Source organism: Clarias gariepinus, chromosome 3, assembly GCF_024256425.1.
Source record: "Clarias gariepinus isolate MV-2021 ecotype Netherlands chromosome 3, CGAR_prim_01v2, whole genome shotgun sequence".
NCBI lineage: Eukaryota > Metazoa > Chordata > Actinopteri > Siluriformes > Clariidae > Clarias > Clarias gariepinus.
In genome coordinates, this window is record NC_071102.1 from 3931854 (window position 1) to 4220211 (window position 288358).

Sequence of the window (288358 nt, forward strand, 5' to 3'; positions counted from 1 at the left end):
GTTTGTTCTGTCCTGCAGCGTGCTTTCTTGCTGTTACATAACGACAGTGTGCATTATCAGTGACAGGCGCCTATTAGCTGAGTCAGCAATCTTTGAGCTTGCCTTGCCTCGCTCGCCCCCTCAGTCGTTTCTATCCCTCCCTCAGTCTTGGAGCAGGGCCTTGCTATTGCTGTGAAGCCACAGGAGGCTCCGAAAGTGTGTCTTTGGAGCCGCTTTGCTAGAATGCTAGAATTAGTGAGGACATTATCATCATCTCAGGACGGACGATAAAGCGCAGCGTAGGCCCGCTGTTGGGAGAAGCCCAGCAACATTTTTTTTTCTTAAACCATGAGGCCAAAACCCCAAGGAAAACTCCTACTGAGTTCTGGAGCCCGGCCCTGCCCTCCTCTCTCTCATTCTCTCTCTCTCTCTCTCTCTCTCTTTTCCTCTCAGTGTGTTTGTGTGTGAGTGAAATGAAATGCCCTTCAGCACAGGAGAGATAGCATCGGAACGGCCGTTAATCACATAAGCCTCAAAAGCAAATAAAATCAAATGGTGAATAAATAAAAAACGAGCCATCAGGTGGGGAAAAAAAAATCACAGAGTCCCACAGGTACCTCGGTCTGCCAAAAACTCCAAGTTCCAAGGGAACGAGATCTGAAGGGGCGTACGCTCTTGGAGTGAGCTTTTAGCACTTCTCGTCAAGTGGAAACGCTCTCCGAGCTTGGCAAAAACGAGGTCGGATTGGGAAACAGGGATTCGGATGATGGAGGGGAGTTTAGGGGGAGATGGATACAGACCCACATGGCCTGAGCGCATGAGTGCAAGCAGAACCCCCAGAACTCGATCGTAACCATGTGGCACTAGTGTTGATATTACGTTTAAATGGCTCCTGACTTAAGTCGGGTTTACACACACAGATAATGAGAAACGAGTGCAGGAAGAAGAGAAAGAGGTAGAACTAAACGTGATGGATGGGATAAGGGCTTTTTAGAAATGTTGCTGAGATTAATCACGATCATTGATCACGAGGGAAGGGTTTGATCTGGAAGACGAGAACTGAAGGAGAAATTAAAGAAAATTGCGTTCGAGTAGATTTTCTGCTTTTAGTCATTACGATTAAGAATGAATAGGAGATTGTTACTGTATAAGCTCACAATTCTAACATCTCGATTTTGTGTTTTTGACATGAGGAAAGCGAACACGCGAATTAATCGCTCACTGATTGTATTATTACAGGATGAATCATCAAAGAAACAGAAAACAGAAATCCTGTATTCTTTAACTAGCATATTTGTGTCTTCAACACCAAAAACACCCATGTTTAATTTCATTGGCACCAAAATAAGACATAAAACCCTTTGAGGCATGCAGTTATCGGAATATGATGCAACACAGGCTTATTGTTTTGCTTTGAGGTTGATTATTTCTCAGTAACACTGCACCCTGAAATGTTTTTTCGGCTGTATACTTTGCCAGTTTTTCTAATTGCATATCTTTTCTCATTATATTAATAAGCATTGCTGGGCTTTTTATTCATTTATAGTTACGTTTAATGGTGTGTAACGTCTAAGACGTTTTCATTAGATCACATTTGTTATAGCAGCTATAAACGCTGTTCTTCACCTTCATCGCTTTAGTTCACTCTAGAAGTTGGAGCTTGTCGTGTAACCCTTGCAAAATGCAAACTCCTATTGAGTGCTGCACAGTCCTGACACTGGAGACCCCTTCCATGAACGTGCATGTAAGAGATTGAACAGAAAACATCACCATGTCGACTTTTATGCATTTTCTTTTGTTAAATGAAAGCGTGATAGTTATCAGTGTAAGATTATGTACTGTATGTGGAAACCATTATATTTAAGCTGTTGCCATGGAAACAAATCATATAAAAAAAAGGCAGATAGTTAACGGAGCGGCGCGGTGACGTAGTTGTGGTTAGCTCAGTCATCTTGCACCTCCAGGGCCTGGATTTAATTCTTGCCTCAGGGTTTGTTTGCATGTTCTCCCTGTGCTTGGTGGGTTTCCTCCGGGTACTCCGGTTTCCTCCCAAAAAACATGCAGACTTGGTTAATTGGCATTCCGTAATGGCCCTCGAGTGTGTAAATGAGTGTGTGAGTGTGCGACGGATAGGCTCAAGGCCACCAGTGACCTTGTACAGGATAAAGCAGCATAGACGAGTGACTGAGTGACATAGTTAACGATTGCTAGACTTAAACAGCAGTGTGCTAGAAACACTTTAAAATATTTAAAGGTCTAAATATAATAAATCCTTGTAATCTAAAATGAATTTTTTTTGCAGCAACTAAAACTAAAACCGTGCACAAACTGGTGTCTTTTTGTCTGCATGACATAAGACTTGAAAAAACAGCGAAGACAGCAGGAATGTGTTCTCTCGCCCTTTGCACTCTGTTCTGCAGCAAAGTCCTGTGGTTGAGATTCTTAAGAATGTGCAGGCCTCCCGCCAAACAATACAACACGCGTGTCTCCTTCAATTCACTTCACTGCAAAAACGGCATGTAGAGCAGGTCAGCTGGGGGCACACGGCACAGCCCCGGCTCACGGTTGTGCTTCACATGGTAATCGCTCACAGTTGCTGGAACCGAGTGACACTGCAGAGTCTGCAGGGTTTTACACGTGATTTAGGATGGTGTACTTCAAGAACAGCAGGCGGTTCAGGTGCAGCTGAGGAATCGATGGGACTGGACTGAAGTCTGTGCATCGGCATGTGGGGTTCGTTGCTCTGAAAGAATATGGATTACTGTGGAATTTCCAACAGGGAAGAGTGAAGACTCAGATCCCTCTAGCGTGGGTCGATGCTCCCATCTAGTGGCCTGTGATCATGTGATCACCACTGAAACGCTACGGAGAAGAGAAATCATATGATTCAGTTCCTAAAAAATCATTAAGGCTAAATTTAACCATTTAACCTTTGTGTGAGATTCATATGATTATGAATCAACACTGGGTGATGCAACGGAACATATTAAAAGCTTTAATCATTGTGTTGTGAGAACTTTAAATGCACAATAACAAGAAGTCAAAGGGTTGCTTTTCAGGGTTTCACATGTTATCATATCATAATTTACAGATCACACCGTACGGTATCATATCACACAGTATCAGATTGTATCGTGCCATGGTGACTCATATTGTAGGATTTGTTAACTCCGGTCACAAGATACACATGCACACACCACACACACACCACACACTCATTCACACACTACAGGGAGTTTGGGAACAGCAATTAGCCTACTCTGTATGACTTTGGGCTGATGGAGGAAACTTTGAGGAAACCCGAAGAAAACCCGGAGGAGAATATGTAAACTCCATGCAGACAGACCCGAGGCGAGAATCGAACCCCGACCCTGGAGGTGGCACTAATCACATACATAAATCTTCTGAGATTGTTATGTATTATATTTATTTTTAACCTATAAAAAATGTATAGATAAAAAATCAAAATGTACAAAATTGTAGGGAATATTAAATGATTAATATTCAATTCAATTCAATTTTATTTGTATAGCGCTTTAAACAATTGGCATTGTCGCAAAGCAGCTTTACACAATCAAAAGAATTATTTAAGTTCGTATGGAATGCGAATGTGTATGAATCAAAATGGTCAGATAGTCCCTGGTGAGCAAGCCGAGGGTGACAGTGGCGAGGAAAAACTACCCGAGATGGTAATAGGACGAAACCTTGAGAGGAACCGGACTCAACAGGGAACCAATCCACATCTGTGTGAACAGAGAGCAGGGATTGATCTGCAGTCATACTGTGTGAGACTGGAGGTTTAGAATGACAGGAGATGTGTTTAAGTTAATATGGATTCCAGTTCGTTATTGGAGACTCAGGTAGACTGTAGGAAACTCCAGTCCTGAACTTTTGGGTGTCCATGCGACGAGATCTCCAACCAGAAGCAGGACACCAGGACGAGTCAGACAGGTCCAGGGGGCGGAGGGGGTCTGGATCACTGGCAGCTCAGGAGAGACATGTACTGTATAGCTCAACAACATACAAACATGTATTTCTAGGATTTTTTTACAGTATGTCCCTTTAGGGGCTTTGTAATACTGATGGTAAAATTGTAAGATGTTCTTTTTCCTTATGGGGAACAAACAAACATACAGTGCAGACCACGATTACAGACAACAAAAAACCTTTAGATTTAGGTGTGTTGTTTAGATATCTCATACCATAATTCACTTTTTTTTTTTTGTGTGTGTGTGTGTGTGTGTGTGTGTGTGTGTGTGTGTGTGTGTGTGTGTGTGTGAAAAGCCTCCTGGGATCGGCTCCGGCCTCCTGTGACCCTGTCTACAGGATAAGTGGTATAGAAGATAAATGAATGAATTGATTAATTACTTGTAGCTGTAATTACAGAAGATTAAAAGCAGCAACTTGAAATAGAAAAATAAAAATATTAACCTTAATTTCTTTGAATTTCGTCCCTCAAGCTGACGGGAGCTGCACGAGTTTGTATTAAACCTGAAGCTTGAGCAAATCTATTAAAGGGTCAGTTCACTGATGGAAGTTACAAAACTTGGGGGGAAAAAATTAGCTTTAAGTCCAAAGGAGTTAACATTAGACTCAATCAGAGACCTAGACATTGTTTATATTTCATAGAACTATTATAATAGTTTTATTAATTTGAGCTATGAAATTGAAGCTTACAGAACTAAAAAAAATTGTGTGTGTGTGTGTGTGCTTTTAGACATATCTACCCCAAAATGCAATAATCTGTAGTAGTCCAGTGTAAAGGGTTCAACAAGTGGATGTGTATTATTATTATTATTATTATTATTATTATTAGCTTTGCCTTTTTTATTGTGTCTCACATTTTCCATATTAAAGGAACATCAGATGTGATGTCAACTTCTGCACACACACACACACACACAGATCCTTGTGCATGTGTTACAGATTGACCCTGCTTCTTTAAGCCACCCCACTTAAGCATTTGGTGTCATTTAGTCGCGTGTCATGTTGAAATCCTGCCTGATTTCATCTGCAGTCTCCAGCTTGGCCTCACACTCGTTTCAGCCTCCCTGCGCGTCCTTGCCGCTGTGTGTGGTGTGCAGCTGATTTTGAAATGCATTTTTGTGGTGAAGTTTGTGGCTCTCAGTTTCTCTCCCGGGACGGTTGCAGAGGTCCGGCACGCGCTGGAGCCGAGAAAAAAAGAAAAATCTCTGCACTCAGCGAAGGAGGGGTGAAATGGGTCAGGGATCAGATGATCCAGTTACAGCCAGTACTCTGTATGATGTATATTTATATTGTGCATTTAACAGTGGACGCTGTCACAGAGCAGCTCTACGGGGAAAAGATTCTGGTAGCACATTTAAAAACGTAAGAAATGTAAAGTTTGTAAATGTATAGTTGTCAATCAATTTTAATGACAAGACACATACATCACTCCTGGAGTAGACAGGGTTAAGGGCCTTGCTCAAGGGTCCAACAGCTTGAACCTCTGACCACCTGATTGTAAGAGAAAGAAGAATTATTTTTTATATTTACTTTACAGATCTATGAATTTCTTTTCCTCATATATCCCAGCTTGTTAGGAAGTTAGGGTCAGAACACGGAGCGATGATTAAGGGCCTTCCTCAAGGGCCCAACAGTAACAGCTTGGTGGAATTCCATTAGACTTGTGTCTATTATGTGATCCGCATGTGATCACATGGAAAATTAACACAGAAATGTACTTTTTAATAAGACATTCACCATGGGAAATAATTATTATTAGTATTATTAATATTATTAAGGGATTTAGGTGGTATGCTGGCTTAGTGGTCAGCATTGTGGACTTACACCTCCAGGGACAAGGGTTGGATTGTTGCCTCAGTGTGAAGTTTGCATCCTCTCATTTGCATAAATGAAGTTTGCATAATTGACGAAAGAGGACAAAAAAGAAATTATTTAATAAAAAAGAGGATTTAAACTAAAATGAAGATAAGGAAGATCAAGACCACAAGGTGGCGCTAATGCAACATAAGTGGAAACAAGTCATTTGAGAAATTAGGTAGAAATTTTACAAGAACGGTGTGTCAAAAGATTTTTATTTAATTTTTTTAAATAAATATTTTTAAACCTCAGAAAGCTTATAATACTTATAGATGCAATTCTAAAATATAGCCAGGAGATGGCACCAAAGGTGCGTGTTACAAGCAATTCTACAATCTAGCCAGCAGATGGCGCCAAACATGTGTGACACAAGTAATTCCACAATCTAGCCAGTAGATGGAGCCAAAGGTGCGTGACAAAAGTAATTCCACAATCTAGCCAGTAGATGGAGCCAAAGGTGCGTAATACAAGCAAATCTACAATCTAGCCAGGAGATGGCGCCAAAGGTGCGTGATACAAGCAATTCTACAATTTAGTCAGGAGATGGGGCCAAAGGTGCCACTGATTACAAGCAATTCCACAATCCAGCCAGGAGATGGCGCCAAAGGTGCGTGGAACAAGCAATTCCACAGTCTAGCCAGGAGATGTCGGCAAAGGAACCGTGACACAAACTTTGCGACAGCAGGCGTGCACGACACTTTGTTTCGCTTTCCGGTCGATTTGCGGTAGCGCCGAACAGCTTCCACATGGCAGTGTGTGTTCGTTTGCTGTAGGATCTGTGTGTTCAGTTGTGTGTATATTTTTTTAACGTAGCGCGATGGGAAAGTCGAAGAACGCAAGGTTCAGACGCGCGCCGGTTGCTTCGGATCAACCCCCGGTAAAAGCTGTGAAACGCCCCGCTGAAGATGATAACGAAGATGAGGTCGAGTCTCCGCATGCAGAGTTACTGGAAAAGGTATATTTTTCTTCTACCCGCATCCAGATTCCCTCATTCTGATTGGCTGTTAGGAGCTCGTGTCTGCTCAGTGATTGGTCGGTGTAGACGGTTTCAAGCGTTCTGTCAATCAAACTCTGTTGTTCGCCAATCGTGGCGCAGGAGGGCGGGACGTGTCGGAAAGTGGGTGGGAAGATGGCGTAGGGTTGTTAATTTTTTTCAAAAAGAGTGTTAAATCTAAAGTTAATTGAGGGGTTAAAATGAAATAAATATTAATTTATATAAGTTTTAATGACTGGGTTAGTTTGGATTAGGTGTCAAATCAAAGCTAGCCGGTTAACAGGTAGAACTAAGGTGACGTTTCTGTCTGCCTTTAATTAAAAGAAAAAAATGCAATAAATAAAATTTAATTTTTTTACTTTTATGCTTTTATAAAACTTTTTATAGAATGCTGATAGCCTTATACAGTTTCATTTTAATCAAATTTAAATAGTACCTAATATATAATAATTACATATAATTATATATAATAATAATAATAATTAGAGAGATGAAAAAGTAAAAAAAAAAAAAAACTATAGCAATTTAAAATAAAATAAATTATGGTCAGACAGCATGGTGGACTTGTGGCTTAGACATCCAGATAGTCCATACTGTGTGTGTGTGCGTGCACGCTGACGCCCTGCAATGTATTGGCACCCTGTCCGGGTACACCTCCTGTACAGAATAACCGGTACAGAGGATAAATGAAGGAGTGAATCGTTGCCAGTGACAGAAGGAAAATAAAACCTGTATAAATTTATTTTTTAGTATGTGTTGTAAATAACATATTAAAGTCAAATAGAGCACATATGCACATAATGTCTGTGTGTCTCTCCCCGTCCCTCACCTTCCGTCTCTGTCTGTGTATCTCAGTTGCAGAGTCCGAGTGCAGACGACCGCGAGTATGCTTGTGCGAGTATTTCGCGTGTGGTTCAGCAGACTCAGACGATCCCGAGCTTCCAGCAGAGAGACGCAGTAAGAAGGTTAGGCCCGCTTCTTCTGGACAGCAGCCTGGCGGTCAGAGAGGCCGCAACTGGAGCGCTTAGGTACGCCAAAACTTTTACACAATTTACACAAAAGCAAAACTCTTGTAAATTTAAATGCTCTCAGCGGCAGGGTTACTCGGACTTAAAAACTATTTGGTGTTGGAACTGCAGAACATCAGATTCTGCCTTCTGCTTTTTTTTCACCCCAAACTGAAGAGGGGAACAGGTGGTGTGTGTTTTTTGTTGTTGACCTTTTTAATATTAACCTGTTTTTCCCTTCATCTCACATTACTGATCTTTCATCTTGTCCTGGTTCTTCAGCTTTAAACATGTGGCGTCTCTTATTGTTTTATTTTTTTATTAATGTGAAATAAATTGTATCTAAAGCTCTGTTTCGACAGGAATACGTCTACATAGTGCCGTGTTTAACAGATGTTACTCTGTGATTTTATTTCCATCTCGCCGGGTCACAATAATTGGAGTTGTGTTTGTAGTATGTTCACACACATTCTGGCTGGTGTTCCTGACTTCAGGAATGTTGGTGTGTTACAGGAACCTGAGTGCGTGCGGAGGAGCCGAGGTGTGTGAGGACATGGTGAGGCAGGACGTCCTGACTCCTCTCACCGCTCTGCTCAATGAGGTGAGAAAGAGCTTCTAGTGTGTGTTAAGGGGAGAGGAAATGAATCGTCCTTGGATAGCCGTCCTCTGCGTTTAACATGAGGTTTAAGCTTCAGCTCTTCTATAAGTGTCTCACTGTAACAAGCACTGTTGATTGTTGAATGTTTTTACTGAATGTTCCAATAGTTCTGGCCCTTGAAAATCCCAGAAAACCTGTAAGCGTTGATTAATTTTCCAGCTGATGGTCGACTTTTTCTCGGCCAGCGGTTGGGGATGTTTCCGTTTCGTACTAATAGGCTCGTAGGGATGAATCCGTGTCAGCAGGAATGATTCTCTATAAGAAACATTCACCTTCCTTAGAACACCACATTTGGCAGATGCTCTTACCAGAACGACTTACAAAAGTGTTTTGGAGTTTCCATACCAAATCATTCCTGGCCTGATTCCGGTGGTTGGGGACCTCTGATGTTTTAAGGGTTTAATAATTATTATAATTACTATTTTAATCTTGCATTTGTCTGCTCGTGTGTTTGTGTGTATAGTGCTGTGTGGGGATGCAGGCGAGTTCCAGCCCTATGAAGAAGGAGCAGAAACCCACAGTTGAGGACGTAGCCAATGAAGCTGTGAATTTGCTCTGGAATCTCTGGTACACACTCGAACCTGCATCTTTAACTGTCTATTATGTTATTATAAATAATTCATTCTAAAGCTCTAAATGTTGATTCTCATCTCTAAAGGAGAAAAATCGAAGGCTGGGTCAATTTGTTATATTTATTAGCTAATTCTCTCTCTCTCTCTCTCTCTCTCTTTATTTATTTATGTGTGTGTGTGTTTGTTCACGGATCACGGTAGTGAGAGCAGCAGTACAGCAGTGGCTGTATTTAATAGAGCGAGACTTCTGGATGTTTTGTTGCCGTGCATCACCAAACATCCACACAACGTCCAGCTCGCTTTATCAGCAGGTAACATACACACGCACACACACACACACACACACACACACACACACACACACACATTTATACCTGATTTAAGATGCTAGTTTTAGTTTCATTTGGAAGTGTCCAATGTCAGTAGTAAAACCTATTTAACGAACGTTATGTGAATGTTGTGCAGCGGATCAAAACCTCATGGGTGGTGTTTCAGATCAGAAAAAAGAGAGGCTGATCTAATTTTGTTTTTTGTTTATTTGCTCAAAAAACCTACAGAGCATTTGATGCAAGGAACTTTAAATAGAAACATTGTTTAGGATGTCCAGTGTTTAAATAAAAGCTTTTTATTTAGAAAATTGAAAGTGTAAAATGATTTATTTAAAATTGATTTTTTAATGATTTATTTTTATTTTATTTTATTTTTTATTTTCATGCAAAAAAAAAAAAAAAAGATTTTTGCTCTGGGAATCAGGACCAAAACTGTGTTTATGTTTTGCAGTATGAGATTTAACGTTAAAATTAATTAGCACTTCAGCGTGTGTGTACGATCTGTGTTGAGCGATCTGTACACATTACCACCACCAGCAAAAAGATAAAAACTACGGGGAAAAGATAAAAACTAAGATTTTGTTTTGTTATTTAAGGAAAGAAACTTCATAATCATAAGCTTTATTGCTGCTGCTTAGAAATAAATATAATCAGCGTTGCCATGGTAACAGTAACTTCACTTCATTACTGCATCCTGTTGTTGATTTTTTTTTCCAAGAGTAGCAGGACACAGTGTTTTATTCTTTATTTAACAAAACTCAATCAGTAAAATCAGTTTTAGTATTTAATACATATGGGATGATTTGTTGGTTTTGTAGTAATCATTGCTCTGTTGTTGGTGTGTGTGTGTGTGTGTGTGTGTGTGTGTGTGTGTGTGTGTGTCTTAACAGCAAATTGCTTGCACACAGTGACCGAGGATAACTCCGACCTGGCAGGAAGTGTGAACAGCGCTGTTTTGGCCGCGTTAGAGAATGTGTTGCTCTCCACACACTCCAGTTTGGAACACGTTCTCCTACGCACTCTGGCTGCAGGTATACACACGCAGACACACACACTCTCACACTCTCACACACTCACACTCTCACATTCTCTTACACACTCACATTCTCTCACACTCTCTCACACTCATTCTCTCTCACACACACTCACACACTTACACACACACACTTTCACAGACACTCTCTCTCACACATATTCTCACACACACTCTTGAACACGCACACAGAAACGCATGCACACACTCTCTCACAGACGCACACTTTCTCACACACGCACACTCTTTCACATACACACGCACACTCTCTCACACGCATACGCACACTCTCTCTCTCTTATACACTCTCCCACACACTTACACTCTCTCTTACACACACACACACACACTTTTACACACATTCTCTCACACTCTCTCTTACACACACACACACTTTGACGCACATTCTCACACACACTCTCTTACACACGCACACAGAGATGCACAGACACACTCTTGCCCCCACACACACACACGCATTAAAGAATGTTTTAGTTCCTATTTAATTTGCATTAATTAGCATTTTGTTTATTAAAAGTTAATTTACATTCCTTTTTAGAATAATATAGGAAAAAAAGCATTTATTTAGGTGGGATTTGTCGTGTTATACAAATTGCTTAACTAAGTAACTATTTTAATCATCTTTTAAAAAAAATTAAGCCATTTAATTATTTGAGGTCAAATCTATTTTAAATATATATTTTTAATGTTTACGCTGTTTGCATTTAAGGAGGTAAAATGCTGCAGTTCCTCTATAATCCTACAGGTGGTGCTATCACCATTTCAAAATCTATCAAGATCATCTTTTTTGTTTATTTCTCAATTATCACGTCATGTATTTTGAGCAACTGATCTTTTAAGTTGTGTATCAAGCTCGATGGACTTCTCCTCCGTTCTTCCAGGAACCGTGTGGAACCTGAAGAGCAGTCTCTCCTCCTCCTCCCGTCAGGCGGAGGCGCTCTCTGCCGTGGTGAAGACCCTGGCACACTGTCTCAGTCTGGATGCTGGATCGCTGATCCCAGACCTGTGGCACAGAGAGTCGAGTCGCACCGGCACGACTGATCTGGAGTCAGCCAGAATGGAGGAGCAGCAGCAGGCTGGGGCCGGTGTGGAGGAAGACGAGGGGATGGATGAGGGAGAGATGAAGATGAACAGAGGAAAGAGGAACGGGAAAAAGATGGAAAAAGATTACACAGCCTTTTTGCCGGTGAGGAAATAAAATGTTTTATTTAATTACAGAAAAATGATCAGAGAATTAAACAGTACGTGTGTGTGTGTGTGTGTGTGTGTGTGTGTGTGAATTCAGAGGGACAAACCAGAGCTAAGGGAAGCCGTAGCACTTCTGACAGCACAGCAAACGTCGCTGGAGATCATTGTCAACATGTGTTGCTCAGATGGTAAGTAAGTGTGTGTGTGTGTTTGTGTGTGTATATGTTAGAAAGAGAGAGAAAATAGATAATGTGTGGATGAGGATGGCACATGTATGTATGAGCTAATGGCTGATAAGTGATGATGTGTCTGGAGTAATGTGTGAGACAAGCAGCGAATTATATGAAGTGACTGAAGTCAAACTGTGTGTGTGTGTGTGTGTGTGTGTGTGTAGAACCCTCCGATGACGAGTGGGAGGAGATGTCGAGCAGTGACGAGAGTGAGATGTGCGCGGACGGTGTGGCAGACGGAAACTCCAGTCTCTTCTCTCCTCTCTGCCTTTCTGCAGAGTTACACACAACACTACTGAACCACAGCATACCACAGCAGGTCTCTCTCTCTCACACACACACACACACACACACACACACACACACACACACTGTCAACTACAAAAGATTTCTTTTAAGTTCTGTCATGTCATTAATTAAAAGTCAATCATGTTTTTAAACAAGCCAACCTTAAGCAATAACTTTGTTTAAACAAGACAATTAGATAATCACGTCAGAACTGTACAGTGGGTGTGGCAATAATTCCCAGCCAAGTTCCTTTAACGTGCAAGTGGTGTTGGTGAGTAAGTGTGTGTAGAGTTCACACAGACAGACGCGTCTCTTTTTCATCACAAGCTGGCGACAAGTTATCCGTCAATTTTCAAGGATCAAGCGTTCCACTCTTTGAATGTTTACATGAACAACTGCAGTGGGCTCCGACCCATCTCGACCCGGGATCGTCATTTATGGACGCACGTGGCCTTTTAAAACGTTCTGTTTTACTGCGACTAAGGGTCTCATCACTGTACCGTCTTCTGTGAAAGGAAAAGTCAACCGCATGGACATTTTATCACAAGTCCTGGTTTGACCTGAACACCCATCGTACATAGATTTGTTTAAGCAATAGAAAGTAGGCTGGTTATCTAACTATTAAGCCAGTCCTGTTAAATTTGTCATTAGTACATTATCTACTTGTATAGCTTTATGCTGAAATGATGGAGATCTTAGTTGAAGGTGTCCAATTAATAAAAATCAGTTGATACAGCTGACGACGTACTTGTGTCTGTATGACTTGAACTTGAAGATGAAATCGCCTTTTTGGTGCCTCTTTACCAGAGTGCAGAGTTTTTCAGTAATGCAGCTCAGCCACCTCAGATCATCAGCTACCACAGACACACACAAACACTACCTTGGGTTATAGCGTGCCACTATTTTTCTACCAACTGAATAGCTTCTCATTTTGTTTGCCTTATAATATATAAAAAGTAGAACATAATATATGAATTTCTTTAGGGTTTGTATTTTTTTCCTAAATTTTTTTTTTATTTCCTTCATAATTCCTTCAAAAGATTTTAAGCTGTCACTCTAAGAGCATGTGACAAATGTTTGTTTTAAAAATCCCATTGACGAACCAGGAAGGTTGTTGTTTAGTGAATTTATACCCCTATCTCATCTATGCGATTTCGCGCGGTGGCCGTTAGTACGGTTTATTATGATTCACCGCGAGTTTTTGGCGCTGTGAGTACGTTTCCATCTTTCCGTGCGAAAAATTAAACATGTTTAATTTTTTTGTCAGCCCTCGCGGAAGCTTGCGGTCCTTACATAATTTCGCGGAATGTTTTCGCGGCGACTCACGGTGCCTAACTCCACATCTCATCGTGAGTCAAACCGCACAGGTGAAATAGGGGTATTAATTATCCATCAGACTGTGTTATGTTTCATCTCTCACTCTTTCTTCAGGTCCTGAAGAAGGCAGAGTTTCCCAGCCACGCTGCTTTGGATATTTGCTGCAGGGATTCGGCATGGAAATGCCTCGTTAAGAAGTGAATCTTTTAAATTAATTGTTCATTATAGCATTTCTGAATAAATTAGTTACTTAAAGAGACTTTGTGTTTTTGTAGCTTTATGGGTCAGAATAACTAACTGTAAAGTTGAGCTTCAGTTCATTCCGGTTTTTTTTGTTGAGGAAATTGTGTTTAATAAAAGGTGTTCATTCCCAGAATGCAGCGGGTGCAGTGTCGGGCTCTGACCTGTCTCCATAACATGCTGGCTGTGATGGATCTGGAGTGTTTGGGTGGAGCTGCAGGACTGCAGGCTGTCGCTCAGCACCTCTCGTCTTTGATCTTTAGCTCAGCAGGTGAGAGAGAGAGAGAGGGAGAGACAATGCTATTGTTTGAGATATCAAATATTGCTGTTTAAATAGAAATACATTGTTTTAATCGTTTTTATGATATAAATTATTGACAAATCTGCATATGAGAGAAATTAAACAGGGATTCCTTTTATAGGACCTTTTCGGTGATGAGAGTAATGTCACGTCATTTTATGAGAAAAACTTGTAATTCCTCAGTTTTGCATTGCTGTTGTTTGTTACTGCAGAAGTTTTGAAGGATGAGGAGTTCCTTGAGGCCGTAACCAGCGCCATGCGTTCACTGCTCCAAATAATGGCCTCCAAAAATCTCCCCCAGGTCAGAACACAAATTTTTTTTTCTTCTTTTTCTTTTTTTCGGCTTATCATTTATTTTTATTTTTTAACAAAGTAACTTTAACGGCCCATCAAAAAAAAATCACTAATAGTGTTCATAAATAAATAATAAACATAATATAATTCTAAATTAAAATAAAACTTATAGTTTGCTGTCCTAAAAGGGCTAAACAAATAAAAACAAGTGTGAGTGGAGGAAATCAATCTTGAGTAACATGTTGCACTTCATTGTTTAACATGGTTTAAGAAGAATGTCTACCAGCTCAGTGTAGTTTGGCGCTCTGTGATTGCCAAGGAAACTGTCAACAACATCTCTGAAGGCCTTCCAAGCAATCTGTCCTGGCCCAACCATCAGATCTTCGAACTGATTGTCACTCATATGTTCGATCTGAGGACCAAACAAAAATGCTGCTTTTGATCTTGGCATCAACCATTCTTGGGAACTCTTTAATTAATAAAAAAAAAAAAAAAAACCTGCACCTTCCCTGTTCATTGCTTTCACAAAAAGTGCCAGTTTGATGTCAAGAAATGGCAAAAATATATTTTCAGGGTCTAAAAGTGGTTCATGCACCATATTTTTCTGTCCTAGACCTAACTTCTTGCGGAGTGGCCAGATCTTTCTGGAATAATTTAACTCTTTGGTAATCTTTCCAGTAATAAAGCAACAAATTTCCACTGATCTCCACTGATATTCCACTTGTACTTGCTATGCTGGATGTGCTTCAGCAGCATCTCCATGTTCTCGTAGGTTCCTTTCATGTGTGCAGCACAGGCAACAGGTATTGAAGAATAAACATTGCCATTGTGAAGTAAAAACGTCTTTAAGGCTTGAAACTGAATCAGTCAAGAGACATTACTCTTCAGGGTCATGGTCGCAAAACACACACGATGAGGTAGTCTACCTGTGCAAAGAAGTTGGTCGCAGCAAAAGATTTCATACCTGGTAACTGAAAAAACAATTCCTGCAATCTTAAACCCAGCAATTCAGCTTTTGCTTTTGAAATTACACTTGATATGCTTTCCTTATTAGAGCAGTCCTTGAGCCTCTGTGAGGCGTAAATGTCTACTCTCTTACGCAAGTGTAGCAAAATGTATCGCGGCAACAATAATGAAACGTACTGACCAAAGTCCTGTAAAAGGTCTATGGGCTCTAGCTTACTTGCTGCATAGCTACTGAGACAGTGCTAAATTTTGAAATATGTGCACACTATAAGCCTACATTATCACAATAAGTAGCATACAAGTAGGCAAGGCCAGACAACACCGGAGTGCGAGCTACCAATGAACTGCAAGCCAGCCTGCCCTCATTCTGTACCTGGGCACGCCCGGGGTGCAAAAACATTGTTTATAGGGTTATCCCAGAAACAAAATGAATTGACATAAAAAGAAGGAAAAACAAAACAGAACATTTTTATTTAAAAAAAAAAAAAAAACGGTAGGTGATAGGAAAATTTGGGTGTTATTTTCATGATCTGCAGCCAAAAATCTATAGGGTACACCAAACAGTGTTTAAAAAGCACAGTCTTCTTGTGCAGTGTAAAAATAAAAGGCAAATTTTGTTAATTAAAAAATATATAGGCCTATATAAATTGTCAGATTTATTGTGCATAATGCAATATATTATAATGCAAATAGGTTTCAGAAATTACTTTAGAAGTCATGTCCCCAAACCCTATAGAAATCAATTCAAGGCGAGATGGCTGTCCTGCGTCTTGTAGTCAGTCCATGAAAACTGACATGAAAGTAAAATTCCAGAATAAGGAATTTAGAAGTGAATTCCACCTTTACCCTGACACGATGACCTAGAGAGTCAGGAGATAACATTGGTGAAATAAATAGATTTTAATAATTGTGTTTTCAAAATGTAAGGGGATTAGTATGAAAACATTTTTTTACTTTTTATGTTTTTATCTTATGTATAAATGTAATAAAGATTAAAAACAAGAAATAACTTGAGAGCTACACAAGTTTACGTTAAGTTACAGAAATGTGATTTGGAGATATTTTACATTTAATATTTTAAAATAAACAAAGAGTTTTGCTGTGGAAACCTGACGGACGGAGGTGTTTGTGCTCCGAGATGCCTGCTAGTGACTCTGCCTTTAAATCTTCTAAGACATACGTAAGGTTGTACTCGTGCGAGAATGTAAACAATTCACATTCACACGTCAAGTCTAAAAAATGCTTCAGGGTATACTAAAGGCTCAAGTCCCAGCCCTGGAATGGCAGCTCACGTGTAACAACTAATCACTGTTTATATTTCATTTCACATCTCCACAGAGCTCAGTGCACGGATAGTATGTGTGTTCTCTCTGTCAATTTGCCTTGTAATTTCTGTTAACTAAATACTGCAAAACCTTTAAAAATTTTAAGTTAGTTAAAAAATACAAACGTTAGGAAGTGTGTGTGTCACTTTGATGTAGGAAAATAAAGAGACATGAGTTAAAAAAGAATAATAATAATAATAATGTAATTATCTGGTGCACACAGGAAACTTTCTTATGCTCATCAGATAATTGTCTTTTTTTTTTCTTTTTCTTTTTTTTTACACTAATCACAAATGCACACCTTTTTTTGACCATTTTGTTTATACCCAATATTGTCTCTGTTTCACTCCTTCTCTAAGCATGCCATTTCAGTGTCTATGTAAATGAGCTACTGTTGAGCCACACCCCTGTACTGGGTACCATGTCGGTGGAGGGGATCTTCTTATATGAGGTCACATTAGGGGGACAGGCTAGTACAGATTTATTATTATGATTTTTTATTTTATTTTTTTTGTCACACTTAAATGATTCTGATCGTAAAAGATTATAAGATTACGCAAAGATAACCCGAGTAAATACAAATTGCAGTTTTTAAATGATTTTTTTAATACATTAAAACCAAAAAGCCGTCCACACCTGTTTGGCCTTATCTGGAAAAAGTTATTGCACCCTAAACCTAATAACTGGTTGTGCCACCTTTGGCGGCAACAACTTCTATCAAGTGCTTGCAGTAATAGTCAATAAGTCTTGCACATCACTGTGAAGGAACTTTGGCCACATTGGAGAGTTTCATACACACTAAGCATGAAGGAGCCTCTTTAAGGTCAATTACTTGTTCACATCAGGCCAAGCAGGTTTAGACAGATTTTTTTTTTAAACCCTTAATAAATAAAATCATAATTTAAAAACTGCATTTTGTATTTACTTATTTGTATAATCTTTATGTAATGAAAAATTATTTAGATGGATCTGAATGATTTAAGTGGAACGAATATTCAGGACTTTATCCTGAATTTACCCTCACTCTACAGTATGTAAGATATACTGTGTGCAATCACATCCACAAACCTTCCTTTGTGTTACCATCTCTTTTGCTACTGGATGTCTGGAATAAGCTTCAGAAAGTATTTTTCATTCTATCTATATATTTACCTCATTTTGAAAAGGCTAATGTACAGTATATTGTCTCTCTCTATGACAACTTAACAGTGTTTCTATACTTTCAGGTGCCCTTTTCATCCTGTTATTGTACTGTAGATAACGCTGCTTTAGAACGAATGCCAAAGATCTTTGTGTCCTTGTGTGATCTTTCCGAGCAGTGTATGAGCCCTCAGCAGTTAATGAGCATGTGCGAAGCAGCAATGCAGTGTGACGTGGTGAGTGTGAGGGTGAACGCTCTGGCTATTCTGGGGATCACAGGAAGCACACTAGCTAAAGACAAGGGATCTGCTGAGACTCTCCAGGTAAACATCTCTGCTTATTGTCTGTGACTTTAATCTACGATCAGTAATAAAGCTTCAGGTCGAGGATTCTGGTTATCTCATCTCGTCTGTGCAGCTGATAGGAAATGCGCTGCTGAGCGTAGCGTCTAAAGACGTGAACCTGGTGGCGTGCGGAGAGGCGCTGGATGCTCTGTTTGACGTTTTTGCAGACGGCGAAGAGGCGGAGCGAGCCGCGCAAAACATCAACCTGCTCGCCGCCCTGAGATCCCTGCAGCCTGTGTTTACTGCCAAGGTATAGACACACACACACACACACACGTGTGTTTGGCCTCTGATCAGAATAAATGTACTGTAGAATAATTTTAACAGCTGAATGTTTATACAATTTGTTTTTTGTTAAAACCAATTTGTAGAACATATCAAAATAAATACGTTCGAAAAGCAGATAATTTTTTTTATGTACAAATTATGTATGTTTCCAAAAAAGTGTAGTAAATCCCATCACTGAGCTCATTGTAATATTTGAGTTGACACAGGAAGAGATTCTGCGAAGACAGGATGCAAAGCAGCAAAGAGCACGTTTTAATCAGAGGAGAGTTCACCTAAGATCATCAGTTTACAGTCGTTTTCCATGGTTTTTACATATTTTGCATTAATTTGCAAATATTATTTTTTTAGCAGCGCTTTCAGTTTCTTGCAACACTGCAAGCACTTTTCAAAACAGAATTTCACTTTTGTATCATCGCGTTAAATTATATATTTCATACCTTACGTAGAATGCGTTTTCTTCCTGGACGGAAGGACTAATTTGAGGAGCACCTTTGCCCTGACATGGTGAAATAGAGCAGGCGTTCCCAAACCTATTATTTAAATGTCTGATTTTTAACAGTGGTTGTCGTCACAAAGCATCTTTATAGGATTTTTATAGGATTCTGAAAAGAGTGCGAGAGTATCTACAAATTACAATTATTAGTTTCGTCCCAGGTGAGCACGTTGATGACAACGATGGCAAGGAAAAGCTCCATGAGATGACAATAGGAAGAACCGCTGATCTGGACTTAACACAGAACTCATCCTCATGTGGGTGATATCAGATCAGATTACTTTTATTAAAATTGCTTAGCAACATAGATTCACGTTTAAGGCGGTCTGAGACAAAATACTTTCATGCTTGTGAACCTAAACAGCTCCAATCTTTAACATTACAAAGTTTGTAGGTGTTTCAGAAGAAATGTCAACAAGAGAAAAATGAGCAAATTGCACTTGTTTTAATGACTAAATAAACCGACTAAACAAACTGACCGCAAAGCACAACACAAGAAGACAAAGTGCTGAAATGATTTTAAAGCGAAAGTTGTGTCATGTCCTAATGGGCCGTCCTCATGTCACGTCTAAGAAAGTGTATAAAATGCCAGCTGCGTCACTTTCTTCTTCTCTCCAGAGCATTCGCGAGATTGCGCTCCCATGGTGTCTGCTGTTGCTAAGTAACCATGAGTGAATGACCTGCAGTGCACTTGCGGCGTTTTGAAAAGTTGGGATTTTTTTTGTGTCGCTGCGGCATGGACGGACAGAGAAAACACGCACCGAGACGACGCGGCTCTCTATAGTGAGCGCATTAGTTGCACGTCTCGATTTAAAATGACACAATTGAGCACACAAAAGATGCGGAACAGCCCCAGAGACAGTCAAAACACACAGCAGCCTAGTACAGTCTGACTTCAATCAGCTGGCAAAAAAGGTGTGGTCACTAGACGAAGACACTGACCGTCTCTTTGCATATTTGAATCGTGGCATCCTGACACACATGGGTCGTAAAGTACGCTGACAGAAGATGCTGAAGTCTTGCTTTTCTGCGCCAACAGGACAGAACGTGAAGACCTGTTAGCAGTTAGCTAATATTGAAACGTCTCTCGTACACGTGCATCTGTCAACGTTGCCACGAATCGATTATGTTTAGAATTAATCTCAGGTTTCAATTTATTAATGAGTGTAACATGTTTCTATTTCGAAATAGGGAAAATGCACTTTGTTACATTGTATTCCCAGTTTGAGATGGCCTGGGTTGACCAGATTGACCTGCCGTCCGGACTTTGCGAAGCCCTGATGTGGCGGTTGGGTAATATAACCGCTAAAATATGAGAAACAAGTTGTCATAGTTACTGCGCCATCCATGCAACAATGACGCGAAAATAAAATCTCTGCAAAATAAAAAGAGGACACTTATTTTTTTTTTTACATTAGCCGTGATATATACAGTACTTCTTTTCTTTAATTTCATCATAAATAAATCTTCATCATTTAATAAGATCATTTCGGCTTATCTTACAGATTCCATTAGGATCTTGTTCACGCGTAATCTAAAAGACATCTGAAAGTGCTCAAGCGCCCAAACACACACACACAATAATTTGTTGTGATATTTGTGCAACAGATGCGGAAAGAAGGCAGAGGAAAGTACAGCCCGGATCAGCTCTGCGTCTTGGACAACGTCAAGGTTAACCTGCGCAGATTCATCGGCTACCTGGAGTCTCTGCGGAAGAAATAGGACATGCAGATCAAAATGGATAGACTTGACTGAAATTGAATGTGAGGTTTTGGAGTTTAAAACTCCAGTCAGGAATCTGTGGAACTGGCAGGCCAGTTTTTATTTTTATGAATGATTGTGGTACAGAGAACAGCAACACGTGTGCTCTATATTTGGGATTTGAGAATTTAGTGTATTAAATAATACTCTAGTCCAAGAGATAAAATAATGCTCAGGGTGATCTGTAGCGGGATCGGTATAATTTCACTTTTAATTTAGACATATCACATTTTTAATATTATATTTCTTACATTTCACTGGTCACTTGGTTAGATTGATTATGATTAAAGAATTTAAAGGAATTTGGACAAGGAAAAAAAAAATACAAACTCATTTCTACTTAAATTTTTTTTTTTAAACAGCGCTCTATCATTTGTTTTATTACTATATAACTATCCAACTGAAATTTCTTTCTTAGTTTTTGTATCATGTCTCTGGCTTAATAGACCCGATCATTTGTTGCTGTTTCATTTTACACCCGAATAGGGTGTATAACCAGAAGGGAAAAAATATAGTTACATAAGCCAAATGAATTTATACACACTTAAGGAAAAGAAAAATACTGTGATGTACATTATATTAATATAGTATTAATATCATCTTATTAGTATAATATTAATATTATATCATGTATATCAATATATTAAATATTACATTAAATTTCATATGAAAATAGTTATACAAGTTTTTCTTTTCCTGAAGTGTGTGTATACATTTTTTACTTTATATATTATTTTATTTCTGGATATATTAAGCACAAACGTGTACTGAAGTTCTGGTGCTGGTTTGTGGATACTCCTGATTGGATCTTGAAGGACAAATCCTGATATTCATCTAAAATTGTAGCTTTAAATATGATGACATGATGAGGCATTGATTTTGCCTTGAATAAAGACCTTGATTAATTTACAAGTCACTGAGATCTGAGGATAATGTGTAAGAACTTATGGTTTAGAATTTTTTTTGTTCACTCTATTATGTAGAGTGTAAAGAGTGGATTATGAGTGGTTATGTTTAAGGTTATAAAAGTGTTTACGTTGATTTAAAAAAAACATAAACTGATAGATTTGGTGTATGATATTTATATATCATTAGCAGCATGCATTTGAAAGTCATTGTTTTATTATAGACTTTTTTTTTCCAAAACATATCGAATGTCATCATTTCCTAACCTTCCTGTTCTGCAACATGCTTGGTATCCTGTGTTGCATCTTTACTTTACTTAAAGATCTAGAAATCTGTCTCCCTCAAAATCCTTTCCATAAATTTACAGCCTTGCTTCACACTTCATTTATCATATTTAAAAAAAAAACAATTCTCGTGTGTTGATTTAATTTTCTAAATACACACTGTGTTTCTATGTTTACACCCCATTCACAACGACTAATAATAAACAATTTTATTTAAAAAGATACTTTTGATCTGGTAACATTTTCTGTAAGGAATCGTTTATTTAAAGGAAGGAGTCTCCAGTATCAGGGCTTTGTAAAAGCTTTAGGTTTTATTTCACAAAATTTCAAGTCGTCAGGGTGGCGGAAGTCATCTAATGAACTTTTCATCAGCTGTACTGTAAGTGACTTGTTCCTTGGATGATCCCTACCGTTCAACATATCCATAAATGGATCAAATGGATGGCCTGTTATTCAATAAATAAAATATGCAATGTAGTTGTTGCCAAATTGCTGCAGTAACCAAATGGTCACACTACAGATGGATTTCATTTCACATTACAAATATGAAGGGTTTTATTTTTAATTCATATCTTATTATAGAAATGATAGTTTAATATTGGCATTTAATTTCACTTTCAACCTCTACCCTAAAACAAGATGACATCTAGTCCAATTTATTATAAGACAATACTAAATCAAATGTAAGATTATTAAAGTTCTTTCTTAATTTCTGACATTGGAAAGAGAAAAGTTATTAAACTAAGTTGAGAAATAGGTTTAATAATAATATATTTGGTTTATTGTAATCTTAAATTAGGATTTGTAGATACATTTAATTAGATTTTAAAACATTTTACTTCTTCACTTTTTTATTATTTTTTTGTAGTCAAGGTAAAATAGGTAGGACGTTCTGGCCAACCTGGACTTTTGATTGTGCAGAATAACAAAACACAGTCATGAGAGGAAGAACTTCCTTTATTTCTTTAAATAATCACCTGCTCTACACTATAGCACTTATCCCAACGTTTCATTAGTGCCTGAATACCATCATGGTAAAAAGTTTACTTAGAATGCCGGAGCCATGATTTGACTGCCTGCATCACTCCTGAAATGCCGGCCTTCCAGGAACCCCTTTAACTGCCCATACATGAAATATTGACTCAGAGCGAGGTCAGGACTGTAGCGGAATGTGGCTAGAACTTTAAGCCCAGTTCTTGTAATGCGCAAGTGCTGCGATGAGCAGATTGAGGTTGTGAATTATGCTGCAAAAACAGAATGTGACCATTCTGTTATACCCCTATCTCAACGTTGAGTCGCCGTGATTGCCCGCCGACGTTCCGCGAAGTTCTGTAAGCTTCCGCGAGGGCCGGCAAAAAAAAGAAACGATTAATTTTTTGCGCTGAAAGATGGAAACATACTCACAGCGCCAAAAACTCGCTGTGAATCATGATGAACTGTACTTATGGCCACCGTGCGAAACCGCGTATGTGAGATAGGGATATTAAAGGAAATGGCCAATACAGGAATTCTTGGGAGGCCAGCGTTTCAGCAATAATCATGGCTCTGTTGTACTGGGAAAACTGTCTACTGTGATGGTATTCTATCTCTAGTGAAACGCTGGGATAACAAATAAGTAAAGCTGGGGATTATATAGAGAAATAAAGCTAATTTTTACTCTTAACTGCATTCTGTTATTCTGCACAATCAAATGTCCCAGTTTGACTTGCACATCCATTGTATTAAGGCAATCTTCACTCACCTAAAGGATTATTAGGAAAACCATACTAATACGGTGTTTGACCCCCTTTCACCTTTAAAACTGCCTTAATTCTACGTGGCATTGATTCAACAAGGTGCTGAAAGCATTCTTTAGAAATGTTGGCCCATATTGATAGGATAGCGTCTTGCGTTAATGGAGATTTGTGGGATGCACATCCAGGGCACGAAGCTACCGTTCCACCACATCCCAAAGATGCTCTATTGGGTTGAGATCTGGTGACTGTGGGGGCCATTTTAGTACATTGAACTCATTTTCATGTTCAAGAAACCAATTTGAAATGATTTAAGCTTTGTGACATGGTGCATTATCCTGCTGGAAGTAGCCATCAGAGGATGGGTACATGGTGGTCATAAAGGGATGGACATGGTCAGAAACAATGCTCAGGTAGCCCGTGGCATTTAAACAATGCCCAATTGGCACTAAGGGGCCTAAAGTGTGCCAAGAAAACATCCTCCACATCATTACACCACCACCACCAGCCTGCACAGTGGTAACAAGGCATGATGGATCCATGTTCTCATTCTGTTTACGCCAAATTCTGACTCTACCATTTGAATGTCTCAACAGAAATCGAGACTCATCAGACCAGGCAACATTGGTCCAGTCTTCAGCTGTCCAATTTTGGTGAGCTCATGCAAATTGTATCTTCTTTTTCCTATTTGTAGTGGAGATGAGTGGTACCCGGTGGGGTCTTCTGCTGTTGTAGCTCATCCGCCTCAAGCTTGTGCGTGTTGTGGCTTCACAAATGCTTTGCTGCATACCTCGGTTGTAACGAGTGGTTATTTCAGTCAAAGTTGCTCTTCTATCAGCTTGAATCAGTCGGCCCATTCTCCTCTGACCTCTAGCATCAACAAGGCATTTTCGCCCACAGGACTGCCGCATACTGGATGTTTTTCCCTTTTCACACCATTCTTTGTAAACCCTAGAAATGGTTGTGCGTGAAAATCCCAGTAACTGAGCAGATTGTGAAATACTCAGACCGGCCCGTCTGGCACCAACAACCATGCCACACTTAAAATCGCTTAAATCACTTTTCTTTCCCATTCTGACATTAAGTTTGGAGTTCAGGAGATTGTCTTGATTAGGACCACACCCCTAAATGCATTGAAGCAACTGCCATGTGATTGGTTGATTAGATAATTGCATTGATGAGAAATTGAACAGGTGTTCCTAATAATCCTTTACGTGAGTGTATATTCCCACAATGTTGTGTTATGATTATATTAATTTAAACATTATAGAAATACCTTTTTTGTTTAGGCTGTTGTGTAGAATTGGTTACACAGATTTTTTGCAAATAATGTTTTTTAAATGTTAAATAGAATTTCCCAAGCTTGTTTATTATATTGTTCATTTTTTGTCTATGAAGGGACGGGACGATGTATACTGTTGGGAGCTCTGACTAAAAAGGTTTGGTGTAAAGTTTTGTTTTCCTGCTTTTCATAATTAAAGCTAAATTTACTACAAAAATTTTGAGTCGGAATCATTTTATACATTACTGTGTGACAGTAAAAAAAAATTTGTACGGCATCGAAATTCTCTAAAAATGCCACATGTCTGAAGCATGCTTTAAATTGGCATAAGGAAGTTTTTTTCATATTTCCATTTTTATTAATGGAATAGACTAATAACTTCGTGTAGCATTATGCATAAACACTGAGCTACACAAATTACCGCGTTTCTTAAAACTAACAACATGAAGTGCAGCAGTTTTAAAGAGTTTTTTGTTTTTTCTTTTGTTTGTTTTTTTATAAAAATGCTTTATGTGTATTAGGTGTGGCTTTGCAAATTCCCCGAATGACCCAATCTACATCTAGACAGACCTGAAGGTTTACATTGTGTACTTCGCTTAAGCCATGCACATTTGCATCTGTGACCTTATTACATATTAAAAACCATAGCAAACTTTTGTGCTGGTGCCTATTCCAAGAACCTTTGGCCACAAGGTGGGGTACATCTTAGACAGTGTGCCATTTTATCACAGGGCACATACACTACGGGCAATTTCGGATCATCACTTAGACTAATCTGCGTGACTTTGGACTGTGGGAGAAAACCTACCAGGCGCGGGAGAACATGTAAGTAATTTGTGTATCTTTATAATATTAAATAAAAAAACATGGAGACACTTTGGGACTGTGGCTACTCTACCAAAAAGTGGAAACTCAGTCAAACTGACCTGAAGAGTACAACAAAAACTCATCAATGAGGTAAAGAAACAACACCCAGTGGCAGCCAAAGATTTTAATGCATCATTGGAACTGGATAATATCTACTGTATGTTCATGAGTCTACAGTATGTAAAACATTTAAAAAAGCACGAAGAAAACCGCTGCTTACTAAAAGGAACATTTTACACTTTAAGTTTGCAAAAGAGCACGCTGATAAGACGAAATATGAAATAATGAAATAAGAAATAAAAAACATCCAGCACTACAGTATCTCTGGCGTAAAAAGGGCACTGCATATCATCATGAAATCATTATCCCAACCGTCAAGTATTGTGGAGGAAACATGATTTAGGCCTGCTTTGCTGCATCAGAGCCTGGCCAGAAAACCATGAAATTCTATAAGGTTCATCTATACCAATCAGCCATAACATTATCACAACCAGCATTAACCTTTTCCTCAATTTGATCTACAGTAGCTCTTCTATTGGATTGGGATTCCCTAGGCAGCGTTTGTTCCCCATGTGCATCAGTGACTCCAGTGCGCCTATGACCCTGTCGAAAGTTAACCGGTTTTCCTTCCTTGGATTACTTTTGGCAGGTCCTGACCACTGCAGCCTGAGAACATCCCACAAGAGCTGCAATTTTGGAGTTGCTCTGATCCTGTCTTCTAGCCATCACGATCTGGCCCTTGTCAGTCTTTCAAATCCTATTTTTCTGCTTCAGCAGAACACATCAGCTTTAGAAAAAAAACAAAAGGTTCACTTGCTTCCTAATATATCCCATCTACTTTCAGCCGCCACTGTAACGAGATATTGAAAATGTAGCTACTGTGAATAGGGCCAAATTGTGATGGTTAGACAACAGGATCAGAGCACATGAGGAGTGAAGGCTGGGCCGTGTAGTCTGATCCAACAGAAGAGCTACTGAAGCACAAATTGAGGAAAAGGTTAATGCTGGGGATGGCATGGTGGTGTTGTGGTTAGCACTGTAACCTTGCACCTCCAGGATCCAAGTTCGATTGCCAGGCTTGATTCCCCGTCTCTGTGTGCATGGACTTTGCATGTTCTCCCCGAGCTTGGTGGATTTCCTCCGTGTACTCCGGTTTCCTTCCACAGTCCAAAGACCTGCAGATTAGGCTAATTGGCATTCCCAAATTACCCATTGTGAGTGTATGGATGTGTGCCCTGCAATGGATTGGCTCTCTGAATACAGAATAAAGCGGTATCGTTGATGATTGAGTGAGTTAATGCTGATTGTGATAAAAAAGTGTCAAAGCAGTGACATCACTGCTTCCAACACATCAAAGTGCAACAATGTTATGGTGGCAAAAGGAACACCTACTCAGGCAAGTTTTTGTAATGTCATTGCTGGGATGTCATTGCTGATAAATAACAAATAATAATTAAGTACAGTTGTGTTCAAAATAATATTTTGAAAAAAGTGAGTAAAGCTCCATATCCATATAATAATTTAATTTTTAATCACACAAATGCATTGGACACCCTGCACGTTCTATTCTAAATCACAACATGAAGAAAAATGTGCCAAGTGGATTATTAGTTTACAGAAAGTAAAGAAAAACAAATATTAGTCTGTTAAAGAGGTCCAATTATGCCATTTTAAGGTTGCTAATATTGCTTAATGAGTCTCTTAAAACAGGTTCACATGTATGCAAGGTCAAAAAACACTTTAGTCTTCTCTAAAAATAGATTTCATTTTATCCCATTTCTAAATGATTCGTAAACGACCCGTGTGAAGCAGTTCGAAGATTCAGTCTGTCTAAACCCATCCTTTCCGTGAGCCCTCACTGCTTTGATTGATCAGATGGCGCGGTGGTTTATGACTGGTCTACCGCTACAGCGTGTGTCGAAAAAAAAAAAAAAAAACGCCCATAACCATAACTGAACGACGGCTCTGGAGACCCGTCAATACATAGAAAAGATGGCGTCGGTTTTACCGTGTAACGACCAGCTAATTTTATAAAAACTGTGGCTACAAAATCGAGAGGTCTTTTATCTTTTTGTCTGTGTTGTGTTAAAAGGCCGGTGAGCAAAAAGGACAAACACAAACAATTAGATAAAGCAAACGTGTATTATACAAGACTAAATAGAGTAAACGAAAAAGGTGCACCACAACCAAACGAAGATATAAACAATATTTACAAACTATATATAATAAACGGTATGTGTGCGAGTGAGTGGAGTCCATATAATATGTATTATTCTTGTATGTCCAGTCAAAGATAATCCGGTTAAGAAATCTTCGAAAGAAAATGATCCACAACAATCTCTCCTTCTCTTGTCCAAACAAATAACTGCAGTGCTGTTCCACCGTTAATACCACAAACCTCGAGGGACAAAATGCCTCCACACACACGAAGTGCGCATGCGCCTTGACACTTCGCGAGTTTTAAGTTCAGTTTTGGTGAATGGTGGAGAATAAACAGTTAAAAATGCCTCCGTTTGCTCGCGTTTTTATTGTTTTTATATATTACAAAGTGTTTAAGAGAACCTGGCATGAATGCTCGGTCACATTAACAAGAGTGTGGTAACGTTAATTGTAAGATGGCGGGCAAGTTGTTCGTGACGTAGCATGTGGGCGGGCAAGTTGTTCGCGACGTAGAACGTGGGCCGACATTATGCAAATATGTTACGGAGTGACGTGGATTCGTAACAGAGTAAAACTAGATTTGCTAACGACTCGTTTAGGCAAATGTGAGCCGATTCTTTTTTTAATAGACAAAAACTCCATTTATCGTGCTTTGTCAGCGTCACAGATAGTGCAGATAGTTTATGTTCACATACAACTACATGACACACTGCATGAAAAAAAATATTTGAAAAAGCATAATAGGACCTCTTTAAAAAAATAGCAGTGTCATCTTTCATCTTTACAAAGTGATGAATTTACCATTTAAACAAAAATGCTTGAAGTTTAATCTTTCTTGTGCATCTCTGAACTAATATTTAGTTATATAACCATGCTTTCTAAGAACTGCTTCACATCTGTGACAATTGTACTACATGCCACAATTCCTCTGCATTTCTTGGTTTTGCCTCAGAAACAGCATTTTTAGGGTCTGGGGATCGGGCTGGCCACTCCATAACGTCAATCTTGTTGGTCTGGAACCAAGATGCTACTTGCTTACTGGTGTGTCTGGGGTCGTTGAAACACCCATTCCAAGGGTATTTCCTCTTCGGCATAAGGCAACATGACCTAAGTATTCTTATGTACTTAAATTAGACCAAAAAAGGTCAATCTTGCTTTCTATCAGTTCACAAAATATTGCACCATTTCTCTTTAGGCCAATCAATGTGTTCTTTGGCGAACTGTAACCTCTTCAGAACATGTCTTTTTTGAACAATGGGACTTCTTGCTGATAGCTTGGCTTCACATAGCCATCTTCTTATAGTAATAGTACTCCCAGGTAACTTTAGGTGTTCTTTGACCATGCTGGAACTGATCACTGGCTGAGTCTTTGCCAATTTTGTTATTCTTCGATCCATTCGAATGGTAGTTTTCCATTTGCTTCCACATCTTTCTGGTTTTGATCTCCATTTGAAAGCATTTTCAGGGGGAAATGCACAAGACAACCTTTTCTGCATTAATTCTTAAATAAGGGGAACTTGTTTGACATCTGTTTTTCATAGAATAATTTACCTCTCCAATTAAACTCCACACTGCTATTATTTCGAACACGCCCCATTTCAGTTAATGATTAAATGACACAGAATCAGGTGCATCCAATCATGACTGTTGGGTCTGTTGGTTTTCTATTACCCCACTACACCCACAAGTAAAATATTTACCATGGAGAATTTTAATTTCTCCCAAAAACAATTATTGATCTGGTTACTGATGTTGGACTGCTATTATTTTGAACACAACTGTACATACATTTTTACAAAAATAATTTTGACTTTTGGCTTTTCTGACACCCTGTAGTTAGATTTAATGTTGTGGAAAATCCAAGAGACAAGTTAGTTCCTGCTCAAACTTGTTATTGCTCTTTCTCTCTCTCTCTCTCTCTCTCAAACACACATACAGTACACACATACAGATACAGTACATACACACATAGTCTCTCTCTCACACACACACACTCCCAATCTTCAAATGTTTTTTAAAGCAAGCTTTTAGTGCAATCACCATTTAAAAAAAACAAAAGTTCTCAAAAAGTCAAAAGTTCTCAAGACTCCCATACATGCTAAATAAACGTATAAATTTATGTATTTTATAATTTATTAGGTAACATTTAGTTTTTTTGTTTGTTTTTTCTTTTCGGTATATTAGTAAGTAAGCTGATATTATAAAAAACAAAGCATCTTATATATATATATATATATATATATATATATATATATATATATATATATATATAATGAATTAATTCTGAAATAAATGTAAACGCAAATTATTGTACAAATCCAAAATTCTTGCGCTTGCGCGTTTGGCACGCGTGCACGCTCTGTGGAGTCTGCGCAGTAGTGCATTCGAAGGGGCTCTCGAGGAGAGGAGGAGGTGTGGGGGGGGAAACAGGGTCAGATTGACTTCGACATATAGCAGCCGAGCCGCTCCGCTTCTGCTCCGCTCTGACTCTCGGTTTCGTTTCGAAAGACTTTTCCACTCGTGGACGCTGAACAAATTGATCAGCACTTACTCCGCATTAATGGAATCTAGCAACGACACAGGGATATTTGTGTAGCGATTTAAAAAAAATAAAAAAACGGCTGCTGGGCAAAGTTACCTAGCTAGCTAGCAAAGCTAAGTTAGCTAGCTGGCTAGCTCTCTCTCTCTCTCTCTCTCTCTCTCGGTGTTCTAGAAGCTCGTGCGCGTGCGTTAGGTTTAGCGATAACGTTAAGGTCGGTACGCGAACACCCTTGGCGTATTATCAGTATTTCTTTTAATTCTGGGGCCGTTTGATGGATCCTAGAATCGCCTGGTTTCAGCCAGAACAGCGTGGACCCGCTAACAGCCTGTGGATGCAGATTTGGGAGACGACGCAGGGCCTCGGGAATTTGTACTTTCACGGGAACGGGAACAGTAACGGAGGCGGCAGCAGCAGCGGAGGAGCAGGAGGTGGTGGTGGTGGTGGTGGAGGAGGCGGCGGAGGCGGCGGCGGAGGATACAACTCGAGCCCGAAGAAGAGCGGAGACGGTGCGGTAGCGGCGGACAGCAGCGCGGCTCTCGACTGCAGCGAGCCCAAACACCGCGGGATGTCCGGGGAGATCGCCGAGCAGCGGGACTTCATACCGCTGGAGAGCAATAATATCATCATCAATAATAACAACCACCAGAACCAGCGAATTGCTGCGGCGGTGGGCAGGGGCGGAGGCGGCGGCAGCGGGGCCGGGGGAGCGTGGAGCGGGGCGCAGGACACTGCCGCTGTCGCCGCGGCTCAGCGCAACAAGCGCAAGCGAGAGAACAAGGCGAGCACGTTCGGCTTCAACCGCAGCCTGTTACTCAGCAACGGCGCCCCTGGGCCGGTCACCGAGCTGTACAACGGCACGCCGTGGAAACGGAGAAATTACTCCGGGGGAATCGTCGGGTGAGTAGCATAGCTTAACTAGTCTAGTTAGCTAGTTACTCCCTCTCTCTCTCTCTCTCTGTCACTTTGTCCCCTGAACCATGTGCTTTATCGGTGAGCACATGGACATATCCAACCTGCAACCTGTCTGAACGTTCATGTTTCACACGAGAACACGACAGCGCGAGAGACAGAGGGCAGAAAAGCACAGGCATACAGCTGATCACAGTAACCAGAAAAAGAGACAGTCAACTCATCACAGTATAGACAGACAACTAAACATCAGAGAGACAGTAGAGAGAGATAGAGAACCACAATAAGAGAAAGAAAGAGAGCAGAGGACAAGAGAGAGCTAAGCTCAATAGAGGGAAACAGACTCAGTCGAGAGAGAGGGAGTCAGACAGCTAAACTCAGTGGAGAGGGACAGACAGCCAGACACAGAGAGAGAGAGAGACAGCTAAACGCAGTAGAGAGAAAGAGAGAGCAGAATTGTCATTGCAAATGTATGGTACATGGCAACGAAGGCCAGACAGCTGAACGAGTTTGGGAGAGAGAGGGACAGCTAAACTAAGTAAAAAGAGAGAGAGAGAGACAACTGAACACAGTAGAGAGATTGAGAGAGAGAGAGAGCTGAACTTGTGCGTGAGAGAGAGATTGTTCATGTTTCAGCCATATTCGGTTTGCTTACAGGTTAAGGTCGAGGATTTCCTTTTAAATGCTGCGCGCGTGCATTAGTGAACCCAGATGACATTTTCTTAGTTGACTGCTACACCCATATTCTCTCTCACTCACACACACACACACACACCCACCCCAAAGTTGTTCAACAAGAACATTACTGAATACTCTTGAGTGATTTTCAAGAGTATTCAGCCAATAATCTCAAGTTTTGGCACCCCTCTCCCATCACTGCATAGTCGCTCGGTATTATTATTTGAAAAAGTATAATTTTTTTTACTTTATTTTTATAAAATTATGACAAAGTTAACAAGATTACTGAATGATGCAAAAGTCACCACCTTATCCATTTTAGGCAAAAAAAGGGTGTTTTAACCTGTTACACAGAAAATTTTAGCATTTTTTAATTAGTTGGTCAGAAGCATGTTTGTTTTAACCAGATAGACAGAAAGCTGGATGTTTTTAGCTAGTTAGTCAGAAACATAGTAGTTCTTTATTAGAAGAACTTATTAGTAGATTTATTAGATTATAAATGTTTCCTTTTAAACTAGTTGGTCAGAAACATGTCAGGAATAGCAATGCCTGATCCTCGGTTGAGTTCAGAACTTAACCACCCTAACCATGAAAATTTAAGACTGTTCATTTTGTACACATGGACTTGCGCTGTTCACTTGTTAAGCAACACATACCTCTGAGGTATTTTATTCCAACCTCCGGTCTTTTTATTAAAAGGCGGATGATCAATATGTTTTGTATTTTATAACTTCGATGATATTTCTGACCAACACAAAGCAGTGCTGCAGCACTCCGCTCTGCTAAGGGGGGGTGCCTGTCTCGCTGAACAATAAATAGTGTTAAGATGTCTAACATGTACATTAGTGTGTTTATTACGTGGGCGAAGCATTAGGTGTGAACTTATTCGCACACTCTTCCATCCCAACACTGGAATGTGTAGAGGCTTGCAAAGCCTCGAGCACAGAAAGAGCCGCTTGGTCGTTCCAATAATATTATCCAGTGTTTGTTTGTGTTAGAGCATTCCTCAGCGCTTAGTCAGACGCCTTTAACCCATACTGTACAAGGCTGTTTCTTTTTTTTTTTTTCTTTACTACTTTTTTTTTGTCTTTCGGTATATTTTTTGTCATTCTGTCTTTTAATAGACATCTCAGGAAAGATTTTAATATAGCTGTAAAGACATTCAAGACAGTTTTTCGTCTCGGACGTTGTTGATTATTGTTCATCTAAGCCTGTTCTTTATTCATTAACCCCAAATTCTAGTTGCGAGAAACTAGAAAAGGAGGCATTTTGTGTGTGTGCGTGTGTGTACTCTGTGTGGGCAGGCAAGTGTGGAATCCGGCGATGTTTATATTCACAGCACGGTGAGCGAGTCCCATCTGTCCAAAACAATCTCCGCCCCCTCGTGCACCCAGACACCCGATCCCTTCCACGGTGATGTCACTGAGGCAACGGCAAATCAGATGGCACGGAACGAGGGAGTTCCTGATATGACGTTTGGCATTGTGGCGAGAGAGAAAAAATTAAACTAGAGGGAAAGCCTTGAGAGCAGGCATGCAAAGATTCCTGTTTCATTATGGAGAGAGAGTGAGAGAGAGAGGTGGAGCACGGTAGAAAGAGAGACAGCAGAAGAAAAAATAAAACAAAAAAAAGAGAGAGGTAGATAGGTGAGTGCAGTAGAGAGAGAAAGGGAGAGAGAGAAACTGAACATGTCGAAAAGAGAGACAAAGCTAAACAGGTGGGCGGAGATGCGAGTGCCAGGTGCAGCCAGGTGTTCCCCTTTTAGTTTGTTTCTCTGGTTCTCTAAGTCTCCTTGCCATTCTTTGCGACAGATTTTGAGAAAGAGTGGGCAAAGATACCTTTGTGGCTGTCAATAGCAGCTCACAAGAGAGAGAGAGAGAGATAAACGCAGTAGAGAGACAGACAGGTGAATGGAGTAGAAAGGGATGGATCCCTTACTTATCTGGGGGCTGAAGGAAGGGATTGTGGTCTGTTTAGGCCCTGTAGACCAGCATGTCTTGTGTTTATTTATTGTTTTACATCCTGGCTGATATCCAGGACAGGGCATTTCTAGCTTTCAAAAAGATCAGGGAAATTTCAGAAAAGGAAAGGATCAGAAATCTTTGGTTGTAGCGAGGTTCTTTTGTGTTCATTCATGTTTGCATTAGGTAGTGTGATGGTGTAGTGGTTAAGACTTGCACCCCCAGGGTCCAGGTTCGATTCCCTCCTTGGGTCTTTGTGCGTGGAGTTTGCATGTTAACCCTGTGCTTGGTGGGTTTCCTCTTACAACCCAAAAACATACAGATTAGGTTAATTGGTGTTCCAAAATTGCAGTGGGTGTGCGCGTGCGTGCATGCCCTATTGTGGATTGGCACCCTGTCCAGGGTGTGCCTTTCCTTATGCCCCAAGTCCCCTGGGATAGGCTCCTGGCCCCCTTGCCCCTGTACAGGATAAGCATAATGGGAGATGAATGAGTGAGTGCTGTCATGTGAGGTGGGAGAATGTTGCTGATAGTCTGTAATTCTGCAGGTGGTGAGATCTAAACTAGTAATATTTTTTTGTAAGAAAATCTAAATCTGCAGTACAATCCTAGGCACCTAGGTGTCGTAATATCGGATTGGATCAGTACTGGCCGCTCAGTTTCTTTTGATTTTTCTTTTGAAATAATCTGGCTAGATTTGGTTTTATAACCAAAGCTTTTCTTCAGGTCTTCCAACGTTTGCATGGGACACTTAATTTTTTCCACCTCCCCTCCCTCGGACACAGAGTGTAAGTAAAATTCCGCCCTGTAACTCTAAATCAGCCCAATGCTTTGCTTTAAAACGCGTCTTTTCAAAGCTATAAAATATTCTGGGCTAAATCCCTGAATGACCGCACCTAATGACCCCACTGTTCCAGAGTGTAGATGTAAACTCGTAGAGATGTTTGGAAGAGTGCAATTTTATGAATGCTCCGGGTATTCACCGCAACCATTGAAGATCTCTGAGCTGTAAGCAATTGTATCTTATCTCCTAGAGGAGGAGGCTTTAAAGTAAAGTAATAAAATGAGGAGCTTGTGTTAAATGGTAAAATAGCAGTGTTTGGAAAGTGGAGTGCTTGTAAGCCTTAAACTGAACATTTCTTGTGTCATTAATTTTTTCTCCTTTGTGTTTTGTGGCATTGTTTCAATGCATGATGACATTCCTCCCAGTTAGATTAGATACACTTCTCTCTAGATTAACATTCACAATGTCATTCAGATGTATGTCATTCAGACGTATGTCATTCTGCTGCTCCATCATCACAATGTTGGATCTTTGAATGTTGTATCATGAGACCGGCACTCCTGCCTAGTCGAGTTTGTTGGGGATGTCTCTGATCGGTTGTTAATGTTCACAACTCTTCAAGTGTTTGTCATTAACTGCTGTTATTTTCTTTGGCTTTCTGTCAGGTTCTTAGTACACTAGTGGTTTCTTTATTTTAAGGACAGTCTGTTGTGTGGTGTTTTGGCTATACCTTATTTGTGCAACAGCTCTGACTGGTCTTCCGTCTTTTCTCAGCTTCAGGATTATAAAATCCTTTTCTCCTCTAGACATCTCCCTGTTTTAAATTTTTTTTTTTTTTTAACAGGAAATGCAGGCTTTACAAGCCTCAAGCACCTGTCATTTATGTGCTTAAGTGGTTGTGATTATTGGACAGACAAATGGGTTTAAACAAAAAGTTTAATGCTCAAAGTTGTTCACATAAGATGATAACTTATAGTTATGAAAAGTTTTAAATTAGAGCGTTTCGTGTGTGTCATTATCGACAAGGGGTGGGTGGGGTATGTTGTTTTCACTTTTCAGCTTGTTCAGCTTGATTATCCACAAAGTAGGATGACACCTAAGGTTACTAATGTTCCTTTTTTAAAATTGGATCAGGTAAGCTTTATGTTCGGTGAAAGGAGTGTGTTTGTGCATGTGTGTGTCTTGTGTATGGTAAACGGCTTGTCACCTAGAGTAAAAATGCGTGTCTGTGCATGTGCTTTTTTTTTTTTCCTGTGTATCTGTTTATCTCTTCTTGTATGTGTGTGTATGTTTGACTGCACAGAGAGAGAAGGAGAGAGACAAACATGTCACAGGTTTTTTTCAGGTTGCATAAATGGTGTGAAGTACAAAACAGCAGATTACCAAGAGCGAAGGTGTGTGTGTGTGAGAGTCACGTGGTTATGTAATTTATGAGATGGAGCCGGCTCACTGATTGGCTACAGAAGAGCAAATTAAATCCCTGTGTGCTTGTGTGTTCCAAGAGGCAGTTCTAAGGAAACGAAAGTCACACACTGTAGGAGAGTGTTGTATTAAACTGAAACTGATGGCCTCAAGTATGCACAAGTGACCATGTTGCCAAATCCACTGATTTCACACACAGCACAGATGGCAGATCTGGCCTGCGTGTCCAGTTACCTCAAGGCTTCTTGGTTAGAACAGTGTTTAAAGAAAAAAAGAAAGAAATTAGCACATGTAGTCTGTAGTATTTGGACCTACAACTGTAAATGACTTTTCATCACTTTGAAAGGTTTATATTCTGGCAACCGAGTTTGCTTTCTTAACATGCTACCCTGCAGATGTTTCTCGTCCTTTAAGACATCTGTGAAATCTCGTTTCTCCAGGAAGATCTCCAAAATGGATCATTAGGAATTGACTTCCTTCCTTCCCTTGTATCAGCTGGGAACGTGCAGCAGAACCATGCAGCCTTAACTCACTCAGTCAGTTCAAATACAGACTAGGAGACGGGTTAGGGTGAGGGTTCAAGTAGTTCACCGGTGCACAACATCTTCATGCTACAGTTCTGTCGCTTTTTTGTGACACATACCCGAGCCAGTGCTTTGCATAGATCTGTACCTGTGTGTATAAATATGTTGCCAGAATTGAATGCTGACCAGAATCTCAGATTGCTCACGAGATTAAACATTTGGTTTTAATTCCGAATGTGACTCTTCTCTGACCTCTTTTTCTTTCTCTCTCTTTTTTCTCTCTCTCTTTCTCTCTAGGCTCCATGAGGAGATCAAAGACTTCTATGAGTACATGTCTCCTCGGCCTGAGGAGGAGAGTATGAGGCTGGAGGTCGTCGACAGGATCCAGAGGGTCATCAAGGATTTGTGGCCCAGTGCAGACGTACGTCCAGATGTCTCTCTCTCTCTCTTAGATTTGCATATACAAACACATTTCACAGGGTGATTTGACACATTTAGTAATATTATTGGACCACTGTTTCTTTTCATCATGAGTCTCTGTGTCTATGACTCTGTGCGAGAGGTGTGGATGTATGTGTGTAAGTGAAAGAAAGTAATGTGACTGACTGTGATAATGTGTTCATGTGTCACCGAATTTCTGTGTGATTGTGACACTGTGTGTGTGTGTGTGTGGGAGAAAAAGAAACAAAGAGAGTCATGACTGTCATTGTGTGACTGTGACACTGTGTCAGTGTGTGACTCTGTGTGTGTGGTTCCTTATTTCTTCACTAGACCGTTTTATATATATATATATATATATATATATATATATATATATATATATATATATATAAACCTGCACAGTAGCTCTTATTGACTTCTCTCCCACACAAAATCTGTTTAAAGGCTGGGAGTTTGTAAAGCGGAAAGCGTCTGCCCCTTTTGTCCGGCTGCACTTCTGTCTTTCTGTTTGACAATCCGATGATTTCACACATCGCTCGAGGTCAGAAACTCACAGCGTCTGAGGTTTTCACTAGACTGAAGCAGTGGAGAAATAATCAGTTGAGGGTTTGCTGAGGGTCGGCTCTCTCTCATGGCTAGGCATTTTACGCTTTCTGTATGTTTTTTGTCTGTTAGAATTTACACACGAACCATGAAACATGGCTGTTTTGATCGTGATACTAAGACGCGCATGGACTACTAAGAAAATATTTTTTCTGTAAGCTTAGACAAAAGTGCTCAGTGGTAATTGAGGTTTGGGGAAATTTTTCTCTGTTTAACAAAAACTATTTTGTGGTCAAAGTTGTGTATCTGGAATACAAACAGAACCGTGTTTCTCAGATCAGAGATATTCCTAAAACTTTCCCTTTTTTTTATTTTTATTTTTTATTAATTTTTTTTATATGAGACATAAAAAAGGCACATGATGGCTTTCTATCAAGGTGAACTTTGACACGAGCCTCCTTGTTGTAAGTGCTTATATTGAGAAGAAATGAATGGGGCTTTGCTGTTTATCTATATAAATATATCATTTATCTATAAATAATTTAGCATTGTGTACAGGGATACGCACTCGGGTTTTTGTTTTCAAATCATTGTTCTTGTTAGCAGCGTTGTCACTAGTGCTGCATGCGGAAATGCATTAAGTGAATTAAAAAGTGTAGGTTAAGTTTGTTAAGATGGAATTGAGTTAAAGTGTGTGTGTGTGAGAGAGAGAGATTTTTAGCATTTTTCCTCATGTTGTTGACAGGTCCAAGTGTTCGGCAGTTTCAGCACTGGCCTGTATTTGCCTACGAGGTAAGCTTACACCACTCTCTTTTTTTAGATGTAAATATATAATGTTTTTATCTAGACTTGTACAAATACTGAAACTCTTATCTGAAACTTATCTGGAAATAAATTTAAAAAACGCATTTTGCTATATATAGAACTGTTGTCAGGTTAAATCAAGGACTTAATATAATAAAGGCTAGGTCTAGGTTTATTTGTGATTTAATGATTCTACGGTGTTTGCGAGCTTGACAGGAATTCAAAATTCATCAAATTTAACTGTGCCGAGAAAGATCTCACGTCACGCTCAAAACTACATTGATGTGTCACTCGGATAACTAAATCTGGATTAGTGGAATAAATCAGACCCTTGTGTGTGTGACTGTGTGAGGAATGACACAAGCAGTTATGAATAGAGTTAAAGGTGCCGTATTACACGCCCCTTTAACAAGTTTTAAGTCATGCACATCTCCAGAATGTGTCTGTTAATCTTTTGGTTGCCTCTTAGGTCGTGCATTCTGGCCCTCCTGAAATTCACTCCTGTTTTAAAAGCACACTCTCTCTGTGACTGTAACTTTAATTGCAAGTGAGCTAGACACACCCCTTTGTGGAAATACATTTTTATAGGCCGTCAGAGCAAAGGCAACTAAACATTTAGTGCATGTTCAAACACATGTGGCATGTTCAAGCACAAAAATGAGAAAAAAAAAGCATGGAATGATACACACCCACACAAGATGATGTAAATTGTGCATAATAAGTACCCTGTTGGAAGTCCTCAGATGGCACTCTAAGTGGGTTAAATGGGACAGGAGATTATCAGTTTCCGAGGCTGCTTTGTTTGAGAGCTAGTACTGATAATCTAAAGTGTTTCATTCATTTTATTGTGAATGTAGTCTCTCATCACTGAATATTAATTCTACCTTGAGTCAAAACGAATAGCAATAAATGAAGTCTTGTAGAGACTGCTATAAATGTTTGAGCATAATTTTAAAGAGTGTTTTTGTGTGTATTGAGGTAAATGATGAATATAAGAGGAACCATGTAAACATGTTTGTGTGTGTGTCTGTCAGTGATATAGACCTGGTAGTGTTCGGAAACTGGGAGACGCTTCCTCTGTGGACACTGGAGGAGGCGCTGCGCAAGAGGAACGTCGCAGACGAGAATTCGGTCAAAGTGCTGGATAAAGCGACGGTAATGTGTGGGATCGGGTGTGATCACGCTCATGTCTGGATTCAAAACGAATTAAAACTGATATTCCGTGTATTTGTGTTTCACTGCAGGTTCCGATTATCAAGCTGACAGACGCTCACACTGAGGTCAAAGTGGACATCAGTTTTAATGTGCACAGTGGCGTAAAGGCTGCCAATCTCATCAAAGACTTTAAAAAGGTGTGTGTGGTGTGTGAGGGAGTGCTGTCAGGACATAGTAATGTAGACCAAGTTGTGTGCTGTTAAATTTGGCAGACACCTTAACTTCTAATTGTTCATTGTGTGTGTGTGTTTTAGAAATTCCCTGTGCTGCCGTATCTGGTGCTGGTGCTAAAACAGTTCCTGCTGCAGAGGGAGCTGAACGAGGTTTTTACTGGAGGCATCGGATCCTACAGCCTGTTTCTTATGGCTGTCAGCTTCCTACAGGTACACACACACACACATCCAGGTTACAGACACATTCATGCACACACCTTTAGGCATTAGAGATTGAGGCTAAATTCATACATTAGGTCCCCAGAGAAAGGGGGAAAAATTACCTCGTCTGACGTGCACAATGTAACCATAGCGACTTTCATACCAGTCCTGGTTAACCTCCATCAGAGAACTAGCCTTGCTTTGAGATCTGTGTTTATGATTAGATTTATGATCAGTAATCATGATTTAAGATGGGACTTTAATAGTGATTAGGATGGTGATTTTGTTTTTGTAGAATCAGGTGTCTGAGATTTTAGTGTCCTAAAAATGCACATGTCGTTTTTTTTTTCGTTACATTTCACAGTTGGAATATTTGCAATAAATCTTTTTTAAATTATCTTTTTGTATTTGCTTGTTATCTCACCTTTTCCTTTTTTATCATTTATATATTACATGAAAAGTGGAACTTTTGGTTCATCGTGCTATTTGTTGTTTGATTTATGGGTTGTGAAATCAGCAGTGTTGTGTGTGTTTTTTGTAGCTACACTACAGAGAGGATGTGTGCAGTCCTAACTCCAACATGGGCGTCCTGCTGATCGAGTTCTTCGAACTGTACGGCCGCCATTTTAACTACCTGAAGACGGGCATCAGAATAAAAGATGGCGGCTCGTACGTGGCCAAAGACGAAGTGCTGAAAGGCATGCTGGACGGATACAGGCCATCTATGCTGTACATCGAGGACCCACTGCAGCCGGGTATACACCCACTCTAGAACGTGACACAGTGCAGCCATTCTTAAGATTTATGTGCATCACCCTGACTTATTTGTTGTGTCTTTATGATTTAGGCAACGATGTTGGGAGGAGCTCGTACGGGGCTATGCAGGTGAAGCAAGCGTTCGACTACGCCTATGTGGTCCTCAGTCACGCCGTCTCTCCCATCGCTAAGCACTATCCCAACAACAAATCTGAAAGGTGTACACACCAACACACACCTATACAGCTTTCATACACATACAAGCCCACACTTGGGACCCTTTAAAACACAATATGAATCATTTGTTAAAGCTAAACCCAATTTTTCATTCTGTCCCTCAGTATACTGGGTCGAATAATCCGCGTCACACGGGAGGTAGCCGAGTACCGCGATTGGATCAGCGAGCAATGGGGCGTAAAGGCACAAAGCGACGCTGCCCTCAACTGCAACGGTACACTCTGACAAACACACAAAGCCAGAGATCTGAATTGCTGTATCTGTGTCTAAAGTTTAACCTGATAAAGAGCCGTGTAAAGTTATCCCTAAAGTCAGAGCTGACTTTAAATAGAATTAATTTAATTTTTAATTTTGTTCAATCCTTTTTTTTTATTATTTGGATAGATTTTAAATTGTTTAGTTAAACTTATAACAACTTATATACTTTTATAAAATTATTGTGAAAATCCACAGCAGCATTTGCAGAAAATGCAAACTGCTTACATCTTCTACAGAGCACTTCTAGAATATTTTCTTTCTTTTTTTTTTTTTCATTTTGTGAGATCATTGCTTCCTGATTTTATTTTATTTTTTTTAGTTTATGGGCAGTTAATGCAATACTGCCACCTACTGGAGTGGAGTGTGGAGGAAGACTGATAGGAGAAAGGTTATGGTTTCGTATGAAACATGACTAGATACACGAGTATCAGTGTAGCTGTATAATTTATAAAAGGTCGTAGCGAGTGAACAAGCAAACATTTTTGCTCTCGCTTAGCAATGTTATCTGTCCCTGTGGTTAAGATTTTTTTCTATGAAAACATTTTGTAAGATGGGCCTCTGAGTGGCGCAGTGGTAAAGCGCTCGCCCTATCACCTGGGGATCGCTGGTTCGAACCCGGAGGGATGAGAGGTACTTGCACTCCCACATTAATCATGGCTCTACAGCCAATTAGGGGCGTCTGTGAGCTCACGCCCGTGGAAGGAGTGGCTAGCACTTTCCTCTGAGTGTGTTACTCCGCCCCTAATGGTGCGTGAGCAAGCAGTTCGAAAAGATGTGGTCGGCTGGTTCGGAGGAAACACAGGATAGTCTTCACCCTCCCGACTGAGTAGTAGTAGCCTTAATGTGGGAGCCCCCTAGCCACCCCCCCCCCCCAAAAAAAACATTATGTAAGATTATTTATTTCAGTCTTTGTAAAGGGTTGAAAGTTTATTTTTACTTATTACTATAACCCATGTAAAGCACTCCATGAATAATGCTATATAATTCAGTACTGTTGTTTATTTATCGGTATAGCACACTCTTAACTGTCTTTTGTGATTCGGTCCTTCTCTGTCTACAGGTAACGATGTCACTCTCCTGGTTGAGCCTCAGGAGCTCGACGAGTGTAACAACAACTTACCTGAAGAGCCTCCACCAGCGCCACGGAGTAAAGCATCCTCCAGCTCATCCTCCCCAACGCCTTCCACACCATCATCGCATTCGTCCTCATCGTCCTCCCCCTCCTCCACATCCAGCGACGCCGTAAGTACTTACCATATGTTTAAAAAAAGAATAATGTTCTTTTACATTATCCTAAAAAGTTGCTCATGAGGTTATTTTTTCAGGATTCAGACGGAACGCCGTGCAAAACGGTTAAACAGCTAACCAGCCGGGGCTCCGGTGCTCACCGGGATAACAGCGAGAGGAATCTGGCCAATCACAGAACTCAGAGTCATCCCACGACCACACCCACTACAGGGCACAAAGGCAGTAAGGTAAGAAGTGATGTGCTATTCTTCAGTGTTAACACGTGTACAGGTAGTGTATAAGCACTTGATCGAGGTGGAAAGGAAAAGACCTCTGGGTCTTCAGTACAAAAGGTTAGGAGTTTTTTTTTTTTTTTTTTTTTTTTTTAAAGCTTGGACTTAAAATAATTGTGAGCCTATAAACGAAGGAGATAAACCTAATAAATATAAACTGTTCATATTTATGCAACACTTTAATCAGTTATTTAAAAAAGAAGGATTATTAAGCATAATTTTTTCCCACACCTACCTATCAGCCCACACCTTAAAAACACGCTCATACTCCGCCCATGGTAATATCGAGTAATTTAAGCTGGTGTATTATTTCCAAATAAGATTTAATAAGCTTGTCATTATCGTAAAGGAGTGGCCGCCATCATCATCACCATCTTTTATAGCGACTCGTCTTTAATCGAAACAAACGTTCAGGCATTTACTACATGCGGATTTACTTTTCAGGGTCAGGTGGAAAACCTGTGTGTTATTCTGAGGATCATTTTCCTGCTCATGTTGGGACATGTGTGCAAGGTTTCTATAGCCATGATGCTATTCGAGATAACCTGTAGCGTTCGCTAGCTCTCCAGAAAAAGTTTTTAAAAAATATCCCAAAAGAAAAACATCATAGTATGTTTGTTTTTTTGTTTTTGTTTTTTATTTATTTATTTTTTTTATTTTATTTGAAGGAACTTTTATAGATTGTTTCAAGTGAAACATTACATTTAAGTAATTTAAGTAACCTGTTTACATTTAAGGCATACACATTTATCAAATTTTTACATGCAGTTGAGGGTTAAAGGTCTTGCTCAGGGGCCAAACAGTGGCAGCTTTTTAGTAGCCCAACAGCTTAACCTCCTGTTTTGAGGTTATATAATCTGTAAGGTGTTCCAAACGTCTTTGTAGATAAGGGAAATGAATACCCACTTTGTAGCAAAAGGTTTTTAAAAAAAAATTAATCTCGAGGCTACATTAAAGTATTTAAATAATTTTTAATCTACAGTAAGTCATCCATTTCCAAAAGTAACAAGGCTGTGGACCAGTTTGAACTGGAAGAACTGTCTACAACCCAGAACTCTCAACACACAAGACAAAGATAAATGGATGCAGTTTTTTTTTTTCTTGTAACTTTTTTAATGTTTTAAGTATATTAAATAATTTATGGAATTTTTAAACTTTACAAATTACAAAATGTAAAATGAAAAACCTTTTTATTTATTTTCAATTAATGACCTCTGCAGTACCTTTACTGCCACTTCCACTTTGGAAAATGTGGGTTAGGGTTGGTGTAGAGTAAGGATGTTTAAAAAAAACAAAACAATTTGTACACTTAAAAGATACAATAAAAAGCAGTTCAGTTAACAGTAATTATTGAAGTTTACAATTGGTGTGATTACCCTTTGCTTAAAATGTAGTCTCGGGTAGAATTGTGTGGTTTTAACATGCTTAATTTAAATGAACATCCTGCAGAACCATTCCTTCTGAGGACTTTTGTTTTTTCATGCAGCAAAACTCAGAAGGTTTCTTTTATTATTTATTTATTTATTTATGTTCATAAAGTTGTCTTTTACCCAATATGTTTTTTTTTCTGGTATACAGATATTTTCTAAAAATTCTTGCTGGAATATTAATGCTTGGAAATCTTTTATTTATTTTTTGTTATTTATTTATTTTATTTAAATAATGACCCCATAGAATAGACATGTATACCATTGTTTGTACCTCCCAAAAACATAGTGCCTAAGACATTTGCACAATACTGCAAGTATTCCTTCCTTCCATTTCCAGAATACCAATCTTTTTTTTTTAATAAAATTTCCTGTTATATTTAATGCGTAATGTATTTATTTATTAAAAGATACAATAAAATCTTATTGGTTTATTGGTTTAAAGCCTTTTTTTTACTTTGAAAATGGATTTATTGCTGGATTACTTTATTATATACCAGGTAGGGCATGAGATTGAATTCTAACCTTGCCAATGCCTTTCAATTGGCTGTGTTGTCTGATTGGGAGGGGCATGCTGTCTAATTTATTTATTTTTTGTTTTCCATTTGTACATTAGTGCTTATGTTGCATTAGAGCTAGTTTATGATGGCGTTGTCAGATTTTGACTATTGGTTCTCTTTACTTTGGTAGAGCCGACAGTTTCGGCCAAGCAAAAGCTCCCCGGCTCAACAGAGCGTCTCGAACAGCAAGAGCCACCAAAGCAGCAAGGCACATCACCCCGCTACGGGCAAAAGACGGAAAAACCAGCGGGAGGCTGCGCACGAGGACCTGTGCAGATAGGAGGCGCTCTCATTCTTCCTGGACATTCACCTACTCTTACTTCCCTGGCCACGAGGAGGCGCTGCCAGTGTTATTGGGCCCCCTTACCCAAATTTGGGATTTTTAAAGAAGTTAAAAGAAAACTCTCAAAAAAAGAAACACATCTGGTGTAGAGATCCGAGGACAAATCAATAAGGAGTGTTTTTTTTTTTTTCTTTTTTCTTTTTTCTTCTTCTACCTTCAATTTCAATCTTCCTATTTTTCTTTTTTTTCGTCCCCACTGGCTTCTTTACTGCTTGTGCTCGGTGTGGTGGAGTTTTTAGGCCTCCTGTCCACCTCTCTACCACAGAGACCCTCCTCTTATTGGTGTGGAGGACCAAAGGGAGAAAAAAAACAGAGGGACAGAGACTCAAAGGAGCAATATCTTAAAGCCCTGGACTTTAGTGGCAAAATAAAAATGTTAAAAAGACTGAAACTTGAAAACAAACAAAAAATATACAATAATAACATAAGCGCCAATTTTTAAAAATCAGAAAAAAAATACAATCATTGAAATTGAGGACAGGAATTATGCATGAAGGTTTTTTCTTTTCATTTTTTCTTTTTTTTTTTGAAGAGTTAAATCCTTTGTCATGTGCTAATTAGATGGATTTGTACAAAAAAAAAAAAAAAAAAAAAAAATTCTAAAAATGCCTCTAAGTCCTAAGGAAAATTTCATAAAAGTTTTTACAGGATCATAACTTCTTTTTTTTTTTGGTTTTGTAAAGAGGTCTGCAAACGACTTCATAGAGCCAAACTGGGATTTAATTTCATTTAATCATCAGCATCTGAATTGTGTGTGTGCGTGCGTGCGTGCGTCCGTGCGTGCGTGTGTGTGTGTTTGCATGTGTCTGAATACGGTGTCTGATTTATGTTTGAGTGTCTGTTATTAGAGGTTCATGAGGTGTGTATGTAAGATGTGGGAAACAGATTGGGTATGTGTGTCTGTTGCATGACGACACACTCGCACTCATTCATAGGTAATTGACCCGTCGGTGTCCAGAATCAATTGTGTCTCAGCTGTGTTAAATGAAAATATTTTTTAAATCACTACCCAGTTATTTTATTTTATTTTTTTTTCTCTTTAAGATATCAAACCCCAGATTATTTGACTTGTATGGATATTTATTTTTCTTGAAAGACTTGAAGTATAGAAATATTATATATATATAGTTATGTGATATAGGTATCTGTATGGGCAGATGAGGATGATCTGATTGTCGCTTGTATGATATTGTGGCTAAGTCACTGTTCAGTTTATTTTCCTTTCAAAGAATTGGACGCTTCAGTGACCAATTTGTTGTCTAATCCCTGAGAGACCATTTTAAACAAATTCTTTTAACCTGTGGCTGGTCTACTTCCCTTAAAATATGACTCTTGATTTTTTTTTTTTTTCTTTCAGATTTTATTTTATTTTTATTTTTGTTGTGTTCTCCTAATTGTCATGTCACTGCAGTAATACAACAGTTGACCACTAGATGGTGGTGGGACCCAATTTCTTTCTCTCTCGCGCTCTCTCTCTCTCACACGCACACACACACACACTGCAAAGTTTTCAAATGATCCTGTTGTCAGATTTGCCCATAAATATCTGTTTTTAAGTCTTGAGGGTAGGTCAATGTGATCACCTGTATGGAAATTGATGTGGGGGAAATGAAATTGATGAGGGGAAATGAGAAAGATTGCTTGAAAGGTCTTTAGTGCCATTAAGAATATCCGGTGGTTTCAGACAAACTGTATTCATGATAACTCATGCAATAAACCGCAGCACAATTAAACAAACAAACAAAGAAAAACAAACAAAGGTGCCATTTTTACTTGTTTGTCATGTTTCCAATTTTCTGTGTGTGTGTGTGGCTGATAAAGCATAACACATTGCTCTCTATGTAGTACCAAGCTTTTATATGGTGTCTGGGACATGTTAATTAAAAAAGAAAAGAAAAAAAGGTTTTAAAATAACCATAACTAATTTAAGTCAAAGACTCTAACACTAAACCATCTGTCACCAGGAGTCCAAGAGCGTAAAGTTGCCTATGATTTCTCAGATAGATAATACCAGTCAATTGTTTTGATACAAGTTTGGATTTATTTTCTACATTCTAGAACACTACTGGATTTTTTTTCCACAGCTATTAAATAATATGTATGGAATAATGTAACAACAGTAGTTATTTTAAGACCCAAAGGTCAGCCCTTCTGGAATAGTTCTTGCAACAATAGGAATGTCAAATGCATTTACAAAACCCATGAAGCACCATGAGGAAACTGACTCTCATAAAGATCTTCCCAGGGAAGCAAGACCAAAGCCAGTTCAGAAATCACCATTTAACAGCACGTCAGATCAGAGGCGTGATGAAGGCTTTACATAGCATAAGTAGCAGACATCTAAATATCAACTGTTTAAAGGAGATTATTGCATATTTTGGTTTATATTGCATATATTGTTTTACAGTGTAGAAATAAAGATCAGATAAGACATTGAAATTAGAAGGTCTGTCCAAACTGTGGGTGTGTGTTTTATCCATCTATCTATCTAAAATATGTAAATGTGGAAAAAAAACAGAATTTAATTTAAAGAGTGAAACGCTCATATACTCTAGATTCATTATATGTAAAAAAATAAATAAAATAAATTCCAGTATCCTCTCAATTTTAGAACATTTAATATCAAGTTTAAATAAATTACTATTCACTGTCTACTGTATTTCCCAATCTAGTTAAGTAGTTTAGTACATGCATGGGAAGACTGCTGACTTTTTAATTAAGGACATAATTTATACCCTTGAAAAAGTGTAAGCCACAAAAGGTCATCAATGAAATATATATTTATTTTACAGTAAGGTTATGATTTATTATTATTACTACTACTACTACTATTATTATTTGGTTATAATGTTGTGCGTGCTAAGAACATTTGGTTATTGACAGATGTATTAAAATGAACTTTTATTTAGATTAAATAGGAATTTAGTTTGATTATTTTGGTATAATGATTATTTGGGAGAACCTTAAAGTACTATCTGTGTAGTCAGGTTTGAACAAAAAAAAAAAAACAACTTGTATAACAATTTTAAGCTATGAAGTTAAGGATATAAATTTTTAAAAATTAATGCATGAATGGGCTATAATTATATTATGCTTTAATTGCTAAAGTGAATAGTCTAAACTGTTTTCTTTGATTCAAATAAAGCAAATTTTTTTTAAAGATTTTGTTTTATAATGAAATAATATTTTATTACAGTCTTACATATGTTTATAAAAAAAAAGAGATTGTATTTGACTTGTATTAGACACTTATCCTTTAGTAGCAATTAAGTATTTTACTAAATATTTATTAATTCTAATTGTTTTCAATAGCAAAGAAACCACCACATAACCTTAAGGTGATCCTTTAATAAACATGGCAACAACATTTCCTTGCTCTGGCACCAGCTAACACAGAGGTTACTGTAAAAGCTATTTGTCAGTGAAATATTAACAAATGTATGCAAATATGAGTGGCGTTCAGGTCAAAGCAGGAATAGGAGAACAGTTCTGGGAGTAAAAACTCCCTTTATCTCTCGCTTTATATAATCTGCTCCTACACTGATGCACTTCTCCTAGCGCTTCACCAGGGCTCGGATAACATCAAGGAGAAAGTTTTCTCAGTTAGCCATTAAGGAGTCATGTTCGGACTGCTTGCTTCTTGTTTGAAATGCTGGCCTCCCAGGAACTCTTTTTTTTATGGTATAAACATGGGGGAAATGCATGTGAGTTCCTGCAAGGTGCAAGTGGTGTGGGTAAACGATTGTGTGTACAGTTCACACTGACAGATGAGTTTCTTCCGCAAGTTGGTGGCACGTTACCCGTCGATTTTCATAGATCAGACGTTCCACTTGCTGAATTTTCACAGGAACGACAATTGGCCTTGCAGCTTTTAAATAATTTACTGCGGCTAAGAGTCTCATTAGTCTACTGTGCTTGAAGTCTTCTGTCAGTCGTTTTTTAGCTTTAATTTTCCAGAAATTTTATCACAAGTCCTGGTTTGAATTGGACGTCCCTTGCATCTTCAATCAACTGTACAACATAATAAGGTAAAATGTAATGTTGCATTTAGCTAAAAAATCTCAGATGCATCTCATTCATCTCACTGGGAAATACCTTATTTGGCAAAGCGTTTTGTGATAAATTTAGCTATTTTGCTAACATTATCTATATTTGTTTGCTTAAAAAAGGCTGAACTGGCATTGATTTTAGATTTCTAGCATAAATTGCTGCTAAGTTGAATTCTATTAATACTACAGAATTTAAAACTAAAATATTGTTCAACCAGTAATAAAAGTTACTTTTCACATGAAAACATTAGCACATTAAATTTATTCTTTGAAAACTTTTTAAAGTACCGTTTCTTTTTTTTATTATATGGTAAAAAAAAAAAAAAAACATGTCAGTAATTTCTTCACATTTGAAAGATACAACACTGATCCTCATGTCTGGTTATTACCATTATAACACTTTATGACTTTAGCTCCCAGGAGAAAGGAACCTACAGTACTAAAGGTGTGAAAGACGCACGTTTCCCCTGTTCCCTTCAGTCACAAGAATTTGTTAAAACAAGTATTTGTTTCTGCTAATAGCTGGTACAAATGCCAGTGCTGTTTCCTGGTTATTCTAGCTTCAGTGTTTTGCATAAATTACATTAATTGTTTTTCATTCATTTCATAATGTAAGTATTCTGTCCTGGGATGGAGTGATGTGGACTGTATTTCTGCCTCGCACACCGTCGTCCTGGAACCTGAACCATCCCATTTTGTACCTTTGTACCTGAAAATGTAAATGAAATCTACCTTAAACACTTTACCATAATAAAGAATGTATGATGCACAATACACATTGAGTATACCCCAGCAGTGACCAAATACAATATGGTTTCCTTCTCATAGTGTAGGGTGTAATGTGGGTTACATAATTTTTTATTTTAGATCCTGTCTTTGGTTTGTAAAAATGGATGTCAGGCAAAAACCTGTATTATAGAACGTTTCTAAAGTATGCATTAAAAAAATCATTATCATTCTCTATAGTGCTTATACTGTGTAAGGTAATGAGGGCGAGGGCTGTATTATAGGTTATCCCAAAGAACATGGCAGAAGCAGAAGATTACCTCTATTAGATGCTAACCCATCACAAGGGCACACACAGACACACACACCTACTCATTTAATCATTCACTACACCACTTAGACCACACTGCATGTCTTGGGACTGAAAAAAGAAGATCTAAACCAAAATTTAAAGCCTCAACCCTGAAGATTATAAGGAATTAGAAAAAGTTTAGTTTTTCATTAATGCATTTGAATGCTTATGTTTTTAGGACCATATAAGACATAAATCACTTCTAAATTAATTTAAAAATAATTGTGACTTGTTGCTTTTGTCTTAGGTATGGATCTGTCCTCATATACAGTATTTTATGCATAAAATACAGAAAAGTAAAACTAATATAATGGATGTGTCAGATAAACTATATTCAGTGGCTTAGACCTTTTAAACCATTTTTTGTCCTTTTAATACATACTATAAGGTTATCAACACAGTATTGTTATGTATGTAACACATGTATGTCATACCAGGACATTGGCAATGGATACTTTGGGTGTTGTGGGTTTTTGGGTGGGGCCTCTGTGAATTGGACTTGTTTGTGTAGAGCATCCCATGTGGTGCGATTGGAATTGTGTCCAGTGGGCTGTGGTGCACTGGGTGTTCTGGTGCCTTTCTATCATGGCCAATATTTTTTCAGTGAGTTGTGCTTTTATGAGCCTTTCATGCCCGTGTTCTTGTTACGAGTGTACTGGTAAAACAATCTACAATGTTCATGTACATACAGTAGAAACAGTATAGTTTACATTTGTTCCATGTATTCCATTTGTTGCTTATTTGTTGTATAAAATGTTAATCGGCTGCTGTAATGATACAATTTTACAATTGGTATGAATAAAGTAATCTATCTATCTATCTATCTATCTATCTATCTATCTATCTATATATCTATCTAATTAATAATGTCAATGTGTTAATGTTATGTCATCTTAATGTTATGGCAGATTGGTGTATATCACACATACTTTCTTAAAAACCAGAATATGTCATTGTTGCTTAGATTTCCAAAAATCCCCAGCTTGCCCACTCCCCAGAAGCCAAGCCACATTAGAGATATTTATTTAACCTCTGAAATTATCTATATTAATACAAAGTTCCCAAACAACACCTAATCAAAATTATATATATTTTAAATTATTTATTTATTTATTATTGTAAACAATTATACAAAACATTTACACAACTGGGTGGTCTATTTACTATTAAAATATACATTTAAACAAAAAAAAACAATGATAAAGTGATAAAATAATGAGAATTATAATTATATATAATGATGTGTAAATACAGATACCTGATCATGCACGAAAGGATTAATATATGTTTAAAACCATAATGCACACTGTCTCTGTGTGTCTTTTGATGTGTGTTTTGCTATTTATTAATTGGGAGAAGAAAAAAAAAACGCTTCTTTCTATACTGTATTTTCGACAGGGACTGCGCGTGGGAGCGCGCGTGAGGATACGGCTCTTGACTGCGTGTACGCGCGTCGGCGTGTGCGTGCATGCGCGCGCCCGTATGTTTCCGCGCGCGCTGAAACCACAGCGCGTTTGCTCTCTTTTCTCAGCTTGCGATCTGCTCGCGCTCGGACAGTGTAAACCGAGTCTTCGGGTGTTTGAGTGAGTGAGAGAGAGAGAGAGAGAGAAGGAGAAGACAAACAAACAAACAAGCTGGAGTGTTATAGTTTGCAAGGTGACAAATAAAAACTGGAGGAGATTTAGGAGCAAGAAGAAGAAAAAGAAGAAGAAAGAGAAGAAGAACAGGGAGACGGTTTCTTGTTTGTCCGTTAACTCGGGTCAGGTGAGTGCACTAATTTATGCACTAGTTTAAACCGCTTTAAAGTTAAAACACTCAAGACAGGCCAGGTGTGTTCACCTGTAAGAGCAAAGTGAGTCAAACTGGATGAAATAAGACATTTATCTGATAATTTCGAATATCAGAACTTCCTTAGAAAACATCAAAGTGTCAAAAGATCAAAGTGTGCGACGTCTTTTCTGTAAATCATCCAATCACCATATAAACCTTATTAACTCCATTTCATCACTTTATTATAAACAATAATCAAGTATAGTAATAATAAAATTACAATAACAATGTCAGATTAAAAATCAGTTCTTAATAGGCTGCATAATTCATATTTACTAAATAATTCCTCATATGATTAGTATAGCAAACAATAAACACGTATCACTAATTACTGACATCTGTGCATTTGTCTGAGTAGCAATTTTCAGTGTGTGACTTTTTAAGCTGTGTCTAATACCATCACATTGCCCTTCATTTATAATCGCAGTTGTTTGTTGGTGGAAAAATGAATAAGGATGCGGCAGTAACGTTTTGTCTGCCCTGTTGAATTCCTGCCCCGACCCTGACCCCGATACTCTGCATGCTCCTGTTGCTTGTGTGAAGCGTCAGCGCCAGTATGGCAGTGGTGTGTGTTAAGAGACAGCTTGTGTTAACTTGTCACATGCCAAATTTACAAGAGGCATCATCACAGGTGTATTGGTCAGATTTATGGCAGCTTCTTGGTCATCTCTAAACCTAAATGTATTGTGTAATTGGGTTAAGCCGCAGTGCCGCGTTGGGTTTTTAGATGGTGCGTAGGTAATGTAATAATAAGAAACAAAGCACATTGTGTCTGTGAAGATGAAGTATCCACCATCATATAAAAACAATAATCGGTTGTAGCAATCCAACAACATTGCAGAAGTCCAACAGAATTTTAGCACAAAAGCAGAAAAAGCGCTCCAAAGTTGGCTAAACTGACTGTTTTCCACAGTTTCTTAGGCACTTTGACACTGTTGAAGATTTATCATTTGAAAGCTAGATTTTTTTAACATAGATGTTTAACCATATAATGTATAGCACATGTTGGTTGTTGCAATCCCAGGTTACTGGTTGCTTCCCAAATCCAGATGATGCAGGTTTTTCCATGAAAATACGTGGAATTGATTAGCATCCAGTCTGTTTCTTAAACCAATTTAATATTGGGACTTCTGCATCATCCTGAACACGCTGCTGTATTACATGCATAATTGATAAAATGCTACTATCAGATGTTACCTTATTGCACATCACATTTTTTTTGCATTGTATCATGATGCATCATTACATTGCAAACAATACATTATTCAGATTAAACCGATAATACATCCTAAACCAATTCAAACACAGATCTAAATGTTTTGTCCATTAACATAATCAGATTCTTTGAAACCCCAGCTACAGATGTGCAAACTGCCTGTTCAAATGCTCGCTTTGGCGAATAGCACAAGGCCATTTATTTTCTCACAAGCACGTCGGCTGGGAAATGAGTGGATCATGTGTTAAGGGATGCTGCAGTGATGTCAAGCTGAATTTGCTTTTGTAATAAGAGGTTTTGAAACACTTCTACTCGCACTTCTGCATATGTAAACTTGGAAGTGTGGAAAAACCTCAGTTGTTTTGTAATGCTTGAATTTGACAGCGTTCTGACCACTGTCCTTGTGCACATAAATGAATATTATGAAACTCGATAACAAGCCGGTGTCTGAGGACAGGTCTGCTCCGATACCAATACTCTGGATTAGATCAGTGCTTCTTTGAAAGAGGGAGAGTTCATAAAGGTTGATACAGAGAATTAGTCCCTGTGAGCACAGTCTGAAAGGAGCATTTTTAAAAAATGAAATCCAGCCCCCTCTTGATGGAGGATAAATTAGAGATGTTTGCGTTGCCATATGAATAAGAAAAACAGTAGATTTAAAAAATGAAAAGGCAGATCGGAGGATTTTTAACGCGTAAATTAAGGCAATGTCTCGATATGTGAACAGTCATCTTTATGATTGACAGTACATAACATATTTCTGTTAATTAAATGGAAGTTCAGTGTTTTGTTTTTACCAACTAACTACATCACACATTTCACAGAATTATACATCACCCACACATGCGACAACATTCAAAACATGAGTTGATGTAGAAAAGAAAAAAACACTTAAATAAAATCCTGTAACAATAATGATCAAATAACAACAAATATATTATATGTGCAATGCAAGTGTAATGATTTTTTAAATTAAAATGTAAAAAAATCATTACACTTGCATTGCACATATAATGAAGTGTAAAGTCTAAAACTTAAACTTATCTTAATAAAAATACAACCATATCTCCCAAACCCAGAAGAAATCCAGTTCAGATCCCTTCCATGTTTTTTTTTTTTTCACATTTATTAGGTTCTTTTTTTGTTGTTTGCTCATATCGAACCAGTACCAATACTGTATCAGATTTAGGACTGTATGAAAACTAATATTCTTTTCAAATCCCACATTTTAGCGTATACTGTATATGTGATCTCTGTGAATGTGAAACCTAGTATCCCACACAAGAACCAGGCTTTATTCTCATAAACAAAATCCACTAGAATGTCTGACTGCAGCCAATACACCACATCCAAACAGCTTTGAGTCGTGTGCGTAGTAGCCAAGTAGTGATAGAGCGTTTGCCAATAACTGTTCTGCCTTCTGTCTAAACTAGCATTTCCCTTTTAGCCACCATACAGGAAGTGGGTATTTTGGAGAGAATGAGGCTTGGGCAGCAATTCTCCATCCAGTCCTTGGGGATCATCAGCCACTTCACATCTGTATTTATCTCCCTCCAGCTCCGAGCACAACACTAGCGCAACGCTAGCACGGCCATTTACACCCTGCAGCTAGTCATTACCTGTTTCAGGTATGTTTAGGGCTGGAATAAAATTAAAGCCTAGTCTGGATTTAAGATATTGAGTCTTGGGGAATCTGAGAGCAGTGCAGTCTAATCTTCTAAACAAGCGGAGACTCTGAGATCTGTCTTTAAGGAGACAGGATGGAACTATTAATGACCCTCAAGTGCTTTCTGGAAAATTCCTTTTTACCTCAGGTGATGCTCCTCGGGGAACTAAAAGAATATTAAGAGATATTAATATTGGGCATTACTTTATAGCTCCCTATTTTATCTGCTGGAGAAGCAGAATTTTTAAAGAAATCAGAAGCCATTTATAGCATTTTCTTTTTGTTATTGTACCCACAACCTCTTTAAATATATTAATCAATTAATTAAAAAAGTAATTGATTAATGAATGTATTTATTTATCAGTATACTGTACTGAAATCCTCATCACTTGTATATAGGGCACTATATAATATAACAAAGTGCATTATGGGTGTTTTGCGTAGGTTAACAGCAATTTTAGTTGCACACTACTCAGAAAAAACAGGTGGTGCAGGGCGAAGTTGCTCGCAAGCTTATTTATTTTGGTCTGGAGCCCAAAGCGAAACAGAAAATTTGTTAGATTTTTAGCTGGTTAAGCATTTACACTTCTTTTTTGTCTCAGGGGTACACATACCTTTAACTCACTGGAATTGGAGAGAGAGAAAGAGGGAGAGAGAGAGAGTGAAGGGGAGAGAGAGAGAGCGACAGAGGGAGAGCTATAGGAAGAAAGAGCGAAATACAGAATGACACAAGTGGGAACCGCGAAGTTTCCAACTTCTGGGATGGTCTTGTTTTAGGGTCTCACTAAAACCCACCTCCATCTGCTGCGATATACATCATGTAAGGATTTGCTTTGCGGGTTTAATTTTGCAAAGAAAATCTTTGCAAGTATGATGTTAAGGAAGACTAATTAACATACCTGTCATGTGAGAAAGCAATCAAGTTACTTTCCATTAAAAGCAAACCCTTAAGAGTTTTATTCCTCTTACACCCTAGCAGCAGAAGATGTGAATTTAGGAATGAATAACACCTCATACCTTTCTGCTGGCTAGGAGGCCCCTAACTTCCAAGGACGGCACTGAAATAGCTTTTTCTAATAAGAAAGATTCTTTTGAAAGACTCTGTAACTGGTAATTCCTTCTTGGAGTTATCCCTCTATGATGATGTGTAGTTGGTTCAACATGGCAGAGTTCATAGTGTAAAGGATTACCAATATACTGATGACTTACGGTAAAGATGATGAGTCATTTATTAATGACTGACGCATCCTACTTTACTGCTGATTGAGTCTGAGTAAAGAAACTGAAATACAGCATGAGGCAGTGACAGTAACTCAGTCCTTGGGTAAATAACTGTCTTTACATTTATTCAGAGCTTGTTATCAAAGTAAAGCATAACATTTTGCATATGATTTAGTTCCTGTTCTGTATCACAGTTCAGAACCGTTGCATATAGCAGCTCTTTCATTTCCATATGATGTAGAGTAGTTTTGACTTTTTGTTTAGGGTGGAGAGCCGTCATGGCTGAAGGAAGAATGTAGTAAAAAGAAATTTATGCAAGCATTAACAAAAATGAAAATAAGTTGGATCGAATCCAGTTTGTCTTTCCAGATCTGCTTTACAAAGCGGAAACAGTTCAAAACACAACTGTGTGTGTGTGTGTAAGATAAAAAAAACTTTGCTTTTAAAATGTCATGACAAATGGTGAAATATTTTTGTATTGAAGGGATTGAATATGAAGGTATTTGAAATGTATGTAAAGTATACTTTGTTTCATAAGTAGTGGCTGCTCTAACTTTCTAGGAAGTATTTTTTTGACTAGAGGATCAAAGCAAAAACAATTATAACTTGCTACATACACCATTTAGCCATAAGATTAACACTGATTATCAATTACACACCAGAAAACTGGTGACATGATCACAGGAACCCAAGGCTCACCCATGCCCATGGGAACAGAAGGCCAGCCCATCTTACAGAAAAGCCAGTGCAGCACAACTCGCTAAATACTCAAAACTAGCCATGAAAGAAGGGCACCAGAATGCCGAGTTCAGCATAACTTGCTGTGTATGGGGCTTTGCAGTCAAACGGCCCGAGAGTGCTGACACGGCCTCCAAATTCCCCACATCCTAATCCGATCAAATGCCAATGAGTTGCGGACGACAAACAAGCTTGATCCACGGACGGTCCACCCCAAAATCCACAGCACCCAAAGTATCCACTGCCATTGTACTAGTGCCGGACAACACTGTACTCCACCAGAGGCCATGTGGAGCCACGTCCGAGAGACCAAAACCACCCCGGTGGCACTGGGGGGAAACTACACAGTATTGGGCATAATGATTTGCATTGTTATAATATAGTTGATGGGTGTATACAGTATATTTAAAAATTCTATTGCAGAATCTATCCTGCTGTTTGCAATCATATTTCCACAGAAATCCACCTGTATCTTGCTAACCAGAATACACACGGAACCAAAAAATACAACACCCTCCCCAGAGGGAAGAAACACTTATTAACCAATATGCGTACTGTTGTGTGGGACTGTTATGATGTGCAATACTTTTCTTCTTTTTGCCAATACCTGTTTGGACCAAGATTTAAGTCACACTGTACATATAACTCATATGTATGGTTATATTTATATTTTAGTGCTGTTATCTTTTATTATATTGTTTATTCTTGCATGTTTTTATTGCTGCTGGTCCTGAGAGCTACCTACAATATCGGTAAAGTATTTTTATCTATAAGTATTAAGGCAACATGAAAAACAAATTGTGTGAAGCATGACCTCATGTTTCACTAACCAAAACTATACCATGCGATATAATTGGTATTGAGATGTGGTCACAGCATTTCTTTAAAAATGAAAGATTACAGGAAAGAAATGGCCAATTAATAAATAGTGCTCAAGCTGACACTTTGGTCACACTTCAGAATTTAACTTCCCATAGACCAAACGGTAGGGTGTCCTCAACATCATGTTCGGCATATACCAAAGCTGCCATGATGAAAGTTAAACAAATTGTGCTTATTTTTTTCTGTAAAAAAGCTAGCTAAAATCTATAAATAATCCTAAAATCTATTTAGGTAATTTATTTAAAAAGGTGCACTAGCTAGTAATCAGTAAATGTACAAAATGTATGTCCAAAAACCTCCGCAGCCCCAGATCACGCTGTCTCCAGAGGCTTGCACAGTGGACGCTGTGCATGATGGGTGCATCGCTTCATGAGAAGGGACTTCTTACCCTGACACGCCCATCGCTCTGGAATAGGCTCAATCTGGACTCATCAGATCACATGACCTATTTTTTTTCATTGCTCCAAAGTCTGATCTTTATGCTCAAACTGAAGTCTATTTTTCTGATTAGTCTCACCAACTAGTGGACAACACAGCTGTTTAATCTCAATCCTGTAAGTTCTCATCACACTGTATGTGTTAAAATGTTAGTACTTTCACTATTAAATATAGCTCTGGACCCGTATTCACAAAGCTTCTTAAGCCTAAAAGTTGCTTCTAGTGTTGAAATTCTAAAAAGATTCTTCGAATTATGACATTGTCTTAATTTTTCCTTGAATTTAGAACAAAATCTTGGTAAAGATGAAAATGATTTACAAAACATCTTTTACCTTAGCAGCTGTTTTTAGGTCCAAGTTGTTAAGAGTAGAGAGGACGACTTTTAAAAGGCTTAAGAGTTTTTATAGAAGAGATATAGAAATATTCTCCAAACACTAAACAAAAGTAAACACTGCTCTTCTGTCCAATTTGGTTTTCTTGTTCTTTTACTCCCTTCCATCTCTCTTGGAGTGTTGGCTACATACCATCCAAAAGTGTAACTTAAATAGACAGTCCTGCAATCATGTAAACTGGAAAAAAGCTAGCCATTTTACTTCCATCAATCTGAAATGGATTGGTTGCTTCAAAAGTAGACACATTTCAACATTTCGCTGTTTTAATTAACTTTAAGATTTTTAGCCTATAACATAAACTTTGCATGAAGTAGCCTAAATTCATGATTATACAATTTCTTTATATACAAACATTATGATTTCACTGTCTATTTTATTATCATATATTCTATTTTCACAAATACTTTTTACAGATTTTTTTTATCAACCAATCATAGTCCTTGAATTGCTGTGTCATCCCTAGCAGCAGGGTCAACCACACCTCCTCACTAAGATAAAGTTTTTTTTGTACTTTCCTTACTTGGAGTTGCTCTGAGAAGTTTCCTAAATCACTTTTAGTCTAGGACTCCCAGCTAGGACTTTTTAAACTAAGATAGGAGCTCTCTGAGAGAATTCTAAGAAGCTTTGTGAATACGGTTTTGGACAGTTCTTAACCCATTCCTGTCATTTCAGCTGTTGTTTTCCTTAGTTGTTTTCTTTGCTTGATGCAGACCAATCATATGACCCTTGTGAAACTGCTCTTGTAGTGTATTTTACTGTAGTAGTTAAAATTAAATGTGAATGCATGATTACATCATAGTAACCTTTTGTTTCTCGTTCATTTCCTGTAAAAAATACAGTTAAATACAGTCTTACACAAGTTCAATCATGGGTGCTTTTTGTCGCAGTAAAGTGTTTGGATTGCATTGTGACTGGTTAGAGTTGCTTAGAATGCAACTGTCTGTGAAATGACTCCTGGCGAGACATGAACAGGTGAGAAGCGGGAATATTAAACGAGGGTTTGTCAGGAATTGAAGATCTAAACCAAACCGCTTGAATGGAGCGTAATTTGAACAGAGCTGGTAGCAGCAATTCGACGTTCGGGAGCAACATCTGTTTCTTTTCAGACGCTCAGTTTTATTTCAGTTACACTGAAGCGTGTGTTTGGGATTATGTCCAAACTGCATCCTGTTTTGTTTGCTTGCTTATTTATTTATTTATTTTACTTCATTTCAGAGGCAAGAACTGCACTATTATTGCTTGGGAATCCCTTCACTGCTCCAAAGTGATCAATCGTGTGTGTGCGTGCAAGAGAGAGAGAGAGAGAGAGAGAGAGAGTGAATTTGGGGTAGTGAAAGTAATCCAGCACAGCTTTATTGTGTCTGGCGTGATTGATCTCACGCTATTATGGGTCTAAACAGAGAGCCCTCTGTTTATGGAGAATTGCACTGATCCATGATCAGCCATGCTCTTTCACTTAATGGGAAATAAATTAGACGCATGTAGAAGAGCCTGCTCCTAAATCAGCACCAACTGTTAGACAAATTGAAGTTTTTATACTTTAAAGTTTTTTACCCAATTTTTCCATCTTGCACGACTTTCAAACATATCTATAAGTTCACACGGGGTATGAGTTCAGTGAGGTTTATTATAAACACGGTGCCAGGAAGGTCGGCGGTAGGTGAGGCAGGTGTGAAAACAGCTGAGCGTCATAAGGTTGTCGCTCGGCGCCTGTCTTTGTGTGTATGCTGTTTGCTGAGGGCTTTGAAGAAAGACAAGTGTGTCATTATCCAGCAGATTTACTGAGGCAAAAATACACACACACACACACACACACACACACACACACACACACACACACACACACATAGAGCAAGTCTCTAACTATCCTTGTGACGACCTTCCAATTAATAATTATAATTATTAATGCAGCTAATTAACGTTAAGTTTAGTACCCAAAGTTTAATTTGTTGCCTCTTCTATTTTCTTTTCTCCTTTTTTTATCATTTCCTTCATTTATAAAATGTAATCTGTGTTTCCTTTGGTTTTCATGTACTATATACACAGATATAAACAGGTAGCCCGTGAAGGGAATCCTTGGCTGGTTTTCACGTTAATAAGCCTCGGTCATAACTGATCCTGCGCTGATCTCTCGCACACTGAAAACCCATTTAAAAAAAAAAGAACAGTGTAAGTGTGGACTCGGCCAGAACCCGAGCTTACACTGTGCAGTCTTGTGATGGTGTAGATAAGATATTAGAAACAAAATCATGGGCTGAATTTATAATTTTTTTCTTTTGGAATTGTGTTTAATTCACATCTAAACAGTGTAAACATGAATTTCTGCTCGATATATCATTTTTGTTTAATGAACATGTATTTTTAATTAAAAAAATTAATGACAAAGTATTAAACTTTTTTAATTTAAAATACAAATCAGTTTATTTAGAAACATTAAATGGAACATTAACACTATTATAATTTCTTTGTTTAGGAACACTGTAGAATTGATGGCAGTTTTTAAGCGATGTCATGATGCATTTCCTGTATCGTATAAATCCTTTCGTTAACTGTGATACGATAGCGTTTTGTCACATCGCCCACTCCTGCCCCATGCGATACTGGAAAGGGCAAAATCCTCAGTCAGACACTTTGCCAGAGTGGTGATTCCACTGTCTTCACTTATTCTGAAGTTTGATTGGACTAATAAAAAAAAAAAAAGCATGAAGCAGCATCACATTGCTTGCTAGGGGTTTTATTCAAGTCAAAATAGTTAAACTCAAAATATATTAGCTCTTGTTCCTGCATATTATTAGGAAAAAGAACTTATTAACTATGGACATAAATATTATTTGGCCATCCTTATAAGGAATCACATGTCTTAACCCTTCGCATCATGCAAGTCTTAACCTCTTGAGACCTGAACGTCCTCCTATAAGGATGTGACGTTTGCTCCCAAAGACATTGTCCATATATCTTTATACGATCCTCATATGAAGGACATTGGGGGTTATGCTTTGGCAAAAAGTCAGATTTTTTTGAATGAATGATCAATGAAGTAATAAACCGAGCAGTCAGGAGAAATGAAATACAGTTTACACACCAGGAGAGTCCAGAGGTCAGGAGGTTAAATGGCACCCTGATGTCGATTCTGTAAAGCTGCTTTGTGACAGTGACCATTGTTATAAAAATTTAAGTGCTATAAAAATTCAAATTGAATTGAATCGAATCCTCCCTCGGTTTGGTGGTGTTCTACTGACACGGCGGATAATCGCCCGTCTGTAATTAATGCAAATGCGAAGTGGGGGGAAAAATAATTACAGTGGTAAACTTTTGGAAGGAAGTTTTAAAAGCGCTCTCTCGCTCTCTGAACCACTCTGGCGCTGAGAATACTGTGTGTAGGAAAAGGTTGAGGATGTAGTTCAGGATTCAGCACATGCGTGGGTGTAGGCTTATGCTCAATAGCAGTTCCGACTCTTAATGTGTGTGGATGTTTTTTTTTTTTCCCTCATGTGTGTGTGTGTGTGTGTGTGTGTGTGTGTGTTTTCTCTCTCTCTCTCTCTCTCTCTCTCTCTCTCTCTCTCTCTCACACACACACACACAGATAAGTATTGCGTTCCAGTACTGTTTTTAACACATCCATCATTATGCACTTCTGCCTGCGGTCTTTTGCATGACGTATTTGATACACGCTCCGTTGTAGTGACAGGGGAGTCGGCAAGGTTCTGCTAAAAACAGGATGGGAATTCTGGGAGTGAACTGTACCTCAGAGGAATAACTTTCTGCTCTCACACACTTGTTGCAGTTTTTTCATTGCGTTGCTGCTTTTTAGTCTCGTTGTCCATCACACACACACATACAGACACACACACGCACGCACACATTTGTAACGAGTAGTGATAACTCTGACACGTGATACTACTTCATTTATAATCCAGTTGTACCTTCTTATTCTATATGACTGAGATATTGCATCATGGGGTGCGTACACTTTCTCTCTCTCTCTCTCTCTATATATATATATATAAGTATATATATATATATATATATATATATATATATATATATATATATATTGACCTCACTGTGTATAAGTGTGTATATATTTATTTATATATATATATATACACACAGTGAGGTCAATAAGTATTTGATCATTCTGTGATTTTGCAAGTTCTCTTACTTAGAAATCAGGGAGGGGTCCACAAGATTCAGCCAGATTTCTGACCCTCAAAGACCAGTTATTTTGCTTTTAAATAGTCCAGCTACACGCTGCTCATGACTCTAGATTAGTAGCACCTGTTTGGGGTCGTTACCTGTCATAAAGACACCTGTGCACCCCACAATCAGCCAAAGTCTAAGTAGATACATGGGGTATCAATAATGCTAAGAATGGTGAAGAATCAGCCCAGAACTACACGGGAGGAGCTGATCAATGCCGTGAAGAGAGCTGGGACCATCGTTTTCCAGGCTACTATCAGTAATACACTAAGACGTCATGGTTTAAAATCTTGCATCGCATGGGAGGTTCCCCTGCTTAAGTCAGCCCATGTCCAGGCCCGTCTGAAGTTTGCCAGGGACCATCTGGATGATCCAGAGGAGTCATGGGAGAAAGTCCTGTGGTCAGATGAGACCAAAGTGGAACTTTTTGGTCTTAACTCCATTCGCCGTGTTTGGAAGAAGAATGATGAGTATCACCCCATAATACCATACTAACAGTGAAGCATGGGGCTGGAAGCATCATGCTCTGGGGGTGTTTTTCTGCACAAAGGGACCAGGACGACGGCACTGTATTAAGGAGAGGATGAACCGGGCCATGTATTGTGACATATTGGGGAAAAATCTGTTTCCCTCATTCAGAGCATTAAAGATGGGTCGTGGCTGGGTCTTCCAACATGACAATGACCCAAAGCACACAGCCAGGAAAACCAAGGAGTGGCTCCGTAAGAAGCATATGGACTATTTAAAAGCAAAATAACTCATCTTTGAGGGTCAGAAATCTGGCTAAAATCTGATAAGCATGTGATCAAATACTTATTTCACACAGTAATTCACAAATAAATTGTTAAAAAATCATACAATGTGATTTCTGGATTTTTTTTAGACCCCTCCATGAGAACATGAAGTATACAGTGGTGTGAAAAACTATTTGCCCCCTTCCTGATTTCTTATTCTTTTGCATGTTTGTCACACAAAATGTTTCTGATCATCAAACACATTTAACTATTAGTCAAAGATAACATAATTGAACACAAAATGCAGTTTTTAAATGATGTTTTTTATTATTTAGGGAGAAAAAAAATCCAAACCTACATGGCCCTGTGTGAAAAAGTGATTGCCTGGTAAAGGTTATAAAGCCATTTCTAAAGCTTTGGGACTCCAGCGAACCACAGTAAGAGCCATTATCCACAAATGGCAAAAACATGGAACAGTGGTGAACCTTCCCAGGAGTGGCCGGCCGACCAAAATTACCCCAAGAGCGCAGAGACAACTCATCCGATAGGCCACAAAAGACCCCAGGACAACATCTAAAGAACTGCAGGCCTCACTTGCCTCAATTAAGGTCAGTGTTCACGACTCCACCATAAGAAAGAGACTGAGCAAAAACGGCCTGCATGGCAGATTTCCAGAGCGCAAACCACTTAAGCAAGAAGAACATTAAGGCTCGTCTCAATTTTGCTAAAAAACATCTCAATGATTGCCCAGACTTTTGGAAAAATACCTTGTGGACCGACGAGACAAAAGTTGAACTTTTTGGAAGGTGCGTGTCCCGTTACATCTGGCGTAAAAGTAACACAGCATTTCAGAAAAAGAACATCATACCAGTAGTAAAATATGGTGGTGGTAGTGTGATGGTCTGGGGTTGTTTTGCTGCTTCAGGACCTGGAAGACTTGCTGTGATAGATGGAACCATGAATTCTACTGTCTACCAAAAAATTCTGAAGGAGAATGTCTGGCCATCTGTTCGTCAACTCAAGCTGAAGTGATCTTGGGTGCTGCAGCAGGACAATGCCCCAAAACACACCAGCAAATCCACCTCTGAATGGCTGAAGAAAAACAAAATGAAGACTTTGGAGTGGCCTAGTCAAAGTCCTGACCTGAATCCTATTGAGATGTTGTGGCATGACCTTAAAAAGGCGGTTCATGCTAGAAAACCCTCAAATAAAGCTGAATTACAACAATTGTGCAAAGATGAGTGGGCCAAAATTCCTCCAGAGTGCTGTAAAAGACTCGTTGCAAGTTATCGCAAACGCTTGATTGCAGTTATTGCTGCTTAGGGTGGCCCAACCAGCTATTAGGTTCAGGGGGCAATTACTTTTTCACACAGGGCCATGTAGGTTTGGATTTTTTTTCTCCCTAAATAATAAAAACCATCATTTAAAAACTGCATTTTGTGTTCAATTATGTTATCTTTGACTAATAGTTAAATGTGTTTGATGATCAGAAACATTTTGTGTGACAAACATGCAAAAGAATAAGAAATCAGGAAGGGGTCAAACAGTTTTTCACACCACTGTATATATATATATATATATATATATATATATATATATATATATACATATATGTATGTGTGTGTGTGTGTGTGTGTGTGTGTTTGTGTGTCTGCACGTGCATGACATGATTTGTACTGATTTATAGTTAGATTTAATGTTGTGGAAGACCCGAATAACAAGTTAATTTCCAGTCTCATTTATGTTATAGATGCGATTATACAGTCACTCCTTCATGGCCTCTCTCTCTCTTTCTTATCTCTTAATTTTATTTTCTGTAATATTTTATCTTTACATGTCTCTCATTCTCGCTTCCTTCTATTTCTCTTGACAGCCCCGTTTTTATTTCTCTTTCATATTTTCTGTTTCTATCTATCTTGTCTCTCTCATTCTCACTCTTCTGAGATTGTGTATATATGTTATATAATGAAAATCATTCTCTCCCGGTCGATTTCTTTCTCTCATTTTCCTTTTTCCTTAAACAGCATGTTTAGTTCGTCAGGGTGTTTGCACCCGGTGATGGATTGACACCCTGTCCAGGGTGTACCCTTCCTCATACATAAGTCTCCTGGGATAGGTTCCAGCAATCCACCATAACATCTCCCCCCCCCCCATTCGCAACCCTGTATACAGGAAAAGCGATAGAGATAATGAGTAAATGATCGAATTACTCTTCTCGATTCTGCGTTTAACACTTATTTTTGTGAAAGTATCTCTGACATAAGTGAACAAATCTTAATGAGAGCGATGTCCTCCTGTCCGATCTGAAGGTTAGGGTCAGTGCTACTATCTACACCTCTGACTTTAGTATCTCTGCACTCTGCACCCTGTTGTCAGACCTACTGATTTATTTTAGACATGTGGCTCACCGTGCCCTGTCATTATATTTTAAGCCGAGCTATTATCCTGCTGATAACCCCCTTTTTTCCAATGACACAAGCTTGGAACCAGATCCATCCAGTGTTTCCGCCAGGTCGAGAGCCAAACATTAAAGAGGAGCGTGAACATAAAAAATTTATAAAATGATTACCTGTAATTGATGCTAGATTATGTTTTATATTAATATTGTTCTGCTAGCCTGGTTGTTATTAGTGATGTTTTAGATATTTACTCATAGTATGAAACACATTAACTAACTGCAATGCAAGCCCTGATTTATTTATTTTTTATTTTTTTCCCAGCTAGATATATTTAAAATAAAGTCTTGTTGACTGGATAAGGAAAGCTTTGGGATCGACACGTAGTTTTTGAGTGTGGAATCAGTGATTAAAAGCAGTATGAAGAGTTCTTGTTAAAATGCACGGTAAAATATTAAATATTTAAAAAGAATTTATGCATAATTTATTTATTTTTTTACCAAAAACAGTTTAACTACATACAAATTAATTTTGTATTTGTTTGCCAACATTTCTCTCCTTCAGCATTGAGTTGTCCCGGAAACTATGAACGTTTTGTCTAAAGCAGCATGCTTTAATGCCACTACAACAATATAATATCTTGTTTATTACTGTATAAAGTAAGGCAACACAAAAGAATACATGCCGAGCGGGACCACACGTGTTGTACTGAGTAATGGCCTGGTTGGGTGTTAAGTTTAAAAATAAATTGAAGGAAGAATTATTGCTTAACGTGTCGCCGCGCCTTGATACGCCTAGCTCTATTTAAAAAAATGCTCATTAGCCCTTATGGTCAGTCGCTCTGTCTCACTTACGTCCTGTAGATCAAAAGAACAGAAGTCATAAAGTCATATGGAGACCTTAAGACAGACAGACAGTAGGAAGCACATTAGCGTGTTCCTGTTAGACAAAAGTGTTTCAGCGATACATAGAAAGTACTTTTTATATAAGGAATGATGAAGTGCAGTGAGGGGCTTGCCTTATGGACATATGACATAAAACAAAAAGAGATGTAAGAGATGAAGGCATGGGAACAATTTTTAGACACAAAACAGCCAAATGTTCTGTCGAGTTCTGATCCAACAAAGTAAATATATTTTGAATAAGCTACACTCACTGAAAGCCCTTTAGCTATAGCAGCAAAGCTACATCATGTTGAATTGTGCGTTCCTGCTAAAGGTTCATCTGGTGAAATTGGTGTTTCTTCTTTCCTTCCATCATCATCTGATCAGGTTTCATATTGTATGGCAGAAGTTCTGTTTATGAAATGTACATCGATCGACAATACTATCAACACTGATTATCAATTATTTGTAATAATAATGACAGGGTTGTGGGCACCCAAGATTTATTTATGCCTGTGCGGAGCAAAGGCCAGCCTGTCAGGTCCCATCCCACAGAAAAGCCAATGGAGCGAAAACGACTGTAAAGAATAATGCAAATGATCGAAAGGTCATTCATGCACGAACACCCCGTGCATCACAGCCTGCTGTTTATGGGGCTTTAAGTAGGTCAAGGTTGTTGATTCCCCAGATCTTAATCCCATCAAGTGTCCATGGAATGCACTGGACAAACAAGTCTAATGATGGAGACTGCGACTTGCAGCACATAATCTGCTAGTAACGTCCTGTGTGTGTGTGTGCGCGAGTGCGCGTGTGTGTGTGCGTAAGTGCGCATGTATGTGTAACCAACCCTATCTTTCCTTGAAAGTCTTTGTGTATTGTTGAACATGATGACAGGAACTGACCCTCCATAAAAGCACACATACTCGTGTGGACAGAGAAGGATCAGGATTACCTTTGACATGTATTTTCCACATATGATTCATAAACTCGCACAACACATTTAAAAAAAAAAACATTCATATTTAAATTTAATAGAATTCATTATTGAGCGGTCTGGTGTAAAGCTCATCCGTGTCGTGTGTCATCGGGTAATTACGGCGTCTGCATTGTTTGTCGTGCAAAAAGCTGCATTATTGATCCTGTGCTGAAAATGGTTTCTCAGAGCGTTCATTAGATTATATTCCATTAAGGGTGATGTCACTTTTCATCATCTGTTTGATCAGGAAGCTATTGTCAAACGGAAGATATGTGTTGGGTTGACATGGCTATGTGTTGGTTGATGTCACTATAAAGCTGGGTTATTTAGGCGAGTATTACACACACGGACACATACATGTGCATATACATTACGTATTATATATATATATATATATATATATATATATATATATATATATATATATATATATATATACACACACACACACACACACACACGCACAGAGTAAAATTATTAATATGATCTGTAATGTGGTTCCAGTATGACTTCCTCTGGGCTGTCTGCATATCTGGGAATTATGAACACAGGCTTCTAGTTACAAATTAAATTTCCCTGTAATGATCGTACCAAAGCTTTCAGCACTGTTTACAATTTCCCAGGATCATGTTAAACACACAGTGACACAGTGTTGACTACACAATAGTTCTCTAGCCACTATATTTTACTTTGTGTTTAAAACTAGACTGGTGAAATGAGTTATGGAATTGGCTTTTCTTAGAAGTATGTATTCTCTGCTGACATCATAGTTGATGTTGCCGGTTGTGGAGCACAAACAGTTTTGATTATGTTTTGGCAAAATATAATTATATGGTGGTGTGGTCGCACAGATGCAGAGCTGCCGTCTCTAAGTCTGTCAATCAAAGGTCCTTGGGTCCATCTTGGACCTCTGGCTGCTGTCACTAAGTTCCAAATGTTCTTCCTGTGTAGCCACCTGTCCAATCCACTCAGACTCTCCATCCAATCAGACATCCAGCAGCCCAACCACATACCCTTCCACTCATCCATCGACCAGACCATCCACTCATCTATTTAAAAAGCCAACCAAGCTAATGACCAATCAACCCAACTAACCACTTATTCATCCATCTAAGCATTTCTCCTCAAGGACCTCTTCGGATTAGACTTGTTTGTCTGGTGAATTCCATAGGTGCTCAATCAGATTGTGACCGGAGGAGTTTGGAGGCAGGGTCGGTGGCATTGGCGCACAGGATGTTCTGGTGCTTTTCTGTTGCAGCCAGCTTTGGCTTTGGGATCAGACTAGTTTGGCCTTTGGTTCCCACAGGCATAAATCATCCTTCTGTGCCCATAGCGACACACTCGTACCCAATAATTAGACCAATTACCCATTCATCTACTCGTCCATTCAGCCAGTTAACCCAACTAACTACCCATACTACTAACCCCAAACCCCAATAACTCAACCCTAAGCCCGTCCATCCAATGACTTGAGAAGTAGGTTTGTCTTCACATGCCAAGAATTTTTCACAGTGAATGCTATGTATAATAAAAATAATAATAATAATAATCAATCCATCACAATATTTTTGTCCCCATGCTGCTTGGCTCTGATTCATTTAGTGTGTGCTTGTGCCCAAAAGGTTTTAGCAGAATCATCAAATTTCATAAAATAAATTTAAACAAAATTGTCTATCAGTGTGAATTTCGTCACTCATCATCTGTATCGGTGTGAATCATCACCTTCAGCTACTGCTAACCCAACCGGCCGCTAGCTGTTTTCTGCATTACTGTTATTGTACATAGTATGTGTTTTGAAAATACAAAGCAGTGACGTCAATTACCACGGAGTACGTGAGGTGCGTGAGTGTGCGAGAGAGAGAGAGAGAGATACTATCTTAGATAATGTTTATAAGTTCCTCGTCTTCAAGCAAGTCGTAGCCAGCAAAATAAAAGTCTTCTTTATTACCTACACTATAAAGTCCAGGTTTTATAAAATTCTCATTTACCCATTTTTTTTTTTGGTTGTATTATCTTCTGACTTTAAAAAAAAAAAAAAAACCAAAATCGCTTTTTTTTTGTGTGTGTACAAGATGAATAAAATTAAATGATGTTTAAACATTAGTGAGACAGAGTTTATATCCCTGGCTGGCTGGTCTGAGGGAATTGGTTGCTTATCAGCAGATTATCAAAGATGCACATTTTACTTTGATTTGCTGCATCTGTCTCTTGGGATTAGTCATCTGGCTCTGACTCCTTTTAGACCTGGTATCAAAAACACATCTTAAGTGATAAACTTACAAGTGTCGTCAGTACTGGATCACTAAGTAAAATGTGTGTACGGTAGACAATATCTTCAAAAAATACACGGTTGAATAAAAATTATTAAGTAAATATGGTCAGCCAAATAGTGACAAGAAATTTTTTTAAATATATAATTATAATGCGTTGGACTATAAAGTCTGCCATGTTGCATGGCTCTAGAGAGCATGAACATTAGCGGTAGTACTAGAAAAAAAGCCATGTATGCATCCATCCACCCACTTATTTATCTCAATACCCATTTTTTATATATCTGTCTATCCCTCCATCTCTCCATCCAACCAACATGTCTGTTCATCCCCATCCTTACATAAATATATTCACCCAGTCAACCTACCTGTCTATCCATGCATCCACCCATCCATCATCCCAACCAACCAAGCTACATGTCCACCCAATCAATCAGCCAACAAATGGCTCACCCAACTAAATGCTCATCCACAAAGTATTTCCCCCAACTTTGGTCCTGGAGGACCCCCATCCGGCACATTTTCCCCTGCCCTACCCTGAAATCAGGTTAAACCAGCCAACGAGTACTACTTTCACCCAACAAAGTACCCAACTATCTGCCCAACCAATCGCCCAAACCACCAGCCAGCCAACTGCCCATCAAATAATTGGCTGATCTTACAGTATCTTCCCAACCAGCCTGATTAACCACCCATTCACCCAACCAGTCGCCCAAACACAACCAACCGCCGATCCACCCTACAGCTGGTCAACTAACTCCCCATTCCCCAAACCAACAGCTCATCCAGGAAAACAAAGACCCAACCTACTGTATCATTCATTCATTTTTTTTTTTCATCCAACCCCCCACCCACCATCACCTGTCTGTCAATCTGGTGAGTTCTCTCCTTTAACGTGGCTCTTCACTACACGTTTGTATCATTTTCTTTCTGCCCCTCTGTTTCCACTGCCGCTGTGAAAAAGCTCTCATTTAAATACGGGTTCACAAGCCAACATATTCTGTGCACTGCTGATTTACACATGTGCAGGAGGGATTTCCATGCATGGAGAGTATTATTTATTCATATATGTACAAGCTTGCATACCATGCACCATGATGTCACAATGCATTGAAATCATTTATCTGTCCCTCCTCTTTAACTCTGACTCTGGACATCTGTTTTATAAATTATGTTGCTTTTGTTCATTCAGTGTGCGTAAATACTGCAACGTCTGTGCAAGCGTCTAGGTGTGGGTTGTGTTATTCTTTAATTTTATGGCATTGAATGTATCACAGGGATCCTGTAAAAAGTGATCATGTGTAATGACTGCACATATGGAGAAGAGACCGAATGTGCTGGAGGGAGGAAGAGAAAGGCAGAGTTCATCTCACGAGACTGATAAAGCAGGAGTGCCTTCTGTTTTCTAACCAAACCAACAATATCAAAAGCTGCTGAAAAGTTACACGTCGCATAGTTTCCATTCTGTCTCATGTTTTAGAGAGGTGAAGTAATGGGTAACGGTTCAGATACAAGAAAGATTTAAGAAATTGTACAGACAGACATTGTGTTGGACGTGTCCCATATGCTGGGGGAAAAAAGTGCTCTTAGTAGAAATAGTCATCCAGGATACTCTGCATTTAATTACATAAGCCTGTGTATCAAATGGAATGTAGTGGAGAATGCACTAATCCTCGCTCAGGCATCTTATTCATTTGACGTTTGGCTGCTGTAGCTAGTAAGAGAAGCAGCGAGACATAAAACCGTGATGCGTAACACTGCACTCACTGCAAGGTCAGAGTGAACACTTTTGTGTGTGCAGACGTTCTGAAAAGGAATTCGTGCGGACCTTTGCATCTTTTTAATTCTAATTTGTCAGCTGGATCCCTACAACCCAGAGAAAGATGTTAATTCGGTTATCTTCCATCAAATTTATTTCTCATTCTGTCTGGTTCTCTTTATATGTGGTTCTGTTCCGCTGTGTTGTTAGGGAAATGAGTCACGGTTGCTAAGGAAATGATAAAAAGAGAAAGAGTGTGTGTCTGTGTGTGTGTGTGGTTAGGTTATAAAGAAGACATCTCTGATTGGCCTTGCAATGCTCATAGAAAATGGCAAGTTTCATCTTCTGCTTTTGTGCGGCTGCTTTTAGTACTGAAACCTGCATGCAAAGAAAAAAGAAAAGGAAAAAAACTCAGACGGGCGTAATGCATGCAGGCTGAAAGCAAGCAACCAGAAACAAATTAACAAAGCAGACTTCATTAGAAATAGCAGCTTAGGCATTTCTCTTTTTTTGTCTCTTTTGTAGATTTTGATTCAAATTCCAGATCCAATTTAAGCGCAAGATTGGCATCATATACGGTGTGTGTATATGTATATATATATATATATATATATATATTAATATTTCCACCCAGTTGGTTCATCTTCCAGTTCTCATCCACCACACAGCTCTTGTCTATCAAGAGTAGCGCCTGACTCGTGCTTCCTCCGAGGCAAGTGAAGCCAGCTTGAAGGAAACATATATCCACATATATACGAGTTCATCCATTAGCATCGCTAGCTAAGCCTGTCTCTCCCAACCAGCCCCATTTTGCTGTCAAGAACATTTTTAAATAATCACGTGGACAAATCAGGTGGTGCAACATTACTGAAAAAAGAGACTTTAAGATCTGTTGCATTGTTGTTTATTTAATTACTATAATTCCTGAATTCTCAGGTTAAAACGATAAAGACGTTAGCAGTAAGTGAATGCTAACTAGCTAGAAACCAAGGTAGATTTGTTAGCTTGTTATGTTTTCTCCAATGTACAGTAAATGAGATATTAATAATAAAAAAAAAAAACAGGAAAGATATCTGTTTACAGATAATCGCAGCTTTGTCATCTCTATTGAAAATGTATTCTCGTGTCCGGATTTAATTAATATAAAACATCAATGAAAGCAGAACGTTATATTTTCATGTGTTGATTTACTGGTGGGTTCAGTAAAGTACAGTGAAACAAATTAGCCATTTGTATTCAGAAAAAAAGTACAAACGGGACTCTGTTTCTACCAAGATCGTGAGCAGCAATCAACCCCTGGTGCTCAATGCCTGCCAAAACCACTCATTCTCCTTCCCAGCACTAAACCCCATTTGGCCAGACACAAAGACAAGCGAAAACACATTTAAGATGCCAATGTTTGGCGATTATTTCGAAGCTGCTCACACACTAAGCCTAGGGTGAGAAGGAAATTACATACCAATAACTCACCTACAGAGTCCTGTCTGTACATGTCGGCCCATAGCCGGCTTTGTCTCTCCGTGTCTCACACACACACACACACACACGCTCACATACTAACAGTCCTTTTTCAGCACCCTGCCATAACACACCCATTTAATCACCGCCTTTATGAAGGTGTCAATACTTAGGAATTATCTGTCACTTACTACTTGGAAGCACATAAGCACATAAAGTTTACTCAAAAGGACCGTTGGGCTTGTTTACAACAAATACCTAGCTGCATATTTTTTGGAGTTGCAAAGTGAGTTACGTTCTCCGTTTAGTTCCAGTAAAAATCAGGCTGTACTCGCTGAGTGTTTCATATTGCAGTGTGTCAGTGTACTCACTCACTCACTCACTCACTCACTCACTCACTCATCTTCTACACCACTTTATCCTGTATTCAGGGTCGCGGGGACCTGGAGCCTATCCCAGGAGGCTTAGGGCACGGGGCAGGGTACACCCTGGACAGTGCGCCAATCCATCGCAGGGCACACACACACTCACACACTACAGGCAATTTGGAAACACCATTAGCTTGACCTGCATATCTTTAGAAACCGGAGAACCCGGAGGAAACCCACCAAGCACAGCGAGAACATGCAAACTCTATTCACACAGAGACGGGAATCGAGTCTAGCCGGGAATCGAACCCGGTCCCTGGAGGTGCAAGGCGACAGTGCTAACCACTATACCCCCGCCTGTGTCAGTATAACTTTGAAAAAAATAACATTAAATTCTAAAAGGACTGATCATGATTGTGTCCTGTTTTTTTCCGAAAGCTCTACTGGTGACACTGAGGACTTTGAAGGAGTCTTGTCTTAATAGTTGAAAGTAACAGCAAATCAGAGTGCAGCATTTTTTTTTACCAGCACAAATCTAATTCTACCCTCTAAAAACATGTACTTGTAGAGTTAGAAGTTACATTTAGCCCCAGGTTAGATAATATAAATGTTCTAGCAGGTGTTAATGAAAGTAAAAAACAAGCAAAAAAACAAGACAGAAGACTCACCCTGTCTTAATTAGTTAACAAAACTGTGTTGATTGAAGAGAAGTATGATGCAAATCAAACATCATCAGTTACTACATTTTTATTAGTATAATTCTGATTAATAATTAATCATATAGATCCCTAATTGTAAGATCTGATTGATGGGTAGGTGACTATGGTTGCCAATTTTCTCCTAGTGGGGAGCTGCGCATGAAATGAAATTGAGATGGAGTTGGGCAGTGGTTTTTCTAAAGGCGGTTACTGATCATAAGGTCGTGGGTTCAAGCCCCAGCATTGCTAAGTTGCCGTTGTTGAGCCTTTGAGGAAGGCACCTAACCCTATCTGCTCCAGCTTACCTAACCCTATCTGCTCCAGCTTACCTAACTGTGCTGTGAGAGATATGTGACAAATAATTGAATTTTAATTTTCCAGCAACCCACCAAAATATGCAACAAAAATTACACCACAATGCAAAACTCATCACTGAGTTTCTGTCTTTTAAGTGTGTGCGTGAGAGAGAGAGAATATAGGCCTCGTAACTCTCTGGTCCAGCACAAGGAGAAAGGCTTTAAAAGAGGATGAGTAATGATCTGTGACGACACTGTCATTACGACTAAGCTAATAATCAACCAACAGCCCTCTCACACATATACACACACTACCCCCCATGCCCCCCTCCACATACATGCTCGCACACACACTTACACTGTTGCATAGCTGAGCACAAAAGCAGCTGAGTGTGAAAAAGACAAACGAGTATTTTAGACCCAAAGCTTTGCTTCCGTTCTCACACCTGTGTGTGTGTGTGTGTGTGTAGGTGTGTGTGTGTGTAGGTGTGTGTGTGTGTAGGTGTGTGTGTGTGTAGGTGTGTGTGTGTGTAGGTGTGTGTGTGTGTAGGTGTGTGTGTGTGTAGGTGTGTGTGTGGGTGTGTGTGTAGGTGTGTGTAGGTGTGCACACATATATTTTGAGGATACAGACTTTTGTCTGGTATTTTTAGTGTGTGGTTTGGTGAGAGACAGCTTTTTACCTTTCACTTTGTTATGAATAAGAGGAAGGTTCAATTAATCAACTCACTATTTCTGTCTGAAAGTCTGTCTCTTTCTTTCATCTTTTCTGCTCCTTTCCTTTCTTTTGATCATATCAGACAGTCTGGGTTTTTTGCAGTTTGGAGGTTGGTTTATTCCTTCTCCGAAATTAAAGAGTCACATCAGAGTCAATTGCAAAAATAAGAGCCAAAAGATTTTTTTCCCCAAACTCCCCTGATGCTACCATTCCCGGCTGTACACTACCATAAAATTATTCTTTGCCTTTTGGTACACTACCCTAGTTATATCCTCCAATAGCATTTTGCAAACCTTCCCCACCATACCCTACCCTAGGCTACGCTAACAACCCTAATCCTAACCTACACTAAATTAACAACCCTAACCATACTCTCCACTACTCTACCCTACATAAGCAACACTTATCCTACCCTAACTTTACCCTACGCTACACTTACAGCTGCAGTCTTACCCTCTACTATCCTTTTCTCCTCTACCCCAACCATATACCCTACTCTACACTAACAACCCTAATTATTGCCTCTACTACCCTACCGTACTTTACTCTACCCTAACAATTTCCTCCACTACACAACCCCACACTACCCTAACCATACTCTCCAATACTCTACTGTACCCTAACTATAACTTCCAGTACCCTGCCTGCCCTACCCTACTCTACCCTAACCACACCCTCCACTACCCTACTCTACACTAACAACCCTAACTATACCCTCTCCTACCTTACCCTAACTATACCCTAGCTAGCCTATCTGTTCTTTCCCTATCTTACACTCACTCCCCTAAGCTAACCCTTTACTTCTTTACTCTACCTTAACTCTACCCTTTATCACTCCAACTTATCCTAACCCTACTGTCCACTAACTTTTCCCTAACCTTCCCCTCCCACAGTACTCACACTGTACGATACTGGTTCTTGCTCCACACTTCTCTAAAACTACCCTACACTGTACAGTGGAACCTTGGACTACGAGCTGGACTACTAATTCGTTCTGGAAGCATGCTCGTATTTCATGTGTATAAACACTCGTAAACCAAATTAAATTTTCCCATAAGAAATAATGTAAACTCAAATTATTCGTTCCACAGCCTAAAAAAATAAATACATAAAAATAATTAATACAAAATATAAAGGAAAAGGAAAACTAACTAACCTGCACTTTATCTTAAAAAAAAAAAGTTTAAATAAGTGTTTTACGTTTGTGCACCCAGGCGCTGTGTATGTGTGTGTGTGTAAAGCTGGAGTAAGCTCCCCTATCCCCCTTCTCGTTGATTATGTCAGTAAGAGACGCCCAGCAGGGGAGACGATTACCCACAATTCCACAGCGCAAGAGAGAAAAACCGTTGGCTCAGTTGTGATCATGTGACACTCGATGTCAAAACAAGAAGCGCATGCGTGCTACATAATACTCGGTACTCGTAAACCAAGACTTGTTCGGTTTCCAAGTCAAAATTTATTAAATATCTTTGCTTGTCTTGCAGAACACTCGCAAACCACGTTACTCGTAATCCGAGGTTTCACTGTACTTGCTTTTCCTTCCCTGCCCTACACTACTCTTACCCCTATATATGTACACTACATTTTTCTACTCTGCACCTACCTTTTGCTATACTCCTCCACCCTGCACCTACTTTTCCTCCTCTACCCTAGCTGAGTGTTATCATAGCTTTATTTAGCTACAGTAGGGTGTGTATAACTTTTCACATCAACACATTGACCAAAACAGCATACAGTATGATTAAATTATTTGTCACATGTACCTTTACAGCACACTGAAATGATGTTTTCGCATCTCCCTGCTTAGATACTGTGGTCAGAGTGCAGGGTCAGCCAGGGTACAGTGCCTCCTGGAGCAGACAGGGTTAAGGGCCTTGCTCATGGGCTCAAAACTGGCAACTTGGTCGTGCTGGGGTTCGAACATCTGCCCTTCCGCTCAGTAACCCAGAGCCTTAACCATTTACTTCCCTTTAAAGAGATTCATATTTTCATTTATGGAAGATGGAAAAGTAACACAATGTGATTGAGGCAGTAATAATTTTTTTCTTTGGTGAAAATCGTATCAAGATATTGAACACCGCTGCGTCATTTTTATATCGAACTGTAATTGTCAGTATTTGTACACCTATAATATCATTAAAATTAAGACAGCATCCTTATTTCAGTTGCTAGTGAGGCAGAAACCAGAGAAAAAACATTTTTTCGAAATATGTATATAGAAATAAATATTAAATCAAATACCATATTACAGTACATGTGTGTTTATTTCTGAAGTGTCTAATGTTTTTGTATCCACTTTCTGATAAAAAACAGAAGAAAATTTTTTCACATCTATTAAGGAGAAATCGTGAAAAAAAAATGGTATTAGAGCAAAGCGGTAAACACCAACAAACATCAGTTCAACACACACACACACACACACACACACACACACACACACACACACACACACACACAAAAAAAAAAGGAAAGTTGATTGCCTTTGTTTCTGGCTTTTGCCCTTCAAAATTAAAAGCACTCCTGATGATGGTGTGTGTGAGAGTGAGTGTGTGGGTGTCCAAACAGGCTAGCATGTTTTTACTTGCGTAACGCTTTAAACCGAAGCTTTTGTAGCACATTCCACTGCTCATAGCCACGGCGATGGATAGAAACAGAACTAGTGCTCACACTGTTGCTCGGTGTCCACACACACACACACACACGTGCGAGCGCACACAGAGCTGAAACAGCGTAATTGAACACTGAGGCGCCCAGCTACTTACACAACGAGTTCTTTGAGATCAGATCGACAGGGGAGAGGAGTGAGGAGAGAAGAGAGCCGACAGATGAGATGGCAAGAGAGAGAGAGGGGAGGATTTTAGTTCTCCACACACAGATTAAACAGAATTTAAGTGGAGTCCTGACTTATTAGTTCATTTCATTCGTCTGAAATCATTTTTTTCCTATTTTATTATATTTGTCTTCAAACCGGACGGAGCAGGAAAAACGAGGAAATTTTTTTTTTATTCTTGTTTTGGTTCGAAAGATGAAGAACTTTTTTGCGACACTTAGACATTTCACAGTGTCACAAACTGCTGCTGTTTCCTTTTTTTCATGGCACAGACACAGATATTACACATGATACTGATAAATGAAACCTTCATTTATACCCTGCAAACCTTCATCAGATTGCAAATCAAACCCAGTGTTCGGTCCGTCCTTACTGTAGCCTTTTATAAATAAAAAAACAACACTTTTTATTATATGTAGGCAGTTCTGTAAATACGTGCAAAGTTGGTGTGTTGTGACAGAGAGGTACAAAGTTACATAAGTTTGGGTTTAGCTGTAAAAAGTTATGTAACGCTTCTGGTTGCAGTTCTTGGCCACAGATCTCCATCTCAAGATTCAGCGAGAGCCATTTTTAGATTCGTGATCTCCGAAAATGAGATGCATTCAAAAGTCCTACGTATAACTACTTCTTCAACAAGTTAACACAGGTCTCAGACCTCCCCCAAAGTGTGCGTGCGTGTGTGTGTGTGTGTGTGTGTTTTAATGCTCCAGCTGAAATACCCCTCAGGTAATGCATTTTTTTAAGACCTCAAGAGGCTATTCCACTCCAGATACAATTACGGTAGCATTGTTACCTGCGGATCTGAGCGTTCTCGATTCATATTTTCGTTGTAGCTCACAAAGAAAATTCAAGAATGAACACACTATTTGATTTTTTTGATTTTCTGTGATCTTCTAAGATCTAAGATTCTAAGTTGTCTTCTAAGATGAGGATAATCTTATCCTGAAATGATCAGTTTTGATTTAGCTAAGTTTTTTTTTTCAATACATAAATACTGAACACGCATGTTTAAGCTAGGATTGTTATTTTTTTTTTACATCATTAATACAGAATTAGCTGAAACACCTCAAGTATTCCTCCCACCTTTTCCAGCACAGGCTTTTCAAACTTTTTGCACTCGGAAACACTTTCCAGAATGAAAGAATATAATGACAGGGCTGAATAATTTTTTTTTTTTTTAATAATGGACCTTAATTATGTTTATGTTCATTTGTTCAAACTGTTCAAGTTCCTTTCTCTTTTTTTTGTTGAAAAAAAACTAGCTTTTTTCTACCTTTCCAGATGGATTAACATCATAATTCCTGGTTTTATTAAAATTAGTTAGAATGATGTGAAGATTATTTATACAATCCTTTTGATTAACGGCTATGATGACTGAATTATGATCATACCAATGTTAAGATTATTTGACTACTCATTCATCCATTCATTTATCCATACGGTGTCCAGGAAGGTAAAGGATCTCTCTTGTGAATGAGAAAACTTTTTCCAGAGTATGAGTATGCTATCCTCTGGGTGGAAAAACATACCCGTACACAGAGGGGGGGGGGAAAGCATACCCGTATACAGAAGGGGGGAGAAAAGCATAGCAGGGGGGGGGGGGGGGGGGTCTGAGTATTTCACAATCTGCTCAGTTACTGGGATTTTTTACGCACAACCATTTCTAGGGTTTACAAAGAATGGTGTGAAAAGAGAAAAACATCCAGTATGCGGCAGTCCTGTGGGCGAAAATGCCTTGTTGATGCTAGAGGTCAGAGGAGAATGGGCCGACTGATTCAAGCTGATAGAAAAGCAACTTTGACTGAAATAACCACTCGTTACAACCGAGGTATGCAGCAAAGCATTTGTGAAGCCACAACACGCACAAGCTTGAGGCGGATGAGCTACAACAGCAGAAGACCCAACCAGGTACCACTCATCTCCACTACAAATAGGAAAAAGAGGCTACAATTTGCATAAGCTCACCAAAATTGGACAGTTGAAGACTGGACAAATGTTGCCTGGTCTGATGAGTCATGATTTCTGTTGAGACATTCAAATGGTAGAGTCAGAATTTGGCGTAAACAGAATGAGAACATGGATCCATCATGCCTTGTTACCACTGTGCAGGCTGGTGGTTGTGGTGTAATGGTGTGGGGGATGTTTTCTTGGCACACTTTAGGTCCCTTAGTGTCAATTGGACATCGTTTAAATGCCACTGGCTACCTGAGCATTGTTTCTGACCATGTCCATCCCTTTATGACCACCATGTACCCATCCTCTGATGGCTACTTCCAGCAGCAGGATAATGCACCATGTCACAAAGCTCGAATCATTTCAAATTGGTTTCTTGAACATGATAATGAGTTCACTGTACTAAAATGGGCCCCACAGTCACCAGATCTCAACCCAATAGAGCATCTTTGGGATGTGGTGGAACGGGAGCTTCGTGCCCTGGATGTGCATCCCACAAATCTCCATCAACTGCAAGATGCTATCCTATCAATATGGGCCAACATTTCTAAAGAATGCTTTCAGCACCTTGTTGAATCAATGCCACGTAGAATTAAGGCAGTTCTGAAGGCGAAAGGGGGTCAAAGGCATATATATATATACTTGATATGGACAAGAAAGCTTTACACACACACACACTAATGCGGGTGAGTCAGCTAATTATTGATGACAGACTGTAATGACAAAATGACTCTATAGGGCCATCAAATACATTTATCTGTGTGTGTGTGCGCGCGAGCACAGTAATTTGATTTGTATTCTAATGGGTTACATTAACTTAAAAATTTGGAATAGCTGATATTTCTGAGCATAACTGTGTTCATATGTACTATATGCATCTACATGTTGTTTTGTGTATGTGTGTAAGAGAGAGATGTTGTTTTGTGTGTGTGTGTGTGTGTGTGTGTGTAAGAGAGAGAGATGCTATAAGGGAAAATCCAGAGTGACTAAAAATGAAACTGATCTGATCGATCCGCTCTGCATGTCTGTGTAAAACACTTTGAAACCCCAAAGCTGGAGTTACATTTCATGAGTGTTCTTTTTTTTTTCTCTTCAGGTCGTGAGCTCACTGTTCAGTTCTGAAGAACCTGGAACTCACAAACAAACAAACAACAACAAAAGAAACACACACTGTAACTGCAGGGTGAGCGCCTGATTTGTATGGTGAGTATTTCAGTTTACACTGATGTTATCATCTGTTTGTTTGATCTAACATCTCTCTACAGGATTCAGTACACAGACAACTTTAGTAAAAAGAAAATATAAATGTTTGTTCTTACTTTTAAACAAGATGCAAATTATTTATTTAGGCTGCTTTCCAAAGCCCTGTTTTCACTTTTAAGCTTTTTAAAGCTTAAAGCTTTTTAAAGAAGAAGCAACTAAGGAACCTAATTAGCTGACTGAGACGAGACAGATTATACAGGTCCTATACAAAAGAGACCACAGTGCACGTGCAAATGTGCAAACGAGAGACAAAGTGACAGCGCGACCACATGACACATTTCAAAACTTTGTGGTGATGAGGTAATGAGTTAAAGTAGTGAGAGGAGAAATGGTAAACTTCTTGTAAGTAGCAGCAAGGAAAACATTTTGATCTACACTTTTATTGGATTAGACAACATGAACCATACGCGCATCGATGTGCTTTGGCCGATCATGATTTTGGCGCACCAGTTCAAAGTTGCTTAAACTTAAAAGTTGCCAATTCAAAGTTGCTTAAACTCTTGTATTTGCTTCTAACACATCCACTTACAGTCTCCATTGTAATGAGGTATTGAAACTGTAGTTACTGTGAAAAGGGCTGATTTGTGATGGCTGAGTCCGAGCAGCTCCAAAACATGAGCTAATATGGGAATTTCCTAGTTCCCATGTTGTGTACTGTATATCTGGCCATGCCCATTTACATTTACACTTGGAGCCTTCGCCCCTCCCAACCTGTGTGATGCGCTATCACTAATCACAATCAAGCGCTGGTTTATCACAGACAATCACAGAGATCAGAGATTTCTTCGGTACATGTTTACAGGTGAAGTGTTCTCGATTTTGCAAAACAGGAACATAAGATTGTGCAAATCAGTGAGGCTCGAGTTTAAATGTGAGTTCTCTCACTTCTGGGTTTGATTCCCGTCTCTGGAGTTTGCATGTTCTCCCAGTGCTTGGTGGGTTTCTTCCGGTTTCCTCCCGCAGTAATTGGCGTTCCCAAGTTGGCCATAGTGTGTGAATGAGCATGTGAGTGTGTGCATGTGTGTGTGCCCTGCGATGGATTAGCACCCTGTCCAGGATGTACCCCGCCTTGTGCCCCAAGTCTCGTGGGATAGGCTCCATGCCCCCGTGACCCTGACTACAGAATAAAGCGGTAAAGATGATGAGTGAGAGTAAGTTTACAAAAGCGCAGCGTTTTAAAGAACCTCAGACCCTGCCAGTTCCCATTAACATTCTGGAATGCCTGATCCATAGATTTGATCAGATAATTAGTCGCTGTACAATCCTCGCTTCATTTCCAGATGTTTAAGCCCATTAAAGGAGTTCCTGGGAGGCCAGCATTTCAGACATGAAGCAGGCAGTCTGATTATGGTTTTGGGATACTGAGAAAACTTTCGACCTTGATGGTGTCCAACCACTAGTGAAACGCTGGGCTAAGTGCAATAGTGTAGCAGGGGATTATATAGAGAAATATATAGAGTTATATAACTCTTATATAAAGTTTTTACTCTCAGAACAGTGTTTTGTTGTTCTGCAAAATAAATCAAAAGTCCCAATTTAAGTTGAACACCACTTGTTGTTTTTTTTGTTTTTTTTTGGTTGCAAGTAAGCGTATTTTAAAAAGTTACAGTAGAACTTCTTTTTGCGACACATAATGTACCAAAGACAGAAACATAAAGTCTGTCGTTTTTGGAGCTATAAATAGTAGAAAATGTCAAAATTGCAGCATGCGTAGAGGTTTCCCAGGCCGGCACACACATACAGTATATGGGAATACATATATTGATGTTTACATACAGTAAGTCAGTCTTTCGGTCTCTCTTTTTTTCTGTGTTCCTTTCTCTTTTCACTTATATATACACACACAGACACACACTGCTGGGAGTTCCCTCTAAATGACCCCACTATGGTGTAGTGACATTACTATTGTCTGTATTTCCTAAGGATATCACTGATGTCTTTTTATGAGGGTGGAAGAAATTTCCTGTTCTAAGTCTCTCTCTCGCTGTCTCTCTCTCTGTCTGTCTGCTCAGGGAGCTGTAAAAACATTCCCTTTTTCTGTTTCATTAAAGCCTAATAGTCTCTAAGGAGAAAAAGGAAATGATGCTGAGTGCATGCTAAAAACATTGTATGACAAATTTGGACTGTAATGGTCTGATTTTAAACAGTCTTATGATGTATAAAAGTGTAAGTTTGGCTTTCCGGTTAACTCAGATCATGTTGTTTGTTTTTCCATGTATTAAGTTGACTTTTGCATGTGTTTAAATGATAATCTGATGGTTTTTTTTATATAACTTTTTCTTTATCACATTTTATCTCGAGTGTGTTGTGCATAACGGTGAGGATTTGAGACTTTATTTTCTCCACAGTAAAGATCTGTTAGTGAAGGGCTGAGCTCAGACTCCACAAGGAGAGAAACAGTGAGAGGTGAAGAGAGAACGACTGCGAATGCAGGAGAGGTGAAGAGCGCGTGTCCGATCTGAAACACACCGAGCAGATGGCCGTGCGTGTCGATCATCAAACACTCCACTTTATTAGACTGCAGACTCTGCGTATTACTCGAGTGGACATCCGAGTCTGACTCTGTATTTCCCTAACTAACACTGCTCTCTCTCTCTCTCTCTCTCTCTCTCTCTTCTGTTGGTCAATCTGATGTTCATCACCGGCTTATTAACAGATGTTTCTTTATTTATACCTTCACCATTTCTTAAATTTCTTGGAAGTTAACCTGCTCGTTAAAATTCTTTCTTTCTTCCCTTCTTTTTCTTTCATCTTCTTTTATCTGTGTATCGTCTGTTATCTTCATCTTTTTATTTAAAATTTTAATCATTCTTTTCTCTTACTTTTCTCCTTTCTCCCCTGCTATTTGTACGCACATCTTTTTCTTTCCTTCTTTCTTTCTCTTTAGAATAAAGAACATAATTCTGTTCATTTCTGTTTGTTTTCCCTTTTTTTCTTATTTCCGTCTGCATATTTAACATCTTTTTTTTTCTGTTCCTACTGTATTTGTACATGCAACTTTCTTTCTTTCTTTTTTTCTTTTTCTTTCTTTCTTTTATCTGTGTATCTTCTGTTAATGTTTTTTCCTTCTTTTTGTATTTACATATTTTTCTTTAAAATTTTTAATCTTTATTTTTTTAGATCTTCATCTCATGCTATTTGTAAGTTTCTTTCTTTCTTTCTTTCTTTCTTTCTTTTTCTATTTAAAGGAAAGAACAGAATTAATTTGTTTTTCTTTCTTTCCTTTCTTCTTTTTCCTATTGCAATTTGTGCTTGCATTTTCCTTTCGTTTTGTTTCCTTTTTTCTAACCTGACAATATTTTCCTTACTTTCTCATTTCCTCCTGCTATTCATACATGCATCTTACTTTCCTCTCTCTCCCTTTCTCTCTCTCTCTCTCTCTCTCTCTCTCTCTATCACTCCCCCCTTCTTTTCTCTGTGCTACAGTTAATGTGGATAATTAGGCTTAAAGGACTGCTGTTGTAGTTTATGCGATATGTTGCGTTACTTCCTGCAGTCAAACACATACGTGTAAACAGTAATAATAAAAAGCTTTGCTTGGGCTGTTGATGCCATAAATGGCTGAGGCGTGTGTGTGTGTGTGTGTGTCCCACGACTGCATAAGCGTTATCGGTGAGGGGCTTTTTAAATGCATCTCACGTTCTCTGTGCCTAATTATTTTTCCAGCGTGCAGCTCGGTGTCCTTGTTGGCTCTGCGCTTGGCCTGCGCTTGGCCTGCGTGGTCACACGGCTCCGTGCACAGATGTGGCCCGTGGCCGCGGTGCAGTGATGGAGAGAGTGTGTGGGAGGGATGTGGTTTTGGCCTCGGTGCTGAGCTGTACTCCGCCGTTACACCCTCACTGCACTGCTCCCCTTCCGTTTCTCTCCTTCTTACTGTTTCATATCAGGCGCGCAGACAGAGCCGTGTTTACACACGTGCAGGTGTGTGTGTGTGTGTGTTTATAAGGAATCAAATTTATGTCTTTTTTTTTTTTCAATTAGAGATAATATGAACATTATGGACTTTTTAGGTTTGTGTGTGTGTTTTGGGTGGAGAACATGTCAGCCACGTGCCACGCCAAGTGACTTCCTTTTGTGTCTGATAAACATGATGTAATTCAACCCTGACTCCCCCCCCCTTTTTCTCTTTCATTCTATTTGCTCTATCTGTATTTCTCCTCAATCTTTGTCCATTTTTTCTCTCTTTCTTCTTTCTTTCTCTCTTTCTGTTTCTAATACATCTGTCCATCCATTTCCTTCCTTTGTCCCTTATTTCATTCATCTGTGCTTTCTAAAAAAAATTTCTGTCTCTTTATCAATTGCTTTCTATCTTGTTTCTTTTTATTTGTCAATTTCCTTTTCTTTTATCTTCCCTTTAGGTCCCTTTCCCTCCTTCCTTATTTCATCTTCATTTTATCTTTATGCCTTCCTTCTTTCTGACTTGCATTGCTTTCTGTGGTCTTGGAGTCTTGAAATGTATGCAAAATATGTTCCTAAACCCCCCGCCCCCCTTTGGGACAGGGTTTGTGTGTGTGTTAGTAAATATCACAACACACACACACACACACAGATCTTATATGAGGAAAACATCTTTCGGTGGTATTTTTGCATCGTGATTGCACATGGCTGTTTCCTTTGGCAGATCTCCACTCCCCACTTAAGTGCACTGTTTTGATGAGGCTGTATAGTGTAATGTGTTGTGGGGGTTTTTTGTTTGTTCCAGAATTCACCAGAGGGCTTTGGCTCTTGCCTCTTTTTAAGCGTGAGTGACACGACTGAAGTTTTGTTATTGTATCACTGACTCACAGAATCGCCGCGTTCTCACGGGCTGTGATCCTGTTGTGTTTGTTCAGTCGGCATGAGCAACTTTACAAACAAATCACTTGACTGATGCAGTTTGTGTAAATACGCTGTACACCGTTACTCGGCCTGTGTTTTTTTCTCTTAAAATATCTGATACATTTGATTAGGAACATATTTTGCATACATTTCGAGACTCCCAAGACCACAGAAAGCAATGCAAGTCAGGAAGAAGGAAGTCATAAAGATAAAATTAAGATGAAATAAGGGTGTCAAGGGTGTCATACGTTAGACACTCTGTTCTTGAAGTTGATGTGTTGGAAGCAGAAAAAATGTGCAAGCGTAAGAAGTTGAGGGACTCTGACCAGGGCAACATTGTGTGATGTTCAGACGACTGGCTTAGAGCATCTCCAAAACTGCAGCTCTTGTGGATAAGAGAGTGTAGGAGAGTGTGTGGCTAATCTGGCTTATCCAATCCTACAAAAGAGCTACAGTGCAATGGACTACGGTTCGGGAGATCCCAGGTTCAAGCCCCACAACCACCAAGTTGTCACTGTTGGGCCCTTGAGCTAGGCCTTTAACCCTCAATTGCTCAGTTTGTATAATGAGATAAAAAATGTAAGTCGCTCTGGATAAAGGCGTCTGCCAATTGCTTAGATGTAAATGGACCATGAAACAATGGAAGAAGGTGATTTATTCTGATGGATCACGTATTCTTTTACATCATTGGGACAGCCAGGTTGCATGTGTGTGTCACTTACCTGGGGAAGGCGTGCATTATGGGAAGATGGCAAGCTGGTGGAGGTATTGTGAATGTGGCACGTATCACCTACCTAAGCATGTTTACAGACCAAGTACAACCCCTTCATGGAAACGGTATTCCCTAATACGTACTGCAAACATTGTTCAGGAGCACGGCAGAGGTGTTGACTTGGCTTCCCATTGGGGATCTCCATCTTTGGGATGTTCTGATCCATGGAGGCCCCAAGTCACAACTTGGAGCACTTAAAAAGAACTGCTGGTATTGTTTTGGTGGCAGAGAGTGCACACACACACACACACACACGCACCTTTAGAAGTCTAGTGGAGTCCGTTCCTCAGTGGTCAGTGTCGGTCTGAACTACACAATGTCAGACAGTGATGGTTAACTGATGTGACGTGTTTATCAGGCTGATTGTAGGGTTGGTGAAGTGTGAGCATTTTTGTATATGATCTCGAATAGAGATCTTTAGTCCTAGACTGAATTGTTGAAATGCTTTTTGTTGGTGCTGTGCTGTCAATATTTAAATATTTTCTCAAGATAGTCATGCTGTAAAAGTCATGTAAATGGTTGGCAACAGTGCAGCTGTTCATGATTCAGTGGTTCAGTCGAGGTAGTAAACCTGAGCCAGGATGATTTCTCTCCTTTTATCTGTTTCCCCTGATTGCTTGATTGCTTGCATTCAGATACGAAGGCCATTCGTACAAGGCCATGCATTTTTGCAGTTTTCTCTCTATCTCTCTCTCTCTTTCTCTCTCACACACACACCCACACACTCCCCTTTCTCCCACGCATTAGTTAAAACCTACAAGAACATCTCAATCTCTTTATAAAATTTGCCCCCATCGGTCTTTTCATTCAAGTTCATTCAGCAAAATCTCTCTTTCTTTCTTTGTCTCTCTCATTCTCTCTCTCTCTTTCTGTCTGTCTCTTTCTGTCTCTCTCTCTCTCTCTCTCTCTTTCTCTCACTATGTCCCGCTTTCTCTTTCTGCTTTATAGATGTTCTTGCTGAGTTTAATGGAGGTGTCTGTCTGGTTCTTATGTTTAGCTCTTTGTCTCTCTCCATCCCTGCTTTTATATTCTCAGGATGCTGACGTCACGGCGCTACCCGTCTCTGTGAGTCTTTTAAGAGAAATGTAACACTCGGAGACGCCTTACACCACATGAAGGCACATAAAGCGTCAAAATTTGTACAACAGTATATTTGAACATCAGAGCTGTCACCTGTCCTGTTTTTTTTTTTTACTTAGCGCATTTCTGAGGACATGAAATGCTTTAATATTTCATTATTCGCATTTAGATGCTAGCTTAGCAACGTCTATACAGCATTTATTCTTTGGTCACTTTGGCTTGCTGCTGACCTCAGTGGTTTTAATAATACACATGTGCTTATTCAACAATGTACAACTTAGAAATGGGAAGCGAGTCAGAAGACGAGGTTGGTGTGAGTCCTATGCCAGTCAAAAAGAAGTAGACAAAGCTTACTTTGTTTCTTATTGAAGGGCTAAAAGCAGTGTATAGGAACTAGGATACTAACACAATTGGCTATATACACTACAGGATATTATAGTGCAGTGTTCTTTAAAGTTGATTCATGTCAAAAGAACGAGCAATGTCTGCCCTCTTTTCACCTCGCTTCATTTTCTCATTTATTTTCACTTTTGTCTCCATCCTTATTGTTCGGCGCTTCTCAACAGTACCAGCTTTATCGTTGCGCTTTTATGCATGCTTCTGGACATCCTGTGATGCACGTATCCTCAAATTTTGGAACTCAAACGTTCGTATGTAGGGGACATACTGTACACTATAGTTTCTGTAGGAAATACAAACTGCTTGCATTTTTCAGAGAGCACTCACAGTATACTCTCATTTTGTGAAATGATCACTTTGTTTTCTTATTTTGAGTTTATGAGCGATTGATTAAATACTCCTACCTTACGGACTGGAGTGTGGAGCAGAAAATTGTTGGGGGGGGGCGTTATTACCGTGTACGAATGGACATTTAATTAATTAACAACATGATTTACACAGCATTAGTTTTTAATAGTCCAAATCCTGTAAGAAATACGCTTTAGACGAAGCAGACAATAAACATTAGTAATGTTGAAATCTCAATGCCTTGAAATTGAATTAGTTTAGCTATGATTCTCAGCTCTAATAAATGCACTGAAGAAGCCTTCTTTTACATTAGCTATTTAGTTAGCTACACCTTTTTAGCTATCAAATTTGTTCTCAGGGCTACACACCCATGGCACTGAGCAGTACACTGCAGCTCACGGTTACATTTATGATTTGTCGACTCTTGTATGCTTATGTTTCTAAACTTTTAAGGTCTCAGCAGTGACCCTGTGGTACCCCTTAATTCATTGGTATCCAACTCTGGTCCACGTGCCCCTTGACACAATTTTTTTGTTTTCTCTGCTCTGCTTTTCTGAAGAGAAGAGGTTGCATCAAAGCCAGGAAACCATAAAAGTTTGTAGGGCAGGGGGTCACCAAGGACCAGTGTTGGAAACCCCTCTCTTAATTTATCAGCACACATCCTCCTGAATGATGACTAGATTATACTTGTAACCACAACATAACACGATTGTGATTCATATTTGATTATTCATATGAATAATCAAATTTGTAGCAAATATTTTTAGAAACCAAATGTAACATCTGCACATGTTCCTCACGAGCAGCATGTTTAGCTTGTGTTTGCTCTCTCCAATATGAGCTGCTGATTAAACTCTGCTGATAATATACATCTGCCTCTCAAACATTAATACCTAGCAATTTGAACAAGACCTTTGAACCTTTCCGTTGGTTTCCTCCTTCACCCACAGTCTCGCATTTTATCGTGTTGACCCTGCTCATCCGGTCGTGAAAAAATTGCCCTTGTGATGAACTTTATTGTGCAGTTGAAATGATGATGAACAGGTTTTCTTGTCTCTAAACACAGAGGATGTGCTGCAGTGTGTTTTATCAGGACATGTCACTTTCTGGTGTTAATGAGGTTTTCATCTTCACAATCTAGAGAAATATTTAAATCTTTGGACTATCTTAATTTATTTATTACATAAAGGTCTTGTGTTGCTGTAAAGACTTTCAGTGGGGCAGGACTATAGCTCATGTGTGAAAATGATTCCTCATGCTTCTAGAACTGCTCTGTCATACAGTATGCTGGGTCCTGGAATATGCCACGTGCCATCAGAGAAGAAAAACTCCATTGATGTGATAATCTGGTCATTCAGTTCATCAGCTGACTTAAGTTTATTGCCACATAACGTTGCTGAGTCTAGACCTGAGCAACTGAAGCAACCCCAAATCATAACACTGTCTCCAGAGATTGTACAGTGGACACTATGCATGATGGATGCATCGCTTCATGCACTTCCCTTCTTACCCTGACACGCCCATCACTCTGGAATAGGCTCAACCCGGATTCATCAGGTCACATGACCCTTTTCCATCGCTACAAAGTCCGATCTTTATGCTCCCTAGCAAATTCAACTTCCTTTTTTTTTTTTTTTATTAGTCTCACTAACAAGTGGTTTTCTTATGGACACACAGCTGTTTAGTCCCAATCCATCACATTTTGTGTTTGAGGGAGAAAAACTCAGTCAAAACAAGAAGCGTATGCATGATACAGGATACTTGGTACTCGTAAACCAAGACATGTTCGTTTTCCGAGTCAAAATGTGTAAAAAAAGTTTTGCACGACTTGCAGGACACTCGCAAACCGCGTTACTCACAATCCGAGGTTTCACTGTATATAAGTATGGGACAGCCATGGTTTGTTTTTTCACCTGCGTGAACAGCGTCTCTTGGTGTTCATGCCGCTCTTGTTATTTACGCCGGTGTTGGACATGTCATGTTATTTTCTGAGGACAGGCACAAGCGATGCTTTAAATGATTGCAGGACTCACAGCATTCATCGTGTGCACACCTTTTACTTAATTAAAAGCAAATATAATCCAACCTTTAGTCACCAATACAGTTTAAAAGCTCTGTGATTTAGATGGGATGCCGGCCTGCTTCGTGAATGAAAGCGTTATTCTGACAATATTCTAGAAGATTCTCTGTGTTGGAGAGAAATAGCAGACATCTTTGTGTAATTTGAAAAGACTTTTTTTTTCGTGTGTCCTCGTTTCTTTTCCCAGCAGGTGCAGCTTCCCTTTGCTGCGCCTCAATGAGGGTCTTTGTGTTTTTGTGACTACACACACACACACACACACACACACACACACACACACACACACACACAGAACGTATGCCATAGTTTTCCCCAACATTCGCCTTTAAATTATCTGTGATTCGACGTCTTTTCCATTTTTTTAAATAATGAAAATGTAATAAGATATAATAACGTTCTCTCTTTCATTCCTTGCTCTTTTTCCAATTCACAGTTGCACTCTTTTTTTAAGATTGTTGTACAAAATGGAAAATGTTACTAATATTATAGATTCACGCAGCCATCTGTGTGTCACAGTTTCTCTATTTGTTGTCTAATTGTCACTGTTGAAGTTAATGTGTGTGTGTGCACAGTGTGTTTATGTCCTGAAATAAAATTTGATTTTAATCACTAGTTATGGTCTAGAAATGTAAGAATAATGTTCTTCGAGACTAAGTGAAGTTAAAAAAAAGTTGTGATTTATTTAAAATGAATTTTGCCGCACTGATTTTATTTTTAAGAAAAAACAATTAAAAATGAAAAGAGATTTTCTTTTAATGTAATTGAGGTTATAAATATTATATATTATATAATGTATTTTGAGTGGAAAAAGATAAACTATTACATATAATGTGTATTTTTTTTTATACAGACCATTTTTTTCTTTATTCTTAAGGATTTGAAATAAAACCTTTTGATCTTAGCTGTATAACTGCTAAGGTGCTATGACATGTCATAAACAGTCAAAACAACACCCGAGGGTCCTTACTGAATTACTTGTGGGGGAAGTTCAGAAGAATTTCCATCGAGTGTAATTGTTTTATGGTTTAAATCCTTTTTTAGTCTGTGAAAAAAGCTTTTAACTTTTCTCTTTGTGTGTGTGTGTGTGTGTGTGTGTGTCTGTGTGTGTGTGTGTGTGGTGGGTGGTGGTTCACGAGTCACAGATGGATTGGAAAGTTTTATGGCTTTTAGACAAAAGCGAGTGCTCGCAGAATAAGAAAAGAAGACCTTCTTGCTCTCTGTCTGTCAATAATTCATTGTGTTTTTTTTTTTTTTTTTTTTATCTTTCAGGATTTTCTTTTCTTGAGTCCTGGAGGTATCCGTGACAACCGTCCCAACTTTCCTTGGACCCTTTACCGTTCCCACCTCGGACCTCCGTCGTCCGGATCTGTCCGTCGATGAGAAAGATGAGATCCGTCATCTCGTGAAGAGGAATGAAGAACGTGCGGCGTTGGACAGAATGCCTCGTGATCTGCAGCAGAACGTGCTAGACGTACACGCAGTCTCTATGGCCGTATTCGCATAGCGCACCTCGTGTTGAACTGGGGCTAGGTGTTTGCTGCGCTGTGATTGGTCAGGATGCCAGCGAAAGGGAAGTACCTGCTGAATGAGCAGAAGCTGAAACAGGAAGCACTGTACAGGAAGTTCTCGTGCAACAGACAGTATCGGCCTCTGGTTTTGCTGCTCGGTCTGAGCGTGGTGACGTGTGCTGCGCTGCTGCTGCTGTTTTTCAGCCTGGGACTGGTGAGAGATGCACAAAATGCACACACACACAAACACACACACACACTGAAACTGAAAGGTTTGTCAAAGAGCATAGTGCAAAACAACAACATATAAAAATACATCTAGTGCGAATGTATAACCGTGTGAGACGAGGAAATGAGAATAAATACACAGGCCCAAATAAATAACAGACTAGTCTGATTGTACCCTAACAGTAAGTAGTAATTTACAGATGAAGGATGTACTGTATATAATTTGAGGTGATTCTCATCGGTATGACTTGGGTGACACTGAGAGATGTATGAGAGTGTCAGTTCATTTCTAAAGAGTGTCTGATGCATTTGAGGGGAAAAGTGTGTTTCTTACAGTGATATGAGAATATAATGCTGATATTGTGTAAATTAAAATGCTGTATTTGCGTAAGTTCTTTTCAAGAGGAAGAAGTCTGTCTATTCGAGGAGAATAATCTGTGTATGTAATTAAAGACCCTTCATTTCTCTCTATAATCCCCTGCTACACTAATGCACTTATCCCAGGGTTTCACTAGTGCTTGTACACCATCAAGGTAGAAAGTTTCCTCAGTACACCGAAGCCATGACTGGCCTGCCTGCTTCACGTCTAAAACCCCGGCCTCCCAGGAACTCCTTTAGTGCTTCTAATATGTGCAAATGGCTTGGAGTGATGTCAGGACTGTACGGGGGACATGGCAATAACTCCCAGCCCAGTCCCTGTAATGTGCAAGGGGTGTTTATGAATGATTGTATACAGTCGTGGCCAAAAGTTTTGAGAATGACACAAATATTAGTTTTCACAAACTGCTTTTAGATCTTTCTTTCAGTTGTTTGTGATGTACTGAAATATAATTGCAAGTACTTTATACATTTCAAAAGCTTTTATCGACAATTACATGATTTATGCAAAGAGTCAGTATTTGCAGTGTTGGCCCTTCTTTTTCAGGACCTCTACAGTTCGACTGGGATCTCAATCAACTTCTGGGCCAAATCCTGACTGATAGCAACCCATTCTTTCATAATCACTTCTTGGAGTTTGTCAGAATTAGTGGGTTTTTGTTTGTCCACCCGCCTCTTGAGGATTGACCACAAGTTATCAATGGGATTAAGATCTGGGGAGTTTCCAGGCCATGGACCCAAAATTTTAACGTTTTGGTCCCCGAGCCACTTAGTTATCACTTTTGCCTTATGGCTCCATCATGCTGGAAAATGCATTGTTCTTCACCAAACTTTTGTTGGATTGTTGGAGGGTGTTTTGGTATCATTCTTTATTCATGGCTGTGTTTTGGGGCAAAAATGTAAGTGAGCCCACTCCCTTAAATGAGAAGCAACCCCACACATGAATGGTCTCAGGATGCTTTACTGTTTGCGCTCACCTTTTCTTCTCCGGACAAGCCTTTTTCCAGATGCCCCAAACAACTGGAAAGAGGCTTCATCGGAGAATATGACTTTGCCCCAGTCCTCAGCAGTCCATTCACCATACTTTCTGCAGAAGATCAATCTGTCCCTGATGTTTTTTTGGAGAGAAGTGGCTTCTTTGCTGCCCTTCTTGACACTAGGCCATCTTCCAAAAGTCTTCGCCTCACTGTGCGTGCAGATGCGCTCACACCTGCCTGCTGCCACTCCTGAGGAAGCTCTGCACTCTTGGCACTCCGATCCCGCAGCTGAATCCTCTTTAGGAGACGATCCTGGTGCTTGTTGGACTTTCTTGGACGCCCTGAAGCCTACTTAACAAGAATTAAATCTCTTTCCTTGAAGTTCTTGATGATCCTATAAATTGTTGATTTAGGTGCAATCTTAGTAGCCACAATATCTTTGCCTGTGAAGCCATTTTTATGCAATGCAATGATGGCTGCACGCATTTCTTTGCTGGTCACCATGGTTAACAATGGAAGAACAATGATTTCAAGCATCACCCTCCTTTTAACAAGTCAAGTCTGCCATTCTAACCCAATCATCCTGACATGATGATCTCCAGCCTTGTGCTCATCAACATTCTCACCTGAGTTACCAAGACGATTACTGAAATGATCTCAGCAGGTCCTTTAATGACAGCAGTGAAATGTAGTGGAAAGGGTTTTTTGGGATTAAGTTAATTTTCATGGCGAAGAAGGACTATGCAATTCATCTGATCACTCTTCATAACATTCTGGAGTATATGCAAATCGCTATTATAAAAACTTAAGCAGCAACTTTTCCAATTACCAATATTTATGTAATTCTCAAACCTTTTGGCCACGACTGTAAAGTTCACACAGACGGATGTATCTTTTCCACAAGTTGGTGACGAGTTTTCTGTCGATCGTTAAGGATCAGGCGTTGCACTCACTCGCATGTTCACAGGAACGCCCGCAGTGGGCTCTGAGCTGCGATCGTCGTTCATAATATACTGGCGTAATATTTTACTGGGGAAAAGAGTCTCACCACCACGCTGTGCTTTAAGTCTTCGGTAAATGTCACTCACTGGTTTGACTTGAACACCCCTCGTATTTTTACAAGCATTAAGCATCATTGCACAGTTTTTGTTCGGTTGTTTGCAAACTGCCGTGTACAGTGATGTAGAGTGTGTCTCACAGTAATCCTTTTAAGAATCATCATATTTTCTCTAAGGATAAAGAACAGAAAAACGAGGATAAGATCAGCATCTAAACTTACAAGAAAAAGATTTGCCTTGTGAACAAAGTACAGTATGTGCTAAATCTGTATCAGTCAAAGAGCTGTCTCTTTTTCATCGCCCTTTACCATAACGAGCCTTACGATATTAATGTGAAAAATGATGATAAAACTTGAGAGTCTTCAACTGTTCTGAAAGTCGTGTGAAATATTATCAGATTTTCTTTTCAGTGTTGCGAATGTCCTAAAAGGAAGTGATAGTATCTTGAAACAGGAAGTGAACATTTCGAGACGTTATGATTGGCAGGTTCTATCGGCCTGCAGATTTCCAAAAGAGAAAAATGTATGTAGCAATTTTTCCTGCCATTGTATCCGAAATGTGCTTTTTTTTTTTTTCTCCTGCTCCCTTTTGTACACGGATCATTTTCGCCAAGGAAACGTCTCCTTCCATGTTAGAATAATCACAAGAAATCTGAGTAAATGTTATTTCAGCTTGGGTCTGCCTTTGTGCATCAATCACATGCTGGTTAAGTGATATACTGTCTGCGTGAACTTTTGTAACCCTGTGTGTGTGTGTCAGAGTCTGTGTAAATCCTTGACTGTTCTTTTTACTAATGGTCTGTCTATTTCGAGTAGGAGAATCTGTATTTGTAATTAAGCATATGTTTAAAAAAGAAATATAATAATATAATCCTGGTGTTCAAGGTGTGCAAGTGTGTCAAGAGTGCTTGAACTAATGATTAAAATTCATACTCTACTTTGGTAGACTTATCAGATCCCATATAAAACAGGATTATAGATTTATATAAGCAGTTACTTTATGAACTGTACAGGTTTTATTCCTGTATTTACTGTCCATACAGAATGTCGTGCAAACGATTGCAGGGATTTAGTGGCCATTTTGGCAGCACTGTGGCGAAGCGGTTAGCACTGTGACCTTACCCCTCCAGGGTTGCGGTGGGTGTTTTGTTGGGTTTCCTCCCACAGTTCAAGGACGTGCAGATTAGACTAATTGGCATTTCCAAATTCCCCATAGTGTGAGTGTGTGGTTGTGTCCTGCTATGGTTTGACCTCCCATACAGGGTGTACCCCACCTAGTGCTCCGAGTCCCCTGTAACGGAATAACCCCAATAGGGAATGAGAGAGTAATGTCCTTTTTTATGTATTTGCATTGTAAAGAGTAAGATTGAGACAGTCGATGAATGGCATTGTGGGTAATGTACTGTTGGAGAACGTTTAAACAAATCCAAATAATTGTTGATTCATATAACTTGTCCTGTAAGTTGTTCATTTATGGATTTGTGTTAATTTGTGATCAGATGTAAAATATGAGTTTCTCAATCTGATCAGCTTTTTATCTCTCAACCTCAACCGTTCTGACGCATTAAGGCTGTCCTCATGACAATCTGTTTTTATATGTACTGTGCAAAAATGTGAATGTCAATTAATCTCGCTTGCGCTCTCTCTCTCTCTCTCTCTCTCTCTCTCTCTCTCCGTATTTTTTTGGGATTTAGTATGTGGACAGCCATGCAGCATTTTTGGGAGTGGTTATCGGTGCACTGCTTGTGTTCCTGGCTGCGTTTGTGTTCCTGGCTGTGTTTGTGTTTGTCTGTGCCGAGGCTCTCACTCAGAAATGGATCACGCTGTTGGGTTTGGTGTTGTGGGCGACATACCTCACCATGGGGTTCACCTTTGTTTACTCCACGGAGAAAATTCTTCCATGGGACCAGGTAATGCACACACATACTGTACACATACATACACACTCACACATGCACACATATACTGTACATTCTGAGTTTGATTCCCGCCTCGGGTTCTGCGTGCATGGAGTTTACATGTTGTCCCCGTGCTTGGTGGGATTCAGGTTCCTCCCACAGTCCAAAGACATGCAGATTAGATTAACTGACATTTCCAAATTGCCCCTAGCGTGCTAAAGATGTGTGTGAATGTTGACCGGTGGTGCCACCACAGTTGTAAAATGGGAATTAATATAATGGTAATTACTACTGGCCTCCACGGTCCCTAGTTAGACTGCAGAGGTTCCTAGATAGATTGATGGATATTCAGTGTGTGAAATTTTTCCACATTTAATAATAAATCTTCAAAATGTTGATTGTAGTATCCAAAATACTAATATATAATATATTTATATATTTTGACAGATTTGAAACACAACTTAAGCATAATAATCTTATAAAGAAACCTTGCCATGTAGCCAAGTACCGTGACTCTAACGATGTACCAAAATAAAAATTTCTTTTATTAATTTCATATCACATACATACAGTTTAGGCTCATGTAAAGAAATGCTGTGAAAAAGACCTGTAATAAAAATTTAACACAAAGACCAGGACATTCCAAATACACACCAAGTGCAAGCACAAATTCTCCTCTGAATGGCTGAAAAGGTTACGGTTTTTAAGAGCATGCTTGTCTTTGTCCTGACTCGAACCCCGTTGAGATCCTCTGGGAGGCTTAGACTGGAGTTTCATGCTCAAAGTCCTCCCAGTGTGATTGCAAAGAGTGTGCAAGAATTCCCCCACAGCACCACAAAAGAATGATCTCCTGTTATCAGGGGTGTTTGGTTGTTCTTGTCCCTGATGAGAGTAGCAAAGCCAGTTACTTACAGTACTGGGAAGATTTGTTTTGTCAGACAAAGGGACAAGCTGACACGGCAACAAAACAAGCCCTTAAAGAAACAATTAGAGTATGTCAAATCCCACCCTCTGATCTCAAGCCATTTGATAAATCAGTATTTATTAAATTAATGGCAAGCAGAATGGAAACAATACCAAAAGAAAAAGATGGTTTCACCCCTTTAAATCCAGACACGACCAAATTTAACCCATGCCTATTTATTGAAGGGTGAAGAAGCTCCAAAATGTCAGCACTGTAGCACTACTCTAATCATAAAACATTTTGACCTGCCCAAGTTTAAATACCATAAGAAAAACTATTTCTACCAGAACAAACTTATTCTGCAAAACAAAACCAGAAAACATTTACAATTTTTAGCAAAAGTGCACTTAAAGAACCTCATGTAAAGTCCTGTTCCTCTGGCAAAGGCCATGTTATAATGTGACATTTATTTTATTATTATTATTCATATTTTTATTTTACTTTTTTCCACAACCCTTTAAATCCCTTACATTATAACATATTATAGTGGTTATCTGCCATGAAATAGGCTGAGAAGCTGATATGGCAATTAATCCTAATACAAACAACCTTTTTTTCAGATGGGCGAAATAACGCTTGTAGAACATTTTTCTTTAATAATCGAAACAGTTATTTAACATTTCATTAGGATTTACTAGTCTGTTATTATTGGTATGAGCATCTGGAACTATTTAATGTGACAAATACATGAAACCAGAAGGTGCCAATATTTGTTTACAGCACTGTTTGAAGAGCAGTACACAATAAATGTTAATATTTAGTGTGACTGATTTATTTATTTATTTATTTTAACCTGTTCTTCTGTCCTGTTTAGGTGCCCTTTTTCCTCTTCATCATCATCACGGTGTTCACATTATTCCCCTTCCAGATGTGGTTCGCCGTCACTCTGAGCATTATCTCCTCCCTCTCTCACATTATTTTGCTGTCCGTGCACTTCACCTTATACAAGTCTGTCGTGGGTCCTAACCTGGTCTATCAGGTAAGTGTGCATCAGACTTTCACCTGTTTGGTTCCCTGAAAGCGGCCCTACGGGGACAAAGATTAACTTCTGTTGAAGAGGTGGAGACAGCGGTGCATTTGTGGCTTGTAGCTCAGCCTAAAACGCTTTTAATTAGGGAATACAAAAGCTGGTTTGACAGCTGGACAAAGAGATTATGTTGAAAACTTATGTATTTGTCATCCAAAACACAGTACTGGTGCTGATTTTATTTTTTTTATGTGATACATATAATATAGACAACCTGTGCCAAAGAAGCTACTTTGTGCTAAAGAAATTTATGTAACATGGAAGTGACCAAGCTTGCTTCCATAATAATTTACAGTAGCTGTTTTGGAGAGATGATTTGTGCCCCAAAAATGGCCATTTTTCAAAGTTAGTTCATTTAAAATTCTAATTATTTATATTTCTTTGATTATTGATACTAAAATTGGTGTGAGATTCTAGAACCAAATATATTAAAAGGAGATAAAAGCTTATAAAGCAAAAAATCTGTAGTGTCCGTAACCATTTTAAATTCACGTTGCAATATCTTAAGTTTGTGTTTTAGAATAACAAACTTTTTCAGATTTATATCTTTTTATGTAAAATCTAAATTAGCCAAGTAAGATGATTGAAATTCAGACATGGAATTTTAAATTATGAGCATTTAATTGTATTTGGCAAATGTGATTCTTTTTATCTGATTCTAATATAAATGTGTATGAATATTTACAAAAAACGAAGCATGGACCGAAGGATAAGAAGCATTAAGTACTATGAAAAAAGCTGTTGTACAATGCTATTTAAAAATGCACTTTTTCACCTAGGTGAGACACTTTTTATTTTTTTATTATATTTTTTTTAGCACGGATATCATATTTTGGCCATGTCATTTCTTAAAAGTTAACTAAACTAAAAGCTAACTAAAAGAAATTTTACAGCCGGAGTGTGGATAATTTTTGACTCTCATTGGTGTATGACTTTTTAAACAAATGGCTTTTTCTTATGATCTCTTTTTGTCTCTCCCTCTCTCTCGTCAGCTCTTGTCGAACGCGGTGGTGTTTGTGTGTGGGGTTGCAGTGGGAGCGTTTCATAAGGTTCTTAAGGAGAAAGCTCTCAGGCAAACTTTCCAGGACACACTGCGCTGCCTCGGCATCCGCATGAAACTGGAGCTCGAGAAGAGGCAGCAGGTAACATACGCACATGCACTTTTGCTAAGTAAAACTTAAGACTAAGTGCTCCAAAAATCCAAACTCCTGCCAGGACAAATCGCTGTTGTCCATTGTCCTGACTGGATGAGAATCATGCATCACTGGTTCGCACACGAGCCAGAACTATAAAAAATCCATTTACAGGTTGTTATTAAACCATGTCTAATAAAATCCTTATTCATCCCGAATGATGGTGTAAATATTTATTATCTAGCTGGAGGTCTCAGCTCTTTGTTTTGTGTAGGCGTGGGAATGTTGACCTTTTTATAACAAAGGCGAGTCAATCATCAGGCCAAAAATATAATTTTTATCCCCGTCTTAAATTCAAGATGCATTTTGTCTGGATTTTGTTTGTGTCTTATGAATTTCCAGACAGAGAGTCTCAGGATCGAACCATCCTGAGCGCATCGTACTGCCCTTATAAAGCATCGAAGTTGGAAATGTCAGTTAGAGTGTCAGTTGAAAAAGAAGTGCTTTCACTATGGAAAATAGACAAGTAGTTGAATTCTTATAAGGAAGAAATACTATGATTAAAATAAGGTTAATTTTAGTAGTCGTGCATCCTCTGGTGTTTGATGGTTGAGGTATTAGATAGTGGATGATTGAGCTGAATGAACAAAATACTGTCTATAGACTTGACAATTATAATAAAAACTTATGAACTTTTTTTTAACTTAAAAAAAAAAATACTTTTAATGTAAAACTTGTTAAAAGCGCCAGAAAGTTACCTGGAGTAAAATGACTGACGGGGGCAAATTTTACCCACATTTCATGTGCGAGTTTATTTTATTTCTTGCCCTGACTTTTAAAGAAAACAGCATTATTTGTGTGTTGGACAAACTCGACACAATGAATCTACTTGGCTGTGAAATAAATAAACGCTGAAGTCACGCCTAGCTTTATAACGGACTAACTTTGGTTTCAAATATTTGCTTGTGTTACATGGAGCCAGATGGTAAAGATCTGGATTATTTTTTGTTGGACAGACCTGCAACTTTGCTTGCAGTGAACTCACTGAAAATAAACAGTGACAGTTTGCTAGAGATAGAGAAAATACTCTGGGCTTTCCTCATCCATCTCATCTCATATTATCTGGGAAAAATGTTTAAATGTACTAGAGTACATGAACGTTAACTATATATACACTATATATAAACACCCGTGTGTGTATATGCTATGTATGTATGCATGCATGTGCGTGTGTACTGTATATATACACACAGTGGCAAGAAAAAAAAAGGATGTGAACCTTTTGGAATTTCATGTTTTTTTTCTTTGCATTAATTTGTCATAAATGAGATCTGATCTACAGCAAGTCAAGGGTATTGACAAAAATAATGTGCCTGAAATTTTTTTTTGATACACTGGGGAATTCATCCTCCTCTCCGTGACTGCAAGCTGGCCACGCCCGGATGCAGCAAAGCAGGTCTAAATCGTGAGGTTTCCTTCCTCATACTTTACAGTTGGGATGATACAGATTCATGATGATATGTAGTGCACGATTTATGCGCACGATGTCGGATGTACAGTATTGCTGCATGCTCTTTCCAAATAGCTTAATCTTAGTTTCATCAGCGCACAAAACGTTTTGCCAATACCGCTGTAGAGTGTCAGTGTGCTCTTGTCACGGTTTCTTTTAGTAAGCAGCGGCTTTCTCTGTTGTGTCTGGCAGTTATTAACCTAAGGATTCATAGACTTTTTCGACTAGCACTATGAGGTTTCCCAATAAAGTGAAATGACTTCGATGAAGATCACATTCCAGACAAATTCTATGACGAATTTATGCAAAAAAACATGAAATTCCAAAAGGTTCACATACTTTTTCCTGCCACTGATGAATTTCAGACTCTTTAAGTCTCCTGTTCAATAAGATCCTATGTTATATAGATCTGTTTAGTTTTAAACTGAAATCCTCTCCTTCACCTACTCATATGTGTCTCCTGTGATACTATCTGTGAACCTCTAAAGGTTCATTTCAGTTTCTACCGTTTTGTATGTCTGTGTACATTCTCCCCTTTCCAGCATAAAAACACAAGGTACACATTGTGTACGAAAAAAATGTGGAGGGGAAGAAGATAGGCTAACCTCTGTTCTCCTGGAGGATAAGATCTGCTGGCTTACGGTTACATTCAGAGCCCCTACTAACCCCGCTAACCCCTACTAAGAAAGACCCAGAGAGAGAAAGAGAAAGAATGCAAGATAGTGCGACAAGTTTTAAAAGAGGGTGGGGTGGGGGGGGGGGGGGATCATATCTGCTCTCTAGATACCCGGCTATGATTATTTTTTTTTATGATTTTAAGAGTAAAACATACAGTATTTAGAACATTAAAAAAAAAAAAATAATAAAAAATCTTGGTTTTGTAGCTGAGAAAATATATTTGAAAAACGAGACGCTTTTCGTGTTTGTTTGGGTGGACTGGGAGGTTTGTGCTCTCAATCTATTCTACAGCTCATTCAAAGAGCAAAGTCATTTTTAGGCAAATTCTAACAAAGGTCACACAATTCTTTCAAAAATTTAAAAAAAGCAATGGACAGTGTATTTAATGTGGTGGTTAAGCAAGTTTGTTGTTTTTCTTCGGGCTTACCTTCACATAAAGTATATTGCAAACAACAACTATTTACGCCATGTCCACTTTGTTAAATCTACCAGTTCCGTATGCGTCATACCAGGAAAACTGCAGCCAAACTGTGACATGAGAGTACAATTCCAGAAATGGGAATGTTAAAGAACCTTCCTACCCTTCTGCTGACATCACACTAGACGGAATGGAATCACGGTCTAAAGATAACTTCTCTAGTCCAACATGAGTTACCAGCTAGGATCCAGACGTAGCAAAGAATTTCTGAATAAAAATTTAATTTGCAGGAAATTTGAAAATCATTCGACATGTCAGTAAATAACATTAACATTTACGGAATTTAGGCACAGTAGGGTGATAAGACTGTTAGCCGCATTAAAACGTTTAAATGGTGCAGACGTTTTAAAGAAGGCCGTATGTCTGTGAATGAGATGGCTCCGAGCCCACTGCAGTCGTTCCCATGAACATTTGGCGAGTGAAACGCCTGATCCTTAAAAATAGACTGATATGTTGTCGCCGATTTGCAGAAGAGACGCATCTGTCTGTTCCTCACACCAGGCCGATTCCATTACAGGAGTTCCTGGGAGGCCAGAGTTGAAGAAGTGAAGCAGGCAGAGTTCAATCCTGGCTCAGGCATACTGAGAAAAATGAAGAAAGAAAAAAATGAAAAGAAAAGAAGTAATGACTGTAAAAAAAAAACTCTAAAGAGATACCTAGAAAGAGCTGATATAAAGTCTTACGTACACAATATTAGCATTTTACTGTAGTTGTAGTGATCTGTAAAGAAATTTGTGAACCTGTAATGTTCAATGCCATGTCCAACTCAAATGTCATGGTTTCATAAGAGCTTTAACATCACTTATGTCTTGTTACCAAAGTGATGTGCAAATATTTTATTACAGATGGTCTAGATTAGGTGTGGCTGCGGCTCGAGAACTGGGTCGGACACCTGGATCTTGATCTAGATCCTCATTATAACAGTCTATAGTCACATGAAAAGGTCTTGCTAGCTCTAGATCTAGATTAGATTAGCAGAAAGCGTTTGCTTGCATGATATGACATGCTTCCTTTTTCCTCTATTTGTGTGCTGCTGAATAAATGTAATAATTTTTTTATCCATTTTTTTCCTTTACCATCATGTGTACCGTGTTTGTGTGTTATTTAGGAGAATCTGTTACAGTCAGTATTGCCCGTGTATATTTCGATGGAGATGAAGCTGGCCATAATGGAGCGCTGTAAATGCAAAGATAAGGAGGCACACCAGCGGATGGTCAAAGACAATAACTTTCACTGTCTGTATGTCAAGAGGCACGAGAACGTCAGGTAAAAATTTCCATACACACACACCCTTTGGATCAGTAACTAAAAGAAACATTATTTTGAATAATGTATATACAGTACACATGTATCCTCATTGCGTGTTTGGAGCTCCAATGATCTGTCTAAGAGGTTGTGTTTGTGTATGAAGGGGATGTGGGTGTTTTAAAGAAATGAAAGATATCGATCTTGCTTAAGTTTGAGCATGCTCACCGTGGAAGTGAAAGTTTGTAGTTTTACTTCCTGATTACAGCGCTGTCCTGTTTGGCTTAAAGTTATTTTGAGGTTCAAAATGAATCTAAAATATAAGAAAGAGAAAATAATGAAGCTGCTGATTTTACCCTCGTTAAATTTTTTTTAAAGATATTTGCTTTCGTAATCTTTGACGGTTTAAAGTGGTATATTATAGTATAAAGTTGAAGTATGTGATAACATTACAGTGCAATTATTTTAGAAACATATTAGGATTGCGATTTTAAACTGCCATATGTAATTATTAAATGTACCATCTTATATTTAAACATATGTATTAAGGCTTATACCAAATAATGGGACCAGTGATCTCATGAAGAGGATGATTGCCAATATTCATTTATTAATCACCTTCAAATTATTATTATTATTTTTTCCTCCCTACTTAGTTTCCCCCCTAAGTTTCTACTACCACTCAGTCGGGAGGGCCGGTGACTATCACTGCTGACCGCAATTTTTTCGAACTGCTTGAAAACTGCCCTTTTCAAGCAGGGGCGGTGTAACACACTCGGAGGACATTGCTAGAGCCGTGATTATTGTGGGAGCACTAAGCACTACCTCCCATCCTTCCCCTCTGAGAGAGCTCGGCCAGTCAGCTATCTCTAGACCTCCGGCTGCGAGAAGGTTACAGCATCACCCGGGAATCGAACTCACGATCTCCGGATGATAGGGCGAGTGCTTTACCACTGCGCCACCTGTAAAGTATTTACAAGAGCCAACGGTTTTTCTCTCTCTTGTGCTGCGGAATTGGGGGTAATCGTCTCTCCCCTGCTCGGTCTTAGTGCGCGTCTCTTACTGGTATAATCAACATCTGTGCGCGCGTGTACTGTTTACTATAACACTGTGACCACGTGTGTGTGTTTAAAACATCTTTTATTTTGTGTCTGTATGCGTGTGTGTACATCGCGTGTGTAAAGCAAAAGCAAATCTCGTTAGAGAGGTTAAAGATCCATTTTCTCTCTTTGTATCGGCCTGCTCTTTGTCATTGGACACCGTGCCCCTTCACACACACACACACACACACACACACTCTTCTCTCTGCTCTACACTGCTCTGTCACGATTCTTTTCAAAGGTAAAGTGCAGGTTAATTTGTTTTATTTTTACTTCCGATAAAACGGCCTTCTGTTAACGTGCGTGTGTGTGTGTGTGTGTGTGTGTGTGTGTGAAGAAGTCAAATGAGACAGGAAGAAGTGTTACTGTGTACAGTAAGACAAGAAAAGGGGGAGGGGGTCTAATGACTCCTCTCCTCATATTTTTGCTTCACATACAAGCACACACACACACACACACACACACAGCGCCTGCGCGCATAAACGGAAACACTTATCTGTCTGGATTTATTTTTCCTTTTTTTAAAAGTAAAGTGCAGATTAATTTGTTTTATGTTTATTTTTTATTTTGTATTCATTATTTTTATGTATTTGTTTTTTTGGTCTGTGGAACGAATAATTTGAGTTTCCATTATTTCCCATGGGAAAATTTCCATTTTCCCATTCCCACTCGGAAACTTTATTTTGAGTGTTTTGAAATACGAGCCCGCTTCCGGGAACGAATTATGCTCGTAATCCAAGGTTCCACTGTACTTCTAGTTAGGAACCCAGTGAACCAGTGTACGAATATATTTAATGATGGAAACTTTTAAATCTCATCTTTTACTGCGCTTAAATCATCTGCTCCATTAGTCCTATTTTGCAAACCATGATACATGGACATGCATAGAGAAAGAGTATCCAATGTTGTAAACATTAAAGCAATTTTTGTAAGTCGCTCTGGATAAGAGCGTCTGCCAAATGCCTAAATGTAAAAGAGTACTCACTATTAGCTGCTTTTCTGTCTTTCTGAAGCCCACGCGGTCATACACATCTAATTACACAGCACATGGGCGTGTCCGACAACAATGCAGGATTTGTTTCATGGTCCAGTATTTTCATTTTATAATCACTGACCTATGAGACCTACAGTATGAGAGGGATCTTATTAAGAGCAGTTCATTTATTAAGTGATGATGTACATTTCCTGTTTTATGTAAAAACATAGTTCAAACAATCGGTTAAAATATCTTGTACATTCCTGTGAATATGATCATGCTTTATTTTACCTCCATCGTTAAAAATCTATATCCTTTCTCGAGGGGAAAAAAAAGTCAGTTTATACTTTTTTTTAGCAGTACATCAGCTGTTTGAATAAAACTTTTTTTACTTTAAAAAAAATTGTAAATATTTGCTTTTTGTGCGCAGTACAGTTAATTTTCAAAAATAACTAAATAAATAAATTAGCGAATTTAGACTTTAATCTTTTGTCATAATTAATTACAATTTGTTGCTCTGTAGTTGTAGAATTTAACCCAGGTTTGTGTTCAAGAAAATCTGCAGCCATGTCAGACGGCTAAAATCTTCAGGGTTCCTTACTGACGGTCACAGACGTGTACACACCTCTATACACACTTTTCATCTTTGCGGCGCTGACCTTCAATATTAAAGTCGATTGCATAACCTTGCTCATTCATCCTGTCACCTCAAAAAGGCTTTTGAACCACATCATACAGGCTTGAATCATTTTATACACGCGAAATTGCTTTGAATGGCCAAACATTGAATCAATGCGTTTGAATTAGACTCTGTATCCACTGACTCACAAGTAGTAGAAGGTCATGAGTGTTCGTCATCAAGGGCTAACGTGAAAGCGAATTAGCAGACTGCGCTGAGATTACGGACATGGGAAGTGTGAGGCAGAATTTTAAATAAAGACTCGAGAGGAAAAGTTTTCCCTTGGACCAGGCTCCGAGCCAATCCCTGTGACTTAGCGCTGAGATCCCAATGAGACACCACCGCAAATTTCTGCTGTCACAGTGAAGGGTTACTCAAAGATCATAAGAAAGGATTGTTGTTTTAACTGACTCCTGAGGCCAGTGAGAAGAGCTGGAGTCGGCTTAAGTTTCTTCCTGCTTTAATCTGGGAATCTGTCAAGGATATTAGTTTAGAAAAAATAATGTTGTTATACTAACTCCAACCTTGGCGTCGCCTTTCAAACTGCACTAGATTTGAAAAACATTTAACTGAGAATAGTTTTAAACATGTGTTGCTGTTCATTCAATTTTATGATTGTCTCTCCTATGATGGCTGGACAAAATAATTAGCAGGATCTCTTTGAGCTTAAAAATTTGTATTTGGACCGGAGTTAGAGGAATGGTCACCTGTTGTTGGTTCATGGTATAAGCATTTCCAGTATGATGATTTGAAAGTGTGTATGTGTAAGAAAAATGTGTCTAGATAATAATGAGATGAATGAATGATGAATGAAATGTCTCTGCTGAGCAAGCCAAGGGTGACGGCGACAGTGGCAAGTAAAAACTCCCTGAGATAGCAATAGGAAGAAACCTCGAGAGGAACCAGACTCAATCAGGGAACCCATCCTCATTTGGGTGATAACAGATAGAAATAACATCATGTGTGTTGTGCAGGTGAAAGTTCAATATAACAGAAGTTCTTTAAATTAACATAAAGTCCAGTTCAGCACAAGGAGTCAGTAGGTGCAGAGGGCAGATGGGGTCTGGGTCACTGGAAACACAGGAGCAGCATGCGTAGCTTCAACCATCATAAAGCAGAATCCAGCTGGAGCTGATCTTTCTCTGGATGCCTCAGGATCCTCGCAGGGTCGGCCTTTATCTACTGAAGCTGGCACAATCTCCGGATGCCTCGGGATGGGTAGAAAAATACAGAACAGATGGAGAGAATTAGCGTAGTTGCCATTCAGGATAGATGTACAGTACTGGAGTATGAGGTTATAGGATGAGTTGCGTGTATGCCAGATTAAAGAGATGTGTCTTGAGTCTACTTTTGAATTGGGAAACCGTGTCTGAGCCCCGAACAGTGTCTGGAAGGCTATTCCAAAGCTTTGGAGCTAAATATGAAAACGCTTTTGTAGATTTAAAAATTTTGGGAACTACCAGAAGTCCGGAGTTTTGTGATCTTAGGGAACTTGGTGGATTATAGCGTATCAGAAGACTATTAGGTTAGGTATGTGGAAGCTAAACCATTTAAAGCCTTGTATGTAAGTAGTACTATTTTGTAATTAATTCTAAACTGAACAGGTAGCCAGTGCAGGGATGATAATATTGGGGTTATATGATCATATTTTCTGGATCTAATGAGAACCCTGGCGGCTGCATTTTGGACTAACTGAAGCTTGTTTATTGAGGATGCAGGACAACCACCTACTGTAGTAATGCATTACAATAGTCCAGTCTGGAGGTCATGAATGCATGAACTAGCTTTTCTGCATCAGATACGGATAAGATGCTCCTAAGTTTGGCACTATTTCTGAGACGGAAAAAGGATGTTTTTGTGATATTGAATTTACAAAGGACAAGTTACTGTCTAATATCACGCCCAGGTCTTTTACTGTTGAGCTGGTAGTAACAGTACATCCTTCTAAAAGCAGGCTAAATTGTGAAAGCTGTCGTGTGCTGGTTTTTGGGCCGATAAGTCATTAATGGCCGATAAGTAATATCTCCGAATACACCCATTCCCCCAAAAAAGTCTGAAAAATCTGAAACCCTGGCCTCCCAGGAACGTCTTTATAGCCCTAACATGTGTAAATGGCTTAAAGCGAGGTCAGGTGGATGGTGGATGCAGCAAAAACTCCCAGCCGAGTTCCTGTAACGTGCAAGTATTGCGGTAGGAAGTATGAGGTTGTTCATTGTCCTGCAAAAACAGAACGCCTTAGATGATCGAACCAGGTTTTTTTTTTTTTTTTCCTTAAAGGAAAGGGTCATTAAAGGAGTTCCTGGCCCGGAGTTTCAGACAAGGAAACTTTCTACTGGTTAAAAACTGTGCATTAGTGTAGCAGGAGATTATATAGAGAAATAAAGAGAGTTTTTATTCTTATAACAGTGTTTTGTTTTGCACAATCAAAAGTCTCGAGTTGACTTGAACACATCTTTTTCTAATTCTAATTTCTGGTTCTATAAGCAAAAATGTATTTACAAGTAGAAATTACAGCAACTGCTTAAAACACCGTCATTGTCAGATATTGTTTAATGGATCAGAACTGCTGCTGTCCCACACAGAGATGATTTCCTCCTTTAGTGCATCAGTTGCTCTGAACCGATTCTGATAGTCTGCTGATTTCAGATAAGCTCGTAGTGGTGTTACGGCTGGTTTTGTTCCATCTTCTGTTGTTAGTTTCTTGAAATAAGAAAAAACTAAAACAAATAAAATGTTGTGTCTTAGTGTATAAAATGTCTATGCTATGGATCAAGACTTTTGGTCCATTCTGAATATATATTATATTTATATTATGTATAATGCAGGTGATTTTTCTGTGAAAGAGTTTAAATCTAATGGCTGATGCACAATGTTTTCTCATAGTTTTTTTTTTTTTTTTTTTTTTTTACTTATAGATGTACTTAAGCCGAACTTATACTTAAGTCCTCTAAAATTCTCCCTCATTTTCCTTCTCCATTTCAGCATTCTTTACGCAGACATTGTCGGTTTCACTCGTTTAGCCAGCGACTGTTCCCCCAAAGAGTTGGTGATCATGCTGAATGAACTCTTTGGGAAATTTGACCAGATTGCCAAAGTGAGTGATTCATTTATCTAGAATAGTTGTATTTCTTTTCGAAATAATAATATTTATGCTTGAGCACTGATGTTCCCACCCCCCCGTATGTTCTGTGAGATGAATTGTATGGTTCAGTGGTGATGATGAGGTCTTGATCTCTAGCAGAACTGTACAAATGATATGTTTTTGTGTTTGTGTGTGTGTTTAGGAGAATGAGTGTATGAGGATAAAGATCCTGGGCGATTGTTATTACTGTGTGTCCGGACTACCTGTCTCCTTACCGAGACATGCCAAAAACTGTGTCAAAATGGGTTTGGACATGTGTGAGGCTATTAAGTAAGTACACCAGTGCGCTTATGCGCACACACAGATATTAAAACACACACTGAGCGAAATAAATTACTCATTACATTTTTTCATTATCGTGGCAGGCTGGTTCGGGAGGCGACAGGAGTGGATATTAACATGCGTGTGGGCGTGCACTCTGGAAACGTGCTCTGTGGGGTGATTGGTCTGCGCAAATGGCAGTTTGATGTCTGGTCACATGATGTCACCTTGGCCAATCACATGGAGTCCGGAGGGTTGCCTGGGTACAAAGAATGCTACACTTTAAATTCACTGTTTCTGAAAAAGTCGATTGAGATGTTAAGTATTGCTTGTATAAAAAAAGGATGTTGCTCTGTTTATAATAATATAATAATGTGTGTTTAGTCGGGTGCACATCACCGAGGCCACTCTGAAGCATCTGAATAAAGCGTATGAGGTGGAGGAAGGAAACGGCCACCTTAGAGACGCTTACCTGAAAGAGCTCAACGTCAAGACTTACCTGGTTATAGACCCCCGGGTCAGTACTTAAGCATTTCGAATAAAATTCTGTTTAAAAAAAAGTTTATTTTTCAAATGCATTGGTATATTTTACCACTACCAGAGCTAATTTCATTGCATTGCACTTTCTGTTCATCCACTGCCCAGCTTAAAAAAGTTACACATATGATTTTGTTCAACACCTTCAGCTTTGATTACAGTGCTCAAGTCATGTGCAATTCCTCATTCTTTTACTTTTATCCTGAGTTCTTTTCATACTGTTAAACAAGCTGAACATTGACTACTCTAAAATATATCCAAGTTTTATTTCTATAGTATTGCTCCTTGAGATATACTATACACACTGATATACTAAAATCTTATCTGCTGAGAGTGGGTGTACTGTTTATTATTCTAAAATGCATATGAGAAAACAAAGGTCAGTTCTCCTCAATTCTACAGTCACCCATCATTTGGTCAAAAATCGGCTGTTTTTGTAACAACCCCAGCAGCGACCTCCTTTTCCCTCTCATACTGTATGTTCCAACCGCTCAGCATTCAGCGTCATCAGTATACTAATCATCAGCCTGATCGCCTGTAATCATCGGCACCTGTTTCTCACTGGTTCATGCCTTAAGTTAGATGTTTTTGTATTGTATTTGTTTTTGTGTTGTATGCTTGAATGATTCATAGGTCACTGAGTGACTTAACAACCCAAAACATTTCTCTGAAACTGCTGAGGTACAGGGACTGGACTGAAATGAGAGACAAAAACTTGCCCAATATGATAGTCCTTCAGGATGCCTGGAGATCTAGTCCTCAAGATTACATAAAAAATAAATAAATACAAGAATGTCTGTTTTTTTTTTTTCCAAGCAAAATATGAAAAAAATGAGAGGTTGCTCAAGACTTTTCTTGCTGTGCACTGAACACTGTGCGGTATGTCAACAACATGATTTGGGAGAAAATGATTAAGAACCAGGTTTCTCTAGATGCAACCTAGATGTCTGTATGTGATAAACGTTGATCTGAGATGTTAAACATCAGTTTTTTTTTTTTTTTGGGTAGCTCAGTGATTAGCAAGGCCCTTAACCCTCAACTGCTCAGATGTATAATGAGATAAAAATATAAGTCGCTCTAAATAAGGGCCTGTTCCGAATACCGTAAATATTAAAAACATATATATCTTTTGTGTGCTGACCCAGTCTAAGGACCCGTCCCTGAGCAGCCGTAGCGTTCCTAAGCAGCGTGCGAGTGACGGTTTAAAGATGCGAGCATCAGTGAGAATGACGCGCTACCTGGAATCATGGGGCGCCGTGAAACCCTTCTCCCATCTCCAGAGCAGAGAGGGCTTCATGACGGATCCTATGGTGAACTGCAAGAACCGTTTCAAGGTTCACAACACACACACAAACACGAATGCGCAATGAATCGCTATTATGTCTTTTTTTTTTCCTGATTATTGTTAATGATATTATTAATGAGACTTTGTTTTTCTCTCTCGTCAGGACATCCCCATGAGACCAGTACCCTTAAAAGTGACAGAAAGGTTAGTGATACCTGAGACTCTGGTGAGCGTGTGTGTATGCATGCACGCAAATGTCTTTTCACACTAGTAAGTCTATGCAAGATAGAAGTGCTGTAGGCTGTAGTATCGCCTACAGCACACAATTCACCTCAGTACACAGTTTAAAGTGAATTTCAGTGTAGAATTTTCAGTGTAGCGTAACTATAGTTTAAATGATCGGGTTCAAAGCAAAATGAGAGAATTATTATTTATTTATTTTTTTCAAATGAAGCAAGAAGTATTGAAAACTGCTAAAGAATATTTTGTGAAATTTTCTTTGAGTTGCAAAGATGTTAAAAGCTGAAATATCTACGGGGTACTTGCGCAATGTACTACGGGGTACATACGGGGTACTTGCAAATTAAACTCGTTCCACAGGTGAGATCTTAAGACGAAAAATCGTATTGCGAAACACATTTTCCTATAGAAAATAATGTAAATGATTACCAATTTCCAATGCTATCGTCAGATTTTTGCAAATTAAAAACAATCAAAACATTTAGAAAAGACATGTAAATGAAGTAAAATATGAAATAAATAGTCATTAAAACTCGCTTAATCTTCTATGATTCCTCTTGGCACCGGCTGCTTTAAAAACCAAACTGAAAGCGGCTCTGTTTTCTTCTTACTACCGTCCTTAATAACATTTTTGGGACCCGTGATTTCACTAAATAAAAAAACCTAAAAAAAAAAAATATGTAAACTCGTTTTGCTCGGCTTTCCAAAACGTAGCCGGTGTTCAGTTCGGCTTGGTTGTTAGCTCATATGTTAAAAATACTTAGTTGCAGAGGGAAATTTCCAGCAAAAGTACAGTTATCAGCGCTAGCTAAGTATCCGAGCTACAAGCATGCTGCAGAGGAACCAGTTCTCCATTTCCATGCATTTTTTTTTTCACCCCAGTGTCTGTATATTTTTATGACATTTATAGAGAGGTTATATTTGACACCATGACTGAGTTTTCAGGTTTAGTCAAACAGAACAACCATACAAGTAGAATTTAGAGAATCAAGAATCATTTTCGCGGGCTAGTTTCATTAGGTTTAGAAAATCTCATCTTGCATGTTCCTTGTTGGTGGTGTTGCTAAAACAAACCTGCGAGTGTGAACACAGTGTAAGAGAAAAAGAACAGCAGAGTTTTGATGGTTGGTGGAGCGTCTTTTTTTTAATTTTATTTTATTTTGCCTTCACCCGTCATCCTGTGGATTTCTAGAAAGTAGCCAAAGCAAACTCAAGCATGCAAGTATTGGATGCTGTACTGATGCTAAAGCTTCATCAGCCAAGCACATGCTAGCTAGTAGGGAGACATTTTTTTCTCGATGCACAACGGTTTTATGTAAATTCTGTTGCAATTTTATCTCCTAATAAACAGGTCTCTGGAAATCCCTGCTCTTTCTCCCGCTCTCTTTTGTGTTGTGTTAAAGTTGACTTTTATCCCCTTGTGCAGCTTTGATGAGTCACTTGAGGAGTCTTTGTCCTTTCCTGCCCCTCCCTTCAGCGTGAATAAGTGAGTGGATCCGTGTTGGCTCCGAGGACGTCCCCCCACCCCCCGGCCCAAAAGTTCACCACTAACCCCCCTAACCCCCCCCCCCCCCTTCGTTCTCTCTCACTCCGCTTGTGTTACTGAGCCCACGGCAAGCATGAGCTATAACAACCACTCCTGTGCTGAAAAATGGACCTTTTTACTCCTCTGCAGGATTACTGCACTGGCACTGCGCTAGATACGATAGGAGAAAGTGTGTGTATGTGTGTGTGTGCCTATGTGTGTGTACAGTACGTATGTGGGTGGGTGTGTGGGTGGGTAAGGAAATGGCTTCTCTTCTCTCCCTTTTCCTTCCTAATCTGTATAAGGGCTCCTTCAGGGATTTAAACTAACACAAGGCATCCTGCATGCCACACCTACACGTATAAACCCTCACCATAGACACACATACATGCACATGCACAAAAGCATACACACACACACACACACGACTTGATGTTCTCTCTGTCATATTAAGCAGCTTGGCCTGAAGATTGTAACCAGCATGACAACGGCCGTGACCTCCACACTCCAAGCCCTGCTGTCTCCACATACCTTTCTTTTCCTCGTCCTGATTGTGTGCGTGTGTCTGTTTTTCATATTAAGTGTTTGACGTCGCTAATGTCTCCTTTTCCTGCAGGAATAAATCCCAGAAGACCAAGTTTGATGAGCAGCTACACAATGAGATGATCACCACCATCGATGAGCTGAGCTCTAGCAAGTGAGTCCTTTTAATAAATTTTTTTATTTCTCTATACGTGTGTTCTTTATTATGTTTTATATGGATGTGATGAGCTCAAACTAAATAAATAAAATCGCATCCTACTAATTTGACAGATTTTGTCGTACACACAACCATACACAGTAGAACATAAACATAAAGCACTTAATAAATGAATGGATAAATAAATGAAATATAAGTTCAGCCAGAATACAATGTACAAAAATTTGAATAAGAATTTAAAAAGAAAAATATAAAAGCTAGAAATGTAAGTCAAACCAGAACGTGTGATGAAATTTCTTGGGAACTCCAGTTTCCTCCAACACTCAAGAGATATGCAGATTAGCATTTCTTAATTGCCCACACTATGTGAGTGAGTGTGTGTGCGCTTGTGTGGCCTCTGATAGATTGGCACCCTGCCTAGGGTGTCTAAAGTCGCCTGGGATGGGCCTCAGCCCTCCTGTGAATAGTAAATGTGTAGGGACATCATCCTGAAAGGAGTTCCTGGGAGGCCAGCGTTTCAGACTTGAGTGAAGCAGCCAGTCTGAGAAAACTTTCTACCTTGATGGTGTCCAAGTCCACTAGTGTAACACGGGGATAAGTGCATTAGTGTAGCAGGAGATTATATAGAGAAATAAAGGGGGTTGTTTTTACCCTCAGAACTGTACAGTCAAAAGTCCCACTTTTTGAGTTTAAACAACAAATTTAGCCTAAATATACCATTTTTAAACCCAGATTTCTCAGTTTTCTACTCCTATACTGCCTGCTCGTGTAATATGAGTGCATTAGTGCCCCAAATGTCTTATTCTGCCGCGGATTGTCCGATATTTTCAGTTTCTTGCTGATCTAGTGTGAGCCTTTCTAACTCAAGTCAGAGGAACTGTTATGAATTTCTACCGCTTATGAACAGCAAATTCCTGATTCTGGGTAATCTGTCCGTCTATGTGGGTGGGAGTATGAGGATAAAATGTCAGCACAATGATTACGTTTCTATGGGAAAATATTTGGTGGGGCCATAACCCAAAGTGTCCTTAGGATGAGCACAAATTAAAAAGCAAACAATCTTAATAGGATATTAAAACAGCTTCTTGGTGCTACAGCTCCAGATTTTTGCAGAACAGACACATGAAACATCCACTACCAGGTCACAAAGTCGCATGATGAATAGTTTGTGCAGATAAAAAAAAAACATTTATTTATTTTTTTATGAGGATTTGTGGATGTTGTGCAGGGATCTCCAAATTAAAGACTTTTTAGCGCAATGTCGGTTCCCGTCCCTGGTATTGTACTTAATCTACATTTGGAAGAGATTGGTAGGAAAAGGCAGGACTGTCCTGCTAACATCATAACCTATATGAATTCAATCAGTTATATCCCGAGTTTGGGAATGTGTACGCAATCATGCGTGGAATGTAATCCAGGCTTCTACATCCTTGTATAGAATACATCACATTTGCTTTTTAGAAATATATAATTAAGGCATTCTGTTTTAGAATCGGTCGTATGAAGGAAACCGCACAAACACCGAGAACAAAAACACTTCTGATGTTCTGTATGTGCATGTGTTTTTGTTTGTTGTGTGCAGGCAGTGGGTGAAGTCAGAGGAGATCTCTGGCATCATGCTGTGGTTCACTAAACGTGGGCTGGAGAAAGAGGTAAGCATCTTAAACACAATAAACAGCACCCAGTACACGGTGTACATTCACAGATTCCAGAGGTTTGCTAACAAGTTTAGAAAAACAGTCCTCTGGGGTCTTTTATTGTATTTCTGCATCAAGTGCAAAAGTTTGCACCCCATTATATACTATTATAAAGCTAAACATGACCAGCTTTGCCCCTTTAAACATACTGTGTAACGCGTTACTGTAATTCAATTACTTTATAATTATAAATATGGTGTTAAAATAAATAAAATGCATTTAAAAAAAATCACATTTTGTGCGGCAGCATTAGTTCATGAGCATGCGCTTTAGTTTTTTAGATTTCATGTTGTAACAGGTTTGCTTTTTTTGAATGGGCGTGCCGAGACACGAGGTGAGGTGGTCTTACGGGAAAAGGGGTAAAAAAAAAACGAGGAAGAAAAAGGGTTAAAGGGGGGAAGAGGGCGAAAAAAGGGGGGAGGAAGGTCGAGATCCATTAACATTAATTATCGCCAGCCGGCCCGACCTGGCCTCACGCACCTGCAGAAGGGGACGCCTACGCACACCACAGGCGCTCGCTGTGACCGATGTTTTCCAAGCAACTCCAAAGTAACATAATTAGTAATCTGATTACTTTTTACATGTAATAATCAGTCATGTAATCAAATTATAATTTTAAAGTAGTAATTACTAATTTGTAGTGATGACTTTTTTTGAGTAACTTGAGAAACTGACTGAAAGTAGATTTATGTTCTTTTGTTGGAACTTAGCACCTTTAACATATGACTCCAAGATTAATATTCCAGCTGTGAAATACCGTTAAGACCAAGAATGTTCCAAAACTGTTCCAAGAATGTTTAGAAAACTATTTGCAGTTCTCACCAGCATTTGAAAATTGCACTTGAAATTTAACAAGACAAACATTCCAACTTGAAATCATCTCTTACTGTTACGAAGCACCGACACTGGAGACTCCTTCCTTTAATATTTAATAAACCTCTACTCACACAACACATCCACACTTTGTTTCTCCAATGAAATCTTAATTATTTATTTAGAAACAATATGATCTTATGTACAGTAAGATATGTAACGTCCAACTTTATCTAATTAGTCTGGTTTGTTCTGTGTTTATGTTTATATGTTTATTTTTTTTATTCCTCTTTCAGTACAGGATGATAGAAATGCCCATTTTTAAGTACTACATCATCTGTGCCACCTTCCTCTTCCTGTGTATCTTCATCATTCAGATGTTCGTCACCAAACTGTGAGTGATGTACAGTATATAAACACACACACACACACACACACACACTCAAATACCGAATGGAATAGATGAGACATATTTAAATGATGCACGTTTCCTGTACTGCAGTAGGTCACGGTGTTTCCCTTTTTGTCGTCTTTCAGACCTACGCAGCTGGCACTGATGTTTGCATTGTTGGCGTGTGTGTTACTGCTGACCCTCGCCATCTGCTTCGCCGGTCACATTCAGGTTATTAACGGCTGGCACCTGCCGCTTTTAAACACACTCAGGATGGATTGTCTGAGGATTTGTGTGTGTGTGTGTGTGTGTGTGTCTGTGTATTAGGGTGCCACCTTTAATTTATTCTTTTTATCAGGATTAGTGACATTTCAGTGGGTTAGTGTCCTGTACAGATAAATGCCCAATCAATCCACTATTATTAACGAAGCACAGGCTTAATAGTGTATTGCTTTAGTAATTGTGTGGTTGTATAAATTTGTAGGTTCCATCAACCATTCATATGTAGACTTCCTGTAATGTGTGTGATGTCATGTGACAAGTCAATCTTGCATTTGATTGGCTGGAGACAGTTTCTGAAACAACTGACCTCTAAAAACAGACCGACATTTTCTATAGTGTCTGTCAAACTTCCTCTGTCCAAAACACACACACACACACACACACACACACACCTTTGATTCCAGGAATTGTCTAGGTCCACGTTAGGCCTCTGTCTGTCTATGCATCCATCAATCTCTCTGTCCATCTGTTTTTGTCTTTTAATCTCACTGTTTATTTATATGTCTCTGTTTCTCTTTGTCTATCTATCTGTCTGTCTTAGTTCTTCTCTTTCTTTATCTATCTGTCTCAGTCTCTTTCTTATTTCATTTGTCCATCTATCGATCTATCTGAGTGGGTCTGATTATTTATCAATACCGCAGTCTGTCTACCGATCTGCCGCCCTCTGTTTGTCTGTGCGTCTTTCTTTATCAATCTGCTTATTAATCTCTATCAATCCATTTGTCTCTATCTACTGGTCTACCTTATTATTGATTTGTCTGTCTGTGTGTCTTTTGTTCCTTCTATATATCTGTCTGTCATATTTATCTATTCTGTCTATCTACTGAACCGTCTGTCTCTCTCCATCTGCCTTTCTGGTTACCTATCTGTCTATCTTTTTTAGTCTGTTTTTTTTTTTTTTTTTAGTAAAACAATAATTGAAATTTGTTTGTTTGTTTTTGGTACCTCGGTCTGCAAGTGTTTTGCAAGACAAGCAAATAAAAAAAAATAATTTTAACTTAATAAGTAGTACGTATGCGTTTTGTCCGGCAAGCGCCACGTGATCACAACTGATCCAGTCGTTCTTTCCGTTCTCTCCTGCCGTGGGATTATGGGTAATCATCTCCCATGCTTGGTCTCAGTGCCCGTGCGTCACACATATATTCATAACATTCGTGCGTGCGTGTACTGTGTACTATAGCACGTTTACTATATGACCACGTATGTGCGAGCACGTAAAGCATTGTATAATGCAGTAGTGACTGTTCTTTAGTAACTTTACTGCAACAACGGCCCTTGTGAAGTAAAAAGTTAAAAATCTGTAGCAGTGTCAGAGATGAATATGTTTAACGACAGTGCAATGTCAGATTTCCATGACGTCCTTAAAAGGAGGCAAAAGCAAGTGTCATTAGAGAGGTTCTCTGTTAAAGTCACACAAAAAAAATAAAAAGATTCCAGCAGAAAGCAGTGATTCCGTGTGTGTGTGTGTCCTACACAGTAGCCCTCCTCCACACCAGCTACGATTCTTTTGAAAAGTTAAAGTGCAGGTTTTATTTTTACTTGATACTTTGTATTAATTATTTTAATATGAATATTTCTGGGATGTGGAACAAAATATTAGAGTTTCCATTATTTTTTATGGGGAAATCTGTTTTGATATACGAGTGGTGTGGTTTACAAGCCCACATCCTGAACAAATTATGCTCGCAATCCAAGGTGTTACTGTACATTTATTTGTACTATTTCCACACATATCTCACTCTCACAATGTGTACCTAATGTATTTACAGACTTTATTGCTTTTTTAGAAACTGTTTCCTGAGAAGTTAGACTCCTGCCAGTGGTTACCGGCTGTGTCCAAGGCCGTGGTCAAGAAGCCTTTGGTGCGTCTACTGCTAGCAACTGTCGCTACCACAGTCATCGTTATCATTGCCCTGTTTGACCTGGTAAGTAAGATTTTTTCAGCCTGGAGGCGAATGTGCAGCGGCTTCACAGAGCGTTACTTCATTCATCGCAAAAATATTTTCTCATTTTTCAGCGTTTACCCAGCGACGATCTGCACTCTGGTGTTTACTCTGTTTCGGACAATAAAAGCAGCATAAATGAACCTCCCTTCTGCTTGCCTGTAGGTAGAACACACATATTGTATAATCTTTAATTAGCTGTAATAATTTAAAAAGTTTCAGACTTATAGAAAAGTTCTTATTAGACTTTATCACCTGTAATGTATTTCGGACCCAAGCTGTACTTCAGATCACGTCACATTTGTAAGTTCTCACTTAATCAGATTTTTTTCTCCCCTCTCAGTACTCGGTATATAGATGTATCCTGACGTTTCTGGTGTGTGGAGTGTTTGTGAGAGTGAGCTTCGAGCTGAAGATGGTCTTTCTCGTCATCGCTTCAGTCATTTATTACATCATCATAGGCTGGACCCAGCACGATCTGTTCAACAAATACAGCTGCTTGCTTTATGGAAATTCCAGCAGGTGCACACACACACACACACACACACACGCACAGACATGCAGTCACTGCTCCATAAGTATGTGTTAGCATTTGGAACTTGTGATGTGTGTAATTACAGTTGTGTGTGTGGGTGTGTTTGGGTGTGTGCTAGTTGCAGTACCGAAGAACTCGAACATGCACTGATGAGCGCCGGGCTGATGAAACATCCGCAGATCATGAGCTGCATCTACATCACACTCTTCCTGCTTACAATGCTGCTTATATCACATCAGGTATACACACACACTGTCTCACACACACGGTAAACATGATACCTTTTTCCATTTCATGTTACATCACTCAGCCATTTTTGAGAACCAACGCTTTGCATTATTGTTATTGAGTGTGATTCATAAATTTTTTATTTACAAGAATAACACATCCCTGTGTACACTACAGCTAATCTGCTAAAGCACTGATTGTAAAAGTCGTAGTGTATGCAGGGATGTGTTATTGTTTAAAAAAAATTTATAAATACTGGACAGCGGAATGTTAATTAGCGATCATTAGCAAAAGTTTATCAGTTAGCTAGATATTAGATATTGACTTACAATCCTGTGCAAAAGTCACCCCTAATTTTTTTGAAGTAAATTAAATGACATAAATAAAAAAAAATTGAATAAATGTTTTACTGCGAGAGGGTTTTGGTTGTTTATGTGACTAGGCAGCTCAGCAGCAACCTCGTTTCCCCTCTCGTCTGAGACAATTAAAATGTATCTAATATTCAAGACCGTCAGCATATGAATTTAATCCGCTCAGGAGGCGAGTTTTTAAGGTGAAAATTCGTATTGCAAAACATATTTTCCCATAGGAAGTAATGTGAATGCAGATAATCCGCTCTATCCACTCAAAAGTATTACCAATATTATAAATTTCCAATACTATAATCATATTTTTGCATATTTAAAACAATGAAAACATTTTAAAAAAGACATTAAATAGACATGGACATTAAACCTCACTTAACCCTAATTCATGATTCCTTTTGGCACCGGCTGCTTTAAAAATCAAACTGAATGTGGCTACATTTTCTTCTTGCTACTGTCCTTAATACCATTCTTGAGACGCATGATGCCCCCCTTTTGCTTGGCTTTCCACAAACGCAAACAAGTTTTGAACGGCTGCCCAACTTTGCTTCGGTTCAGTCGCCCGTCTGCTGAAAATGCTTTGTATGGCGAGGCCAATTTCTTGCAAAATTTCAGTTCCTAAGAAGAAAATTCTTCCTTTCCACTGTAAAACCTGTGTGTAGATTAGATGTTTCTCTATATCGACCCCTTGATGGGAGAAGCTGAAAGACTAACAACAGGATTTTGTTTTTGTATTATAATGCAAAGATCCCCGGTTGATGGCTTTAAAAGGCATTTGTATTTTCCTTTAAATAAAAATCTAATAGTTAAAAGAAAAAAGGGGGAGAAAGGGGGAAAATGTGCAGTTTGTACTTTTTAGAAGAAACTGAGGCGCTAGGATATTCGGTTATATAATATAATATGACCTTTAAAATTCACAAATTGGTTTGATTAGTTAAATGTGAATTTTATTTTTACTAGTCCATGACAGAACCTTATGTTTTTAGGTTTTAAGGGATTCTTCCAGGTAAAATCTTTCTAACGATCCAATTGGGTAAAACACTTCCTCTTCCTTACAGGACGAGTTCTGCTGCCGTCAGGAATTCCTGCTTAAAAACAAGAACCGAATGGACAAGGACGAGATCGAGCTGTGTGAGAACTTGACACGGCTGCTGCTGGAAAACGTTCTCCCGGCTCACGTGGCCGCGCTGTTCGTGGGCGAGAACAAAAAGAACGAGGTGGGACTGCTGTCCACTAACACTTTACTAAACCAGAAGTACAAGGTAGGGATCAGTGGGAGTGTTTAAATCATCCAGCCATCCATTTGTAGCATGCTGTTCCGAGTCATTCCACACCATGGCATGCCGTAATGCTCCACGCGATGGAGAACATAGAGCATGTAGAAGCTTTAGAGCATGATAAATGTAAAACCAAACGTAATCCATGACTCACTTTTACTTTTCTACAAAAAGTGGAATTAAAATGAAATGATGGTTTGGACGCATCATTTAAAAAAAAAAAAAAAAAAAAAAGCTCAAATCCTTTTTATACAAATTAACAACAAAGTTTTCCTTGGGCACATAGAAGGAAATATCAAAGAACACAAAGGACTCAAGAGAGGTGACTCAGTTCCAAGAACAACCTGATGAAGCCACAGCAGATATGTTCTCTTGATTGTTATATTTTATTAAAGTTAGCCCTAAAGCAAGGTTAAACTAGCTCCTTTTATAAGGACCCTTAAATTCCACGAATAATGTGAAGAACAGCCAAAGCAGAATATGAAAGTTCATCATGTAACCACTTCAATTGGAACAGGCCTGACTGGGATAAATCTTCATTCAAAAGAATGAGAGCAGTGATGTAAAACTTTTCATAATTTGGTCAAAATGGAAAATATTAGCCATGTAAGCACTCGGTCTAATCATTTTCCTACTTTGTTGGAATAAATACATTCTTTCTGCATGCATTTTCCATATGTGGGTAATATAAGGCTGCTTTCCTGGAGGGAAGATTAGTGTTCTTGATAAGCCACTTGCACTCTCGTCCTGTTTACGAATTACAGGAGCAGTACGCATGTTCTTCTGAAATTGTTGTGTAATTCAAAAGAACAGCAGAGAAACAAATCTTCTACCCGTGACAGAATCTGGGTCCTTCCTGGTGTCGTCATCTACGGAATGAACTGAATGAATAAATGAATTAATTGAACTAAATTTGGGTTGCCAGATCACACAGACAAAATCCTGATTAGGCAATCCTGATCAACTCTAATAAAAAAAAGAAAAGAAAAAGCATCCAAATAATACTCATTGAAGTTGAATTATGTATTTGCATACTTTATATAAATCTAGTTTTTAAATACGTGCCTAAGACATTTTTTTTGGCACAGGATGATTTAAATGTAGCCAAATTGGTTGGAAATTACACAACCTGGCAACACGGTTCTCAAAGTTTTATCAGAATAATTTCTATAAAATTCAAGATTTATTCCCAATGGAGCTGCAGCTACGTGTCGCTTAGTAAATCTTTCTAACGAACAGAGCTTGTGAGTAAAATTAAGTACCTCACTGAGTGTTAGGAACGTAACTCGATGTTACGCGGTACATTAAAGTGCAAGGCCCTTTTTAGACTGATCTCTGTGCCGTGTTAATTCGTTCAATTCCACAGTATTATTAGCTTTTCTTTTTAACACAGTGATGTTAAGATAATCCCAGTTAATTCCTTTAAGCCCGTGCTGCTACTTCCATTACTGAGGTGAAGATAATCGTAGATAATCCAGATGGATGTGGAGGTGGAGGTCTTAATGGTGGTCAGTGAGTTTACACAGACGGTGCAGGATAAAGTAAATCCCACCTTATATCCTTTGATATTCCCCTCCAGAAGCTGATGATGCGCCGGATCAGGTGTATTAGAGAGTTAAAGCTGTGGAGATTAGATTTTGCTCAGACGTTTGATCGGCATTGATGAAAAGTCAGTTTGCAGGACCATCACGCAGCAGGACACGACTGAATAACGTTTCAACATCATGTACAGTGTACACGGGTTCTGCCGTTTTAAACACCAAGCACATTCCTGTCTGATATTTTCTCTTTCTTTCCTTCCTTATTCAGACCCTTCTTTGCATTTTCACACTTCTTTCCTTTTATACTTCCTTCCTTTCTAATTCTTCCTTTTATCTTTTGCTTGATTCCTTTTTTCTTCCTTTCTGATATTTACTACTTTTCTTTCCTTCTGTCCCTACCCCTTTATTTTTTACATTTTGTTTCTTGTTATATTTTTCCTTCCATTTTCTCTACTTTTCTTTCCCTCTATAAGTCTTTCTTTACTTTTATTTGTGTCTCCTTTCTGTTTTCTTCCTTTCTAACAATTTTCACTAATTTTCTTCCCTTCTATCCTCCTTTCTTTCCTTTTTCACTCATTTTTCTTATTTCTTGACTTTTTACTTCTATCTTTTAATCCTCTTTTCTTTTTCCTTTAGTCTCTCTTTATTTCTGTACTTCTCTCCTTTCCTTCTTTTTCATCTTTTTTCTTCTTGTCTATTTTCCTTTCTTTCTTTACTTTTTTTCTACTCCTTTATTTTTTTCTTTCTTTCCTATATTTTTCTTTTTTTACTCTTATCTAGTTCTTTACTTACTTTAAAAAAAAAACATTTTGTATCTCCATTTCTTCATGCATCTGTTGCACCTCCGTCTCTCTGTGCTGGTTGTTGTGACCCACATTCTGTGTTTGTACTTGATTGGTTGGTTGTGTTCTGGTTTTATCAATATTTCTGTTAAATCATAAAAATTGTCCCACTACACTGCTCTGAAAGATATTTCTTTTTTAGAAAAAAATGTTTAAAATAGTGTGTAAAAGTTTGTAATTTGAGATGAAAAAGTTGTACCTTTTAAAATAAGTTCTGTACATATTGTGTTCTGTAGAAATGGTGTGTGTCTGTGATTGTATACATAGTGATGTGATGATGGTTTTCATTTCCCACACCTGATATTAACAAGTCATGTCTTCGTGTGTGTGTTTTCTCCAGGATCTGTACTACAAGTCGTACGATTGCGTGTGTGTGATGTTTGCTTCAGTCCCTGACTTTAAGGAGTTCTACACCGAGTGTGACATTAACAAAGAGGGACTGGAGTGTCTGCGTCTGCTCAATGAGATCATCGCTGACTTCGATGAGGTGAACCATCAGCGCTCATGAGATCTGACTGAGTGTCGTGAAGCTCTGAAAGAACGCTCAAAACCTTGCTCTCATTTCTGCCCCTGCAGTTGCTGTCTAAGCCTAAGTTCAGCGGCGTAGAGAAGATTAAGACTATCGGCAGCACGTACATGGCTGCTGCAGGTCTCAGCGGGACGCCAGGACAGGAGATGAACCAGGTATCACACTGCAACATGAGCAGCAAACCTGCACTACAAGAACGTAGTGATATTATGTTTGAATTTAATAGTTAGAAATGTACAAACTGGCATAACGTCAAAAACTACAGTAAACATTAGAGATGGCACAATGCCACTTTTTTCTTGTCCAATATCCATTTTTAAACCTTGAGCTGATTTTGATTCCCATCACACATTATCTCAGTGTCAGTTTTTAACAAGTCCTGAACTTAAACAAAAATTACTTAAACATAAATATATATTAAAAAAATCATACATGTTTTAAACAAAAAACGAGGAATATTCACAATAAAAATTATCTACTGTACTTGTTTTCTTATTCTCATTATTATTGGTACTTTGCCTATTGAAAATCCATCTTTTTTTTGGCATCAGTGCCCAGTCTAATATTGATTAATATAATAATTCATAATAGTATTAATAAAATGTTATTGTGGACATTAAATTATTATTTTTTTTATTAACCATATTGTAATTAGCACTGTCGCCTCGTACCTACAGAGTTGAGGGTTCGATTCCCAACCCAGATCTTGTTTAGTATACATTTAATCGTGCATGGAGTTTGCATGTTCTCCCTTTGCTTTATGGGTTTTCTCCGGTTACTCCGGTTTCCTCCCACAGTCCAAAGACAGATTAGACTAACTGGTGTTTCTAACATCCCTTTAGTGTGTGTGTGTGTGTGTGTGTCCTGTACAGAATTGGCACTGTGGAAGATGAATGAATAAATGAATATTGTATTTAATTTATATTTACACAATATTCATACTATTAACATTTTGCTATAATGTAATTATAAATTAGAAATTTCCTATATTTTTTCTGAATGTTTACTTTTTTTTGTACATAGTAAATTGAAGTTTGTGATTTTTTTTTTTTACTACTATCAAACCTAAATATTCCTGTATAATGAAAATATCTATTATTATCCTGCAGTTTCATCCACCTCCAGTAGGTTGTTTTTATGTTATCAGCTTTTGCTACCAAGCAATTAATGATTAAAAAAATAGTTTAATATTTTAGTCAGTTATTGTAAAGAGACCAAATAATATCAACATGTTCATGCTGTTAAAAACAGTTTTCTGTTTCACGTTCCATGTTGTAACCATGAGCGCTTTGTGTTGGCAGGACCGCGAGCGGCAGCCGGCACAGATCGGCATCATGGTGGAGTTCGCCATCGCTCTGGTGGGAAAGCTGGACGGCATCAACCGGCATTCGTTTAACAATTTTAGACTGCGTGTGGGTGAGTGGAGCAGAAACACACACACACACACACACATTCCTATTGACCGACCTGTCTGGTCTGTCCTGTATCTTTCTGTGTCAGCTGATTAGCTCGTCAGGGTAAAGTTTAGGACATTCTGTTCTCTGCTCTGAAGATTTGAAGTTACTCCAACCTGAATTAATGCAGTAGATTCACCTGCACCAGGGCTTCAGCTCAGTGGGAGGAATTTCATTTATTCTATCCATCCATCCATCTGACCATTGTTCATTTATCCATTCGAGTATCTTTCAATCTTTCCATTCATCCATCAATTCATTTATTCAATCACCCAGTTGTCTTCTTCCATCCATCCATCCGTCATCCATCCATTTATTCGTTCATCTGTTTACATCATTCAACTTTCATTGCTCAAGTCACTCATTGATTCAGTCATCCATTCACACATTTATTCATCTGTATTTCGTGTCATCTGTAAATCAATCTATTGTTCATCTGTCCATCCATCTTTTCATGCATCAGTTTGTCCATCCACATATCGCCAGTATGTTTACTAAATCATTTATCCATTTACTCATCTGTTTACAGAACCTGGAGAACATTATCTGTTCATCCATTAATTCATCTAATAATCTGTCCATCAATTTAAATGTATTGACTGTTTTATTTATCAATCCATTAATTTATTCATCTCTACATCTGTCTATCTTTCCTTTTATCTGTCTGTCTTTCCCGTCATCATCTATGTATTCATTCACCAGTTAATCTTTTCAGTCATCCATCTTTCATTGGATCCATGAATCTGTTCATTCATCCCTGAACATATCTTAAGTAACGTTTAATCTTGTCAGAGTACTGAATATTCCTTTTTTTATTATTATTATTTACTGTATATTCCATTTGGTTTTATTTCAATAAAATTTCTCCCAAAGTGAAAAAGAAATGAAACACGACGATGGCGTTCGCCCTGAGCAGAGCTGCTCGTTTATCCGACTCGTTTGGCTGCCGATTTTTTTGGCGAGGTTTCCGTACTCTAGCTGCACATACCTGTGGTTTGGTCCTGTGCTTTTCCAAAAAACATGGGAATATCTATGAACTCGAGATTCTGTTGAAGCCTGACGCATGAAACACTGAATGGAAAACTTAAAGAAGGCTTTTGTCATACAGCTTGGGCGGATAGCAAGGTTAATAGTGGAGGAATGCGGAGCTCATCTGCTGTGTCTGAGACGGTGATCACAGAGGAGCCTACGGGAAAAAGTCTGCTCTCAATCGCTCAGTTTTAACTCAATTTAAGTTTTTCAATGACAATTTTTATATGTGTAGAGAAACACATTTTTTCTCCCATAATAAGAACCAGACCTAATTTTGATCTAGCGACTTATTACGTCTCCAGCATATTTTTACAAAGTGACGTCGTTCTCACTCACGGTTATAAATAGGACTTGACATTTGACTAGAATTTGTGTGGTCAGTGACATCACTGGCTTTTTCTTTTTTTTAATACAGCGGTTAAAAACTTTTAACTGTTCACTCCCACAGCACGTAAAACGCACATTGTCGTAAGAATTGCATCCTGCCGAAGTAAATATTTTGTCAAAGTGTTTTCAAAGCTTGTCGACTGTGTGTTTGTGCAGGAATAAACCACGGGCCAGTGATAGCAGGGGTGATCGGAGCACGCAAGCCGCAATACGACATCTGGGGAAACACTGTGAACGTAGCCAGCCGAATGGAGAGCACCGGAGAACTGGGCAGGATCCAGGTACTCACAGAGTGCATGTCCCAAGAGCCAGTTATTATTTAGTGATGCTTGGTAATAATGAAAATCTTTGCGTCGTACACGCCTTGTATACAGCGTCAGGAGCTGTTACTCACAAACTAACTTTTCTCTAATATGTACTTACTGTGTCCACTTCAGATTTTACAACATACTTTATAGGTTTCCTTTAACACTAGGGAAAATATAATTATTTTCTTACAGACTTCATGTAGAGCTTTTTCTCTACAAAACCTTTCATTTTTCTTGATCATTAAGGGGGAATAATAATTAGAGGGAATAGTAACGGCACATGATACAAATGTGTAAAGGAATTTTATACTTTCTTTTATGCAGGACATTTTGAATTCCTGCAAGCTCTCATCATTTATTCATCTCTTTCCATTTATCCCTCCATCCGTATGCCTTTCATCCATTCATATATGTCTATTTATTCATCACTGTTCTTCCATTTATCTACTCATCTGTCTACCCCGTCATCTATCGTACTTGTCCATCCATCTGTTCACCTATCCCTCTTTCTGTCTAGCCATGCATATCTGTTCTTCCTTCTATCTACTCATTCAGTAGCCGTTTCTGTTCGTCTGTCTATCCCTTCATCCATATCCAATCATGCGTCCATCCATCTCTCTTTACGTATTCCTCTTTCCATCTAGCCATTCATCCCCGTTCTTCCTTCTGTCTACTCCTCCATCCATCTCTGTTCATTCATCCATCTGTCTATTCAGCTGTTTCTGTCAGTTAGGGTTTTAATTTAGCAACGCTGCAGCACCAGTAACTCTGCTTTCCTAACTTTACCAAGTTCTTAACATATTAGCAGCTTAATATTTCAGCACTGAAGTATTTACATCTGCGTTGAATAACGTCCATTTCTTTGCTTCTGTTATAAACGAGCTGTATTTAGATCCGCTTTACAGTCACTGTGATTTAAAGTTGTTGAAACTAAGCATAAGAGTATCATGAGCAAACCTTTTAACGACTGTCTGAATGGAAACGTTCAGCAATATAATGTGCATTATGTGTTGTAGGTGACGGAAGAGACGTCGGATGTGCTGCAGATGCTGGGTTACTCGTGCGAGTGCCGAGGTCTGATCAACGTGAAGGGCAAAGGGGAACTCAAGACGTTTTTTGTATGTACAGATTCTAACAAGCAGCAAGGAATGGGGCTCAGCTGAAAGTACTGCTAATGTACACACACACACACACAGAAGGCTGGATAGGAAGAGTTTTCCTTTTTTATGGTATTTCTTGGAATGTGTTTTTTTTTTCTTTCTATGTTGTTATACAAGTCTGAGAGAACTTCCAAATGTTAGACTGGGACAGAAGCCTAAAACCCCGACCTTTGAACAAATATACGTTTTACAAACTGGACGCGACTGAGCGTTCCCACCTCATGCTGGAGAGTGTGTTTGGGATTTTGTTTTCCGCCGACCTTAAACTTCGTATGCACTGTTCCGATCCTTAAAAACTGTAAAGGCAACAGACAGAGCTAACAGAAGAGGAACTTGTGAATTGAATTCTGCTGATCGTCACCGTATGTCTTCGCCTTACACCTGACATCTCTAACAAACGAAGGGACCTGCACAGTAAACCATGAAGAGGATGTGATATTATTATTATTATTGTATTAATATTTTTTATTTACTAGGATATGATGTGAAGCTTTTGGAAGAACAGTAATCTTTTTTTTTTCTGAAGCTGTGGATAGACTTGCTGCTTAATGACTCAAAACTGTTTAAAAAAAAAAAAAACAATTCAGTTTCCGTCTGTCATTTTATGTTGGTCCAAACTTAATAGGCATCAATGTTAAATAATTTAAGATGAAGCAAAAAAAAAAAAAAAAAAAAGTCAGGAAAGACTGTAAGGGAAGTATTTCTGAAACTTTTCTCTTAACGCACATTGCCTGCCATTATGACTCCATGTTCTTGTTGCACTTATTCCTGTTATCTCTGAGCTGCATCTGCTTCTCTCTCTTAATGCAACGATGTGAAAATCAGTAAGAGGAAGAAAAGGAAAAAAAAAAAAAGATGAGATCGGTATAGGTAAAAAATTATTCCGGGTGTACTGTAACATTGAACTGAACTGAATCTAACATCTTTTGTCATGTTAAATTTCAGTATAAAATGTTTGAATTAAACCTGCTGTACAGAATCGGTCTAGAATTAAAAAGTTTGTACACATTTAAAGCATAAGACCTGTGATGTCTCCTTTCATGGTACATCTCACGTTCCTTTAGGGTATAAAAAAATTCTCCAGCACTAGACCTGCCCAGGTATATTATATATTTAAAAAAAAAAAAAAAAAACATTTATTAGGCAAACTGTATATAAACATCAGGCAAAGTGAGCATCGTCGATCCGGGCGTGACCAATAGAGTTAGACTGTGATGGCAGAGACGTCGTCAGAGCTTGTACACACTCCGTCCAGCTGCTCTGCTCCCACTGTAAAATCATAAAACGTATACTCTTAGACACGAGTACTCTTGATTACGAATATCCTTTAGATTTTACAAAAGAGGTGATTTGTTCAGATAGTGGGTGAAGCTAATAACTGGGGGGGAAAAAAACCTCCCCCTGTAGTAAAAATAAAGGAGTCGATCTTTTTCTCTAGAAACAGCTTAATGTGTTACAAACTGCACCTTGAATTTTGCTGCGGCACTCGAAGTGCAGTACGCGAAAGCATTTATATTTAAACTAATAAATTAGACTTGGAATGTATTGCTTGCAAAATTACATTTAAAAGTGTGAAACATTTAGTCAGTGTGTTTGTGTGTTTTTTTTGTTTTTTGGTTACCTGTGGTCAGGTGTGTAAATGTCCCCTCTGCAGGATCACTAGGCAGTGACACGCCCATAGCTTTCCTAATTCCGTACACACTGCTCACATCTCCAGGAGTCACCTGACTGGTCAGCTGTGCCAAGTTTTCCGTCACCTTCTCCGCTACACACACAAACAACAGGTACACGTCAGAAACTGTAAGCTGTGCCTGTATAATTGTAGTTTCTGAGCGTTGTGATCTGTGTGTGTGTGCGCCTACCTAGCTGTAACTCCTTCGCAGTAGGAGCGAGCAGGCAGATCATATTAGGAGGCTGTTTGGCACTGAGTCTCTCTCGCTGAGCTTCATGCAGATCCCTCAGCAAAAGCGTTGTCTCGTCGAGCTTCTTCTGGAACTGTTCAGCTTCTGAGACATGGACAAAAAGCAGAAGTGCGTCAGACGACGATACTCCTGCTCTCACTTACGAAAGTGCGTGAGGTGCGGCCTGAATGAAAATTGTGTTCTGCACGTGATTATGTGAGGGCTTTAGGAATTTTAAATCAGGGCTGAAAGGATGTTCTGAAGTAGTAGACTCAAAGGAAATTTGTGTGTTGTGCGCGAGTGTGTGTGTGTGTGTGTGCACTCACCCTGCGAGTCAAAGCTCTCTGGTATGAGGTCGAGACCCAAACCCAAACTGATGACTGAAGTCAGAACGTTGCTGTTTGCCTTTTTGAACTCCGACCTGACCACCTAGAGGGCGAGAGAGAGAAAAAGAAAAAAACAATTAGGCATTTAAGGAAAAAAAAAAAGAAACAAAGCTCTCACTCTGGATACAGCTGTTTTATTTTATTGTGTCGTCACAGATAGTTAATTACACACAAGATGTTAAACTTGCGCAACTAGAACTGAACCTGCATGATAAATTCCAGAAACGCAACATGCTGGTTAGATTTCCCTGACATTTGGATACACCAGAAATTCCTTTTGTTCCCACCCACATACGCACTTATGGCATAACGGGTGACTCGGGTGGGAGAAGGAAATGACTAAAATAATTAGTAAACGCAAACAATAAACACTTGAGATGTACAGTCTTGAAAGTCACACCTAGTCATTTAGTCCTTTCTTACTCAAATCATTTACACCAGCAGGGAAAATTTGAGACTTATGCTGGCTTTAAAGAAACCACATTCCTTTAAAAAAAATATTCTTACAATCTTGAAATGAGAGATTTCAACTTGATTTAGAAGTGCATGACAATTTTTTGCCCCCAGTTTTTTTTTTGGTAGAAGTGAGACTGTATGGTAAATGCCGTTTTATACTTGTGTGTGTGGAAGGGTCGACTAGCTTTATTGACACAGCTGCATTACAGTAGAGAGAGAGAGCGAAAAAATGTGAATACTGTGGACCTCTCTGATTTAGCAGCCAGAATTTAAATGAAAATGTCGGAACAGTAGGCAGTTCGCAATTATCTGTAATGTCTATAAAATAAAAGCGTTGGTTAATCGGTCTTATTGTTTGTATTTGGCTTTGAAATAGTCATGTCAAATATACACCTCTACTCTTACAACTCAGGTTACAACTCTTGCTTTCCTGATATTTGAGGTTCTAAGGGGAACTCCCTCAGAGAGAAAAAAAACCCCTGCTTCATAAAACATCCAAATGCTTTAAAAGTCTGTAGCAAACACGCTCAACATCTGGACCCGAGTTAAGGGTCGCAATGCCTTATCTTTACTTCTCCAAACTTTAACAGCATTAAGTGGCAATCGATGATTTGTTGTTTTTGCCTTTAGACATTACTTTGCTGCACGAAGTGCTTTGTTCAACTGCTTTAAGGCTGCTTTATACTTTTGGCAGTGGTGGGCGGCATGTGATTTGAAATCGTTTACAAAAACTTTTATGTGCGCAAACCATTAACTGACAGTCTCACAATACCGAAGCGTCTCGCCGACAATGCTGCTTACACTGTACTGACCACACACCCCCACTCTCACCAGGATGGATCGATCACATGAGAAATTATTTGTCATGTTCAGCTACCGCGCACCTTTTGTTTTTTTTGGGTAGATTTGGGTTTATTCTCTGACTTGTTTCACTCTAGTTTTACAAGTAAAAAAAATACAAATAACCTTAATGTGCAATGCCTTTAATTTGTAAAATACTTCAATAGCTTGGTTGATTTAAGACATTTTAAGTCGTTGTGGAAATGCGATTTAAAAATGATGAGGGTATTAAGGTGTACACTTAACACCCATCATATAACATTTTACCCGTATCAGTGACATCGGTTCACACTTTCATGTGATGATTGAGCTGTTTTATGTGACCAACACCACTAGAGGGATTATGGACTCAATGTGCTGAACTGCATGTAGCAACAACACCTAGAAAAGAAATCATACCCTGGCCCTGACGATTTGAGTCATGGTCTGCGCCAGACCTTTAGAGGTGTGCTGTGGTATCTGGCACCCAGCTGCCAGGAGCGGATCCTGTAAGTGTTGCAAGTTGTGAGGTGGGGCCTCTGTTGATTGCATTTGTTTTTCTAGAGTTTGATTGAGGTCTGAAGGCCGAATCAACGCCACAAACTCATTGTTGTTCCTCAAACCATTCCTGAACCACTTTTTTTGCAGTGCGTCAGGGTGCATTATCCTGCTAAAAGAGACAAATGCTATCAAGGAACACCTTGTTCATGAAGGTGTGTAGTTGGTCTAGGTAACAAAGTAACATCTATATTAATGGCAGGGCTACTCAGTAGGTTTCCCAGAAGACCATTGTCCAGAACATCACACTGCCTCCACCTGCTTGCCTTCTTCCCATAATGCATCCTTGTGCCTTTTCTTTATCAGGTAAGCAACAGACACACACTTGGCCATCCACAAGATGTAAAAGAAGACTAGACCATGGTCCAGTTCTGATGCTCACGTGCCTACTCTAGGGTGCCTCAGTGATCCTGGGCCCATCCATGTCCCTGTTGCTGGTTCCTTCTTTGACGTTTTTCATTGATCCTGACTACTGCAGACCAGGAAGATCTCACGAGAGTGCAGTTAAGAGTCGGCTCTCTAGCCGATCACAATTTGGCCCTTGCTTATTTTTTCTGCTTTCAACACATTAAAACTTCAGAGACTAAACATTTACTTGTGGTTAAATTTAAATGTTTCTCACCCACTTCTAGGTGCAAGTGAAACAAGATAATCTAATTTATTCTTTACTCGTCAGAGGTCCTCATGTTATAGCTGATCTGACTGATACGTACAACATGATGTAGGTGGCGATAGCTAAATACCCCAAGCTTGTGACTGTTATTTTTTTTTTTTTGTTACCAACCTGTAATAAAGTACATAATAAATATCACTGGCTAGTATAAACATAAATACAAACTTTGTTTCTGTTTCTAACTCTAAATAGTGTTCCTGCTGTTCCACTGAAATGATCGTGAATTTTTTTTTAGAAATCTTTAAACTCCCACAGCTTCGTTTTACAAACCCATCCAGCACCAAAGCACCGCTAGTCTTTTTGTACTCTTGAAATCCCTCAGACTTCCACTTGGGAAGTGGTTGGAATAAACAGTATACACTAAGTGTCTGTGAATTTAGCAACGGCTAGTCTAAGGTGTTCTCGCTGAAACCAAGTGGGTTACCTTTTTAGATTCAAATAGTAATTGTAAGATCTGCAGTTCGAACTTCTAGAACGTTCGTGGTAAGGTAACATCTTGCCTCACTTGACGTCACATGACTTTCTTCAGTACTACGTTCGTCTGCTGACATTGGTACTGTAATTAATCTTTAAATGTTTTATTGCTGATGAGAAATTAACCAATTAAAAAATTATTAACCAACATGGATTGTTTTGCATAATATTTTTCTGTAGCTTACATAACTTGATGTTTAGGTGGTGCACAACATTGGACACTTTTGGTTGCCTCGTTTTTTAATAAAGACAGCGAAAAATTATTATTATTATTATAGATTCATTATTTTGGTGGGATGTACTGGACTGTATCAGAGCAGTCGAGTACAGGTTATGTCTTTCCTGAATCCGGATCTGTACTGATTTTTTCCTGTAGCACTTGGTATAGATTAAAATACATTTTAATTAGCAGTTTATGTTGAAAATTTAATTTCTGCCTTCGATTTCCTGAGTATGGTTCTTGATTATAGTCAAAACTGTAGTAGCTATGATCAAAAGATCACATGACTGAAAGAGGTCAAGAGGTATGACTCAGGTTTTAGGGCCCCGGGAATTTCCCATCACTCGGATGACTAATGATAAAAACCAGCTATAAAAACTGTGGTTGTTCTAAAAATAGTCAGTTTTTCCCTCTTTATATTGTTTTACCTCAACATCATTTGCAGCAACTGCCTTCTCTGCTGGCTTTTCCTCTTCTTGCGTACTCTGTAAAAAAAAAAAAGGCCAAACAGATTTTCCCCCTTAATCATTTGACTTTTGTGATCAATTACATGCAGAGTAAATAAAAGCACAGGATCTAGGATAGATTGTCTTTCACATAATTGCAAATATTCACACTTGCATCAAAAAGAAGAAGAATCAAGCCTTGCCTGAAATGTGGTTCAGAGCTTGCACTTTTTACCATTACCAATTTAACAGGTTTTCATTTTTTCTGTAGCACTATTGTTTTTCAGAATATTTTTGAGCTAAATTATATATAAAAGTGAACATCATACTTATGTATCATTTAAAAATATCACAATATATTTTTTTTATCATATCGCTCAGTTCTTGGTTTAAACAGCAGAACAGCTAATTTTGGAGATCAACTCAGTATGTCTACATACAGACTACATACAAACTACATACATACATACAAAAAAATTAGTATTTAAGATAATCATGCCTAAGAAAATTAATCTCTCAGTGAAATGTTGTCTCTGCACCTTTAAATTGCGAGGGGAATCCCGGACGCAATTAAGTCTCAGAGTTGTTTTCCAATGTATTGGACTGTAAACTCCAAAATAAGGATCATTGACCTACAGGACAGATATTTCCATGTTCATGACATGATCATGCTCCTGGACTGATTCACTGAAACCCGTTGAGGCCGACTCACTTCTCTCGCATCCTCACACACACATACAATATACCGGACTTATACATTTTTTTACCTTCACTTACACACTTAAAATATTGTATATATTTGTAAATATTGATATCTGGTGCACTGAAGTGTCTATTTTTTTTGTACAATACATGCGAGCTGCATCTGTGATTTGTTCGCATATTTGAATGTTTGTAGAACTGTTTGTATCTGTGAAAAATCTGTAACTCAAATGTTCGTAAATTGGGGCTTGTACAATCGACGAGCAACTGAAGGTCATCAAAAAAAAAAAATCTAACAAATATGAGCTAGCTAGTTAGCAGTCAGCTAGGCATGGTAGGGTAACATGGATGTGTAGAGATGTTCCTTAGCCATGGATAATTATTTTTTTCTAAACTTAATTCTAATCTTTAACATGTCGAAGGCTATTTTAAACGAAATGCTGGCACATTTCCACTGTCTTCTGATTTAAATCCCCAGTTTGATCTTGGCAGGAAGAAACTGTTCTTATATGACACTTATTAAAAATGTTCATCCTTACAGCTTCGGTCTCTTTCAGACGTCTGGAGTGCTCTCCGTTGGTCAGGGAGTCCAAAACATTATCTGCCAGTCTGCACATATACTCTTCTGACTTGGCCAGGAAATCTGCAGCACTAGTGTACGACACACATATGCACACACACACACGACATATGTACAAGTGTTAAATAACATTCCTAAGTGAGTGTGATGTGGTGACTGTATGAATGGTGGCATTGATTGCGCCGTGGGGGCTGGAAGAGCAGACTCACTCACACACATGGCAGAAAGCTGTAGGTGAAATTTCAAGCATTTCCTATTACTTATCCTTTATTGCACAGTAAGCTCAGCTGAAAACAAGCCTATATTAGATATTTCCAGTTAATATAATACAGATTAGATTTTATGATGTTTTTCCACATATGAAGTACACAGAAAAAAAACGTACACGGAAATGTTCGCATTTCTTTAAACAGTGTTTTTTTTTCTGCATTCGAATATGCACAAATAATCCAAACACACGCACCTCTCAGAACCCTGTAGGCTAGACTCGTCTCCATAGCAGGAGTAGATCAGGTCAGAGTCCTCTTTACTGATGTTTGCAAAACTGGAATCGTACGTTGGAGCGTAGGAGCTGAACGGTCCATAATTCATATACATCACTGAAATAGAAGAAAACACATTCAGACGGACACCCTGCACGAGATCACACAAAAAAAATGGCAAATTGTGCAAATAATGTTTAAAATATATTTTAAAAGATCCTGTGTTTAAAATTTTTTACGCTTTTACTATTCTTTAACAACTTAACACCTAGATAGACTTTTTTTAAATAAAATAAATGAATACGAGTTGTGTATGTGCCTGTGTGCATTCTTTTTGTGTTCAGAAAATGATTTCTTATGTTTAGTTTATAGGTTCTGCACTATAAAGCTACGTTTACACTGTCAGTTAATTGTAACCCAATTCCGATTTTTTGCTCATATGTGATACATATCTGATATGTTCTATGTCCATGTAAACAGGAACAAACGCATGCATTCCGATATTTCGAGATCGGTTTCAGGCCTCCTTCATATGTGGAAGTAAATCAAATATAAATCAGATATGTGCTAGTGTGATTGTCGTGTAAACAGACAGATCGGATTTTCTAAGGCATGTGTTCTGTACTTCATTAAGGCCTTGTTCACATGGGCGTTAAAATCGAGTGTTTTTCTTGCGTTTGTAGCGTTCGGTGAGCCCGGATCAAGCGGCGAGTGTTTTCTACACGTAGGAGTCAATGAGAATGTTCACACAGGCTTTGGTGACGTGCGTTTGTCCGGCTGCGCGTTTAAACGTTGCATGCAGCTTTTTCTTGGCTTTCAAAACCTCACTGCTTCTATTGCGTTTTCTTCGCGTTTATTTTACGCTACGGAGGACCGGATATATCCCATGATACTACATGCTATACATGGGGAAATGCGGAAAGGGGCAAAATAAAATAAAAAATTGGTTGAAAAACGTACACGGAAATGTTCGCATTTCTTCATAAACCACAGAAAAAAGTTCCTTTAATCCGAAGTTGTGCAGTCAGAGAGTGAACCCAGTAGCGGCGGACTTTCATATCCAGTTCACAACACTGCCCCCACAGGTTAACACACAAACTACAATTTGGGCTGCAGGCGTTTTGTAGGCCACTACAAAACGCAACATAAACGTCTAGGACGTTCAAAAGTTTGTTTATCCAAAACTTAACGCCTGTGTGAACAAGGCCTAAAACTGCAACTTCTTCACAGTTTAATGACGTAATGTTATTCTCCAGTTGAAGCGCGTGTGGCATGATAACATCGCAGGTGACATGGAAGAGGAAAAAGCCCCCCGCTGTTTGTTATTGCTTATTTAGGCTAAATAACATTAAGAAATCAGTATTCGGTGAATGAAGCATATACACAGGCTTCAACTAAGGCGTTTTTTTCTCCTCCGTTTCAAAACCATGGTGATGTTTCGTGAACTTTGCATACATTGCAGAGCTAGTGTCAAGCACAAGAACCTCCCTTTAAGTATGAGCGATGTTTTAGGACAGACATTTACTATCACCGTGCTCCCAGACTGATTCATTGAAACCGGTGAGGCCGACTCATTTTTCCCGCCCGCGCACACACAATAAACAGAATTGTGGACATTTTATACACACTGAAAATATGGTATAGAATTAGTATCTGGTCCACTGCAGTGTATTTTTATGTACAGAATAAGAATATTATGCAAAAAATTGTAGTTTAATACATTTTTTACCTAATAAATTCTTAATGGCAAGTAGTTGATCAAAGATTTACCTATTTCATATGCGCCTACATATACATACGACTAACAATTACAGTAATATTGCATTAATTTTTTTATTATAATTTTACTACTCCTATTTAAAACAAAATAAAAACTTTGACTTTACACAGCTGTATAATTGAGGGTTTAAAGGCCTTCCTGTAAATTTCTTTTTCACAAATTTTTCCATAGTCTTTAATAGTTGAGTCTGTGTATGCATAAAAACATTGCCATGGTGATGCTTTCATCACTTCAGCTGTTCAGGAAAATTAATGGGAAAAAGAGGTGTGGCACAGGGTGAGGAGAAAAACGATCCTACGGAAAACTAGTTAGTTTACATCAGGAATGCATTTCTTTATCCACTGATTTGACAGTTTGGCAGATGCTGCGTTTTTTTTTACCGGGTTTGCTGATGTCATGTCTGATTATTTCAGCAGTGTTTATTCGTCTAAAGAAAGCGGCTTGAATGAGTCAACGACTGGCTATTGTATATTAATCACAAGTCTAAGAGAGGCCCAACACTCTTACCTTACCTGTAATAAGACATTTATCAAAATACTAATACTTAAAGCCTCGAGCACAGGGGAAGTATGATTGATAATGTGAGCTAATTCATGCGTTTTATTTCATCATGTCATGTCTTATTTGTATTACTGCTTATTTTAAACACTGCTGGGTTGAGAACTGTCTTTTAAACAAATAACAGCCTAGTTGAGAGAGAGAGAAACCTGTACTGTTGTTTTTTTTCCTTTTTTAAATCTGACAGCATCTGAACTTTTACGTATAAATGAGCTCCCTGTAAAGCCACTTTGGTGTTCTTATGAAATCGGACCTAGTTACTATTACTGGGAACACTGGGTGTGACCTTATCCCGGACATTATTCAGAAGCCGCTGGTGTGACTGCAATGGAGAATTATTTTGTTGGATTCTTGAGCAAAAGCAAAGACAAAAATGTCTGGCCTCATACATTATATACTCATGGACAAAATAAATGTTATATTATAATTTTTTTATATATTTTGTGTACAAATTATGAACAACTGGTTTCACTGCTGATTGCTCAGTCTGGAGTGACAACCCCAGGAAAGGACAGACTTATTTGATGGCGTGGCTGGTTGTCTATGGTTACACATTACAAGTCCTCAGAATATTCAATGACGTTTGGCAGCAGCTGGACTTGCTGGACGTGCAAGAAGGCAGTGCTGTGTGCCAATAGTAACTCTATATCATTGTCAATACTGTCTGGATTTTACATTTCAGCTGCTGATACTTTATATACACTTTTTTTTTTAAGAAAAGCAACATTTTTTTTTTCAGAAAAGTACTTATGTCTTAATGATGGAAAGTCGTCACTTTAACATATTGATATAGCTAACAATGTTACCTACTGCATATCTGAAATGTAGATGGATAGAGAGTCAGGCAGATAAATATATATAAAGTAAAAGATGCAGATGGACAGAAAGAGGCAGAGAAGGACAGAGACATGCAGACATCAAGAAACAGGAAAGAGAGAGAAACAAAGCCAAAGGAAAAAACATAGTAAGACAGGCAGAAATATTGTGTGTGTCTGTGTGTGTTTGTGTCAGTTACCTGGAACAATTCTGTTTCTTTTATCCTCTTTAAAACCCTGCAATGTGTTCACTCCAGCCTGAAGCCGGCCTCCCATCATCCCCAGCTTCACTGGACAATACCCTGGATCTGGAAAAACACAAACGCACAAAACTATGTATGAAAATAGCCCAGGACTCTCAATGCTGCATACATTCCATTACAGATCACTCAAACCAGATGATTAACAATATAAATGAGTGTGTTTTTATTTACTTCTGCGATTAATTTAACTTAGAGATTGTGTTTATATTGCTGCCTGACTCTGTTACCTCCAGCACTTAGATCAGCAGGGTTCACGATGCCCAGCGTGGTCGTACCATCAGACTTCCTCCGCCCAAAGTCCACCTGGGAGACGAAGAACAAAACAAAAGACGTGACCTGGCTGCCGAGACGCAGACTCCGGCGCAGTCCGTCTCAGGTAACTGACTCACCTCGCACTGAAGGCTCCTGCTGGACAGTTTCCCTCCAGACTCTTCTATCAACTTCTTAATCTCTTCTAGATCTTTCTCTGCCTGGTTTGCACTCCTCTGAGCCTCCTCTTTAGACTCTTTACTGGAAAACACACAGAAAAAGAACAATTCTTTAAAAATATATCAATTACATGCTTTAAATATCTTGTGTTATTTTTATTTAGTCGAAGGTGATTAAGTTTTAATTGGTATAATCGGTGGCGGATTTATGGACAGGAAAAAAAAAGTGAGACAGACAGACAAAGATGGACAGTAATAAGTTAACAGACATAAAAAGACAAATAAACAAGTAGAAACCGAGAGAAAGTGAGTGGACGAGATGACATGCAAACAGCTTAAAAAAAACAACAAAAAAAAACAGAAAAAAGGCATAGCAAAAATAAAAACATAGACAGACTGACAGACTTAGAGTGTTGTTTTTGTCCGAAAAAGACAAACTGGACACTATTGCTCTACAGAAGTGTTTTTGGATGTTTTTGTCATTCAGGGACTTTTTGCCATATGCACTCTTTCACATCATTCTTTCCATAAGCCAATATTTATTTTAACGCTGCTCTGGGACAAACACACCCGGGCCATCAGTGGTTATTTTTGTACTGAAGATCATGTGATTACAAACTGTTCTAATGGTTTTTAAGGCATGAAACAGTAACAAAATAAATTTGTAATTAAAAAAAGCAATGTTGAGAAACACGATCCGAGCCCCTGAGTGAGCTGATTAGGGGTATGGGAAATCTAGATTGTACCTGGGTGTGTCTCTGTGCGCCACTCTGGGGGACTGCGAGTTGTCACTGGTATCCATGGGAGACGACCTGTCTTTGTGGTCCATGGATGAGCCTTGTTCCTCTGCGTCCTCTGAACCTCTGCCAGGTTTCAGGTCTGCCATAAACTCAATGCTCTGCTTCAGGCTCTCAAGTCTTTCCTACACACACACATTTATCGCTCATACACATGCTTGAACGTGAGTTTTTCATCCTAACTCTTACTTGCTGTAAAATCCACTGCTGCAGTTTTATTGTAATTGTGTACACTGCTGCCCTCTAGTGTCTGCAGTGTGCAAGGACATGCAAGTCAACTCACATGGCTCAGGATCTTCATTCCAGAGTGCAGAAGCTTCTTCGAAGCCTTGTAGTAAATCGTATCTGGCTTGTTGTAAATCATGGCATTCTCGCACATAATCTTGAAATCCATCTGACAAACAAACAAAAAAATGAAAAACACAGCTTCAAGCATCAAACTATGACGAAAATGAAAAAAAGACTGAGCGTAGACCCCCTACCTTCAGTTCGTCTAGTGATTGGTAGCACTCTCTCTTCACTTTTTCCTTCATTGTGCTGAAATCCATCGGCCTCTTAATGATCAGAGAGTAGCCTGGTGCAATCAGATCCGTCACAGGGAACGAAAAGAACGCATTCGGGTCTTTTCTTATAAAAAAAAGGTCAAGAAGAATAAATAAATAAAAAGAGAAAGAGCAACGAATAACAATATGTTTAGGGATGGGCGATACAACCAACATTTTCTACCTCGATAACGATATATATCACAATATAGCACTTTGTATCTAAAAATGAATAAACAAAAATCCAAACACAAAAAAAAACTGTTTTACATAACGTCATTTTATTTAAACTGTGAATTGCTGAGGTTTGCCGCATTTTTTTTTTACTTTGGCCATATTCGTTTGGATGTTTGGATTTCAGATGATAGAAAAGGTTTGACATGTTTCCACCGCTTGCTAAAAGAGTGCACTTGTATAGCTTGCAAATCATGTTCGTCTGATTCGTATCACTTTTCTTATACCCAAACCAATTCCACACCACAAATTATGCACCTTTACAATCTCCTCGTTGTTGGTTTCGTCACATATAAGCAAACTCACTCCTGCTGAACCGTCTTCTTCCATTGTTGAGGTGTATGTGTCAAACACATCAAAAGTTGGACGAAACCGTGGCACCCGATTGAGCCAAAAATCTGCGCGGCCAGGTGGACGGCGCGACGCGGCCAGGTGGACGGCGCGGCGCGGACCAGTGGACGGCGTGGCGTGACTATCTGGATAGCGCAGAGATGATCTGGTTTATTTGTGCAGCCTGGTGGATCGCGCAGCGCGGACCAACTTATGCAGCGCTGCTCGAATCACAAACTGCGCGACTCTGATAGAAATAGATCGCGCCGACCATCAAATTACATTTTACCCACAATTCCCCTCTGTAGTTTAGAGTGCACAAAGTGAAAGCTGTTTTTTTTATACTTAGGCTATAACGATATTGGCAGACATTATGAAGTTGAACTTTATTTAAATTTATTATGTTTATTTTTCCTTTATAGAAACTGCAGTGTTTGACGACAGTTTATTTAAAATGTCAGGACTGTTTAATATTGTTTCCGCCTTGCCATGCCTGGTTTGTATGTGCGCATCCCAGCAGGGTAAAATGTAATTTGATGGTCGGCGCGGTTTATTTTTATCAGAGTCGCGCGCGATCCACCTGACTCTGCGAATAAACCAGATCATCTTTGCGCTGTCCAGATAGTCGCGCTGCGCTGTCCACTGGGCCGTGCAGATATTTGGCTCAATCAGGTGCCATGGTTTCGTCTAACTATTGATAAGTGAATGTGTATTGCGTGGTTATGTAACGTGCAACATCACGTGATCACAACCGCGATTAAGACGATAGACCAAAATCTGCATCAGTTGACCAATTTCTACTGGTTAATCGTGTCTACCGGTATATCGCCCACCCCTAAATATGTGTATGTTCATGTATTTAAACACGCAGTAAAGTGTCTATACCTCTGTAACTGCCTGATCAGCTGACTCAGTGCTTCCTGTAGTGGCGTCTGTTCTTTTTCTGTTCAAGAAAAAAATGACAATTATTACAGATGCTGAACTTTCTGAACAGACACCCTGTACACACTGTAACACACTGAGTCTGCTGTCCACAATAAAACAAGACTTGCCAAAACAAACAAACAAATACTGACCACATATCCACTTCACACTATTTCTAAACATTCACGCAGAAACAATAAAAAGAAAAAACATTTGGTATCCAAAGGCGTCTCATGACGTACGCAGTTTATCAAATTTTGGTTTAATAATCAGAAAAATCCTGGTGCTAATATTTCAGATGATGATTTAAAAAAAAGAAAAAAGAAAAAAAGTTTTCTCCAGATCCAATGTAAACTATGTATACTTAATGTAAACTCCATGGTGAGTAAAAATATCTGCGTTGTATACTCATGCTCATATTACAAATAATGGAGGAATCACCTTCTGGTTTAACCAGTGACGGAGTGAGGGGTTTATCCTGGGATACATCGGACCGGGCTGGAGTTCTGCTCTGCTCGTCCCAGTCTGCGTCACCCAAATCGTGACCTTTCCTCTTCTTCGTCATCTAGAAGCACAAACACGATGCAAACATGACTGCCTTTAAACCAGGTATGTAACAACTATGTCAACATTCACACAGTCTGACTGATCACCTTTCTTTTCTTTTCCTCTCCGGGTGACCCTGGGGGAGTCTCCTTGTCCTTTTCGTCCTTCTTTTTCTTCTTCTTCTTTTTGTCCTTGTGCTTGTCAGAGTCTACCTGCTCGTCGTGAATGGGTTCGAGGCTGGCACTTCCGGTGGTGACCTCATTACCCGCCACCTTCAGGACGAGCTTCAGCGGTCTGTCTGCGTATTCTGGTGCACAAATGAAAAAAAAAAAAAAACTGTTATATTATGTATCTGTATATATGAACAGCCAAAGCCTTAACACCACCATTAGTGAAATGAATAGTACTGATGATCTTTTATACACCAGTAAATACATGACAGGATCATGAGCACACAATGCTCACAGATACCCATCTGGTTCAATCTCAAAGAAAAGTCAATGCTGGCCATGATAGTGAGGTACCAAAACATCCAGAGCATCACAGCCCACTGCGCACTAGGCCCAGCAGGCAAAGAGCCCAAAGGTTGATTGGGAGAACCCATTGGATGTATCAGACAAACAACTCCAATCCATGGACGCTCCACCGCATAACCCACAGCACAGTATTAATAGTTTTGTAATAGCTAAGCCTTACTTACTCAAAAACAAACAAAAAACTTTATTTGCTTCTTGCACATCCATGTATGTTAGGCCACATTAAATAAAAAAAATAATCTTATAAAGGGGCAGTGGTAGCTCAAATGGTTAAGGTGCTGAGTTGCTGATCAGATGGTCATGGGTTCGAGCCCCAGTACGGCGCAGCTGCCACTAGGTGCATTTACATGAACCTTAAAATAATAATGGGCGTAAAAGCCCGATCAGAATAAAAATGCATCGTGTAAACACCTCGATCAGACTGGCCTGATCCGGAATTGATTTTTTAATGGGAACGACCTTTGATAATCTGTTCATCAAGAAAAATTATCTGTGTAAACACATTATTATCAGAATAAATATATTCTTTCTGGGCATCGTTGTCCTGGTGGCTTAGTGGTTAGCACTGTCGCCTAAGACCACCAGGGTCAAGTGTTCGATTCCCGCCTTAGGGTCTGTGAGCGTGAAGTTTGCGTGTTCCCTCCATGCTTGGTGGGTTTTCTCTCACAGTCTAAAGCCATGCCTATCAGTAACCTATTACTTTCCTCCACTACACATTCATAAGCTGACATTACACCCCAGCTCCCCCCCCCCCCCCGCGCCAAAAAATAAGCCAATCATCTAACCAATCATGGATGAGACTGAATGCTTGTGACCAATCACAATGCAGAGGGTGGGATTAATCTGATGAGAAGTCTACCATTAAACCTGGAAAAAAAACTACTTCTTTTTGATATATTTCACATACTTCATGCACATAAAAAAAAGAAATTCAATTCTAACCGCTTTGCGCATGTAAACGAATATCCTATCAAATCAGCGTCCATGTTGAAAAGTTTAGTTGGAATCAACAATATTAGATTGAGAGAAATATTGTCAATTTAAACAAGGTAAAGTAGACTACATGGAAAAAAGTGTTTGGCCAGGCCTAAAACATCTTGGACAATGTTATGCTTCCAACTTTGTGGATGATTTGTCATGTTAAAGAGAAACCAGGAACACTGTAAACCCATGATACAGTTTTACCTCAGACTGTGACAAAGCACTGACATTAGAGACTCCTTCCAAACAAACATCTCCTTTACAGAAAACCAAACAAGCTCCAGCGAGTCATCGTTTTACCCAGTCATACTCGAGAAGCTAAGCTAGCTACTTTATATACTGAATGCGTTCATTCCTTAGCAACTAGATGGGAAAAAAAGCCGGCTAGCTAACAAGCTAAAGTGACTGAGAACTAGCTAGCCGACTGTTAGAGCCGTTAATACAAATATATTTAAATATATTTAAAATAACGTCCTACCGTCGAATGTGTGCTTCTCGGATTTATGCTTTTTATGCTTTTTCCCCATGATATATTACCGGTGCTAACTGTTCACGCAGCTCAGTGTGTACGTGTGTGTATCTGTAACCGGTCTGTTCTGTCTTTTGTGTTGTGTTATGTTCGTTTACGTGTGTGTGTATATATGTAAAGCGTGTTTTAGCCTGCTGCTCAGTCCGAACAGCGCCATCTTGTGCTCGGCGGTGAGAACTACAGTCAGACAACTAGACTCAACTTCAAATTTGACACTATTTTTAGAGAAATTAATAACGTATTCAGCTTGATTTTAAACTTTTTTGACCCTCTATTTTTTATGCGTTAAAATGAGATACATTAAATGTTTTTAATTTCTGTAAAGGTACAAAATAAATGTGTCAGAAATAAAATTATATATGTTTTTAAAGTGTGCAGGACTCGCAGTGGCAGTACAGTGGCGCAGTGTTTAAGTTTAAGTTCAGCCTTTATTCGTCACATATACTACTGCACAGTAAAATTCTTTATTATTGTCATATCCCAGCTTTTTGTTAGTAGTTTGGGGTCAGAGTGCAGGGTCAGTCATGGTACGGCACCCTGGAGCAGACAGGGTTAGGGGCCTCGCCCTGTGTGTCAAAGTCTGCAATATTAATGTTAAATATAAAAAAATATATATGTATATATGTATTTAATTTATTTACTTACTAGAGGGTACCCACGGCTCCACCTGAGTGCAGATCCTGATGGCTATTGTTTACATGCTAAGGGACGCCCGCTACACCGGCATTTTTTTTTAGGACCCAAGCACTATAGGGTGCGCAGGACCCTCTTGTTTTCCTAAAGATTATCCTAAGGATTTTCTTTCCACCCTTTTGGGCTTTTTGGGGGTCTTAACATGCGCAAAAACACATGAAGATTGGCAGGCAGGTTGGAATCTGTTGCAATTAGGATGCCTGAGAGTCGTGTGGCCCAGGGCCCCCAGGCGCCCCCACATGAGATTTTGCTGCATAGCTCATACACACTTGCACGTATGCACACGAAACTTGGTACAGATCAAGAGTTCATTGAGCTGAACAACTTTCGTAATGCATGTCCCGGTTATTTTAAGTCGTTCGCAAAAATGCACCCGATGGATTTTGATATACTCCTCCTAGAGAATTTATACGATCGCCAACAAACCGGGCCGATGTGATCGAAAGACATTGAGGACGTAAAGTTGCAGAGAGATTTTTGATCTCAAATGGGTCAGCTGTGACAATGTCTTAAACTTACACCAAAGAATTATTATAACTTCCTGTGTGGCATTATATCGAGTAACATTATATTCAGTGACACATTCAGTGACATCACGTTGAGTAACACCATTGTGATGCTTTCAGGCATCTGCGACCTGTTGAACACATGTACAAATCACAAATGTTAACACACACACACCTCTCTCTCTCTCTCTCTCTCTCTCTCACACACACACACACACACACACACACCCCTCTCTCTCTCTCTCTTTCTTTCTCTCTCTCTCTCTCTCACACACACACACACACACACACACAACAAATATTTAGGGCCCAAACTGACATCAGCCCTGTTCGACTCCCACCTTGGGTCTGTGTGTGTGTGTGTGTGTGGAGTTTGTACAGTATGTTTTCCCTGTGCTTGGTTGATTTCCTCCCACAGTCCAAAGACATGCAAGTATTTATTTTTTTTAAGTAAAACATTTGGCAATAAAATTAGATGTAGTTATCTTGGTGTGTTTTGGTCAGAACCCTATGATCATGGTTGACCTTCGCATATAATTCCCATAATAAAAAAATGCATGTATAAGTGGTTTAATATTTAAAAATATGGATATGTGCATACAGTATAAATGTTGCATGTAAAATATTACATTTAACTAATAAATACATAATAATAATTATTACTTTAATGTGTAATAATGTGTGAAGCCAAAATTTGGAATCAGATTAATAAAGGTGTACTGTATGTACTGTATACAGCTTTTCAAAATGTATCTTTAGATATCTGACATGACTGTAAGATAAATAAGGTTATGTCACATGATGATCTTTGACTTTTCCCTTCGTAATTTAGTTGTAGTTGCAGACTCGCACCAGGAAAGATTTTCCTTTTATTATTTCTCTGAGAATTAAGAAAGTGCATAAAATGCATGTTGTTTGGTGTGTCTAAAGGAAGAAATGTTTTTACAAACACCAGTTAACTGTGCAGGTTTTGCAGCCAGGGAATAATTAAGATCAGGTTTTTCACGAGCGCCTTAAATACTTTCATTTGTCAAGACTCACAACTTTGTGTCATTATCAATTCACATTGCAGTTTACTCAGTTTAAATCATGTGGATCTTTTTTTCTTTTAGTAATTATGATATTAAAAAAAATAATTTTTCAATATCTTAAATAAAGAGAAGAGATTTAGTCGTTACTACAATCTTTTAATCAGTAAGTACTGATGAGGTGCAGGAGTTGTTAATTAGGGCCCATAAAACCATTAACTTCCTTTTCACTCTCTGTCTGTGAGCTGCTGTGAATTTACACACCATTGGATTAATAAACTTTATCTCATCTTATCTTATTTTAAAATTAGATTAGAATAGTAACTTGAGGAGCTTCATGTGTCCAAGCTGCTTTTTCCTGGTGATTTAAGAATGATGCTCATCAGATCCACATTGACATCGTAGGCATTTGTTTGGGACGTAGCCAAGTTAGTGTTATGAAGAGTTTACAACTTAATCCAATCCCACTCAGTGAAAGGTAAGATTGATATTACTCTGATGAATAAAGCATAACACACACCATGCAGGGTCAGCCATTATACAGCACACCTGAAACAGACAGGGTTAAGGGCCCAACAGTGGCAACCTGGCGGAGCTGGGGCTCAAACCAGCAACCTTACGCAGCTGTCTTGCTTTAATACCACCGAATGGTTGAATGTTTAAATTTGATTGGTCAGAAGGTGCATTATTTGTGTATAACAATATGTATAGTGATCGAAGAGTCGGTCGGCGGTTTTAGCCCTAGTACGGCACTGTTGAGCCCTTAAGCAAGGCCCTTAGCAGTATCTGCTCCAGGGGGCGCTGTATCCTGCCTGAGCCTGTGCCCTGATATTTTACTCTTTCTATAATATCAGCTTACATACAGGATCTTGTGTGGTGGACGTGAGGAATCTAAAACTGACTAGGATAAGCGTAGCTGAGCGTGGCCCCTGTACGGCCACAGAATTAATACTAAGAGTCTTTAACACCTTTGAACTTCTGTACAATTTCGGATTATTTATAGCCATATAGTAATCAACATAGTTAAGCACTACCATAATAAAAAAAAAAACTTTTGCAATCCTTACAGTCATGCAAAAGTTTTTTTGTAGGGGAAATTTACATTACTAGACTGTTATCAGAGCGTGGATCTAGAGGGCAGTGTTGCCTTATTTTCTAGGTAACTTTACCATCTGTAGACTTTATTCCTTTATTTTCTTCCAGTCTCTTTTGATTTGTTGTATTTTAATTATCAATGTAGTGTATTTTTAATAGTTGTGAGCTTTTTAGATTCTGTATAACATATAACATGTTATTACATTGTATAATATCCTAATGTTATAGTATATTGGTAATATATTTACACTTATATTTTGTATCTTGCTCAAAGGCCCAACAGTGGAAACTTGGTGGTTGTGGGGTTTGAATCTGGGACCTTCCGAACCGTAGTCCAATGCCTTAACCACTGAGCTACCCCTGACCCTGAATAGGTGGGAGGTGGAGGTACTATATGCACCAGAGACAAAAGAAATGAAAGTCAGGAGAAGCAAGATGGAGTGAAGATAGTGAAGTGCAAATACTTCAGGGTCAACTCTCTAAATTATTGGAAGGTGTTATGGAGAAGAGAAAAGAGAGTGCAGGTAGGGTGGGAGGTTGGAGGCGAGTAGCAGGAGTGATTAGGGACAGAAATTGTCTGAAAGGGTGAAAGGTGAAGGTCAGGAGGTGGAGCTGGAAGTGGGAGAGTTGAAAATGATACGATTGTCGTTGGGAGAAGAACATTGCCGGTAGGAGGATGGTTTGGAAACAAAGTGAGAGAGGTGAGATTTAGATAGTTAAAAGGTCAGATGCATGGTACTGTATGTTGCAATCATCATGCTGAGGATGGAGATGTTTGGTGGAAAGAGAAGAGGAAGGCCAAGGATGCGGTTAGGGAAGACATGTGGGTGATTGGTGTGACAAAAGAAGAAGCAGCAGAGAGAATGAGAGGGAGACGGAGGATCCGCCGTGGCGGCCACTAACGGAAGAATAATAATAAGATGAAGGAAAAAGTACTGTACTTTATCCATCCATCATCTACACTGTTTTTCCTGGGTACGGTTGCAAAGATTTGGAATCTACCTCAGGGAACACCCTAGATGAGGCGCCAACCCATCTCACACACTCAGTCATACACCAGTCAGTTCAAACCGCATGTCTGGGCTGTGGGAGGAAACCAGGGTACTGTGAGGGAACCCATCAGGGATGTGGAGAAGGTGCAAACTCCAAGGAGTTGAGATTCAAACCCCCAAACCCTGGAGGTGCGAGATGATCGTGCCACTAGATGAAAAATCGCATTGCACCTAAAATGTGTTTCCTTAGCCGTATTTGAACAAAAAAATCTCTTGCGCAGAAGAGAAAGTCATTGTAAACCAGGCAAGACCTAAGAGCGACTTGATACATCTTACCTCAAATTATTTCCAGGTCAGGAAGACAAAAGCTCGAGGAATTTAGAAGGCATAAATCTTAAGGATGTGATTTTTACTGGGCTGTTTTTCATTATAAATACTAATACTACAGTGGAACATACTGTAATTCCTGCTGTCTCTGGGATTTCATACATCACATGTCATTTTAACAAACACACAGGTCTTAGTTTTGGCTCTGTGAGCCGTGATTCATTTTACACTCCCTCGTACATGTACTCGCTGAAAGCCTGTTACGCAAACGCCCTCCAGATGTGCCGTTTTATAACACATAATCAGGGATAATTATGCACAGATTCCGATTTTTCCCCAAAAGACGTTTGATGCTGAGTGTCAATGATCATCTTTGGTCAACTTTAAAGAAGACAAGGTTTTTTACTTTTTCTCTTCGATCACTGCTTATAAAAAGAGTGGGTTCTGTATGGACTACTGAAAACTGTTTTTAAAGTACAAAGGCTTAAGATAAACCCAAGCATACTGGTGTGTGTGTGTGCATGTGTGTGTGTGTGTGTGTGTGCGCGCTTGACATTCAGCTATATTATGTTTAGATGTTTAGAAAGCGTCAGACGCTGTGCAGACAGCTATAAGTAGCAGCTGTTTTATCCATGCAGGGCAGATAGTGTGCATTCTTTGAAGTGCATTCCTGCTTTTATGAACTGTCCGTTGAGGGATCCAACGCTCATATTCGGAATTTTTTGGAAGGAAAATAAACGCAGTCCATCCACCCACCATTCCACCCATACCTCTGCCTGGTCTGGATAGAGAGATGCATCTCATTTGTTGAGAACTCTCTCATATGTCTGCCATTTTAAGTTTTTTTTTTTTTTTTCATCCACGCACAGATTCCCTCATGAGCACATTCTTGTGTGTTGATCAAGTCCTTATTGTCTGCAGAGGACAGCTTCTTGGATGGCTTTCTTATTGGAGAATGTACAGACTTAAACCAAGGATTATTGGCACATCTGTCACAGCTGAATACGCATTCGCCATATGATGTGCTCTACTCTTGTGCGCTTATTTTAAATGTTATATTTTTACTCCAACATTTGTGCACTTAGTCTAAACCTAGAACACTAATTCTGTTTCTTGTACACTTACTCTTTCTTTAACAAGGCTACACTTATCTCAACCCGTGCACACTCCAACAGTCATAAAATTACTCCATCCATCCATCCATCCATCTATCTATCTAGGATCCTCTGACTGTTGAGGCCCCATTGTATGCATAAATATTTCAATAAATACATTATAAATGTTTAAATAAAGGTGTAATACATTTTAAAAAATAAATATAAACCATGATGTGATCTACAGTCAACATTCCCACATTCATTCACACACTACGGACAATCTGGGAACGCCAATTAGCCAAATCTGCATGCTTTTGGACTGTGGGAGGAAACCGGAGTACCCGGGGAAACCCACCAAGTACAGGGAGAACATGCAAACTCCATGCATACAGACGTCTAGACGGGAATTATACCTCGAGCCTGAAGGTGCGAAGCAACCGTGCCACCAAACTTACTCTTACCCTCATAAAATCAATCCAACATACACATACCCCCCAAAACCCTTGTACGTTTATTCATACGTTAACATTCACACATCTATTGTAACCCTCGTCCAATCGTTCCAGCATTTATCCCTCATGCACATCTTTCTGCATTTATAATTAATTCCAACCTTTGCAAATTCACTCCAACATTTATAGATTCCACAGATTACTCCAAATTTATTTCATTCACTTACTCGTTCTCTTACATTCCTACACTTACTCCAGCCCTTATAAATCCACACCAATGTTCATATACTTACCCCGACCTCTGTAGCCTTAACAATTCCAGTACTCAAACCCTCATACAATTACTCCAACATTCAGACACTTACACTAACCATCATACACTCACTTCAAAGCTCAGTTCAGTTTCTATAACCCTCATACAATTACTCCAACCCTCATGCGGTATGCTTACTCCAGCTCATGTACATTTCCTCAAACACATGTAAGGTTTCAGAATAATCAAATCAATTTTCTTCTGTCAAAACTAAAACCATGAGAATATCCAGAAATGCGCACACAAAAACGCAGTCCACACATGAAAGCCTCATCCCCACTGGAATCATGGGAGACCGTTTTTCCCATGCTGTGGCCTGAGAGAAATCGGAATTTTTACATTCCAAAACCAGTACAAGAATCAGTCATCCTTTCCCACACTTTCCCTTCACTCCCATCATCACCATCACTGGTCTCTTTCCCGGAGGCAGCGATTACTGTTTTATCTGCGATGTAGATGTGTTTAAATAAACGGGTTCAGAAGGAAAATGACTAATGGGAACTTCTTGAAAGAATTATTAGTAAATGCATAATTACTTCCCTACAACTGCAAAAAGACAATAAATATGCAAAAAAAAAAAAAACACTTTCTCTTATGGTGGCTTGTTTCATCTTAGTAGATGGCTGTTGCATTCGTTATAAAATACTGTTTATGATCATGTTTAGCAATTCCCGACAAGTCGTATGAAACTTGGCAGCGTCTCACGATGATGGATAATGTTATTTTAGATTTTTTTTTTCCGTTTGCTTGTTATAGTTATATTATGTAAGAAATAAAACCCTTGTGCGTGCTGGTATTAGAAAATACTCCACAACAGGGATACAGTATGTTGCCGCTCCAACATGCGTATTTGTTTTGTAAACATCATCAAAGTAACTTTAAATAAGTCCTGCCTGTTGCATAGCTTTTCTGTTGTTCTGGAGGGGCGTGCCTCAAAATTACACTACTGGTCAAAAGTTTGTACACCCCTTCTACCTACATGGTCCTTCCTGATTTTTATTTTTTACTCCACTGTAAAACAATGCTGAGGGTGTTTATCCAAAATACACAATAATCTCCTTTAAACAGTTGATATTGAGATGTATATCTGCTACTTCTGCTCTGTAAAGCTTCATATCGGCTCTAATCTGAGGTGCTGGTTGTTAATTGGTGATTTCTGAGGCTCTGCAGCAGTGGTAAGTTTTCCTGGGAAGATCTTCATGAGAGACAGTTTCATCATGGTGCTTGATGGGTTTCACAGATGCACTTGACGGTAATGTTCTTGCAAGAACTTTTTCAGAACAGCTGACCTAATTTCCTATGTGTTATTTCATGCTTTTGAAATCACCAGAACTGTCATAACTCATTTACCTAGACACGGAAACAGTGCATTCTGAATTGAAGTGGAATAGGAAATTAAGGTAGGAAAAAAATGCATTATATGGGGAGTATTTCAGCTGGAGCGTTAACACACACTTTGGGGCTAGCTCTGAGACTTGTGTTAACTTATTAAAGGTTCCATATTTTACTATTTCTTTAACAGGTGTTTTATTCTGATTATACTAAAATTAGCTATTGATTATAACTTCAAATTTATTAACCAGTTATACATTGTGATTTTTTTTCTCCCCATGATTTCTTTCTACCAACCAGGGAGGGTGAAGACTGTCCTGTGCATCCTCTTTTTAAGAATGGCTGGTCAAGCAATGTTAAGGATGTGTAACACACTCTGAGGATGTGTTACACATGTAAGGATGCGCTCAAGGATGTCCATGATTGTCTACAGTCAGGGGCAAAAGTTTTGAGAAGTCTGCACTTCAGGGTTTTTAGATTCAGATGTTGCTCTGGTATACTGAGGTATAATTTCAACAATTTCATAAGGGTTAAATCCTTTTATTGACAATTACATTAACTTTATGCAAAACGTTAATATGTACGGGGTTGACCCTTCTTTTTCACCATGCTGTCACTCAACTTATGGGCCACACCCTGACTGATGGCAGCCCATTCTTACATAATCAATGCTTGGAGTTAGTTAGAATTTGTGGGTTTTTGTTTGTTCACCCGTCTCTTAAGGGTTGACCACAAGTTCTCAATGGGATTAATGTCTGGGAAGTTTCCTGGCCACGGATCGAAAATTTCAATGTTTTGTTCCCTGAGCCAGTTATTTATAACCATTGCCTTATGGCAAAGTGCTCCATCATCATGGAAAAGACATTGTCACCAAACTGTTCTTGCACGGTTGGGAGAAGTTGGATTGAGAGGATGTTTTTGTACCATCCTTTATTCATGGCTGTGTTCTAAGTTAAAATTGTGAGTGGGCCTACTCCCTTGGCTAAAAAGCGACTCCACACATAAATAGTCTCAGGATGTTATACTGTTGGCATGACACAGGACTGATGATAGCAATGGTATCGTTATGATTGATGTAAGAGTACAGGAATGCCATCTCTTTCCCATGAGAGAGCCAATCCACTCTCTGGATTTCCAGCTACAGATGCCACATTGTGCTTTTTAACTCCATCCATCCATCCATCCATCCATCCATCCATCCATCCATCCATCCATCCATCCCATTTGCTGCAGTGACCTATGATTTCAGACTAGCAGTCATTACTCTAAAGGGAAGATTATGTTCCTGAGAACCCCAACCTCTTGCAACCTTGGTGCACACACATTCAGACATCCAGGCAATTTGGAAACATCAATTACCCTTTAGACTGTGGAAGAATCAAGCAATGGGAGAACATGCCAACCTCATGCACAAAGACCAGAGGCATGGTTCAAAACCCTGACCCTGAATGCTCGGGGCGATAGTGCTAACTGGTAAGCCTCTCTTCAAAATGTTGCTGGGAAACTAAAAAAAAAAGATAGTAGAAAGAGTTGAAAATTTTAAATTCAATGAAAATAAAACGGCTTTCCCCCCCAAGAAGACAACAAAGCAGTGACAGTGGCATCTCTGTCCAAATATTGCAAACAAACATCTTAATACAGAACACTTAATATCAGACCTTTTTTTCATGGTTATTATTAGGTTATGTAGATTGTGCACCGTGCAGGTTCTTCTAAAATGAGGTACTACTATAGAAACGATTATGTATTACAAAAAGCGCATAATTTACCATAAAATGTTAATATTCATTACAGTACATCAACAGATGAAATACTGGGTAAGTATATTTTAAGAGATGGTAATAAAATTTTCACACACATCACCTCTAAAGAAATTAATATATACAGAATCCCCAGCTGTGTGTGTGTGTGTGTGTGTGTGTGTGTGTGTCAAGGAAATAAAATAAGACAAAGAAAAGAACTAACTGAAGTGCCGCACAGATGATTCTGGCAAACTGTAGTTACCATCTGTATCCTCCAGCATTGCCTCTCTTTTTTTTCCCCCCTCTGCTCTCTGTACCAATTACTGTAATGTATTTTTCATCTGGCTGCTTATTGTTGAAGTCAAACGTCACCCTCAGTGCTTGATGCTTTACGCGGCTTTAATGTATTATTCTGTCTTCAAGAGCGCCATAACAATAGAAGTTGAGATCTTTGTATCATGTGAGGCTCTGAGGGGGAACACTTGGTGGGGTGTGTGCACACGTGTGTGTGTGTGTGTGCCGGGGGGGGGGTATGGTTGGGGTGGCATGCTTTTATATCTTGGTAGGGGCCAAATGTCTCCACAAGGATGGAAATTTCTGACATTTTCTGGTTTAAAAAAGAGATACAAGCTACAAATTGCTGCCTTTTGTTTATTGAGGTTAAAGTTATGTATGAAGTAGCGATAATTAGCTGAATTAATCATTTATCAATGACATCTATGGACATTCAATGGACATTTGTATGTGTGTGTCATGATGGAGGAGGTGGTCCACTCTGGTATCTATCACATAATGCCCGAAGGCAACAGCCTTGCTGAAAGAATGCGGCAGAGACATACAATACACTACCTGTAGACTCCATACTGCATGTCGAACTGCAGGTTTGAAGAGTTGCGATGCTGCACAGGGAGATCTACAAGATCTAATTAGATGATCTAAGTCATCTAATGTCTATTTTCCCCACTGGAATACAAGTGTAACTTGGTGGTATGATGTTGGCAGGAAGTTTAATTTGCAGTATGGGGAGCAGGTAGTGATGATAGGTAAGCATGAGCAAAGTTACAAGGGTGAGTCAAAAATGACCCGCACTCCAGTTATATTAAAACTTCTGCTGTGCCGCACTGTCTTATCAGTTCAGCTTTCTGTTCAAGGCTCCTGTCTCCCCAGTCACTGGTGTGCAGGTGTGAATGTGTTACATCAGTAGATTTGTAAATGCGTCCCCGCGCGTGATTTGCACGAAAGAAGAGCAGTGTGCAGTGATTTGTTGTTTTTGTGGTCTGGTGCCGAAACAACTCATAAACAAAAGAGCATAAACAGAAGTGTTTGGATATCTGCAAACATAATTGGAGTGACACTATAAGGAAGGTGAAAGTTTCTTAAAGAGCATCATTACTGGTAATGTGACATGGATTCATCACTACGAGCCCGAGAGTAAACAGCAGAGTATGGAAGTGGAATTGATCAAAAGTCAACCATCAGCTGGAAAATTCATCAATGCTTACAGTTTTCTGGGATTCTCAAGGGCCAGTATTGAAACATTATGGTTCAACAATCGACAGTGCTCGTTACAGCGAGACGCTTATCGAAAAGTCTAAATGTCTGATTAAATGCAGTGGGGGGCTATCCAAGGGCGTCATGATCTTGCATGATGATGCACGTCCGCACACTTCTGTCCACATTGTCGACACTCTGCAAAACCATTGTTTTAGGCATTAAAGCATCCTCCGTACAGTCCTGATCTTACACCATCAGATTTGACCTGTTTTATTCCCTGAAGGCAGCCCTACAAGGACAAATATTCACTTCGAAAAAATAGCAGGGACACTTTTAATGTTTTTTAAAACAGTGACAAAGTCATTGGGACTAACCCATTGTTTAGCAGTGTTGGCTTGAATAAATGGATGGATGAACAGATTGAAGTATATAAACGTATATGAGATGTGCATCTGTAATAAATAAAATTGTTAGCAAAAAGACTAGCTAAGGAGAAATTTAGACAGAAAATCCTGAATTAAGTTGGTTAGTCTAAAAAAATAAAATAAGGAACTGTAACTTTTTGGCCCAAAGTTTGTCCATAGTTTTCTATGACCAGAGTTTTAATTTCTTTATCTCCGGTGTGATTTATCAGGGAAGCACCATGCTGAGACGGGTAAACTGCAGGGAACATTTGGGAGAATATATGTCTGATCATTTTCTAGATTATGACGATATACCCACAGGTAGGAGTAATTGTTGTACTCCTGATATTTTTCCTTTGGCTCTCATTTCCATAAGACGCATCACCTATCTGTCTGATCTTCCTCTCTTTGGATCCTGCTGAGATGAGATTGCTTAGGTGGGATTTTTGTTGCCTGCAGGAACGAGCGCGACACATGAAAGGCTAAAAAGAGACGGCAGTTCATCGCAGGGCGTTCGATTTGTTCGTCTTCTGTTTGGACCGGGTTGGTCGTGGATGGCAGAAATGCGCTGGGCCGGAGGATGGGGATAAGTATAAAGAGAGAGGGAAAGAGAGAGAGAGAGAGAGAGAGAGAGAGAGAAGGAGAGAGAGAGAGAGAAAGGACTGACGGCAGCAGCTTCAAAGCCACTCTGTAATCTGACTGAACTTCACAGGGCCGAGAAAGTGACTGTCTCCCCGCCAAGAGCAGCACAGACACGCTAATGAAAGAGATAAAGGGATCGCGAGCACAGCTAGAGCTGTTCGAAAGGAGAGAGAGATAGAGAGAGAGAGAGAGAAGGGGGGGGGGCAAAGAAGACCTGTGAGGTTTTCCTTTTATTCTCTTATTATTTCATGTCTTGTCAAATGTTCTGTAGTTCCATTTTTCTATATATATTTATTATCTGTGAAGCTTCATACAGAATCAGTGCAGGACAATGTGAGGCACGGAATAATTCACTGCGGATTAGTCTCGTCATTAGTTATGAATGTCTGACAGGTGAAGGCAAAAGAAAAAGGGAAAAAAGGATCTCTCATTATATCCACAAAGCATTTGCCTGCCAGCACACTACAGATGAGTCATTTAGTCTCCACTACAGACGGATATTTACAGCCAGCAGGTTCTTGATCTCCGAGCGTATTTATTTTGTGGTGAACTTTCAGTTTTAAGTTTCCTCACTGCATCATTCACTGTTTTCTTTAGTTCACTAAGTGGAAAAATTTGCATATGTTTTAAATATATTTCTGACATTGCAGGATAAGGCACGAACACGTATCGAACAGAACTTTTTTATCTTATTGTAATGGTGGAATTGTGCCATTGTAAGTAATGAGTAACATTCAATACAAGTCACCGATTTAGAAATAGATTTCAAACGGAAATGAAGAAGAAAAGATAAAGAGAAAAAAGTTGAGTTAAAGTTTAGCAGAAGAAAAGAGCAGAAATGCGACTTTGCCGAACAAGTCCCCATTTTGCCACAAATTCCTCAAGTCACATTGGAAAACGTATCCATGTACAGTTCCTGGCCATCAAAAAAAGTCAGACATTCTACAGTAGGATTTCATTCAGTCACCTTTAAGTTTGATTACAGCAAACAGTTTGGTTGCCAGTTCATGTATGAAAGAGATTCCTCGTGCTCCCAGAACCACTCTTTCACACCCAGAGTCCTGGAATATGCCCCGTGCCATCAGAGAAGCAAAACTCCATAGATGTGATAACCACATAACGTTGCTGAGTCTAGACCTGATCAACTGAAGCAACCCCAGATCATAACACTGTCTCCAGAGGCTTGTACAGTGGACACTATGCATGATGGGAGCATCGCTTCATGAGCTTCCCTTCTTACCCCTGAGACGCCCATCGCTTTGGGATAGGCTCAATCTGGACACATGACATATTTCTCCATTTCTCCAAAATCCAATCTCTATGCTCTCTAGCAAACTGAAGCCTTTATCTGATGAGTGATTTTCTTATGGACCTACAGTGGTTTAGTCCCAATCCTGTGAGTTCTCCTCACACTGTGTATGTATAGAAATGCTCTTACTTTCACTATGAACACAGCTATTGTTTTTACTGTTGATTTCTACCATGAATCTCACCAAGTGTTTAAGTGATCTTCCAGGATTTGATAAGGTGTTAAAGAGCTCTTAACCCAGTTCTAGTAGTTTCAAATCTCCATAGTTGTGTTCTTTGCCTGATGCAGCCTAACATTTTGACCCTTCTGAAATAGTAACCTTTTTCGGTGAGGCTGTGTACTTCGCTTCGTGTATGCTTCGCTTTGCAGGTTACACAACAATCATAATACATAAGATAAGTTACATAAGTTATGTTTGTATTGAGCACAATAGCAATTAAATCAAATATCAAGTAACTCAGATTCAAGTGATAATCAGTCCTTCGTGTGAGTAAAGAGCGGTATAATCATACCATCAGTGTCCCTGAGATGACCAGCAGCCGATGCGCTTCCCTGTCTCACATGTTACTGACTGCAGTCTCTTGACTAATAGATGGTTTTTATACACAGACCCTGTACTGTTAGATAGTTACTGTAAGGTGGCGATTCTCTGTCACAGATGGTTGTTTGTATGTTGAGTCTGTACCTTCGCTCCATCAGTGACTGTGAGGTGATGCATACTCTGATGTCATACTCTAATCGTGTCTCTTATTGTTCTTTGTCGAATTACTTCAGCTCCATCATTTCACTTATTTTAGCGTTATGATTATATTTGTGTTTTTGCTGGTGCAAATAATGTCAGTATAAATACAAATACATTTATATCAATTTTAATTAAATTGCAATGGGGCAAAGTGTGGGAAAACTTCCCAAGGAAAAACCCCATTGTGCTACTTATTGTGACATGGTGTTAAAAACATGACTTTACATTTTTGCCATTTTTTTTTTACTTCTGAGCATTTGAGGTTTAAGGGCCCAACAGTGGCAACTTGGTGGTGCTAGGGTTTGAACTTCGGACCTTCGGATAAGTAGTCCAGGGCCTTCACTACTAAGCTACCCCTGATCCCTGAATGATGATATCAAACATTTATGCCAGTCTAACAAGATAAATGGTTTCATCTTGGTGACAGCATCCCCAATTATCATAAAATAAAATTTTTTACTGTATAAATCTGGTCCCTACCTGTTAAATCAAAGTTACGTCACATTAACTTTCACCACTGTTGAGTTTTAAATCTATCAAAACAATCTCAAAGAAATAAAGTCAACTGAAAGCTCAATGACCCTTTGAAAACATGTGTTATTTTACAGAAAACCCAATGGGTGTCCATACAAGGAATCGTATAGTGATAGTGTTTTAACACTATAAATATTACTGTTGAGTATAATGAAAGTATCCCGCAATGATACTATAAGGTTTTGAGGGAATGCATTTGGTCACAGCCAGTGTGCCTCCTGTCAAAATAAAGTGTTCCTTTCCTTGTAGATTCAAGACTCTGGCCTCAGGGAATCATAGGGTTTTACGGATGGGTTCCCTCGTGTGCCAGTAACTTTACTTATTTTGAAAAGGATCATGGCGCTTGGAGTGTGGTCAACATCGATGCTAGCTGAAGTAAAATTTCATGATAGATGGCTATAGAACTATATTATGCGATTTATGGTTTGGAACTTTGGAACTTGAATGTTTATATATATATATATATATACACTACCGTTCAAAAGTTTGGGGACACTTTCTAACTCCATGATCGTTCCTGATTTTTATTTCTTTTTACATTGTAAAGAAATGATGAAGTCGTCCAAAAATGCATTAATCATTAATGGTGAGATGTTTCTGCTACTTCTGCTCTGTAAAGACTTCATAATGCCTCTAATCTCATGTGCTGTTAATTGGTCATTTTTCAGACTGTTAACTCTAAATGAACTTCTCGTCTGCGGCAGAGGTAGGTTTTGGTCTCACCCTCCTGGGACGGCCTTCATGAGAGCCAGTTTCATTATGGTGCTTGACGGATTTTGCAAATGCACTTGACAATACTGTTCTTGCAAGAACTATTACAGAAAGGCTGACCTCTGTGTCTTTTTTATATAAACACATTTATAAACATAGGATTGTATTTGTAATTTACAGATGCTGATTCAATATATTTACATACATCAGTAGGTCATCAGTAGGCTTTTTCAATGGTCTTTCCTGATTTCTATTTCTTGCTACATTATAAACCAAGACTAAAAGCATCCAAAATATGCAATAATTTTCTTTGAACAGTTGATATTGAGATGTATATCTGCTACTTCTGCTCTGTAAATCCTTCATAACGGCTCTAATCTGAGGTGCTGGTTGTTAATTGGTGATTTCTGAGGCTGGTGACTCTAAATGAACTTCTCCTCTGCAGCAGAGGTAAGGATTGGTCTTGCTTTCCTGGGAAGGTTTTCCTAAAAGCCAGTTTCATCATGATGATTGATGGGTTTTGCAAATGCACCTAATAAAACTGTTCTTGCAAGAACTGCTCCAGAACAGCTGACCTTCATGTCTTAAAATAACATCTGGTATTGCTGTTGTGACTGCTATTGTTGTTACTTAGTTACATAATGAAATGCGTTATTTCATGGTAGTCTTAAAATCTTATTCTGGAATGTAGAAAATAAATAATTAAATATGTAATTATGTATTTTTTATCACAAGTAATTATACTTTATGACGATATTTAAATAGTACTTTGGAAGGTGCTTATAATTATACAAGAGATGTAACATATTTTTTTTTACTATCTATTTATGCCATTGTCAAAGAAAACAATATTTGTGTTAATTCGTCTTTAAGTTAGTAACATTTAGGATGATTTCAACTGAATACGTTATATATTTTGTGTAAAAACAGAATAAAAATTTTCCATATAATCTAAAAACTTCGATTAGCTTGCTTTGTAACTGGTAAACTGGTAGGTTTAATTATTGTGTTTATATATATTTATAATCTTGTTTACATTGTTTACACTTATCATAGAATTACAACATTATTAATAAAATCTAATTAGAAATAACTGTTTAATTAAATATTACAAAATCTTTAAATTATTTAAAAGTATTTTTATTAATCATTAAAAACATAACTTTAATTCATGAGTATATTTAAACATTGATACTTGACATTAAACCTTTGATAAAGCTGATTTTTTGGGACGTACTACTTTTAACTGAGTGATTTTGACAAATTTCCACTTTTATTTATAATTGAAATGAATTGAAAGGGTTCAAACAAATACCTCAATATCAGGGGAGAAAGAAAAAATCTTTTGATTTGATTTTAAATATCTGGAATGAAAAGTTTTAGAGCCACAAAAAAAGTATAGTTTTACACATTTAAGTAATGAGGTTAACATTTGAATGTTTTAATAAATCTTCTCCCAGAGATACTCCACAATTTAGTATAAAAAGGTTTTAGAAACTTTGAACTGTAGTTTAAAAAGAAAGCATTAAAGATAAAGGTAAAAGGAGAAATCAGCACTATTTTTAGCTTAAAAGCAAAAAGTAAATGTGATTTCATTTGATTAAGAACCATTGAAGTTTTGTATGAATAATTAATCAAGCCTAATCTACATACTTTGAAAATAAGTATTGGAAACCATGTTCGTTGTTGTTTTCTTCCTTTATACCAGGGACTTTGCTGAGGTTGGTGTACTTCATGCGTTCAAATTACAATATCCGCCTCGGGTCCTTAAATGCTGAAGTTATTTCGTATTTATTTAGTCAACCGCTCAAAGTAGTGCTAAAGAGCTAAAGTTGATCTGAGATAAAAGGCAGCCTACTTTGTCTCCTGGAATGAACACACACCACATTTTGCTAAGTGTTCACCACATCAAGAAAGATTCAGCGTCAAACTGAGAAAATGACTTGCTAAATGACTTTTTAATGCTGTATTGCATCAAGTTTAATTAAACAAATTTAGATTATCGGAGCTCTGGGCCGATGATATAAACATGATTAATGTTGATTGTCTCAGGGAAGGGTGCTTTGAAGCCTTTTGTTAATAAATCTTGATGTTTGCAACAGATGTTTTTGGGGTTTGACTTAATCATAATAGATGAAAGTACAATGCTAATTGTGCGGGTGGGATTATGTACTATAACTGTGTGTATTTGGGTTATATAATGTTTATATTGATACATTTATACTGTCACTAAATTAAAGTGTATTTTGCATCCAGTAACAAGATATCTTGTTGCTTGAATTAGATATGTCATGTGCTTTTAGGATAACTTTACTTGCAGTTAACCCTCAGTTGTATAAGAGGTTGGGTTTTAAGCAAGAAGAGCAACTATTAATGGGTTAACCTGACTGAGTTTCATCTGAGAACTTTAATGCATATAGAGATCATCAGTATTGTTATTCACATTATGTCAGATGGTTGAGCCAGATACAGTATGGATGGAACAGTAAGTTATCCTAAAAAAAATTTTTTTTGGGGTGAAACTGGCAAAAGCAAACAAATCCACAGTGCGATACAAACCCAGGATGCACAGCCCTCATTTTTGAGTACTTCATCAAGTACTTCATCTTTCCAGCTCTATGGTGCGAATTGTTCTTCATGAACTTGATCTGGTAGGCAAGCTGTCCATCAATGGGAAGATATACTGGGGTAAATTAGGACAATGTCAGTGACTAGCGATCCATAGGTGACTGGCTTAAGGGGTGAAATGTGAAATGAGGGTGTAAAGTGACTGTGACATGGCAGGTCAGTTATGTATGTCAGGAAAACACAAGGGATAAGATATCATTAGTTAATCCTGAATGAAATTCTTTCTTGCACCATCAACATACAGTACATCATTAATTTGACATAAGACTTTTTAGGAGCTGATGTACCTGGCATTAAGTTTGCAGCCCTGCACATCTTGAATATTGACTACCATACACAATCATCAGTTCGATATTAGGAGTCTCTTTTGGGGAGTAATCTGCAAACCACATATTGCTGTAGCCATCTGCACCAGCTGTTCTCTCCTATGGTTGCTCACTCTGCCAAACCACCATGTGTGCACCCAGATGATCAGTGTTCTCCTCAGGTTGGAAGGGATCATGGTCTGGTTGGGCAGACAAGTAAAGGAATGGGGATGAGTGGAGCTCCCTGTCAAAGTCCCAGGTTATGGATGACAGACTATAAGACTAAGATAACAGAATGGGTTAAGGGTTTGAGTCTTTTTCCTTGGCAAGGTAAAGTTGACCAAGATAGTTAGCTTTAGTATTCTTGGATCCAGATTGGTAAAAGATATGGTTAACTGAAATGGAGCAAAAAATGTGGCCCCAAGGACTTGGCAAAAATGAAGATGCTTGGTGGTTCTTCAGATTAGTAAATATTGTATAGGGGTGTTCTGCATCATGCAGCTAGTGGTCCTCTCCCCTTTTTCAAGCTTGACTGCCAGCATTTACTGATTACTTATGTCATATTTCTGTTCTTTAAATGATTCTGGATAAACCTTCAGTTTCTTATCAAACCTCTGACAGTACTGCTTCCAATCCAGATGTGTGCACCTCAACAATGAACTTGTTAAACAGGTCAGGGTGCTTGAAAATGGGGGCAATTTTGAACACAGCTTTTAATTTCCTAGATGTTTCATATGGTGGATTGTTTTCATGCTGGTGCTTGGGCTGAAGCCCTGTATAAACATCTGATAGTAGGTAGCAATCCTCAGGAATTGTTGCGTGGAACTGTGGTGGCAACAGGCAATTCTGTCATTGGGCATTTCTCTTGGTCTCTGATCACCCCATGGGTTTCAATGATGTAGTCAAATTAAGCAAGGATTTTTCCAATTTGGCAATTTACTGAACTGATAATATGTGCTTGACATGACCCACATATGCCTCTAAAGTAGGACAATAGATCAGTATATCGTCCACACATGCAATTATGAATTCCCCCAAAGTGTCCCTGAAGATGTTATTTATGAGATACTAGAAGACACAGTTCTCAAAGTGGCCGGAGGAGATGCTTATGATGCATATAAGGTTGCACTGGATAGGCATAACTTTGTGGATACTTGGGCTGGACAAAGTTGTTTAAGTTCAGAGAGAACCAGGGAGAGAAAATTGTGGTACTATAAACTGATTTATCCCCCAATAGTCAGTACAAGGACCGCATGCTCACCCTTTCTTTTCCACAAAGAATAACTGAGCTGATGCAGTGTAGCTGAAAACCCAGATGTAGCATTGCTGCAATGTCTCTTACACATACTGATTCATGGTTTGTTGTTCTACTAGGAAGAGTGGATTATATGTCATTGTGTGGAGGCAACATGCCAGGTAGCAGCTCTATGCCACAATCATAGTCTTGATGAAGGGGTAGGCCACTAGCTTTGGCTTTGCTGAAGATCTCTTGGAACTCCTAGTACATAGAGAAAACAGCAGATCGGTTCCTGGAGCTCACAAGCATAGTTGAGGGGAAGAAAATGTGAGGGAGGAGGAGACATTGATGGATGAAGGGGACGGACCATTTCAGGACGGTTTTGTCACTCCAGGGTATTTGAGGATCATGAAGGTACATTCCAAGGAAACCTAGGATGGATTTCCGATACAGGGCAATAACCTGGAGAACAACTGATTGGGGGCACCTTGTCACTGTCTTGGCTATTCTAGGTCCCCATAAATTGCATGGATTTTTAATGAATGTTTTAGTGCTGGTGTGAGTGTTTTGAGCTTAGTAAAAGTGTTTAGACATTGACTGTGCTCCAGAGTCAAGCAGTGCTGCAAACGCAAAGACATAGTCTGGGTGTTTTATCTTATCATTCATTGTGAAAGATGAAAACCCTAAAAGGGACTTACTGTGGGGGCACTACTGAAGGAAGGAGGAGCGTGGTTGGGGGTTCTCCTGGTTTTGAGAAGTGCATTGTACCACAAAGTGATTGGTTTGTTGGAGCAGTTGAAGCAGATCCTCTTCTTTCACAGCATCTATTACTAAAGCCATTGTTGAGAAATAAGCTAATATCAACCACCTTGTGGAACTGGTATTTGCAAATGATGTGTTCAAGGTGGCTGGCCATGTTAATTATGGAATCAAAGTTTACTTGGTCATCGTGGCATGCCAGCTCCATCAGCACTTCCAGATTTAGGCGCTGCTGAAAGGCAGCTTCATTTCATCCATGTCACTGTCAGAAGCTGCTCCCCAATTTCTTTACTCTCTGGGGTTTGATCACTCGCTTAACAAATTCAACAAAGCAGTTATCGGAAGACAATGGCTCACCACGTTGATACCAGATGGTGGTACAGGGCTAGTTTCTGTTGCTCAGAGAGCCCGTCCTGGCTTGAAAAGTACAGGGAGCATTGCAGTAGGAACCCCTTGCAGAGCGAGGTGATTCTGGCAATGTAGGTACAAACTTAGAACAAGTAAGTCTGTTCTGCTTAACAATGCATACATGGAGAAAATGTCAGGGAACAAGATATTTCGTCAAATAAACACAAAATCGTTTCTTTCCCTGCAGCATGACATGGCAGGATTTGCAATGCCTTTGCAATGTTTCTTAAACTCAAAACGATTCCTGTTCTCTAATGTACTCGGGCCTGACCTTGTTTCCTCAGAGTGTAAACAAGCTGAAAAAAAAGTTAAGGAATGAGACAGAGAGCGAGAGAGAGAGAGTGTGTGCGAGAGAGAGAGCGAGAGAGGGAAAGAGAATTTGGGAAGGAGGTGGGTGTCGGAGTGGGGTAGTAGGATAACTTCAAAACCTCACATCAAAAAGAATAAATAATTGTTTCTGCTGCTCTTTTTTGTGATGGGGATCCATGGCAGCAGTCAGTAGCAGCAGACAGTAGAGTGGGGTGGAGAAGGCTTTGATTGCAGGCTGATCTCCTGGAGTGGGCTCCTTCTGTCTGCCTCCACATTGATGGTGAAGTACCCAGTGATTAAACGCTGCCTCATGGGACCCCCACTGAGAGGGAGCGAGAGAGAGAGAGAGAGAGAGAGAGAGAGACAAAAGTCAATGAGCTAAAGAAGTCTTAAACTTTTCCAGAATACACCTTTAAGAAAAAGTGATCATAAAATAAATGTAATAGTTATGTTCAGTTTTTTAAAGATATTGAAGACTTTGGGTCATGCTGTTATAGGAAAATAATCATGGTTTGTAATGAGATGCATTTACTACATTGAAGGGGATCAATTTCCAATAACAGCACACTCTAGACTGTTCTATTTCTCCTATAATACATGAATTATGTGTTTATTAAACAATTAAGTCTAACTTTTTTTTTTTTTTTTTTTAGAAAAGTTTATAATTACTTCTAATCTTGTAGCACAGCCACAAAATACTTCTTTTCCTCATTCACGTAAAGGCAGCTACTGTATAAACAGTTATTCGTGACCAACCTGATTTGTTTCTTTGTCTTATAAAGGTAATAAGACAAAAAAAATGAAGATCATCAAGGTACAGAAAAACCACAACATGTAACCCTCTCTTTCATTAAGTATTTCTAAGCAAAGTAACTGCTTTACCACTGACTGGTAAAAACAATGCTCGCACTGGAGACAGATTCAGAAAATTTTAATTAAGCACCTTCTCAAAGATAGCTTTGCACAGATTTAAAAAAAAAAATGCGTTTATATGAAGTATGTACCATTAAGTCCCTGTGCAAGCCATCACTATAGAAGTAATAATATATCAGAACATAATAATATGAACCTGCACTTCTGACCTGCTGCTATAGTTATAGGCATTATCTAATCAATCCGATTAAACAATTCAATAAATTTTAAGATGCTCCACAAGAGCAAAGCTGACATAACTTAAAATGTAACAGAAATGTATGTATATTTTTTAACATTTCATGCAAAACTTCACATATGTACAGTGTTACAAACAGCTTGTTAACCAAATAGAAAATGATAGAATTGTACATGAACATTTGACCATGCAGACTCAATTTTTCAGTTATATAATACAACTTAGAAAAACATCAGATATCTGTAAAAAAATAAAAATAAGATAAAGAAATAAAAAAAGCTTTTTTATACAGTCCACGAGTTGTGCAGTTTATGGTGTTTCAAAGCTTTGCTTCAGTGTGAACAGAAGGTCAAAGGTAATAAAAAACTTTAATGTTTAAAAAAGAAAAAAAAAAGCCCTGCTTCTTTCATGTGGTGAACTACAGCCTAATTTATGTGTTGTTTTATGGTTCTGTCAACAGTGAGATCATGGACATGTGATTAAAATGTCCAATATATCAGTTATGCTCCTAAAAACAGCATTTATCTCACTACAGTTGGGTGTCCAGATCATAAATTTTTGAGCGCTTGTTTGGTGAAGCTGTTACTGGTTGAAAGTCAAAATATGGTGACTTGCTGGGAAGCTTAATGTTATGTTTTCATTTACTATTTGGACCTGGTGACTGTAATGACATAATTTTAATGAATAAAATATATTTTTGGTCTTTAAAGTGATACAATTTCTTTAAGTCATTAAGTCATTCATTGTGTTTTACAATGACGGATCATTACGCCAGTGACAGTAACATTTCATTCATCATGTTATAGTCCTTGTACTTATGTTAAGCATGCAACAACACAATGTAAAAGGAATTTCAAAATGTCTGCCAAAACATCTAAAGTGCTTCTTAGCAATTTAACGAAAATTCACAGAAATATACAAGATTAGTAGAGTTAGTACCTGCTGTTGACGGGAAAAATGTTTTTAGGAATAGTTGAATGGTTAAAGCAAAAAATAAGCTGATCAGCCTTAATGTAATCAGTAATATTGTTATTATTTCAGTTTGAAGCCCATGTACATGTCTGTCTGTCTTTCTGTCTCACTTATTAATACAAAAAAAAAAAACATCACATTTTGTAAGGTTGAGTACCTTACACCTTGTTTGCGCTAAGTTGTACTTCTTTAGTTGTCAGGCAAATACACTCCCTGTTGAATCACAGATGAGAAATTGAAGAAGTAGATCAGATAAAGATGAAATTCTCATTTCACTTCAGCGCTGTTATTTTAGCAGTAAAAATAGGAACTTATCCCAATAAAAATATTCAGTTTAGCTTTTCTAATTAATATCTATTGGTGCAGGTGTTTGTTTACATTCAACAAGAAGCGCATTAGTATCTTAGTTTAAATTAGATTATTAAATCCAACACATGACTTTTCATAACTTTTTAGGATTCACTTATGGTGCAGTTTAAACTTTAGGTAGATATCTAAGTTTAATAAAATTCTGTTAAGGCAGTTTTGTATGATGATGTGACAAAATCTGGCTGAACAGATATACAGACAGATGTACAGACATTTTCTGAGAAAAGTTCTTTGAACTTTTATGTAATAATGTTGAATATCTTATTCTAAGAAAGATTTACAACCGTCTTGCAGTCAAATAAAAAAAAAAATCATAACAATTTTACACAGATATATGCTGTTAATATCTATAGGCACTTCATTACAATGATCCAGATAAGCATTTGCCACTTGACATACATTTTTATTCACCTTGACCAATTTCTAATGTAGAGTTAAAAAAAAAATGTGTAAAAAATAAACTTTTAATTAGTAATGTTTGTGGCATCCTAACTTTGTAAAATTGTCAGAAATGGTACAAGGTTTGCATAAAATTGCTTTGAAGATAATAACCCGGCATAAATATTGGGAATCTGAATTATTTATTTATAAGCGATGAAGCAGCTGTTTTAAACCCATCCTACTGTACATGCTGTGTGTATATAGGCTTTAAACCCTACAGTAAATCTACCATTCATATAATGATATGACATGATATCACATGTTTATTAACCATGGTTGACAGGTTTCAAGTGCAGTATAATGTCCTCATATAAGTAATTATATGTTCCTGCGATGGATTGCTCGCGTGGAATTTAATTGCACACTCATAAGCACGTTTTTAAAATGTACAGCGGCATTTGAGATAAAACAAAGCCAACATAATTGTGATAAAACAAAGCCTATATGTTACCTAAAGCTCGGCCAAACGAGCATGTAAAAACCCTATTAAATTTTATTAAGTAGTTCTTACGTGATGCGTGCACAAACAAACAAACGGACAGAAATTCCAAAAAACATCTTGATGTGTTCTATTACTCATCTTACCCCGCCCCCCCCCATATTTATTTTTATCAAATATCTTCAAGGTACAGACACGCCAACCTTACAGTTTTATTATATTTGTATAATATGTGGTAATTCAGATCATTGTTAACTTGCTTTCTGAAAAAAAAAAAAAAACAGTACTTAATAAGAAACATCTTGTCCAGTTATAGAGTTGTAAATGAGTTTGAGTTGTAATTGAGTTTTTCTAGCTCTATGGTAAAATAAAAAACTAACACTCATGTTACCTCTTGTTGCTTTCTGCAACAAACAAATACTTACTGTTATAAACTGTATTCATATTTACTTTTGACATTCATTATACATTTAATCTAAGTAAGTTTATCATATTCTTATATCATATATGTTAGCCTGCTCGGCTGATTGTGCGGTGTCACGCTGGTCCTGTCGCATACCTCTCTTACACTGACCCATTTCACAGTCCACCACCCACATTGCTAATTGTTAGTGGTGTGTATTTGTGTGTTTGGACGAGATCTCCAGGACTTCCTGCTGCCAGGCTTAACGAAATATGACCATTTTTCAAGCTAAAAGGGGTCAGAGGTCATGAGTAGAACATGGCAGTGGGGAGCATGTAGACTCTGTAGAGCTCAAGGGGAGACACGTGATAATCCCATCAACCAGACTAGACCAGACCAGTCTCTCTTTCTTTCTCTCTCTCTCTCTGTTTTTGATTTGATTTGATTTAGTCATTTGCTGTTTGAGTTATTGGCTCATAATTTCAGTTTAAACTTTAATACATCACAAGCTATCAATAAGATTAATTTATTTAATGTCATTATGCCATTTCCCAGATAGTAAGTAGGCCAGATGTTGCTTTACTGGAGATGTTTACTGTATTATCTGTCAAATAGTAATATGAGATAATTTACTTTAATGCATTCAGATGTTTGGAGGCGAAACAATACAGTACATCAAAATATGGTGTTAAACCTTCTGTATCATTGCCTTCTATGCACCACACTGGTGAATCATTTGAAATTAAAATAAAGATCATAATTAATATCTTTGTGTCTGTATTTCTTATTCTATATATTACAAGGTTATAGAAAAATGAAGAAAAAAAAAGTCATAACACAAATAAAATCTCTCTTCTATGCCTAGCATTATCTTAACTTGACCTCAAAATAAAGGAAAGCCGTTTTAATCAAGAGGACTCAACCACACATTTTTGAACATGTATCTGCTTTTACAGGGCACTTCCATAGATTTGTACAAGTGAGAACCCGAAGAAAGAGAAAGGAGGTGAAATGAGGGAGCTCAGAGAGAGAGAGAGAGAGAGAGAGAGAGAGAGAAACATCTGCTGCTCTCCTCCCTCCTGTTGACTATGAGGTCTGGAGCTGGTCATGAAGGAATCCAGATGTGGACATGGTACAAACCCCAGGTGATTAAAAACACGTGTTGGTCTCTTTTCACTCCACCTTGCTCGCTCCGTTCCTCTTTGACTTTTATGTTCATGGGTCAACCAAAAGATGTGACACTTGCACTCAAACGGACTCCTGTTGAATATCAGAAAGAATGGCAAATAAAGTGTGAGAGCAGGCGGAGTTTCTAGACTCCATCACTGTCATTGTGTCGCTTAATAAAATAGCATTTAAGATAGCACAGCTCTGTTATGTTGTCAGATCTGATAGATCAGAATACGTTGAGTGATTTTGTTTAACTAGAGAAATTTAAATGAGAGTTTTATATTAATACGCTTGTTTTCCATTGTTTAGTATCAGCTTATTCACAGTGTAGTGTAAAACCGATTTTCATGATGGATGGATAGAAGGACAGATTTTCATTTAACTTTAATGGAAGAAGTCCTCAGTGTCTGTGCTTTCTAACAGTTACAGTAATTTCATACAACATAATGCAGATATACAGTGTATAAACGGACACCTTTCAAACAAACTTGGTGCTTTTACACGGACTCACGCTTGTCCTGATTTGACCGGAAAAAAAAAGAATTTCACGTGCATCTTCTTGAATCACCCAAGACCCGCTGATTCTTACCTTACACTTGGCCCTTGACAGATAAAACGAATTGCTTCCATGCAGTAAAACTCTGCTTTGCACTCGCAGGGATTTGGCTGCCGTACTGGAACGTTTGCCTGCTTTTAAATACACGCGTGTTGAACAATTTTCCAAACTCTTATTTCCCTTTTAGGCCACGCCCACCTTGTGTATAAATGCAAATACAATCTCTCGTCATGAGGACCTTCAATTAATCTAAATCTAATCTTAACCTTAACATCATAACCAAGTGTCTTTCTCAGCTTATATTTAATACTTTTAGTTCTGGACACAAAAAAGTGATCTGAAACTATTTATTTATCTTGCCTTTGGAAATTATAGCATCACAGCAATGCAGATTACTTTGATATTCCACGGTCACCAATAAACTTTTACTGCAGAAAAATAGTAAAGCTTTTTGATCTTAGTGTTGAATATCTGGCAACCTAAAGACAGTGAAGAGTGGCCATGTGAGTAGTGTGACCGATGTCATCGTCACAGGGTGCGAGGCTGGATGTTTTACACACCATCAGATCGGTTCAGTGGCACTGACATGAACTGCGATCATTTTGCTTATATTAGAATTTAGTGCGAGTTAAAGCCACAGACTGAAGATCCCCTATGAAGGGCTTACATTTTCTATAACGCTAACCCCGCTCAGGCCTTTGATCTGTTAATCCTGCGTTTATAACATTGCCAGATAAGTAGGCGTGACTAACAGGTCTTTCTCAGCTGATCTAATGGCAAAAGAGGGAACGGTACCTCTGTAATCAGCTTCACTTTCTTTGAAGACAAATTGGACTGAAATTCCACTTCTAATGGAGCTTGTACTTTCAAGCCTGATTCTTAGGAACAAAGCAAGAGAGGGGAGAGATAGATACATTGAGAAAGAAGGACCGAGATGAAAGCGGGAAGGGAAGAATAAGAGGTGAAGAAAAAGTGGAAGTTTTACATAAAAAACAAAACAAAAAAAAAACTAGGTCTAAGGACACTCAGGTTAAACACAGTCAGTGTCCAGTTTCTGACCTGGAGAGTTTAAAGTTTTCCCGAAACACAGCACACCTGATCCACCTCACGCTATCGTACTGATTTGATCTCTCTGCAATCATATAATTGAGCTCACAACAACAGTCATGATGACAAGCTCATCAGGGTGTTTACAATCATGGTGCATGAAATACTTTTGTTAAATACTTTTGTTTTGCCTCTGATGAGTCATCTAATGGACATCACGTACAGTATAATCCTCCAGATGCATAGGAACACGGGGTATAATGGATCCTAGAGCAGGAGGACCAACAGAGAAAAGGTGTATCGATCGATTTCTGTAAGAACGACCCCCTTGATCCGAGATGGGTATCCTCATAAATCTCACATCATTATAATAAAAGTGTTGTGGACGGAGTTCTCACAGCACATATACATACTTTATTACATCATTGATATCATGCATGTTTGGCAGAAATGAAAGTGTTTCGACAGTCATGTGATTGTGATTGACCAACACTTGCTGTGCAGAGGTCTGTGGGGTAAAATGACCCAACTGCGATGAGGCAATCCCTTTCTTACCCCATCCATTCCTCACTGCTGTTAGTTGCAGAACATTTAAGTTTTAACCTTCCTAAATTGCAACAGGGAACATTTAGGAAGCCGGATCGTTGTTGAGTTACGGACATTTCAGAACCTTTCCAGAACCCTTGACCATTTTACCCTATGTTACAGAGCAAAGAAAATCCCACATGGTGTCGAAATTGTGAAACCACATTGTTGAATAAAGCCGTTCGTATGAAGTAAGTGCCTTTTTTACTGTATATAGTCATAAACTATTGGAACATCATAATGTTTCACCACATTAACCAATACTTTGCCTGCTAAAAAAAAAGTCACACACTCCAAGATTTCATTGACTGCCTGTAGCTTTGATTACAGCACACAAGGTGGTGCCCAGTTCATGTGTGAAAATGATTCCTCGTGCTCACAGAACCACTCTTTCACCGTCTGAGTCCTGGAATATGGCCGTGTCTTCGGGAAAGAAAAACCCCATAGATGTGATAACCTGGTGATTCAGTACATTCAGGTTCTCATCTGACTTCTTTTTATTGCCACGTAACAGTGCTGAGTCTAGACCTGAGCAACTGAATCAACCCCAGATCATAACACTGTCTCCAGAGTGGACACTATGCATGATGCTCTGGAATAGAGTCACTCTGGAGTCAGATGACTTTTTTTTTTAAGTTTAAGTGTTTTTTCCTGTTAGTCTCACTATCAAGTGGTTTTCTGAAGGACACACAGTTAGTTTAGTCCCATCACATTGCATGTAAAAAGCTCTTACTTTCACTATTAAAAATAGTTGTGATTTGTAATGTCAATTTTTTTTTTTACCATGCATGTTTACTAAGCAATCAAATGATTTTTTAAAACCTTAAATCTCTTCATCCTTATTGGTGCTTGATGCAGACCAGTACTTTGAACCTTCTCAAATGAAGTGAAATAAAGTTTCCTTCTGAAACTTTTTACTTTTGCCAGGCAGCACATAAAATGGGCTTTAAAGGTCTCATATTTTACTGTGGCTTTAAAAAGTTAACACAGGTCTCTGGTGTGTGTGTGTGTGTGTGTGTGTGTGTGTGTGTGTGTGTGTGTGTGTGTGTTAATGCTCCAAGTGAAATATCCCTCATGTCTGCATTTTGTCATATTTTAAACTCCCCCTGTTTCACTCCTCCTCCAAATGCACCATTTTAGTGTCTATGTAAATGAGCTACTGCTGAGCCACGCCCAAGTGCACGCCCAAGGGAGGGGTAACATATTGTGACACATGAGGTCATATTAGGAGGGGGGGGGGGGGATCTTATTGCTTTGTTTTCACAAAATGTAGGGACATGTTTTTTTGTCTGTAAACACACACACACACGCACACATACACACACACACACACACACACACACACACACACACACACACACACACACGGAGAGTGGAATATTGAAAAATGACTAAAAAGTTAAATTTGTATAATTGGTCCTTTTGTAACTAAAGCTTAAGGTGACTTCAAAAAGATTTGATGTGAAAGTTTTCAGCCTTGATCTTGACTTAGCCTTACTTTCATCTGGACTTCATCTGGACTTGTTAGGACTTGGTCTTGAATCAATCTCAGCTAATCCTGGTTTCGGAATTGACATTGCTGGTGTTATACTAAAGCCCTGTGGCCTAATGCGGAGCTCCTGGTGGCAGAGGCATACAGAAATGAGCTCTTACGCTACCTTACGCTTAATTGTTATATTTAAGATGGTTTTTACATATACAGCACACAAGTTTGATGAATAACCAATTAAATAATTTTAACAGTGATATTCCACTAAACTGGTTCATGGCACTGATCATGGGCAACCAAGGCTTATCTATGTCCGTGGGGACCAAAGCCCAGCTCGCCTGGTCCAATCCCGCAGAAAAGCCAATGCACCTAGTTTGGTATTTATAATTTTATTTTAACTTCAATGCTTTTTCTTAAATTATTTACTCATATTTGTATACTTCTAGCTAGGAATCTCTGTAGTCCAACTAGGGATCAAGAAGCCCAGTGGTGATTACCATAGCATTTATTCCTAATTTACGACTGAGGAAACCGGAATACACGGAGGAAACCCACCAAGCACTGGAGAACATGCAAACTCCATGCACATAGACCCAGGGCGGGAATCGAACCCGGACCCTGGAGGTGCAAGGCGATAGCGCTAACCACTAAGTCACTGTGCCGCCTAAAAAAATTAACAAATTCCATAAGCACAGTAACAGTTATACTGTGGAAGAGGATTAGGGCCACCAAAAACAATTTGACTTCTAAATTGCTTGTTCTCAGAATTCTGACTTTTATCTGAGATTAAAATCAGAGTTCAAATAAATTGTTCATGGTGGCTCACACTCCTCAGCTGGTGATATGGGGAATGGTCAAGAATAAATTTGGGAGAACGATGAGCTAGAACTTGATCCAGAACACATTATTATATAGTATTATTCCTCTTTTGTATTATGCTGCAATCCAAAAAAAACCAAACAAACTATATAATAATGTGTTCTGGATCAAGTGCTATTTAATAATAATAACTAAAAAAATATTTTTTTAAAATTTAAAATTCTAAAAAGGTCATGTGTTTAAAATATATTTGGTCTTCAATTACTTCAACAGCTTTCAGTAGCAACTTCTGGGTGGCTTAAGGGGTCTCTTGTCCACAACGAGTAAACCTTTATCTTGCACGTTTTATTACGAATTCTTATTTATATTTTTACGAATTGATTATGGAACACTTTAAGCTAAAATGTGCATGAAAAGTGCTCCATAAATAAAGCAAACAATTATTCATTTATTTATTTTCGGTAGTGTTTATTCTGTATAAGTTTGCAGAGGAACCTGGATCCTGTACCAAGTTGGCTGACTCCCTAGATGTTGTGCCACCCCATTGCAGGGCTCACACAGATATAGTGTAAACACTCATCCAGTTTTACAATATGGCAGTTTTTTTAAACAATGCATGCCTCTCGACTGTGACAGGAAACCAGAGTACCTAAAGGAAAAGCACAGAACATGGGGGGAACATTTAGACTTCTATACAGATGGCAGATCGGAAGTGAGATTCGAACTCAAATTATGTCGGTTAATGCTGGAACTTTTATAATGTTTTGCCGACCTCAAGTATAAAGGATTTCTTCTTGTTAGACAGCGTTTAGCTATAATTGAGCAACATATTCCTCCTGTTCCTGTCTGTCTGCCTGTCTCTCTCTCTCTCTCTCTCTCTCTCTGTGCCAGATAAGCATCTGTAATGCTGTCATCTGAAATTCTCTTTGTGTTTTTGTCATACAAGATTAAACTCTCTCAAATCATTTTTTAAAAGACTTTGCACTGCTTTACAGTGACCTCTATTTCTGATTTGCTCCTGTAAAAAGTAGAGGTAGCATAACTATTAGGAAATTTGTCTGAAATGACTGGCCGAAGGCTCTGGCCAGCACATCGGGTACATGCAGATGCCACGGTAGTGTTTTAGGCTTCGTACTGCAGAAGATCCCGGGCGCGTCACACATTCCCCCCCATCTTCTTTGATGTCACTTTAAGGAAAAGAACATCATTGTGCTCCAGGCGCCGCAGGCACGGCGAGCGGAGAGCGTCCGGCCGAAGAGGCCAGACTTCAGAGAGTCTGGGTAAATGTCATCCCTGCGCTGACGCACTCGTACACATATAATTCAGCGCTCAGTCATGCGGCTCTGGCGCAGCCGTGCTCTGACTCTGGCCTCAGCAGCAGTAGCCACCTCTCTCTCCCTGTCTGTTATTACTGTCACGCTTTTCATCTTCCTCTAGGTTTATTCTTTGTCTCTCTCGTCTTCCTGTCTCCTCTGCGTGCCGGCGTGTGCGGTGTCTGTGTGTTTATTTAGATTTGGACGTCCTGTGGGCAAGGCCTGAGACAGCGCTGCTCTGTCTGAGTGTTCAGGACACCTGATGTGACTTAGGCCTCAATTACAGCTGCGGAAAGGGACGTGGACAAATAACAGGACAGGGGGAGAAGAGACAAAGCCAATTAAAACATAAAGATAAATCAGCTTTTGATCTTCCTCATGGTACTGGAATATCGGTCCATTATTAAGATATTAATGGCTTGGCAGAAGCGTAACAGTGGTGTTCATAAGGCTTCATAAAAATGCTCTTATGTCCAACTGAAAGGGAGAAACATTATTAACATTTATTAAGGCTTACAGCAGGAATCTGTTTCCATCAATCCAATAATGGAAACTTCAAAGCACTTTTGTAAGTCTCTCTGGATATCGTTGGAATATGTTGTTCAAATCAATTAGTAAATAAATAAATAAATCCATCCATCTAGGAATCTCTGTAGTCATGAATCATGAAGCCCAGTGGTGATTACCATTGCACTTATTTCCATTTGTTTGTGTGCTATTATTATTATTATTATTATTATTATTATTATAATAAATTTATTCTTGACCATTCCCCACACCACCAGTGGATAAGTGTGAGCTCACAGACACCCATCACTGGTTAGTCTCGCTGTGATTGACAGGTTAGCTAAAGGATGCCCCTCCCACCCAGAGGGCACGGCTAATTTTTAATAATCCGGGATCCGAATTTATGACAACCTTTGTTCTGTTGCATCGCTCAGGCCAGGTATTAATGAGGTGCTTACTGTATAGTTAAGACTACTTATTCAACAATATGGACAGTCCAAAACATCTAATTATGGCATTTAAGGAGAAATATTCTTATTTTCAAGAAATTTTACAACCGTAGTCTGTTATGTGACAAACTTTAATGTTTTTCCCGCTCTAAAATACACACACTTCAAAGAAGTGCCAGAGCTGGTAATCAGCTTTTATATGCAGAACAGGGGGTTCTCCAGGAACAACGATGCAAATCTGTGTTAGGATTGTTTTATTTTTTTAATAAAAAATAATAATTAATAATAATTATCAGGGCAAACAAAAAACATAACAGTATAGCCTTTGCTTTTAGGCAAATAAATCATACGTTTAAAATTTGGTTAGTCATTTCTTAAAGCAAAAAGAGTTAAAGAGTTACATCCTTCTTACTAAAAAATCTCTTCTTTCTTTTCATCCTTGTTTCTGCTTTAAGTTTTAAACAATGACATCAAGGGGGCAGAGCAGTGATTGTTTGTGCCTCTCGAGTTCTGGCAAAGCCGCTCCATCCAGATGGGCACAATGTGAGTGCAGCAGGGGTTGTCTCAAAGTGTGCGCGTGTTCATGAGCGTGTGTGTGTAAAATCACCCAGATGTGTGTATCGTAACTATGTGTGTATGAGTTGGTGACCACGCCAAGCATGAACAAAAGTGTGAACCTCTGCCAGTGCAGATGCTTAAACATCAAGGAAAGTACAGATTTAAAGGCAGATTCACACTGGGGTTTATTTTTCACACACTAAAAAAACACACAGTGAGATTTTAAAATAAACACACACCCGCACACAATTCTGTGAATTCTGTCTCGACAAGAGCAACACTGCTGTAGTTTAGGATTTTACGTACGTTTTTCTTTATCGGGTATCACCACAGTTCGCTTACTGTCCAAATAGTTCAACTGACGATGCCATCTCTCATCTCCTCCACACATCACTCACTCACCTGGACACTTGGAGGGGGAATTTTGTTAAAATGCTCTTCATGGACTACAGCTCAGCATTTAATACCATAATTCCCTCCACACTCATCACCAAGCTGGAGTTCTAACTTGAGACTCAGGTTTTGTCTGTGCCAGTGGATCTCTAATTTCCTAACTGGCAGACCACAGGCAGTAAGGATGGGCGGACATGTCTCAGCCTCCATCACTCTCAGCACTGGAGCCCCCCAGGGTTGTGTACTGAGCCCCCTGCTGTACTCTTTGTGTGGGCACTACCAGCTCGATCACCATCATTAGGTTTGCTGACGACACCGTCGTGGTGGGCCTGATTTCTGACAACTAGTCAGCCTACCTAAAGGAGATTAGGAATCTGGAGAACTAGTGCCAGAGGAACAACCTCCTTCTAAACGTCAGTAAGACAAAGGAGTTGATAGTGGACTTCAACACTAAGCAGGAAATGAACTACCAGACCCCAGTCATCAACAGGAGCCCAGTGGAGAGAGTGGACAGCTTTAGATACCTTAGTGTTCACATCACACAGGACCTTTTGCAGCATCTCTACCACATCAGGTGCTTGAGAGACCTTTTACTCCTGCACCATAGAGAGCATCCTGATGGCAAACATCTCAACCTGGTTCGGAAACAGCATCATGCAGGACAGACGAGCTCTACAGAGGGTGGTGGGATCAGCTGAGCGCATCATCCGCACCGAGCTCCCTGACCTGCACTCGATCTACAGCAAGCGATGTTGGACCAAGGCCAGGAAGATCGTGAAGGACCTCAGCCACCCCAGCAATGGACTGTTCTCTCTGTTGAGGTCAGGAAAGCGATTCCGCTCCCTAAAGGCCGACACAGAGAGGCTGAGGAGGAGCTTCTTCCCGCAGGCGATACGGTCTCTCAACCGAGTACCTACTCAGGACTAAACCATCTCTGCATTTCTGCACAATGCACAGTTATGGACATTATACACACATGCACATTTGCACACTTCCTGGACATTTCCACTTATTTCCATTTAAATTCATCATACTATGCACGCTCTTATGCACATCTTCATAAATTGTTTTATACATGCTTTAATGAATGAGACCCACAGGCTGAAATTCAGCTATTTACAGTAAACTTGATCATAGTGTCTGAGCGACATACAATGCATCCGGAAAGTATTCACAGAGTTTTGCTATTTTGCAGCCGTATTTCAAAATGGATTAAATCCATTATTTTTTGAAAATTCTACAACAATACCAACAATAATGGGAGGTGACCAAGAACCTGATACTCAAAGCTGCAGAACTTTTTCTGTGCTCTTCCCCAGCTCTGAGCCTCGATACAATCCTGTCTGGGAGGTCTACAGACAATTTCTTGAACTTTATGGCTTACTTTGTGCTCTGACATGCACTGTTATATATGGGACCTTATATAGACAGGTGGACTCCAATCGAGTTGTAGAAACATCTCAAGGAGGATCAGTGGAAACAGGATGCACCTGAGCTTATTTTTTTAGTGTCATGGCAAACGTCTTTACATTGTCATCAGGTATTGTCTGTAGAATTTTGAGGAAAATAATGAATTTAATCCATTTTGAAATAAGGCTGTAACATAAAATGTGGAAAAAGTGAAGTGCTGTGAATACTTTCTGGATGCACTGTAAGATGTTATACAACAGTTAGTTTAGCCTGATCTGATTGGATGAAAGAGATACCACAAGATGTTTATTAATAATAATAATAATAATAATAATAATAATAATAATACATTTTATTTATAATGCACTTTATATTTGAAGCAAATCCAAAGTCTAGGTACAGCTGAGCAAAAAGCCCCATCTCCCATAGTATGAAGCTTGGTCTTAGGAGGTCTCAAAAGATGTACTGATGCAGAGCGGAGGTTGCGTGTGGACGTATGTGAGGTAATAAGTTCTTTGAGGTAGGGAGGGGCATCCCCATAAATACACTGGTGGGTAAGAAGGCCAACCTTGCTATATGAAGGAAGCCAGCTATATGAATCTACAGTCGCTAATCACACTAGGGATTGTACACCCTACAGTACATAGTGCATGCTTTATTCTCTTCAACTTTTGCCAACATAGTTTTTTTTACAGGTAAAAAGTACTGCACATGCATGCCTGTTAATTCACCAGCTCCATTAATTAGTTACTCAAGTCACAGAAGTACATGTGATGGCGGAGCAAAATAACTGGTTAAATAAAGAAACAAATCATAATTTGTTGATAATAAAGCTGACTGTGTGTGTGTGTGTGTGTGTGTGTTGAAGAAATATCACATTTGATGTCATGCAGCATGGCTTATCATGATATCTCAGGCAGCGTCCTCGTGCCTTCGACCACATCACATCCATGCTGATATTCAGCACAACAGCACTCCGTCTTGTGTAAAACTGCTTAAAACTCCTACATATTACTTAATAATTTAGGAACATTTTAGGGATACCTATTACCATTACATTTGAAAGTAATTTGATCATGTTTACTCATAAGTTCCAGCGCTGCTTCTATGTCCAGTCAGATGCATTTCTAAAAAAGATTATTTATCTGAAGACGGGAAGTTTTCTTGCCTAAATGACATGGACTTGGCAGTAAAGTGTATGTTTATTCTTTAATTCATGTTCGAAACATCTGTGTGTGGCGCTAGATAGAAATGGTGATGTGAAGTGTGTGTGTATCTGGGTGTGTATACGGGTACGTGTGTGTGTCAGTGTCATAGGGAGCTCAAAGGCCACTGTACTGTAATCTGTTTGGCTCCTGTGGGGCATCAAGCGGATCTGAGGGACCTGCTGCCTGATCATACGGCACCTTAGCACCTCTGATACACACACACACACACACACACACGTCTTACAGATATGTACTGTTGTATGAACTGTTTTAAAAAGTTTTTATTGAAAAGTTTGATCCGTCTGTTTAATAAATTATAAAAGAGAATTTTTAAATTATAATACCTAAACTGAATTTGGGGATTTTTTTTCTTTTTTTCAAATTAAAATTTCAAATTTTTGATATTAATATTAATATTTATATTTTGATATAATTTTTTTCTTTTGTTATTTTTTTTCTTCAATAGGTGTTGTTGTTTACAACTACAATATTATGACTGTTTTTTACTTTTCCTTTCCTGAGTATTATTTAAATTTGGTGTTTGTTCTGCTCAACTATACTGTCTTTATATATTATTCCTTTAAATCTTATATCAGATGTTCTTCGAAACTGTGCCGATCTGTGCCGATCTGTGCTAATTATAATTAATAATCATGTTAAACTTGTAATATGTATGACTGGCAGATGGATTACATAAAGCACTTGCATAAATGTTCAAGTCTTATGAAGCCATTTTGGTTGTTTTACAGATGCACATCCACATACAATTTATATATTTTATTGCTCATTACGAAAACATAGGATGTAACACTAGCGGTTACAGTGCGGTAAAATAAAAGCCTAGGTTGGTGACAACTTAAAGCAGAAAGGCTTCGTTCTGGCTAATTAACCTAGCTGTCATTTACACAGCTGTGTCGTTTCAAGCAAATCAATATGGCCACAGCCGGGTAGGCCGTTAGCCACCTGCTAACACCTCCTGAGGTGCCTCGCTGCAGGATCTTTGGGTAAAGTAAATGAGTGTGATTCTTGTTTTTTAGACCCTCCTAAAGCCAGGCTTAAAAATAAGGCTATTTTAGTGAGAAGAATCATTCCATATTATATTTTAATGTGTTTCATACAACTTTGAGGATCTCAGTGAGATGAATTTTAATAGAAATGCAGTGAGGATGAAAAACCTGCACATGATTTCATTAAACCTTTAATTTTTTTTTATTCCAAAACAATGTTGGTACAAAGATAATGTGATTGTAATGTATATTTATTTTACCGATCTTGAGTCTACACATTTTTTATGTATTTCCAATAAAAAGCATCCAATACTTCTGAATACCATGCAAATATGAAGTACTTAGCAATCTTATTGCTTGGACAAATATTATAAAACACAATAAATATAATAAAAAACTTATTAACCCATTAATGTTCCTCTCTCTCTCTCTCTTTCTCTCTCTCTCTCTCTCACTCTCTCTCTCTCTATATATATATATATATATATATATATATATATATATATATATATATATATACTGTATATACACTCACCTAAAGGATTATTAGCAACACCATACTAATACGGTGTTTGACCCGTTTTCGCCTTCAGAACTGCCTTACTTCTATGTGGCATTGATTCAACAAGGTGCTGAAAGAATTCTTTAGAAATGTTGGCCCATATTGATAGGATAGCATCTTGCAGTTGATGGAGATTTGTGGGATGCACATCCAGGGCACGAAGCTCCCGTTCCACCTCATCCCAAAGATGCTCTATTAGGTTGAGATCTGGTGACTGTGGGGGCCATTTTAGTACAGTGAACTCATTGTCATGTTCAAGAAACCAATATGAAATGATTCGAGCTTTGTGACATGGTGCATTATCCTGCTGGAAGTAGCCATCAGAGGATGGGTACATGGTGGTCATAAAGGGATGGACATGGTCAGAAACAATGCTCAGGTAGCCCGTGGCATTTAAACAATGCCCAATTGGCACTAAGGGACCTAAAGTGTGCCAAGAAAACATCCCCCACACCATTACACCACAACCACCAGCCTGCACAGTGGTAACAAGGCATGATGGATCCATGTTCTCATTCTGTTTACGCCAAATTCTGACTCTACCATTTGAATGTCTCAACAGAAATCGAGACTCATCAGACCAGGCAACATTTTTCCAGTTTCAACTGTCCAATTTTGGTGAACTTTGGTGCAAATTGTAGCCTCTTTTTCCTATTTGTAGTGGAGATGAGTGGTACCCGGTGGGGTCTTCTGCTGTTGTAGCCCATCAGCCTCAAGCTTGTGCGTGTTGTGGCTTCACAAATGCTTTGCTGCATACCTCGGTTGTAACGAGTGGTTATTTCAGTCAAAGTTGCTCTTCTATCAGCTTGAATCAGTCGGCCCATTCTCCTCTGACCTCTAGCATCAACAGGGCATTTTCGCCCACAGGACTGCCGCATACTGGATGTTTTTCTCTTTTCACACCATTCTTTGTAAACCCTAGAAATGGTTGTGCGGGAAAATCCCAGTAACTGAGCAGATTGTGAAATACTGAGACTGGCCCGACAACCATGCCATGCTCAAAATTGTTTTTATATATATATATATATATATATATATATATATATATATATATATATATATATATATATATATAATTGTGTGTGTGTGTGTGTGTGTGTTTAGAAAAATATGTTGATTAGAGCCTCATTGAGCCATCTCTACCATTCGGTTGAGGTATACTATGCTCTAAAAAAAAAGTTCTGTGTCTTTAGCATGTCATTGGCATGTCTAAAGTTGAAATTTTATATTACTTTTTGTTTTGGTATTTGTAAATGATTAATTCTTTAACCATGAAGTGACAACTGTTTGGAAGAATCATATACTGGGTTTGTAAAAAATAAATATACAAATAAATAATAAAAAAATAAAAAGCATTGATTGTTGATACGAATGCCCCTTGAAGATAAAAAATGCAAACATTTCCCAATGCATCTTTCATAATGAGAACGTTAAAGGGTTAAAAACAGTGAGATTGATAAGTCTGGGTTCAGTCTGCCTGGATTCCCACCATTTATTTTGGCAGCATTGCTACTAAACCTTGCTCCCTGCTTGAGTCTAACTCTGGATCGGGTTACATGGAATAAACATATAAATTAAGATTGCCTACAAACTTAACAATGGAGTTTAGGTTACATATAAACAATTCAATGGGAACCTTTAATTGCAGCAAATTAATTCAAATTTGCAAAAAGGCCTGCATGTAAACATTGGCATTATGCAAGCTAAGCCCAGTGCAACTCTGAAAATGCAACATTAGCATAAAGGGCTGTGGGAGCATATTGTGGCTTTCAGTGCAATCCCAGATTAATTAACATTGCACAGTTTCCCCACAATGCATCGTTCAATTCCAAGCCCTGTTTCACAGAAAAAGTGAGACCAAAACCTGCCCTATAGTAAACTTTGTATTTTTCAGACTTGAGTGTGTCATGAAGCAAAGCAGATTTAAAACCACTTAAAAACCGCTACAACTCTTCTCCTTCATCTCCTAGAAGCTTGGAAGAAAGCATCTACGTCTTGCCACAGCCAAAAAAAAAAAAAAAAAAAAAAAAGCACGTGCATCCAGCTTATCAGCGTTGTGAGGGCCATGGTTTTTACATTCCACAAGTAGTCCTTTGAATGTGTTTTTTTCCCCGTCTTCATCTCTCCACTAACCTTTTGATCTAAATCTTCTTAACTTTAAATGAAGTTCTTCAGCGTCTTGAAGCATCTACGCTTTTCACATCAGTGTTCTTCTGAAGAAACAAATCCTCTTCAGAGAGAGAGAGAAAGATAAAGAAAGAGAGGTTGATCTGGAAGTGAAGAGAGAGAACTTGAAGTCTCAGCAGGGAGGCGAAGTGTTCAGCAAATACAGCACGACCTCGAAGCAATGGAGCAATGATACCGATTGTGACGTTTTGACACAGCCAAACTCTTATAACCCTTTTATGATGATGATCATCATTATCATTATCAAGCAGCCTTGACTGCTTTCCCAAATTTTAACCCTTTAAATGTTTTGCTAGACTTTTTGGTAGGGCACATTTGGATTAATGTATGTCATGTTAAAATATGTTGGATGTACAGTAGCTTGATTGAGACATCTTTACCACTTGGTTGAGGTATGCTGTGCTGAAAACAAAAATCCATGTTTTTTGTATACGGTGCTTGAAATATTACTTTTGTATTCGGGGTAGATTTAATAAACAATGTTAATTTAACTAAGTGTTTAATGGGTGGATCAGTTTAAAGTATTGACATGAACTTGTATTTGATATTTGATTGTAGCATTTTATTTGTAGAATCTTAAAAAAAAATTGTCACCTAATTTCACAAAAAGGAGTGAAATTATATTTATAACATAATTTGTGTTTAAGAGAACAATTATTAAGGATTATAATAATGTAGATTCAGAAGATCTGGACACCAACAGCTGAACAATTTCTATGATGAATTTACTGTAATTATTGGAAATATGTTTTAAGTTGAATAACTGAATAAAAAAATGTGTAAACTCACTTTGTTAAGTGTGAATTATATTATGTTTGAACACAAGAAAACAAGCAATATTTCATGTGTAGGCTACTTTAAATAAATCATGTTTTTCCACAGTGTAAAGAACGTTACAGACTTTTTGTTATTGAGGAGGATATTTTTGTACCAAAAGAGACTCAGGCATGCATTGTGAAGCTGAGTTTTATTTAGACACTTTTTTAGAATGATTGTTTCGCAACAACATTCTATGCAAACTATTTTTAGCAAAAGCAAAAATATACCCAGAACCCAGAACTACAAGTCAGGGTAAGTAGAAAAAGAGTAGTAAATACTATGTGCTAAAAAAATATAAACTGTAAACTATTGAAAAACAAAGTTTTGAGGAAGCGCAAACTTTGGCACAGACAGTGTTATCATGTAGTATAGAGATTATTATACTGGTATAACATTGTTTTATAAACATAAACATGATATGATACAATTATTTCAACTAGAGTGACACATATTCTCATAGGGAATAACGTAAATGCCGATAATCCGTTCCAGCCATGCAAAAACATTTCTAACACAGTATTACCAATTTCCAACACTATAATCATATTTTTGCATATAAAAAAATCTAAACATTTTGAAAAGACAATAAATGAAGTATAATATGAACTAAATAAAAATAAAACCTCACTTAACCTTATTTTATGATTCCTCTTGACTGAAAAACTAAAAGCGGCTCCCTTTTCTTCCTACCGTCCTTGCTAACATTATTGGGACACATTGTGCTACGTCTTATGTCTTCACTAAGTCTTGTTCAAAATGCAAAAAAAACCAGAAAAAATATGTAAACTCGGTTCGCCTGGCTTACCGTTGACGTAAACAAGTTTTAAACATCTCCCAGACGTACACGCAACTTAGTCTTAAACTTAAACTTTTAAACAATTTACACCTCACAATTTGCCCCCCAAAAAAACACTTTTCTTCCCGTCCTTTGTTATCACATGTTTCCTCTGAACTGCGAGCTCACACACCATTGGTGATCTCTGAATGATAGGGTGAGCTCGTTACTGCTGCGCCACTCGGGGGCGCACTGCTGAGAATCTTTAAGACTTGCTACTAATTTCCTCAAACTCCCTACAATGTCAAGACATTTGTTACATTTGAATTTTTGCTCATAGACTATATAAAACCCATTTTCAGAATATTTTCTACCAGTTCTCACAACTCACTTGCTATAACACCATGCTTTCTTTTTACTTCTTATGAAGATTTTATCTTAGCATCTTAACCTAGCTAAAATTAAGCACTCAGTGAACAGTTTAGGTCTTAAATTCGATTCATTCCTCTTTAAAAATTTTACACTATTGGTGGAATTCTACCCTCTCTCTCTCTCTCTCTTTCCCCCTTGAGCTCTTCCTCATTCCTTATACACTTCCTATGCTTTGTCTCTGGACGGATATCTATACAACATCCTTTCTCTTTGTTCTCCCTGGGAACATGTTAATAACTTTTGTTCTTTGATCTAACAGATTTACATGACACAAGCTGTTTAGCTCAATACTCGATACAGAGTTTAGCTCAAATCTGGCTGTTAATAAATGGAGATCATCGGACACCACCTTGCATGATCACGTGTGTGTGTTTGCTGTCTCTCCCTGCTGACCAGTTAGCATATTGTGGTGCGCCGGACACTTCAAGAAATTTTTCCTTCATTTTAAATTTAACAGCCACTTTACATAGCGCACTACGTTAATCATTTATTCTACGCCAATGTGTCTCTACGTGATCCTGAAGGTGCACATGATGTTTGTAGTTGGAACACAGTGGTTCTTTGCAGAACTGTAGCAATACATGACTGATCATGGGTTTAAACTGTAGCAGTCGTGGGAGGGTTCTACTGTAGGTTAAATAATAGACAATAGCAAACTGTAGGGATGTGGCACATTTTTGGACTCTGTTAGAAAGAGGAACAAAAATTACCTATGAAGTGCTAAAGAACTGCTATGATCCATCTCAATATGTTTTAAAATTTTTTTTATTGTAACTACATTTTAAACTTTCAAGAATGCTCGAAAAATTATTTAGATTTTTCTCAAATACCATATACCAGATACCATGTCCCTATGTTGCAAAGACTATAGAATTTAATTGTTTTTAACAGATCTTCCCTTGTTAAGGATATTTTTGTGGGGTAAATTAATAGGTCATCATGTTTGGTGATTTATTTTGCCTTAATAATCTCTGCCTTAAGGAAACTAGAAAGTAAGGAAGGTGTATGTATAGCTACATATATATATATTTTTTTTGTAATGCAGAGAAGCGCACTTTTACTCAATCTACATGATCAACAAACAATTCACTTTTTTCTGAGCTTAAAAGTAAGAGAGAATTGTAAACTTTTTCTTGCTAGTTTTTATTAATTGATTGATTGATTTATTGATTGATTTTGGTTTAACACTTTGACCCATTAATTATCTCATTAACACGTTCCCTTCTGATTCGGGTTACAGCAGGAGTTGTTCACCATCTCAGGAAGAAAAACACAATGTACGGGCATGTTATTCCACAAGTTCTGACGCGTATCTTTCTTATTAAACTGATTTACTCACGACACGATTCTTTGTCTCTTCGTTTATTTTTTAACGTCAAACGTTCAACACTTCTTACAGTTTTCTTGCATAAATCCACTATGGTTACAACAACTTATTTGCTGTTTCTTATTACGGTCTTTTGATTACGGTCAAAAGCTTGTGTTCTCCATAACTTCCGTATCTTAACCACCTCTTTCGAGCCTAATATAACGTGATAGTCATGCAACTACACAATTATGGAATGACGTCACAGAGCAACTTACGATTAACATAAATGAACGCTTAACTTATAAACTTTAACAACTTTAAATGAACACAAATGAAATCCTTTAAAAAGCACACACATAATGACTGTAACACAACAATACTGACTTTTGTGTGTATTTACATAGTTCCTACACGTGAAAGGCTAATAGCGTATACAGCACTAGTAATGCTGAAATCACTCCAGGAATGTTTTCTTGCGCTTTTCTGTCGTGTAATGACCCGACTGTTGTCATCCTGCGGAAATGAGCGTCTATGTGCGAGTGTGGAGAGTTAAGGCAAAGGAATGCAGGCGGATTCGAAATGAAATGAATACCTCTGAGAGTTAAGTGCTTGTCGAGGTCACATGACCAGGTTCAGGCGTGATGTCATTGTTGAAGATCTTTCACACTGGGACGTTTCTATATCTGATGGTGACGAATTGCAGCCACTCGGGCATTAAAATCTCTCGTTCATTAGCAGTGCTTTTAGGTATACAATTGAGTACTGGATAAACTTCTTATTAATTAATTAATTAATTAATTAATTAATTGCATAATAACAGCATTTTTATACACTGAATTAGGAAAGGAGAAATGTACTATATTATGAATGAATATGAAAATGATCTTTAATACATATAAAGTAAAACTTTAAGCATCTCACTGTATATCGTACTGTGCATTTAAATATATATAAAAAAAATGTTTTTCATTTAAAAAAATAAAACACTGTGCTGGAGTTACTCACTGTACTGCGAGCCAGTAACTCTCTGTCCCGGCGTCTTTTATTCCTCTTATGCCACAGCAACGTTCCATCATTTACTCTGTTTTATTCATTAACAGCAATAACACTTTTTAATGTTGACTTTCAAAGAAAACATAAAGCATGATATTCCACCTCTATGATTTCATCATGGCAGGAAGATTAACTCCTTATACTCTCCTATATTAACTTTTACTTTTATCCTGACACAAAAAAAAAAAAAAAACTGATGAGATAAAACTTAATTCTGGGTAAAAAAAATAAATAAAAAATAATAATAATAAAAAAAATAATAATAAAATAGTTAAAATCCTCTCTTTTGTTAAAGATTGAATGGCCAGTTTTTACCATCTAGTTTTCACTATCATTGAGAAGCTGATTTAATTAACAACTTTAGCTAATTAGACTTAGGAGACGACAGACAGTGCGGTCTGATTTTATGGAAAAATATTGCTCCTTCAGTATTGTGAACTGTGAAATTATCATAAATGTGTTTTAATAGTCTCATCAAATTACATTTGGCATTCTACTTAAAAACCATTAAAAATCTATCTATCTATCTATCTATCTATCTATCTATCTATCTGTTAAGACACAAGTACAATTTATGAAATGTATAACATTATATTAATAATAATAATATTATACATATAATATAATATTATAAATTGAAAAAATACAAGTTTAAGTTGATTGATTGTGAAAGCCTTGAACATAATGAGGCAATAATTCAAAAGTGTCAGGGATTGCTGGGTTGGTGTGTGTGTGTGTGTGTGTGTGTGTGTGTTTGTGCATTTGTGTGTGTGTGTGTGTGAGTGTGTGTGTGTGCGCGAGAAAGCAACACCCCCCCCCCCCCCTCCCAAATGCCCCCATGCTCTCCTGAGGTCATGGCCTGAAGTGCTAACCCACATTTGCACAGACAGCCTAAAAGAAATCTGTGTTTAAAGAGGGCAAAGAGCATTTCAGTTACGTGATCCCTGACACGTCTCTATATCACCGCTCCACCTTTCTCAGCTCTCTTTCTCTCAGTTTTCTTTATAAACTTCCTGCTGAGAAATCTGCTCCACAATAGTCTAAATCTACAAGCTTCAGTGTAATCAGTGCTATTATTATTTCAGGTTGACGCCTGTCTTTCTGCACGACAGAACTCTCTGCCTAACTTAATAATACAAAAAAATTCTAAAAGGTTGAGAATCTTACGCCTTTCATCGTCAGCCAAATACACCCTCTGTTCGGTAATCCGAGAGTGAATTACAGATACGAAATTGAAAAAGTAGATGAAGATTGAGTTTTGTCTTAATCTCCAGTGCGTTTAAATTCACTTATACCACTTCAGCAGTGAAAATATTTAGTTTAGCTTTTCTAATTAATATCTATTGGTGCAGGTGCTTCTCCTCAACATTTTGATTTTATTTATGGCGCAGGTTCAACTTCAGGCAAATACCTAAGAACTGGCAAATTTTCATTAAATTCTGTTTAGCCAGTTTTGCATGATGATGTCACAACATCTGGCTGGACAGACATACAGACATACAGACAGAAAATCTTCTGAGATTGGTTCCTGGTTTCAATGTACGAAACGTAAAGACATCATTAAAGGAGTGAGTTCTGACCAATGTACAGACAAAAACCTCTTTTATTTATAGAGATTATATATTTTTATACTGGTGATGCTCACTGTAATGTGCATACTAGCATTAGAGAAGCATCCTGCTAACAGCTACTTAATTTAGTAAAATTATGTGTGTTTGCCATAAAAATGGCTGACCCTGCGCTCTGACCCCTCCTATATACCAATAAAGCTGGTATATACAAAGAATAAGAATAATGAAGTTGAATAAATTATGGAATGAATGAATAACTAACAAACACATGAACAAATGAATGAATCAGTGAATCAATTAATGAACAAGTAAACTCCATCCATCCATCTAGGAACCTCTGGAGGTCAGTGGTGATAACCATTGTATTTCTTCCCATTTTACGACCGTGTTGGGACCTCCGGTCAACATTCACACGCGCATTCACACACTACCGGCAATTTGGGAACGCTAATTAGCCTAATCTGCATGTTTTTAAACTGTGGGAGTCGTGGAAACCCATTAAGCACTGGGATAACATGCAAACTCGACACACATGGACCCAAGGCGAAAATCGAACCTGGACTCTAGAGGTGCAAACAAGCGTCACCAAACAAGTGATTGCATAAATAAACCAATAAATGAATGAATAGACAGAATGATATATATATACAGATTCAGCCAAAAAAAATGGAAACAAACTTCAGGAAAAGAAAAATGATGTGATGTATATTATATTAATATTATAAATTACATATTACATATTATTTATTAATATAATATTATCATAATCAGTGGTGGGAGACGGTACTTTTTAAAGTAACTAATTACATTACAAAATTAGTGTCTTTAAAAAGTAATCAGTTACATTACAGCATCCACGCGTTGGTCCTTGCATAGTCAAACCGCATAGGTGAGATAGGGGTATAACAGCAGGAATAACAGAGGGGGCGGGTTATCGGGGGCGGGGCTTATAGGACGACTTTCACACACACACTAAGGGATTGGGAATGAGTGTTGTCTGGCTCACGGATTACATTTTTAAAAAAGTAACTAAATAACTGAGCACTTAAATGGTGGACCTAATGCGTTAGATTACTCGTTAAATCAAAAACATTACACCATATACATAACACTGATCATAATATTGTTATATATATATATATATAGATTTATTGCTATACACTTTATATATATATATATATATATATATATATATATATATATTAAACTCTAGTGCATTTGACTCATAATGTCACTCTTGCAAATGCTGTGAAAAAACAACAACAAAAGTATGTTCTCTTTCCTACTATCCACCAATTCCCAAAGCTACAGTATAGTGATTCATTGTACTGATTCATTCATCTGATTTATTAAACTGATTCATCAGGGTAAAAAATTTTTAATGCATAAAAAGCGATGGCACCGGAAGTGCATATTGTAGATGTGTGATTCAGGATAAGCAACATGGTTACCATTAAAGTGTTTGTGTGATAAGGTGTGTGTGTGTGTGTGTTCTGACCCCTCACAGCTGGATCTGCTAAAGGGGTCGAGAATGGTGGGATCCCTCGGCTCTTTTCTCTAAGTGGTGTTAAATGGGCTTTTGTGTGTGTGTCAATGATAGCCTCAATGCCTGTGCTTGTGCTCTGTGTGTGTGTGTGTGTGTGTGTGTGTGTGTGTGTGTGTATGTGTGAGACAGAGATACCCTTTACCATACCAACATACGTGCAACATTCGCTTGTGTGTGTGTGTGTGTGTGTGAGAGAAAGAGAGAAAGAGAGAGAGAGTGTGTGTGATACACCCCATTGCTGAGCTCAAGGCACAGATGGATCTGTTTCTATGGAAGCAGCTCATTGCTCTGAACCTTTTCATCTGCTAAGCCACTTGGCCCTGGGACGTACAGCGTGAGAGAGAAAGAGAGAGAAAGTGCAATTGACAGAGACTAGAGCAAGTAGAGAATAGAGCGAGTACGAGTGTTGGTGGCTTCCAGGCGATGGCGGGATCGTTGCCCGTGCTCTTTCAGCGAGCCGACGGCATCTCATTTGTCCTTCCACCCATGCCTTTTTTTTTTTCTTCTTCTTTTTTTCACTGGGAATCCACTGGAACGCTTCAGCGCTGGTTAATTTACATGTATGCCAACAGGCTTTTAATGTATTTAAATCTTGGAAGATGTTCAAAGGAAAGGCATAATTCCACTGAAATGGGCCTTTTGAAGGCTTTATCTCCGTCTTTCTCTCCCGGCTAATCTCGCAGCTCCTCAGCATGCCACAGCAATTTTTTTTTCTAATGCCAATTAAGCCTGGCATTAGCATAAAAACAGGCTTTAAAGTTTCCAATCCTTTTTTCCCCTCCTTGCAAAAATAAAGAATAATATTGAATGGACACTTCTTTTAAAGCCTAAAACAAATGTCTTTGGAGTTTCCTCCACCAGTGGACCACTTGAGCGAAAGAAAGAAAAAAAGAAAGAAAGAATGAAAGCGCTCTTTTTTGGAAAAATAAAAAAAACAAAAAAATCCTCCTTTTTGCTTGTTTTTGTTGTCGTTCAAGCTTCAAAAAGTTAAAAAGGAAAGGGCGAATAAAGACGGAGGGGAGGGGAAAAAAGTGACATATTTCTTGCTAATGAGGAGAAGCCGACTTAAATTCTGCTCTTTGTTCAGATGAAGGTTGTGGCGATTAATGCGCTGCACGCTGACACGCCGCACTCAGTTCTCCACAGAAATGGTGTAATTGCCAACACAGTCGTGTTAGGACTCAATTAATTACCATTAAAGCTACGGAGCAAAGCACGGCAAAGCCAAATCATTACACACTAATGTGCAAATGTGACCCAAAGGAGGTCCAGAAATTCTTTGCAGAGTTCTTACATGTTTGCGAAGGAACTTGAAAGCCTGAACTTTTCTCACTCTGCTCCCCTTCCCACGAAAGGCAGGAACATTCTTTCTCTCTCTCAGCTGCTCTCTGGGAACTGGGATCCTTTTTTTTTTTTCTTCGCTCTGTATCTCGACTCGAACAGCTGTTTTAGGAATTAATTAATGATGATAATGTTAATTCAGGGATGTGATAATCTGATTTATTAACAGTAAGTGGCGGCAGATGGTAATTAATTAAAGACAGATTACACTTTAACAGCGCTGTTGTGGTTTTTACTCTGATTGGTCAGAAGGTGTTGATGAATTTCTAAATAATGCACTTGTTCTAATATGTATTATTGATTTTTATAGTAACAGTTACTTAACAAGGAGTTTTTACACTGGATGCACTACATATGTTAATAATATATAAAGAAACAGAAAAATATTATGTTATCGTCGCTATTGTGATATGGTTGTTCAAAATTTATGGAAGGAGTCTCCAGTGCTTTGTAAGGTCTTGGATGACTTTATGCTTTCCAGTTTCTAGGAAATCTGTGATGGTCTTTTTTATCTTATTAACTGGAAAAGAGAAAAAAAAACAGACAGAGGTTAGAGTACAACTGTTTTTATAGCTGCTCTAACATAAGTGAAACTAGGAGCTTGTTTTGTGAATATGTGACAACAATAAGCGTAACTATAAATTTATACATCAGTGGAATGTGTCATTCAGGAATACAAGTAACAAAACACTTCAGGACATACAGTAGCAGGAAAAAATACTTGGATGATAATTCTAGCTGCATATTGCAGTAGAATGCATCACATAACGTTATTGTTGATTATTTCCCTATAAATTATATTAGGAATATAATCTATCAGATCATACAGTATGTGATAGATCCAGGTTTTATCCCATTCACTTTAATCACATTTTTAAAAATTCTATACTTTCATTAGAAAAGTGAGACACTTTAGGGTTCTGATTATTACATTTATGTCCAGAATAACCTGGACCATCCAGAGCCGTCTCAGAGCTAAGCTGCCAAACAGAGACGAGATTAGCACTCATCGTTGAGCTAAAGGCTCCACATCAAAGATGTTTTTGAGTTCTTTCTTCTTAATCCTTCATGTTCTTTTTGCCTGTATTCAGTGATTTTGCTTTCGTGCTTCACCTCATGTACCAGCTTTCAGTTTCTAACCACAAACACTGAAAAAGCTCTCAGTGGTGATGTTGTAGAGACTTCCACCATGTTGGACCTCAAAACTGCTACACTGCCTGACCAAAAAAAGTTGCACATTCTAATATTCTTATGCAATATTCACAACCTTTATTCCTTTCCAGAGTCACATTAATTTCTCTATAAGATCTTGTATTGATAATGGAAGAGTTGGACCGCTGCGTAAAGCCTTCTACAGCACATCCAAAAGTCTCTCAATGGGGTTAAGGTCTCGACTCTGTGGTGACCAATCCATGTCCGAAAATGTTAAATAAAAAATAAATTTAAAAAATCCACTAATGGCAAAACCTGATTATTCAGGACATTCAGGTCATCAGCTGACCTCGTTTTTTTGGGCACATAACATTGCTCAATCCAGATCTAACCAACTGAAGATATTCCAGATCATAACACTGCCTCTACAGGCTTGTTCGCTAGGCATCACGCCCGCTGCTTCTTATTTTACCCTGATTCACCCATCACTCTTGACCTCTGGAAATCTAGACTACTCCTACTACATGACCTTTTTGCAAATGCTCCACAATCAATGCTTTATGCAAACTGAAGCCTTTTTTCTGATTAGTGGTTCTGATAAATAGGTTTTCTTAAGGCTACGCAACTGTTTAGTCCCAATCCCTTAAGTTCTCTTCGCACTTATGAAAATGCCATTGCTTTACTTTAACCATTAAACATTGCCATGAGTTCTACTGCTTTTTTTGTTTTGTTTTTTAATTATTTGATTTCAGCAAATAATCTCCCATCATGATCATTATTTGTGATGATGATGGTTGATGATGGTTGGTGATGATGGTTCACCACTATACTATACAATATCCTGCATGATGCAGGACAATAATTTCATCCTTCTGAAACAGTGTAACAGTTCTTAAAACATCTTCAGATGCACCTGAACACATCATCAGTGATGTAACCAGGGGTCCTTGGGTGTTTTGGGTCTTTCAACATCAGACAATCTCGCCCAGGCGACCCAGCCACGGCTGATCAGACTGCAATTTGTGTTCAGGTACAGTAGCACACGCTTGCCCCCATGGTGCTCCTCTACGGATCCAGAGCCATCTCGAGGCTTTCTCGGCTGCATCGCCATCTCAAGGCTTTCTCGGCTGCATCGGTGATGTTCTTGATGGCTCTGCTCCTTGTTATTCATGCAATGCTCAACGCGGTAAAGGCTTTGTGGAGAGAACGCCCCACAAATCCTCTGCAGCCAACCTCAATAGACATGCATCTCGCCTTTCAGCCCTGTGCTCGGCAATCTATGACCAGCTGTTTATATTTGGTCATCTTTCTTTCATGGGCTTCTCCCAAGCGGTCCTCCAATGGCACGGTTAAATCCATGATGATTATATTCTTGGTACTCTCTGTGACTAGAGTAATATCTGGCCTCATACTGGCGGTCGTGTAAGCATTTCACTACATTTCGTACTGTGTATGACTGTGTATGTGACAAATAAAATTTAAATTTGAATTTGAATTTTAATTCATAGTTGTTCTGACGATGTGCTGGGGGAATTAAAGCTGCTTCTCCAAATCCACAGCAAGTTTCCAGTCCTTGGCCAATGCCAGGATCCCTACTGGTGCCTTCCTCCCTGCTTGTGGCTGTTCTCCTGCCCCAACAAATGCGATTGAGCAAGTGGTATTGCTCCCTCGGCCGCCTTTACTAATCTCCTTGCTGATGGTGTCTGCAATAGCTTTCAACACCTGGTTGTGATGCCAAGTGTAACGACCCTGGCCGAGCGCTATTGGGCAGGACCTCAGAATATGCTCCAGCGTCCCACGAGCTGGGCACAGGTGGCAAGTTGGTATGTCTGCTTTTCCCCACATGCAGAGGTTTGCTGGACCAGGCAGGACGTCATACACTTCCCGAATCAGGAATGCTATACGGTGCGGCACACTTTGCCAGAGCTCCATCCAGGTGACCTGGCCCATGGCCTGCTCTTACCTGGTCTAGGCCCCCTGCTGCCCCATTCCAGCTGCTCTGCTATTCCTTCCTTCCTTCCTCTACAGCAGCTCTGACCTCTTCATATATACGGCTGTGTTCCTCCTTCCCCTTCCACTCTCTATGCCGAGGAGGTGCTGGAACCATCCCCAGCCTGCTTTGCTTTGTGGCAGCACTCCCACAAGCTCTTTGTGCCTCAAACGAGCCTGTGCATCCAGCACAGCGGCTTGAGCGCTCCATTTCCTCCCTGTCCTCACCAACACTCCTGCCTGAGCCACCTTTGGGTCGTTGGAGTCTCTATACATCAGCACTTCACATGCCCGATTTACTTATAACTCCTCTTCCAAGGATTTCAGAGGCAACCGGAGAATTGTGGTGTTTCCATAGAGGGCGATGTTACTGAGACTCCTAGGCAACCCTAACCATCTCCTGGGACAACTGCTGACCTTTCTTTCTAAGGTCTCCACCGTAGAAATTGGAACCTCATACACAAGTAACGGCCAGAGTATTCTTGGCAGTATACCATGTTGGTAAATCCATGCTTAAAACTTGCCGGGTAGGCCAGAATGGTCTGTCAGGTTAACTGGACTGATACGAAGTCTCTGAGGCTGACTGTCAAAAACCTTGCCCAAGCTTTTCACCGGCTGTTCTGACAATGATGGTATCTTTGTCCCTCCTATACTGAAATGGAACCTGTCCGTAACCTTGCCCTTCGGCGGTTGTCGGACCCCTCCTCTACTTTGGGGCCCCCTGACAATCATATTCATAGCCACTGCAAACAGGATCACAGAGACCTGTGATTATTCCCACCTCCAGTTTGTGCCACTCTGATGTCACACCTCCTGCAAAGACTCGCATCCTGAAATGGTTGTAATAGTCCAAGATCAGATCTGCAATATGATGTGGCACATAATAATAATATCCACTTAATAATATATAATAATAATAATAATTTAATCCACTTAAAAAAAAGAAAGAAATCGTGATGTCAACATTAACCTAGACACGCAGAAAGGGATAAATCACGTTCTCTCCTCGAGTCCTCCCGCCCCCTAAACACATATAAACATTTTGATTGGCTGTGCCTTTTCCTGCTATCACATGAGAGGCTAGGTGGTTGGAGTTGACCGCTTCTCCTCAACACCAAACCTCTCCTGAACTAGGCTAAAGATGATGGTCGTCATTGCCTGCAGCCTTCGATCCACATCTCCCTTTTCTATTGCTTTAAGTACCTTGTCGACATCCTCATCGAACTGCCTCCAGACTGCCGTCTTACAAACCTGTGGCCACTTGATTCGCACCTTTGCCTGGGGCAGAAGACCTGGAGGAATGTGGCACACGGAGGCTCTGAGCACTATGGGGTGCTTCCTGGCTTAGCTCCTCTTGCGTCTCATCAGATGTAACATCTGTGCACTGTGACACATGTCTGTTCTCCAAACACTTTGCACTGGCTTGATGGATCTTTAGGCCACGGCTGTTTTTGCAGGTTTTTCCGCACCTGCATACTGCGGTCGTAATCATTTCTCCATTGCCATTGGTCGGTAACCTTGGGTCTATCAAACTGGGGTTCTCATTCTCCCCCTCTCGGGCTCCCCTGGGAGTATACTTCCATGGGTCGATCTGTAGCTTAAAAAAGGGTTTCTCCTCTCGGAGAGTGGTTCGGGCTGCCAACCCCTACGATCCACAGTGCTGTCTTCCCAAGCTGCCAACTGTCTCTCCGGTAGTCACCAGCCTCTTCCTGGTTGTCAACCAGACTGTTCCTGGGAGTCACTGGCCTTGCCAGAATGAATAGTTCTTAAAACATCTTCAGATGCACCTGAGTAACATGTCTGTTGACATGGTTGTTTAAGAAATGAGAAGCTACTCACTGTATCAGTTAGAGATAAATAACTTGTTGCCAGCCAAACCATATTAATCACTGCAGTAATTATACAATGTGAGATGCTTAACTATTGCTTTATTTTGTGTGCTGGCAGCATATGTTTCTATGACGTCTAGCCTGTTAACTTGGTATAAAAAAGGGTCAAAAAGATTTTTTAACGAGGCTTAGTTGACAAATTTTAAACAACTGTTGCCACTGGCTTAGTGGTTAATTCCTCAAGGCGTGGGGATTCTAATCTCACCTCCCTCTGTGTGTGTGGAGTTTTCATGTTTTCAGTGAGCTTGGTGTGTTTCCCCCAGGTACTTCAGTTTCCTTCCACAGTCCAAAGACATGTTCCAAAAGTTTTGAAACAGTAGTAAAACATAGTAAAACAGTATGATTGATTTTTCTTTTTTTTTCTTTTTTTTTGGAATGCTAATGGATGATCCCTAACTCTAAACTTCATAAATGTTCATACAAATCATTCAACTTAAATCAAAAGTTATGTCTGCTAAACAAAAACTTATGTGGAGTATTTGACTGCAAGCAGAAAATATACCAAGCCACTTGTTTAAAAAAAAAAAAAAAAAAAGCCTTGATCTATGGCTAAGCAAAGTTAAAAACTGAATCATGGAAACTGGTACAGATTTCAATGGTTAAAAAATCATGGCACTTATATAATTAAGAACTATTGTAAAGATGACCATTAGAAAATAACGCAAGTAAAACAAAATATTTTAAGCATGCATATTTAATTATCTAGTAACCTAATGAGTGCTGGCTCCATCTTCTCCACGCTTGAGTGATTTTTGTTTAGTTTTCTTTTGAAATTGCCGGAATTTTAACCACGGAAATGTAGAACAGCATTTTTAGCCCATCATTCCTCTCAGCCATTTTTATTGTTTTTTTGGTTTGTTGATTTATGTGCCTTGTGATCACAATTCAAACAGCAAACAAATAAAAAATACTACACTGACTCTGATGTGGACATGACTAATGGAATAACTATACATTCACAATAGCGAGCAGCAACACATTTTCTCTGAATACGGTCATGATAAAGAGCTGTAATGTCAGTGACAATTCATTAATTTTCCATTTAATTCTATGCAAATTAAGTATGGTATGGTAATAAAACAAATCCAAAGTGTTCCTGTGGAGCATGTAACTTTTTAAAATGTCTGTAGAGATATAACAAAACAAAATAAAGCTTTGATAATGTGATGATTGTACACCAATCAGCCATAACATTAACATCAATAACATTAAAACTACTCAGGGTTTGGGTTCCCCTTGTGCCACCGGGGCAGTCCTAGACCTTTGGGAGTGTGCTATGGTGTCTGCCACCTGTACGTTGGGAGTGGATCCTTTGGGTGGTGTGGATTGGGGGGTGGGGCCTCCGTGGATTGGACTTTTCTGTCCCATGAGTCCTTGACTGGATTGAGATTGAGGCCAGGTTGGCGGCCTTGGGCTCTTCCTGTGGTGGATTGGGTGTCGTTGTGCCTTTTTAGTCGTTACCAACAATTCTTTTTCAGAGATTTCTGCTACATTGGCTTTTCTGTGGGATCTGGTTTTTGGTACCTCGGGGCATGGGTGAGCCTTGGGTGTCCATGATCCTGCCACCAGTTTACTGATCCACACAGGCTTCACACCGAATGCCCTTTCTGATGCATTTTATCCTGGCTTGGAACCGGCACTGCATCCAGTGGCTGGTGTTTGGGAATTGTGAAGGAATTGAACCTGGGCCTTCCCCATGCCAGGAAAGAAACCTAATAATGAACCACTAATGCCCCAATAGCATGCTAGCATGAGACATCCAATTCGAAACAAATAAATGAAAGAAAATTATGATGTATAAATCAAACTGGCATGGTGGCTTAGTGGTTAGCACTATTGCCTTGCACATCCTGGTCCTAGGATAGATTCCCATGTTGGGTTTGCATGAAGTTTGCATGTTCTCCCTATGCATGGTGGGTTTCCTCCAGGGTCTCTGGTACAAATCATGCCGATTAGGCTAATTGGCATTTCCAAATTGCCCGTAGTGAATGTTGACCGGAGGTCCTACCCCGGTCATACAAAATGGGCAAAATACAATGGTCACCACTGGCCTCTACAGTCTCAATTAGTGACCATAGGACATATATTTTGGCTATAGTTTATCAGCAAGCAGCATGGTGGAGTGGTGGTAAGCAGTGTGGCCTCATTCCTCCAGGGTCCAGGGTTTCATTCCCCCCTCAGGTCTGTGTGCGGATGGAGTTTGCAAGCTCTCCCCATGCTTGGTGGGTTTCATCCGGGTACTCTGGTTTCCTCTCCCTGTCCAAAGGCATGCAAATTAAGTTAATTGGTGTTTTCACAATTCCTTTTGTGTGTGTGTGGGTGCTCTGCAATGGATTGACTGTCCAGGGTGTACCTCGCTTCGTGCCCTCTCCTGGGCTCCTGGGATAGTAAAATGCTTGACATGCCATTGCCACTCGCTACATACCGAGCAGAGACAAAGTGACACATTTGTTACAGTATAAACATTAAGTAAGAATTTTCTGGGTTTTATCATTTGGTAACATGTTTAATATTTTAACGAATACATTTTTAAAAACAAATGTTCATGCTTGCTTGGGCTTCCAAAAAAATTAATTATGTAGAACAAGTACACAGAGAATGAGACAAAAGTTTGCTTAGAATGGATGGTGAGTTGGATGTTGCAGCAGTAACCACACCCCAATTTCATCCCCTGATCACAGAAACAGGAGTTTCATAAAACCCATTTTTCTCACTTGTTCCTCACAGAGAAAAATTTACAATATACCGCAAGACAACACGAGTCTCATTCTGTGGTCGGCAGTTTTATGGAATATTCCAGCGGCGCTGCTGTGCTGTGCTGTGCAGCCAGACTGGCCTATAAGCAGAACAGCCTGGCCTTTGCTCTGTGTGAAGCTCGGCTTTAAAGAGCCTCCTTTTTGAAGCTGACTGCGGCGCTGTTCAAAGCCGCAGCTGTTTTGGGTGCTGCATGACAGCTATAATTGATGTTTATTTTGGCACTGAGTTCCCACATCCTTTCATGCAAATGTCTCAAGCACGCTGAAATGGCTCAGGGCAGCACCATGAGGAGCTCATGTGTTTGTGTGTATGTGTGTGTGCGCGTCGATTAATAGCCAAGAACAACAGAAATGGGCTAATAAGGAGCATTTACATCATAAGTAATGAGAGCAAACATAAGAAGAGACTCAAAGAGAGAGACAGAGACTATTCAGAAGGTTTTGCATGTATAATGTTCTACAAAACTGGTGACAACAGAATATTGTGCTTTACTGTGAACATCTATCCATCAGTCCATTCATGGAAAAACCTGGAGACTACCCCGATGAACTTAGGGCACAATGCAGGAGACAACCTGGATGGGGTGCCACTTCATTGCAAGGCATAATCACAGGCACACACTCACACATCCAATCATACACAACAGGCAATTTGGAGATACCAATCAGCCCTCACTGGGGAGGAAACCCACCAAGAGAGAATACAGAGAGCTGTAGATTGACCAGAGCCAAGATTCTAACCCCCCAATCCTAAAAGTGCGAAGTGACAGGGCTAACCACTAAGTCACCATTATTCCGAACATACACTATATGGACAAAGGTATTTGGCCAAAACTGCAATCACATTGTATCCAAACACATACACTTCAATATGGATTCGGTCCACCTTTTGCAGCTATAACAGTGTCCACTCTTTTTGGAAGGATGTCCACAAGATTTTTAGAGTGTTTCTGTCGAAATTGGTGCCCTTCATTCTGTAGAGTGTTTATGAGGTCAGGCACTGATGTTTCAACGACAAGGCCTGGCTCGCAATCTCTGTTCAAGTTCATCCCAAAGATACTAGATGGGGTTGAGCTCACAGGGCTCTGAGATTCCAAGCCAGTCAGGTTCCTCCACACCGAACTCAACAAACCATGTCTTTATAGTCTTTGCTTTGTGCACTGGGACACAGCCATGTTGGAATAGAAATGGGCCTTCACCAAACTTTGAAGCATAGCATTGTCCAAGATGTCTTGGTATGTTGAAGAATTAAGATTGCTGTTTACTGGGGATTAGGGGTCTGAAATCAATAAATAACAGGTTTTGCCAAACCTTTATCCATATAGTGTATGTCCCTTTGACTTATTTGATGAGAAACGTTCCAGGGGCACTACAGATTGCAGCTTGGCTTGCTCAGCAGAGAAATTTCATTCATTCATCTCATTATTATCTAGACAAATTTTTCTCACACATACACAATTTATTATTATTATTATTTTATTATTATTATTATTATTATTATTATTATTATTATTTTATTTTATATATATATATATATATATATATATATATATATATATATATATATATATATATATAATTTATTTATTTATTATTTTTTATTATTTTTAATGAATTTCCTTTTATTTTTGTGAAGCTGCTTTGAGACAATGACCATTGTTAAAAGCGCTATATAAATAAAATTGAATTGAATTGAATCTCTTCAAGGAACAATGAATCAATATGGCCGAATCGACAATAAGAAAAGTTGGACCTCATATAGTGCATACACAAGCGTTACATTAATTAACATACATACGTTTTTGCTTGTTGAATCTGTAACACTCTTCACAGTAAGCATATTGTTTTTAACATCCATCCATCCATCTAGAAACCTCTGTAGTTCCACCAGGGACCGTGGAGGCCAATGGTGATTACCATTATATTATTTTATGACTGGTCAACATCATGTAGCTCAAACGCACAAAGGGATACATAATGACTTCTATCTTGGGAATAAATCATTTACGACATTAACATGACCCACTATCTAACATACCTAGTTATAGAAATGAGCAAAAGCTCAAGTACTGATGTTTATAAAATACATAAAAGGGGTGCATTTCCAACACATACACACATTTCTAATGACATACAGTATAAGAGTTCACATCCAATTCTTGTCATATTTTGGAAGCTCGAAAAATGCTCCTGGATTAATTTTTCTAAATAAATCTGCGGGTAACTGGAATAATATCTTGAATTCAAGCAGAGCGTGCAAAACGCGAAAGCACTTGTAAGACCAGATTAAGAGTCTTAAAGCTGGAGGCTGTAATTGCTTGTACTTAAAACTTCCTAAAAGCCTCAATTGGTGTGATTCTTTTTTTTTTCTTTCAAACATGTGTTTGTGTGCGTGTGGCCAGGGAGGGGTGTTTTTGAGACCTCCTGAGAGGTGTGTGGTTATGTTTTTTTTTTCTCAATGCAACATCTGCACAGTGTGTGAGGTTTTCTGTTATTTCTCAGCATCTCTGAGATAAGTGTTTCCACCTTAACCCAGGGACCGAGGCGAGAGAGCGAGAGGCAAGGGGGAAACAATTAGAGGGAACTTTAAAATTAAAGGAAAAAGGTCATGAATCAAACAGACACAGAGATAATCAAGAAAGCCAGGAGACAATGCTGACAGAGAGAATGTGAAAGAAAGTGGTAGAGGGAGTAATGCATAATGAAGGAGAGAGAGAGAGCGTGCTGTCTATCAGACATTCCCAGCCGCCACGCGTTTCCCCTTTAACCGCAGCCCACCAGAGCTGACATCACTGTGGAAACACGCAGAGGCCACGGGCCTCACCGCATCTGCTCCCATTTATGTTCACACATGCACATGCTCAGACTCACACACGCTACATCATGTGCTTTTCTATACATGATGTTCATAGGACTTTGTTACGTTCCAAAATTTCAATAGTCTGTAGATAAATTTTCGTATCTTCTGATGATTTCCAAGTCGACTTAAAACATGATAATTAATACACAGCCACCCTGGCAACTTACGCTGCATTTATGTCGATTTGTAAGATTTTTAGTGACACAATTTCTTATCTCGATATGTTTAATATATGCGGCAAGGAGTATTGGTTAACACTGTCGCCTTGCGCTTCCAGGGTTCGGGTTCGATTCCCACCTCGGGGTCTGTGTGATAGAGTTTGCATGTTCTCTCCATGTTTGGAGGGTTTCCTCCTGGTACTCTGGTTTCCTCCCACAGTCCAAAGATATGCAGATTAGGCTCACTAGTGTTCCCAAATTGCCCGTAGTGTGTGAATGCCCATGTGAGTGTTGTATGCATGTGTGCCTTGCAATGGACTGGCACCCCTTCCAGGTGTACCATGCCTCATGCCCCAAATCTATTGGGATAGGCTCCAGCCCCCCACAGAGGATAAAGTGGTATAGATGATGAGTATGTTCAGGCTTTTAGTTTTGACTATCAGAACACGTATGAAAGTTGCTTTTAGTAACTTCACCCGGAGTGGCTATTGGTTCTGTTGTACTACAATAGGCTTAAAAGTGCAACATTTTGGACTGAAATTGCAGCATAGCACCAACATTGGACAATCCTGGATAGCATTACCAACAATTTAACAACTAATTTCATATATATTGCTCATTGATGATTAGCTTCTTAAAACAGTAATTAATGGTCAGTGTTACCAATTATTTAACTTAGTCTGTATGTGAACTAAACTAAAGCTAATACTATAAAGTTATTTTATAGCAGAAAAAGGTTGACCTGGTGGTATCCTACTGTTCAGGCTGTGTGGGTTTGATGATATTCCACAAGCAGGCATGAAACTGGGAAGAAATTGTGAAGACTGATCTCAGGTGACAAGGTGAAATCTTTAAACTGGTGAAAGAATCCAGAGCTTAACTTTAGATAATTAGTATACACTACCTGTCTCAAAAATTTCAGAAACGTCAAACTATTGGCCTGCATCAAGCGAAGAAAGCAACTATGAGGATTTTGAAATGACTGGAATTGACTGGAAAAGTATTACACTTGGAAGGACAGTGCTGAACTGTCAACTTCGTGGAAGAAATGTGATCTAAAGCGAATCATGATCGGCATTCACTTAAGCGCTTGGTGAGGTTTCATTGTGAGAAATCTACATTAGAAATCAGAATTATGTTTAATAGTAAAAGTAAGAGCATTTTCATACACACACACACAAATTGTCAAGAGAACTCCCATTGGGATTGGGACTGAACAGATGTGTGACCATAAGGAAACCAGTAACTAGTAATTAGTTTGCTAGGGAGCATAAAGCGATGGAAAAAGGTCATGACCTGATGTGTCCCGATTGAGCCTATTCCAGAGCCATGAGCGTGTCAGGGTATGAAGGGCCACTGTACAAGCCTCTGGAGACAGTGTTATGATCTGGGGTTGCTTCAGTTGCTCAGGTCTAGACCCTGCAACGTTATGGGGCAATAAAATGGAATCAGCTGACCACCTGAATGTACTGAATGACCACATTATCACATCTATGGAGTTTTTCTATCCGGATCATACAGCAATATTCCAAAACTCAGAGTGTGAAAGTGTGTTTCTGGAAGCACAAGGATTACGTAGTTATAAAGCATACAGTGATGTACATTGACAATGCATTAAATGTCCTTTTATTCTAATCTTGGTAAAATATTATGAATCCAACAGTGCCTTGATGTTCTCCCTTCTGTCTTGCACTCTTGGAAATTTGAACCCACACAAAGATTCCTAAATATGCTGTCCTTCACTTAATAGGTTGTGTCACATCCGGGCAAAGAACAAAAAGCAAAAGTCATGAAGTCTAATTCGAACAAATATTTCCTTTCAATTTTCTGTTTATGTTTATCCTCGGAGTGTTAAGTATGCTTTACAGCCCGTAAGATTTTTCTCCCTTCTTTTTTTTTTTCACTCGACTGGATGGCGTCCATTCTTCTTTTGGACTCAACTGATGTTTTTAAAAGCGTTCCACAGATTAAAGATAGGACCAAATTCTGAACAGAAAGCATATCAGATCGCCATGTGGAATTAAAGAGCTGTTAATGTGAAAGTGGGCGAAGTTTGGTCGCATATGAAAGAGAGGGATTGAAACACGCTGATAAGGAGAGACAGAAGTGTTACGTAAAACTTCATAAAGGTCAACTTCAGTAGACGTTACAGCTGTTGATTATTACAGTCAGTGCGAAGTTAAAGACGTAGAATGAGCGGTCAGTTTAATGTGAAAGATTTAAAGTTTGAAGAAATTGATGGCCATGAGCAAGAAGGGCATTTTTGAGAACATTAAGATTAGAACTTGTAGTAGCTACACACACGTTTTTCTTGGAATTTAATGGGATTAAAGAAAACTTATGACGTTACAATGAAACTGCAGAAGTTCTAAAAAAGTTAGAACTTTTCCCTCTGACACTGGAGACTCCTTACCCAAATGTTACTTCACCATGTCAACAATTACACACATTTTTTAAAATCTATTCACGTTAAGCTTTATTTATTGTGTAAGTTGTGACTGTTGAGACTAATAACTTAGACTGGATGGTCCACTGTGGCGACCCTTCATTGGGAGCAGCCGAAAGACTAACAACATGGTACTTCAAAGTATATTTTCTTTGCATATCCCATATACTAAACTTCTGATCAGTAACGCAGAGCCTTAACCATTTAAGCCACTGCTTTGCATAAACCTTTAGTATTAGCTAATTTATGTCTGGTGTCTAGACTTTTTAGGTTACCAAGCAACGGTGCTTCCATGACCCCTTCCGGATTTAAACTGAGAAAACGTGCGTGCATTACTTTTTCCGAATCGCATGCTTGAATTCATGCGTTTTATTTCATACCAGGGAACGCAAACTGAATAAGAAGATTAGAAAGAGGGTACCGACAATGGGTCATTGTTTTCTAGTAATTAACTCTGTGTGTTGGTTTGAGGGTTGATGAAACAGAATAAGGAAAAGAAAAAAGAAAAATCCAGATAGATGGGGAAAAAAAAAGAAATAATTAAAAAAAAAACATTTATAAAAGATAGCTGAGACAGACTAGGAGATGTGATTCACTTTAAGCTGAGCCATACGTTTTCCAGATGTTCTAAACAAAGTTTTTTTTTTAAAGGAGAAAGAAGTCTGTTAATCCGATGCTCTCTTCGTGAGATTTCAGCTGTTAGCTGATCTTGTTTCAGTAGAGTCAGACTGCACATTCTTCTGCTTTCAATATCTTTTAAATGCTGTACTTTAACACATCATAGCCTTTATAATGTAAAGAGGAAAAGTTTCTTTAATGCATGATTCTAGTATTAGTGTAAGCATATGACTTTAATAATAATAATAATAATAATAATAATAATAATAATGATAACATCTTTCATACATGATGTCAGTTTTTCCTCCCAAAGAACAAACATGATGCCACTGAAGTCGGACTATACAATAGAGTCTCTGTAATGTGTGCTAGAGGCAGTGAGATGATTTAATGAGTGCTCTTCTGTATGCTCTTTCTTTAACAGACTTTTTGAGAACACATTGTGATGGGCTCAGGCCTAGAACATATCGAAGAGCGACCCTTTTGTCTCTTGGTGGAATCGTGGATCTGTGTCATGAACGTGCAGAGAAAATGAGGGATCGATTGATCTCATGCACTCAAAAAACTCACGAGTAAGCAATAAAACACAGGATACCTTTAGTAACCTTCTACTCGAGTCATATTAGTCTTCTATGTGCATTTCTACTATCATTTAGTCACGATAGAAGGGCACCAGAACACCAAATGCACCACAACCTGCCACACATGGGACAAAGAGCCCATGGCCACCAATCTGGCCTTCAAACTCCCCAGATCTCCAATCAGGTGCCTATAGGATGCACTGGACAGACAAATCTGATCTATAGAAGCCCCACCCCATAAGGAACCACTGCAAACATCCAGCTGCCAGACACTACAGAGGTCTTATGGAGTACCTCTGAATACACAATACTAGACATAACATTGCCATTTTTCATATGGGTCTGCAGAACTTTGTCATCTCACTCTTTCATGGATTAAGTGGCGTGTGGTGTTTGCATGTTCTTCCTGTGTTTGGTGGGTTTCCTCCAGGTACTCAGTTTATAAACATGTGGTGTGGGCTAATTTCAAAATTGCTGTCAGTATGTGTGCTTATGCCCTGTCGTGTGCCCTACATTCCCTGTGATAGATTCCAGGCCCCCCCCGGCAACCTTATACAGGGTGAGATGACGCATGGATTGTCATCAAATGGATGGATTTTTATTTGCCCCTCAACTTCATCATGGCTTTAAGGCCTTGGGCTGCTTAAAAACTATATAAATATATAAGTACAGACTGTATATGAGTTATTTCAGCTAGTCCAGTTTAACTGAGAATTGTTATGAATAGTTTAAATGAGCTAAGTGTATATTTTTTGTAAACAAGTATGAAGTTAGCATATTGTCCATTAATGTGATCTTTCTTAATGAATTCAAACTCCTCTCAAAATACACAGATGAAATACTAGATGCATTAGAGAAAGAATAGGTTTATTGTCTAGACAGAGCTATATGAGTTTTGTGTCTATGCACACATTTACTGTTTAATGCTTTGTTTAAACATAAAAAAAGTTTTGTCTGTACATTGGTCAGAACTTGCTCTTTTAATGATATCTTTACAATGCATACATTTGAGGATGCGAAACCAGTCTCAGTAAATGTAAAAAGGTTTTGTCTGTACATCTGTATTTCTGTCTCTCTGTCTGTATGTCTGACCAGCTAGATTTTTGTCACAGCCTCACGCAAATCTGGCTGGACAGAATTTAATGAATCTTTTTCAGTCCTTAGTTATTGTCCTAAAGCTAAACCTGCATTATGAAATCAAATGAAATTAAAATGTTTAGTAGAAGTGATGTTATGCGCAGTAGTGCACATGCGGCAAACTGTGGGCGCGTCTTAAATTGACTGCTGAACAGAATTTAAAGGAACGCTTGCAGTACTTAAATATCTGCATGAAGTTTAACCTGCAGTTATGTGCCAGATTTAATAATCTACTTTAAAATAAGCTCCTTATGCACTACTTGTTGAATGTAAACAAACACCTGCACCAATAGATATTAATCATAAAAGCTAAACTGAATATTTTTACCAGGATTAGTTCAGATTTTCACTTTCGCTGAAATAACAGTGCTGAAGTGGTATAAGTGAATTTTAACACTCTGGAGTTGTTTTAAGACAAAAGTTAATCATTATCAGATCTAATTTTTAGATTTCTCATCTGTGATTCACTCTCTGATTACCGAACAGGGAGTGTATTACCAGGCTGACGAAGAAAGACATGTACATTGACTTCAGCCTGAAATCATAATATCACTGATTACTGATCAGCTTGTTTTTTAGCTTTAACCTTCCAACTCTTTGTACAAACTCTTTACCCATCAGCAATGGGTACTTACGCCAGTCTTGTATAAGTGCCTCCAGTCTTTTAAGCCATTTCAGGTCTCAGTGCTATTCTTCTTCTTTTTTTTCCTCATTTTTGAAACCTGCATTAAATCATCTTTACTAAATTAGTTAATCATGGTTAGGTGGAGACCTTAGAATGATTTCATAAATTACTTTACCTTAAAAATATATATACAGTATATATGGGTGCCAATACTTCTGCAGCATATATAGTCCATATATATATATAAGATGAATGTGTTATGTTAGTTGTTAAGTGAGCTATACTCCACACCCTTAACATGAACCCAGTGTGCCTGGTTCGTGAGACAAAGTCATGTGTTTATTTCCTGAAGGTCTTTGGAACACTGGAGAGACCCAGTACATGACCCTGACACACACACACATACACACACACACAGGACTGTTTATATGCAGTGGGTAGGTGAGGCCGCACGCAAACGGAGGCTCACACACACATCTGCAGAAAGTGTCAGGGACACAGAGGGGATTGTGGATAGAGGTGGCAGATCCTGCCAAGCGTTTGATCTGTTCCTGAAGGAAACAGGAAACTTCCTCTGGCTGAGGTGGAGGACACACACACACACACACACACACACACACACACACCTGCTTCACTGAAGTAAGGACATACATAAATTAGAGACTTAAATATCACCAAAAGGTATTGCTTTATTGCCCGTGTACTGAATGTAAAAAACAGTGAGCAGTTTATTTGGTTAGTAAATAATTTCTGGTTAGTTAATTTAGCTTGCCGTCCATTTTAGATGCCCACAGATGGGCTAAACTCGGATTGATCTATTTCCAACTATTATTGGGTGCAAATTCACAGCTCGGCCAAAAAAAAGGTCACCACCTACTTGGATTTAACTAAGCAACTAGTCAAGAGCCCTCCACTGTATAATTACTGCCGTGATTAATGCAACAAGTGATTTAACCCTGTCGCAGAGAGTAACTTCTCATTTCATTTTAGGACAGAGGTAGCTCAGTGGTTAAGGCATTGGACTACGGTTCGGAAGATCCCAGGTTCAAACCCCACAGCCACCAAGTTGCCACTGTTGGGCCCTTGAGCAAGGCCCTTAACCCTCAACTGCTCAGATGTGTAATGAGATAAAAAAAAAAAATGTAAGTCGCTCTGGATAAGAGCGTCTGCCAAATGCCTAAATGTAAATTTCTTAAACAACAATGTCAGGAGACTTATCCTGTGGTCGTGGCAAAGATGGTACTCTGTTTCAAAAAGTTCTAATTATTAGCCTGTGCCAAGTAAAGAAAACAAATGAGGAGATTGCTGATAATACTAAAACGGGATTGGGACTAAACAGCTGTGTAGCCTTTAAAAAAAAACAATTATCAGTGAGACTAATTGGAAAAAAGGCTTCAGTTTGATCTGGAGTTGATCAGGTGCTCAGGTCTAGAATCAGCAACGTTAGGTGAAAATAAAAAGTTGTAGTCAGCTGGCGACCTGAATGTACTGAATAACCAGGTTATCACATCTATGGAGTTTTTCTTCCCTGATGGCACGCATATTTTCTAAGATCACAATGCCAGGATTCATTGGACTCATTCAGTACATTCAGGTGGTCAGCTGACTTCATTTTATTGCCCCATAACGTTGCTGAGTCTAGACCTGAGCAACTGATTAACCCCAGATCATAACACTGTCTCCAGAGGCTTGTACAGTGGACACTATGCATGATGGGTCCATCACTTCATGCGCTTCCCTTCTTACCCTGACACGCCCATCACTCACGCAAATTTGGGTTTTTTTTCTAACAAGTCACACTTTTTTTTTTAAATGAACACACAGCTGTTTAGTCCCAATCCTGTGAGTTCTCAACACATTGTGTGTGTATGGAAATGCTCTGTAGACTTTTTACCATGCAACTTTAGCAGATTTTTAAGTGTTTAAGTTCAGCACTGTCCTTCCGGGTTTTGATAATTAGCTTTTGAAGCATTTTTAACCCAGTTCTAGTCATTTCAGATCTCCTTAGTTGTTGAAGGGGGTGAATACTTATGCACGGTTGGTGTATATCTCCTCATATTGGCACAAAAAAGACGTAACATTTTCACACATTTACTGACAGTACATATGTCTTTTCTTTCTTTCTTTCTTTTTTTCTTGATGTTAAAATACTTTAAATGCTAAACTCTGCATTGCTGTGGTGTTTTATTAGTTAAGAATATAACTCTGTTGTGTACCCTGACCACACCTAGCATAAACATTCCCATCCATAACTCCCGTGTCCTGCTCTGTCCATCTCGTTTTTCGGGGCATTAAGGACATAGTGGCTTTGTTTTCACCACAACGTGCAGAATATTTTTCATTCTTTTTCTTTCTGCCAGTCCCATGCTGTTATTTCAGTGCTTTATGGCCTTAAAAAAGACTTTTAGTAGCTCAACTTGTATGACCTCAGAAAAAGCGTTTTCTTTTACTTTACACACAGTCTGTTCAGTGTTTGTTGTGTGTTCAGGAATGGACACACACCAGCAGGACAACAACCTTCATTGTTGGGGTGAAACCCATTGTACGTGTGTGTTTTACAGCTGAGCTGGAGGCAGACGTCTGTGTGCTCACACACCTCCATGTTTGTGCACAAGTCTCGATTAAAGGCACCAACACACGAAAGTGCCGCTGCCTTTCTCAAACTAAACACACAAACCTCGCCAAAATCTGTAGTTCTTTCTTTCTTCCTTAAAAATCTACAATTATTAAAACTTTCTTCATTTTAATTTTTTTAAGATTCTTTCTTTTTTCTTCTGCATATTTCTTTGTTTCTTTATTCATTTATTTCTTTATTTATTCATTTATCAACAATTTTCTTTCTTTTTCCTTCTTTCTTTATTTCTTTTTTCCATATTTAATTATTTAATTCATTCATTTATTTATTGTTTTCTTTCTTGCTTAATTTTTTCTTCCTTTAAAATCTGTCATTATTAAAATCTTTTTTTCCTTCTTCCTTTTTTTTCTATATTACTTATTTATTTATTTATTAATTTATTGATTTTTTCAATGTTTTCTTTTATTAAAGTCTTCTTTCTTTTACTATAATTTTTTATTCTAACCAATTTCTTTCTTTTCCTTTCTTTCTTTTGCATATTTCTTTATTCATTTGTTTATTTTTTCATTTATACATTTAAAGGTTTTATTCTTCCTTTCTTTTCTTTATTTTACTTTTTCTAAACTTTCTCTCTTTATTTTTTTCCATATTTATTTATTTATTTATTTATTTATTTCTTTATTATTACTTTCTTAAATCTGCCATTATTAAAATTCTTCTTTCTTTATGTCTTTCTTTCTTTCTTTTTCTTTCTTTCTTTTCTATGTTAATTTATTTATTGATTGATTGAATTATTTATTTAATGGTTTCTTCCTTCCTTTCTTTCCAATGGCTAAAAGTTGACTGGAAAAACGTGTGCACGCGCGTGTGTGTGTGTGTGTCAGTTTCATGATGTCTTTGCATTTAGATGACTTTCTCTTTGACGTCAACAGTGTTCTTTTTGTTGTTCTGTTTATTGACCTCATTACTGATCACACTTACACCCTGATGCGGGATTTGCAGCTGCTACTTAGATAACATCAAGTCATATGTGGGCTATATGCATTGGTGTGTGTGTGTGTGTGCGTGTGTGCGTGCGTGTGTGTGTGTGTGTGTGTGTGTGTGTAGCTAGGGTAAAGCCTTACAGTGCTGTCCCATAGGAGCCTCTCCCTCACTTTGAAGCTTCAGCATCTTTTGGTGGCTCGTCTTATCTCTAAAGAAAAGATCTTCAGCTTAAATCTCTTTCTCTCTCTCTCTCTCTCTCTTTCTCTCTCTCTCTCTCTCGCACACACACACACACACACACACACACATCATTTTTCTCTCTCTGGCACTTGTCTTTCTGCATCTCTTTTGGTTTTGTTTCTGTTCCTGTCTGTCTTCTCTCTTTTGCTTCACGTCCTCCTTCTCATCGCCTTGTTGGTTTCACCTCAGTGTTCTTGCCTTCTCCCTCTCTCTCCCTCTCTCCCACTCTCTCTCCCTCTCTCTCTCCCTCTCTCTGTCTGTAATTCTTCTGCAGTGTCTCCTTGTGGTCCTTTTCTGTTTGTTCCTCTCCTTCTCCAGAATATAAAAAAGCAACAACAAATAAAGTCTTTAATTCCGCTCACATCACAACATTTATTTTTCAAAGTTTCAAAGGCATGTTGTATACAATGTTATATATATTGTAATAGCACAATGTGAAGAGAAAAAAACTTTTTCTTGTATTTGGCAGAAAGTGTTATTTTCCAACTGCTTCCAATTTTCCAGTTTCCTAAATTAAATGGAATTAAAATACCTACTATTTCTCTCTGCTTTTATGTTTTGGGTAACGAAAATGTCAAATATTCACATTTTTCCAGAACAGTACCGTCAGGTTGAGTAGCAAAAAAAAGGTTGAGAAAAAAAATGCCAATAATTTTCAAGAACATTAGAATTAGAATCATGTGGAACTTTTTATAGTATATGCACACCAATCAGCCATAAGATTAACACATTAATATCAAGTATATACCAGTAGACTGATGACAGAATCATGGGCACAATAGGAAGGAACCAGAACACCCAGTGCACCACAGCCCACCACGCAGAGCCCGACAGAAGAAGAGTCAAAAGTCGATGACCTAGCCTCCCCAGATCTCAATCCCATCAAACACCCATGTGATGCACTGGAAAAACAAGTCCGATCCATGGAGGCCCCACCCCACCACCCACAGCACCCAAAGAATCCACTGTCAATGTCCCGGTACCTTTCGGAGCCGCACCCCGAGGGGCCAGAGCTACCAACCAACTACTCAAACACACAGGCAAAAATGTGCCACTTTGAGTTTGAAAGATTTTAACCAACTTATGTTTAGCTTCTTGTAAATGTACTTTAATAAATTATACACAGGTTTGGCTGGATTCAAAAATGTGTCACTTGTTAAGATGTCGTTTTTTTTTTTTTGCAATGTTTAGTGTAATGACTGATCTGTGTTTACAAGGTCTCCCCACTTCAGTTTAGTTCTAGCTGCCAAAGTGAACACAGCCCCTATCTAAATTCATCAGAGATGGCATCAACAAGCTGCAAGCATTCTCCAAAGACATTCAGCTATTTATGTGGCCAATTTATCAAGAAGAGAGCAGAAACATATTTCTGTGACCATATCTGCTGAAATGTCTCAAGTCTACAAGGCATATTTTGGCGTCGTGAACTTGGAACGCCGCAACCAAGGAGTGTATAATGAAAACATGATGGGAGACTACAGTATATTTGGGGGCTGACAAATGAAAGTAATTAATATTACAGTCGCAAGTCTACCAAAAAACTAACTTTTAAACATTTTTGTCTAACTTTAGTATAAATACATGTAAATCTTGATTTATATGTTGTTTTATTCAGATGTGTTATGTAAATTAAAAAAATATATATAGCAAATTTTCCAATTTTTACATAGAAAATGGGTTAATTTCTAAATTTTACTTTCTACATCATGAAAAATAGTTTGACAGAAATAATGACAATTTTTTTCTACATTTATTTTAACATAAACTATTAAGAAATAACACATATTATCCAGGAACATGTGTTACACAGTGTAATGTTGGTACCTGTTCTGACTTACTTTTTAGCAGATACAAAACACAAATTCTGTCACCAGCCTTTATTTCTTATAACATTACCGGTACCAAGTACTAAAACATCCTAAAAAGCGCTGACGCTGGAGACTTTCCACGTACAGTACATTACTACAACCCTGGGATTTATAAACTCATTCTTTCTATCCAATCAGAATTCGACAGCATTAACATGATATTATACAGCACCTTCTCCATTAACGTTGCATCACTGAACCCGTCATTCATTTCTCTAGTCTCCCCTTTTGTCCTTGTCTTTCTTCTCACCCTCTTTTCAGAACTCATACACCACCCTTCCTCTCTTTCTCCTTACACTGTCTTTACACAGCATCTTCATTTTTTTTACCCCAACCCCTCCCCTGCTCCTACCACCACTACCCCCCCCCAAGCGTGTTTAGAAATACAGTGAGTAATTAACGAATTTCATAAACAACGCTTTGCATTAGTTTTGCATTACTGAACCTGGCAACGCTGTCATTTTGGACAAAAACATGCAGCTTCTCTCTTTCATTCTTTTTTTTTTGATCCTCACTTCAAAGGGGACTCCCTACTGTTTGTGCCTCACTGCACTAATTGTGTCCCCCTTTCTGGATGGGGTGCAAACCCCCAACCGCTTCAAAAAGCAGCCTATCGGGGACGGAGCTAACACGGAGCTAACGCTCAGCCCCCAAAATCAGCAGTGCTGCGAGACATCCTTCAACCCCACTGTTTGCTTTTTAATAGCTACATTAAAGATTTGATTTTCATGCTATCAAAGCTTATTTGGCTTTTTGTGACAGAATGCACTACAATATGAACTGCTTGTTAAAACATACAAACAAGACTACTATTTTTGTTTTATATTTGGTATTGTTTAGTAAAGATTTGTATGATTAATAAAAGTTTCAAGTGAAATGTCTCAATAAACAACACGTACACGTAAACAAGGTAAATCACAAATACCGTTTGTAATAGTCTACTCTCATAGTTTAAAAATTCACAATTGAATCCCACCCTGTGCACAAAACTAATAGATAGTATGCTCTACTAGATACTAAATCCACGGCTAACTCCGACCCTGGACACTAAACTACTAAATAACGTGCTCTAATAGATTATAAATCCGTGGCTAAATCCCACCCTGTGCACTAAACTACTGAATAGTACGCTCTACTAAATACTAAATCCAACCCTGCACTAAACTACTAAATGATACGCTCCACTAGATACTACATCCAACCCTGCACTAAACTATTAAATAGTACGCTCTACTAGATACTAAATCCAACCCTGCACTAAACTACTAAATGATACGCTCCACTAGATACTACATCCAACCCTGCACTAAACTTCTAAATAGTACGCTCTACTAGATATTAAATCCGTGGCTAAAACCAACCCTGCACTAAACTTCTAAATAGTACGCTCTACTAGATATTAAATCCGTGGCTAAAACCAACCCTACACTAAACTACTAAATAGTACGCTCTACTAGATACTAAATCCAACCCTGCACTAAATTTCTAAATAGTACGCTCTACTAGATATTAAATCCATGGATAAATCTGACCCTATGCACCAAACTACTAAATAGTACGCTCAACTAGATACTACATTCAACCCTGCACTAAACCACTTAATAGTACGCTTGAATATATACTAAATCCTAGCTTAATCCTATCCTGTGCACTAAACCACTTAATAGTACGCTCTACTAAATACTAAATCCAGCCCTGCACTAAACCACTAAATAGTACACTTGAATACATACTAAATCCTAGCGTAATCTCACCATGTGAACTAAACCACTAAATAGTACGTTCTACTATATACTAAATCCAACTATGTACTAAACTACTAAATTTGTGTGCTCTAGTACGCTAGGATCTAGTATGTTAAACTAAATCTAAAGCTAAAACTAAATCCAACACTGCGTACTACACTACTAAATAATACGCTCTAATAAATACAAAATCCTCGCCTAGAACCTCCCCTGCACACTAATTACTAATTACTAAATAGTACACTCTAATAGATACAAAATCCAACCCTGCCATACACTGAGTATGGTGACGTTTAGTATAAAGTGGCAGATTCACAGGTATCCTGGTCTCTGTTAAGGGGTGAGAAATCACAGAAGTTCTTCACAAGTCTTGACAGTTCATAGCTAGTCGTGAGGTGTAGTAGATACTTCACATGTAAAAAGTCTATGCTTGTAGACAGTTTTTGAGGATTTTGCAAGAATGTTGTATGGTTTGTAGTTGAGGCGATTACATACAGTGCAAATCCAGCGCCAGCTAAAGTTCCTCTTTAGTTAATATACGGTCCAATGGGTGCATTGGAGGGTGCAGTCCGAGGAAATGACTTATAGAACTGAATCCATCTAGTGTCTATAAGACTTGTCTCTTCCTCTAATGGACATTTTATTCTGGCCTAATTTTGAAACTCTTCGAAATAAAAGAAGAAAAAATTAAAAGGATTTGAAGCTGCCTTTTTTCTTCTTCACTGGACCTTTGAGCTTTGATAGCCTCGCAGCTTGTGTTTGTTCACTGAAATGATGTTAGATGAATTCAAGTGGTTTAGACCTGATCAGATTTCATGTCTTAGACTTCAAAGAAAAGATCGGACACATCAAATACTGCATGCGCGAAATGAAACAAAGATCAGATTTGACTGAGTGTGTGTGTGTGTGTGTGTGTGTGTGAGAGAGAGAGAGACATAGGGAGAGAGATCCATTCAACGAAGGCGTAAACATGTTTAACAGACTCGGGGTCTGGATGCTAGTAGCTGTGTGTGTCTGGCTTCTTAGAACTTGAAACAGAATTCTTAAATAAAAATGTTCCTCTCATTTTACACTACAAGCCAATAAACACAAGCTAGGCTTCCAGCAAGGAAGCAAGGAGTCATCCGGAAAAAGGTTCTAATTCAGAAAGCGATTCATGACCCACATTCTGATTATTTCTTTTTTCTTTTGATGTTTTAAAAACTATATTTTGTTTTATAAACTATATGAGTGGAATGAAGAAAAAATGTTGTTTACATACTTCAGAATGGATTTGAATTAAACACCAATACCAAGGTTTTTTTATGTGCTCATTGGCTTTTCTACAGTAGTGACTAATTTACAGTGACTGATATGCCAGGAACGTTCAAGTCAAACCGGGAATTGTGACGAAATTTCTGGTGAATGATGCCGTGAAAGTGATGAGACTCATAGTCGCAGTAAAACATTTGAGCGGTACAAGCGTTCTAAAGAAGGCTGTACATCCGTGAATGATGACCCTGGCCGAGGTGGCTCCTAGAAAATCAACAGATAACTTCAGTCCGCTAACTTGCAGTAGAGATGCATCTGTTTGTTGGAACTGTACACACAATCATACACCAACACCACTTGACCATTACAGGAACTCGGCTGGGAGTTATTGCCACGTCTCCACTTCCAGTTTTCAGATCCGAAGCAGGGCGTATAATCAAATCCTGTGTACTGAGAAAACGTTCTACCTTGCTGGTGTTCAAGCGCTAGTGAAACACTGAGATAAGTGCATTAGTGTACAGGGGATTATATCGAGTAATAAAGGGACTTTTTAACTCTCATAACTTTGAATCTTTAAGATAGACAAATTTGGATTTCTTGGAACATTTCTCAGACAAGGTTTTTTATTTATTTAGTTACTTAACTTTGCGTATTAACATCAAGAGATGGAAAAAAAAGAGAAAAGAAGCTGGTAAGTAAGGCTCCATCACATCTTCCAGACATTGATGAGTTTCCTGTTACTGTACACCCCCAAGTGTTCTATTCAATACTAAAATAAAGGAATGTCACTAGGCTATGTAGTAAGTTCACCGCCACTGAGAGGTTGTCCTTGTCCACTCTCACGCACACACACACACACACACGGCCTGCTTTTGTGCTGCAGGAAGACAACAGTCACATGTCCGACAAACACTTCTGCAGCTGCTCTCTCTCTCTCTCTCTCTCTCTCTCTTCCATTGTTGAGTAGTGTTGAAAGTTCTTTGGCTTCTACTAAATTATGGGTATCTAATTTTTTTTTTAAAAAAGACGTTTTTTTTTTTTTTAAGGGCCCGTTTAGCTTCAGGTTTTTATTCTAGCCAATCAGAAGTCTACTTACAGTTATTTTTTTTGAAAAATAAGTTAGTCTTGATCTTCAAACAACTGATAAGTTCTATTAGATGTGACCTTATTTGATTACAAGTTAAAAAAGTGCAACCACACTGGCTTTTTGTAGATAGGATTAGACAAGTTGTTTAAGATTATTGTACAGAATATTATTAACAAATTTTAGATAACATGTTATAAAGTGTTAGAGCAGTATTAGCTAGAACTGGGAGCATTCTAGTTTAACTGGTACCATTAGGACTGTTCCACTGGATTCATAGGGACCACATTTGCTAATAATATTAATATTTTGGCATCACTGGAGTATTATTATAGTTATCACTTGGAAAGGGTGTTTAAACCATGGCTATCACCGGACCAGTAAATTGGGTTATATTTGGCACAATGATGGGACCAATTTACAATCTAAGCATCATATTACAACGTTGGGGGGAAAATATTGGTTCCATTAGGGCAGTATTTCAGAGTCACACTTTTTACCAGGATATATGATATGATTTTACCATATTGTACTTCTTACCAGGCTTTGAACAGCTATACGTCAGTAACCTGGTGCCAGGATTATGCAGACCTACTCTACTCATGCCCGGGTGGATCAAAGGACTGGGCTGATCCCATAGAAAAGCTGATGCTGCACAAATCAGCAAAAAAAAGTTAACGCTGGCCATGGCATCAGAACACCAAATGCATCACAGCTTGCCACACACAGGGCTCAGCAGGCAAGAGCCCAAGGCCAATGAATCCACCTTTAAACTCCCCACATCCCAATCTGCATGAGATGTGCCAGAAAAACAAGTCCAATCCATGGAGGCCCCACGCCTCAACCCATAGTGACAAAATGATCCGCTGCCAGTGAGACAAGGGAAACCAAAAGTGGTTTTAATGTTAATTGTTTATGTTATGGCTTATATTTATATTTTTATTATATTTATACTTATTATGACCTCCAGGAATGGATATTGATATGCTTGGGGCAGCATAGTGGTACATTGGTGTGGGTGGGGCTGTATATAGGTACAAGTAGGGAAGTATGTTGATACAAGTGGGGAAGTATGTTGGTATGATTGGGGCAGTATATTGTTATGATTGGGGCAGTATATTGTTTTGATTGGGGCAGTATATTGTTACGATTGGGGCAGTATATTGTTACGATTGGGGCAGTATATTGTTACGATTGGGGCAGTATATTGTTACGATTGAGGCAGTAAATCGTTACGATTGGGGCAGTATATTGTTACGATTGGGGCAGTATATTGTTACGATTGGGGCAGTATATTGTTACGATTGGGGCAGTATATTGTTATGATTGGGGCAGTATATTGTTACGATTGGGGCAGTATATTGTTACGATTGGGGCAGTATATTGTTACGATTGGGGCAGTATATTGTTACGATTGGGGCAGTATATTGTTACGATTTGGGCAGTATATTGTTACGATTGGGGCAGTATATTGTTACGATTGGGGCAGTATATTGTTACGATTGAGGCAGTAAATCGTTACGATTGGGGCAGTATATCGTTACGATTGGGGCAGTATATTGTTACGATTGGGGCACTATATTGTTACGATTGGGGCAGTATATTGTTACGATTGGGGCAGTATATTGTTACGATTGGGGCAGTATATTGTTACGATTGGGGCAGTATATTGTTACGATTGGGGCAGTATATTGTTACGATTGGGGCAGTATATTGTTACGATTGGGGCAGTATATTGTTATGATTGGGGCAGTATATTGTTATGATTGGGGCAGTATATTGTTACGATTTGGGCAATATATTGGTATGATTGGGGCAGTATATTGTTACGATTGGGGCAGTATATTGTTACGATTGGGGCAGTATATTGTTACGATTGAGGCAGTAAATCGTTACGATTGGGGCACTATATTGTTACGATTGGGGCAGTATATTGTTATGATTGGGGCAGTATATTGGTCCTACATCCATTGTTTTCACTGGTGCATATTGAGTTCTATTGAGTGACTTTTGCAAAACTATACTGCATTGCAGAAAGTGAGATCTACATATGTTTTCTCATTGTTAATCCATAAATTTTAATTTGAGGTAATTCATGGCCTTTTCAGAGATCTCCTTCACTCCTAAACATGTGCACATTTCTCTCGTCTTGCCCTTATACAGGCATCAAAGGAGCTGATGGGAAAACCCATCTCTCTGCTGCTGGCATCAAAGCACAGGAAGTGTGTGTGAGAGTCAGGCCTGCCGTTCCCGGCCTCGGTGTGCATGTAGGGGTACAATAACAAATCTGTGTCAAAGCTGTGCAATGATGTGTTGACATATGAGCAAGAGGAGGCATAATAAAAAAAACTCATCTATGTGTGTGTGTTTCTAAGGAGTTCAACGAGTGTGCTTGTTGTATGACTGAGAGGAGGTATAATCACATGCTCATCTTGGTGCGTGTTGATGTGTACAGTATACTGCGTGGTGCATAGTCAAATCTCATTTCTTCTCCTTAAACCTGGGTGAAAGAGACAGGATGTGAGTATTGGATATTTAGAGAGATACCTGTGTTGACATGATTGTGTTTTAAAAGGTGGAGAATGTTTGGGTTTATTCTTTAGAATTAACTATAATTAGAATTATAAATTCAATCTTGGAATGACTGTAATTTGCAAACTGTGATTGCCACGCCAGTCTCAGGCCTCAGGATAAACAATTTTCCTGGCCCAGAAATAAGCCACGTCTCCAGCCGAAGCAGAGCTGCTCAACTCTGAACTTTTTCTTAAAGGCCTGATTTATACTACTGCGGCTGCATGATGTATTTGCGAACACATCAGAAATCACATCATGGACTGATGGTGGCATGGGGCTCAGCATTTATACTTCACTATGTGAGCTTGTACTGAAGCAGTGCTTAAAAGAAGCCTCAGCATGATAAAACACAGAAGAGCTCGAACGTTGCATTCGACTAAAGCTTGTAACGCAGAATTTCCAACTAAAAGAAACAAACATGCTTCTTCAGATTCGAATTCTTACTCTGAAAGTCAAGAAGAATTCCTCAACCCTGAGTTTAACTTGATGTCAAGCCAATATGCCCGCTTGCATCGTCAACGGTACGCAAATTCATATTTCTCACCTTTAAATTAGTTTCTTTATAATGTATATTTTTATTCTTATGCTGTATGTATCTTAGATCAAGTAAATCAACATGTAGACGATATTAAATTATTCTCTTGTGTTGTATATGAAGGTTTTTTTTTTTTATAGCTTGAATACATGGAGGTAGAAAATAATCCAATTTGTATTCATGAGTCTCAATTTCCTTCATACCTCTTAACCAAAAGTTTTGGGGAGAAGTTTTCACACATTTTTATTAGGCACATACAAACAACACAGAAGCATTTCACTTTAACGAGAGTTCATTTTAAAATGCACAAAAGTTTATATTTTTCTTAGCTTTACCACCGTCTCTCGGTATTATATAGTAAAAAGGTGAAAATAAAGTACAATCTAATACACATGTACAAGCGCTAAAAACAAAAACTGTGAGGGGTCAAACTGGGACTTGACTTAAATAACTTTTTTCAGCATTTCACTAGTGCTTGCATGACATTAATGTAGAGAGTTATGTCAGTTCGCTGGAGCCATGATCGGATTACCTGCATCATGTCTGAAACGCTGGCCTCCCAGGAACTCCTTTAATGTCCTAAACATGTTGAAATGGCTTGGAGTGACTTGAAGGACTGTACTGCTGATGTGGCAATAACTTCCAGCTGAGTTCCTATAATGTGCAAGTGGTGCAGTGAGCAGAATGAGGTCATGCAGTGACGTTGCACTCACTGAATGTTCACGGGAACGACTGCAGTGGGCTCTGAGCCACCTCGGCTGGCATCGTCATTCACTGATGTACGGCTCTCTTTAAAACAGTTGCACCATTCAAATGTTTTACTGCGACTATTGTACTGTGCTTTCAGTCTTCTGTAAATGTCAATCGGTTTTACCCTTTCATTCACTAGACATTTCAAAAGAAGGACAAAACAAACAATTATAGATAATGATGTCGAAGTAGGCAGCACTTCAGCTTAGTGGTTAGCACTCGCACCTCTGTCTGTGTGCTTGTTGTTGAGTTTACATTGTTCTTGCTGTGCTTGGTGGCTTTCCTCCAGGTACTCCGGTTTCCTTCCCAGTCCAAAAACATGTAGTGTAGACTGATTTGTGTTTTAAAATTGGGATGGATGGATGGATGGATGGATGGACAGAATGCCAAAATAATATTGATAGAAAAGCAATAAATATAATTGGGTTGGTGAAGTAATTCCATACTTCTATTAATCAGATATAATGGATGGGTTAAAGATCTGGAGTTTCTTTTTTACATCTTCACTGGGAGCTCTTGTGAGAAAAAAGGGTATTATAATTACAGATACATTGTATGTCATAAAAGCATGATTGTAGCTTTTTTATTAAAATCACATGACTGAAAAAAAAACATACAGTATCAAGTAAAACACTGATCTGAGATCAACCAGGTTAGGACATGTTGTTGATTAAAGCTTAATTTACAATTATGTTTAACTAAGGAATTTGTAAAACCATGCCCACAATTATGTTATGCCTTAACCGTTTTGAACCGACTTAATAGCCTTATTCCACTATTACAGGAATATTATATATAATATAATATTATATTATTTTAGTAAACACTCTTTTTTATATAAAGTAGTATATAGTATGTACCATATAATGCTGCTAATACACACATCAAGCTATCTAAACCGAGACGATGCTACACATCAGATCAGAGAGACAGCTACGCTGTGTAATCTATGCTCACATGTCACCAGCCTCCTTTTTATCAAGTCAGGTCTTCTGTTTGGAGTGACAGGAGGTCTTAGGTCTGTTCAAGCATGACAGTATGAGGCACGCTTGGCTGACTCGTATCTTTCTCTCAGTCTCTCGGGGTGTGTGTGCGTGTGTGCGCTGTATATTTGTGCTCTGTATAATTTTTGGCTGAATTTCATTACTGTAAACAAAAAGCAAACATTATAAAAAAATTCTTCGATTTGATGAAATCATGGGTTTTATGTCCCACTGTGACCACAATTTTCTGACAGTTTTAAAACATCTTTTTAAAATAAAAGTAATCCTAGAGTGTAAAAACTGCTAATATGTGCATCTAACCCCATCAATAGAATGATTGCATAAGATTTTTCCTGTATACAGGGGGCCTGCGCCTATCCCAGGAGACTTAGGGCACGAGACAGGGTACAACCTGGACGGGATGCCAATCCATCACAGGGCACACAAACATACACACACTTACACACTCTTTCACTCGCCATGGGCAATTTGGGAACACCAATTAGCCTAATCTGCATGTCTTTGAATGTCTATGGGAGGAAACTGGAGTACTCAGAGGAAACCCACCAAGCACGTGGAGAACATTCAAACTCCATGCATATAGACCCGAGGTGGGAATCAAACCCAGACCACCAAGCCACCATGACCCACACTCACGGATAAAAGAATATCCTTATTATCCCAAGCACACTTATTTTTATGTTTAGCCCCTGCTTCATATCTATGTAAAGAGAACGATGCAGTGCGGCTTTAGTCCTTTCTCGTGTCCAGCTCGCTCGCCTCCTTATCCGTACCCTCTACTCACTGTCTGTCATTCTAACAACGCCATCATCGCTACGGCTGCATTGCATTGCATTCTGGGACTTTTAGTGCAATCTTTATGCCAACATTTCCACTAATGTGTACCTGTGCTAGTAATAAAACTAGCTTATGACGTCAGAGTGCCAAACAACCACTAACTCTCACAAGCAGTGATGAAAACACAGCTACATGCTAACTAACCAGCACCAGAATAACTAAACACATCCATCAAAACATGGACGTATTCCAGGGCAGAGGTTTGCTTTAATAATTTCTTGTGTCTTGATAAATAAGTATTTAGATTTTTTTGTGCGTATTTATTTATTTAATTACTTATTTATTTTAATTTAACATCCACAGACTCCAAAAGACTTCCAGCTTGCTTTCATGCACCGCCTTGGTCCAATAAAACACTTTGAGTAAGCGCCTCCTCTGCACACAGGACTGAGCCATGGATGTTGCCAGATTGATGCGAACCCCTGATGTCTCAGTGTTTATCTATATAGTAGAGTATAAATAAAATAAATATTTAGTCTGTACGTTGGTCAGAACTCGTGCTTTTGATGATATTTTTACATTTCATACACTGGAGGACCAGAAACCAGTCTCAGAAAAAAAATGTCTGTCGGTACGTCTGTCATGCATCACGCAAAATCTAATTTAATGAAACTTTGCCAGCCCTTAGGTATCTGCCTGAAGTTAAACCTGCGCCATAAACGAAATCAAAATGTTGAGTAGAAGAGACGTTATGAGCAGTTATGTGCCAGATTATAAACCACAAGTTTTGACAGCAAACCGCACATGTGTCAAACAGTGGGCGCGTCTTAAATCGACCGCTGGACAAATTTTCCTGTTAATGGCTAGTCATTTATTAGTGCCTCCAGTCTTGTTAGAAATTTAAATTCTCACTGCTAAATTTCTTTTTTCTTAACTTTGAAACCTGCATTAAATCGGCTACCCTGGAGGTGCAAGGTGTCAGTACTATCCGTCACCACTACTTTACCCAGCCCACTGGACGAGGGGTCACCCTGGGACTAGTGCTGACCAGATGTTTATTCAGTGTTGGAGCCTTCTCAGTAAGCTCTGATGTTGAGATACCATAATAGTGCATGTAGAACAGGTGTTCTATGTCATTGTCATTGTTTTAGTTTGGGCGCATCTCAGAAGTATTAAGTCACATTTACATTAACAAATTTTACAGTAATTGTGTTATTTACAAAAATTTAATATCGGAAGTGATAAAAAGAGTGTGTCTTGAAAATTTTTTACAAATATATTTTTAATTTTACTTTATGTGCATATTTCTAGTTCCAGACCTGATTAGGTTTGGTTCTGTTTACTATAGTGAATTTCAAAGATCACATGCAACACAGCAACAACATCAACGAACAATGAAAAAGAGCACTAGTAACAAGCTGTATTCATGACTAGCTTTTCAAAACAGTGATTACTATGATCATTGTTATAGTTTGAACTGTGCACTCTGTATTGTAATACATTTAAAGCCAATACAACTATGTTGATTTGATTTCACTCCATAAACAGGGAAGGAACTGGCAGTTGAGAAGATGAGAGAGTTGTTTTCTGTGGTTTTTACTGGTTGTAGGCGAGGAATTACAAGTTCCAACATCACTTTGAACTCAGAGTCATTTCCAATATGCTCATATGTAATGTTAGTTCAACATGCTCTTAGGCTTTGTAGTATAGTCATTTGATTATGAAAAGGATAAAAAGTATAGAAAAGGATGGAAAGTGTCAAAGTTTCTTTATTATCTAATGTGTGGGAGGGTTGCCTTCTTTCTGTCTTGCTCCTTAAGGATCTAAATCTAAATCTGTATTTCTTTAAAGCTGTTTTGTGTTTGCTTTGCTGATGTACTGTAGTTGTTTTGCGCACCATACATGCTGTAACCGGACAATTAAAAGAAAATTATGATCATGTGGTTCTATTTAAAGGAAAAACTTGTATGGTTAGAAGTAGATGTGGACTCTGTAGGACTGGCTGACATTGTGGAAGTAGACAGTAGGCTATTTAAGGCGTTGTGGACAGGAGTGGGCTGTCAGTAGTAAAAAGAGAGGTTACATGGTTAATAAACATGGATAAACTTAAAGGACAGGTGAACATAAAAGAATCATGATAAACACTAAATATAGAACAACTTGAGCTGAGGATCTTACCAATGACCCTCGAGCTGTAAGGTGGCAGCTCTCCATCAAAAGCATGGTGGTGACAAGGCACAAGACGGGGTTCACCCTGGATGGGGTGCCAATCCATCGCAGTGTACACACATACACATGCTCATTCACACATTGCCGGCAATTTGGGAACACTAATTAGCGCACTGTGCATGTCTTTGGACTAATGGAGGAAATTGGAGTACCTGGAGGAATCCCAACAAGCATGGTGAGAACTTGCAAGCTCCATGCACATACGGACCACGAGGCGGGAATCGAAACCCAAACTTGGTGGTGAACGGCAATAATGCTAACCACTAAGCCACTGTGCCACCCAATTAAATACAGTATATGGACAAAAGTCATTGGCAATATCCAAATACATACACTTCGATATGGAGTCGGTCCCCCTTGTGCAGCTGTGACTGCTTCCGCTCTTCTTGGAAGGCTGACCACAAGATTTTGGAGTGTTTCTGTGGGAATTCGTTCCCATTCATTCTGCAGAGCATTTATGAGGTCGGGCACTGATGTTGGACGAGAAGGGTCTGGCTCGCTAGCTCCGTTCCAGTTTATCCCAAAGGGTTGAGATCAGGGCTCTGCGTTCGGGCCAGTTAAGTTCTCCCACACCGAACTCATCAAACCATGTCTTTATAGTCCTTGCTTTGTGCACTGGGGCACAGTCATGTTGAAATAGAAAATCGCCTTCACCAAACTGTTGCCACAGAGCTGTAAGTGTAGCATTGTCTAAGATGTCTTGGGCTGCTGAAGCATTAAGATTGCATCAATCAATGGGGATAAGAGGCCTCAACTGAAATGAACTATTAACAGGTTTGACTAAATACTTTTGTATATAAAGAAATTCATATCATCAACCGATAGTTTTACCTAAAACTCATTCAAAATCACTGAATCATGGACACACCTTCTCCCATGGAACCAGTCCAGTGTTGTGGTGTCAGGGTGACACTGATCAGATCAGGAGGGTAAACAAAGCAGTGAATCTGGCAACCCTTGGGGGCAGTAGGGGGGGTGGGGCTGGGAGGGAGACTACGCGCGTGAGGGGGATCAAAGCTGCACTCGCGCTCTGGCTCCGTGTCGCATGTGAGCGCGCGCGCGCATGTGCCTGTGTGTGTTTCGGTGTCCTCGCGGATCGCGTTGGTTTTTGTTGGATTAAAAGCCGATCTGATGGTTTATTCCTGCGGTCTGATGCGGAGAAATGGGTAAACTCCATTCCAAACATGGTAAGGCTATGCCTTTTCTTCCCTTTCATGCTTTCTTATGTGTGTTTAGTATTGCACTCATTCTTCTTCTTTTTTTTTTCATTCTTCTTTTTTTTTATTTTAACATTTTGTTTCTCTGCTTTTCTCCTGTTAAAAGCTGCAATCTGTAAACCGAGGGAAAGCCCGGAAGGTGAGTTCAGTGAGGAGTTTAGAGATTTTTTTGTTGTTGCTATGATTGCGCTCAGATCCCCCCCGCGCGCTTCCTCATGGTGCAAAGCACTAGTTTGAAGTTAGACTTTATTATTTGATTTGTTAATTATATTCTGTTAAATGGACTTCTCTTGCTTGTCCATGCCGCAGGTGATAGTTTTGTAGTGAACGCCTGCTTGGCGAGGAGAGGACTGGACGACTGGCTGGTTAAGCAGAAGTATTACTGCACGGGCGCGCGGCTGGAGCAGCAGGACTGCGCACAGAAAAGTACCTGCGGGACATCGGCGAGGGTAAGAACCCCGACCACGGGCTGTCCTGGCTCGTGTCCCCGTGTGGGCACGCGAGAACCCGTGCGTGTGGTGTATTTATTTATTTTTATTTATTTAAAATTTTATTCCAAGTTGTTTTTGTGCGTTTGCGTGGAATTTCTCCTGTTGCGCGCGTGAGTGAGTTCGTGCGTGCGTGCGCGCGTGCGGTGCGCGCTTTTCCATGGAAGCCCCAAAGAAAACTCAGAGAGAGAGAGAGAGAGAGAACAGGATAAACTCCCAGAGATTCGAACCCATAACCCGTGGAGATGGGATGCGATGCGACAAGACGTTTCAAGACAACTCGTTTCCTGTTATTTCAGCTTCTTATTCTCAATCAATCACTATTTCAAGATTCTTATTTCAGTTAGATTTTTATTTTATTTTAACCAGATCATTTTGCTGTCTAGATTTTACCCTGCTATTTAGACTTAATAATTTCAACTTAGGCTGCAGGGTGGCGTAGTGCTCAGCACTGACACCTTGCACCTCCAGGGTTGAGGGTTCGATTTCCGCCTCGGGTCTGTGTGCAGTCTGTTCATGGAGTTTGCATGTTCTCCCTGTGCATGGTGGGTTTCTTCCCACAGTCTAAAGACATGCAGATTAGGCCAATTGGCGTTCCCAGGTTTGTAAATGTGTGTGTGTGTGTGTACCTTGGGATGGATTGGCACCCTGTCCAGGTTTTACCCTGACTCGTGCTCTAAGTCTGAGTGAATTTCAACTTAATCATCTTAACTTTATAATTAACACACTAAACTCTATAAGATATTTTCAAGATGTTGTTTTAATGGAATTTGGTTAACACATAGCCTGTGCGTCTATTGATTGGTCATAAATAAGTAAAAGATTTTGGGAGAAAATTGAACCCATGCCTTCGGCATAGCAGCCACCAATGCACTTAATGGCAAAAAAACAACAACATAATATTAGGTTGAAATAATGACAATATTTTAAGTTCAAATTTAATTCACAACTTGTAGTTGTGGGCTTTGAAGGGGGCTCAGGTGGTTGCGGTTCTGGATTTGTTCAACCAGAGGGTTAGGGGTTCGAGCCCTGCATCCGCTGGGTTGCCACTGTTTGGTCTTTGGGCAAGATTCTTAACCCTACAACCCAACTACTGCAGGCAGTTCTGGTTCCAAGCCCGGTTAGGAAACAGCAGGGTTGCGACAGGAAGGGCATCCGGCGTAAATCCTGTGCCAGATGAGTTATATGGAAAGTTTTTAAAATGGGAATTTAGCAACCTACTTGCTTTTTTTTTTTTTTCAATCTAGCAAGATTTTTTTGATTTATGTTGTTTCATCGTTAACACTTTAAATTGGTCAAAAGAACGCTAGGCAAGATTTTTTTAATGGATTAAATCTCTTCTTCAAATCTCTTATTCCGTTTAGCTGAATGTTTCCGTTTGTGTTCCACAAAATGTGAAGGACGCTTTCGCACCACAGAGGTTTACATAATGCGTATTTGAGGAACAGGTTATGGAAAGGAAACTAAAAATGGTTCCTGATGGAATCATTCAGAAAAATAATAACAATAAAAAATTGCTGCTGTTGTTTTAGACAGCATCAGCAATCTGGTGTAAATATTCCTCTTGTAATTCTTAATTGTTTCCCGGCTTTGGCATTTTCTTTGGCTTGAAGACCACCCCATTTTTTTTTCCCTTTTTTTCCCCTCTTAATGGGTTCCTGCTCTTGGAGAACGATCTTGGCATTGTGCTCTTTCGATAATCAAGAACAATACCAAGTGTGTATTGCGTAGCAAGCTGGGAACACACAACACAGAGAGAGAGAGAGAGAGAGAGAGAGAGAAAAAAGACGCTTTGTTTTTGCGGCTCGAGCGTAACTACAAAAGGCAGAACCGTTATGTTGAGCCGCGATGGGAGAAGTTTTTTTTTTTTTTTTTTTTTGAATCCACACACCCGCTAATGAATGGCTTTTAAAATGCCTGCCAACGGGCTCTCTACAATTGCAAATGCTTCCTTTGAAGCTTGAGGTAGAGCCGGGAACTTTTTCTTTTTTTCTTGATGTTTATTCCTGTGAATGATGGGAGGGGGAAATGTCTGGTTAAGAGATGCTTTTTTTTTTTTTTTTACAAAATGTCCAGAGTTTGTTTGCACCTGTTTGCATCAATGCTTTTTTTTTTTTTTTGAGTGAAAAATGATAGCACTCTGACACACTTTAAAAAAAAAAAAAAAAAAAAAAAAAACCTAGTCTGATGCTTTCCATACGACTGATATGAAACATCAAGTTCGGAATATTACAAAGGACCGGAATATTTGCACCTGACAGGAAATCACTTTTATGGGTCCAAGCATTGATGGTGCTGGAACCCTGCTGTTTTTATTTATTTATTTATTTATTTTATATTTTCGACTGAAAGAAGGACTAGAGATACATAAAAAAAGTTTTGTTTTTGGATGCAGTGACGGTATTCATGAGAATGATGAGATGTTTGAGTTTTACAAAAAGTCCAGAACCCACTCGCTCCTGACAGGCAATCGTATTTGGATGTAAAGTAGAGGGAAAGTGGAAAAAAAAATCATAAAAGTAGTCAGATGTACCCAAAGTGTCCTCTGCTTGAGTAAAACGTCTCTGCGTTTAGACGAAAGACGAGGCGAAGTTGTCGTGGAATTTACTATTTTATTATTTTCTTTTTCTAAGAGAGGGAGATGATGGGAAGGAAAAAAGTACTTCACACCAAACTTAGGGGTGTGCATTTCAAAAAAACACTGCTGCCATGAAAGTAGTCTGATGCATTTCTGAGAATGATGGGAAGCATCGAGTTTGGAGTTTTACAAAGGACCAAAGTCTATTTGCACCTGACAGGAAATCTTTATTTTTGGCTGAAAGGAAGAGTCTGGGAAAAGGGGGGGTGTGTGTGTGTGTGTGTGTATGTGTGTGTGTGTGTGCGCTTGCATGTGTGTATGTGTGTGGGGGTGGATTTCACACCAGAGTTTTTTTTTTTTTTTTTACTGTTGTCATGAAAGTAGTCAACCATATTCATGAGAATGAATGATGGGATGCGAGACATCTGTTCAAGGAGTTTACAAAGGTCCAGTCTGTTTACCTGACAGCCAGTCATTTTTGTGCTAGAAAAGAGAAAAAAAAATGCATGGGAAATAGTCGGACTCGACTCGCAGAACGCCTCTGTGTTTAGACGAAAAGGTGAAGTTTACTTCATTGTTTTTTTTTTTTTTTTCCGCCGTCAAATACAGGAGGGTTTATCTAAGCGGAGGAACAGAGGAAAGAATGTGTCAAGGTTCAGAACAGACGCGCCGCTCTATGGAAAGCGATGGATCACGGTGGGCTTGAAAGCATGACGGGCTGGTGACAGGGTTGCATTGTGCAACCGAGTAAAGGAGGAGGGGAAGGGAAGGGAGGGAGCACGAGCCTGTCTGTGATTTGGCATCCTGGTAAACACACAAGAACGTCGCTGTTTGAGAAGCGCCGTAATGCTCTGGAAGCACTTCTGAGGAAGCGTAAGCCTCTTTTTAGGTCGCGGGTCCGTCGAGTCTCAAAAGAGTTTTTGAGAAGGCGTAAAAAGGGGGTGGGGTGGCGATGGGGAGGGGTGGGTGGTTGTAGTCAGTTGGTGGATGTGGGGTGAGATCCGTCAGACCGCTCTTAAAAAAAAAAAAAAAAAAAAAAAAAACGGGCCACTTTGCGGGCTTTTTTTTTTTTTTTAAGACGCATGCAACTATTTTTTCACCTCTTTCTGACAGAAACCGCCGAACATTTAAGGAAGAGCTAAACACAAGACAAGACCTTAGTGCTGATAACGGACAGGATATTTATGTTATGGCACTCTAACGTTGAGTCACTTTTCCATATGGCGATGCATTTTTTTTGGGAGCCGTCTTATTTAGAAAGCAGCGTTTCTTCCATGCGGCTTTTTAAAAAAAAATTTTTGGAGCAGATTTGAAGGCAGCTTCATGCTTGGCCGGGGCTATTGTGTAATTTTGTTCTTGTGACTGTTTAAAAGACATGGCAGACGGAAATGTTGCTCTGACTCTCTCTAAGGCTATGATTTATTCCCGCTTGGATAGTAGGTGCGCTCTTACAACCCTTAAACCGATCTTTGGTTTGGCTGTGTGGGGGAAAGCTTATGAAGTTCTATGTAGCAGGGCTGGGTGATATCAAGATATAATTGATGAATTGGATTGATGAAATATGTCACAATATAGTTTTTCTGTACATCTGGATTATTGTAAGCTTCTTTTTTTAACTATGGTGGCCAGGTCCAGATTCTGAAAGCAGGTGGTTTTAGGGTCAAGTTTTGTAGCTGTTATTGAAAACGTCGAACTTTACACTTTGATAGATATTATGTACCATAGAAATGTTCATATGAAGTTCATAGTAGCCTACTTTACTATACTGGACCCGGCAACTAAGGGGGTTCTTTTCCTTTTTAGCCTAAGGCACTGAATAGATTGAACTCGTATAGAAAGTTCAGTTGAGAAGCCAGATTGAGAAAATGGAATTCAATGAAAAGCCAATGATGGATGGAAGATATTAAAAAAAAAATAAATGGTCCAACTGAAGGGACATGTAAGATTTTAACATAGGAACCTATAAAGAAAAGATTTTCTTATACAAAATGTTCAAATATGATAGACAAAATTGTGAAGAACCCCCGAGAGAACCCATTTATGCCTTACACCCAATGCAAACCATATTCAATATAAATCCTGATTAATGTCCAGATTTGTCATGACACAGGTTTTTGGATTCATATAGAAACTTTTAATGGAAGGGTCGCTTCCTTTCACAACTGGCTCCCCTTTAGAACAGTGGACTACTCCCAAGAGAAATCACTCACCTTATATACCGCTTTATCCTGTATTCAGGGTCGCGGAGTCCTGGAGCCAATCCCAGGAGGGTTAGGGCACGAGGAAGGGTACACCCTGGCCAGGGTGCCAATCTATCACAGGGCACACACACTCACACACCCATTCATACACTATGGGCAATTTGGGAACACTAATTAGCCTAACCTGCATATCTTTGGACTGTGGGAGGAAACCGGAGTACCCGGAGGAAACCCACCAAGCACAGGGAGAACATGCAAACTCCATACACACAGAGACGGGAATTGAGCCTGGCCAGGAAAAGAACCCGGACGCTGGTGGTGCAAGGCGACAGTGCTAACCATTACACCACCATGCCGCCCTCAAGAGGAGTCAGCTAAAGGAAAATAAAGAATAATAGCCAATGAAAAAAATTTGTCAGGTCTCAGTTCTTGCCCTGCTTTGGAAACTATTAAACTGGTGGTTAAGGCATTGGAATATGGTTTTGGAAGGTCCAACGTTCAAACCCCACGACCACCAAGTTACCACCATTGGGCTCTTAAGCAAGGCCCTTAAACTGCTCAGATGTATAATAAGATAAAAATAAAGTAAGTTGCTCTGGATAAGGGTGTTTGCCAAAGCTTAAATGTAAAGTGAACGAATGGGACCGGTCAAATCTGGATTTCTTAAACTGGGGAAACTATAAAAGATTCTTCATAAAAACCTAGGTTAGAGACGTCTTCCTTTGACACCATGTTGTGAAATCTTCAATCCTTAAAAGAACCCTTGAGCAAACTGTTTTTAAATATTGGTCTACTCCTAAGGAAACTAAGATTAATGACCATGGAGACGAATATCCGGTGAAAGAGATTTCTCAAATCTGAGCTTTGTTTAGGAAACTATTAAAGATTCCTTCTAGAAACCTAGAGTAGATATGTCTTCCTATTACACGATATCACATGATTCAAATGGATTTAACTATTTTGGAAGTCTCTACCCCTTATAAGAACCCTTGAGGAACCTTAAACAGTGGATTGCTCTGAAGAGCACCTAGATTGGATTGATGACCATGGAGATGAATATCCAATGAAGGATATTTGTCAAATCTGCGTTTCTATATTAAAGGTTCTCAGGAGCAACCTTGAGTAGAGAGGTATTCCTTGCACACCATGATCCAAGTATATGGAGGTGGCCTTTTTAAAAAGCTTGAACCATTAACTGTTATAGAACCCATGAGGAACCTTTTTTTAATCAGTGGACAGTTGACTCTCAGAAGGCAGCTGAGGCTTCTAAAGTTCTGCCATTTTGCTATGGATTCTCTGGTGATGCAATTGATGTCTTCACTGTCTGATTGGTGGTGTCAACCAGTACCAGTTAAAAATTTGGACACACCTTCTAATTGCATGGTATTTCCTGGGTTTTATTTCATTCTGTACTGTAAAACAATGCTGAAGCCATCGGAAATGTGCAATAATCTTCTTTGAACAGCTTCAGATTGGCTGTTATCTGAGGTTCTCTTTGTTAATCTGTGATTTTTGAGGCTGGTAACTCTAAATGAACTTCTTCGCTTGCAGCGGAGGTAAGTTTTGGTCTTGCTTTCCCGGGAAGGTCATCATGGTGCTTGATGGGTTTTGCAAATGCACTGGACACAATAATGTTCTTGCAAGAACTATACCAGAACAGCTTTCCTTAGGGACACATGCATATGAAAAATAAATGAAACCAACGTTGATATGTTACTTCCTCCAACAAAAAGTCATATGATAGTTAACTGTATTCACTTGAGGCTTTGCGACTGCCGGAATGGAAGGTCATTTGCTAGCCTTGAGTGGTATAGGAAGGAAATAAAACTAAACAGGTGAAAAGCAACCTGTCTTTATGGATATACAGGAAACAAGAAGAAAAGAAAAAAAAAAACACAGTGTAGAGATTGTTGACATGATGGTACAGTCATATCTGAAGAACAGAGCGGAACTTGTCATTGTTGTCGCTTTTTAGAAGTCTGTCGATGGAGTTCGCTGTTATGAAGGCATCGGAAGCATTATAGTATGCTGAGTGATTAGATTAGTACTGAAGGCTGCTCGTTACGCAGAACTTCCCAGCAATACTTGGATGGAGGCTTTTTAATTTTTATTTCATTTTTTTTTTTACAGCTGGACTTAGATTGTGAAGGGCATTGTAATAAAACAATAAGACATAGCGAATCCTTGCTGAGATATGGTTAAAGATTACCCCGTGTTGTTTTTTGTCTGCAGTTATTTCCAATGCTGTGCAAAAGTTTGCACACCCTTCGGACAAAATTCAGTCCAATATTTATAAACGAAATTACATGAAAGTGGATGATGAGATCTTAATAGCAAAATGATACACAAGTTAAAGTGATAAAATATTAAGAAGTTTTACTTGGGGTTATAACTACTTCCAATTTTATTCCCATAATCTGAACTGTTTAGACCTAATTACCTTAACTTTAAAGTTTGTTTTAATAACCTTTTCAAAAAGAGAAAGATACACATGTAAAGATGACGCAGAGAGAAAACATAAACATAAGTAGATAAAGAAAGTGACATGTAAAGAGACATACAGTATAGAGAAGGAAAGAGAGAGGGATACACACATCGTGAGATGTCCATGCAAATGAAGGAAAACACACAGAGGCGTAGAGAGAGACACGTGCAGGCAGAGACACACAGACAGAGGAAGAGAGAGGTAGAGACAGATACATAGAGAGAGAGACTCAATCAGATAGAGACACAAATTAATAGAAACATAGAGAGACACACATATGCAAGTAGAGCAAGATAGAGACAAAAAGAGACAGTGAGCGGGATACATATGTCAAGAGACTCCACCAGAGAGAAACACAGAAATGAAGAGAAACGTAAAGAGAGAGAGAGAGATACATACATAGAGAGAGACCGCGCTGCATGGTTCATTTCTTGAAATCTTTTTGGGTGGATACATTTTCTGCTAAGACGTTTTCACTTTCACCTGCAGCGCACAAGCCGAGACTTTTCGACGTTATTTGGCGCTTTTTAAGAGCTAGGGGTTTCGATATCTGATGGTTCCTTCAGCCAGCCGAAGCCTTACACACTGTATATACGTCCTTTCTTTCGTGGCACACCGGAACAGGATGGTAATCCAAATCCTCGAGACAGATTTAAGCGATCTCATTGACTTCTAATCAGGAGCCTAGAAGAGATCTTTTTAGGAGAACTAGGCCTTGAGGAACACGTGCGCATTTGCCAGATGGTTTGAAGTGATTTGGCAAAGCTGCGTGCAGATCCCTGCTGAAAGACTTGGACTGTTTGAACAATTTGGACTCGGCAGAGTTTTGTGTGTGTGTGTGTGTGAGACAGAGAGTGTATGTGCGTGCATATGTGTGCGTGCATGTGTGTGTGTGTGTGCGTGCATGCGTGTGTGTGTTTCACATAAATGATTAAGTCCTGTGAGCTTAATGGTTTTCACAGTGTTGAGGGAGAAAGAACAAAACGGAGCAAGACGTACGTCTGACCATAAATATTTATTTGGAAGCATTTGCTTTGTTTTGAGTTCAACAAAGCGTTTCTAAGATAGCTTAATATTTAATTGCGTGTTAAACTTGGAGGCAGCGCGCGCTGGCGGCGTGCGTTTTTTCCGCCTCCTTCTTTTTCAAGCTGTCTGGTTTCTGGGGCCAGACGTTGTTATCCGGCATCACCAGGGCCAAACATATGCAAACGTGTGATTTTTTAAATGTTTTTTTTTTTTTTTTACTGTGATTTTATCGCTTGAATACGATTGCAGTAATTCTTAATTGTGAGGTTTTTTTTGTGACGATGTTTGTTTTCATGGCTAATTTCGCTATTTACACATGCACCATCTTAATAACAGTTGTTTGCCGGGACTGACTACCATGTGTGTGTGTGTGGGGTAGGGGACGGGGGGTGGCGGGGACGTCTCTGAAAGGGAGGGGGTGTTGTAAAATGTAGACTATATGGAAAGGACAGTGGGGAGTCAGGGTCAGGAATCTGTTTGATGTTGAGACTGGACGTGGCTGAGTGCTGAAAGTGTCCTCTCATAGCCTGACACTTCTGACTCCATATTGCAGTGCTGTGACACGACAGAAAGAATATCACTATATAACAAGGGTGTATATTCAAGTCAAACCGGGACTTTTGCTCACGGAATAACAGAACACAATTATAAGAGTAAAGCTCCATTTATTTCTCTATATAATCCCCTGCTACACTAATGCACTTATCCCAGTGTTTCACTCGTACTTCGATACGATCAAGGTAGAAATTTTTCTCAGTACGCCAGAGACATGATCAGAAACGCTGGCCTCCCAGGAACTCCTTTAATAGTCAAAACATGTGAAAATGGCTGTACGGTGGTCTATATCCATATATACATATACACACATACATACATACTCTCTCCAAAGTGATGGATGTGAGTAGTGTTAGTGCGCATGAGACAGTTTTCGGCTTGTAATAATAACAGTAAATGACACGGATAAAGACAAGGGTGCCAATACTTTATTCATAGTGAATATATATATAAAGTGGGGTATGAATGTAATGTGTGTCAGATTACTTAATTTTATTAAGTGGATCAAAGGTGGGAAATGTAAAATGGTACAAAGTATAAGACCTTTTAAATTGTTACTGTTGGTAAATAAAAAAAGGTTTGGAATTATTCGATTTCTTTACAATGGTGTGACTCTTGCAGCTAAATCTGTCAATTATTATAATTTTTTTTTCCGCCAGTTATATACTATAGAAAAGACAAGACAATTCTGCCATGCATATGTGTTACTTCTCACATATGTTCCTGTGCAAAACTATTGACACCTAGGAGGACTAGTCACAACATTCAGGAAGTCTAAGTTTATCCAGGACATGTGCCTGCACTGCATCAGTATAAATCATCTCATCTAGGGAGTTTAGTTTATTATAAGTCGATAAAATCCAAGGCATTAAAATATTGTGCTTAATCTTTCCAGTCAGCCTGGCCAGCTAGTCAGCGTGCAGTCGTCTACTCGTGGCGCATCCGTGTGTGCGAGTGATTGATTAGTGTGCGCTTGGCAGGCAGGTGGAAGATCAGTATTTTTAGTGGGTGTTGGTGTGTGAGGTCTCCAGCTGCTCCCTCTGGTCTTCATGGCGTGTTTGCATGATTGTGCTTGAGTGTGTGTGTGTGTGTGTGTGTGTAAGAGAGAGAGAGAGAGAGAGAGAGGACCCTGAGATAGTCCCTGGGGACACTCTCACTGCTGTCTTTTCTCTTTGAAATGACAACAAGCTCAGAGTTTTGGATATGCTGAGATGTCTGTCATACAAATATTAAATAATAAAAAACGTACAGTATAAGCGTGAAGCTCAGTCTTTGACAAAATCCCAGACGTGGGACATTTTTCAGGCTCATGTACGTCAAGCCAGAAGTTTGGAGTTATTACAGAATTTTGGTGAAAGTTTTGTCAAACTTATATGTATATATATATATATGACACCGCTTTGTTTCATGCTTTATTTTAAGTCTACAACAATACTGTGGATTTCAAAACTATGAAATAACTAAGTGGTAATTATGTAACAACAACAGTCAGTTGTTATTTTAAGACACTGAGGTCAGCCTTTCTAAAACAGTTCGTGCAGTAACAGTATTGTATCAAGTGCATTTGCAAAACCCATCAAGCTCCATGATGAAACTGGCTCTCATGAAGATCTTCCCAGGAAAGCAAGACCAAACCTGACCTCTGCTGCAGAGGAGAAGTTCATTTAGAGTCACCAGCCTCAGAAATCACCAATTAACAACCAGCATCTCAGATTAGAGCCGTTATGAAGGCAGAAGTAGCAGATATACATCTCATTATCTACTGTTCAAAGGAGATTATTGCGTATTTTTTGAAGCCTTTAGCAAAATCGGGAACAACCAAGGAGTTAGAAATTCATCCCAAATTTCTGAGCAGTATTATATTAATTAATTATTATTATTTTTAAAGTTGTCTTTTTATCTCCTCTCTCAGTTCCGGACCATTTTCTAAATTTTTTAGATACTTTTTCTTTCTTTCACACTCCTCACTCTGGACTACTCAGTAACTCACTCCTTGGTTTGGAGTGTGTGTGTGTGTGTGTGTGTGTGTGTTTTGAGTGAGTGATTGTTCCCCGTTGCTCCCTAGGGACCTGACTGTTTTGTGTGTGTGAGAGAGAGAGAGAAAGATGGAGAGAACACGGCTGTTGTTTTCCTTTTGTGAAAGAAGAGAAAGAGAACGCCCCCAGGGAGGAAACCGCAGCACCCGGCTGGAGTTAGGGGCCTCCGAAAAGTTTCTCATGAGAGGGCAGGAGAGGGGAGGAGAGGTGAGGGTTAGGAGGGTACGAGAGGGGAGAGAGCGGAGAGAGGGAAAGTGAATGAGAGACAAGAGAAAAGAAATGTGTAGTAGTGGTGTGTGTGTGTGGGTGGGTGCGACCATGTTTTTATATTTTGGCGGGGCCAAAAATGAAGCAGTGAAGGTCCTGAGAAGGATGATTTATATGTGTGTGTGTGTGTGTGTGTGTTCGAGGGGCCGTTTCCATTCTCTTGCCCAAGTGTCTTTTTAACCCAAACACCCACTGGCTTTTTTACTCTTGTTTTACTTATGAAATATTTTAGAATATAGTATGAACACTAAATGTACCTGTTTAAAGGGTTTTAGTTGTGACAATGCTGTTGCTAGGCAACTGGGAATCACTCAAGCTAACAATCAAGCTAGCACTAAGCCATCACTTTTTATTATTAAATTTTTTAAAACAAATAATGTAAAACCAAATAACCACTGAAACAAAAAAAAGATAAATTGTTTTAAAATACACAGCATTTCACAGCTTGCACAGAAAATACAAAACTCCTGTGAATTACTTGCAGTAAAACTCAACATTAGCAAGGTTTTGCAAGATTAGCGCTTTCTCCTCTCCTTCTTTTGAGTTGATGTGCAGTTGGTTCGTTACTGCTACCTGCTGGACTGGAGAGTGGCACAACAGATTTTTAGGTAAAAAGAAAAGAAAAAGAAAAAGATATGGCTTTGTTTAAGATGTGGCATTTAAACACACCCACAAGACAAGTTACACAGCGTTTCAATGTTTATGAAATAAACGTAGACATTGATTTAAATCGAACCGAATTAAATTGATTCGAGTCTGCCTATGATTGACATCTCTACTTAAAATTAGAATTCTGTGCAGAATTCTTGCTAGTAAAAGCTAGCTGCTTTTTTCGACGTTTTGTGTGGACTAGCATTAGCTTATGTGTTTGTTTCTGTCCTGAGGTACCTTGATATATATAGATATATAATATATATATACTTATACATATACATATATGTATATAATGAGTATGTATGTACTCATTAGCTAGCTAGCATGGAAGCTACTGAAAAATCTTCTGACAGTTCAAAGCTTGCTAGTTCTGTCGTGTCTGACAGACGCTCCGTAACATAAAATGTAACTGTGAATACTTTAGAAACAAATGTCTCGATCATAAAGGTATCTAAAAATAATAATCGCTGGGGTATAAGTGGAACATAACACCTCAGGACTTGCTCCTATCTGTACATAATCATTTTCAGGGTGTTAAGAGGGACTCCACTTGACGGCGGGTCGCGTCACGCCGCTGCGTCACTCAGCATGTTTTATTCCTCACGCTGTAGTGTGTAGAAGAGCCGAGTGTCAGTGACGATCTCTGCCTTGTCATCAGGTTCTAATGAGCCGATGTTTAGTTTTGGCTCGAGTCAGATACAGAGTGTGTGCTGATTTGACTATGACTTTGTGTGTGTGTAAAAATAGTGAAGTGGAATGTGTGGTATTGGGGAGTGGGGTTGGGGGGCAGGGGTGTAGAGTGGTGCCAGGCATGAGGGAGGCCTAGGCAGAGGGGTGTGTGTGTGTGTGTGTGTGCCGTATGTGTTAGATATGATCAACAGCTGAAATACACACACACACACACACACAAAACAGATGAACAACTAAAACACCAATTGATTTCTGTTATAGCCCTTCATTGTCCTTCTACTCATCTTATTTTGTCTCATTAAATCCCCCTCCCTTCTTTCTCTTTGTCATTTATCTTCTAGCTCATGAACGATTCGTTTTTTTTTAATGGAGAGTGATTCGGTGAATTTCTACTGGGCGCGCATGCACAAAGCATCGCAAAACCTTCGTAGGTTATGTACAGGAAACAGTAATGAATAGTTACCTTTAAGTCTTTTCTTCCGAATCGTTCGTTCTTTTGTCATGTGATGCCTGCAGATGCTTTGCAGTGCAACAGATTCAAAAGAACGAACGACACGGAATAGAAGACTCATTAGAAGGATCGCTCAATTCTGTTTCCTGTGTAATACACTGCATAGCGTCCATGAGAGTCACGTGACAAAAGAACGAATGATTCGGACCAGAAGATATGAGAGGTGAGCTGCTCATTCTGTTTATCATAGTATGCCCTTAGCTGCATTTTAATATTTTCATTACCGGAACTAAAGCCAAGAATTTGTGTATATAGACGTGTAGGGGCTCTGTTTATTGAAAATGTAACATTTTATTTTCTTTCTTATCAAAAGAACAAAAGAAACGTAAAAAACTCAAAAAAAGATTTGTTCATTTTGATCAGCGAGATTCAAAGAAACCGAGTCACTAAAATGATCCAAACTTCCCATCACTATTCTCTTCACGGTTTCTCCTTTTTATCGTCTCACCTTTATTTCTTTTATGTCGTCTTGTTGTTTTTGCTATCCTTCCCTTGTTCTTGTCTTCCATCTCCTCACCTTCTTCTCTTCTCCTCTACTCTTCTTTTTTCTCGTCTTCCCTCGTCAGCTTATCTTTTCTTTAATCTTCTTTTCTCTTCCCTCATCATCTCTTCTCTCCTCTTCTCTCCTCTCATCTCATCTCTCCTTTCTTTTCCTCTCATCTTCCCTCATCTCATCCCCTTCGCATCTTCCCTCCTCTCCTGTCTTCTCCTCTCCTCTCCTCTCCTCTCCTCTCACCTTGTCTTTTTTGGTCTTCACCCCTCTACTCTCGCTTCCTTTCAGCTTGTCTCTTCTCCTTTCCTTGTATCTCCTCCCAATCTCGTCCCCCTTCCTTCTTTTTTCTTCATCTCATCTCCTTCCCTCTCGTCTCCTCTGCCAAGGTGTCGGTTGTACCAGCTCTGTATCAGCGTTCCATAACTGAACGTCTTGCTTCTTCTGAAACACACAGAACACACACGTTAATATCAGCTCTAAGTCTGAACACACTCCAAACTCCTGCTGCTCAGAGGCCGAGTGTGTGATGTGTTATTTAAGGGGAGTGTTTAGAGAGTGTGAGCTTTAGATGTTCCGTCATTTTGTTCCATCGCCCAACAGATATACAAGACCTCCCTCTGTTCCTCGGAAAGCGTGGCATCGCCATGTCTCTATCTGTGTGTGTGTGTGTGTGTGTGTGTGTGTGTGTCTTTGGGGTCACTGCATGCACAGCCCAGCCTGTGTTATGGCGATTTGAGTTGGCTATCTGTGTGCTGACGTTGGTGTGTGTGTGTGTGTGTGTGTGTGTGTTTGCACCTTGCATGCTTTATTAAATAATTAGACACAAGGGACTGAAGGCCAGCATTCACAATATGAGGTGTTGTTGGTCTAAAAAGTGTAACCAAGTCCAAGACAGCCTGGGGACTTCTTTCTATTTCATGTCCTTTATCCCTACACACACACGCACACACACACACGCACGCACGCGCAATAAACAGCAGTTGATAAAGGTAACCATTTGCAGTTATATATTAAAGAGAGTTAATGGATGTGTGTTGTGAAAGGGGCAATAACGTCTCAACGGGTCATAAAATCATTACACCACTGGGATAAAAGTTCACAAGATTACAGACAAGGACAGAAAGAGAGTTGGTGTGTGTGTGTGTGTGTGTAAGAGACAGAGAAAGAGAGAGACACTTTGGACACTTTGATGTGTATAACGTAATGGGGAATAAAATGCTTGCATGATGTTCTGATATAAGACACTCTAAGTCTATCAGTGGCGTGAAGGTTCACTTGTGTGTGTCTGTTAGTGTCTGTGTGTGTGTGTGTGTGTGTGCGCAACCGGGTGCTACTTATGCCGTTAAATAGCCAGGGCATCGTTTGTTTAATAAAAAAAAAAAAAGACGTATTTATGTTTCAGACTTTAACATAGATTGATGCGCACACAAAATCATTGGACCTCGCACCTCCAGGGTCCGGGTTCGATTCCCACTTTGGGTCTGTGTGCACGGTGTTTGCATGTTCTCTACATACTTGGTGGGTTTCCTCCGGGTAATCCGGTTTCCTCCCACAGTCCAAAGACAGAGTTTAGCCAGATTAGGCTAATTAATGTTCCGAAATTTCCCGTAGTGTCTGAATAAGTTGGGAGTGTGTGTGTGTGTGTGTGTGTGTGTGTGTTTGTGTGTGTGTGTACCCTGTGATTGATTTGTAAAGATGGGGGGGAAAAAAACGATTCAGTTACGTATCGCATTTCAATTCATGCATCATCCCATTGACTCCAAAATCGTTTGTAAATAATTTTTTTTAATGTTTGCATTGTAAGGAGGTAGTAAAATGTTGCAGTTACTTTATAATCCTACAGGTGGTGCACTTTAAACTGTTCAGACGTTGGCAGGTGGCACAGCATCCTGTATGACTGGAGTGAATTATTTGCTGAGGTTGTTTATATTTGTAACATGATCTAGAAAAAGTCCAATTTAATATTGAATCGAGAAATTTATAAAATCAGAATCGCGATACTAAATCGAATCGTCACTGGGTATCGAGATAATATCGTATCGGGAGGCCTCCAGCGATTCCCATCCTCAATTATTTGAGCTCTTAATTGTGTTTGGTGAAAAGGTTATTGTTTCTATGCCAACAGCTCATCCACATGGTCTTGTAACATATTTTATCTTTTGGAAAGAATCTCCAGTGTCACGAATTCAGGGTTTTTCAAGTCTGTCTTAAATCAAAATTGCGTTGCTTATAAGTCCATTGCCGTAGGTTTTGGTTATTATAAATGTTCATGCTCTAGCCAGACAGCTGGTTCTGGTCTACAGAAGCTTCATACGAGTCTCAGCTGAACTTTGGAACAAAAAAAAAAAAAAGGTTTGTGGAATTTGACCCTGATTATTTTCATTGTACTCGTGTTCCAGGTGACAAACTTTACACTCGGTGTGCAGAGCAGGGAGACTTATACTAACCAAGACCTACTGTAATGTACTTACATGCACCATTTTTGGATTTAGGACAGCCTTGAAAAATTTAATAAATAAAAAATAGAAAAAAAATCATAAATTAAAAAATGTATAGATTTAGATTAATTAAAAAATTAATAGATTTAGCGAAATTAATTTGCTAAAAAGTGGGAACTTTAACTTTAGGCTTAAAAGTTACAGGTGAGGCTTTAACTTTTTATTTATTTATTTTTATTTTTTTACCTTTTTATTTTTTTTCATTTTGTTTTGCTTTATTTATTACTTTTTGTTTTTTACTTTACTTTCTATACATATTGGTTTCTTTTTGTTTCTTTTTGTTTTGTTTATTAATTTCAAAGAGGAAAATTAAGAGGCAGGGGAGGGGATGATGCTAACTATAAACAGAAAAAAAAGTAACAAGGCATTCCATTCTTTAATAAATAAATAAATAAATAAATAAATAAATAAATACAAACATTCCGAACTGAATCTAAAGTATTTGTCGCACACACAACCATACACCCTACAGGCTGCGGTGAAACGACCCCGAGCAAATAAAATCACACTAAAGCAAAAAGGAAAAGATGAAATGAAAATGCACTGAACTGATATATTTGAAATAATCCCTTACTTCTATACTTTTATACTGCGGTCACAGCTGAGTCGGTCACGATTCGCTCCGCGTGTTGTTCAGTAATTGACGGCATGTATAGTGCAGTTATGGACGTGTGCCAGGTTAGATATGAAGATCCATCTCCACTTTTAGCTCTACACAGTTATGCGCTTTGAAGACGAGCTCCCCGGTTCTGTTTCTGGATGCGGATCAATGTTGTCGTTCCCTGAATTTCGTTGCTTATATTTTGCTCGGGCCACTTCCTCTTTTAATCTAGCATCTTAAATTATTTTGTTCTTGATGATTAGGATTGTCACGTTTATCACCATGTGCAACTCCAGCGGTCGACGGGTGTCTTTGGAGCTCGAGTGTATCTCTCTCTGGTCTGAATAAGTCTACTGGCGAATGAATGAATTGATCAGTATCTGCACTTTAAGCCCTTTTTAAAATGTACTTATTAATAAACTTTTTAATATCATCTGGTTCATCCTTTGTGTTTGGGCAAACCATCCCTTCACCACCATTCTTCATCCCATCTGTTTTTTTTTTTTGTATGTCAATTACATCGTCCATCCATTATCTATAAGACTACAGGGGGGCTGGAGCCTATTCCAGGGAAATACGCCCTAAATGGGGTGCCAACCCATCACTGGGCACAAGCACACATTGCAGGCATATTTACAAAGGCCTGAGAGAAAACTGGGAGAACCAAGAGGGAACCCACCAATCGCGTGGAGAGCATGCAAACCCCATGAACATGGACCAGATGTTAGAATCAAACCCTCAACTTGGAGGTGCAAGGCCACAGTGCGAACCTATAAGCCACCATCACACCTTAAATACCATCATTTCAAGTTATGAACCAACCTTCAGGAGGTCATGAGACATTTGAGGGATTTTAATGTTGTTTTGTACCATTTCATTCATGAGTTTTTAGAGAACCAAGTCACCTCTGGTGACCTCCCCGTAGCGTACCTGCGCACCGATCGTACTGAATCCAATATGAAAGCTAACGGTATCAATGATGTCATCGTGACTTCATCGAAGCTGCCAGACTCCTTTGAAATCTGCATATCCACACAGCACGTGACAATCTCATCCTCTGAACTGCACGGACATAGCTGCTAAAATAGGAAGGCAGGCGAGAGGCTCGCTCTTAATGTTGGCACCAAAATTTTAGTAATAATAGTCAAAGCGTAGAAGTCGACTTTTTTGTTATATATTTATATATTTATATATATATATATATATATATATATATATATATTTTTTTTTTTTTTTTTTCGATAGATTCCAAACCAACTAGGTGCACACTGCCACCTGCTGGAGAGTTTAAATACGCATGCGTACTTGGGTACGGAACAATATCACTAATGTAAAAGTCAACCATTGGAGGAGTCAGGAGGGGGAAGCAAGTAGTACCCGGGTACGATAATGTGAAAGCTTGCTAAGACCCACAGAGACAGCTGAGTTACAGAGTTTGGAGCAGAAAAACAAAGTTTGTCGCAGACGTATTTGCACAAATGAAGACTGGTATTAAATTTTTATTTTTCCGCCAAAAATACGCCAATGAGGACATTTATCAAATTTCTAAATACACTTTGAGTGTATTTTTTTTATATATATAAAACATTCCTTACACTGCCAGAACTTTGTCATCAGCTGTCTTTAGTCATAATGGCATAAATCAGTTCTACATTGAATAGTAGAACAGTTCTAAGAGTAAAGACTCTCTTTATTTCTGCTACACTAATGCACTTATTCCAGCGTTTCACGAGTGCTTGGACTCCATCAATGTAGAAAGTTTTCTCAGATGTAGCAATAACTCCCAGCCGAGTTCCTGTAATGTGCAAAAGGTTTTGCTGTAAGATTGCGTGTACAGTTCGCACAGACAGATGCGTCTCTTACGCAAGTCGGTCCCGAGATCAAAAATCAGATCCGCTCTTCAAGGATCAGCCGCTGAATGTTCGCGGGAACGCCTGCAGTCATCGGGGATCGTCATTCACAGACATACGGTTGTCTTTAAAACATGTTTTACTGCGTCAAACAGTCTTATCGCTGCACTGTGTGAAATCTGTTTTACAAGCAGAAATTTCATCACAAGTCCCGGTTTGACTTGAACGCCAGTCGTGTAATGGTTTAAAATTGTAAAGCAAGATACAATTCATATACAAGACGCACGAAACGGGAAGTAAAGGTGTAAACAGGGACAATAATATCTGGATTTTGTTCTCTTTCATGTAAGATTTTGTAGGTCACCGGTTCCGAGGCTTTGATCTTGAACTCCAGCTAGACTGCTGCTGCTCAGGTTGCTCGAGAACATGACGCAAACCGAAAAGGAGCGTGAAATTCTGCTATATTTATCCGTAATCTATTGTTCCTTGATGATCGGGGCAATAAACTGAACTTGAAGGGTGTGCGAGAAAGGTTGAGGGATGACAGAATGGTGTGTGTGTGTGTGTGTGTGTGTGTGAAGTGTACTGGTGCTGTAGGCTGTAGTAAATCTGCAGCAGCTTCAGCAGCCTGACTCTTTGATGTGGATGAAGTAATGTAGAGTGAAATGTTTGCAACAGTAATCTCATATGAGCAAGTGCTGTAAAACGCTGGCTGCCAGAAAGACCGAGCGATCCCTCTGAAGTTCCTGCCTCTACACTGTATTTGGAACGAGGCCCTTCATCTCTCTAGTGGAAGCGCGATTAAGGGGTAAGAAGGTTATTGATTAAGTGTGTAGCCTGTGACGTCTTCAAGACCCGATCCTAGGTCTTGCCAGGACGTCTCTGATTCCCTCGCCTGCTAATTGGCGGAGTGTGCACTCCCGACACTGGAAAGGTTTAGTACCGTTTAGGGGCGGGAATAACCAGAGGACCACCCGGTATGATATTATCACGAGACTCAGGTGCAGACTCGATTTTTATTGCGATGATTTTATTATTTTATTATTATTATATCATTAGTGGTGTAGTGGTTCCAAGGTCAGGTTCGATTCCCGGCCAGGCTCGATTCCCGTCTCTGTGTGCATGGAGTTTGCATGTTCTCCCCGTGCTCGGTGGGTTTCCTCCTGCTAATCCGGTTTCCTCCCACAGTCCGAAGACCTGCAGATTAGGCTAATTGCCCATAGTGTGTGAATGAGTACGTGTGTGTATGTATGTGTGTGAGCCCTACGATGGATTGGCATCCTGTTCAGGGTGTACCTCGCCTCATACCCTCGGGATAGTCCCGCGACCCTGAATACAGGGTAAAGTGGTGTAGATGATGAGTAAGTACGTATTATTTCATTATTTTTAGATTTTGTGACGATTCGAAACAAATAATTTGCTCCTTGCGCACAGGATGGGTGCTGTCAATGAGTGAATAGTTTAGAGGGCACCACCTGTAGAATTGTAGAGGAACTGCAACATTTTACCAATTTTTAAATGCAAACATACATCAAAAAAAAAAAAATTTAAATCATGTAAAAATCTAATTTGTAGTCAGCGATTCCAAACACATTGCTGAAAACCACAATTATATTAATGGCTGATTAATGGATGATTTACTGTATGTGAATAAGAACAAGAACAAATCTTGTATCTAACATTATAGCATTTTGTAGATGTAGAAGCCCTATAATGCAAAAATAACTTTTTTTGTTGTTGTCATTTTTAGACATTCAAATGGGTCTCCAGATGTGTGTGTGTGTGTGTGTGTGTGTGTGTACAAACCAAAAACCATGAGGAAAAAAACATATCATGCTTGCTACCGTTATTGTGTTGGCCAATTAGATGTTTTGCCCTATTGTGACCTCATATAAGAAGATCTTTGTTTATTGCACTGTTCTGTGGAGAGGCGTGGTTCAGCAGGAGCTCATTTACATAAACACTGAAACAGCACGTTTGGAGAAGGAGTAATGAAAGTGGAGTTTCATATGTGCATCATCCAAAGGAGGATACACACACACACACACACACACACACACACGATAAACAGCAGTTGATAAAGGTAACTTGTTGAAGAAATAGTACAATATGGGAGAGTCTGGTTCGAGGCTCAGCCTCAGGTCATCAGCCCTACTGCACTTTCACTAATCTATTATGTTTTACTCCGAAATCTATTTAAAAGCCATTTATTCATGCATTTCTGTTGCTTTTACCAAATATATAACATTTTAAATATATAAAAAAATCATAATTGTTGTTATATTTTCAACTCTATACACGTTTAGGACCAAACAACGCCAACATCATCGTGGTCAGGATTTTCATTTCAAACCATCCCCTGAATTCCTCCCTCCATTTCATATTTGCGTTACACTTGCTTTCGTTTTTTTCCCCCTTTTTGTCTTTTATCCCTCTTTTGTCGTTCCCTTAATGATCCTTTTAGCTCAGTGGCCTGGAGAGAACGAGAAAAGGAAAAAAAGAATGTGAGAGGAACTAAATGAGCTTTTGAGTGTGTTTGGCCTTACAGAGTGCTTTGTTTTGTGCGTGTGTGCGTGTGTGCATGTGTGCATGTGTGCGTGTGTGTGTGTGTGTCCTTTATGTCGGCTCTGGATTTTTTTCCCCTTGAACTTTTTCCATGGTGCTAATGTCTTAATGTTTCGAACACCAGGGGAACGGATCATGCAGACACACACTTAGAAACACACACACACACACACACACACACACACTATCATGTTCACATACATACTTGGCACCATCACCGCATGTGTTGCCAGGTCAGAGCTGGCAGGAACTCAGACATTTCACACAATGCCAGATCCAAGTCAAAGCAAAAGATGAACACATCATCATCATCATCATCATCATCATCATCTTTCACACACTCTCACATGAAGCTCCTGTATTCCCAATTCATCTTGCTTTTTTAACCGACTTTTTTCTGGTTTTTCTGGTATTCTATTTCACATTCCTTATTTTTTGATGTTATTGACCAGATGTGCTCACTGCACGGGGTCTAATGGCGTGCTAGCTCACTGTATACTGAACTACAGCATGCTAATCAGAAGCACTTTTTGTCACATTTGAGTCATTAAAGTGTATGAAGGTTATACAGATCATTCTCTGTACTTCTGAAAGAATGAAATAAGACAAAATGATTTAGATGAAATGGTGATTCAAAATAATGTCAACAGTAATGTTGGGCATAACGCGGATGACCTTCTTCTACTTTTCTTCTTCTTTGTTTTTATTGTTGGTTTGCAGAACTACTGGGTCACACTGCCACCTACTGTATTGGAGAGTGTAAATGCTCAAGTCAAATTCAAATTTTATTTGTCACATACACAGTCATACACAGTGCGATATGCAGTGAAATGCTTCCACGACCACACGCGACCTTAAAATGAAAGACTATTAATAGGAAATAAACATGAAAAAGAAAATAGAAGTTAAATTTAACTAAGATAAATAAAATGACTGTACAAAATATATAATATATGAAAAATATACAAAAATAAGAAAAACAGCTGTACAATATAGACAAAGAATTTTATCTATATTTAAGAATTATATTTTTTTTGTGTAGGAATGAAGTTGAATAAAAATAGAAATGTCCAGGGTGTGTGCAAATGTGCCCAAAAGTGCCACGATTCACATATTTAAAGTAACTTATATTAGAGTAAATAACTGTGCAGGAAAGCGTTAATAAAGTGAAAGCTGGTGGGGGCAGTTTTACTCGGTTTTTACAAAACAATCGTTCCTTGCTGAGTAAGAGCAACTAATGTGCACATTTTAGAAAAGAAAAATTCTTTCCTACTTTCTCACTCACTCATCTTCTATAGCGCTGTATTCTGTATCCACGGTCGCATAGGACCTGGAGCCCATTGCAGGAGACTGAGGGCACGAGGCAGGGTTCACCCTGGACGGGGGTGCTAATCCATCTCAGGACACACAAACACTCACTCACACACACTCCGGGCAATTTGGGAACGCAAGTTAGCTGCATGTTAATCTGAATGTCTTTGGATTGTGGGAGAGAGGAAACCCTGGAACAGGCACACACAGGCGGGAATCGAACCCAGACCCTGGAGGTGACAATGCTAACCACTAAGCCACCCTACCGCCTACCTCTTTTTCTTTCTTTATTTAGTCGATTAGGTCTGAATTAACAGGACATAATCCCAGTTACACAAATCTCAAAAATCTTTTAAAGGATTTTCAATGCTCATATGAAGAAAAAAAAAAAATCTGAATATTAAGTATATTTCGCAATATTTTAAGCTGTAATATAAAGCATGAGTGTATGAGTCAGGAAATCTCGTCAGTAGTGAATCTAGTGAAAGTAAGGCAACTTTGTTATTTTAATTCGGCTTTTAGGCATGCTAGTCTTTCCTTGACTTTGCTCACAGCCAACTAAAACAAGTTTAAAGGCAATACTCTGAGTGTGTGTGTGTGTGTGTGTGTGTGTGTGTATCCACAGGCATAAATTTTGCGCGAAGGCTCTTTAGCAGCTTTGATGCTTACAGCAACTCAGTAACTCCTGTCTTCTCCTCACTTTTTGGCACCTGTCTAAAGGAAAAATGTTTTGTTGTTCAGTTTCACCGTCCTGCGTGAAACATCACGTCTGGAAAAGCAGTTTGGCCTCGTCGGTGTGAGGTATACAGGGGAAAAGCCTTGTTTAAGTGTCAGAGATCTTGGCAGAGATCTTGGTGCTCCGACGCCTCTCCGGCATCTGGTTTCTACCTTCCTAAACACTTCATAACTCACACCATAAATAAACGGAAACAAAGAACATTCCTGCGCTTGGATTTGATGGGGATTTTGAAAGTCGGCTCTCCGTGCACGGACGCGGTGTTCCGCATCCAAGTCGTCCTCGTCTGGAATACTCATCACTGCGTTTCAGCTCGGTCCCTCGCGGAGGTCGGCTCACTTTACTCTGAAATGAGCTGCAAAGACGTGGTTTTAAAATCAGAGCAGCTACAAATTGGTTTACAGGTTTAAAATTAAGCCGAGAAATCGGTGCTAGAGGACTAGGCATTTGTCAGATTGTCGATTTTACAGCTTTTGGATCTTAGCATGATATCACACTCGTCTTTGTCCCAAGTTACAAAGGCATACGGAGTATTAGAGACTAGAGACAGAGAAAAAAAATTATTTAGCTATGAATGGCGGTTCTTTTGTGTGCCAGGCCAACCCTGACTCAAAAATCGATTTTTAAACGATTTATTACATTGAAAACAGAGACGGACTGTTGATCAGTGACCGGAACTGTCTGGTTTTCAGTCCGATCAGACATGAACGATCACGTTTAACCAATTCTGTGCCGAGTGCATGAGCTTCTGAGTGTTGCAACCGAAACGCTTTTTTAATGAAAAAGCTTCCGATCTGCCTTTTTCTCGAAACTCTGCGAACGAATTGGTATTGAAAACCACTCGTTACACTCTCTTACACCAGCCTTAATACACCGCATTCGCAAACGAGTCTCGAAACAGAAGTTGCGCGTGGCCTCGTGCTCACGGTTGCTTCACAATTGCTAAAGATGCAGTTTCTTTATGATCCTGTAGGTGGCGCTCTAAACTATTTCCGCATCTCGTGTAGTAGGAGTGAATTATTATTTATCCTTTCGTTTAATTTAATTCGAAATTAAAAGTTAGACTCTAAGCTCCTGTATTTAAAGTTAGTTTGTATTGTTTAGGTGATGCACCGGCAACCTTTAATTACTCATCTTTAAGTTTTAATCTTTTAAATGGTTAAGGTCTTCAAATTGTATCATATTTATAAAATTCTGATACAGAATCACAATACAAATCGAATCGCCACATAGGTATCGTGATAATATTGTATCAGGTGATTCCCGTCCCTATTAGACTCCCTACATGGAGGAAGGGGTGTACAAACTTTTGCACTGACCTATTTCACGTTTGAACCTTCTTACTAGTGACACCATTTAATTGGAACCTGACAATATGGAAATATAGCTTTTCCGCACAGCGTGAAATCTTGTAAGGGTGTACAAACTTTTGCACTCGGAGTCTATATTAAAGCTTAATATCTGGTAAAGCTCTTGATTAAAGCTCAACACGCACCCATTTTTTTTTCTTTTGTGCTCTGCCTCATGCTGCCTCTTTTGATGTGCCTTCATATCATGACCTTTGACCCGAAAAGGGTTAAAGGTCGATAGACTGTCAGCGCCGATGAATATGCCGAGGCCGGTTAATGAGTACACACTCGGCACCCCTAAAGGGGTTTCGCTCGGCGGGACGGTGCTGCCGCAAAGCCCACGAGTGCACTAGACAGGGGCAGTTATTGTTGTGTCGCCCCCCCGACGGGTACTTCAGTGCGAGACAAAAGCACATGGGATGGATTTGGAGTCGGCGTTCACAAACTCTGCACTTTGTCGTTCTATAATTGAGTAGTGAGGCTCGGAGTTTTTGTCTACACAAGCGTCTCGGGGCCCTTTTATTAGAGAGAACATGAAACACGCCGGTACCTTTTTAGACGCATCGCGGAAAAATGCAGCGTCCTGAAAATATAGAGTCGCTTCTGAAATGTACACATGGAAACGTTTGGAAGGTTATAAACTGTCAGCATTCTGCGTGTGTGTGTGTGAGACTGGGTTTAGTCTGTCTCCGCGAGGCTGGGTGGTCGATGCTAATCTTAGCTGCACACTTGTACGCTATAGGAAGCTAAACCATGTTTCTGGAAGAGACGCGACCTGGAGTTATGTGGTACTTTTACTGACCACTTTATTAGACACATAGCTCATTAGTTCCACTTGTAGGAACGCAGTAAGAGACTCGAGCCTGTCTTTTTTTACATACATAATATGTGAGTGTGTGTAAGTGAGAGCGAGCGAGCGCGAGACAAAGAGCGAGCTCGTTTATAAGTTCTGTATAACCTTTCAAATTCAAATTCAAAATTCAAATTTTATTTGTCACATACACAAACATACACAGTACGAAATGTAGTGAAATGTATTATACGACTGCCATTGACCCTAGAAGAGAGTTAAATTTTACAAATAAGAAATAAATATGAATAAAAGAAATACGATAGAAATTAAATTACAAAATTAAATTAAACTAGGAAAAATAGAACTAAAAATAAAAATAGAAATGTGCTATGAAAAAATAGAACTAAAAATAAAAATAGAAATAGGATGTACAAAATAGAAATATACTGTGCAAATTGAAATATACTTTACGGTGTGTGCAAATATGCATGGAACAAAGTGTCTTAGTGCAGAGGTTATTAAAGTGACTTTGTGCACTGGTCCAGGATGTAAACGTAAAACTGTAAAATGTAGTGTAGTTGTGAAGGTAGGTGTGCAAAGTTATTAAAGTGTCTTTGTGCAATGGTCCAGGATGTAACGTACGACATGTAGTGTATATATGAAGGTAGGTGAGCGTGTAATTGTCCATAGTGTTCATGGATGTAAGAAGATTGATGGATTTGACCAATTATGAAAATATTGTGTAGTTCTGCATAGTGGTGTGGTTGTGGTTGAGAGACCTTATCGCCTGCGGGAAGAAGCTCCTCCTCAGTCTCTCTGTGTTGGCCTTCAAGGAGCGGAATCGCTTCCCAGACCGCAACAGAGTAAACAGTCCGTTATTGGGGTGGCTGAGGTCCTTCACGATCTTCCTGGCCTTGGTCAAGCACCGCTTGTTGTAGATCGAGTGCAGGTCAGGGAGCTCGATGCGGATGATGCGCTCAGCTGATCGCACCACCCTCTGTAGAGCTCGTCTGTCCTGCATGGTGCTGTTCCCGAACCAGGTCGTGATATTTCCCGTCAGGATGCTCTCGATGGTGCAGGAGTAGAAATTCCTGAGCACCTTGGAGGGCAGTCTAAAGTCTCTCAAGCGTCTGAGGTGGTAGAGACGCTGCCGGGCCTTTTTTACCACGGTGTTGATGTGACAGGACCATGCCAGGTCCTGCGTGATGTGAACACCGAGGTATCTGAAGCTGTCCACTCTCTCCACTGGGCTCCTGTTGATGACGGGGGTCTGGTAGTTCCTCACCTGCTTTGTACTAAAGTCCACTATCAGCTCCTTTGTCTTACTGACGTTCAGGAGGAGATTGTTCCTCTGGCACCAGTTCTCCAGATTTCCAACCTCCTCCAGGTAGGCCGTCTCATCATTGTTCGTGATCAGGCCCACCACAACAGTGTCGTCAGCGAACTTGATGATGGTGGTGGAGCTGGTAGTGGCCACGCAGTCGTGGGTGTACAGAGAGTACAGCAGGGGGCTCAGAACACAACCCTGGGGGGCTCCAGTGCTGAGAGTGAGAGGGGCTGAGACATGTCCGCCCATCCTTACTGCCTGTGGTCTGCCAGTTAGGAAGTTGGAGATCCACTGACACATAGATGAGCTGAGTCCCAGGTGCTCCAGCTTGGTGGTAAGTGTGGAGGGAATTATGGTATTAAATGCAGAACTGTAGTCGATGAAGAGCATTTTCACATAATTCCCCCTCAGAGTGTCCAGGTGAGTGAGAGATGTATGGAGGAGATGAGAGATTGCATCGTCCGTGGAACGGTTTGGACGATAAGCGAACTGTAGTGGGTCGAGTGTGTCTGGTAGTGAAGAGATGATGAAGTCTCTGACCAGGCGTTCAAAGCACTTCATCACTACTGAAGTGAGGGCTACAGGGCGATAGTCATTGAGTGAAGCAGGATGAGGTTTCTTTGGGACAGGAACAATGATGGACTCTTTGAAGCATGTGGGGATCACCGACTGAGATAAAGAGATGTTGAATATCTCAGTGAACACAGGTGCTAGCTGGTCTGCGCAGGCTCTGAGGAGACGGCCTGAGATGCCGTCTGGTCCTGCTGCTTTCCTGGTGTTCACTCTCTTGAAGGCTCTCCTCACGTCATGCTCGGTGATGATGAACGCGCTTCCGGTGCTGGCAGTGACTTCCTGTCTGCAGCCGTTAGCGCCGCTAGCATTAGCATCGCTAGCGTCCTTAGCTGCAGCCTCGAAGCGAGCATAGAAAGTGTTGAGCTCATCTGCCAGAGTCACGTCTGCGTTTATCATACCGGATGTTGGTGCTTTATAATCCGTTATTGTTCTCAATCCCTGCCACAGGCTCCTAGAGTCACTCTGTTGGAGCTGTGACTCTAGTTTCCTCCCGTAGCGCTGCTTCGCCTCTTTCACCGCCTTCCGGATGCTGTATGACGCAGCCTTGTACGGTTCCATGTCCCCCGACGCGAGTCCCGTGTTGTAGGCAGCGGTGCGAGATCTCAGAGCGTCGCGGATGGTTTTATCCACCCACGGCTTCTGGTTGGGAAACGTTTTAATAGTCTTTTTTTCTACGGTATCGTCCGCTAATTTCCCGATGAATCCCACAACCGCTTCCGTAAACACGCTGACGTCACCATCGGAGCTGTTTCTGAACATGTCCCAGTCTGCGTCATCGAGTGCGTCCTGTAACGCGGCCACCGATTGGTCCGTCCAGCGCGCGACCTCCCTCTGAACCGGAACTTCCTGTTTCAGCCTTTGTTTGTATTTTGGCATGAGGAAGATGGCGGCGTGGTCGGATTTACCAAACGGTGGACGAGATTGGGCCTTGTAGCCGTCCTTGACTGTAGTGTAACAGTGGTCCAGTGTCCTTTCGCCCCTGGTGGGGCAGGTGATATGCTGATAAAAGTTTGGCGCTGCGCGTTTGAGGTTGGCACTATTAAAGTCCCCCGCCACAATAAGCGCAGCGTCCCGGTGTTGTGTTTGTTGCTGTGTGAGTGCCTCATGCAGCTCGCATAAGGCAGTGTCCGTGTCCGCTTGTGGTGGAATATAAACGGCGCTGATTATGACCGATGTAAACTCCCGAGGAAGGTAAAAAGGACGACACATGATGGACAGTAGTTCCAGGTTTGGTGTGCAGGAGCGTGTGAGAGGAACAACGCTCGCGCTGTTGCACCAGCTGCTGTTCACCATTAAACACACGCCGCCTCCCCTTGACTTCCCCGAGTCCCGCGTCCTGTCCATGCGGTGAACCGAGAAGAACTCGGCCGGCTGAATGGCGTGGTCCGGCACCGCTGGGTTCAGCCATGTCTCGGTGAAGCAGAGGAGATTGCAGTCCCGAATGTCTCTCTGGAACTTTATCCTGGCCCTGAGGTCATCGAGCTTGTTTTCCAGTGACTGGACGTTGGCGAGCAGGATGCTAGGCAGAGGTGTGCGGTGTGCACGGGCTCTCAGCCTGTTCCTGACGCCGGCTCGTTTTCCTCGGGGCCGCCGCTTCGCGTCGCGTCCTTTGTTGTCCCTCAGGATCTCACTCGGCCAGCTCGGATCCGGAGTTAAAAACGTCAAATTGTGAGTACATTGTATACCAATAGAAACAAGAGTGTCTCTATCATAACTAATGTACCCCATGGTGGTAATTTTGCCGGTTTTAAAACGCTGTAAACTAACTTAAAGAACAAAAACAAAGAAAAGGTGGTCGGAGCAGTCGTGACGGCAGCCGACCTCACCGGCACCATCTTGAATTTATCTATTCATAAATACAATTGATGTATTTATGAATAGAGGTAAAGATTCTGTTCTAGTGAATTGACTTCAGTTTTACTTTAACAGATCTATACTGAGATTTACCGACATTTTACATTCACTGCGTTTTGCAGACACCCTTACACCCCAGAGCGACTCACGGTTTTCTCATTATAAATCTGAGCAGTTGAGGATCCAACAGTCCAGGTGGTGCTGGGATTTAAAGCCCTGTCTTCAATACATTTACAGTAATTAGTAAAGCAAATCCGTAAGCTCGTTAACTTTAAAGGTCCCACATTTAGCTACTTCTTAACATAGATCTCAGAGCTTCCCCAAAGTGTGTGTGTGTGGTAATGCTCCAGCTGGCACGTTTCCTTTCAGACGTTTTTTTTTTAAACTCTCTTGATTTTACTCCTCCTCTAACATGCCGTTTCAGTGTCTAGTCAAATTAGTTACCCACACCGTCCCACCAGAAAACACCAGTGTCAAGCAACAATCCTTTTCTTATGAGGTCACAATAGGGGAAAAATCGAATTGGCTTGTTTTAACTTCTGCTATACAAAAATGGGGGGAAAAAAAGGAGAAAAAGAAGGATCATGATTTTTGATCGCACAATGGAGACTCATCTGAACATCTAACACAAGGTAAAGGGTCTTCTTTTAGGCAGTTGGCTAGTTTAGCTAGAAGGGGTGTAACAGTATGCTTGTTCCTATTCAAATGATGTTTGACAAAGTGTTAACAATTTAAATTCATTATTCATTCATTATTTATAAATTTATAATTTAATTTAGTCGTTTTTTTTTTTTTTTTACTACACTCTACCAAAAACATATGGAACCGTAACTTCAAAAGTCTGTAATGTGACTTTTGCAAATTGCCGCGCACTGAATAGCTGAAGTCGCCTTGCACCTCCAGGGTCTGGGTTCGATTCCCGGCTAGACTCGATTCCCGTCTCTGTGTGCATGGAGTTTGCATGTTCTCTCCGTGCTTGGTGGGTTTCCTCCGGGTACTCCGGTTTCCTCCCACAGTCCAAAAATATGTAGATTACTGTAGGTTAACTGGCGTTCCCAAATAGCCTGTAGTGTGTGAATGAGCGTGTGTGTATGTGTGTGTGTCCTGCGATGGATTGGCACCCTGTGCCAGGGTGTACCCTGCCTCGTGCCCTAAGCCTCCTGGGATAGGCTCCAGGTCCCCATGACCCTGAATACAGGATAAGGCGGTATAGAAGATTTAATTAAATTCAATATTATATATATATGTATAGCTCTTTTAACACTTGTCATTGTCGCATGATGAGTGAGTGAGAGAGATTAATTGCAGCTTGTCATTTGTGGTTATGTCCGATACACCATATTAAAAAAATACAGTATATTTATATATCTTCTTACTTCCATTCATTTATACATTTATAAACCCTCATACATAATTAGTTATATACATACAGTATGTACTTCCTAACTTACAATTATACATACTGTAGTCACTTACTGTACAGAATTACTTTATATTTATAGATAGACATATTTTACATGCATACACACTCATATACAGTACATATTACATGTAAATATTTCCCTGCATACGTCCTCAATTACATACGGTGTATATGTACCTACAAACATTCTGTATGTATACTCGCACATTGTTTTGTGTCTTGTTAATGCGAACGTAGGGATTAAACCCATAGTGTTCAGGTTCAATCAAGTTTCTGCAAAACCTTTTATTCTAAATCAGATTATTAGACTGTGATTAAATCAGCTCGATTTAGCGACTCGGGACCAAAACGGCCCGATTACCCTGCAGAGAGAGTGTCATGTCCATCAGCGAGAGGTGGATGTCAGTAAAAATACGACATAAGAATGTCCCGAGAGTGTTAAGTCTATATCGGGCATGATGGGAAGGAGGCAGAGAGAGAAACTCATACTAATAATACACCTCCATCCATCATCCGGGACAACAAGCAATTAGCACGTTCCAGCCTGACCCGCTCGCATGTTCCACTGCACCGTCTGCGCATGTGTGTGTGTGTGTGTGTGTGTTTAACTGTTTATCTGAGGGGTAAGGGAAGGAATGTGAGCGTGGACGGTCTGTTTTCAGCACATCATGTGATCTTTACTAAAAAACTATGTTTATTATATGATCTGAGGCTCCGGGTCCGTGTGGAACACAGCGTCCCGAACGTATCCTGTCGCCTTGCACCGTCAGGGTCTGGGTTCGATTCCCACCTCGGGATTTGTGCTCATGGTGTTAGCATGTTCTCCCCGTGCTTGCTGGGCTTCCTCCTCCGGTTTCCTCCCACAGTCTCCGGAGTTCCCAAATTGCCCGTAGTGTGTGAATCCGAGTGTGAGTGTGTGTACCCACGTCGTACCCCAAGTCTCCTGGGATTGGCTCCAGGGCCCCCCGTCACTCTGTGTACAGGACAAAATGGTGTAGATGATGAGTGAGTGAGTGATTTAATCAGAAACTTTTATCCTTTTTAAATTAATTCTACACTGAACATTTTCTTTACCTATATACATTGAATCCTGAATATGGCTACAGCAACTCTGTAAAAACAAAAAAGTGCTTTCTACAGATAGAAACACTAAAAGAAAAAAAACGTTTTTGTAAATTGAAACTGTAATAAAACGAACTCTTGCGCTTTAAAACCATTTGACAGGCCGCGTCGAAATAGATTGATACCGGATCTCCTTAAAGGGTGGCCACGCGCTATCCTGTTCCACCATCAGAGGATGTGGCAGACGACGTCTCATGGGCTTCACACGCTCCAGATATCACCTTACACTCCTCTATTCACTGCTTTTATCCGAACGTCCGGTGCACTCAGTGTACCGCGCTGGATTTACACTCGGTGTCGGCGCACAGGCCAAAAAAAGTAACTGCACATTACCGCTTAAAAGGAGATGAAATCGATTTGCATATGCATATAAATTTTCCAGCTTCATAACTCCTGACTTGCAAAACCCTCAGGCACAAAACGCACGTTCTTCGAATACAGACTGTGGAAAATGTCATGCAGGTCTGCGATCATAGTGTCCAGGAAATATATATTTCAAAATTTTCACGTAAACACAGAATGATATGCAGCGCCGGTCCCATGCCTGGCTAGACGCAGTCAGTAAAGGCATCCGGTGTAAAACCTGCTCCGAATCGTGTGTGGATCCGCTAGAGAAAGGTTACTCAGGGTGTTTTCATGTTAGGGATCTGGGCCCGTTTCCGAGTACACTTGACCCCATTTTGATTGACGTTCGTGTTCAGTTCATATCGCCACCTGGTGTATTGGAGAGTGAAAAAGTACCAGAGTACATAAAAGAATAATAATAATAATAATAATAATAATGTGAACGCTGGTCAGCGGGGCGAGTGCGGAGGGGGGGCCATCATTCCCGGGTACTCTACAAGTCAATCATGCTTAGGGTGAAAGCTCTGTTAAATTTCATCCTGATCAGTTGTAATTGATGTGCAGCGTCCCGGCACGCCATTAATCACCTGATCAATCGGCCATCTGACTCCCAGACGATTAATTTATATATTAATCCACCTTGTACACAATAAATAAAAATCACACAGCATCTGCGCGGCCCGAGGGGGAAAATCTGCCGCGACATGCTGTCGTAAGATAGTGATGAGAATAAACAGCGATCCAACCAGAGCAATCTAACTAAAGAACAATATGTTATACTTTTAATTTATTATTTGTATTTTTAAAATAACATTTACTGGTGTAAAATGTTAAAACAAGTTAGTACCTGTTACAGCATATTATTATTATTATTATTAGAGCAGCTTTGTTACTTCAGTCCTTCACGAAGCACAAACTCCTCCCATATGAAGATGCTCTAACTAGCGGCTAACCTTCGCGTACAGCTGTTCCTCGGGTTTCAGCGCTCTGACACTGGAGACTCTTTCCTTAACCACTGAATATGCTTATTTTCCTCAACAGTTAATAAGGTTTTATTCCGTTTTAGTTTATGTGGAACATCCGTCAGGCATCTTCCTCGGTTTTTACGTGTAAAGACGTTACGTTACATTGTGCGTATTAATCAATAACTTCTGATCTGTTAATTAGTTTATTAAGTGGCTCCAAATGCAATTCAAATCAAATGTTATGTTAAAAATTTTATGTAAAATTGATTGCCTTTTTTTTGTTGTTTTGTAGGACCCTTTGAAGGAAGCTTGTGCTGAAGGGATAAGTGATGAGCATTACCGTTTAGAAGGTAAATATCTCTATACTAATTTCTCTCTCTCTCTCTCTCTCTCTCTCTCTTTCTTTCTTCCTGTGTGTATATTGTTGTTTTTTGACCCTTCTGTTCCAGTCCCAGACCAGATAATCCCTCTCTCTCTCTCTCTCTCTCTCTCTCTCTCTCTCTCTCTCTCTCTCATGGCTGAAAAAGAGCACGGGGTCACCCGGGTCACTCTCTGTATGAAGGTCGATCTCTTCATTAATCCCTCTGTGGGATTTCCCACGTGTGATTGCCTGGGCGGGGTTTGTTTGTACGGCTGAGAGGTCGCTTGAGGTCGAGGCCGAGAGCCATAAAAGCGTTGCTCGCGAGCCTCTGTGATTGCAGACGCACCGGTATAACGCGATGTGAGACGCGATAAAGCGGAGGAGGTGCTCGCCCCGTCTGAGCGCTGATAAGAATCACTGTAACTGGTTTCAAAGCCCGCGTTGTTTTGCACGCCTTTAATCTTTACAGCCGTTTGCTACAGCGCCAGTGATTTCAGCACTGGACACGGGACGGGGTCATGTGACTGACGTGGCTAACCAGATTATTCAGCACTTAAAAAAGAAATGATTCCCGGTATATAACTCTCTTATGACTCGTGACTCTTGCTCTATAAAGCTTCAATACCTTTAAAGAAAGGGTGTAGAGATGGAAAAAGTAAAAGAGAAACGATGGCTAGGGTGTGAATTTTTTGAAATTCACAGCAGGCAGGAAGATGTCTGGTTGGTTCCTTCTATTAGGTGTGTGTGTGTGTGTCGTGCATACACCGTAGGTGGTCTGATGTTTGTTCTGTTAGAGTCGAGTCTGCCAATAGGAGCAAATTGTGAACTTGTCAAGAGTTTAGGACGTGTGTGTGTGTGTGTGTGTGTCACTACTGTAACCCCTTCAGGCCACTCATTACACTCATAAGCCTCCAGATAAGAATCTATGAAACATGCCGTGCGTACAGGCAGATTTCTGCCCCGGCTCACAATGTTGCCTTTGAGTACGTCGCCGTGATCAAAAGCGCGGAGCCGCCGCTATTTTCCTCAAAAACAAGTCTGTAAAAGCTCCCTGGGACGATTTCTTTCATTCCCCGGCGCTATCCTTTTTCTCTCTCTCTCTTTTTATCGCGCGCTCTTTCTCTCTCTTTTCCCTGACGAGAGGACAGGACAGGTCCTCTTTGATCTGAGCTGATCAGCAGAAGAAGAAGAAGAAAGAGCGAGCGAGAGACACATTGAGCGAGAGAGAGAGAGAGAGAGACACTATTGTATGTGTTGATCCCTTTGGCTGGCACAACAAACACAGTTTTAGATTTGACTTTGCTTAATTAATTAGATATTCTGTTTAGCAGACGGACTGATCCCCGGCCAAACGGTTCGAGAACGGCACTTCAAAGCGCGGGGATCGGGGGCAGGGGGGAGGATTTAGCCTGCAGGACGCAACGGCTGTCTCCGTGCACGGTTTTAGATCCGCGCGTGTCGGAGCACTTCGTCAGTGTCAGTGGCCAAATATAGGAATTAGCACAGTGTATAATTATTTCTTGTTCGTTTTATATCAGCCGAGCGTTAACGCTGGCACAAGCGCTGTAGTTTTATTTTTCCTATTCAACTTTTTCCTTAAACGTTTTTCTGAAACTGAAATTTCGTACTGTGTATGTTTGTGTATGTGACAAATAAAATTTGAATTTGAATTTGAAAGGAACAAAAACAGACGATTGCACGGGTGCACAAACTTTAACCTCAGCGTTTGAGTCACTGTCCTCCTTTCCCGCTGCACAGTGGAACAAATTATTCATTCTTTTCCTTTATCTCCTCTCTCGCCCCATCTAAAGTGTGTACTCGCAAACCTTTCACGATCAGCGTCCCCTTTATCTATGGAATAAATTGTATAATAAATAGGGATGCACCGAAATGAAAATTCTGGGCCGAAAACGAAACCGAAATTTTTGGATGCACTTGGCCGAAAACCGATACCGAAACCGAAAATGGCTTCATTAAAAAACATGTTTAAAATATTTTCTTTTTGTTTGTATTAAAAAACTACAAATTAATTAAGCAATCAAACTTTTATTGATAATAAATAACAGTAATAAGGCTGTTTAACAATAACAAAACTTGCTTCCAAGTGCTTCCAAACCGCCGACATACTCCGTGTTTGATGCGTAATGACAGCGCGAACGAGACGGGAGGATGGGAGAGGCGTGGCGACAATTTCGGCTTTTATTTTCGGCGCTTTCTTACGTTTCGGCCAAAACCGATAATGCTATTTCGGCAGAAAATTTTCGGCGGCCGAAATTTCGGTGCATCCCTAATAATAAAGATACAATTTAAAAACTGGTTGCTTATGAAACAACTTGAGCAGCGACCTCATTTCCCCTCTCGTCTGTTCCAACCACTCAGCATTTAGCATCACTGGTTATACTGGTTCATTTGCACCTGTTTCTCACTGGTTCATGCCTGATGCTTGAATGATTCCTAGGTCACTGTGAAACTAAAAAACCAAGAACATTCCTCTAAAACAGCTCAGGTACAGGGACTGAAGCTAAGAGCCTTCAGGAAACCTAGGGAACTTCATTAAAACTCAAGACTACATTAAAATAGAAGAAATTCTGACTCTTTAGACAAAAAATATGAGGGGGGTGGTGGTGGGATTGGTTCAAGACTTTTGCATAATACTGTACTAAGTGAAGCGTAGCTGTTAATTAGCTTATAACGGCACAGTGAACATTCTATTTTTGCCCAGTTTTTATAACTTATTCCTACTATTATATAACTATTAACTTATTTCCGGTCGGCACAGTGGCTTAGTGGTTAGCACTGTCACCTTGCACCTGCAGGGTCCGGGTTTGACTCCCGCCTTTTTGTGGCTGGAGTTTGCATGTTCTCCCCATGCTTGGTGGGTTTTCTTCCAAAGACACGCAGATTAGGCTAATTTGCATTCCACCCCAAAAAATGCTAAGCAGGGTGTACCCCGCTTTGTGCCCGACTGTAAGTCTCCTGTGATAGGGTCCTCCATGACCCCAGGGACATTTCATGGGGCATGGGGTCAGGGGCAGCTCAGTGGTTAAGGCATTGGACTACAGTTCAGAAGGTCTCAGGTTCAAACACCACGACCACCAAGTAACCACTGTTGGGCCCCTGAGCAAGGCCCTTAACCCTCAACTGCTATAAGATGTATAATGAGATAAAAACGCAAGTCGTTCTGGATAAGGGCGTCTGCCAAATGCACCTAAATGTTAACGGACCTGGTGCCCCAAATCATAAATGTCTCTGTTTGTACAGTGTAGTATTTGCCCAAATAGTAGAATCAGTACAAATTTTAAAACAAATTCTTGTTTCTGCAACCTACATCCCATCGCCGTGAGGAGCAGTGTGGTCTTTCAACAAAACAACCTGTGCACCCTGAGTGACGCTTGTTTATGGGTTTTCAGTATTTTTATTGTTTTATGATGCCATCACTGTGTTTAGGAGAGAAAAAAAGAACTTTTCAGAACTTTAAAGGTGACCTTAAACATTCTGTCCATGACTTTTTTTATAGGGACGTGTCCATGGAAACTTGTCTAGTGTCTGCATTGTAACAAAACGTCCTGGCCTTTTTATCCCAAGTGTTGGGTGGTTCTTGTAAAATCCCCGTACACTATAAACACAAAAGGGACCCAGAAACCCTTCCAAAAATCTCCTGTGTTTTCATGGCTAGTTACGGCTGTCTCCTTGACGCTTTCTTCTGCCTCTTCCCAGCACGTCTGTTGCACTTAGTCATTGTTTTTTCCGTTTCCTCTGCAGTAGCCCTGCCCCCTGAGAAGATTGACAGCTGCGGTGCAGAAGACAAGATGCAGGAGAAGGAGAGCTCAGTGCCCACGGGTCCACACAAACAACTACAGTTTGAGGTGATGCACGTTCTCTCTCTCTCTAACACACACACACACACACACACACACACACACACACACACACACACACACACACACACACACACACACAGTAAAGCGGTGATGCCTAGCCTTGTGCCCAGGCCTAATATGGTGTGTAAAAGTGTGTTGTTTAGATTGCAGTAGACAGATGTGTTTAGTCAGTGAGGATATTTTTAATACCCGCTGCTTCAGGCAACTCCGAGCTGAAAATTTAAAAAAAAAAAAAAAAGTGGACACACGTGTGAATGCTGGATTGGGAAATGCATTAGAGAAACACTTGATATTCTTGTAGTCGTGTGCCACCCTATCTACGGAACATTACCATGCATGGGTACGCGACCGGAGAAATGGCACCGGACACCGCTGCCCGGCTTGGCACATCCCTATGTTGTCGCTTTCTCCACTTACTTTAGATTGTTCGCGCTGGACCGAATATCTGAGGGCGCTTTTACATTAGGGCCCCGGGATCGTTTCTGAGAGCACTTGACCCAAAGGTCTGGTTCTTTTTGATTAGTGCGAACACAATCACAGGCAAGGATCGAATCCTATATGGAAGTAAATCACCGTTTAGACGCGTCGTCGTCAGTGCTCTCAGTCTCCGCGCGTATCACGCTGTGTCTCGCGGTGTCTCATCCTCTGGCCTACACGGACATAACTGATGAAGTAGGAAGACACACTAGATCGTAAGTCTTGGCAGTTTTTCCAAATTATCAGTAACATCATAAGTAGACATAGCACGAAGGGTCACTTCCTTATTCTGTTCTTCTCTTGTGTTAAGTGGTGGCACACAAACCACGTAGCCTTGGTTATACTGCCACCTGCTGTATCGGAGAACGTAAATATGAAATAAAGGAAGAAGATCCTGTGTTGTGGACTACTGCATGCTTCTGCGACATGGGAGAGACAGTTTTACGATGGAGGTTAACCTACCCAGGTTGGTCGTCGCCCTGGTTATTGTTTATTACTATATTTGTTGCACTTCAATGGAGCAAAACATCAGGCGGTGTGCATCAAACCTACCCAACTGCGACAGGCTGTTCAGCTGAGCATATTTCGAAAGATCCATCATGTACAGTACGTACGTTGGTCCTGTTTTAATTTGGGTGTTCTGATCGACCACCTCTTTTTGGGGTCCCGGTGCGATTGTTTAAAACAAACTAGAGTTGGATTTAAGCAAACTAAAGCCCGTAGTTGTGAAAGCACACTCGTTTATTTTATTGACATTCAAATGGGTCTCAGGAGTGTAGTGTACAAACACTAAAATTGGAAAAATTCCTGCCTTTTGTCCTGTTGACAGTTTTATATTGACTAGGGATCAAACAAGCCAGTTAGATTTTCCCCTAATGTGACCTCATATAAGAAGAGCCCCTCCCCTGGCTTGTTACTAAACAATACTGGTTTTATTTATTTATTTAATTAATTTTTGGCATAAAAACGTTTTTAAAAACCCGGAGCCCAGAATCTTGCCACAATCTTGCCTGCTGTTGCTCTTCAACTAACACTGATGGGGTGCGACTGTTTGGTGTTTAATCCCAGTCCTTGGTGTACTAGTACATTTCAGTCTACTTCCTGTTCCCACAACATCTGCTTGGACTCATCAGATAAATAACAATTCAAAACTGAATCGACATTTGGGTCCTTTTATGCAACATTCACTCTTTTTGATCGTCTGCCATTGGGTCTAGTGGGAAAAAATATCACAATTTCCCACCTGGTATGATGTCATTCTGGCCAAGAATAAAAAGCTGGGGGTATTTGCGTAGCCCCTGGTCCGGCTTGACTCCCGGTCACCACTCAGGAGGCTGTTGTTTTTAGTGAAGTCCTGTTTCCTGCGTTCTGATTGTCTAGAAAAATGCACTTCTACAAAGTGGCCCAAGGGGGGGATCAGGAGCTCATTAGCATTGGCAGCCACACACTCTCAAACTGTGTGTTCCAGGATTTATCTTGATGATTATTTCTCCATCAGGAGCTGGAGTGTGCTGTTTCAGTGGAGGAAGATAACAGGCAGGAGTGGACCTTCACGCTCTATGACTTTGACAACAATGGCAAAGTAACAAGAGAGGTGAGACTGATTTATCCTTCTGTGTCAGGTTCACGCCATACAGTAGGTCGTGCATAGCCTTACAGTGTACCTGCATATAAAGAAAGGGACGTGCATGTTGCAGCGACGCTGACCATGCATGTGGTCCACATGATGGTACTCTTATCAGGATTTAGGGCTTCCTAAATTTTTTTACTTGACTTGAAATCCGAACCAACATCTAGGAGAGACTAATCGAAAAAGTCCGTGCATTTGCTTCCTGTGAATAATTTCAATAAAAGTCTCACCTGTCGCTTTCCTACAAGACTTTTCTTTATCTGTCACCGCTGCATCCGAACTCTGCGAACGTTCTACGAAACCAGAACATGCCAGCGTTTTTTCTTTTTGTTGTTTTTTCATTAATTCTTAGTGCAAGAGGTTGTTGATTAATTTTATAAAACAGCAGCTTTGACATCAGTGCAACAACAAAACACAGGTTGTAATCAATGCTTTCCGCTTTCGCCGGTCTCAAAACACAGCAAACGCAAATTAGTCACGTTAGAAACCAGATGTGGCCGCATGATTTTTGGAGGCGTTTGAGGCGATAATACGTCACTGTTTCTTTTAAATCCTACAGGTGAAGCTCTAAACTCTTCCCAAATTTTTATCTCATGTGGCAGGAGTGCATGAAGTGTGCATGTCCTCCCAGTACTTGGTGGGTTTCCTCCGGGTACTCCGGTTTCCTCCCACAGTCCAAACATATACAGGTTAGGCTAATTGGCGTTCCCAAATTGCCCGTAGTGTGTGAATGGGTGTGTGAGTGTGTGTATGTGTGTGTGCCCTGCGATGGATTGGCACCCTGTCCAGGGTGTACCCCGCCTCGTGCCCTAAGCCTTCTGGGTTAGGCTCCAGGTCTCCGCGACCCTAAATCCCTGAAGTTGGTTTAGAAATAATAATTTCCACAAATAACAGACATAAGTGTTGCTTAGTAACAATGTAGCTTTTTTGTTTAATTTAATTTGAAGTTAAAAGTTTAAACTCTTGTATTTGAAGTTTGAAGTTTTGAAGCATGAATTTTTAAGTGAGAAAATTAATGCTGTAAGGAATGGGCTACAATTAATTAATCATTAAACTTTTTTAAGGTTTAAAATATAAAAATTTAATATCGAATATTGAATCTGAATCGAATCGGGACCGAGGTATCGTGATAATATCGTATCAGGAGGTGATTCTGATGATTCTCATTCCTAGTACATTACGACTTGTATAGTTGATGCTTAACATAATATGACATTTAAAAATAAACGTAATGAAAATTTAACGGAAGGAGTCTCCAGTGTCAGTCGTCAAAGCTCAAAGAGTTTCTTCATGTCCCTGCCCTGGGTAAGCCTATTAAATTCAAGAGATATTTCAACTTTTTTTCAGGACATCACCAGTTTGCTGCACACCATCTACGAGGTGGTGGACGCCTCGGTGAACCACTCGCCCAGCAGCAGCAAAACCCTCCGCGTCAAGCTCTCCGTCACACCCGACGCCAGCCAGAGGTGGAGGAACGGCGGTGGCACCCACGCCAACGCAGGTACCCGGAGTCTGCGGATTGATTTTTGCATCGTGTGACTTGATGAAAGTGAGAGGATTGAACGTGTGTGCGTGTGTGTTTACGAGCTATTTATATGCACTGTGCATTTGAGCGATGTTCTTTGATAACAGAGTCTTCAAACTGCATCAGATGCTTCTATATTAATGAAGCGTGTGTGTGTGTGTGTGTGTGTGTGTGTGTGTGTGTTTGGCTCCTTCGGTTGAAAATAGAATAAATGAAGCATTGTTTTTTGTCTTTTATAAATCTTCAAAGTGAAATGCAAGGAACAAAGGATTGTTTCTTCCTTTGGCAGGTCTGATTGTGTGTGTGTATGTGTATGTGTGTGTGTGTGTGTGTGTGAGAGAGTGCATACCGGCACGTGTGTGATGCTGAGAAGCTCAGCACTGTTTCCTTTGATAATGTTCTCTTTTTCTCCCTCTCTTTCTCTCTCTCTCTCTCTCTCTCTCTCTCTTTCTCTCTCTCTCACACACACACACACACACACACACACACAAACTCTCTCTCTTTCTCTCTTTTAGAAATACCACACCCCAGACTGAAGGCTGAAAAGTGCTTTGAGGAGCCTAAAAGCTCAGAGAAAAAGTCCAGAGCTCTTCTGAGGTACTGAACTTTCCGTGTTCTTTTTAACTAATCACCTCCAGCTGATGTCATCAGTGAGCGACTTGAACCTGAAAACTCCTCCATCCTTCACCAGCTTCCAGACAACATAACTGGTGTCTAGGGTTAAGAATTGAGTTGGTTTATGGTTACAGTAGGTTAGGTTTATGGTTTATAGTTATATTTAGGGTTAGCGTTTTGTTTAGGATTTTAGTTTGGGATTGGCATAGGATTAGGTTTAGGATTGAGATTAGGATTAGGGTTAATACTAGATTTAGGATTGGGGTTATGGTTATGATTGGTGTTCGTGTTAGGTTTAGGATTGTGGTTAATGGTAAATTTAGGGTTAGGATTATCTTGGGGTTTGGGTTAGCGGTTTGGTCTAGGATTGGGTTAAATTTATGAGTGGGGTTAGCGTTAGCATTGAGATTGGGTTAGGGATAAGGTTTGCACTGGGAATAGGGTTAAGATAAGGATAAGTGTTTAGACTAGGTTCAGGATTAGGACTTGAATCGTGGTTAGGGTTAGGTTTAGGGGTTGTGTTATGCAGGGTTAGGTGTAGGACTAGGTCTAGGATTGGGTTAGGATTGCGTCTAGAATTGTGTTACTTGTAGGATTGGTATTAGGGTTAGGTTTAGGACTGGGTTTACGGTTAGGTTTAGGGTTTGGGTTAGGGATGAGGTTTGCATTATGGGTTAGGGTTAGAATTGGTCTAAGGGTTAGGTTTAGGGTTTGAGTTCGGGGTAGGCTTTGCGTTGGGGTTTAAGTTAGGATGTCAGTTATAGTTACAGCTTTATAAGCTAAATTTATTTGCAAGCTCAGATAAAATACACTTTGGGTTCATGAAACATGCATTCTTTCCTGCATTGCTTTTATGATCGCACATGTTGCGTGTCATTGTCGATGTTGTAGGCGTCATCACAGTGACCACCACACACAGCAGGGCTGCCAAAGACATTGTGTGGATGAAAACCTGGAGAGAAGGAATCATTACCTGGACCTGGCTGGGATTGAGAACTACTCCTCTCGCTTCGGGACAGGTTAGTTTCAAGTCTCATTTAAATCAGAGCTCGAGATGATATCTTATATACAGACTGTCAGTTAGTGACACTGTTGAAATCTGTCAGTGTGGAGGAATACTGAAAAGTGAATTATTTTTCTCATGGGCTCTTCCTTTTGATTCCTCCTTGTTGCGTCAATTGCTTTTATTCACGTCTAAGAAATTTTCTGTAAAAGTTCTATAAACCTCATGGTCCTTTTTTTTTCTTTTCTTTTTTGTCTTACAGCCGCTCCCACCACCGAGCCACCCAAACCCGACCACACCTCTCGCCCATCCAATCAATCTCGCTCCCGTTCCCAAGAACCCGAGAACGGACACAGCCACCCGGCCCACCACCATCGGCGCTCGCACACCATTTCCACTGAAACCCCCGCCCTGCAGGACAGCCTTTCTCTCCGCCCCCGAGCCCAGGACTCCACCCATCACGCCCATGGTGTCCGATCGCCCAAATCCCAACCTTCCTGTGGCAGAGTGATGAAGCGAGGCACCGCTGCTCCTCCTGCTCCACCTGTGAACACCGCACCCCATCAAAGCTCTGCACCTTACCGGCGACACAAGCAGCGACCCAGAGAGGGGCCTCCAGCACGAGGGGCCGGGCCCTCGGGACGCACCGCGGGGCCGGTCGTGAGCTCAGGACCGATGGTGGAGAAGGAGCAGGTGAGGGAGCTTCCCAGCGTCGTGCTTTACGACGGCGGCCTGGCGCAGGTGGTGCAGCGACACGAACACCACCACCATCACGAGCACCATTACCACTACCACCATTTCTACCAGTCGTAAGCGGAGACGGAGGAAACGGCAAGCGTGGTTGAGCCGAGACTGACAGACAGAGGGCGCCATGTTGTCTGTGTGTCTTTGCATGTGTATGTAAAGGAAATTCTGCAACAGGTTTCGATGTGCAGACTCGGCTAGGAAAGGGCTATACTGTATCTCTTTCTTTCTTTTCTCTTCCTCTTGGATCACTTTATTGCTCGTGCAACACAGTCTGACTTTTATGGTGGAAAATGACAAAACTTATGGGGTTGATGGGGTGTTTTTGTTAAATTTTTTTCCTAAATCATATAAAATGTCTGTGCAAGATAAATTATGTGAAGTCTTTTAGAAGAGTTACGACTGTTAAATGAAGTTTCGTGAACTATGAAGGAAAGGGAGAGATCAATAATCTCCTCTGTGTGTGTGTGTGTGAGTATGTATGAATGTACTATGTATTCATGATTGTACAGTATCGTGTGTGTGTGTGTGTGTGTGTGCCTAAATTGCCTACGGTGTCTTTTTGACGCTGATCCTGTGTTCTTGCCACTCGATAACCACTTGAAAAAGCACTTGTGGTGCGGCTCAATTCATTCTGTAAAGGACAGACGGATCAGAACCGGTTCCCTTCATGCAATACAGGACTCGAGGAAAAAACAAAAACGAAAAAAAAGAAATCCTAATCTGCTGCTACCTCTAGTATTATTGTAATTGTTAAGAAAATTATCATTTAGATAGTATTCTTTTCTTTTTTTTCTTTTTTTTTTTTTTTACTTTTACCGATCTACAGTTATGCTGTTTTTTTTTTAAACAACAAAACAAAATCACATCCATATGCTACAGACTTTGTTGTATGTACCTGTTTAACAAAAATATACCGTCGACATTGTAAGCTTTATGAATAATGTGATCTTTTTATTTGTTCTGTAAAACGTAATTATTATTATTATTTTTATTATTATTATTATTTGTAAAGACCACTAAGTATGACAGATTTATAGCACAGTCAAGTGTACAGTAGTATATACCGATATGTACCGTATACTGTATGAAGATTTCCTTTTCAAGCAATTTAAATCTGTTCAGGTGTGAATGAATGAATGAATGAATGAGTGCAAAAGTTTGAAAAAAAAAATAATGTGGTAAAAAACAATGATAATAATACACACGAAGAAATGTATTTTATACCGGCAAGGCTTTTATGGTGTTCAGTTTTATGGATGTTTCTTCATTATCCTGGAAAACACAGTCAAGTTGTGTGTGATAGTACAATAAAACAGAGCAAAAGGTATCAGTTCAAAAGTTTGCACCCCTCTTCCTAAATGGGATATGTATTCTCTGCAAAATTTTCTAAAAACTGCTACAATTTATTGTCTTAAAAAAAAAAAACATCTGCTAACATCTTAATTGTTTTCTGTATCAACTACAGTATCTCTTATAATTTTCAGATTTTTTTTTATTTATTGGATATTTTTTATATATAAATATAGACACAATAAAAATGATAACATGTGACATGATTTTTTTTCCATTTATTTTTACCCCAGAATCCATGGGGGATGCAAACTTTTGTGCGCACACACCACCTGTCTTTATTCCTGAGCAGGATGACAGTAATAGTGGCTGGTTACAGTCGACACTCCAGCCATAACTCACCAGCACTGAGAGAGAGAGAGAGAGAGAGAGAGAACACACTGTCTGAAAGAATGTGTTGAAAAAGTAATTGTTCTTAACAAGTAAGTATATATATGTGTGTGTGTGTGTGTGTGTGTGTGAGAGAGAGAGAGAATATGTATTGTATTTCACTGAAAAGATAGAATTCACTGTTTGAATTCTACTAGAAATTTCTAATTATTTCAACAAAAAAAAAAAAAAAAACTAAATTAAAATATTTTAGATCAAATGGCTAAACTCGAGTTTATCAACTCTTTTGGCTCTTTTGATTTTACCTTATAAAAGAAAAGGTCCCTGAAAAAAAGTATTCCTAATCATGTCAGATTTTTTCAATCAAACTTTAAAAAGTGATAATACAAGTAGTTATTTTTAATAACTACAACAATAAGTAACATATCTTATTGTTTTTTTTTCCCAAATCTTAAATGTTTGATAAATAAAAAGGTTTTAAAATTCCTCATCTGTGTAGTGAGCGTGCAGTAAATGGTGAATACAGGTAGTCCCCCACTTACAAACATTCAAGTTACGAATTTGCACAGATACAAACATTCGTAGATGCGAACAAATTACAGACGTAACTCACGGGTATTGTACAAACAATAGACATCGCCGTGCACCAGATACCAATATTAACAAATATATACAATATTTTCAGTGTGTAAGTAAATGTATAAAATGTCTAAAGTCCGGTATATTGTATGTGTGTGCATGTGGGGGTGCGGGAGAAATGAGTCGGCCTCACCAGTTTCAATGAATCAGTCCGGAAAGATAATGTCTGTCCTGTAAAGCTATTCTGATGGTGAATAATCCTAGTTTCGGAAAATGCTTAACAAGACAGAGATCACAGTCCAATACAGTGGAAAACAGCTCTGAGACAAAATAGTGTCCGGGATTCTCCTTGCGATTTAAAGGCACAGAGACAACACTGTTAGATTTGACATGTGAGATTCTTTTTCTTAGGCGTGGTTATGATTTTTGGCCACAGGATGGCAGTGTAGGGAAAGAGGATAGAGATTTAGTCAAATAAATTGGTATGCTTTACATTGTATATTCGAGTCAAAGGTAGAGGTATAAGACTCACTTTGTCAGACTTAAGAACAAATCTGACTTACGAGCATTATGCTGGATCGGAACTCAGGGACTACCTGCATAGATCGATCAGTCATAATTTTAAACTTATTAAACATTAAAACCACCTAGGTCTGGGTTCCCCTTGTACCACCAGTTTGGCTGTGGCCACTTTGGGTGTGCCTCTGTGTTGTCTGGCACCATGATGTTGGCAGTAGTTCCTTTGGGTGCTGTGAGTTGTGGGGTGGGGCCTCCATGGATCAGCCCTGTCAGTTTGTTAGGTGCATCCCATGGGTGCTTATTAAGTTTGGGATCTCGGGAGTTTAGACGCCAGGTCGGAGGCCTTGGGCTCTTTACCTGCTGGGGCTCCGTGCAAGGTACGCCTTGGTGCACTGGGTGTTCTGGTGCCCCTCTGCACTATTTTTAGGGATTTGTGCTGCATTGGCTTTAGGACAGCCTGGTCTTAGGTCCCCACAGGCATAGATCAGCCCCGGGCACCCATCATCCTGTCACCAGTTTTCTGGTATATAATTGCTAATTAATGTTAACTCCATTCACCTGGTAGTGTTAACATTATGGCAGATTAGTGTAATTTACTAGCACGCGACCAAACTAGTTTACAACGGCTGATTGTTACACGGAAACCAGCTAGCAAAAAAAACAAAAAACAAATTCAACAAAATATCCACATTAATAAAACATTACTGTAATACTCTTAACCGCCAATATTTATGCAAAAAAATTTTATGATTTTTTTTCCTTTTTGTCTGTTTGTCTTTATGTTATAAAAAATCTAAATGTAGCATTAAGTGTATTGCTTTGTTGGCAGCAAGGATTCAATTAAGGTATTTGTATATGAATATTTAATTTTATTATGATTTATATTTGTCATCTATAAATAGTTGTATTGCATCACTTTATATCAAACATAACTAAGAATAATAATAATAATAATAATAATAATAATACACAGATTAAGTAAATTACCCCAAAGCATTTTAATTAAACGTACAGAATTTGGCTATGTATTATTAAGACATTGAGCTTTTTGAACTTATAAATCGAATTCCCTAAAATTATACTTTAAATTATTAAAGTTTTGGATTAAACTCATTAAATTCAAGTGAGTTAATAATAAATAGAATAACAAATTTGTTTATGTAACAACCCCAGCAGCGACCTCATTTCCCCTCTCGTCTGTTCCAACCACTCAGTATTCAGCATCACCAGTATACTAATCACCAGCCTGATCATCTGTCATCATCTGCACCTGTTTCTTACTCCTTCATGCCTAGGTCACTTTGATAACATACCAAAACGTTACTCTAAAAATGCTCAAGTACAGCAACTGGACCTGTTCAAGTCTATTAATAATTCTTTAAACATATTTGATTTATAAAACTTCAGATCTTTTCAAGAAATCAAAAATAACATTTAAAATAAAGAAAAAGATAAGACCCCAAAACTTTCTTTTAGACTGACATTATTACACAATTTCTTACAAACCATATTAAAATTGGCATTCAATGTTTTTATATATTTTGTTACAGTCGTTGAAATCACATTTATTCAATTCAATTCAATTCAATTTTATTTGTATAGCGCTTTTAGCAATTTTCATTGCCGCAAAGCAGCTTTACATAGTCAAAAGAATTATTTAGGTTTGTATGAAATGTGAATTTGTATGAATCAAAATGGTCAGTTTGTCCCTGGTGAGCAAGCCGAGGGCGACAGTGGCAAGGAAAAACTCCCTGAGATGGTAAGAGGAAGAAACCTTGAGAGGAACCAGACTCAACAGGGAACCCATCCTCATTTGGGTGAAACAAAAAGCAGTAAATGATCTGCATTTATACAGTGTGTAGGGTGGGAGGCAGTTCAGCTATAATAGCTGATGTTAATTGATGTTAATATGGAGTCCAGGTAGTTATTGAAGACCCAGGTAGACTTGTAAGAAGTTCCAGTCATGAACTATCGAACTGTCAAGTCCCCAGAGAAACAGTTGCCAACACCAGTCAAGGCCAGAACCATTTTCTAGGTAGAGAGAATCATTCCCAGACACCAGACGCATCCCAGAGAGACACAGGGGGCATCCATGTGACGAGATCTTCAGCCAGAAGCGGGGCACCAGGATGGGTCAGACAGGTCCGGAGGGCAGAGGGAGTCTGGATCACTGGCAGCTCAGGAACGACATGTGTAGCTCGACAGAGAGAGAGAGAAAGAGTGAAAGGGGGGGACAGGAGGAGAGAGGAAAAAGAAAGAGGGGGGGAAAGAGAAGAAGAGGAGAGATGGCAGTTAGGTATGGTCACAGTCACACAATGTATAATGTGAATGTATATTAACTGTAGAGTGCAAGCAGAGACTCCGGCAGGACTAACTATGACAGCATAACTAAAAGGGAGAGCCAGAAGGAAACACAAACATGAGGGCTTCCTGACATGTAAAGCAAACAATCCCCTCACCGTCAGCAAACCTGAGTGATCAATGAGAGTGAGGAAGACAGCATCCAAACATACCAGTTCACCATAATACTCTACGTCCATGAGTCCCCCAGATCTGCTCCTTTACCTATGGCAAATCTATTTATAAAAATGCTCGGCTAAATAAATAGGTTTTTAGCCTGGACTTAAACACTGAGACTGTGTCTGAGTCCCGAACACTATTTGGAAGACTATTCCATAACTTTGGGGCTTTGTAAGAAAAAGCTCTGCCCCCAGCTGTATTTTTCATAATACGCGGTACTGACAAGCAGCCTGCATCCTTTGATCGAAGTAGGCGTGGCGGATCGTAAGACACTAGCAGTTCGCTCAGGTACTGCGGCGCGAGACCATTTAATGCTTTATATGTCAAGAGTAGTATTTTAAAATCAATGCGAAATTTCACAGGGAGCCAATGGAGTGAAGATAAGATAGGGGTGATGTGCTCATATCTTCTGGTTCTGGTAAGGACTCTAGCTGCTGCATTCTGGACTAGCTGAAGCTTATTTATGCATCTAGCTGAACAACCAGACAGTAAGGCATTACAATAGTCCAACCTAGAGGTGATAAAAGCATGAACTAGTTTTTCTGCGTCGTTTAGCGACAATAAATTTCTTATTCTGGCAATATTTCTGAGGTGAAAGAATGCTATCCTGGTAAAAAAAAATAAAAAATTTATCAGGCCGGTGATAAGTATAGTGGTGATGCTGAATGCTGAGGGGTTGAAACAGACGAGAGGGGAAATGAGGTTGCTGCTGAGGTTGGGGCACTTTGCAGCCTGTCACATGAAAAACATTTGTTTCCAGTTCTTAATTAAATTTACTGTGAAGAAATGAGGGGGTGTTAAGACTTTTGCACAGTACTGTATAAGTCGTGTAATTTAAAGCAATCATATATTTTTTTAATACATGACCTATAACTTTTTAAGCTATAACCTAAATAAATAAATAAACAAAAACATAAACAAACAATAAGAAAAGTATGTTATGTTTTGTTTTTTATTTGTTTGTTTGTTTTTGCTCCAATAAAACTCTACAAGGCATCAATTTCCATGTCTGAAAAATTCAGGATAAAACTTCTGCACAAAGACATGTTCGTATAAATGGTTTCTCACTTTTATTTTTTTTAGTAAGAAAGTAAGACAAAAATGAGAAACTATTTAAAATGCCTGTTTTTTTTTTTAAGTACAAGGTTTTTAAGCCAGGAGTAGAGAAAGACACACACACACACACACACACACACAGACAGAGCTTCAGGGTGGTCTCATTAGTGCTAATGTGTCATTGTTCTTTTCAGCTGTTCTCCCTTTTTCTCTCAGTCTGTGTGTGTGTGTAGTGCAGCCAGGCGTGTCGGCCCTTTTCTCCCTTTACATGAGCAAGATTAATGACACCATGTGCTACTGCAGACTGTGTGTGTGTGTGTGAGAGAGAGTGTATGTTATCATAGTTTTTTAAGTGTTTTTGTCCCATCAATGATATCGAAGAAAACATGTTGGACTTTTATTAGGCAATAAATTATAGTTATTAAAATATCGTTTTTTTCCTTATAATTTTACAATGATTAACTGTCCAATAACACTTTTTGTAAAAGGTACTCATCATTCTCATTATTCTTAGTCCTCATTAGTGAGTATAAATAAGTATTAGTACTCATTGCTGATTTATTAATTCATTTATTTCCCTCTCTGAGTGGAGTTCTCACACACTGCTTAGTTTTTATAGACCTGCTTTTTATATAAAAGCATTACACCTGCCTAATAATGTAATCATTTAATCAATACACACTCATGTTGCAGCAGTACAAGGAATAAAATCATGCAGATACAGAAAAAGCAATACAGTTCTCATTAAACATGTGAATGATGAAAAGTGTAAACCTTTTTAATTGTGGCCTGGTTGTTGGTGGCAGGTGGGCTTGTTTGAGTGTTTTAGGAAGTCAAGTCAGGTCAAGTAGGCTTTTATTGTCATTTCTGCCATATACAGTTCAGTATACAGTTAAACAAAACAACGTTCCTCCAGGACCAAGGTGCTACGTACAACATAAATGAACACAACTGGCACAACACATGCACTTGTGCAAACTCTAACAAGCATGACACAATACAATACATTAAGGTGGATGAGCTAGAACGGCTTGAAACCACATCACTCCTGTCGGACAAAACTAGGAAGCTGAATCTGTCATGGACACAGACTCAAATTGCAAACATTTGGTTGAGTCTGTACCCTGGCTATCCATGGATTCCTGTTCTTGGTTGTTGTGATCGTCTCCTGTTTGACCTCTTTCACATTATGGTTTCATTTTTGTGTGCATGTGAAGATGCTTTTCTGCTCAGCACGGTTGTAAAGACTGATTATTACTTGCTCTTTTTTTTTTACTATATCCTTTCTAGTAGTTTAAAATGATCTGGTCATTTTTCTTCTGGTTTCTCTTATCAGCAAGGTTTTTCCTCTCACAGAGCTGGAAATCAGCAGTTTCCAAACAGAATCCTGAACCGGCCCATCTGGCTCCAGCAACCATGCCAGGGTCAAAATCACAGAGATCACATTTTGTCTACATTTTGTGTATGTGAACATTAACTGAAGCTCTGCATTATTTTTTGTTTTATGTTGTGTTTTTTTTAGTTTTGTATATACAGATACTTCGCAGAGGTTTTTTTTCTATCCATTATAGTTAAATGTATACTTATACTGTAGATATTAAATAAAAAAATAAAAACCCTAATCTTATGATTAATGTGCATCTGTTTTCCTACATTTAGGAGATGTGAACCTTTTCTAGTCAGAGCAAATGTGGTATTTATTTACTTATTTATTTATTTATTTATTTATTTATTACAGTATCTGGGAACTTCAAAGCAGGGGGTTGTGTGATATGCTCTCAGGCTCTAAAGTGCGAAAAGTAAAAAAAAAAAAAAAAAAGATAAAGATGGGAAGCATGGCTAATTGGTGATGCATCCTTTTATGTGCAAGAGAAAGGTTGGGGAGAAATAAAAGTTATAATTGTCAGGTTCATTATATTAGGAAGGAAAGGCGCTGACTTCTCTTATTTAAACACTGCTGATATTTTACAAACCAAAAAAAAAAAAAAAATGATAAGGTTGACATATATCTCAGTTAAATGTTCTGTGCTACATGAGCTAGGGAGAGAGAGAGAGAGAGAGAGAGAGAGAGAGAGATTTCAATGTTTCCCATTGACAGAACTAATGACATGGAGGATGTACATGTCACCTGCATCCTATCAAGAATCTTTTCATCCACCAATTACTGGAACCACCAAGACATAAATAATTGCTGTTCAAAGGCTCTTCAACCTTCAGAGACAGTGAATTAACCGCCGTGTTCGGGGAAACAGGCTCGGCGTGCTCAGCAGCTGCTTTTACACAAGTTCTCAACGGAACAAAGAGCAAATACAATCTGTTTTAGAAATTTCCTCCAATACCGATATTTCAGACATTAAACAAGACTTCAGTCGTACTTGTTATTAAATTTGCTCTAAAATAGCTTCATAATGTGCAACTATTTTGCATGCCTGTTATTACAGAAGGAGTTTTAGGGATACTCTGCTTTCTATAACAGCGTGCTGGTACAATGGCAGTGAAAGCAGTCGATGCTTAATGAATGATAGCAGGTGATTGAGAACGAGAGAAAGAGCGGGGTATCGGTGCCGCAGGGCAAAAAAACAGCCTCCTCTCTAATTGTGTTTTTTAAAATGGGAAATTATTAACTATTAGTGAGGAGGAACGTGCTGTAGCAGGTTTTATGGCTCATATAAAAAAGTGGAGATATGCGAGAACCTGCGAGCTGTTGTATATCACAAGTGAAATGTGAAAAGATGTAGATTGGTGACAAAAACAAACAACTAAATTCCATTGAGTAGCAAGAAGGAAATGGTTTCCTCGTGAGAAAGGTCAGACTGCTTTGAGGAGACAGGAAGTCTAAGGAAACTTAAATAATCACTCTTTACATCCATGGCGAGCGGAAAAGCATTTCAGAATGCACAACTTATTCTTAAGTATCTTGCCAGCTGAGAACGGGGATCCGAGACCACAGCGGGCACCCAAACAGGGCGTTAAGGCCAGATGATGGATTTGCATGATTTCTTACACTACTCTACACTCTTGGCTGATTGGACATGACTGAAAAACAAACTAAAAATTGATGGACCGGTTGGTGGGATGCTGTCGGCATAGTAGGTGCAACAAGGTAGTGAAAACGGTCTCACATGGGGGTCGATGAAGAACGAGAGAGAGAGAGAGAGAGAGAGAGGCTGGAATAAAGTTCCATTGGTTTTTTCGTGGATCATTGGGGCCTCTTTCTTTTTCGCAACATCAAAGCGAGCGTGGCTGCTTTGATGTGGCAGCATGCTGTTTAAGGTACAGCGTGAATGGGAGGATGTCAAGCTGCAAGGTGCCTCTGTATTTTGCGTGGCGAGCTGTGCCGAGCTGGAGATGAAAGGAGCAAACCGGGTTTGATAATGAATGTCCAACAAGTAGGAGCCATCTTGAGTGGCAGCGCACCCAGCAGGAGTCAGAGTCTACGGTGAACCCTGCCCCCTAGACCTGCTCGTCTCTCTCTATCTCTCGTTCTCTCATTCTTTCATCCCTTATCTATCTTTAGCTGCACCCTGAAAAGCTGAAAAGAAAAGGGGCAGAAAAAAGAAAACGTCTCAGAAGTCAGCTTTAATCTTCTCGTCAATTAAAACTCAATACACACATACATGGGCGCAGATGCTCATCTATACAGGACCTCCTTTGACTGCACCCTTTTCTTGTCAAGAGACATTTGATCCGGTCTTCCTTTTAAACTCTCGTGTCCCTTGGCTAATTGGGTACCAATTTTGCAGAGACTCCGGTCAATTAAGACATCGCTTATCAGCTTCCCTGCTTTACCCGTTTGAAGCCATTGTGCCACTCTGTCCGTTATTGGTGCCGACATCAGACGGCGAAGCTGTCGTCTCCTCTGCATCTTTGATCTTCTGTCGACCGTCTCAAAGGAGCATCTTGCAGATAAGAAACTCGCAATGTCCTGCAATGATGGAGAACTGCTGATATGCTTTTAATTTACAGTGACTGAAGGCTGATCAAACGACACCAGTACAAGGCACTTGTTCCTGTTTGATCCCACAGAAATGGAATTGTCATGGTCTGGCATTGATTAGTTTGTGTCTTAGAGACTGTTAAAAAGACATAAATTACATTTTTATATACTAAGAAATTGGATTTTTCCCAGCCAGCCAAACTGACATGATAATTTACTCCTACATTGGGCTTAATTAATAATTTACCCGATGGTTTTGCAGCATCACATCTCCAAGGTCCCCGGTTCCATCCTGTGTTTAGGTTTCTGTCTGTGTTAAGTTTCTTTTCATGTTCCTCCTGGTTTTCTGGTTTTCTCCCACCTCCTAGAAAATGCCAGTAAGAGAACTGGTTGAAATCAATTGCCCCTAGGTGTAAATTGATTTTTACACCTAACGATGACAACATTGTTGTCATGAGTCTATCTGGATCTATCGGTAACTGATAGTGAGTGATTGAGTTAGTGACAAAGTGGGTCATTTGGGTAGACTGGTCATGTGCATTAGACCTTTTTGTTGTCCAAATATTAAAGGGGACCTTTTATACATAAATCACCTTACTGTATAGTCATGTTTACACATTCAGACGGTGTCCACCTTTCCACTATTGCATTAAACAAGCAATTAGTTTTTCCTCCTAATGTGACTTTATATAAGAAGATCTTAGACATGTTTAACGTCCAGCTTGATCCTGAAATACTTTAAAAGTTATATTCTAGAGTTTTTATGATCCGCCATGTCTACTTCAGTCAAAGGGTGTAGGCTGCATGTTGGTACTGTACCTTTATATCAAGAAAACTACAGCAGAACTTTTTCTTATGAAACCCAAAAAGTTCTGAAATAACTCACCAATTAATGTCGGGACTCACACACACTCTTAATGTTTAAACCTAGACTGAAACATATTTATTTAGTCATGCCTTTTGTGAGTAGACTTCAAAGTGACTGGTTGCTTTACTATCACGGGAGCCCTCGCGTCATGCCTGGCTTGTGAATGCAATCATTTAGTAGTTTAGTACTGAAATTCCAATTAACCTTTTTTTTTTTTTTTTTTTTTTTTTAAAAAAAAGTGGACTTTGTATTAACTAAAACACCTTAATTGGTATAATAACCTACAGGAAAAGGTGCATTTAATTTTCTTTTTTTCTACGACTTCCTATTTCCAAGATAAGTCAATTACAGATTTAAGCTTCAACATTTCATTTTCCATCTCTGACCAGTGATGCTTTAATATAAAAGGGAACAAAATGATGAAATTAATCCTCCTCCTCTCTCTTCCAGAAAATATCCCAATGATCCAAATCCTGTCTGGTATTAACTTGACAAGTGGACTATTTTTCTCCCCTCTCCCATTTCAGATACTTGCCCAGAGGTTCTGAAGGATTGAGAGAGAGGCAGAAACAATTAGATGGAAATGTAGGGAGTCAGAACAGGCATCAAATTGATACAGGTAAGTGAATGCAAGGAGACGCCAACAATCGTGAAATAACAGGAGAAATTGTGACACAGAGCTATACAGATGTGGATATATGCATAAAAAAAATGTATAGGTGCGCCAAAATGGCAGTTTTTTAGCGTTTTACTGTCTCGCTTCGAACAATAATCATTTAAAATGCAAATTATTTATATTTATTTATGAGTCTCTATGTTAAAATTAGTGTAAGATTCTAGTAGCATCTGACCTTTAAAAAATTGTTGCTTAAAATAAAAAGATGTTTTTAAGTAAAAGTTAAAAAAGCTATATATATAGTGTCCATAATCATGTCAAATTCATGCTGCAATATCTTAATTTTGCATTTTAGAATAATAAACTTTTCCAGGTATGTCTTTTCAGGTAAAATCTAAATTGGCCAAGTTTCATCTAAATGACAATTAAGATCGTTGACTTTAGAAAAGTTCCGAAGGGCACAAAATTGTATTTAGCAAATGTGTTTCTTTTTATTTGATAAAAATATAAATCTGTATGCATATTTACAAAAACATTAAGCATGGATCAGGAGAAAAGAAGCATTAAGTATTGTGAAATATGTTGTAATATGACCCTATCTGAAAATGAACTTTTTCGCCTTGGTGAGACACTTTTTAGCACCATGTTTTGGCCGAATTAAATCCATGAATCATAAAATTAATACATGAATACATAAGCTGTTGAAACACCTTTAAGCATAAAACAGAGAAGAATTGAACCTCTGAATGATCAAGTTATATAGATACTTTTACAAGAGAATTACCTTAAAAACACATCTAAAGGAATAGAAATAGATGCGATATAAAAGCAGTGTAACATGAAAGTGGCCATATCAGTCTCTGGATTTTCATCAAGATGAAAGTGCAACTATGCAAATGTGAAAATACAGTCAAGCTTGATGTGTCTAGTATGAGGAGCAGTTAAGATCCTTTACATTTGGGCTCAGCTTGTTAATTGTAAATCATTAATCAACTGTATATATAAATATATATTTTAAATTTATAAAAACAGGAAATGTTGTAGATCGAGAACTCAAGAGCATAAAAGAAGTGTCAGTCTAAGAAGATGATAAGAAAGGATATAAGTCCCGGTGAATGCCTTAGCTGGTGATAAAACGCTCTCTGGTTCCCTCTTCACAACATCTCCACAGCCTGCACTAATTCACACGGACCACCCGTGATGAAAGCCACGCCGGACGGTCTTTAGTCGAATGGAACCATCTAGGATTTTTCAACAGCTGTCAGATGGAAGAATGCTCAATAGTGTACAAACCGACAAGTGGTTAAACAAAACAGCACAAGCTTGCACTTCATGTGCAGTGTATGTGACACAGTGAGGCTTAATTCCTCCCAGAGCGTCTGTCTTCTGGTTATAGCTGAGCACGTGTCACTGCCGGGTTTCAGCTAGACAGATCTGTGACAATGATTCATTCAGTTGTGGGTAAGTGAGTAGGAACGGTCTCAGGACAGTGGAGCGAAAAAAGAAAAAAGCGAAAGAGAAAAAAAAGAAACAACACAGACAGCGCTGGCTGAGAAAATCTCATCACTGACAGCAAAGAGCTGGTTTGAATTTTTCACACCCTCAGTTCAGCCGTGCTGTAGGCCACACAGAGAACGCTGCCTCCCACTTAAAAACGCCCTCCCAGTCTAGACAATGGTTTAAAAAAAATGCAGTCTCTTTTTTTTTCTCTCTCTACACACACAGACACACACATACTCCTGTTGACACATGCTGTTTTACTCGTTAATGTTTCCTAATTTTTATTAAGGAGCTTAGGTTATGTAAAATGCTTTAAAAAATTAAAAATAAAGAAAGACTTTAAGGAAAAATATAGTAATGTTTTTTTTTATTCTAAAGTCATATATATATATATATAAATTTATGCATCTTAATTAAGGGGATTATCCCATCATGGTCTATGTGGATCCCACTCTTGGGGCACCCTTGGGTTAAGGTGGGAATATTATACCCCTGCTGGCACACTGGTCCATCCACCATCCTCCAGACACACACATCCATACTTGGGTGTCGCCAAAGTGGCATGGTTTTGGAAAGTGAGATGAAACCAAAGAACCCACAGATATGCTTAGAAGAAGTGACAGTAAAGCTCGAACCATGGGTCCTGGAGCTGTAAGGTGACAATAATTATGATTAATACAGTAGATACATCATAGGTGGAAAAAAAATATCCTAAATTTGATTTTTTCAAAATTTGCTTTCTTTGGCACTCAGTGGTGTTTAAAAGTTCAACTTTTGTAGCATTTTGTGTAGCCTAACTAATGTTTTACTATGAAAGGTACATATATTATTTCTTTATTCTTTAAGATACATGTTAACCCAGTGGGCAGAGATCGGATTATAAGCATTTTAGGACCAAACAAATTAAAGAACTACTGGGGACATCTTCAGGACTCCCTATTAAAGCCTTAAAAACTTTTTTCCAGGACTAACGTACTAAAATCATCCTTATGCACTTAGTAATATCTTATTTTCACAAGGCAAGCTAAAGACTTCTTAAGGAGTCTTGAATTTTAAAAATCTTCTACTGGACATACTGAGAGCTAGTCCGCTGAGGAAGATCAAACAGTCAGACAAAATAACATGTGAACCTTTATCTGAATGAACAGAGAGCAAATTCCAATAAAGAAACAGATATTAAAGATGGAATGGAAGTGAATAGGATATACATTGAGAAATACTGCATCACACAGCGAGCACTCTCTCTCTCTCTCTCTCTCTCTCTCTTTCTATATATATATATATATATATATATATATATATATATAGTATATAATATGTTAGTATAATATAATATTAGTTTTTCTAATCTTAATTCCATGATGAACTGAAGCTTATGACTGAAAA

The 288358-nt window shown here is 39.2% G+C and overlaps 5 protein-coding genes across 9 annotated transcripts; 4 read left to right on the plus strand and 1 right to left on the minus strand.

Annotated features, from left to right (window-relative positions):
• Nucleotides 1–6558: 6558 nt before the first annotated feature.
• Nucleotides 6559–21990, plus strand: heatr3 (HEAT repeat containing 3). Its single transcript, XM_053491336.1, has 15 exons — nucleotides 6559–6778; nucleotides 7673–7845; nucleotides 8338–8425; nucleotides 8946–9049; nucleotides 9256–9365; nucleotides 10274–10414; nucleotides 11319–11623; nucleotides 11723–11813; nucleotides 12020–12174; nucleotides 13575–13657; nucleotides 13835–13971; nucleotides 14214–14302; nucleotides 17906–18049; nucleotides 18144–18320; nucleotides 20460–21990. The coding sequence occupies exons 1-15, from the start codon at nucleotides 6641–6643 to the stop codon at nucleotides 20571–20573; spliced, it is 2049 nt and encodes a 682-aa protein (XP_053347311.1). The 5' UTR covers nucleotides 6559–6640; the 3' UTR covers nucleotides 20574–21990.
• Nucleotides 21991–30286: 8296 nt separating this feature from the next.
• Nucleotides 30287–46900, plus strand: tent4b (terminal nucleotidyltransferase 4B). Of its 2 annotated transcripts, none has more exons than XM_053492488.1 (12): nucleotides 30287–31283; nucleotides 36961–37084; nucleotides 38393–38439; nucleotides 39486–39606; nucleotides 39696–39803; nucleotides 39921–40049; nucleotides 40582–40795; nucleotides 40888–41014; nucleotides 41138–41247; nucleotides 42352–42533; nucleotides 42617–42766; nucleotides 44929–46900. In XM_053492488.1, the coding sequence occupies exons 1-12, from the start codon at nucleotides 30658–30660 to the stop codon at nucleotides 45076–45078; spliced, it is 2088 nt and encodes a 695-aa protein (XP_053348463.1). In that variant the 5' UTR covers nucleotides 30287–30657; the 3' UTR covers nucleotides 45079–46900. The 2 variants fall into 2 exon arrangements, with proteins under 2 accessions (XP_053348463.1, XP_053348464.1); XM_053492489.1 differs by lacking the exon at nucleotides 44929–46900 and adding an exon at nucleotides 43794–44676.
• A 4848-nt stretch (nucleotides 46901–51748) lies between these two features.
• adcy7 (adenylate cyclase 7) lies at nucleotides 51749–130278 on the plus strand. 4 transcript variants are annotated; one of them, XM_053493514.1, is made up of 29 exons: nucleotides 51749–52032; nucleotides 54762–54942; nucleotides 81285–81391; nucleotides 92218–92670; nucleotides 96791–97006; nucleotides 98773–98937; nucleotides 99978–100127; nucleotides 103893–104050; nucleotides 109767–109878; nucleotides 110069–110196; nucleotides 110292–110450; nucleotides 110572–110704; nucleotides 111870–112058; nucleotides 112173–112213; nucleotides 113676–113735; nucleotides 114391–114471; nucleotides 116057–116126; nucleotides 117281–117378; nucleotides 117522–117606; nucleotides 119445–119582; nucleotides 119675–119761; nucleotides 119944–120122; nucleotides 120254–120374; nucleotides 121787–121945; nucleotides 124729–124875; nucleotides 124965–125072; nucleotides 126219–126333; nucleotides 127947–128071; nucleotides 129115–130278. In XM_053493514.1, the coding sequence occupies exons 4-29, from the start codon at nucleotides 92506–92508 to the stop codon at nucleotides 129259–129261; spliced, it is 3336 nt and encodes a 1111-aa protein (XP_053349489.1). In that variant the 5' UTR covers nucleotides 51749–52032; nucleotides 54762–54942; nucleotides 81285–81391; nucleotides 92218–92505; the 3' UTR covers nucleotides 129262–130278. The 4 variants fall into 4 exon arrangements, with proteins under 4 accessions (XP_053349489.1, XP_053349488.1, XP_053349487.1 ...); XM_053493513.1 differs by lacking the exon at nucleotides 54762–54942 and adding an exon at nucleotides 83800–83933; XM_053493512.1 differs by lacking the exon at nucleotides 54762–54942.
• A 75-nt stretch (nucleotides 130279–130353) lies between these two features.
• On the minus strand, nucleotides 130354–146319 carry brd7 (bromodomain containing 7). The gene is made up of 17 exons (XM_053493516.1): nucleotides 146168–146319; nucleotides 144280–144479; nucleotides 144068–144191; nucleotides 143588–143645; nucleotides 142079–142223; nucleotides 141880–141990; nucleotides 141546–141721; nucleotides 140761–140881; nucleotides 140599–140674; nucleotides 140309–140416; nucleotides 136937–137072; nucleotides 136433–136544; nucleotides 135174–135230; nucleotides 131486–131588; nucleotides 131121–131264; nucleotides 130880–131023; nucleotides 130354–130527 (listed from the first exon to the last, which is right to left on the minus strand). The coding sequence occupies exons 1-17, from the start codon at nucleotides 146214–146216 to the stop codon at nucleotides 130463–130465; spliced, it is 1929 nt and encodes a 642-aa protein (XP_053349491.1). The 5' UTR covers nucleotides 146217–146319; the 3' UTR covers nucleotides 130354–130462.
• An 83664-nt stretch (nucleotides 146320–229983) lies between these two features.
• Nucleotides 229984–275035, plus strand: nkd1 (NKD inhibitor of WNT signaling pathway 1). Its single transcript, XM_053493391.1, has 10 exons — nucleotides 229984–230132; nucleotides 230269–230301; nucleotides 230472–230611; nucleotides 263751–263808; nucleotides 267582–267685; nucleotides 269676–269771; nucleotides 271155–271308; nucleotides 271848–271929; nucleotides 272839–272966; nucleotides 273213–275035. Exons 1-10 carry the CDS (start codon nucleotides 230108–230110, stop codon nucleotides 273761–273763), a joined length of 1371 nt encoding a protein of 456 aa, XP_053349366.1. The 5' UTR covers nucleotides 229984–230107; the 3' UTR covers nucleotides 273764–275035.
• The last annotated feature ends 13323 nt before the right edge of the window (nucleotides 275036–288358 follow it).

Bases quoted from the DNA above. Each gene is read 5' to 3' on its own strand.
- heatr3 (XM_053491336.1), top strand. From the start codon at position 6,641: ATGGGAAAGTCGAAGAACGCAAGGTTCAGACGCGCGCCGGTTGCTTCG. The intron at 9,050-9,255 runs GTACACACTCGA...GGATCACGGTAG, and splicing joins AATTTGCTCTGGAATCTCTG to TGAGAGCAGCAGTACAGCAG. The intron at 18,321-20,459 runs GTATAGACACAC...TTTGTGCAACAG, and splicing joins AGCCTGTGTTTACTGCCAAG to ATGCGGAAAGAAGGCAGAGG.
- tent4b (XM_053492488.1), top strand. From the start codon at position 30,658: ATGGATCCTAGAATCGCCTGGTTTCAGCCAGAACAGCGTGGACCCGCT. The intron at 38,440-39,485 runs GTAAGCTTACAC...TGTGTCTGTCAG, and splicing joins GGCCTGTATTTGCCTACGAG to TGATATAGACCTGGTAGTGT. The intron at 40,050-40,581 runs GTACACACACAC...TGTTTTTTGTAG, and splicing joins TGGCTGTCAGCTTCCTACAG to CTACACTACAGAGAGGATGT.
- adcy7 (XM_053493514.1), top strand. From the start codon at position 92,506: ATGCCAGCGAAAGGGAAGTACCTGCTGAATGAGCAGAAGCTGAAACAG. The intron at 104,051-109,766 runs GTAAAAATTTCC...TCTCCATTTCAG, and splicing joins AAGAGGCACGAGAACGTCAG to CATTCTTTACGCAGACATTG. The intron at 110,451-110,571 runs GTACAAAGAATG...ATGTGTGTTTAG, and splicing joins GAGTCCGGAGGGTTGCCTGG to TCGGGTGCACATCACCGAGG.
- brd7 (XM_053493516.1), bottom strand. From the start codon at position 146,216: ATGGGGAAAAAGCATAAAAAGCATAAATCCGAGAAGCACACATTCGAC. The intron at 140,417-140,598 runs GTAACAGAGTCA...GTGTTTTTCCAG, and splicing joins TGCTGATCTAAGTGCTGGAG to ATCCAGGGTATTGTCCAGTG. The intron at 131,024-131,120 runs GTAGGCGCACAC...TTGTGTGTGTAG, and splicing joins TGCGAAGGAGTTACAGCTAG to CGGAGAAGGTGACGGAAAAC.
- nkd1 (XM_053493391.1), top strand. From the start codon at position 230,108: ATGGGTAAACTCCATTCCAAACATG. The intron at 263,809-267,581 runs GTAAATATCTCT...TTTCCTCTGCAG, and splicing joins TGAGCATTACCGTTTAGAAG to TAGCCCTGCCCCCTGAGAAG. The intron at 271,309-271,847 runs GTACCCGGAGTC...TCTCTCTTTTAG, and splicing joins TGGCACCCACGCCAACGCAG to AAATACCACACCCCAGACTG.